Source organism: Equus przewalskii, chromosome 20 (assembly GCF_037783145.1).
Source record: "Equus przewalskii isolate Varuska chromosome 20, EquPr2, whole genome shotgun sequence".
Classification (NCBI taxonomy): domain Eukaryota; kingdom Metazoa; phylum Chordata; class Mammalia; order Perissodactyla; family Equidae; genus Equus; species Equus przewalskii.
Genome location: NC_091850.1, coordinates 48818745 through 49038430, shown reverse-complemented (window position 1 = coordinate 49038430; position 219686 = coordinate 48818745). Strand labels below are relative to the sequence as shown.

General features: G+C 47.7%; 2 protein-coding genes across 3 annotated transcripts; one reads left to right on the top strand and one right to left on the bottom strand.

Annotated features, from left to right (window-relative positions):
* Nucleotides 1-56669: 56669 nt before the first annotated feature.
* ANKRD33B (ankyrin repeat domain 33B) lies at nucleotides 56670-128533 on the top strand. Of its 2 annotated transcripts, XM_070587205.1 has the most exons (4): nucleotides 56708-57455; nucleotides 98022-98151; nucleotides 114223-114363; nucleotides 121668-128533. In XM_070587205.1, exons 1-4 carry the CDS (start codon nucleotides 57102-57104, stop codon nucleotides 122495-122497), a joined length of 1455 nt encoding a protein of 484 aa, XP_070443306.1. In that variant the 5' UTR covers nucleotides 56708-57101; the 3' UTR covers nucleotides 122498-128533. The 2 variants fall into 2 exon arrangements, with proteins under 2 accessions (XP_070443307.1, XP_070443306.1); XM_070587206.1 differs by lacking the exon at nucleotides 114223-114363 and having other exon boundaries at nucleotides 56670-57455.
* A 20623-nt stretch (nucleotides 128534-149156) lies between these two features.
* On the bottom strand, nucleotides 149157-215389 carry DAP (death associated protein). The gene is made up of 4 exons (XM_008531471.2): nucleotides 215097-215389; nucleotides 203089-203185; nucleotides 152581-152623; nucleotides 149157-151129 (listed from the first exon to the last, which is right to left on the bottom strand). The coding sequence occupies exons 1-4, from the start codon at nucleotides 215149-215151 to the stop codon at nucleotides 151016-151018; spliced, it is 309 nt and encodes a 102-aa protein (XP_008529693.1). The 5' UTR covers nucleotides 215152-215389; the 3' UTR covers nucleotides 149157-151015.
* Nucleotides 215390-219686: the final 4297 nt, after the last annotated feature.

The following is a 219686-nucleotide window of genomic DNA, read 5'->3' as shown; positions in this document are numbered from 1 at the left end:
GTCTCAGCGCCTCGGCGTTGCAGCTGCGTCAGGTCTGCCCGCACGAGTCCCTGGGGCGGGGGTGGCCCGAGGTTTGGTGGGAAGCGCAGCATCTGTTTAGTTGAAACCTGGGAGGTACTTCTTGTTCCCCTTCCAGTTTTCAAGTCTCTGTAGAGTGGTAAACATTGCAAAATACTAAAAAGGATATGTGTGGAGCACACGCAAAAGATCCGATTTCCAACTGCCGAACACGTCATCCACATCAGGATGACGACAGTATGGGTGTCCGATCCGTTACCCACAATACCGAAATCTAGAACACTCTAAAAAGACATTTTTTGGTAAATTTAGAGACAAACCCCATATTTGGAGGTAAAACTGATCTGAACCAGCGTGGGGCTATTTTTACACTTTTTGTATCCCCCGTCGTGTGAATAGCAACACCATGCTTACCATAGGGCACTCTCTGGCCCTGCTGGGGTGGTAAATGATATTCAGGAGACGCCTACCTAGGGCCCCCCAACCTTGAATGCCAAGCATCAAAGCATGTCCATTGATTGTGCAACTGGAACAGCAGATGGCTGCTGAGCTCTCAAATTACCAGAAGCACTGTCATAAATGCTCAGCTCCACATCGCCTGCACCCCAGAGCCCCCTCACGTCCCACCCCAGGCATTACCCCCAAAAGGTGACCACTATCATTCCATCACCAAAGATTCATTTTGCCAAGTTAAAAAAAATGCCTTTATTAATCGAGCAGTTTTTATGTGCAAGGAACTATACTTAAACTATTTCTCACATCGACTCTGAGTGGGTACTCTTAGAATTGCACTTTACCAGTGAAAAGGAACCAGACCTTAAAGATGTTATGTAACTGGCCCTAAATCATTGCGCTGGTAACTAATAGAGATGGGGTACACTTATCTTAATTAAACTTTCCACTGAGTGTCATATACAGACAAAAAGGTGCGTGTATGGTAAATTCCACTCAATGAATGCTCACAAACTGACCACACCCTGCAACCAGCACCCAGGTGGAGAAACAGGACGTCATCAGCAAGAGAGACACTGCTCTCCCAATCCCACGTGCCCCCTAGTCCCCCCACCAAGGGCAACGACTCTCCTGACTCCTGACACCTTTGCCTGGTTTCTAACTGTAGGAAGGGGAATGAAACAGTGTCTGACTTCTGCTCACCATTATGCTCATCAGATGCGTCTGCATCGTTGAACGAGGCTGGAGTTTACTCCTTGTTATTGCTGAGCAGAATTCACGTTTGAGCACCCACAGTTTACTTACCCATTCTCCTGGGGGTGGGCATTGCGCATGTTCTCAGATATTGGCAGTCACAAACAGTGCTGCTGTCTGAATGCTGGTCCCTGTCTGTTGGTGAGCATGCACATGTTTCTGTTCGGCATGTGTCTTTGAGTGGATTGGGGATCACAGAGTGAGTCTCTGTCGAGCTTTTTAAAAACTTTCACACAGTTTCACAAGGGGACATCTGGGGGCCGGCCCCGTGGTCAAGTGGTTAAGTTTGCACACTCCACTTCAGCGGCCCAGGGTTTTGCCGGTTCGGATCCTGGGTGCGGACCTAGGACCACTCATCAAGCCATGTTGAGGCGGCGTCCCACATAGCAGAGCTGGAAGGACCTACAACCAGAATATATACGAACATGTACTGGGGGGCTTTGAGAAGAAGAAGAAGAAAAACGGGGGACATCTGGACACAGACATGCGCACAGGGACAACACCATGTGAAGATATTGGGGAGACACATCTACAAGCCAAGGAACGGCAAAGAGTGCCAGCCAACCTCCAGAAGCCAGAGGAGAGGCCTGAACCATGTTCTCCCTCCTGGCCCTCAGGAGGAACCAACCCTGCCGACACCTTGATCTTGGACTTCTAGCCTCGAGAACAATGAGACAGTAAATTTCTGTTGTTTAAGTCACTCAGTTTATAGTACTTTATTCCAGCAGTCCTAGCACATTAGCACATGGAGTGATTACTCACTTTCTGTAAGACGTCCGTGTGATCAGGAATTCTCATCGCAGCCTTCCTCGAGGTGGCCTGATTAGCTATTGTGCTTACAAAATGTTTTGCCTTTAATTTGATTCAGGAAGTCCTCTAAATGTGTAACTGGTTATATTTCTGAATGCTTGAAGGGAAGGTATAACATGACTAGGATGATCATGAAAAGCTAGTGGATTCTGGTCAGCAAGCCTCAGTACACATGGGGTCGGGCTGATAAATGGGCGTCCACTCCCTGGGTTGAATTCGAGGGGCGCCCACAGGGAGGAACAGCAGATGAGTGTGTCGGGCTTTTTGTGATGTTCATCTACCAATCCACCTTCTCCCTCTCACCCCGCGGCACCGCCCACTGCAGAGGGTAGGCCAAACCGTCTTCAAGGGCAATTCGGCTTCAGCTGAAGAACCCATATTCTTCCTTGCCTGCCCAGGAAGTCTCCCAGCAACCCAGCCCCAGGGGACCTCTCTGGAAGGCTGGGAGGAAGAGGAGGCTCTCCCCTGGGGTCTGAGTTCACATCCTCTGGCCGGAAGCACAGACTTAGCATGCTCTCTTCCTAGGAACACATGCCCAGAACTGGGCTAAAAACAGTGCAATTTCTGAAAATTACGTGAAGCTTTGATTACGGAGTACATTAGTTTCCTGTGGCTGCCGTAAGAAAACACCACAAGCCGGGGGGTTTAAAACAATGGAAATTTCTTCTGGCCCAGTCCTGGAGGGGAGAAGTCCCAAATCGAGGTATTGGCAGCCATGTTCTCTCTACAAGCTCCAGGTGAGCATCTTCCCTCCCCGCTTCTACTTCGCAGGGCTGCGGGCAACCCCTGGTGCCCTTTGATTTCAGCAGCATCGCTCCGATCTCCTCCTCTGTCTTCACACGGCCTTTTCCCCTGTGTGTCTGTGTGTCTGTGTCCAAATTTCTCTCTTTTCATAAGGATACCAGTCATATTAGATGTAGGGCTCACCCTCACCCAGGATGACCTAACTTGATGACATCTGCAAAGACCCTGTTTCCAAATAAGGTCCCATCCTGAGGTTCCAGGTGGGCATGAACTTTGGGGAGACACTATTCAACCCAGGACACAGAATATCCCCTGTTTCGAAGTAAATGTTTTGCTCAATTAAATTTGCCACATTTAAGAATCTCTTGCTCCACTGCCTTGAACTTTGATAGTTTAGAAATTCAGACATTTGTGTATTAGTGAGGGAAATCTCTATATCTCAGCAGCTTTACATAGTGTAAGTTTATTTCTCACGTGTGAAGTTCAGAATGAGTGATCTGACGTGCAGGTGGTTTGGGGTCCCACAGTCCTTGCATCCTCCACGTGGGCTACCAAGGTCCCTGTGCCCATCTGTATCAAGCTGCAGAGAGGAAGAGCATGGAGTGGGCAGTTTTATTGGGCAAGACCTGGAAGTGTTTCCCATCACGTGCACACACATTCTGTGGGCAGAACTCTGGCACAGCCCCACACTGAGCAGCAGAGGAAGCTGGGAAGTATAGTGGGGCTGTGCACCCTGAAGCAGAGGAGAGGGCTGGGCAAAGAACCACAGCTGGGCCTGGCAATTCAAGATGGCGCCCGAGGGCAGGCTCATCCCAGGAGGAATTTTCCTTTACCTTCTTCTTCCCCTCATTCTTCTCTCCATCTTGCTCAGCACCAGCTGGTCTCTAGTCAGAGGATGCATTCTCCCTACCCCGTAGCACTAGTCCCTTTGACACCAAGATGCAAATAGCAAAGGAGCATCTCCCTCGTAAAGGGAGACTGTATGGATAGAATCCTAAAGGAACATGCTCTTGGACGTGGCTCAGAGCGGCAGGCACACATGAGGGGCCCTGGAGATGGGCTTCACGAGTTTCATGCTAAACCTGCCTTGGTGCCCACCCGGAGCCCCGTGATCCTGCATCTTGGGACTGGGATCCTGGCGGGAGAAGCTGATGCTGAGGTATGGGCACCCAGGTGACCCAGAAGGAGTGCTCAGGACCACTCCTGGGCAGGGCTGCTCAGATTTAACTCACCATCTCAGCCGGCTGGTGGTTTTCAAACTGCTACACAAGGTTGGGTTGAAGCCAGCTCTTGAAAATGAAATAGAATAGAACCAAACAGAAAAACACAAGAGCACACGGAACACAGTAAGAGAAAGTATAGTTTCAGGGAGCATAGCTTTCATCTTTTTGTTTCAAATGCTTTAAAAGATCCTTAAATATACACAGATGGACAAGCTGGTGGAAGATGGTGTGAGATGCTGGCCAACAGACTGTAAGAAAGAGCTTTAGGAGGCCCCGGAGGTGTAGGGTAGGTCCTCCCTGGGGGGCCCTGGAGGCGTGAGGGTAGGTCCTCCCTGGGGGGCCCTGGAGGCGTGAGGGTAGGTCCTCCCTGGGGGGCCTGGAGGTGTGAGGGTAGGTCCTCCCTGGGGGGCCTGGAGGTGTGAGGGTAGGTGCTCCCTGGGGGACCCTGGAGGCGTGAGGGTAGGTGCTCCCTGGGGGGCCCTGGAGGTGTAGGGTAGGTCCTCCCTGGGAACCTTCGGAAGCACAGCTGCTCTCGGCAGGACAGCAGAGGCCCTGCCGCCCTGCTGGAGAAGCCTGGTCTTTCAGCATTGGAGAGGAGGACTGTGTATAGAATTGGGAGGAGGGGACCCTCCCCTGTGGGCCTCAGGGGGAAGACTCAGCAGTGGCTACTGGAAGGAAAGAAAGTGATGGGCATGGCTGTCTGTCAATAAACCGGTTTATCACAGCTTCCTAAAGATTAGAACCCCAGGAAGCCCCAGGCTACTCTACACCCCAAGCCACCCAAAATCAACACTGCCTCTAAGAAAAAGCTTGCAATACCACACAGCTTCAGAGGGTCCCCCCCTCCCCACCCACGATGGCCACCCCCAGCCCCTCCAAGAGAGAGACTGTAGCCCCTCCAGAGGACAACAGAGTTTAGCTCCCTGCGTGGGCATCAGACAAATAATTAGACCAGGCAATTACGTCTTTGTTTCTCAGAAGGTGTAAACAGAGAGCCAAGAGAGGATTGCATCACACGGTCCCAGGGGTATCGGGACAATTGCTGCGAAAGCGAAAGCTGGGGTGTGTTTAAGTACAAGTGGGACTGTGGAAATGTTTCACTCACAATTACTGGTGGCGTTCAGCAAGAAACCTCTCCAGGGAGAGGCTCCCACTCACAGAGGTCCTTCCTTGCCCTGTTACAACGTTGGCTTCTTCAAATAGCCTTTCTATATCATCTCAATTACATAGGGTTCTTTATGGCATATTTTAACACAGTTGTTACTTTATAGAACCCGTGACTTGGTTTCGCTTCATCAACAAAACCTAGTAACTTATCCTTGCACAGCATCAGGCACACCCGGGGCATGAAATGAATGTGGAATAAAAGATGCTGATAAATATGACAATGTACATAATTATATAATACTAAAAGTGATAAGATCAAAGCTAACTCATTGGGACATGTTCTTCTGCCTCCTGTATTGCTCGGGGAGACATCTCAGTGGGTGGCCTGTCGTGGGGGGCTGCCACCCCAGTTAACTGGGAAATAGTATCATTGCAAAGATGCCACTCTGGAAATCAGTGCAGGTGGAGGTGGAGCTGGGTCCGGGGACGAGAAATCAGGGGCCTCCTGCGTGCGCCCTGAGCCCACGTCCTGAGAAAGGGAGGTGCAGAGGTGCTGGACCCTAGGCCCCACGTCTCTCTCCCCGCCCCAATCGGGGCAGAGATTTGTTCCCCAGCCCCTGAGCGCCCAGGTGGACTCCAACTGCAGCAGGAGCACAGGTTCCAGAGCTGGTAGGTGGGTTTGGGGGCCCAGGGTCCCCAGAATGTGGGGTAACAGTGGACACGCTCGTCTCTGAGGGGAGTGTGCGGATTCCTCGGGGCAGGTCAGAGGGGCACAGGCCAGGCTGAGGTCACAGGAAAACAAGCTGTCCCTGTCTGCTCGCTGGGGGTGACACCCCCATCCTTCAGCCTCAGCCTCATCCTCCCTTGGGTGGGAGAGGCTCCCTCTCCTGAGTGGGAAGAGCTCTTCCAGAACCCTGGTCCAAGAGAATCCCCTCCCTGGGCGACAAGAGGCCCTGCACCAGAACATCGATGGTTTCTCACTTACTGTTGCTGCAAAGCCCATTCCTCAGATCCTCGGAGAGCAGAATAAGGACCAAGAATGAGGCTTTGGGGGCAAGGGAATACCCGAGAACAGTCTTCGATCCATTTCAGCAGTTTGCTGGGTCGCCATAGCAGAATACCACAGAATGGGCAGCTTGGACAACAGAAATGTATTTCCTCACAGTTCTGGAGGCTGGAAGTCCAAGATCGAGGTGTTGGCAGGGTGGGATTCTCTGAGGCCTCTCTCCTTGGCTTGTGGATGGCACCTTCTCTCAATGTCCTCATGTGGCCTTTCCTCTGTGCATGCATCCCCAGTGTCTCGTCCTCTTCTTATAAGAACACCAGTCCTATTGGATTAGGGTCCCATTCTTATGATGTCATTTAACCATAACTTCCTCCTTAAAGGCTCCATCTCCAAATGCAGTCACATTGAGGGTTAGGGCTGCAACATAGGAATTTTGAGGGGACACAATTCAGTCCATGACAAGACGAAGATAACATCCAAGTGGCTCCCAAAGGCTTCTGGGCTGCATTGTCTTAGGTAAGATGCTCGGACTCTGTCACATGCTACCTGGTTCATGCATGAAGCGTTGTCACAATCCGTTTAAGTTAAGATGCATGGGAGGAGCACATCTTTCACCAGTTCAAACCTCTAGTAAACAAAAAGCCTTCACTCCTGGCGCTGCTGCTTCACCATATCACCCACCCTGGATTGGGGCCAGAGCTCACAGCTGCGGGTGCTGATCCTGATGCCCAGGGACTCGCTGCTGTGCACCAGGCTTGGTCCCCCCATCCCTGTCTTCCACCCAGCTGGAGACCAGACAGGCGTACACTGGAGGGCTGTGACCCCTGGGTACCGCTGACACCCCCCTCAGCCTGTGCCCCTCCCTTCTTTCCTATGGATAACTCAAGTTCTATCTGTGCTAGGTAAAGTGCTGTGCAAACTCACTTTCCAGTTTCTTCCCAAGAGGGAAACTGTGTTGGGGGTCCCCAAGCCCACCCTCAGGTTTGGTAATTCATTAGGGCTCACAGGACTAGGACAAGCTGTTATATTTATGCTTGTGGTTTTTCACAGTGAAAATATACATTAAAATCAGCAAAAGGACAAGGTACATGGGGCAGAATGCTGGAGAGGGCAGGGGCAAGCTTCCTGTGGTCCTTTCCCCTGGAGGTGCACACACGGGGCTTAATTCTCCCAGCAATGATGTGTGACAACACTTACCACGTGTTGCCAACCAGAGAAGCTCACCTGAGCCTAGGTGTCCAGGGTTTTCACTGGGGTCAGTCACCTAGGCATGCTGTACCTACATGACTGACCGCAACTCCTCAAACCCCAGCCCACCAGAGGCCAAGCTGATGCAGCGTGGCCCACAGCCTTAGGCATACAACAACAGGTGCTCACTATAAATCACATTGTTACCATGAATTATTTGGCATGGCCCATGGCCTCAGCCATACAAAGGCACTGTTATCAGGAAGGATGGTCCACGGGCATGGAGGTCATCTCCCAGGAGCCAATCACAGGCCAGGTGCAGGGTTTGGGCACCCAGATCAGCTGAGTTAGCCCTTCACTGCACAAGCAGCATCCCTGAATCCCTCTGGGTAGGAAATGTGGGAGCTGCTACTGTCAGTGCCAGGTGTCATCAATCTGATTCATCTTCACCAGTGTGATTTGGGAGAGATTATATTTTTATCCTAATTTTCATTTATTTGATTATCAGTGAAACAAAACAACTCTCTACACATTTCATTGCCATTTGGATTTCTTGTGTACTTTGCCTACTCATTTAATTTGTTTATGTATATGTTGGGTCATTTATATTTATTATAATATAGGAACCCTTATACATTGTGTGTATTAGCTCTTTGTCACATGGTGAAAAGAAATATTTTTCTTTTAACTTTTTTCTTTTTTGTGAACTATACAGAAACATACAATTTTTATGCAGTTGGTTGGTCAATCTTTTCTTCATAATTTCAGATCTTAGATGTAGGATGAGAAAGTCTTTCTTCTCTCAAAACGATACCCTTGCCATTATTTCTTCTTAAGCTTTATTTTTAAATATTTATTTTAGATATTTAAGTACATTTAAATATTTGACCTTTTGGAATATTTTGTTGTATGTTGTATTAATCTCCTCAGGCTGCTGTAACAAACTACCATAGGACGGGTGGCTTCAAGCTCTTTCAGGGTTCCGGATGGCAGGAGTGTGACTCAGGCGTGGGCAGGGCTGTGCTTCTCCTGAAGGCTCTAGGGCAGAAGCTGTTCCTGCCTCTCTCTCAGCTTCTGGCGTTGCTGGCAATCCTCGGCCTCCCTTGGCTGGTAGCTGCCTCACTCCCATGTCTGCCTGCATCTTCATGTGGCCTTCTTCCTGTGTGTTTCTGTCTGTGTCTCTTCTCTTCTTACAGGGACATCAGTCATACTCAAGTAGAGCTCACTCTAATCATCTCATCTTAACTTGATTATGTCTACAAAGACCCTATTTCCAAATAAGGTCACATCCTTGGGTACCAGGGGTTAGGACTTCAGCATATCTTTTGGGGAAACACAATTCAACCCACTATATATATGGTGTAATATAGAGATCTGGCTTCATTTCTTTTCCCAAATGCTCACCTAATTGTCCCAAAGGCATTCACTGAACAATACCTCCTTTCTCCATGGATCTATTTCAAGACTCTTAGTCTAGCAACGTATCAGTCAATTTCTACAGTGGTCTTATACTGTTTAAAGAGACATTGGTGTATAACTATCCACAATAAATGATTATAGAAGTAAATTGGTTTAAAAAATCAGTTAGCCCTCCATTGTTAGTGTTATCAGTCTATCCTGGTCATTCCATCTGTAATGGGAGATCTTCTGAAGATGCTTTCACTTCTTCCAATTTTCACACCCACGTTTGGGCTTGAACAGCTATTGCTCCTGCTCTATAGCTAGTTATGTTTGTCCAAAAATAAATAAATAACTTTTGCTTTCTTTCTTAGCCACTACACTACTAATAGGGTTTGAGTATAAAAAATACATTAATTTTCTAAAATCCCCACAGAGCATTCCTTCAGTGCAGGAGCATATAAGTTCTGGCACAACCCTTCAGAGCTATGAGAAGCCATACCAATGCAAGGGCTTAATGGCCAGGAGAAACTCAGCCAGTCAGTCAACATGTATTTATTGGGTGTGATAAACAAATGGCAAGCAACAGGACATTTTGGCATATATGAGGAAGCCATTTGGTATAAAACTAATTTGGCCTGACTTTGTTTTTTCCAAAAGGACCCAACGTGGCCATTGAGCATGCATTGTATATCTACTTAAACATTTGCTATAGCCCAAAGACAAGAACAAACATCCTTAAGATAAAGATTCAACTTTACCCACCTTGGCATTTCCTTAAGGATAAGCATCTCTCCCTAGGCTAGGGACTCATTGCTGTGCCCACCCTGTGGCCACCCAGCTCAAGGCAGCAGACCGGCTACCTGCTGTGTCCATCGAGATAGCTGACCTGCTACCTGCTGTGTGAATTGCTGTGCTGTGCTGGCTAGGCAATCTTGTGACTGTTGTAAAAGCAACATTCCTGTCATATGTGATGTATGCTCTTTGTTCCAAGACGGTATATAACTACTCTGTACACCCCACTTCTTTGGTGCTCTTCCTTCCTTAGGGAAGGAAGGCCTCAGGCTAGCCCTGAGATCTGGCTCATAATAAACTCACCTAATTTTGATTTATAGATTGTTTATGGATTATTTGCATTGACACGTGTCAGGCACTGTTCTAGGCAGAGGGGCTACAGCAACAAACAAGATAGACTCCGTGTTCCCATTAAGCTTGTATTTCAGTGGGAGGAAGACAACAACCAGACAGATAGACCTAAAGAGACCTGGTACAGAATGCCTTTCAGAGAACAAAGGAAAAGATTGCCAAATTGAATTCCAGGGCAGAATCCAACCCTCTGCTCAGCTTTATCTTTCTCACTGAAATATAGATTATTGGTGAGATCTCCATTTTTCAGATGAGAAAACAGAGTTCCACAAGTGAAACACATGGGCAGAATGACACGGATAGGTAGTAGAGGGGATGACACTTGAGTCAATAGACCTTCTTAACAGCAATCTCCCATTGGTAGCATACTTTGCTAGTTTACAAAATTTCATTTTCATTTGTAAGAAGGGGAAACTGAGGCTCAGAAACACTACCTGATTATTTGATTGTCTGCAAGAATAATGCTTATTTAGCAATTCCTCAAGAAAGCCATTAGAGTCCTTAGTCTACAGTAGATGTGCAGTAAATGCTGAATTACACCGTAAACGCGCTATCAGTCGTTGGTTGGGTCCCTCTCCGTGGGACGTGAGATGAAGGGGCCGGATGCACACAGGCAATGGATTTTCTAATCTCTTCCATTATTTGTGCAAAGACATCCATGTCCCCATGAATTTTTTAACATTTTATTTTGAAATAATTTAGACAATGCAATTTGCAAAAATGGTATACACAGTTTATAAATATCCACTACTTCCTGCAATGTTATTCATTTACATACTATGGTACAATGCTCAAACGCAGGAAATCAACCTTGGTACAAGCCTATTAACTAAGCTACAGACTCATTTGAATTTCACCCTTTTTTTCCCTGTGCAGTAGAAGGTTAACTCAGGGGCTTGCAGGTGTTCATAACCTGCATATTCTAGAGAAAGGACTGGCCCTTGGCCAGGATAAGAATCTTTAGCCCCCCATTCCATCCCTCTTGCACACACCAAATCTCCCTATAAGCTAGAAACCCCCACTTCCCTGGGCCCCTCTTGAAACACTCGCTCCACATCTCTGTCTTCCCGCCTCAGGGCTGTCAAATCCTGGTTGACACCTTCTTGGTAGCCACGTGGTAAAGAGCAGCACTCATGCTTCCTGTTGACAGAGGGCCTTATGCACGTGGCTGTCACAGCATCCCTGGTATTGCTCACCAACTCTCCCCTCAGGTAGGCTGGGAGATTGCTGGACCCACGCTGCATGGTGGTTCGACTCTGTCTGCTGAGGATCGTATCCACCTTCTTCTTGGAAATGTGCCTTTTTTCTACCGTGATCAGGAGGTGCCAATGGGAGCTGCTGGGATCTTACAGACCCCACCCACGTGACCACCAATGGCTGGCCAGAGCTGGGCATCTGACCCCAGGTGGACCAATCAGAGGCCTTCCCTGGGATCTCTGAGCTTGAGAGGGATCTGCAGATCACGGTGTCCCTCTGGTGGTGAGCACCCAGGGTTCTTGCTGGTGGAAGAGCCCGGCCCCCGGGTAGGAGACTGTGAACTCTGACAGAGGCCAAGATAAATCCTTGAGAGAGTCTTTGTTAGTCCCTGACCCCTCGGAGGCCCAGCTATGCCTATGCCCTTCCTGGGTGATATGAGCCTTCCCTCAGGTTTCTTTTGTGTTCAGCCAAAAGCCCTCAGTAATGTAAAGACCATATTTCATTCTCTCTGCATCTCCAACCAGTGGAAAAGGCCAGGCACACACCACGTCTCTCACATGATTATCAAGTGAATGAAACAGAAAAGTTCCAAAGGATACGTCGACAACATCACAGTTTTTCTCCAGGCCATTCCTGCCTTTATGTTCCCATATATGGAGCTTGGTAGACCAGAACCAAATCACGATTTTTTTCCTGTGCATCATTTCAAACATACAGAACAGCATTCACTGGAACAGCCACTTTCAAGAGACTGTCTAGGTGATTTGCAAAATCAGTCTGCCCACCTAATGAAATCAGAACAGTGTTTTCCATCCTAAACTCGAGGATTAAAGAGGAAAAGCCGTTGTAAGCAAGGGCTGGGTTTAGCACAGCTGTGGAGACGGGCAGCGAGCAGATTGCACAGCTCAGCACAGCTCGAGTCCGGGAGTCAGCTGGGACGCAACCCCAAACGACAACAAAGGGAAGAAAGAGAAGTCCAGATTGTATTTCCCAGACTCATCTTAATTTACTTCCGAGCTCGTCTTGAAAGTGATAAATCATTCAGGACAGAATGAGTTGTTTGGACAACAACATTATTTCTACTCTATGGCTACGGCCACACTAGAGGTAGAAGGAGGAAACTGGCATATACTTCGGCAAAATGGGAATCTCTTTTTTGCTCATTTAAAATAAAACTTTTGGGGGCCGGCCCCATGGCTGAGCGGTTAAGTTCTTGTGCTCCGCTTTGGCGGCCCAGGGTTCTTGGGTTCAGATTCTGGGCCTGGACATACACGCTGCTCATCAAGCCATGCTGTGGCAGTGTCCCACATAGCACAGCCAGAAGGACCTACAACTAAAATATACGACTATGTACTGGGAGGCTTTGGGGAGAAAAAAAAAACGGGAAAGATTGGCAACAGATGTTAGCTCAGGGCCAATCTTCCTCACCAAAAAATAAAACTTTTTTCATCTGATTACTAAACATACAAGTCCATTTATGGAAAATTTGTAAAATACAGTAGTCCCCTCCTTATCCGTGGTAAAGATGGTCTGAAAATATTAAATGGAAAATTCCAGAAATAAACAACTCGTAAGTTTTAAGTTGTGCACCATTGTGAGTAGCATTATGAAATCTCGCACTGTCCTTCTCCATCTTGCCCAGGATGTGAGTCACCCCTTTGTCCAGCGATCTACACTGTGTACCCCATCTGCCTGTAGTCACTTAGTAGCGGTCTCAATTTTCAGATCAACTGTCTTGGGACCACAGTGCTTGTGTTCACGTCACCCTTATTTTACTTAATAATGACCCTAAGGCACAAGAGGAGTGATGCTGGCAATTCAGATACACCAAAGAGAAGCCATAAAGTGCTTCCTCTAAACAAAAAGGTGAACGTGTTTGACCCTATAAGGAAATAAGAAAAAAATCATACACTGAGGTTGCTAAGATCTGCGGTCACTTTTATTACAGTATATTGTTATAATTATTCTATTTTATTATTAGTTATTGTTAATCTCTTACTGTGCCTAATTGCTAAATTAAATTTTATCATAGATAACGTCAGTATAGGCAAAAAGATACTATACATAGAGTTCAGTAGGTAGTATCCATGGTGTCAGGCCTCCATGGGGGGTCTTGCAATGTACACCCTGTGGAGAAGTGGGGCTACTGTGCAGAAAAATAAAAAGTGCCCAGGGCTGGGGCTGTCAGGAGGGTTAGGGTGGGCTGCGGGTGGGTGGTCAGGCAGGGCTCACACCCCGCCCCGTGAGGGCTGTGTCCAGGGGGCCTGGCAGGGTGGGTGGGGGGCTCCCGGGGAAGGAGCACACCCCGGGGAAGAGAGCCTCACTCAACGCCTGGTCTTCACCTCCTCTGCTTTGGAGCGCGGAGTGTCCCTCCCTCAGTCCGCAGAGCAGAGAGAAGCAAGACACCCATCATGAGGGGAGACTGCCACTTCTGGGCAGTGGAGGGTGGTCTCGTGGGAGCCTCCGGGCTTTGGTGGGGGTCAGGGCAGCACCTCGGTGGCAGTGGCCTCAGTGGATAGATTTCGGGGTTGTTGTTCTAGATTATCACCCAACTTTGGCACATTGAGGCCCTGTCCTCTGCTCCAGAGCAACAGGTCCCAGGCTCTGGTGGCCGGGAAAGCAGTGTCGGTCGCAGGGGTGGCTCTAAGGGGGCAGAGGCAGTGGCTTTGGTGGGGCTGTGTTGTTGAGTATACAGGCCTCTGTTAGAAGCCCTCACTCACCTGTCCTTCTCCCTCACAGCACCCACAACAATTCCAATGAGTAATTAACTGGGAAGGTCCTTGTTTAGAGTCTGTCTCAGCAATAGGGTGACCAACTGTCTGCTAAATAGGGTGACCCACTTGTCTAGTTTGTCCGGGATTTCCCCAACTTTAGCACTGACAATACTGCATCCTGGGAAGCCCTGTCCTGGGCACACCAGGAGAGTTGGTCACCCTGCTTAGCAGACAGATGGTCCTTTCCAAGGGCAGGGCCCCAGTGTCTCTGATCTGCCGGATCACCTGTCCCCCTGCCCAGACATGGTGCCTTGCAGAGAGTGGGCATCTGATAAATATTTGCTGAACAAGAATTATCATTATTACTGGAAATGTGCACTAAATATTTGCTGAATGAATGCCCCCCCAGCGGTAAATGAAGAATTGTTTTCAATATTGTAATATATTTTCAATAAATGGGACAAACTGGATTTACAGACTTGTCCGAAAAGGAGTAGAGGCTTTTGTGCAGACACAGAGTGCTGAGTAGTGTGAGTTGAGCAGAGCTAAATCCTCTAAAAAGCTCAGCAAATGGCCTGGAGAGGTTTGGTGCTGATTTCTTGAATCAGTCTTAAGTGAAGATTTTGGGTTTCCAGACCCTCTCAGACATGAGGGGCCGAAACAGGAAAGACAGATGTTGGACAAATGTGAGTTAGTAGGAGTAAGAACTTAGATTTTGTGTCACCTAGCATAGCAATCTCAGAAACATTCCTTCGAATGGGGTGCGTAAGACGTAGGATTGGAGTGGTGACCTGTTTTTTTTAAGGAAACCCACGCAGTGGAGATTTGAAACCAGGCCCTCTGTGTGCTTTTCTGGCACTATTCTTCCATTTCACGGTGACCAGGGCTGTAGCAATGAAGCCTGACGGCCAGCAAATGGTTTCCTGAGGCTGTCCAAGCTCCCAGCCATCCAGACGCATCTGTGGCTGTAGGCTGATGACCACTTAGACAGTGTTAAAATTTGTGGAAAGACCCAGCACAGCAGGTCTGGCTGCTTGCTCCTTGCATATCTCCAAGGAAACCTGGGCCATGACTGGTCCTTGGCCAACCCCTGGGCATGTGGCTCTCGGAGGGTTTGCTACATCAGTGACTGAGGATTTGTTGTGTACACCAGAAGCAGTGGACCACACCCTACCAGCTTGTGAGGATGGCCTTGCACAAATGTCACGACTGATGATGTGTGCCTGGTTTCACTGTTAGAATCCTGAGTTTCGGTTGATGCGTGTCTATATGCCCAGCTCTCCTTGGACCCTGACACTTGCACGGGTTTCCCTGGGCAGAGGCCTTCCACACACGACCGCGTAGTTCTCTGCCAGAGCAAAAGCGTGTTCTGAGTGGGCTCCGATGGGGAGGCAGACAGGGTAGTGCTGGACTTCTCTGGATCCCGCGAATACCTTACACGTATCTTTCCTGCTGCCTTTGTTCTGCGTCCTTTGCTGTAATAAATCTTAGCCCTGAGTACAACCCACCGTGGAGTCTTGTCAGTCTTTCTAGCAAATCACCAGATTTAGTCTTTCTAGCAAATCCAACACACAAATGGAAACAGCAAAGCCCAGTTCCTCTTTATCCTGCTGGATGCTGCCCAAGCCGAGATCCAGGCCATCCACATCCTCATCCAGCCCCACCCCTTCCAGGTTTGAATGAGGGCTGTGAGAACAAGGGTTAAAATAGTTACAGGTAAACCAGGAGCTCCGGTTACAATCCCCTGAAATGGGAGGTTCCTCTTCAGCTCACAGCCCCAGGGTCTACGCCCCTGGAAAACTCTGCAGGAAGCAGGATGCCGGGCAGAGGGGGTAGGGAGGGTGAAGGTCCCTGGAGGGCAAATTTCAGGGTTGATTGCCTTTTGGAATCTCTGGGATTTGTGGACCTAGGTTAATATACCTAACCAGAGTCAAAGCCACAGGGCTTCCTTGGACCTCTGTTACTTATTACTGGCTCAGCCAGGGAAGCACTTTGGGTCAAAGTATTCTCCAGCCCTGTAAACTCAGCTCCATGTGTGCATTTCTCTGCATCACAGTCCAGAAGCACATTGCAAATCCTCTCTCTCTCTCTTTATCCATCCACCTATCTATCTATCCAGCTACCTATTTCTCTCTCTCTCTCTCTCTCTCTCTATCCATCCATCTACCTATTTCTCTCTCTCTCTCTATCCATCTATCTACCTATCTGTCTATCTATCCATCTATTTATCTATTCTCTATCTGTCTTTAATATTTTACTTGTATACACTGAAGAGGTACATTGCAAATCCATTCTCTCACTTTTTCTCTATCATCTATTTATCAATGTATCTATCTTTATATCTTTAAGATTTTATATGTATAACGTGTTTAGACACAAATACCAGTTAAACAATTAACAAGTAAGATAATTGAACAATTACACATACACTTACTATTCAAAGAAAGTCCCAGCATTTATTTTGCATCAAAAATGAATGACTAATCTGGGGCTGGCCCGGTGGCACAGCAGTTAAGTTTGCATGCTCTGCTTCAGCGGCCTGGGGTTTGCCAGTTCACATCCCAGGCATGGACCTGGGCACTGCTGCTCAAGCCATGCTGTGGCAGGTGTCCCATATACAAAGCAGAGGAAGATGGGCATGGATGTTAGTGTGGGGCCAATCTTCCTCAGCAAAAAGAGGAGGATGGGCGGCAGATGTCAGCTCAGGGCTAATCTTCCTCAAAAAAAAAAAAAAAACTACTCCAAAATAGCCAAAACAATCTTGATAAAGAAGATCAAAGTAGGAGGACTACATTTCTCTATGTCAAAACACACTACAAAGTCATGGTAATCAAGCCAGTGTAGTATTTGCAGAGGATAAACAAACAGACCAATAGAATAGAACTGAGATTCCAGAAATAAACCTATGTGACAACTGATTTTCAAAATAGTGCCAAGAACATTCAATGGGAGAAAGAATGTCTTTTCAACAATTGGTGCTGGGAAACTGAACAGCTACATACAAAAGAATGAATGTTGACCCTTCTCTCACACCTCTGCAAAAATAAAATGGATCAAAGATCTAAATGTAAGAACTAAAACCATAAAACTCTTAGGAGAAAATACACAGTAAAATCTCCATGATATTGGATTTGGCAATGGTTTCTCAGACGTGACACCAAAAGCACAAGCAACACAGGAAAAAATTAGATAAATTTCACTTCATCACAATGAAAAAGGACATCACCAAGAAAGTGAAAAGGCAACCCACAGAATGGGAGAAATATTTGCAAACCACATATGTGAGAAGAGTCCAGTATCCAGAATATATAAAGAACCCTGACATCTCAACAACAAGACAGACAACCCAATTTAAAAATGGGCAAAGGACTTGCCTAGACATTTTTCTCAAAGATGACATACAAATGGCCAAGAAGCACATGAAAAGATGTGACTTAAATTTAAGTCAACACTGTCAATGAATGGATAAAACTGACAGCATGTGCCTCTGGATGGGAAGCACTGAGAAGGCAACTTCAGTATATACTCTCACCAAAGCTCATGACCCAAATCCTAGTGATGAGGAAACCTTAGATAAATGCAAATTTCAGGGAATCTGGGTGAAGGGTATATAAGAGTTTTTATACTACCTCTTAGAATGCTTCAATAGAAACTTATGAGTCCCCTTTGTCAATGCAAATAACGTCCAATCTATAGATAAGACAGATAAGCTGAGTTTTACTTGAGCCAAGCTGAGCTCTAGCCCGGGAAGGCAGTCTCCACAAAGAAAGGAAGTGTTCCAGAGAAGCGTGGCTTTCAGTAGAGCTTTATACACTTTTAAAACAAATAACATACATCAAACCTACCCAGGAGACATATTCATTAAAGTTTCAAAGAGATATTTAGTTACAGATTAGCAGGTCAACAAGACCCTGACATTTGGAAAAGGAAACTTATTTTCAGGAGAACTAAAGCTGTCTTCATCAGAGGGGAAGTTTGCATTCTTACTTTCAAAGATTGCATTCTTTTACTTGGAGATAATGTTTAATGCAATCTTATCTTTAATGGTTAAAGCAGATGTACAATGTGCATTTGATGGACTGTAAAGTCAGGCTTCTTTAGTTCAGGTCAAATCAGTTATAAATCAGAATAGCTAGCTACCCCATATACCTCAACATGTGAACATTTCCTATCACCGTCCAAAAAAAAAAGGCTAACAAAAGGTGTCAGATTAAAGAAGACCAAAGGGAATAGGCAACTAAATATAATGTGTGATCCTGGTTTGGATCCTGGACTGGGGGAAAAATGCTATCTAGACATCCCTGGGCACTTGATAATGAGCAAGAGTTTTCTATCAATGATGAATTTCCTGGCTCAGATAACGGCATGAGAGAACGTCCTTGTTCTTAGGAGAATTACGTGGGAATGTTTAGGGATGAAGGAGCATAATGTCTACTACTTACTCTTAAACGGACCAGGGAAAAAGTAATATGCGTACTTATCTAGAGAAAGAGGGAGGATGTGGCAAATTAAGGGCAAAATGTTCACAGTGAATGTATCTGGGTGGAGGGTATATGGAGGGTATATGGTGGGAATTTTTTATACTATTCTTGCAACTCTTCTGTAAGTTTGCCAGTATTCAAAAATAAAAAGTTAAAATAACTAGGTATACAATAAAAAAAGTAAAAATCTTGTAATAAAAGTATTTATAATACGAAGCTGGAAAAACAAAAGAATCTCTGCTCTAAAAACTTGAGGGACAAGGTCCCTCCCAGCCCCTAGCCCTGAGCCCTGCGAATGGAGCAAAGGCCCGCTTGGCACCCACACCGACTGAGAGGCCCTGCGGCTGCAGTCAGCCTGGAGAGAGGAGCCTCATTTCCTGGAGGAAACGGAGGAGGAGGAGAAAATCACTTCTGGGATTAAGTGAGCTTCTAGAAGAATCCAAGAGCCCAGAGGCTCTGCATGTGTCCTTACTGTTAGAGGCCATCTGGGACCCTTCCGAGGCTGCTCCTTCCTGCCTCAGGCCATCAGAGCCACATCATCGCAGGTCAAGGTGTATGGATGGAGCACCTGCTGTGTGCAGGAGCCTGTGGGGGTGAGGAGGCCAGCAGGGGAGGCGTGCATATGTGCGTGTGCGTGTATGTGTGTGTGCGTGTGTATGTGTGTGCGGGTGTGAGGTGCGGTGGGGGAAGCCGTCAGAGCTTTGCAGCAATGCTGTGAGTTATTACTAAATTGGGGGCGGCATGCAAGCTTGCTCCCCGAGGAACCCATGTGATGGTAATTTCCATTTCAAAACGGTGGGATGATGGCTAAAACTTCATAAGCGCTTACTCTGTGTCAAGGAACATTTGAAATATTCGCCCACACTCACTCTTAACCCTCACAACAACCCAGGGACTAAGTATCACTATTGTCTCCTCTTCTACAGAAGAGAGGGTAAGTATCTTGTCCAATGTCACGCAGCCAGTGACAGCTGCAGCTGAGACCTGAGGCCCTTGGTCAAAACTGAGGTGGCATAGAGGAAGATGGCCATGGATGTTAGCTCAGGGCCAGTCTTCCTCAGCAAAAAGAGAATGATTGGCAGTAGTTAGCTCAGGGCTAATCTTCCTCAAAAAAACCCCAAAAAACCCTGAGGTGGCCTGCCTAGCCCTAGAACACACATCTGGCTCTTTGTGATGCTGTCCTCTTGGAATGCAAGTCGAGTTGCCTACAGGAAGCAGCCCTAAGGAAACACTAAGAGTGTTCTCACCATTCTGGGAGAGAAGCCCACAGTTCTGCAACTCTAAGGCGAGTTCCGACACAGGAGTCGCGGCCTCATCCCCACCTGGGCAGCGGCGGCTCCTGTCACGGTTCGTTGCTCAGTTATGAATAAATTGCTTAAACTCGGCATTTGCGTTTCACATCAAATTGGAAAAAAAGGTTGGGTCAGCCAGCTAGCGTTTTAGGAGTATCTAAAATATTTAAATGTACTAGCTGGAGTTTTCATGAATTCCCATTAAAAAAAGACCAGGGAAAGGAAAGTCTCCTTCTGTCTCCTTCTGGAGGGTCACTTACAGGCAAGCAGTCCTTTGGGGAAATGTTCTTGACCCCTTTTCTTGAGTTATTATAAAGAAATTATAGCTACACAACGAGCCCGCCTCCCAGTTCATCATCTAGCAGCCACCACAAAGGAACACAGTAGCTAAACAAGTTAAATCTGCACCATGTTTTTTTTCGCATAAATAGCTACCTGTCCTTGGTCAATGGGCAAGTGACAACCTGGATGCCAAAATTCTTTAGAAAGAGTATGTTGCGTCTAGGAACCAGTGAAAGCATCATCCGCCTAGTGGCTTCTGGAGATGGAAAGCGGTCTGTTCCACTGGTCACAAAGGTCTCCATCTAACTCAGGTGTTCTCTCACTCAGGGGCACAACAGCAGTATCTGGGAATCCTGTAAAAAATACCAGTGGTGCCCAATCCAGACCAATTCAACCAGACCCTGTGGGTGGCCCTGGAATCTATGTTCTCAACAAGCTCCCCAAGCAACAGGTACTGAAGAATGGATTCGGGTCAGAAATGCACAGAGGTGATGAAAGGCTGCGGTATTCTTGTCTTCCATCATCCAACTACCAAGAAGGACTCCAGGACAACACAAGAGAGAGAGAGCCGTCAGAAGCAGTTGGCCTTCTCTGATTGGTCCCCTTTTGTCCACAGTATTACCACTAGGCCACTGGTCCGTAACACGCTCATATATTACCCATCAGTGGTGGTAATTCACAGGGACAGCGAGACAATCATAGTGAGAAGTTAACACCTTGAGACCTGAGGGTGAACTACAATTGGGACAAAGAAGTTTCTGAAGGAGGTAGGCCTGCGCCAGGCAGGGGTGTGGCAGGCTGTGTTTTCAAAGACGGCCACAATGCTGCCTCCCAACCCTCATGCTCTTCTGCCATGTGACCTTGTTGTTCCCTTGTCAAGAGGTGGAGTCTCTTTCTCAACCCCCTGGAATCTGGGCTGCCTGTGGCTCACTTGTAATTAGCAGGATGTGGTGGAAGTGATGCTGCGTGACTTCTGAGGCTACGTCAGAACAGCTCTGAAGCTTCGGCCCTGTTCTCCTGGAATGTTCCTTCTCAGGGTGCTTCTGCTCAGATCCCACCCTCCGTGCTGCGAGAAGCCCAAGCCACGTGCAGGTGTCCCACACCCAGTCTCGGCTGAGCTGGCTTTCCAGTCATCCCAGCCCAGGTGCTGAGAGTAAAGAAACCTCGGGAGAATCCCAGCCCCAAGCCATTCACGTCTTCCCAGACGAGGTGTCAGACCGTCCTCACTCTGCCCATCCAACTTCCTGACCCGCAGAACCCCAGAGCGGGTGAAATGTTTCTTGTTCCACATCATTAAATGTGGGATGCTTGTTACACAGCATGGATAGCCAGAACAGCAGGGTCTATCAGTGTCTGGGATGGTTGGGGGAATGGAGGCCTGGGGACGGGGACCTTGGGGAGGCAAGGCCCTCCAAGCTTTCATTAAGAGAGCAGGCTCCTGAGCTGCCTGGGTTCAAATCCATCTCTGCCACTTACCAGCTCTGTGACCTCAGGAAGGCTTCTTAACTTCTCTGTGCCTCTCAGTTCTTCATCTGTGTACTGGAGATAATAACAGCACCCAGGCGAGGAGGCTGTTACGAGGATGAACTGTGTTAGCGTATGAACAGCACCCGTCTCCCTGGGAGTGCTCTATAAGTGTTTGCACAAACCTCCGTCCCATGTGATGCCTAGAGGATTCAGTTCCGGTCTAGGGGGCGCTACACTTGGGAAACAGGCCTATGTCTGTGTCTCGGAGCCTGATGGGGGAAGAAAGGTTGTCTGTTACTCGTTGTCTGTGTGTTGGGAAGATGGGGCAGCAAGAAAGATGCTGAATTCCGACTGAAAGGAATTGGAGGGCTCCTAGGAAAACCCGCTGGTGGGACTGAGAAAGAAGTCAAGCAGGCGGGAAGCTGGGGAAGATGCTGGAGAGGAAAAGCACCCGGCCTGGAACGGGGCTGGTGTTTTAGTGGCGGGGGAGGAGGGTGTGTGTGGAGGGAGGAGAGGCGGCTGGGGAAGCTAGCCAGGCTCAGACACGGAAGAGCCTTGAAGGGTGCCCTGGATGCTAGGGCTGCGCCCAAAACTTAGGAGGAGGGGATTTTAAGCCAGGCTGCTCAGGGGTCATGATCAAAAGTCCATCTTACAAAGGGTCTCTGGGAGCAGGGTGGAGGCACGAGACGGGCACAGGACGCAGCAGAGGCTGGACAACCGAGATGACTGCCAAGAGCTTGGTGCCTTCCAGGTCTTCTGCCCACACCGACAGAACCGTCTCCCACAGCTTCCAAGATGGAGGAGTCGAACCCAGCTCCTGGTACCTGAACATACACGGATCCAGGACTCGGTTAGTCCCTGGGTTAATTTTTCTCTTGGCCTCTCTCTCCCCGGGTGAGTGAGCCGGCTTCACTCTCTCTGGTTACCAAATAATAACAGTGTCCTGTAACCAGCTTCCCTCTAACACCTGCTGATGGCCGGTGGCACTGGACACCGGGCAAACCTTACTCAGGCACGTGAGATGCCGGCCCCAGGAGGACAAGTTTTAAAAACCTTGCAATTGCTTTGATGAAAGTGCCACTTAGGGTAAACTCTGTCATGCCCGCAAATCTGTGCGTACCATCTGCCTTTGTTAAACACACTGAGTGATGGTTTTCCTGTAAAGGATACAGCCGTGCTGCTCAGCTGGGCCAAAAAGGAGATTTGTGTTGTAAACACATTGGCTCCCGAATGGTTAAGCATCGTTGTACCAGTGGTTGGCACATGGTGGTCCCTTAATAAATTTGCGGGATGAGAGTGAATGCGTAACTGGATCAAAGGCACCGGCACTTGTGAGGACCTAATTAAAATCTTCCTAATTGGAATCTCCCAGCCTGGACCAGTTGCGATTTCCAAGCCACTCATGCATGGTGCAGGCTTGCTCAGTACCCGGCTTTTACAAACGGAGGAAAAAGATCGGGACAGGGACAGAGAAATGCTGTCTGCCTCCTCAGCAACGCGACCTGCCTGTCCTGGCCAGCATCCACCCGGGTCCTCCTCAGCATCGTCACTGGCAGGACCCCCACGCTGGGGCCGTGGGCTCCCATGGTCTCAGAATGTGATTGTGCAATAACAGAGGAAACTCGTGCCCTGGGAGCAGCACGTGAGTGGCAGATGTGGCCTCTTGGGGACCGTCTCACCCCGTCACTGGCCCACGTGCTCCCGACCCGAGGTGGGCTGGGTGCCTGGCCAGATCCTTTGGACACTTAAGAGGTTTAGCTCACCAGTTTCCGCCTCAGCGGGTCCCAGGACCCAGCCTCCGCTCACTTCCTTCAGTTGTCATTTGGGAATTCCACTGCGCCTCGGGACCCCATTCATCCTCCCATTGCTGCTCCCCGGGAGCGTGGGCCTCCCCTGCCTGGCGGCCCTGGGATGGACGCACGCGCGGGGCCTCCTCTGCAGCCTGGGGAGGGCGCATCCTCACGGGCATGCAACCGATTCTTCATAACCTGCAGAGGCAGAGGACCCCGAAACGGGTCACCTTGAGAACTGCGATGCGCAGTTCAGTGTCCCTAATTCTTAAACTGATTTCAAACCTTGTGGCAAACTGTTTTGCTTACATTCCCATTAAAAACAACAACAACAACAACTTCAAGCTCTGAGGGTCGATTTGAATTCTAGAAAAAGCTGGGTCCTTCAGAACTGAGTCTGGGGAAGAAAGTGAGTGAATGAATTTGGATAAATGAGGCATTTTTAGGTGAAAAATAAGGACTGCCCTTAAAGCAATCAAACTGATTTTCACGTGTGACTGTTGCCCTGAATTTTGTAAGTACCACATAGATGTCCCAGGGAAGGCAGGTCGTTCTGAGTTTCTATGGCAGACCCGTTGGCGATCCACCCAACATTCCTCCCTCCCCTCTGCCTGGTTAGCAGAGAACCACTGTTCTACCTCACTAAATACATTCTCCTTGTAGCTGGAGGCCCATTGAATGAAAGCAGAAATCACCTGGCCTCTGCAAAATCTTTGGCTTTCCTGAGAAAAGGCACAGGCATGGCTACGGCCTCATCTTCCCCCTCTTCTTGCTGTCTTGAAGACAGGCATGATGTCTGGAGCAGCAGCAGCCCTTTTGAAACCAAGACGAAACAAGACTGAGGATGAAAAGCCAACCTGGCAAGGCTGAGGATGAGCCTGGGTCCCTGATGGCATCATCCAGCAGTGGAAGCAGGGCCAGCAATCTCAGACTTCTGGGCTTCTCAGCATACAGGAACCACAGGACCATCTGCTGTGGCAGTTGGCTCTCTGCTCCTAGCAGCAGACACAGCCTGGCCTAACACACAGGCCCTTCCTTTATCCAGTAAACACATGGCAAGCACAGCTGTGCGGTAGGCAGGCATGGGGATCAAAAGCACTTCCAAACCTCAGCCGCGTCTGTTCATTTAGAGGAAGAGTGGGAAGAACCATGGAACTTTGAGGCTAATAATTCTTTTCTTGACAGAATTCTGGAATCAACGGTTCTAACACAATTTTTAATTTCCTATTTAAATTGTACTAAAGCAGTTGTATATTAATGTTTTAAATTTGCAAATGACTCGTGCTTGGGAGGCCGTCTTCTCCTGGGTAGCAAGGGAGGGGATTGGAGGCTTGTTAAGACCATGTGCAGGGGAGGGCTGAGCTGACTCTGGGTTTAGCCTGTGGCTGCTTCGTGCTAGTGCTATACTCCAGCAACATCACTTCATTTCATTCCCACACGCATCTTGACAAGGAGGTCTTATCCTCTCCCTTTTATACATTTTGAACATGAGTCTCAGAGACGTTGATAATTTGCCCAGAGTCACACAGCTGGTAGAGCAGATCTCAAACCTGCGCCTTGTGCACGACTGAACTTGAGTCACAACTTCCTGATGGAAAATCTCTAGAGAAGAGCCCAGTCCCAACTCAGAAGCATATGATTTCTTTTTGGGGGAGCAGGGGGCAAAATCCGTGACTTTAGAGGCTCTTGAATTTCTCCTCTGATGCAGTAGCTTAAGGAAATTGCTAGGTTGCTCTCTGGAATATTTAGAGAGAATGTGATTAGGAACTGTGGAGAGAGACATGAATAGATGTGAAATTTGTATCATGATTAAACCAACACTGTGTTCGTAAGAGGCAGACCGAGGGCCCATCTGTTTCCTTCTCCTCTCCCCTTGAGAGGATATAGCAGGATTATGATTAAGGAAGCCCCAGGACAGCACCACTGTAGTCTTTCTCATGTCAAACGTGTGGAAAGGGAGCTCAAGGTCGGAGTCTCAGGCAATGTATATAAAGATCCCACGACCCACAATTCTTCTTAATTAGCTTCATTTCTACCAAAAAAAAATCCTGGCTGCTGGACTGTGGCCAAGTGAGTGGATGTAGCACGTATGTAGGACAGTTAGCGAGCAGCTAAGAGCTGAGCCAGTCTAAACCAGTGTCTTCTCATCGTTGTGTCAGACGGCACGCCCCAGAGGAAGCGGCAGGAGAAAGACCAGATGGCTCCATGTGATGGGTTGAATTGTGTCTCTCCAAATTCCTGTGTGGAAGTCTCACCCAGGTGCCTCAGAATGTGTCCGTATTTGGAAATAGGGTTGCTGCAGATGTGGTCAGTTAGGATGAGCTCCTACTGCAGTCGGGTGGGCCCCGAAGCCAACAAGACTGGCTTCCTTAGAAAAAGGGGAAATGTGGACACAGACATGCATACATGGAGAACGTCATGTGATGATGAAGGTAGGGACTGGGGTGAGGGGTCCATAAGCCAAGGAACCTCAAAGATGGCCAGCAAACCCCCAGAAGCCAGGAGAGAGACGTGGAACCCATCCTCTCTCGCAGCCCCAGAAGGAACCAACCCTGGGGACACCTCGATCCTGGACTCCTGCCTCTGGGCTGTGAGATGAGAAATGTCTGTTGTTGGAGCCGCCAGTCTGCGCTCTGTTACGGCAGCCGAGCAGACTGACGCCCCCACAGGGAAACAGATCATGGTAACTGGAAAGTCACAGAGACTTTCTAGGCTGGAGACGTGTTTGCTCGGATCTTTATGGGTCCTGCCTTCGTGTATGGAGCAGTTACCGAGCCCCTGGTACAAGTTGGACCCTTGCCGAGCCCTTTAGGAAACAGGTCACACCTCCCTGCCCCTGGTGTGTCGTTAAGGTTGTCCCCATGCTGCGTACTAGGTGACTGTAGATGCATCTATGTGTGTGTGTGAGTGTGTATGTGGTAGCATTCGAGTATACGTAGGTGTATAACATGTGTGTAAGTTTGTGTGTGTGCGCGTGCATGTGTGTGTGAATGTGTGGGTGAACATGTGAGCAGAAGAGAATGGTGTGTGAGTGTGCCTGTGTTTGTGTGTGCACATATATGTGAGTGTGGGGGTGTGTGAGAGTGTGCATGTAGTGTGAGTATGAATATGTGTACGTGTGTGAGTGTGTACGTGTGCGGGAGTGAGCCATGCAGGGGGCCTCACAGCGACTCTGTCCCCGTCCCTCTAGCAGTAGAGGCTGAGGTCACTGTGGGGGAGGGAGAGCCACAGAGGGGTCACTTGGCCATGTTCGGACGGGGCGGGGGGCTTGCTGTCCCTGGAGAAGCTCGGCCTGCAGAGGGGCCACGCGTTTTCCGAGTGCTCCGCAGCTGGATCCCTGATGAGGGTGGTCCTTGGGAACTGATCCCCAGGGCACGGATGTGAGGAAGGGAAGAGGCCGGTCCAGGCACTTTTACAAGAAGCAAACACTGAAAACAATCTCTTTGTTCTACAACTGGGGAGAATTTAATGAATCACCATTTGTCCACACAGTGGAATATTATGCAGCCGTTAAAAGTTAGATTTGGAGGAATTTTTAACCGCTGAGGAAGCTGCTTGTGATGGGTGGAAAACACCAGGGTTCAAACAGTGGCTATGGGGTCATGAGACTCAGGAGCGGGGCGGACTTCCTGGGTTCAAATTCAGGCTCGCCACCTGCTGGCTGTGTGACCTGGAGCAGGTGCTCACTCACCCTCCCTCCCTGAGTTTCTTCACCTGTAAAATGGGAAGGACAAGAGGGTGGACCCCACAGGCAGTGGTGTGATGTTAAAGGGGTTGGCCGTACAAAGAGCTCTGATTTGTGGCGTTTGCTGGTTCCCGTGAAGGTAAATACTCCCATAATGGTCCATTCCAAGCTCCTGATGGTTTGACAACTCACTCACGAAACTCCTGAGAACCTGACCGTCCTCCTCACGAGCCAGCGGGGTGAAAGGGGCTGGCTCCAGCACACGGCTGCAGGGGTTCCTGTGGAGGTTAAGGGGATGTATGTGCTAAACACTTTGGGCAATGCCTAGCACAGAAGACCAATAGTAGCTGTCACTGCCGTGCTATTACATTTTGAAACACACGACAAAATAAATAAGTAAAGTAGAAAGAGCAATGCATGGGCAGACGACAGTGTGTGATGGACCAAGAGGGATGATTAACCTAATGCTGCACATTCGAGGTCCAAAAAGTAATTTTAGTACCTGTGTACAGCTAAAGTGAAGTTCACCAAAATGCTGAGTGGTGGGATTGTGGGCAAGATGTCTAGGTCGGAGAATTCCTCTAAGGTTTGCACCATAAGCATGTGTAACGATGTAATAACTTCATTCTGAAGGTGGGGATGCTATCTCTCAGGAGGAAGGCAGTGGGAGTGGAACCCCTCAGTGGGTTGGGGGAAAACCTAGACAGGGTAGGGGACCTCGGCTGCTGGAGAGGCTGGCCCCTGTCGCCTCCCAGTAGGTGACTCAGTTTTCATGACACCTTCATTCCCTCGGCTCCAAAGGGGACACGTTCTCTGGGCACATCCTGCCTCTGGGACACGGTGAGAGGAAACCAGCCACCTTTCTGTCTGGGGCTGTGGGCGTTGATGTTGGATGTATTGGGTTGAACAGTGTCCCCCGCAATTTCCAGTCCACCTGGAACCTCAGAATGTAACCTTATTTGCCAATAGTCTTTGCAGATATAACTGAGTTACGAAGAGATCATATGAGATCCTGCTGGAGTAGGGGACCCCTGGCCCAATATGACCAGTGTCTTCCTAAGCAGATGGCCATGTGAAGACAGCCTCACATAAGGGAGAAGCCATGTGGTGATGGACGCAGAGATTGGGGCGATGCAGCCATGAGCCGAGGAACCTCAAGGATGGCCGGCAGCCCCCAGAGGCTGGGAGAGAGGCCCGGAACCGATCCTCCCTCAGAGGCCCTGGAAGGAATCAAGCCTGCTGACACCTTGATTTTGGAATTCTCGCCTCCAGAACTGTGAGTGGCTACATTTCTGTTCTTTTAAGCCTGCTGGTTTGTGGTACTTTGTTACAGCAGCCCTGGGAAATGAATACACTGGGCCAGGGCCAGGAAAGCTTCCACCGTGGGCGCTCAGCCCTGCCCTGCCTCCAGGGCGGCGCTGGGGAGCAGCTGCCCCAGCTCAAGGCTGTCCTATCAGGGACAAAGCAGCGCCACGCGTGAGCCCTGAGCCACGGGCAGGGACCGAGCACAAGCTTTCTGAGAATGTTTTCCGTTTCCTCCCAAACCTTCCAATTTGCACAGAAAATGAATCCTTCCTGACCGACAAGCCAGGGTATCATGATCCGAGATGATCCCCTCGTCTCACTGCTCAATAGAGACGAAAAGAAGTCTGCACGCAAGAACAGGATGCTAACTCAGCGGGTCTTTCCCTGGGGTGGTGGGAGGAATGGGTCCAGGCTGGCAGCGCCTGCGGCCCCACGGCCATCCTTCTTGGCCTTTCTTGCTCCCACCTGCTTCTCTGGGGCTCCGTCTCTGCCCCCCTAAGCTCTCGCCAACACCCCCATCCTCCTCCCTTCCGCCCCCAGCCTGTCGGGGATGATCCCAGCATTGCCATGAAGTCCTAACCTGGGAGCTTAATAGTCACTTGAGAACTAGACCAGTGGAAGATTAAGGGTTGCTAATTTGGAACCAGGACTGATGTTCTATAAAAAGCAGAGGCTTTGGGATCTGCTTAGTTTTTTAAAAGTAAGCCATTTTAGAAACTCTTCCTACACAAAAATGATGAAATCAGAGGAATTTGTCTGCTCTCCCCACCCGCTTCTTGTTTTGTGTGTCCTTTTTGCCAGCTTCCTCTCCAAACCCTTCACATCCCCCCCGCACATGCCCCTGCCCCGAGCGTGGGGTGCAGAGGGGGCAGCCTTGACACATCCAGGCCCCACCAAATGGGCTCAGCGCCTGCAGAGAGAGGCACCCTGTCCTTCTAGGAGTCTAGGGGCCGAGAGAAGGAGATGGGAGGAGGGGATCCACCGACCATCCTGGGGGAGTGGGCTCAGGTCTCCTGCAGTGAGGGGCAGACAGTGACAGAGCGGGTGGGTGGGAATGGGTGACTGGCCCAAGGGCCATGTGATGTAGGACATGCCTACTGGGCGTGTCTGCATTTCAGAAAAGCACTGTAGGGAGAAGAACCCTCAGGAATGCCTTGCTCATGTTGGAATCATTGAGCCCAGGTGGAAACTGTGCCGCTCAGGGTGGCCTTCCTGGGACCCCTCAGATTATGTCGTAGGGGCCCTGCAGAAATCACCCCCACTGCTTGCTCAGGATGACACACCTGGAATTCCTGCCTTTCTTGATGCCAGAGCGAGCGAGGCCCAGGGGCATCACAGCCTTCTCTTCCTTTGACTTTGCATGCAACCAAAATCTAAAGAGGAGGCAGCTCCTTGTTGCAAAAACTCAGACTGTTGAAGCAGCCTAGGAAAAGGAACGGTACTTCCGGGCTTATCGTCATCCATGAGAGAGCAAGTTAGCCAGCAAAGTAACTTTGAAAAGCAGCTGCGTGAACACACACACTCACTCACTCACACCCTGAAGAGAAAAGGTCTGGTTTTCTCAGCTCCAGAGGGAGCTAGTCATGTAGAATCTGGGAGCCTTGAGTGAACCAATTTCAGCTCCTCTCTGGTGTCAGAAAATAAATGAAGTCATTTTCCTCTTTTTTCTTTTTGCTTTTTGCTTTTGCGATTCTCCCTAAACTTGTTCTCTGCTTCATCAGGAGACATTTAATGCATAAGCCAAACAATCGCTCCCTGGAAAGCTCACTCGCTGTGAAGAGGCCTCCATTTTCTCAGTGACAAATTCCAGGACGTTCTGTGGGGGTATAACATCTGCTGTGTAGCTATTGAGAGCAATTATGAAACGATAAAGGCCCTGAGGACAGGAAGCAACAAAGACCGAGCGAGGAGGGAAGCAGAGGCACAGATTTGCCCACAGAGCCTGCGATTACTGTCCCCATCGTAACCAGGAGCAGGGACTCCTGGGCTGGCACAGCCTCTTTGCTCGCAGACCTCTGTGTGGTGGGAGCACCGGGGCGGTCCTATCCCTGGCCACCCGAGACTTGAGACTGCTCCATCCTCATCCACAGGCCTGGGAAGGTCCTTGTCACAGGGTGAGGACAGGAGGTGACAGAACCAGGACACCTGAGCCTGGGTGTCCTTCTCCTCTGACAGCCCTTCTCGGGTGGTGCCCAGACACAACGTTTGGCCCTTAGAACAGGCGCCACCCTGTGACAACCCACCCTCCACCTCTGATGTCTTGTTTTTCTAGTCAGTTCATTGAAGTATAATTTACATTTCTTCTTTTTTTTTTTTGAAGATTGGCAACTGAGCTTACGTCTGTTGCCAATCTTCTCTTTTTTTTGTCTTCTTCTCCCCAAAGCCCCCAGTGCATAGTTGTATATTCTAGTTGTCCTAAATCTGCTGTGTAGGACGCCGCCTCAGCATGGCCTGATGAGCAGTGCTAGGTCTGAGCCCAGGATCTGAACTGGTGAAGCCCTGGGCCACCCAAGTGGAGCACACGAACTTAACCACTCGGCCATGGGGCTGGCCCCTGCATTTATTCTTTATGTAATATAATAGAATCTACAGAATTATATAATGATATAATATAGTATTGCATATAGTCTAATAATTGTATACCATAATTTATAAATATGTAATACATATGCATGTCATATTATGTCTAGTATAGTAATTATATAGTATAATATACTTTATAGTCTCATATAATTTCTATCATATGCTGGTCTATGGTTTTTGACCAATGTGCATAACTACACAATCAGCATCATAATCATGACCTAGAGCAGATCCATCACTTCCCAAACTCCCTGCCTTTTGACGGGGGGTCTGCCCCCCACAAGTCCCCCAACCCGCGCTTTGTCTTCTGCCCCACCTGAAGGCCTCCGTGCCCCGCTTCTTCCACAGCGATGCTGCTGCAGGCTCCGCGTCACTCTGGCTCAGCGATCCTGGCCTTCCCCTGGTGTTTTGTTTAAGCTGAAGTATAATATTTATACCCAAACCAGACTTTATTTTAATTTCACTTTCCAGGCTTTAATGGAAGGAAACTCAGCCATAATATCTGAAAATGTACTTCTTAGCTTATCTCGTTCTCAACTGGGAGAGTTGCCATGTTCAACAATTTGTCGCAACCTGCTGACAATCTCAAATAATTTTTCGTTCATTTCAGCCTACTGAAATGTGTTTTGCAGGACATCCCTGTGACTGGTATTATTAAACCAAACCAAACCAAGCCAAAAAAATCCACATCCGAATTTGGATCCGGTCGCCCTAAGTATAATTCCTGAATCATCTCATATCTTCTCATCCTGGACCCAACAACCATCACGTGACCACGTCCTGCAACCGTCACTCTCAGTGAACAGGTCCCCTTCGTGGGAGAAGGGACCCTGAGCCACGTGGCAGATGCCTGGTGTCTGAAAGGGATGAGGTCTCTCATGACTGCTAATTAAAGATTTCACATGTCATACCAAACTGCAACAGGAAAACGAGGCATATCCACCCCGCTGATGCTCGTCTCCTTGTTTAAGCAAATGCTTATGTAATGCAGCGCTTGCTCAGTGCCCGGCCTGCTCAGTCACGAGTCCCCATCCCAGCCCTGGAGCAGGGTGGCGGCTCTCCTCCTTGGCACCCCAGGTCCCCATTCCTGCTGCCCCCAGCCTGGGTGAAGGAGCTGATTGTAGGGTGAATCCAAGACCATCCCCTTATTGGGGGCCCTGCCCCAGCCATCCTGGGAGTCCTGAAGCCGGTGGGGCACAGATTGTGTGGCAGGGGTCCTGGGGGACTCAGTCTCTGGCTTTCCACTGCTGCTTTTGGTGAGGACACTCATGTCCCAGGGATTCTCGTCCCGAGCCCCTTGCATGGCTCTCCCGCCTCACCTCCCTCTGCCGGCTGGGCATCCTTCCCAGAGGTCCTCCTGTCATTTGCAACAAAACATGTGCAGAGCTGAGTTCAGCCTCTTCTGCCCCCTCCATGCCTGTCCTGGGGCAAGTGAGCTGGACTGAGAGGACAGCCAGGTTTTAGGTGGCAAAGCCTAGAATGAGAAGATTCCAGGTGGAGGGAATGACAAGCGTAGAGGCTGGAGGAGGAAAGACAGGATGTGTTCGGAGGCTGTGACTCAGGATATTTGGCTGGAGGAGGATTGTCGGGGAGGGTGGAGGGCAGTGCTGTGAGTTGGGCCAGGGTAGGGGGAGCTCAGGGGCCCAGCTGAAGAGTTGGGCTGTTGACCACGACCATCCCCTACTCCCAGCCCTTCCTTTTATTCGTCACTGTCTAATACGCTAAATGATGATTTCAGGAGGTGGAAGAGCTGCATGGAAAAGAGCCCAGACCCTAGGAGTCCAGTACAGAAGGGCTCAGGCCACAAGAATGTTCCAGAAGGGGTGGCAAAGGAGAAGGAAGTGTTGACCAGACCTGGTGACTGCCTCTGGTCCTGCACAGGACGTGTGTGTGTATATGTGTGTGTGTGTGTGTACACAGTGGATGGACTGTGAGTTGTCCGGGGCTCTTAGCCCCTGGCCAGAGTCAGGAGCTCCGCTGTCCCCACCTCCACTTGGGAGGGCTGGCTCCCATCCCCACACTTTCCAGGCCTCTCTGCTGCAGGGAGGGAGCAGGTGGTGGGCGCACTGACTCCACCACCGCCCCTCAGTGCAGCGCTGGTTCTAAGACGGGAATAAACGACTTGATGGAAGAACATGCTGTGCAAGGTGGAAAAGGAACAAATGGAAGCTCCCCACGCCTCCCACATGCGCGGGGCTTCTGCAGGGAGAGGGGTGGCTGAGCGCCGAGGCAGAGGCATGGTCGTGGGGTGAAGCCAAACCCACAAGTGCCTCGTGTGCTATTTGATTAATGTTATCACTTATTGCTTCTTATGTTGTGCTACTTTCAAGCAGTCACTGTAAACACGAGCTTTAGGGTGACTTAGTGTGCCCCTCCCCTCAACACACACAAACACGTAAAACAACTCATTTAAAAATAGACGGATCACATCCAGTCTGCAGAAGGATGCAGACGACAATTAGCTTAGGTTGATTTTATAAAAGCATATTCGGGTGACATGGGTGGAACCGAGTTTAACTTTTGCACAGGGAGAATTGAGGGGGGACGTGACTGCAGGGAGGCATTTGCGGGCAGGAGCTCGTCACTTCCACCATGCTGGTTGGAGTTCACCCTTCTGACTGCTCTAGACGATTCTGAAACCTTCCTGGCCGTGTTTCAGCTGCAAATTAGGCAAGGCTGTTTCCATGCCTTTGGGTTGACATGCAAACCCTGCTGCTGGGCACGCCACAGCCCCATCTCCGGGAACTTGCCCCACTTCCAGGCCCTGCTGGCTCCTTTTGGGCCTCAGCTGAGCTGGCCAAGGGTGGGTGGACTGCCAACCCAAGAGAAATCCATACGGTGGCCTGCAAAGGGGACTGGCATGGAGAGTCTTGATAATAAGGAGAGGACCAGGCTGATCAGCTTCCTGGTTTCTAGAATTCATTGGGTAGGAGCAAAAGGTAAAGCTGGAGGCATCATCAGCAGGCAGGGCAGGAACCATGGGTGACCGCAGGCCCATCAGAGGTCTGTGAGTGGAAGGTGCGATGAGTCAGAGAAAGGACCTGGGTTGGAGGGTGAGGAAGCCAGCGTGATGGACAGCCATGGAGAGACGAGGCAGAGATGGTCTGACCTGCAGATGCCCCTTGGAGACCAGGTCATGATACTCAGTTCCAGCGTTGCCAAGGCCTGGCCCAACCACAGGTCATGGTCTAGGACTTTCAGGAGATCCTATTGCCCCTGTGACAATAAACTTCAACCCCTTGAGGGTGAATTGAGGAGCCTATGAGTCTCAGCCCTTTGAAAAAAAAAGGAAAAATCTACATAACTAAATCAGCCTCTGCCAAGTAGGTTTTTAAAATGTGGAATGGGACAGGGTCAAGATCAGAGCTCCAGGGCCTGGCCACTCCGGTGGGTGGGCGTTCTCCAGCCAAGCCACTCTCCTCACTCTCACGTGCCTACCATGGGTGGTTTTATTATCTATCAGATGAAAGCCAACCCTATTCAAAGTCTTTATAGATTTATCAAGTGCCTACTGTGTGCAGGATACCATGCGGGGGCCAGTGGAGGATGCACAGATGCCAACCTTCCATCAGGAAGAAGCACAGGAAGGAGGTAGCAGGGGACCAAGGTGGCCAGCAGGTCCCAGATGGCGTGTTAGTGATCATGGCGCATTATCTCCTATAGCTCTCTGATCTGTTACTCTGGAAACAGACTAAATAAGAACCCGATGTGCACAGTGGAAAACCTGATGAAGGCTACCTCAGCCACACGAACAAGGTCAACATCAACAGTGATAAGCCACATTGATAATACGGACCCTTGATAGGATGTGATGAAAATGGGATTTACCTCTGCGGTCTTCCTCCCCAAACCCATCATCCTCATCTAATCATGAGAAAAACATCAGGCAAGTTCTCGTAGAGGAGCATCCTACAATATCCCTGACCAGCACTTCCCAAAACTGTCAAGGTCATCAAAAATAGGGAAAGTGTGAGCAACTGTCACAGCCACAAGAAGCTTAAGGAGACATGACAGCTAAATGCAGTGTGGAATCTTGGGTGGGGTCCTGCAACAGAAAGTGGATATGAGGTAAAAACTAAAGAAATCTGAATAATCTATGGACTGTAATTAATAAGAATGTATCAATATTGGTTCTTTATTGTGACAAATGTACCACATTAACGTTAGATATTCATAATCGAGGAGACTGGGTGCAAGGTACATAGGGACTCTGTCCTAGCTGCTCAATATGCTGTCAATCTAAAACTCTTCTATCTAAAAATAATATCTATTAAAAAAAAACAAACACTTGCAGCAATGAGGTTTGGCACGGCCAGCCTGTGAGCCAGCATCTCTGGCTCTCCAGGCGTTTTGGTGAGCTCTTGAGCATCTTTTAATCAGTCTCTTTCCTGCTTGAATCAGCTGCAGAGGGAGTTCTGTTGTTTGCAACCAAGAACCTAGACTAACGCACGCACACACATATTTACGTAGAGCATTTTTAAAAAGAACTGCAGGAGATGCGGTGTCATTTTCCATTTTCAGTTCCAATCATTTACAAAGGCAGGATAATGTGTGTAAAGTGTCTGGGGTAGAATTGGGACTAATGAGATCATCTTTGCAAAATGCTCGGAGCTCCCTGGAGCCCCTGAGAGGCTGGGCACAGGGATTAGTGTCATTAGAGAAAACAGGCTTTGAAAACTTTGGCAGGAGGGTGGATGTAAGTGGAAACCCATTCAATTACTCTTGCCTTTCAAAATAGACAAGTTCTATAAAAGTCAAAGTGATTTTTTTTTTCTGTAAATCAAATTCCTCATTACTTCCTCTGTCAAACATTACTGTTCTATGATCTTTCGATTACTTTTGGTCGAGCTCCTTTGACAATATGTCCAAGCAGCTTTCGTTTCTCTGCTTCCAGATTTTCTGGCAGAATATGCTCAAACTTCAAAACCTATCCACCATCTGAGAAAAAAAAATCCTATGATCTTCCAATGTTATGGGAAATTTCTAAACAAATACGATCAAAAAGAAACCAATAGCGGTGGTAATATTAGAAGAAAATGATCTTTTTATCTTTAAAGATACCTTTTTAAAAACTGCCAGCTCGTATAAACATTGAATGAGCTTGTCCCTCCTAAAGAGAGGGAGCCTAGAGCTCATCGTGGCCCTTTCAACATCTCGCCTGTGGTGCTGTTTTGTTTTCAAAGTCCATAGTAAGGAAAAATCAAATATATGTGGGTAAAAATATGATAACGATAGGAATGCTTCCTCTCTTGTTTTGATACCTAGAAATTCTCCCAAGAGATTCTCTCAATTAAGACTCTCTGTCATAGGGCTGGCCCGGTGGTGCAGCGGTTAAATGCGCACCTTCTGCTTCGATGGCCTGGCTTTCTCTGGTTCTGATCCCGGGTGCGGACATGGCACTGCTTGGCAAGTCATGCTGTGGCAGGCATCCCATATATAAAAGTAGAGGAAGATGGGCACAGATGTGAGCTCAGGGCCAGTCTTCCTCAGCAAAAAGAGGAGGATTGGCAGCAGATGTTAGCTCAGGGCTAATCTTTCTCAAAAGAAAAAAAAAAGAGACAAGACTCTCTGTCATAATGAACAGGAATTATTGGCTCTGATTCCATTTGGGCCACCTTCAATGCAAGCTTTTTTTTTTTTTTACTTTGCACCTTACAAAAGATCACAAGAATTAGCCAACACATTCCAGAGCATTTCCTATCAAATCCCCCAACACTCTCTTGGTAGATACATGGCCTATTTCCTGAGCTGTAATTGAAGACAGTGTAATCAACCATTTTGCAAACATGTAGCAGGAATTGCCAGTTTCAAAACTGGGCTGCAGTGTCCTCACTGTTCTCCAGGCAGTTCAGCATTTTAGGGTTTGGGATTTGCCACATGCACCTCCTGATGCCAAATTCAGATTCAGCAAAGATTCCTTATGTGGCAAGTATGAGAAACCCAACTTAAACGACAAAGGGGATTCGATGGCTCCCGTCACGGAAGTCCAGAGCTGGGCACATTTCCCAGAAGGTTGATGCAATGACTCAGTTATGTGATGCAGGAACGCCAGCTGTCTTCCTTTCGTGTAGACGGTTTTATCCTGAGGGCTGTTCCCTTAGTGGACCTGAGGAAGTCAAAGCCATCCACTTTCTCCCTCACATCCTGTCGGAGACAGAGAGTGGGTCCCTCTGCAGATCCCCAAGAAGGCTGAAGGTCACCTGATTAGACAGCTTCCATGGACCAGCGATGTGGCCAGGGCGCTGTGTCGTGCTCATGGGCAAGAATCCCCCGCAGCCCGGCCCCAGGAACTGGAGGTGGTGTCGCCTTCCCCCCACGCACTGGGCTTCCCCAGGCCACAGGGTACGCACCCAGATGAAAATCCAGTTTCCCTTGGGAAGGGGGAAATGCCAACAGATGCTCTAAGCAGGACCCTACAAGGACCTCTGCAGTGATTTTCCGCAAGTTATCTTTGGCAAAAGCCCAAACTTGAAAGTTTCTTCTTGGAGATGTTTTCCAGCACAGATGGATTATTAGGGGAAAAGGAGTTTCTTGATAAGCTCTGAAATGAGATTTTTCAGCCATGACATCTAGAAAATAGTTCCTAAATTCAGCCTATACACATACAAGATACAAATTTATTTTTTCCATGAAATTCTTTTCAAGAATCTTGTCTTTGAAAGTTTTAAGTTGAAAAGATGTATAAAAAGACAATTTTAGCAATGATTCCCAGCATCCATGGCTTGATTTGGGCTCTAAATGTTTTAACAAGGGGAAGTTTATATCTCAATTTTGGAATATAGTTGTCAAATATAAGATTTGCTGAAAGATATCATTTTAAGACGTTTACAGCTGTGTTTTTTCTCTAGTATTCCAAAAATAGGACACCTGCTTCTTCCAGCAGGTAAAAATGTTTATGTGCCTTTGTTAATCAACAAACCTCAGTGGAGGTTTTGTTGGCCTTCAGGTCTTCATACAGAGCAAGGCGAATCATCTGAGAGTTGACGCATAACTTTTCAAATACTTGATTACCATGAGCTGAGCTTTGCTTATCAATTCCTGGGCAGAGTTCTGAAAGGTATTGTTGATGATGTATGACACAGAGCGTTCCAGAAATGAGTGTTTTCCTTTGATTTTCACTCACTATCTGCAAAGCCCAGCATTTCTGGGGCTCCATCAGAGTGAAACCCCATTAATACTTTTTTCCTATTTGGCCAATTTACTATGAGGGATTTTCACACAGCTTCAAAAATAGCATCAGCTTTCCAGAAGATCCCTGAGACCTGAGAACACCACGTTTAATTTCCAACAGTGTCTCGAGCTGTCACGGCTACGCAAATTATAAAGCTCCATTTCCTCGATTGGTTTATTCATTACAAGAAACAGGGCAAAGAGGGGTGTTAAATCAATTTTTTGCAAAACTTGAAGTTTGATGTCCTAAGCTAATTCAGTTAACCATTATTTGATTGAAAAATTGAACTGGCTTAAACAACAATGAAGTTTTTGTCTTAGATTCTTCTCAAAAGAAAACTGTGGCAGCTGTCAGAAGGCCATTTTCACGTAAGTTTCTCCACCACGAAAGCTGGCTTTTGTTGTTACTGTTTGAATCTTGGTGATGGAAAAAGCTGAGTCATATGAAACCTTCAGGGCTTTGTCGATTCCTGATATGATGTTCTAGTTCTGTCCAATCTTACGTGCAGCAGAAAATTCTCCTTTGCAGGAAAAACAAATGTATAAACACACAGAAAGTCTTCCTAAAATATTTTGACTAAAATATCATTTAAAGCAAGAATTTCTGGCATAATTACACAACACTTTTGGAACTCCAACAGACTGGAAAAGAAAATACTCCATCCTTTTGCACAAATCCATACATGACATTGGCAAAGATTTTTGATGCCATCTTCAACTACCTAAAAGAAAAAAAAAGTAAGTAAAATGACAGGTTTTGACGTAAACACCTGGTCCCACACTTGTAGAGTGATGGAGCGTGTGATGGCTGGTCCAGACGCCCAGGCGGGACTGAAGCTCGCAATGCTGAGACCACCTTTGGTTTCTGAGCACTCTGTCACTGGCCTAACCTCCCACATTTAATGACACTGTGGCAAGACTTTAAACTCACCTTTCTCAACTAGAGTCTAATGTTGCCCTTGTAGGGTAAGGATAAGCACTAACCTGTACAGACAGAAGACGATCTCAGCTTCTGTTTTTAGACTTTATTACATATGTATAAAATGTACACTTTATTACAGTATATATGTAATCCAATGTTATTTTTTAAAAACAGTCACTTGTCAATCAATGATGTTTTGGTCAACAATAGACCATGTACGTGACTGTGGTCCCATGAGATCAGTACCATACAGCCTAGGTGTGTAGTAGGCAATACCATGTAGGTTTGTATAAGTACATTTTATGATGTTTGCACAACTACAAAATCATCTAACAATGCATTTCTCAGAACATATCCCAGGCATTAAGTGACATGTGACTGTATATGTTTATTCGTATTTAAGCAGAAAGTTCACATACTGCGCGGTAGGAAATAGCAGAACAAATGAGATTTCATAGTCTAGGTAAACACAGCACATTGTATTCACACATCAGTTTCCCCTAAAGGTTTTCTTGCTTTATTTTCTGCCTGTTTCCACCATTAACGAGACTTGTTATTTATTCTCTGTAGTTTGTATTATAAAATAAATGTATGTTTTAGAATTTCCAAATATAACATTAAATTAGGATACTTAATATGTTTTACGCCTGCTGTCTGTATTCTGACTTCCTCTCCCACCACACACTTCTATAAGAAGAAGTGCTTAACATGAAATGACTGGGCACTGAATCCCAGAGAAGCAAGAATTATTTTGTGAATCTCAACTATGCTGATTTTCTTAAGTGGATGTGATACTAAAATACTAACCTAGGCAGTCCTCAGGTTACGGGTGAAGATGTGTATTCAAATGCTATTTTTCAGTCATTTGTTTGGAATGTAGAATCACGTCTCCATTAAACAAAATGTTATACATGGTGGCTCACCACCATCCTACATACTATATATATGTAAATTGAATGATAGTAATCAAGTGACTTATGACATATATGGACTCATGTAGATAAAACCCAGTCCACCCACAAGTTTGGATTCAACCCAATGCAGTAACTGGTAACAACGCAATCCAATTCTTGTTTATAGACATGCAAATTCTATCCTGTTCCCAAGAGGTTCAATTGACTTCCCTCCAGCCACTTGGAAAAACCAGTGTTGCCTTCATTTGCACATTTATTTCAATATACTTGATCTATAAATGCTCTTCAGATTCTCTTTTAAATGGGTTGGAACATCTGCCTAGTTCCTCCATTTGTTGAGTAAGATCTTTAACAAGCGTTCATCTTTGTATCTATATGAGAGTCTTGATTTTACTTCTTTTTTAAAAAAATTATCTTTTGATAGTGAAAAGGAGGGGAAAAAGAATGCACAGGGGAATTCCCTTCCTCTTCCACAGGCCCTGGGCCAGCCCTGAGCAGTCCTCTGCTTTCCACTCCACACTTGCTTCCACCTCCCAGGAGATGTCCTCTCAGTGCTCTGTCCTGCACCCCAGGTGGGTGGAGGGAGCCCTCATCTGGAGCCTGAGCACCTGATGCAAACACTTTTTCCTGTATCCACCCTGCTTTTCCCCATCCAAAGGCCCGCTGTCCTTGATACCGACCCTGGTATCAGTTTCCCCACATTAAACCCAGCATATATGGGGTTAAAACCAAAACACTCATTCCCTGCTTACTCTCTGGCTTCCTGGCTCCAGAATCCACTGTCCTCCATGGAGACAGACACTGCCAAGGACAAGAACCTGGATTCGTTATCTCCTCTCTGCAAAGAGATACAGGCTGGTGGGAAAGCTGCTGACCAGCAAGGTCATGGGCTTCCTCTTCTCTGCAAGTGTCTCAAGGCCAAAGACAGGCTGGTGGGAAAGCTCCAACCAGCAAGGCCACATGCTCCCCCTCCCCTATCTAAAACCCCAAGTAAAAACCCTTCCTTTTAGCTTTTTGGGGAGTTTGGGATTTCAGCATTAGCTGCCCTCTCTCCTTGCTCAGCACTGTGCGAAAATAAAATTCCTACTTTCTTCCACCACACCCGGTGTCAGAGATTGGCTTGCTGTGCAACGGGTGAGCGAACTCACTTCAGGTTCGGTATCATCCTCAGCGGCTCTGTGTGAGCTACTCCTGGGAGTAACTTGCGCCCTTTCCCCTCCAAATGCCCCACCGTCTGTTGCCTTTAAAAAAGGCAACTCTTGCTGACCCAATTTAACCACTATTCGGTATGATTCCAAGTAATATAATGGAGATTCTGTTCCTACTTTTTCCAGTTTCTTCCTCTTTTGCCTCTGAATTCACTTAGTGTCTAAACTTGCTTCTCTTTTTTTTTTAAATAAATGCCTCCAATGGCATATCAACATGTAGATAGCTAAAAAGTCAGCTCTCATAAATTGAGAAAGTTTTCCGATAAAATGTATATTTTTATTCTTAAATTTCATACTTTTTGGAAATGGGCAATGTGTGTAAAATTTTTCTTATTTATAAATTTTTCTATTTCCCTCCTTGGTAGGTGGTTTGTTCTAAATTTTAAAAAGCCTTGAAAGGTGTATAAATAATTCCACCTATAATAATAAAGACATAAAGAGACAATTGGGCCAAGATATACATACAAGATGTGCACTGGCTTTTGTTTAAAGAGGTGACCCCTGGAAATGATTAAGCACTGACCCACATTGCATTGCTTAAATAAATTATGGTGTGACTATACAATTCAGTGCTATCTGACCATAAAGAAAGATGTAGATTTGGATTTGTTAGCATGTGCAGTTTGCTGGGGCTGCTGTAACAAACCAAGTAGCTTACAACAGCAGAAATTTATTGTCTTACAGTTCTGGAGCCTGGAAGTCGAAATCAAGGTGTCAGCAGGGCCCTGCCCTCTTCGAAACCTGTAGGGGAGCGTCCTTCCTTGCCTCTTCCAGCTTCCAGTGGTTGCCAGCAATCCTTGGCGTTCCCTGGCTAGCAGCTGCACCACTTTGATGCAAAATAACCAATAACCATTCTATAGATAAGAGAGACAGGAGAGTTTTATTTGAGCCAGCATGAGCATTATAACCTGGGAAGGCAGTCTCCACAAAGGAAGAAAGTGTTCCAGAGGAGCATGGTTCTCAGGACAGTCTTATACCTTTTTAGAACAAAGAACATACATTAAGCACACAGGGTATATATTCATCAAAGTTTCAAAGAGGTATTCTGTTGCAAATTAGCAGGTCAACATGACCCTGATGTCGGAAAGGGACTAATATGGGCATTAGCAATATGGTTGTAGGAGGGGAGGTAGGCATTCTTCTCTTAAGAGAGCAAGTTCTTTACTTTAACGGTTAAAGCAGATGTACGATGTATGTTTGACAGGCCATAAATCAGGCTTCTTTAGTTCAAGCCAAATGAGTTTTGAACCAGAAGTTACTCCATATACCTCAATATGTGAAAATCTCTTGTCACCTTTGGTCTCTGACTCTGTCTTCACATGCCCTTCTTCCTGTGTGCCTCTCTTCTCTCTTTTTTTTTTTTAAAGATTGGCACCTGAGCTAACAACTGTTGCCAATCTTCAATTTTTTTTCCCTGCTTTTTCTTTTCTCACCAAATCCCCCCAGTACATAGTTGTATATTTTAGTTGTGGGTCCTTCTAGTTGTGGCATGTGGGACGCTGCCTCAGCGTGGCCTAATGAGCGGTGCCATGTCCGTGCCCAGGATCCGAACCCTGGGCCGCCAAAGTGGAGCGCACAAACTTAACCACTCGGCCACAGGGCCAGCCCCCTCTTCTCTTCTTAAAAGGACACCAGTCATATTGGATTAAGGTCCAACCTACTCCAGCATGACCTCATTTTAACTATTTACACCTGCAACATCCCTGCTTCCAAATAAGGTCATGTTCTGAGGCACTGGGGGTTAGGGCTGCAACATAGCTTTTGTGGGGACAGAGTTCAACTCACAGCATATAAATGTATCTACAACATAGTCATAGGTAGAAAGAGATAGTAAGAAGAGAGTATGCACAGTACTATCTCACTTAACTATGGGAGAAGTTCTGGTGGAATCCCACAGGTGGGTGGGGAATTATGTGTCCACTCCGAAGGACAACCAGAAGCCAAGCTGTACTTATTAAGAACTGGTTCTGGGGGCCAGCCCTGTGGCCTAGGAATTAAGTTTGGCACGTTCTGCATTGGTGGCCTGGATTCGCGGGTTCAGATCCCAGGCATGGACCTATATCACTCGTCAGCAGTCATGCTGTGGTAGTGACCCACATATGAAATAGAGGAAGACAGGCACAGATGTTAGCTCAGGGCAAATCTTCCTCAGAAAAAAAAAAAGAACTGGTTCTGATTGAGGAGCCTTTTTAAGTTAGATTTTCAATATTTCATGGCCTCCATTCAAAAGGGTTGTAGTCAGGCAAATGAACATTGGGTCTGGAAGATTTCAAAGATATAAATACTCACTTGAGAGGGAATATCCATGGCTGTGCCTTGGGTGGCTCTTCCATCTTCAGGGTTGGGAAGCAGCACCTCTGTCAAGAAAGATTAGGCCTATCCCGGGAAGGGATTGGAGAGGGTAGAGGAAGGTTCTAGGAGTCTACTGGTTCCACTAAGAGCTGAGGGTAGGAATTCAATGGGGCTTTCATGTATCGTGGTGGAAGGGAGCTGGCAACTCCAGATCAGGCCTGTGGTTGCAGAAGTCTGTAATGTTCTGGAAGCCTTTCCATGTTTGTCACTCCTGGGCTCTTGTCTCAGGCCACAAGGAGAGAAGGCAGGCAGATTGGAGATGACTGAGTCCCACTGCACAGTTGGAGAAGGGCCCCAGGGGTGGAAGGGCTACAGTGGTTGTGTTAAAGAGGAACCTGCTCGAGGAAGGGGTCATTACTGCTGCAGCTGCTGGGAGGCTGGTCAGTGGCCCTGGGCATCCTGGAGACGGCCTGAAATGGGTCCACCAATGCCTCAGCTTTGTGTCACCTAGAGGCACTGGAGGCTTGGAAAGTATGATGATGACATCCTTGCCTAATCTTGTTACCATCTTCCATCACTCCAGTTTTTAATCTTCCAGAATTATACCTGGGTCTCAGGTGGCTGGTACTCTCACCAGGCTCCACTCTGCTTCTCCAATTCTTCCTTCTGGAATCTCGTATAATTGGAGGCTATTTAGAGGAGAGGAGGACCACAGCTCATCCTTCAGGACCGTTAAACTGGAGAAACAGTGGGCTTGTGATCTAGGGAACGAACAACAGTAATGCCGATTCTAACACTTCAGTGATGTTTATTATGTGCCAGGGGCTGTTTTAAGCATTTTATATAAATTAGCTCATTTAATTATCATTAATAAAACTACGAAGAAGGCATTATTACTATTCCCATCTTTACAGACAGAGAAACTGAAGCATAAAGCAGTTAAATAGTAGCTGCAAGACTATTCGACTTGTCAAGGGAAGCTCCTGGGTTTCCTTAGCCTGGGAGGGTTAATAACGTCCCCAAAGAAGGCCGATCCTGACCAACAGTGGTCATTTCCAGGGGACTTATTGGGGATTGGGAGCTACTGGGCACATTCATCATCATCAGTATCATTCTTTGGGTTAAAATGTGCAGCAATAGGTCCAAGAGACATGTGGAGTGGGCATTTCCCAGTGGGCGACCTGGCTGTGGGGAATTTGGAGTAAACAATGATATGAGTAATGGTTAAGCTCCAGAGCCAATGAGAAATGTCTGCACCATGAGTTGTACTATAAACAGTCTTGAATTCCAGATCCAGAGGAGACATGGAGCCAGGAGATGCCCCTCCTCGCGCCACTGGGTGGGGAGGTGGCAGGAATTCCATTCTCCAAAGGGGTTGAGAGCGGGGTGGCTCTAGCACAGAGGGGATCCTGGGATGCCTTTTGTAAGGGCAGGGCCTCCAGATACAGGGATTAAAGGAATTTCTGGAGTAAGGAGAGAGCTGGGGCTCTGGGTTAATCCTTCTTTCCACAAACGTTTACTGACTGCTAATTATTAATAATAGCTAGCATTAACCAAGTGCGTACTCAATTACAGTTTCCGTGTTAAACCTTTTCCATGAATTGTTTTTCTCAGTCTTCTCTTACAACCTTGTAGGGCGGGTGTTGCTATCCCTGAGAAAGGTACATAGCCCCAGCAAGGTCAAATAACTTACTCAAGCTAAAAAGAGCTGAGCTTTTAAAAATGTGTTAAAGTGTACCAGACATTCAGAAAAATTGTAAGGGTATAGATTAATGAGTTATCTCACAGGGAATGCATCTGTGTAACCATCTCAGTATGACAAATAGGACATGGCACTCCAATCGCCCCAAACACCTCCCTTGTCCCCTCCCAAATCACTGCCCCTCCTCCCCCCCAAAGGTACACACTATCTGGACTTCCAGCAATACAGATGGGTTCTGCCTGATTTTAAACTTTCTATAAATGGTATCTTACAGCATGTGTTCTTTTGTGTTTGCCTTCTTTTGGTCAACATTATGTTGGTCACATTCACCCATGTCGATGAGGGAAGCATAGGTCATCCATTTTCACTGCAGTATAGCGTTCCATTGTATGAACATACCACAGCTAAGTTATCCAATCTCTTGTTGATGAGCAGTTGTTTTCTCTTCTTATTCTTGTTTTGTTCTCCTCTTCCTCCTTCTTCCTCCTCTTTCCCATGATGAACAAAGCTTCTGTGAATAGCTCAGTCCATGTCTCTTGTTGGACATGTGTACACATTTGTGTTGGCTACGTGCCCAGGAGTGGAATTACTGAATCATAGTGTTCGTGTTAAGTGGGATTTTGAACTCAGATGTGCTGACTCTAAACTTAACAACTGTGCCCTATGCACCACGTGCCATGGACAGCGTCAGGCTGGGGATAAGGAGGCAAAACCACAGAGAGCTCCCTGAGGAGACACCTCATGTGGCAGAGGGAGCAGAGAAGCAGGGGTGGGAACACGAGCTATGCTGGGGAGTTCTGGGAGGGGTGTAAAGAAGAGGATGGAATCTCTGGCTTGGGTGTCTGGGCAGGTGCTAGGTCATTAAACATGATAAGGAGGGCAGAAGGGGAGCCAATTTGTGGGAGAAGAGTGTGTGAGTTCAGTCTGGCCCAGAAAGAGTCCCAAGATGCTTGAGGTACCTCCAGGTGGCACTGTCCAGGGCCCCATCTGGCTGTGTTCCTATAGGAGCCCTAGGTGTGGGGAAAGCCAGGGATAGGATGAGATTCCCTGGGGAGGATGGACACAGAGAGAATAGCTTTGCAGACCACTGACATTGGAGGGTCAGGTTGCCTGCTAAGACCAAGTGGAGTGGAGAAAGAGAAAGTGGAAGAAGGAAAGGAGAATTCTAGAATGGCAAGAACCAAGAACAGGTACCAGAATTTCTGAGTGGGTCTAAGAACCCCCCACTGTGGAGACCACAGCCACATTTTTAGGACGGTTCTTTTTTAGCAGGCAGACTTCCCCTGGGGGTGGTACTCAACAGCCTGAGAGATGCTGCAACAAGGGGGTGATAGGCATGACCCCAGGGGAGGGGTTAGCTGGCTGTGGGTGATAGGAGGTTAAGGGTAAGCCTGGAGGCAAAGAATCTGATGAGAGAGGAATTTAAGTGAGACCTCTTAGAATTAACCCAAGACAGAGAAAGAAAGAAAAAAAAAAACAGGGATGAGGGTGTGGTGTTGGGAGAGCAAAGAAGGGGTTGGAGGATTGTGGGTTTGGCAAGGCCTAGGGGCAAGGTCAGGTGAGGCAAAAGCCACTAAGAGTCAGGATAGAGGCTGGGTGGGAAATGTGTGTTCCTTGAAGGTTCTGCAGCTAGAACAAAGCAAAGGCAATCTTTCCCAAATTCGCAGAGAAGCATCCATGTGTGGAATTCTACTGTCTCCATTTCAAGAGTCTTCTAGACCAAATTTTTTACTTCACCCTTCAGTGCCTGCTACTGCTCAGTGGCAAAGGTTCACAGATGACTACATGGGTGAATGAGAGGAAGGGAATATCGCTGGAAGTCCTTACAATGAGACAACCATGCTTCATTCAAGAGCCCATGCGAGCATGTGTGGGGTGGGGCAGGGGCACGTGATTCTATGTTGTATGGATGTAGCCATACTTTCTGCTGGTAGGAAGGATCCTAGTACATATGGTGAGAATAAATAGATGCTTAATAAAAACTGGCCAAATGAGGGTGCCCTGAAGTCTGGGAAATCTTAGAAATTATGATGGAAGGTAGATAAGGGGATGCTGAGAGTTGTCCAGAGTGGGAGCCCTAAGACGGCTGGTTTGGGGAAAAACGAAACTAAGTTCAGTCTGAAATCTTTTTGGGTTTTAGGGAAAAATGTCTTAAAAAATAGACTGACAGAGTTCAGAAATCTTCTCCAAAGGGTAGATTATCTGAGCCAGATGGAGAAGCAATTTGGTTTCACTCCTCCAACAATCTAGCGAAGGGCAATTTGGGCCAAGAATTTGGGGCTCAAAGAGAGAGCAGAGATGGACTTGGTGAGCAGTGAAAAACCATCCATAATGGAGCAAGATAATTGTTATGTCAAGTCAGAACCACCGCGACCCTCTGTCTTCCATGGTGTGTGTTGAGGGTGCAGGGGAGGAAGACATTTCCTCTCCCCTCTCTGGGTTCGTCTGGCCGGAGAACGAATTAAATTCACACGAGACAGAATAGCAGGAGAAAACTAAACAAAGCTTTATAACATGTATACATGGGAGAGGCTCAGGCAAGCCGAGCAACTCGCCAAAATGGCTGAAGCCACCACCTTAAATATCATATCCAGCTAAAGACAAAGGAGGATGTTGGGGGTGGGGGGAGTCAGTTACAGAAGATTACCAGAAACAGGAATAAGATTATTATGCAGATTTAAGTCCTTGCCTTTGGCATTGATCCAAGAGTTTGTGGAGATAAGGTCATCCCCTTTCTTCCTGGTACAGAGAGGGAGACATCTTTACAGATGGAGATTTCCTTTACAATGTAAATATCTCCTAACAAAGGGCAAGCAAGTTCCACCCCTCAGTTACTTTCCTGTCTGCAGTTTATTAAAAGTAACCAGCCCCAAATAATCCTCATGCCGAAGAGACATATCTTGGCGTGGCCAAGGCCAGTCCCCGACAAGGGGTCACAGTCCTGTCAGTTCAGCACTGAAGCTCTTCTGGTTGAGACTGCTGGGTTTCGTGCAGGGGGAGTGGGGTCCACCGGAGCCCATCGTCCGTATGTGATAACAACAATGACACAGGTAACCTTTACTGCCCCCCAGCACCCCAACCCACACACATTGTTAGGCTCGAATGAGGGTTGGGGCGAGTAGTTGAAGCATTGACTTCTATCCATTCTTCCAGTTCTATGGCCAACACATCCAATCAGCCAGCAGCAGCAGCCGTGGCCCGTCTGCTGTACCTCCCGTTCCACGACACAGACTCTGGTCCAGCCGCTCCCCTCAAAAAATGTATCCTTTTCGCTCCACTGTCTAAATTCGAGAGCTTTATCGAGGCCCTGCTCTCTTCAGTGACGTCGTTCAACCCTTCCCATTGGAGTGGGCTATGGCTCCACAGTTGGCAGCTCTCAGGGGACACGGGCTGCATATCCCCGGAGTGCATCGGCAGCACAGACAGCTTACCATCAAGAGTAATTGCAAGCTTTTCAGAGCAGGACCATGCTGGGATGCTTTTTGATCCCTCCCATTAAATTGACACTTAATTAATAAACACTATGGAGGAGAGTGTCTGTGAGGGGAGGGAGGGGACAAGGTCTGTGCTAATAAACCAGAAGCCAGGTCTCAGAAGGGAGCGGATCCCTGAAGCGTCCTTGCAGTCCGGGGAGGGGAACCAACTGCTGCCTCAGTGAATACAGGCATGAGTCACTGGGTGAGGATTCCGCGGAGGAAATCTGTGATCCAGTGTGCATGTCGAGACGGTGATTGCGCATCTGCTTCGCTCAGTACGCCAGCTGACTGAATAATTCCAGATTAGGAGAGGGAAGAATAGAACTTTGGGATTTTATCATCATAAACAGGGGATATTTTTGGTCCAAGGATAAAATACCAGAATGTTCTGGTGGATCGTTGAGAGAATCTATCCCCTCACAGCCGTGGAACCAGAGGCAGTATTCAAGTGTAAACCATGTGCCAATAAAAAGCAGTGACTGTCGGCTCCACCGCAGTCAGTGTTGTGAAGGGCTGGATGGAGCTCCCACAAACCGTGCCAGCTCTGGGTCAGTCTTCAGAACTGATGACCTGAGTGCTTCCAGGTTGGTAGGATGGGTCGGTTGCTTCAGAGTTAGAATCTTGAGAAACCTGGGGTTGCTTAACCACCGGCTTCATTTATTTGTTCAGGAATGTTTGCTAAGCACGGTCTGGGCTGTGTGCTGCTGTAGGATACAGCCAGGACGGTCTCTGTTCTTGAAATCCGCGATCTGGGTCACAATCCTCCAGCCTTGCCCCTCTGCAGTCCGGTGTGGGCAGAACTCCCACCTCCTTCCCCTTCTTGGAGCCTCAGAGCCCCAGGGGTATGAAATATGTGAGGGGGGCCCCCATTTTCCAACTCTGTGCTGGAGAGCTGGGGTGACTACCATTTGGGCAGCCAGAGTGAGTCCAGGTGACAGTGTCTGTAGGTGGCCACTGCTCAGGCAGAGAACGTGGGTCAGGGCTGGAAATGTCTGCTGAGTAGCTGAGTATAATAGAAGAGAAGCCCCTGTAGGACCTTTGGGGAAGGGGGTCGTGGGGGGGGGAAGGGAGAAGAAGCAGATGATAGCGAGTCAAAGAGTAACAGGGGAAGTGTAGGGGGGTAGAGGGGACACATTGCCTTCTTACATCAAGGCCTCAGAGTGTTTGGGGGTTTTTCTGAGAAGCATGTAGTACTTTGTAATTTTCAAAAAACATATATATATTTTACATGAGTAAATAAAAGATGAAAAATGGCAGTCGTGGAAGGAGATCTTTCTTGCAGAGCGTTTGGCTGTGAAGGCAAGATGGGGTGGGTGGAGGTGGAGCAGGGTGTAGGAAGGAGGCAGAGTCTGTTTCAAGATGCAGATCTGAACGGAGGATGACAGGTGCCACGTGATGACATGAGGACTCTGAGGGGGGTATCGGGAATCCCCAGGGAGGGGGCCCTGGGCTTGGTTGTGGGGGAAGGTGCCTCTTCCACTGGTTACTGAGCTGTGGCAAAGGTCAGGTATGCAGACGACTCTCAGCTGGGGGAGGGGAGGCCAGGGCACTCCCTGGGGAGAAGATTGGTCTCATTTCTCCCTAGAGCAGGAGATGTGAGAGCCGTCTTGAGGAGAATGAAGGAGGATTCGAGAAGGTTGCTGTGGGGACCAGAAGAAGGGGAGGGCGGCAGTTTCGGTACCCTGGAAGCCTGCATTGCTGGAGCCGGGGTTGGGGTAGAGAGGCATTATGGGATACTCCTGATGGGGACAGACGTGAGGACAGGAAAGGGGCAGATTGGGACCCCACCGCCAGCACAGCTTGCTCCCCCGCTTCCTTTGGTCTTAATTCAAAGGCCCTTCCTCAGTGGGACCTCCTCTACCTCTCTCATCTAAAATCATAATCCCTGGATCCCACCATTTTCTTTCTCTGTTTTATTTTGTCCTTGGTATTTAATACGAATTAATATATTATGTATTTGCTGTTTTTATTTTGTTTCTTATGTGTCTCTGCAGCAGAATGGAAACCCTCCAAGGGCAGGGGTTATGAGTTAAATCGTGTCCCTCTACGATTCCCAGATTGAAGCCCCAACCCCCAGCACCTCAGAATGTGATCTTATTTGGAAATAGGGTTGTTGCAGATGTGATTAGTGAAGACGAGGTCATTAGGGTGAGCCCTAATCCAGTATGACTGGTGTCCTTCAAAAACAGAGATTTAGTGGGCTGGCCCGGTGGCACAGTGGTTACGTTCACACCTTCTGCTTCTCTGTGGCCCAGGGTTTGCTGGTTCGGATCCCGGGTGCGGATCTGGCACCACTTGGCAAAAGCCATGCTGTGGTAGGTGTCCCACGTATAAAATAGAGGAAGATGGGCCAGTCTTCCTCAGCAAAAAGAGGAGGATTGGCAGCAGTTAGCTCAGGGCTAATCTTCCTCAAAAAAAAAAAGAAAAAGAGATTTAGTTATAGAGACACACACACAAAATGCCACGTAAAGACGGGGTGATGCTTCTATAAGCCAAGGAACACCAAAGATTGCCAGCAAATGGACAGAAGCCAGGAGAGAGGCCTGGGACAGGCGTGGTTTAACGGGAATTTTGAGCATCAACCGAAATGGCGAGACACCCTCTGAGATGCTAGGGATTAAAAACAAATTGATGAGACCTGGTCCCTGAACTTGGTGAACACTCAGGTTACAAGAAGGAAGATAGTTTTGCAAAACATTGTTGGACAACAGGGTAATAAGAGCTATTATGGGTCTTGAACAAAGGGGCAGTGACGGGGAAAAGAGGTGGAGTTTGCCCTGTTCTTGTGGGAACACCTTCTGTGAGCAGGTCTTGTAATAGCTTTTCACATCACATATGGCTCCCTAAATTGGCCTTAAAAATCCAACCACCTGTATTCACATGAGGATCTGAGGGCTTTTGTCCTTGGAGAAAACACAGCTTCTCTAGTTATATCCTATTATTTCTAATTCTCATCAAGAGCAGGAAGAAGTCAGAAGAACTGGCAGTTAGGGGTATACGTGCATGTCCTCCTTCCAGGTATTTAACCACAAAGGCAGAAATCCTCCCTAAAAGAAAAAGAAACTCTTAAAAGGTTGTACCAATTCTGATTGCAAAGGGAGGAATCCAGCTGCTGTCAATTGAACTGAGTTAGGGCCACACAGCCCCTAATCTCTTTAATAGGGAGATCCAGAAATACACACAGAGACTTTTCTTTGTATTTCTAAGCAGCTCAGAAGGGTAATCTGGCCTAGCAATTCTCTCACTTTGATGCGGGCTTGGCAAGCCGAGGAGTCGAAAGAAAGATTTCTTGGACTCTCAAGGTCTGTTAGCAGTGTTCCTTTATTCAGAGAATAACATGGGGACAGGACCCATGGGCAGTAAAGAGCTGCAAACATGGGTTGAGGATAGGGCTAAATTTAAGGCATAGGCATGTGAGTTCTCTCTTTACAAGACAAAGGAAAGATTACGTAAAAAAGTCATTAAAATGGTATCAGTGTGGGTGGGGTATGGTTGTTGGGTGGTGCTATAACTTTAGATAAGAATCAGATTGGATCAGGTCAGGACTCCTATGCTCCCCGGACGGAGGATGATACAGCTCGGTATGTAGGGCCGGTCACCTTGGGCTTCTCTCCCTGGGGTAGCCTTGATCCTCATCAGCTTGACTTCAGGATACTCTAGGTGGCCTCCACTTATTGCAAATGGGGAAATTTGGGAAATTTGCAAAACTCCAAGCCAAATGATTTTGGTTGACTTAAACTGTTTTTAGAAAACAAGTGACTAAGAGATGCCTCATCCCCAACTCACTGCTACTTCTCCTGAGGCAGTGGCAGAGCTGGAGGAGCCTGCTGCAAGCCTCAGAAGGCAATGAACTTCTCCAAACTCCATCCTTGAAGACCATTTCTGAGGGCAAGGTGGCAGCAAGAAAATGGAGCATCTCAGCCTTCACGGATCGGGGCCCAGGGTCTGCTCCCCAGCCGCAGACTCTCCCCAAGTCCCCATCTTATTCTTCGACCCAGCTCCAGGCACTGGCCCATTTTCCTTTACTTTTAAGTGGGGCCATCACTCAGTCCAGACCCCAAGAAAGCAGGATCCAAGCCAGCCTGCGGTGCTGTCCCTCACAGCCGCCAAAGGCAAGCAAACAGCCTTTTTCATTTTAAGGAGCTTTAATGCCACTCACCAGGGGACAACAAAATTGATAAATACGCTCAGTGTTTTCTTCTGGATTTGCAAGCTATCTCTCTATATTCTGGCCATGTACAGGCAGCACAATTAATGTTTTTCCTACCGTTAATGTTTTTTCCACATTTGGCTTTTTCTGTTTTTAAATATGCTTTTTTGCTGAATTAAGTTTCTTTTAGTTGCTAGTATGGAAGCCAACTCTTTGGAGCTTAAACAACAACAAAGGATCTTATTAAGTGTATATTATCTGGTGAGATCTGCTTTAGATTCGTCTTGTCATCTTCGCCCTGGCCCCCCAAATTTCCACTGGAACTTGGTCACATCATTTTTAGAACAAAAGTGTCACCGACTAATTGCCCTGAGGAGCTTGAGCATGGGTTTAGAAGTATTTAATTGTTGTTGTTTTTTTGAGGAAGGTTAGCCCTAAGCTAACATCCACTGCCAATCCTCCTCTTTTTCTGCTGAGGAAGACTGGCCCTGAGCTAACATCCGTGCCCATCTTCCTCTACTTTATATGTGGGATGGCTGCTACAGCATGGCTTGACAAGCAGTGTGTAGGTCCGCACTCGGGATCTGAACCAGAGAACCCCAGGCCAGCGAAGCAGAATGTGCGAACTTAACCACAGGGCCAGTAGGCCGGCCCCTACTTGCTTTTCCAAATTGTTCTTTTTCCCTATTGTTATGTTAAAGAGATGCAATCACCAGCCTCCCTGAACCAGACCAAGCCTCACCTCGAGAGCTACGCCTAGGACCTTTGCCTTATGTCCAATGCTAAGATCTCTCCAGGAGGAGCTCAGGCCTTCCTACCGTAACCTGCAGTGTACGTGGAAGCATGTTTTCCAACTGAGCCTGCACAAGCCAATACCCACCTCTCCCTTTCGAATGTTCATTCCCCATCCCAAGCAAATGTCCCTGCTTCCCTTTGTTCGGGGACGCCATGACTAGAAATGATTCCTCATGCTCTCCTATTTGCAGCAAATACACTTTACTTTGTGAGGCAACTACTTCTGGCGGAGAGTTGGACTGAACTCGCCAGGAGGGAGCTCACTTTTGTTCGGTAACAGTAGGACACAAGCAGGCTCTTTGTAGCTGAGTCTTCCCATCTGAGACCATGGTCTGGCTCTCCTTTGATTCACGTCTCTATCTCTGGAACAGTTTCTGTACATTTCTTGAGTTTCTTCCCCAATAGCCTAGACTTTGGATTACCATTCTGAATACAGCAATGAAGAAAATATTGGAGTTTAAGAAGCTCAGGCCACTTGACCTGGGAGGTTCTTCTGAGGAAATATCTGGACAAGGGTGAATTTGTGCACACTAAGAAAATGCTGGAAATACCCTAAATATCAAGAGTAGGAGACTGGTCAAATAAATACTGGTATACCTATGATAATACTTTCAAAATCGAGAATTCTTATGGCTGCAACTCAATAGTGGTACAGCCATAATCTGGAAGCTGGCTCTGTCTGATAGCACAGTTGTCTCTTTACCCCAAACCACACTGCATTCTCATGCCCCGCACGGGGACCAGCTCTCCCGGCAAATAGGGCAACACATTTGGAGCAGCCGCTCCTGCAGAGCAGTTTATATCAAGGCAAACGGATCCTTTAATTTTAATAACAACAAAAGTTGATGCTTATTGTGTGATAAATTCCAGACAATGTGCAGAGGTTTGAGGTCACTTTCCATTCAGTCCTCCACGGAGCCCTGGGGGGTGGGCCCTGGTTATTCTAGAGCAGTGGGGCGGGCTGGAGTTTGTTCCACCACTGGGTGCCCTCCTCCCCCCCCCCCAGCTTTGCCTTCCAAAGTTGAGGGGGCCGTTGCTACAGGTGCATTCAGTTTTCAGTCTTTAAATGCACTGCTTGCAATTTTGAAAGAAACTCCTGTGCAGTTAGGTAGCCTGTTCCAGAAATATAACTGAAGTAGTGAATGTTTTTTTGATGGCCTAAAGACAAATTATTCAACTAAATCAACAAATTGTGTAATTGCTACATATATATATACATGCATAACTATATCTTTAAAAATCATAAATTAAAACATTTCATTGATACTGAATAGTCTTGGATAAAATACAGTTTCTCAAAAAGTTAATGATTTAAAAGTTATCCTGAATGTGTTGGCGGTTTTGATAAGCTACTTTCTCCTTTCTATGTAGATTTTGTACACATAATATATAATCCTTGACTTTACTAAAAATACATATGCCTAATTTTGTGCTCGTTTAGCAACGTTGAGAACCTATCGTCTCTGTGGTAAAAGGGGTGCACTTCTAAAAGAGAAAATGATCAGCTTGATTTTGGAGCCCCATCACCCACAAACGGCTGCTTCTTATTTGGAGCAAGCTGTTCCAGAAGTTTATCTCTAAAGGGCAAACCATTCAAGTGCTATTTGGATCCAAATTTCTGAGGAAGGAAAGAAGGAAGCAGTGAGCTCTGAAGATAGAGCCTGAGTTCCGTAGCGCCTGGCGAAGAGGACCAAGAAAGATGATGTGCCGAGCAGCCCTCCGGAGCTGCAGCCTGCGGAAGGACCCCGGGCGCATCGCCGGGGACCCTTTCCCAGCCTGGGGGGTTCTTCCTCTAACACCAGGCTGTGCCCTATCTGGCTGGGAGAAGAGGAGGGCAGCAAAGCAAACCCCGCCCTCCGGGGCACTTCAACTTGTAAATCCCCTGCCTTCCTTTACAGACCTCTGGACAAGCTAAAACAACCGTCAGCCTTGAAAGAGGGAAAATCCTAGTGGGAATTTATGTAAATATGGCCAGTTACAGGAAAAAGGAAAAAGCAAAGCATGATTTGGGGTATTTTTGGCTTCAGAAAGAAAACCCCGAGTACAGACGGAAACCGGTGCGCCAAGTTCCCTTCTAGCTCAGAGCGCGCGCTCAGGCGTAGCCGTGTCTTCACCAGAAATCGCTGTCCTCGGGGCCCGCCGTCACCCCCCGCCCCCACTGGCCCTGCGGATGCCCGGTTCTGAGCAGGTCTGGAGGACGCTGGAGGCCACAGCGATCACCACGGCCAGTCCAGCTCAGCGCGGTGTCACACCAGGGACTAAAGAGGTCTCGTAGATCAAACCTCGCTCCGGCCCCCACCGCCCACCCGGGGTGCTTTTGACGGTGTTCCCCCGCTGTGTCCCTCAGCTTGCCCACCCAAGTCTGGGGGCCTCAAGCTTGTTCCTAGTGGCTGTGTCCGCTCGGTTTGGTTCACTTTTGAGCCCCGAGGGCCTCCCATGGGCTGGCATACGGTGATCACGCTGTCAAGAGCGGTGGAAAGAAAGGAGGGAGAGGGGACAGAGAGGGGATGGGGACTCTGTGGTCTCTGATTCTGCCCCTGGACCCGCGATGCTTCCTGTCAACGATGCAACACTGCGCACGCAGGCTGCTGGCGCGCGCTCACCACGGCGCCTCCACGAGGATTTGGCCCACTGTGCATCCTCCTCCCCGAGGTCAGGCACTCCCCAGGGCAAATCCTCGCTCCTCGGCCCGGGACGGACGCGGAGAGGCCAAGCTCGGGCCAGGGGGGCGCTGGGGCTCGGTCGCGGCGGGCGATTGCAGCCCTGCTCTCTCCGTTTGGCAGTCATCCTCGGAGTCGGCGCGCCCGGTCGCGGCCTCACTGGGTTAATCCGTCTCGACTCCGCAGATCCAGGCACAGCGACCTTGGCTAGGAGTGGGGGAGGAAACACGCCGCTCTGGCCTGGAGCTGCCCCTTCCCACCCAAATGTTCCCCCCTGGGGCTCCTGGACACCTCCCCAAGGTCGCTCTTTTAGGAATACACTGCAAGCCACAGTTGGCCCGGGTTCTGTGACTTGGCGACTCTGCAGATCCTCCCTTCTGGGTTGGGACTTCCCCGCGGTCCGCAGCGCGGCGGGTCCCGGGTCCCTTCAGTGGACTCCACCTCCCTTGCATCCGCTTGCCCTCCGTGCCCTGTGCACCCCGTGGATTCCCCGGCCTTCAAGTCGGGACTGGGATTGGCCCGGGAGCCCAGACTCCCGGGGAGGTGAAAAAATGGTCTCGGTGGCTCCGACGAGGAGAAACTCCCCCGACCCTGGCCCGGAGGCCTGACGCCCTGGGCAGCGGCCGGCCTTGGGGGCTTGGATGTTCCCGACGCGGGAAACTGGCTCAGCCGCGGCGTTCCCTGACCCCCACCTTCGCCCTCATCCCCGGAGCCGGCGGACGGGAGGGGCGGGCCCACCCGCCCTGCGCAACACCGGCGTTCCGGTTGTTTAGTTATTGTTTCTGGTTCTCCTGCGAGTGCATTTCTCAGCTCCGGGGAAAGGAGCCGGGTGTATTGTCCCCACGGTGCGGAGAAAATCCTTGCTTTGCTCTTAACTTTTGCCGGGAACCGGCTCCGGGCAGGGGACCCTGGGGCGCGCGCCTCCTTCTGTGCGGCCGCCCCGCCCCCCGCGCGCGGAAAGCCCCAGTGGCTCCTCCCACCCCCGAGGGGCTTTCTCCTGCCTCCAGTGACTTTAGTCTTCCAGCGCACGCTCGTTTCTGCCGGGCTGGTGCGCGCCGAGCACTGCTCTGCTGGGGCCGCAGGGGACAAGGGGCGGTGACCTCGGTGCGCGCCCGGCGTCCCCGTCTCCCGGCCTGCGCCCGGCCCCCGGCCCGCGTCCCGGCCGCCAGCATGGTGTTGCTGGCCGGGCCCGGGCCGGAGGGCGGCGGGGCGCGCTGCGTGTCTCCGCAGCCGCCGTCGCCCCCGCGGGACGCAGAGGTCGGGGAGGACCCTGCTGACTACGAGGAGTACGAGGACTTCTCCCGTCTTCCCGACACCCGCAGCATCGCTTCAGACGACTCCTTCTACCCTCCTGGAGGCGAGGAGGAGTACGGCGCCGAGAGCGCAGAAAGCGTCCCGGAGGGCGTCCCGGAGGCGGCGACCCTCCTCCGCGCCGCCTGCGCCAACGACGTGGGGCTGCTGAAGGCGCTGGTGCGGCGGGGACCGAGCGCCGAGGAGGTGCAGGAGACAGACCGCAACGGCCGGGTAAGCTGGCGTCCCCGCAGGGTTTGGGTCCCCTCCGCCCTCCCTGTCCTTCCCCGCGCCGCCTGGATCCCGACTCTGTCCAGGTCCCGCGGTGACTTTGCCGCTGTAAAGAGCACTTTTTCCTCGCTCTCTGGGCGCGCGGCGCCCTGGGTGGCCTGCCCATGCCCGGCTGGGCGGGAGAGCCACTATACTCTGCCCGGGGCCACCGCGCCGCGGGAGACGCCGCTGGTCCTGCGTCCCGATCGCGTCCCCTTCTCGTTTTGCGCCCCCAGAGTCCTCTTGTCCCTGAATCTCCCCGGGGGCTGCGCCCAGATCCGGGTTTGAAACCTCTCGCCGGGTCCCTTCAACCTTGTCCCCCCCACCCCCACCCGACCATTACCCTTCCCGCCTGCAGAGGAAACCCCTTCTGCCTAGCGCCACAATTGCCCCCTCGGCCCCTTGCGCTGCGCCTGCCTGTGCCCTTTCCCGAGCGCAGAACGGCCCCCCCGACCCCGGGCCACACCGATTCGGACTTTCCTCCGGGACCGCCTGCTTACGCGCCCCGCCCCCCATGCCCCGCTGCGCCTCGTGACCCGCGCGGCGACCCGCCAGGTGATCTCCAACTAGGCTGTCTGCACAGTCACCGCGGCGAGCCACTGCCACCCGCCCCCAGGCAGGGCCTGGGGAGGGCGCCGGAGGGGTCGCCACCCACCGGGTAGGGCAGGCAGGCGTGGGGGTGGGGTGGGAAGAGGCACCGGGTATCCGTTAGTCGTGTCAAGACTCGGCAACAGACGTTTAGAAAAGGAAAGAAAAGTTGGCTTGAGAAGAATTGAGAAGGACTGGCTCGCCGAACACAACCCCCCCCCCCCCAAGCACGTGGAGGGCAGCACCGCAGAGGGACCCGGCGGCCAAGTGCCGCCTGGTCTGGGCTGCGTGGACCGGCGGCAGCGGTCTCACCTGCTCGTCACGCTGCCCAGGTCCCGCGGGCGCTGCCGCCCCAGTCTAGCGCAGACCCGGGACGCACGTGCTTTTGCTCCGGAGCCCGCAGCTGATGGGAAACGTGCTTTTACTCGGGGGCAGAGCGGCACGTCCCTGACTGCGGGCTGGGCTGGGCTGAGGCAGGTGGGAGCCGGGGAGCGTCCCCTTCTGCTCCTACACTGGACGCGTCTGACGTGGCACAGCGTTTGAACTTGGAGCAGGGTCTGCGCTGGGTGTGATGGGGCGGGCGACGCTGGCCCGGAGGCCCCTAAGGCCGGGAGAGCTGAGGCGGGGCCTGGGGGCAGCGTCACGCTGGTGGCGGCGTTCTGATGCCTGGCAGAGCCTGCTCCCCGCCCTACCCCTGTCGTCCCTGTGGGTGGGGCAGGCGACTGGGACTGTGTCTGCGGCTCCACTTTCGCTTTTACTGAGGAGAATTTTCACCCGCGGATAGATGTTTCTAGGGGACCTCGCTTTCCTGAGGCAGGTAAGGGCTTTAACCGAAGCCCTTCAGGGATCAGGAAGGACATGGGTGGCGGTCTCTCCCGTGTCCTGGCAGCCCAGCGGTCCCCAGTGGGCTGGGGGGATGGGGCTCGGGCAGGCCCTGGCTCGCCCAGCCCCCACAGGGCTCAGCTTTATGATGTCTTCTTGGGGGCAAAAAATAAAAGTTTGAAGACAGCTGCATTGGAGCCAACTGAGATCAAGGTGAACCATCCCCAGGGGGCTTTGGCCTGACAGACTGAGTTTCTGGGCCACGTTTGAAAGCCCCTTCCTGAGCATAGAGTCAGGGGAGGGCAATGGAACAGGCTCCAGCTTCTCAGCGCCTGTCTGCCTCAGTTTCCTCTTAAAATAGGGCTAATGACCGCGCGTACCTCCTGGGGTTGTGAGATGCAGCGCCTGATGCACACAGCTGGGTGACACGGCCCTCCCTCGGCTACCGTCTTGGCCTGTTTCTCACTCCCCTGCCTTCTCTGTGCTCAGAAACGCGCATCCTCCAGGTTTATTTCCTTCTGCCAGCAAAGCTGTTTTTCTCCCTTCTTTTCCCCTTGATTATGGAGTCTCTGTCTGTCTGCTCTGAGTCTTCTCTCTGCTCCGCACCAAATCATGATGGGAAAATGGCGGGTGGCCACCAGCTGCAAGACCCCTGGCTGTTTCATCTTCTGATCAGGAGCAAGTCCTGTGTTCTGTACCTGAGCGGGGAAAGGCAAGAGCTGCTGTTCTTCCCGGGGGCTTCTGGATGCTATTGAAAAAACTTCGCTTCCTGTCGCACGTGAATAGTGAGTCATTGTGTGTTCATTGCAGACCTACTGCGTGCGAGACACTGGTTAGGTGCTGTAGGAGACTGGAAGATGAAACAAACAGTTCCTGCCTTTGAGAGTCTTAACCTTTTAGTTGAGGAGAGAAGCACTCAGAGAGTAACAGTACCCAGTGCTTAGAGAGTAACAGTACCCAGTGCTTCTGGCCAGAGGCAGGACATGAGGAGAAGACACTTTGAAGAGATGTGGAGCAAGTGTCTTGAATGTGGGAGCTGGGACAATCCTGGAAGCCCAAGGAAGGGAGAGTTTTGGAGGCAGTGGCGGGAGGATGTTCCCGCTAGGCAGATGGAGCCGAGGGGTGGTGCAGCATGGAGAGGGGACAGTGTGGTAGCTAAAGCTGGAGGCAAGAGGCCGGCCTAGAGCAGCTGGCTAAGAAATAGGAAACTGGGAGACAAACTGGTTTCAGCATGCCAGTGTCCAACCCTGGGGCTGTGGTGTGCCTCCCCCAATGGCCACATGACTCGCTCACCCACTGCCTTCAGGTTCTTGTCTTAGGGGCATCCTCTCAGGGAGGCCTTCCCTCTACCCCTAAGCCAGCAGCATCTGGAGCTGGGTAAGGGCAATCCAGGGGTTCAGGGATTGAGGGCCGAAATTGTAAATAGGTTGGTCCTTTGAGAGAGCAAGTGACACTTGAGTGAAGAAGGAGAGAAGATATTTGGGGAAGAGCACTCTAGAAAGAGGGAACAGCAAGTGCAAAGGCCCTGAGGCAGGAGCCCTTTGGGCCTGGTCTATAAGCTGATCGTGATTGGCAGTAAAAACTTAGAGAAAGCCTGAGAACTTTGGTGGTATAGAGGGATAATTGCATTAACTACAGAAGGAAATGTTCACGAATACCACCCACAGCCAGCTTCCTGGAGGAAAAATGGATCTAAAGGCTTTTTTTGGGGTGTGTTTCTTGAGCTGCTGATCTCTGGTCAGTTAAGAGGGAGCTCTCTTGAGCTGACAGATGTTTCGTTCGGTCTGAGTAAGTAAGGATCAGAAGTGTTTTGTTTAAGGAAATGTGTTCTTTCCTGGCTCCTGAGATTGGGAGAGTCTTGGCTGTGTTTCAGCACAATTTCCCTTCTAAAATATTTATTGCTCTAAAAGGACTGCATCATTTCATATGCAACATGTAAATATTGGTCAAGTAATTCTCCAGTGACATTCAAAGTGTGCCCTCCCTGTCTTTTAGATTTACGGTGGTTTTGTTCCCTCTGACTTGGGGACAGTGAAGGCTGCCATAATTCTTTGTCATAATTCTCCTGTTCCACTTATTATGATGTCCCGAGGGTCACCTTTAGGGCCGTGGTGGCTCTGGAGACAGCGCTGGAACCAAAGGAAGTATTTGCGCTGTTGTTGTTGCAGAACAGCGGTTTGAGATGTCAGACAGCTCTGAACCAAATTAGGCCCAATTATGCTAAATTTAAAATATTGCACTCCTCTCTTGATGGAATTCTTCTCCTGCATGTTTAAATTCTAGTGCCTCTCGGTGAAATTTTCCAAAGGTCCTCCACTCATTTGCTCTCTTGGCTCAGATAAGCCCATACCACACACCAAGCATGGCGAGGATGCCTCCCTTTTACTCTTGAGGGGCTTAAAGGTTTATAGATTTGTAGAAAGATTTATAAACTTTGGAATCACCTTTCCCTAAAACGAGAGTCAATTGTTTGGGTTCCCAGCCAGCCCTTCCTCCTTTAGCAGGTCTCGGGCCTCAGTCAGCGTAGTGATTGCTGGCCTCGTCAAGCACAGGGGGAGCCTGGCTTTGCTGTTGGGGGATGTCTGTTAGTTGCAAATTCTGAAGTGTGGGAAAGGGGGTGAGAAGGGAGAAGGAGCAGATTAGATGGGACCCAAGGGGCTGGAGCAGAGAAGTGGGTCAGCTGAAGTGGGCCTGGAAAACCTGGGCCTCCTCCTCCCCTGACCGAGGTCGGGGCTGGGGCGCTCTGGGCCCAGCAACAGTAGAGAGGCCCTTGTGTTTCATTTTTTTTTTTTGTTTAAGGACTTCATATTTTTAGAGCAGTTTGAGGTTCACAGCAAAATTGAGTGGAAGGTACAGGGATTTCTCATATACTCCCTGCCCCTACACGTGCACAGCCTCCCGCATTATCAACATCCCTCACCAGGGTGGTACGTTTGTTGTAACTGATGAACCTACGTTGATGCATCACAATCCCCCAAAGTCCAGAGTTTCCATTAGGGTTCACTCCTGGTGTTGTACATTCTGTGGGTTTGGACAGAGGTATGACATGTGTCCATCATTATCATGTATAGAATATCCCGTGTGTTCTTGATATGATTGTATCAGTTATCTGTGGCCACAGCAATGCTGCATAACAAATAACTGTGAAACCTCATGGCGTATACAACAGTAAACATTCTGCTAAGGGTGGCCCAGCGCAGCTGATCTCAGCTGGTATTGCATTCAGCTTGGATCAGCTGCAATCAGCCGCAGATGGCAGACTAGGAAGGTCTTGGCTGGGGTTGCTGGTCTCTGCCCCGTGTGGTCTCATCCTCCAGCAGGCTGGCCTGGGCTTGTTCTCCAAGGCAGGGCAGGGTTCCCAGAGAGCAGGCAGAACGAATAAGGTTCAGTGTCATTTTGCCGAGGCGAGTTACAAGGCCGAGCCCAGATTTACCCTCTTAAGTGTGAATTTGCTTTTGTTTGTAAAGGATGTTATTCATTTACCCTAAGCATTTATTTGTTGATTTTAAATTTATTTTTATTAAGGAAAATTTCAGATTGGTACCCAAACAGAGGGTACCAAGGACCTCCACATCCTAATCATCCAGGGTCAGCAAGCATCAGCTCCCGAAGGCCTGTTGTAATTTTCATGGAAAAGGTTATTTATTTTTTTGGAAAGGGTTGTATTTAATGTCGCTTTTTGTCTGTGTGGATGAAGGTTTTAGAAATTTCAAAGAACTGTCGTTGCGGGGTTTGGGAGTTGGAAGGGATTTCACAGGTTACTGATCCTCATCATTGTGTAGTTGAAGAAAGGGGGGCTCAGAAAAGAGGGCATCTAGATGCATCAGGAGAGCTGGGTTCTAGAATCACCCCAAAGCTGCTCCTGATGATTCGTTGAACCCCCATGGATCTCTCCAAGGGGCTTCTGAGCTTTGCCCCTTTGCATCCTGGCTGCACAGGAGAAATGAGCCAGCTAGAAATTTGTGGGATGGTTGGGGTGATTTTGAACATCTGATTTCTTGTCCGTCCTGTACTTGCAAGGGAAGACTAAGGGAGAAGTGTTACAAACATCTAAAACAGTAATAGGGCATATGAACTCTTTTGGAATATCATTTATTTGTCTAACATTCATATCAATAAATCTGCAAGGTATTATTCAAAACTGTTTTGAATGACAACTTCTGGTAGATACAACTGCAATAGAGAAAAAGCTATGGGTGTTATTTAACTAATTGGAAGTTACTAAAATTTAAGCCCTCTTGTCACACTTTTAGGTCAGTAGCTCTTTAATGCTTACAGGATTGTTTAGATTTTCTCTTTCTTCTGAGTCCATTACAGTAACCTATTTTCCTAGGGAGCTTCCATTTTTCCTAAGGTTTAAAGGTCGATAGTATGAAGTTTTCATACAGTTCTCTTTTTAATCTCTGCTGTAACTGTATTATATCCTGTTTTCCTATATTTTTGAGTTTATGCTATTTCTCTTTTGTGACAAATATTGTCAAAAACATCTATTTTATGAATCTTTTAAGAGAGTCAACTTTTGCTCTGGATCTGTTTCTTTCTTCACAATTTCGTCAATTTCTGATTTTCTTTTTATTCATTCCTTCAGGTTTATTCTACCCAAAATTTTCTCTCAAAGTATCACTTTTGCTTTTCTCACTAGTTTTGATACACAGTATTTTATTGTGGTTCTGTTCTAATTTACAAGATGATTTCCTCTCTTTTTGACCTAGAAATTATTTAGAATTGTGTTTAAAATTTTTAAAAGATATGTTAAGCTTTATTAAAATAACTTTTTAAACCCAATTCAGAGCATATGGTCTGTGTGATACCTCTTGGCGATTTCTTTTCATTTCTTTTTTTGAGGAAGATTAGCCCTGAGCTAACATCCGCTGCCAATCCTCCTCTTTTTGCTGAAGAAGACTGGTCCTGAGCTAACATCCATGCCCATTTTCCTCTACTTTATATGCGGGATGCCTGCCACAGCATGGCTTGATAAGCAGTGCATAGGTCCATGCCTGGGGTCCGAACCGGCGAACCCCGGGCTGCCGAAGCAGAGCACGTGAGCTTAACTGCTTCAGACTGATTTACAATCTATTGGTCCAGTAAAATTCTAAATCATAACCAAGTGACATTCTATGATTTCTTCAAATTAGGTCAAAACAGTTTCATACGTAAAACAATACGTTCTTCTCTTTAAAAGAAATAGGAAGGATTAGAGAAGTTGTTAAAAAATGCGAACCAAGAAAATATGTTTCATTCAAGACATTTGGGAAGTAATTCTTCTAGACAGCCTGGTGGAATGATGGCGTATGTATGGGGCGTGTATGTGTTCTTATAAGGTGAGATTTTAAGATGAAGTAGGATGTTAAGAATCCTTGATGTCATTCGGGGTGTGTATACATAAAAGAATTTGGAAGAGACTGTTTTTAAAGGTGTTCCTGAATTTGAAAGACAGTTGAAGGTGGATTTTACTTATTTCTACTAAGTCAGAGACATGGAAATTAAGGTAGACGTGAAATCCCAGGTGACACTTGGCATGGTGGCAAATTGGATTGGAATGGTGGGGTTTGAGAGCAATGTAATTTAATTTGATTAAGTAATTTATTTTTATTTTATTTTATTTTTTTGGTGAGAAAGATTGGCCCTGAGCTAACATCTGTTGCCAATCTTCCTCTTTTTGCTTGAGGAAGATTGGCCCTGAGGTAACATCTGTGCCAGTCTTCCTCCACTTTGCACGTAGGACACCACCACAGCATGGTTTGATGAGTGGTGTGTAGGTCTGTGCTCAGGATCCGAACCCGTGAACCCTGGGCTGCTGAAGTGGAGCCCACGGATCCAACCACTATGCCACCGGGCTGGCCCCTGAGAGCAATTTTAAAGTAACAGAAAAACAAATGTCTGCTTCCAAAGGTATGTTTATGTCAGCTCTGAATAATGCAGATCCCAAGTAGGCATGTGACGGAATGGAGAATCAAGCACTTGGGCTTCTGTTTCTGAGATTTAAGTGACTCTTGCAGTAGAGACCACACTTGGTGAGGGATATTCCAGCTGAGAGAGGTGTAGGCAGGAGGTGTGAGGGTGAGGCCCGACCAAGAGGCAGGAGCCCTGCTCATGGGAGGTCCCAGTAAAGCATGTTAATTGAATTTATAGTTGCACATTTTCTGAGATAAGGCAAGGCATGTGACGTTGGTTTAAAAATAAAGGAAGACTGGGGAATTAGGCTGAGTGGAAAAAGTCCACCTCACAAGATCATAGGCTGTATGGTTCCATTTATGTAACAGTCTTGAAATAATGCGGTTGTAGAGATGGAGAACAAATTAGAGGTTGCCCGGGTTAGGGCTGTGCTGAGAGGAGGAGTGGGTGCTCTTCTAACAGGGTCGCAGGAGGGTGCCTCGTAGTGATGGCACGGCCCTGCATCTAGATTATGGTGGTGGTTATGGGGAGCTACTTGTGGGTTAAAATTGCGTAGGACTGCACACACACATGCACGTGCGCGCGCACACACACACACGGGTGCTTGTATACCTGGTGACAACTGAATAAGCTCTGTGGATTGCGGCAATGTCAACTTCTTGGTGTTGCTCTTGTACCGTAATTATGCAAGAAAGATGTTGACACGGGAGAGGAAGGCAGAAAGAAACAACTTCCTGTGGGTATGTCACTATTTCAAAGTCACAAGTTTAATAAAAATGAAGGAGGCAACCCTTAAAAATGGTGAAGATGGTAAGTTTTGCGTTACCACAATAAAAATAATTGGGAAAAAAACACAAAAAGGCTTGCATTGTCTTTTATCTGTAGCGTTACCACTATGAATAGTTAAAATTTTGGAAATTACAGCAGGATCAGACCTGGTTAACATGTGGGAATGAGACCAACTGGGACTCGGGTGTTTAAACCATTGCTGCTAAAGTGTGGTAATGGACCAGCAGCACTGGCAGCACCTGGGAGCTTTTCCCGAATGCAGGATCCCAGGCCCCTCCTTAGACCTCCTGGACCAGAATCTGCACTTTAAGTAGGTCTTGAGGTGATTGGCATGTACACTTGTTTGAAGTGCTCTAGAACTTTTCTTAGAGTAGAAAATAAGTTTGGTGGCCAGAGATGGCAGGCTTCGGTTGCTTCCATGATCCTGGACAAGTCACTTGATCTTTTGATCCTCAGTTTCCTCTAGATCTTCAACTAGAAAATGAGGATGCTGATGACGAGGATAACAATACCTCAGAGAGGTTCTAGGTAGAGCAAATTGGTAACATATATACAGTGCATGCCACATCATAGGAACTCAGTAAATGGAACTATTGTTTCTATGGGTGAATTAATCTCCAGATGGTTTTCCAGTACCGTTGTCTGAATTTTAGCCAAGAGGAAAGGTGGAAGTGAATGTTTAACCACAGAGGAGTAGTCAAGAAAATGGCATGTCTACTTGGCGAGGATCCTCTGTAACCATAAACGTTTGTTAAGGGGGTAGATCTCATAATAGGCATTGGTACTACAATGAGAGTGGTGGTTGGTGCCATGGGTGCAAATGGAGCAGGTTGGGGAGATGCAGAGGGAGCAGAGAGGCGGCTGGGGCCACCTCTTGGGAGCACCTTTGATTCCGGGTGGGTGGAGGCCGACATGCTGCCTCAGGAAATGGAGTGGAAGCAGTCTGAGGCTCAGAGGAGAATGAGAAAGCTCCAGACACATGAAGGACGAGGATGAAGGAGAGCATTTCGAGGAGGGGAAGGATGGCTGTTATACCAGGATTCGTCACAAGCCTTTTTTCTTTCCTTCAACATTTCCTATGAGTACAAGTTAGTGCAAGGAGCCCTGGAGTCGAAGCCCTGGTCCATCCTGGGGCTTTCAGGGCCCGATTCTGTGGTGCTGTTCCCCTGTAAACGAGCAGGTGTAGAGGGTCCCAAAGTCTCCTTCCATTCCTACTTCTTGATAGTGTCAGACTAGCCATTGCGAGGGGCCTGGCCCTCCTCACTCGTATCAGAGAGGTCAGTGTCTTATTGCTTCCTTCTAGAACTCCCAGCTTTTGTATTTGCAAACATGAGGGACAATAGTCATGTGCTAAAATTAGCTGCATCCACACGGCTCCTGGGTTGGTTTTGCAGGCGCCCTTTCTTTGGTGTTAGATAATGGGCAGGTTTCTAGGAAGTGAATTCCATTTAGAGCAGCACCAGGCGACGGTTGGACTCGGTAAGAGGCTCTGAAGCCAACTTGCTGCACCGTGGAGTCCTTCGTCACCGGGAGACGTGGCTCCCTGCTGACTGTCCTGCTTCCAGGGATCCAGATCTTTGGGGGACCTGTTTCATCTGCAGTAAAAGGGACATAAGAGGCACCGTGAAGCAGCAGAAAGAGCGATTCTGAGACAGACATCTTGTCACTTGCGCATCCTCGTCTGTGGAAGGGTGGGCTGGAGCGGGCCACCTCTGAGGTCCCCGGACTCACCCTGCATGCACTGCGATGGGGGGGAGGCCGCTTTCCGCGGGCGAGTTTTGGCTCTGTAGCGTGATGAGCTCGCTCTGTGTGGTCTGCTCAGGACTTTCCCGTTTGGGCCCTGAAAGTCCCGCGCCTGGGAAAGCCCCCTGCCCCGGCCAGCGGGGATGGTCGCTCGCCCTACTTAGGAAGAAGGCCACTCGTGAGTTGGGGCCACACACAAAGTGTCCCCTTAGAGAAAGAGAAAGACCTGCTGACCACAGAATGTCTCCTTGAGCGGTATCTGGAAGCCCTCCTTTGGAGGAAAGCTGATGTGTTAGGTTATATAATCAGGGGGATCGTCCACCAAGAGGCAAGCCTTTGCCTAAACATTCGCTTGGATTAGATTCTTTGATCACACGAGAGAGCTGTCACCCAGGTGGGACACAGGACAAATGCCTCTTCTTGAGGGGCTTTTGGGAGACGGGAGAGCCCTCGATCAGGGAGGGCCTGCGGGGGGAAGGCTGGAGTGGAGGGTGCAGTCTTCACTGCCATACATGAAAAGTAGGGTAAATACATTTCTCTAAAAAATTCGGGTACTTAAAATGCACCAGGCAATCTGTGGTGAATGTGTTTTTAATAGAAATAATCATTTAAAAATTTTCTTTGGCGTCAAGAAATCTAAATCCATTTGGTATGTTTAGAATGAAGCACAAGCGTATTGAGTTAATTTAAAAATATCAAAATCTTATCCCATTTGTTTAAGGCAGTGACTTACAATGATTCTACTAATAATTTTTATTGGGTCCAGAAATACTTAACATACTATTAATTAATTAATTTTTTAAAAAATTTCCTAATGTTAATTCAATGGAGGGTCTTTGAAAATAATTGAAACTCACATTGACCTTTGGTTTGTGTCTGCTAGGTTCCATCTACCAGTTTGCAGATGGCTTGATTTCAGCATGAGAAATTTAGCGTATACATGGAGGCTGTGTTTCCTTATCAGTAGCATGCGGACTTTAGAAAAAAGTCTTTGTGGAAAGGAACAAGTCTTTTTTTTTTTTTCCCACAGGAATGGGTATTCTTGAACATTTGCTATTAAAACATGTCTTAGTCCGTTGGGGCTGCTATCCCAGAATGCCACTGGCTGAGTGGCTTATAAACAACAGACATTTGTTTCTCACAGTTCTGGAGGCTGAGGTCCCAGATCAAAGCACTGGCAGATCTGGTGTCCGGTGAGGGCCTGCTGCCTGGTTCCTAGACGGCCGTCTTTTTTGCTACGTCCGCACAGGGCAGGAGGGGAGGGAGCTCTTTGAGGTCTCTTATCAGGGCACTAATCCCATTGCTGGGTGCTCCACCCTCATGACCTTATCACCTGCCAAAGGCCTCACCTCCTCATACCATCACACTGGGAGTCAGGATTTCAGCATAGAATTTGGGGGGTACACGTTCATTCCGTAGCAAAACACCATATCAAATGCTGAAGGAGTACTAAAAACCTATGTATTTTAAATATCTTTCCGTGCAGGAGAGGTGTGTAGTTTTTCCATATTTGAATAGAAGTACGTGTGCATGACTTTCAACTCAAAAAAATCCCAGGTCTCTGCCTGGAAAATTGGATGAGTTCACCCATAGATGGTCTCCATCTCTAAAAGTACAGAATTCTACTATCCTGTGATTAAAACAAAAAGCTTAAATGTGTAAAATTAAATAATTAAAATTAAACCGTCATCGGATGCCCAGGAATGGAGGGAAAATTTTTTAAAAAACCTAATTTAAGCCTTTAAAGTGGAAAGTAATGGGAAATCCCCAATATGCAAAGTAAAAGAGAGTAATTCGAAAGAGAAAGGGAAGAAAAATGAATGTTTTAAATACAGCTGTATTGATGTATAATTCATATACCATACAATTCACCCATTTAAAGTGAATTAAAAACCATTCAATGGTTTTTATTATATTCACAGACATGAGCAACCATCATCACAACCAATTTGAGAACATTTTCATCACCTCAGAAAGAAACCTTGGAACTTTCTGCATCACCCCTCAATGCCCCCATCCCCTCCAGCCCTCAGCAACTACTAATCTACTTTCTTTAACTATTTACATTATTTATAAAAGGATTTTGATGACAGGAGAACCAGATCCTTATAACTTTCTGTCCACGTATCTTGACATTTTACTCAATAAAGGAATACAACATCCCCTTGACCAGAGGAAGTTGTTGCCGTGGGCAAGGCAATGTGACATGTGTCAGTTCCACCTGCAAGTGTCTTACCCTAAATTTCCTATAGATTACAGTGTATGAGAAGGAATTAAGTTTTTAAAAACTACGCTAACCCCTGGCTTGGCCCATTCCACACTGAGCACTGGGCTGAGCTGTCCTCTCTCCATCTCTGCTTGGTCTTGCTGACATGGGCGCCCCGTCCTGTGGGGTCAGTGTCACCCGGGAGCTCATCCTGGACCTCCTGACTGTGGGGTCAGCACTCCATTCAACAAAACCTCCAGAGGATTCTGAGGCTCACGTTTCCCCCCCCAACATTGGGCCCTCGTATTTCTTCTCGTTTCCATCTTAGCTGTTTCTGTTGGGGCTACCTTAGAAAAACAGGTGTGGGGTAGACGACAAGGCACGGGTCTGCTTCCATCTGGGCGAGGGAAGCTGCTGGGCATGGCAGAGGCGACCCTGGCTTTGCAGTCAGACTGTGACATGCACTCGACAGTCCTCCACCCACCCCCAGATCTTCGCTGAGGGCTTCCCCATGCCAGGCCCTCTGCAGGGGACTGGAGGCCCAGAGAAGTACACGCCCCGGGCTCAGGCCACAAGGATCCAACAGATGCTGTGTTTTATGATGCTTGGTCAATGTTTTCTCTCTAAGCTTGGTACGCTCCATGAGGGGAGATCCTGAGCATCACTCAGCTTATGTCCTCTTCAGCCTAGCAGACTTTGTCGCACGCAGGAGGTGGTTTGTACCTGCTTGTTGAATAAAATTGGGGTGCCGTGTCTGGCTGCCAGTTATATACCCTTGATTTTGAAAATACTTATAAATACAGTTTCAGGTTTAAGTCTTTAATCCACTTGGGTTGACTTTTGTGGATGGTGTAAGATAAGGATCTAGTTTCATTCTTTTGCTTGTGGTTATCTGGTTTTCCCAATACCATTTATTGGAGAGACTATCCTTCACTGTGTATTCTTGGTGCCCTTGTTGAAAATCAGTTGACCTTACATGTTTGGGTTTGTTTCTGGGCTCTATTCTGTTCCACTGATCTTTGTTTTTGTGCCCATGCTGTACTGCTTTGATTACTCTAACTTTGTAATATAATCTGAAATCAGAAAGTGTGGTGCCTCTGGCTTTGTTCTTCTTTCTGAAGATTGCGTTGGCCTTTTGGGGTCTTCCGTGGTTACACACAAATTTTAGAATTGTGTTTTTCTATTTCTGTGAAAAATGCCATTGGCATTTTGGTAGGAATTCCATTGAATCTGTAGATAGCTTTGGGTAGCAGGGACATTTTAATAATAGTCTTCCAATTCATGAACACAGTTTATCTTTCTGTTTATTTGTGTTTTCTTCCATTTCTTTCATCAACATTTTATACTTTTCAGAGTACAGATCTTTGACCTTCTTGGTTAAGTTTATTCCTAAGTATTTATTATTTTTGATGCTATCATAAATGGGATTTTCTCGATTTCCTTTTTAGATAGATCTTGATTGGTGAAAAGAATTGCAACTGAGTTTTGCATGTTGATTTTGTATCTTGCAACTTTACTGAATGCATTTATTAGTTCTAACAGTTTTTTGGTGGCCCCCTTAGGGTTTCCTGTGTATAGGATCATAGCATCTGCAAACAGATAATTTTACTTCTTCCTTTCTGATTTGGATGCCTTTTATTTCTTTTTCTTGTCTGATTGCTCTGGCTAGGACTTCCGGTACTGTGATGAATAGAAGTGGTGAGAGTGGGTGTCTTTGTACCGGATCTTAAGTTAAAAACTGTCCATTTTTCCCCATTGATGATGATGTTAGCTGTGAGCTTTAAACAAATGGCCTTTATTGTGTTGAGGCTTCTCAACCTTGACACTACTGACATTTGGGGCCAGAAAATTCTTTGTTGTGGGGCTGCTCCATGCACTGTAGGATGTTGAGCAGCATCCCTGGCCTCCACCTAGTAGATGCCAGCAGCCCTCCTTCCCCCTAACTGTGACAGCCAAAAATGTCTCCAGCCATTGACAGTGTCCTCTCTGGGGGCAGGATCACTCCCTGGTTGGCAGTCACTGAATCAGAGAATCAGTTGTGAACATGAGAGCCTCTGCACATGGGGTGTGAGGTCGGAGGAGGATCTATAGTATTTGGCATGCCTAGTTGCTTCCTTCTGCATCTTCCTCACCAAAATTTTGTCAGGTGTTTTTTAATGTTAGAGAATTTACATAGCTTAGTAGGAAAATTGTATTTACCAGCTCCTCCGAGATGCTCCTATTCCATCAAATGAAAAAACCCTGTAATTAGAGTTCCCAGCACTGTAAACACTTCTCAGTTTCTCAGTTGGAATATTTGTTGTTAGAATCTCAACGTTTGACTCACAATAGGACAAGTTGTGCTTTTAAAAATGTAATAGGCGGTGACTTCGCCCAAGAGGCATGACTTGACCATCGGCTCCACGTCCTTGGGGAAATTTAACTGATAATGAAGCTAATGAGGAGCCAGCGATGACCCATTTCATGCCTAGCATGACTTGGTGATGCGTATTCTTCCAAGAAAACTGTGCTTTCGGTTTTGCTTTCAGAGGGATTTCTATTCACTACTAACACTTCCAGCAAACGCAGTGCTGCCGTTCTTCCTTTAAAAAGAAATACCACAAAAAAGAGTGTGCGTGAATATGCTTCTTGATTTTCGAAGTTGCCTTCTTTTCAGTTTAATGGATTCGTTTATTCAGCAAATGTTGCTCTTCTCCGGAACAAAGACAGAAATTCCCACTCAAATGGAGCTCCTGTGCTTTTGGGGGAGAGAAACAGTAAAGAAGGTGATTCAGTAAAAGGTATAAAATCCCTGGCGTGTGAGGGAGCTCTTGGTGCTGAGGAGGCAAGGCAGGGCACGAGTTGTGCAGGGCTGGACTGATGCTGAAATTGTCCCTCCACCGTGAGGAGACAGCCTGTGAGTAAAGACTCGAAGGAAGTGAAAGTCTTGCTGTGGGATTGTCTAGGGGAAGAGCAGTCCTGGATGGAGCAGCCCAGATGGAACAGCAAGAACAAAGGGCTGTGAGGTGGAAGTTCTGGAGTGTTCTGGAATGTTCCGGAACAGCCTAGAGGCCAGAGGTGCTGGAGCAGAGTGAAGCAGGGCAGCTGGCAGAAGGAGAGGTCAGAAGTGACTTGTGATACCACTTAAAGAGAGAAGGACAGACTTGGGCAACCAGAGTGAGAGGAAGAAAGAAGACCCAGTTCCACTCAGAAGTGGAAGTTTTAGTAATGTGTTGCTGAAATTCGGTGTTCCTTCAAGTGGACAAGGTGTTCAAGGCCAGACGTTCTTAAGGACTGGTTGTGGTGAGCTCGTCTCTGATGTTGTACTTCATTGAATTAATACCTTTTCCATATTCATGTCACTGAATCAGAAGTATTCCATAGATGCATTTGGCCTTGGAAACTGAGGTCCCCAAACATGCCCTTGGTTTACAAATCTATATTCAGGTTGCTCCTCTAGTGTCCTTAAACTTCAGCTTTTTAGACCTGACTTGAGGTCTAAGTGGTCATTTCCGTTTGACACAGGAAGTTTAAGAATGTGATTATGAGAGTCTGTGGAGCATCTGCCTTCCCTCGTGTGGAGGGAAACCCTGAGAGAAACCCCTAGAACTAGAAAGCACTTCCGAGGGTGCTTGTGGCTTCCTCTGTCAGCCCCCGCAGCCTGGCTGCCCAGAGGTCTGCCGGCCTGCGTAGTGGGTGTGCTGGCTGTGGTGTTTGATGGGTTTCCACCTGGGGTTGACGGTACCAAATGGCACGTGCATGAAGCAGAGTCGGGGTTCTGGGGTCAGAGATGTAGGACCGCAGCTCTGAGCTTCTCTGCATGGCCCGTCCTCCCCCTCCTCACCTGGAACACGCTGCCCTCCATCCTCTCCCCATCAGCAGATCTTCGCAGGCAGCTTCTCCATGCAGGCCCTCTGGCGGAGACTGGAGGCTCTGAGAAGCATAAGCCCTGGGCTCTGTCCTCAAGGAACTGACAGATGGCAACAGTCTGTGGTGAAGACCCTGAATTCTGTGTTAACATGGGTCTTGAGAGTTTCTTCATCAGCTATGTTCCTCGCTGGGTTGAATAGTATTTCTTTCTCCCATCATGTGACAGTAAGAAATAATGCAGCCCTATGTGAAGGAGAAAGGAAGGGCTGGTGTTGGTGCCACAGCCAGTGGCTCTTCACCTGGTTGGAAATCACTGTTTGAATCTGATGCACTGTGAAAATACCGTGTGCCTGGGGTCCCTGTAGCTCAGTGTGTGTGCGTGCCCACTGCTTTCTTCTCTATATTTTGTATACATTTCATAACAACATTTAGGCCAACAGAATAGTTCTCGTCTTTCTATGCTTAGTTTTTTGGTGCATTATCTTATTGCATGATTTTAGGAAATTGCTACTGGTCTCCTGTAGGCAGAGCAGATTCAAATGGTGAAAGATCTTTCCATGGCAAATGTGGGCCTTTTCCAATACATTTACATGTCTCGGGACGTTACTCATCTCTTTCCCAGCTTTTAACTGAATAGCACTGCAAACATGGGCCTTTCGCCGTACGTTTACACGTTTCCTGACTCTCAGCTGCACAGTGTGCTTCCCTGAGAGGTTGGGAGAAGCTTTGCTTGCTGGATTTCAAGTTGGGGTCCAGGAAGCTGGGGTCCAGGAAGTTTTCATTGTGCTAGAATGTTTCTGATTTTAGTGATGTGTGAAGATCCTCCTGGATGGAAGTTGATTTTCCCCATGAACGAGCACGCTACCTTCCTCCTTACCCTTCTACTCTGACATTTAACAATAATATTTATTAGGTACTTTTTTCTGCTTCCCATAGAAATATTTAGGTGTGTAAAATGAAAACAAAAAACAAAAGAAAGAAGAGCAAAGTATAAAGAAGAAAATAAAAGCAAGTGGCCTACCGGGGCCCGGAGACAGTACAGTTAACATGTGAACTGACCTGTCAGTCTGTTCGTCTCTAAGGTTTATCCTATAAATACGGTTTCAGATCCTGCTTTTTTTCCCTTATAAGCATACTCTGAGCTCATTTCCATGTTAAAAGTACCTTAGAATCTTGATAGTCAGAACCCATTTCTGCATACATCATTGTTTATTTATTTAATCATTTGTTGGACATTTCAGTTGTATCTGAAATTGTGCTGTATAAATAATGCTCTGATAAATGGATATCTCGGTATATCTTTTACTGGCTCTCGGAGCATTCTCTTTTAGACCAAGTCTTAGAAGATATGTTATTGGGTTTAAGAGTGTGGGCCTTTTAAAGGTCATCTTGCTCTCTAGGAAGGGCTGTACTAATTTCTCTTTCTACCCGCAGCTATGAAGTTGCCTGATTTGCTGTATCCTCATCACGCTGCACATTAATTATTAAAAATATTGAAATGACTTTGTTGGTCTTTGAAACATTAAAAGTCACGCCAGCTTATTGTGAGATATTCAGATAACGTGAAAGGTAAAATGCCAAAGATGAAAATCATTGATCTAGAGATGATTGAATTTTTTAGGCATATCTTCAGAGTCATTTAATATAATGTGATGTATGGGATCTGCCTTTTTCCTTAGCAACTTATTGAGCACAGCTTTCCAGCTCAGCAAATACATATCATTATTTTTAATTATTGCAATATATTCTATTTTCTGGATGTTTTTATTTGACTTAGACGTCCTAGTGGACACTGAGGTTGTTTCTAGTTCGTCGTTTATGAATTATAGAGCAATTTGCATGTGTCTTTGCACGTTGATCTAATTGTTTTCTTAGGAAATTCTTGGGTCTTGAGTTTGGATCCACATGGTGGGTCCTGTTATTTTCACAAATAATTCTGCCTTTCCCTGGAGCAGGACTAGGCTTCTCTCCATAGCATCACACTTGGCCATGCCACTTGCTCTGGCAAGTTCAGTGTGGGAAGTGACTTAGGTAACTTTGGCTGTAAGTTTTAAGATCCCCTCTGTGATGAGACTTGCAATATTGCAGGTAGCGGCTCCTGCATCAACCTGAGTCACACAGGGAAAACAACATGGAAAAGAGTTGCAGCTCACCTGCAGCAGATATGATGGCGTGAGCAAGCAGATATTGTCATAAGCCATTGAGATATGGGGATTGAATGTTACTGCTGCATAACCTAACTTATCCCGACTGACATGATACATAATAACAAATTGCCCTCTAGAAAGGATGAACCTGCTTATGCTCACCAGCAAGATATTAGAGTGCCTTTCCTTCCATACTTTGCTAACGCTACTTATTTTCATCTTTTTAATCTTTTCTAACTCATGGTCCAAAATGAGACCTCACTTTAGTATGCATGTCTTTGATGATTAGTGAGGTTGAAACATGTTTCATATAAGATGTTTACTAGCCATTTAGATTTCTTCCGTCTTTGATTTACTTCTTCATATCTTTTGCTCATTTTTTGGATTAGCGTGTCTTTTCTTCTTGAGTTCTAAGAATTTTTAAAACATGCTAACGATATTATTCTTTGTCTAGCATATGTTCTGCATTCTTTTTCCAGTTTGCGTTCATTTTTTAAATCTTGTTTGGGATTTGTAGAATTTCTTGAATTTATGGCTTGCTATCTTTTTTCAGTTTGGGAAAATTCTCTGCCGCTATCTTGGCAAATATTGTTTTGTCCCATCCTCTTTTTCCTCCCATTCTGTGACACTAAATTCACATATATTAGACCTTTTCCGCCATGCTCCATGTGTCTTTTATGTTTCTTTCCTACCTTTTCCATCGTTTTTTTTCTCCTGGGAGTTTTTGGTTAACCCATCTTCCCGTTCATTAATTCTCTGTTTATTCTGCTTCTTAACTCCTTTTTAAATTCTTATTTTCAGTTTTTCTAAAATCTCTATTTGATTCTTCTTTGTAGATTCCAGTTTTCTGCTAAAATTCTCCATTTGTCATTATTTTCTATTAATACTAATCAGTTATCGTAAAGTCTGATAACTCCAGTATCTGTATCTCCTGGAGATATTTTCTATTCTCTATTTTTCTCTTGTTTCTGTCTCCTGATATATATCAGGTAAATTTTTTTTTTTTGAATGCTAGACATTGTGTATGAAAAATTGAAGTAGCTCTCGATGGTGTTATCTTGCTTCAGAAAGGATTTAATTTGCTCTGGCAGACAGAGTGGGGCAGATGATTGCAGGCTAGGTTGGATAGTCCTTGTAAGATCTAGTCTTACAAAGCCCTTTGGGCTTCCTACAGAAAATGTGGGATGTGTAGCAGGCCTGTCATCCTTGGCAGACCGTGAGGTCCAGTTTTGTCTCCTTAAGCCCTGAGGCTGTGGTAGACTCTGCCTAACGCCTCTGATCTTTAGCTGCTCCTCTCTGCCTGGTTTCTCAGTCTCTCAGCCTTATGAATCAGCAAGTACCGTGAGGGGAAGCCTGATGATAATGGAAGCTCTTCTGAGGGCTTTCACCTTCTTCCTGGAATACTGGGCTTGCAAGTTCTCTTTGTCTCGGAAGTCTGATGCCTCCAACTAGATTAAAAAAAAATTTTGTTCAGTCTTACTTGTTGTTCTCATTGGAAGAATGGATCTGACTGAAGCTGGTTTTTCCTAGCTGGAAGTGTGAGTTCCTATAGTTTGCCTTTTTACTTTGTTTATACTGTTTTGATGAGAAGGTGTAGATTTTTGTACAATCGTATTTATCTATCTTTTATGGCTTCTGGCTTTGCTGTCATGTTTCAAAATGCTTTTTTAAAGCCAAGTTTGTAGAAATACTCATCTAAATTTTATTCCAGTGTTTTATGGTTGTATATTTAATGATTCATTTTGGCATAAGACATGAGGTAAAGAGCCAACCTTATTTTTCCCATGTAGCTAGGGCATTTGTCCAACACCATTAATTGAGCAATCCATCTTCTGTGAATGTCTGAAATATAATCTTTTTTGTTAAGTACATGGTGTCTCAATATTTTAATTTGTACTACTTTGCACACTAGTGAGTTTATATATATTTGACATATATTTGACTCTTTACTTTTCTTCTTTGGTTTTTCTGTTCTTTATTCACTAAAAAATTGTACTGTTGGGGTATTTATGCTGATATTTAATATATTTCTGTTGATATTTGAATAATCCTGTGTACGTAATTGATTTTGGTTACTGTTTTTCAGTTTCCTTTTCATTTTGCTTATAATTTTTGATGTAGATTGATATTATGCTTTCATGGAGTTAGGTACATTTATATTTTTATTTTTTATTTTATTCATTGTTTTTATGCTTTTGAAGCCCTTCCTTGTCTCATGATCAAGTAACTGATCCTAGTTTAGGGGGTAATTATGTATGTATGTACCTATTTATTTTTGCCCCTGAACTTTTAGTCCTTTGAATTGTATTTTTGATTTATGGTGTGTATGTCTATATTTTTCCTGCTTAATAATCAACTCTTCCAACAATGTTGGTTAAATAATCCATCCGTTTTCCAGATTGTTCCTTTAACACACCTTGGCCTTTAAAGACAAGGGTCTTATTCTTGGGCCATCTACTTAATTTTTTCCCATTGATGTACGTTTTTATTCTTGTGAGTATTCTACGTCCCTTCCCCATTTTTGTTAAATTAGTACATTTATGTGATACAACAGAGACCTTGCAGCTGGACTCATAGTGAACAGCAGCACGTACTCACCCCAGAGCGTCTCCTCTCCTGTCTGCTAACCAGAAGCGATCAGTTGTAACCATTCCCATGTTCATTTCTTCTGGGGGTCACCTCCCTGGTGATGCACAACTTGCTCGTAATGGCTGCCTTGATTTATCCATTTGGGACAATGCTAAGGACCCCCTGCAGTGACAGATGGAGTCTTTTGCTGACATATACTTCTTTTTTCCCCTTTCCAGTCAGAGATACCCACCCAGAATTTTTCATATTTATTGTTTTAATGCCTTATTGTTTTGTGCCCTTCTCAGCCTATCAGTATGATCCTATCGGCTAGAAATACCAGTGGGCATTCACCTGGGCCCATACTCCTTGTGGCAGCCCCCACTGACGTTCCCCCACCAGAGCCAGTATTGTGCCTGGACCAGCCCTGTGGTTCTTATTATGACTGCAGGATGTGCCCCAGCAACAACTATCATGGAACTTTGAAAAAAAAGATTTATTGCTTACAGGTCCTGGAGGGTACACGGCATGCTCGGGGCTACACAGTGAGGTCATGGGGAGATGGGGGGAGAGAGAGAGAGCCGGGAGTTCTGGCCTCTTTGGGGTCAAGGGTGGGGTGCTAGTGTTTTGCAGGTTCATTCTTTTTTGGTGAATTTAAAACATAAGACTGGGAAAGTCCTGGAAGGGAAAAACAAGCGGTCAGTCAGTGGTCAGTTATTGGGGTCACTCAGGGCCTCCTAAAAGGGGAACTTCATGAGCGGGGTGGCCTGGCTGTTTATCGAATTGAATAGCTGGCAACCAGTGTGTTTGTTCCAGATGGATGTCTTCAAAGTGGACGCCTCAGCAATCAAAAGCTTACTGTCAGGCTCTTACATTGCAATCAGAGAAGCTAATTGTCAGCCACCTACACTGCACTTAGATCTTTGATTTCAATCTTGATTTTGTTGCCATCCATTCTAGTCAGGATTTTTGGACTTCTCCATCAGGGAAGGACATTCCTAAATTTTCTCTACTTTGTCTCCCCACGTCCACCTCTCATTTTGTCCTCATTCATTATCTTTCCACTCAAGATTAATAACATTTTCTCTAATCTGTAGCTATGCTTATGTACAACTTGACTTTATCTGTCCTTTGATCCTAACGTTTGAAAACAAGTAACATTTATGTGTTATGACACTGTAACTATTGTTGGTTGTAGAATCAACCAGTGTGCTAGGACTGCCTTTCTTTTTCTAGGCAATCGCCCATTTTCAATTATTATGGCATATATTCACTCTATATTTCCTTTCCTTTTCTTTTTTTGTAAAGCTTTAGCTATTAACTCATTATGCTCTTTAAAAAAAAAGGACCGATCTTTACCTTTATGGCTCCACTGTTGAAATTCGGGTATGGCAATAGGCCTTGCTTTGCTCTGGACATCATTTCAGGTATGAAAACTTTGCAGGTGGGGAAATCTCTGTACCTTCCACTCAATTTTGCTGTGAACCTCAAACTGGTCTAAAAAATAAAGTATAGTAAAACAGCAACAGCAACGTTTTGCAGGTAGATGTTTGGAGCATTCCATCAACTTCCACGCTGCTTATTTTGGAAACATGAAGAGGCACTTGTTACTCTAAACAATAGACCTGAAGGCAGAATGAATTAGATTCAGCAGGAGAGCGTTGGCAGCTGTTCATCAGTCTGTGACTTACAGGGGTAGAGTGCGCTGTGGCACCGTATGCCTGTGGGTAAATAATTCTTGTGAATGTAAAACTCTCCTTGATGGGCACTTAGGAAGTTGAGTACACAAGTGGACTGAAAGCTGGTGGACCCTGCTCAGAACCCGTATTTCAGAGAACTAAGCTTAGGCGAGTGCTGGATCCTCTGTGTTATGGATGTCGGATGCTCGTTGATGGTGTAAGTTGCCCAGACAGTTTATTTCCTTTGTATTTGCATTTAGCCACTTTGAAGGAACAACGTTTATGTTGCACGGCTCTATTTGCAGAGTGTTCGTTGTCCTGTTCATTTCCCTAATCAGCCATATCTTTTTGTTTATTAAAAGTTGAGGTTACTGGTGGCCGGAAGAATAAAAGCTAAGCAAATTACTAGGCATTTTGAGTATTTTAGTGCACGGTGCAGCTGAATGTTACTTTTGCAAATGCATAAAACAATGCCTGCTACAAGCACAACAGGTGTCATTGACATGATGCCCACTGAGGCTGGGGGCAGAGGCAGGGGCCAGCCCCGGGCCTTTCCTCTCAGGGTACATAGGGAGTTGCAGGAACAGACAGTTTTAAGCCTGGAGATGCATGAGTGTGGAGGATGGAGAGGAGGCAGGCCAGGAGGCAGGTGATCTGATGGGGGCTTTTACTGCCATTGCAGGTGAGGGAGGGCCAGACCCTAGGGTGGCATGCTGAGCAGGAGAGGAGGGAGGATGTCAGGTGGAGGAGATGCTTGGGGGACACAGGGCCCGTGTGGTGCCGGAGTGGTGTTGTATGTTTCTTAGGGCTGTCGTTACAAATTACCACAAATTAGGCGGCTCACACAACAGAAATTTATCCTCTCGGTTCCAAAGGCTAGAAATCCAAAATCAAGGTGCCGGCAGGGTGGTGCTCCCTCTGAGGACTGAAGGGGAGGGTCCTTCCTTGCCTCTCTCAGCCTCTGGTGACCCCAGGCATTCTTGGTTTGTGGCTGCATCACTCCATTCTCTGCCTCCATCTTCACGTGTCCTCCCCCTTCTGTGTGTGGGTCTCTCACATCTCTAGGAGGACCTCATCTCAAGGTCTTTAAGTTCATTTTATCTGCAAAGACTATTTCCAAATCAGGTCACATTCACAGGCACCAGGGGTTAGGACTTGAAGATATCTTTTTGAGGGTGGGGGACACAATTCAACCCACAACAGGTGGTTAGTGGGTAGGTACAGAGAGAAGGTCATGACCCAGATGCCCAAGTGGAGGAGAGCTGCCTTCTCAGAGGAGGGCTTTGAGGGTGGGTATGCCGAAGGGAGCCCTGAGCATCCTTTTGGGGATGAAACAAACCTTCAGAGGTTTGTCATTTCCTGTGATGCCATCTTTCTGGGCTCATCCCTGCACCCCAACTGGACATTTTCTCCCATCCTTTCTAGTCTCTACCATCGGGACGATTATGACTCTGGAAGTTTCAGTCCATTGTTCGTTGTCTATTTCTTGCTTCTTAATGAACAGGCAGGTGTGAAGGTGTGAACTGAGCGGGGAGGCAGTGGAGCATGCCAGGGCACGAGAGGCGCTTCCCCGAATTGTTACTTGGGGTAAAAGAGAGAATGTATTCACTGACTCGTGGAAAACTTTGAAGAGGTCCTGTCTTGCCTGTGCCAGGGGGATATGCTGTTTCTGGCATAAGCCAGGCAGACTGTTCCTGCCAGGAAAAAACAAACCAAACCAAAACAACAAAACCGCTTAAATATGCACCAGTGCCCTTTAAAATTAATTACGTAAAAGTCATTACAATTACTCTCCACCATGAACTTCTGATTCAAGTTGAATATATCTTGTGTGTATGTATGATTCTCCTTTTCATTGGTTTTAGATTTCTGGACCTCCATATGTTTACCAAGAGTACTGGATTTTCTTGCTGTCTTGCTTTTCTTGGCAGATGACCGATACTTTCTTATGGGCCCAAGTCAGAAGCCAGTCACCTTTTCTTACCTCGTCTCCCGCATCCGCGTGTCTGTTTTCCTGCTCCATCACTTCTGGGTTCACTTCTCTTGGAGCATCCCTGATTCCACCACCTTATTCACGGCCATTGTGTCTACCCAGGCGACTCATAGAAGCCTCCTGATTGGTTCCCACCTCTGCCCTGCTCTTCCCCCAGCACTGTCAATGCCTCGTTGCTTTCTAACCATAGTTTATGGTAATAGTAGTTTATTGAGGTATACTTGACACATTGTAAACTTAACCACTTGGCCACAGGGCCAGCCTCTACTTTGTGTATTGTAAAGTGCACAAATTCTAAATGAACAGCTGCGTGGTTTTTGACAAATTCATGCACCTTTGCAGTCATCCTGCAGCGTAAGATAGAGAGCATTTCTGCCACCATAGTAAGTTTCCTCAACTCCTTTCTGCTCAGTCCTTGTGCATCAGAGGTGACCACTGCTGATTCCCATCACCACGGATTGGTTTCGCCGGCATTGGGACATCTGTGGAATACAAAGTGTGTGCTCCAGTGTCTGGCTTCTTTCACGAGACATAATGGTTTTGAGGTCTATCCATGTTGTTGTGTGTATTAGTAAGTTGCTTTTTTTTTCATTTTTAACAGCTTTATTGAAGTATAATTCATATACCATATGATTTGTCCATTTGAGGTATATGATAAATGATATTTGGCATATTCCATTATGAAATTTTTAATGTGGTAAAATATGTATAACATAATATTTCGCATTTTCCCGTTGTAACCAGCATACAATTCAGTGGCATGAATTACATTCACAATATTCTGCAACTCTCTACTATGCATTTCCAAAACTTTTTTTTTAAATCAAACATTTATTCTTTGTTTTTTTTCTTTTTGAGGAAGATTAGCCCTGAACTAACGTCTGCTGCCAATCTTTCTCTTTTTGCTGAGGAAGCCTGGCCCTGAGCTAATATCCGTGCCCAGCTTCCTCTACTTTATATGTGGGACACCTGCCACAGCATAGCTTGCCAAGTGGTGCGTAGGTCCACACCTGGGATCCAAACCGGCGAAGCCTGGGCCACCGAAGTGGAATGTGTAAACTTAACCACTGCATCACTGGACTGGCCCTCCAAAACCTTTTCATCACCCCAAACAGAAACTTTTTAACCATTAAGTAATAACTCTCCATTCCCGCCTCCCTTTAGTTTGGTAACCTCTAATCTACTTTCTGTCTCTGTGAATTTGCCAGTTCTAGAAATTTCACATAAATGGAATCATACAATATTTGTCCTTTTGTGTTTGACTTCTTCGCTTAGCATAATGTCTTCAAGGTTCATCCATGTTGTAGCATGCATCGGAATTTCACTCCTTAGTTTAAAGGAACAGTATTCCATTGTGTGGATATACCACACTGTGTTTATCCATTCGTCTTTTGAGGGACACTCTTTCTGATCAACCTACTGCGGATGACTTGTTTCTACCTTTTGGCTGCTATTGTGAATAATGCTGCTTTGAACATGGGTGTACAAATATGTCTTGGAGTCCCTGTTTTAAATTCCTTTGGGTATATACCTACTAGTGGAATTGCTACATCATATAGTAATCCTCTTTAGCTTTTTGAGGAGCCACAAACTGTCTTCCACAGTGGCTGTGCCATTTTACATTCCCACCAACAGTGCCCAGGGGTTCAGTTTCTCCACATCCTCGCCAACATGTAATTTTCTGTCTTCTTTTTCTTTATGATAATCATCCTAGTAGGTGTGAAGTGGTGTCTCATTGTGGTTTAGATATGTTTTTCATTTTCCTCATGACTAATGATGCTGAGCATCTCTTCATATGCTTATTGGCCATTTGTACGTCTTTGGCTGAGTTTTTAATGCTATCATTACTTCATTGAGATATAACTGACACATGGTGAAAGGCATAACTCTTGAGTCCCCACAGTGAATTTTGACAAATGAATATACACATACATGTATCACCCAGATCAAGATATATGGTATTTTCATTACTCTAGAAAGTTTTCTCTTATCCCTTTCCAATAGTCACCTTCAGTGTTTTTTATCACCATAGATTACTTTTGCCTGTCCTTGGATTTCATTAAATGGAATCCGACAGCATATACATTTTTGTGTCTGGCTTATTTTGTTTGATGTAATATGTTTGAGATCTGTCGGTATTGCTGCATGTATCAAGATTTGGTTCTTTTTGTATTCCTAAGTTTGAGTAAAACAGAGTTTGCTTTTTCAGTCTCCGGATAATGAATATTTGGGTGGTTTACAATTTTTGGCTGTTGTGAATAAAGCTGCCCTGAACGTTCTTGTGCACATCCTTATGTGGATATGGCCTCTTATTTCTCTTGGGAATACGCCTGTGAGTGGCATTGCTGGGTCATGGGTAGGCATGTGCTGAACTTCAATAGAAACTGCCGGTTTCCCAATATGGCTGTTCCATTTTACACTCCCACTTGCTGGGAACACGAGAGTTCCACACCCTCACCAACATTTGGTATTGTCAGTCTTTTTAATTTTAGCTGTTCTGGTGGGCGTATGGTGGTATCTCAGTGTGGGTTTAATTTGCATTTCCCTGATGACTAATGATATCAAGAACCTTCACATTTAGAAAAGGTTATAATTTAAATTTTTGCATTAAAAAATCAAATTACAAGACATTAGTGAACACCTGGAGAACAGACACGGTGAAGCCTAGAATGTTGTGTTGAAGCCATCCACCCTGACAGCTATGAGTCAGGCACATGTCAGTTTCAATTGCAGCTTCAGTCACAAAGGAGTTGCCAAGTCAGTTAAAAAGAAAAAAAAGGCAGGGTTGGGGGCACATATTGAACGAATATTTTGAAAATAGAAAGAAGAAAATGGCAAGGCTCTCCCCTTCCACCTCATCTCCCACCTGAGAGGCAGGTTTTCAGAAGACAAATCTGATCATGACGCATCCTGCTTAAGACCTTCAGTGTTTCTCCACTAGCTTCAGACACAATGCAGACTCCTTAGCCCTCCTCACAACCCTTCCTGACATCAGGACCCATCCCCTCATCAGCGGGCAGCTGGGTGAATACTTGTAACTTCCCAAATTCCCCATGGGAGAGTTGTCAGCTCCCAGATTTTGCACAGGCTTGGCCGACACATGGAACGCCATCCCCATCCTCCCTGGCCCCCTGGGCCTCCTGCCTTCCGTTTTGCCAACAAGGCTCAGTGTCATCAGTGCCAGCCCCTCCCCCAGCCTGGCCCGGTTTCCGTGCTCCGTCGTCCTGTAGTCTCCTGGGGCGAGGCTCATCCTCAGTGTTTACTTCCTCTTCTCCTTCCCCAGTCTGAATTTCCTAAGGGAAAGGACTGTCTGATTTCAGAGTTCATCTCTGTCTTCTCAACACCCAGCCCAGGTACCTGTAGGCCAGCAGTACCAGCTTGTTGGATGGCGGACGATGCTCATGGGTTGATGGAGAGAGCGTTCTGAAAGCGGTGTGGCCTCCTCCCCGGGAAGCCTGCTTTCCAGTGGATTTGTTTTGTTACACACATCGTGGGGCTAATATTCCTAAATCTATAAGATGAATACAAACCACAAAATCTTGCGCTCTCCTTCTTCCTGTTACGGCTCCGTCTGACCTACGACAGGAGTCTGCTCTATGCCCAGGTGGGACCAGGGATGACTCAGTGAAGGATCAGGGAGCCGGGTGACTAATGAGACCAATTAGTTGGCATTTGAGGGGGTGTTTTAGGCACCGGGCTGGGACAGAGTAAGAAAGTGATGATGTCTGACAGAGACTGGGCACGACAAGAAAGTGAACGTGCCTCCCCACTGAAAGAAAAACCAATCAAAATAAAAATTAACAGGAAAGCAAGCTGGGCTCTGTTTGTGGCATCTCTGAAGGGTGCCTGGGGAGTCTGCCCTCGTCCCCCAGGAGCAGTGACAGCTGTGGTCGCTATCCGTCTGCAAGCCCTGCCCTGCACACGCACTCCTCCTGCCTTATATCCTGTAGCCCAGATGGGGGCTTGTGCAAATGCAGGCTCGGATTCGCTAGGTCTGGGCTGGGGCCCAAGGTTCTGCATTCTTAACAGGCTCCCAGACGATGCTGCGGCTGCTGGTCCAGGGACTCCACTTTGAGTGGCCAGGGTCGAACGAGAACCAGTCAGAACACAGTAAATAGGTTGTTTTGGGGGAGTAATTCGCCAAGTTATTTATTCTCCATCGATCGGGTTGGATCGTACTAAATTATGCCACACTCTATGTGACACAAACCAGTATTTGTGCATTACAGACCCAATACTTGTGAAAAAATTGCCTTGAAGAAGGTTGTGGAGCTTTATTGATCATGAGTAGAACACTGTTCTCTGAGAGCCGACAGCAGCCCCGCGGCGGGGAGCTTTGCGGTGAGAGACACTTGGCTGATGAGCTAAACATTTAACAGAGGTTTCAGTTCTCGGAGGCCGATGTAATGGACAACTGGGATTCCTTTCTTGAAACTTTATTTGCAAGAAATTAAGCTGATCATAAGCTACAGAGATCCCGAAAGGTCCAATTCATTTTTCATTTTTTTGATTGCTTGCTTGCTTATGTTTATTTCTACCCTCCACAACTCCTTCCAGAAAATGATAAGCAGCAGCTTCCCCTGTTTGTACTGTTTCCTTCCAACCTACGAATTTGCAGTCTGCTGCTTATGCAGTCGAATAAGCAGGAGACCGGAAAGCTTTATCATAATTTTATCTTCCTTAAAAATTTTTAATTTTCTGGTTATTAAATAGAAGTGTTCATTGTAGGAAAAAATGGGAGTTTGCTACAGAAAAGTAAAGAAAAAGAAGTCACCTAGAGTGTCAGCATCCAGAATCGGTCGCTACGGAAATCTTGGTGCATTTCTTTTTAGTTTTTTTTTTCATGCATTGTTGATAATTTTATGGACCTGTTTATAAAAGTATATATTTTTTCATAATTTAAACCTTTCCTCATGACTAATATTCTTCCTATACCTCATTTTTACTAATTTTGATAACATAAGATTATACCATAGGAAATTAACTTGTTTTTCTAATTTCAAAAGGAGGACTTTTTTTTTTTTTTTAAAGGAGAACATTTTTGAAAAAAGGAAAAACAGCATTGTTCTCATGTCATCTGGGAATATAGTGAGTCCTGATTTCAGCCCAGAGGGGAAATTTTCTTAGCTGGTTTGTGGCATTAATTGTATATTTTTTTACCTGGCACAGTATCTAGTAGATTTCCATGGTTGGTTATTAACGTAATCTGAGTACATTTTATTTAATTATGCATTTCTTTGTATAAACATATATTCAGCCTTAATCCAAGGATCCAGTTCTTAAGACAGAAACATTAACTGTGTGTTCATCCGTGTGGGCTTCAGAAGACTGAATGCATGTTGTCGGTAGTCTATTCTTATGACTCGTTGATGTTTGTATTACTTAACTAATGCTGCATAAATCACCCCAAAATATGGTGGCTTCAAAGAACAATCAGCATGTATTTTCTCTCAGTTTCTGTGGCTCGGGAATTCAGGAGCAGCTGGGCGGGGCAGTTCTGACTTGGTTTCTCCCGAGGTTGCCGTCACTTGGCGGCCGGGCTGTGTGATCTGAAGGCTTGCCAGGGCTGGAGGAGCCTCTTCTGTGGAGTGAGGAGAGGCCCCACGTGCCTTGTTGTTGCAGCGCACCCCGCCGAGCTCTTGCTCACTGGGCACGGTGGCTTCTGTTCCGTCGGGTTTCTGTATTTTGTTCTTCCAGTTCTTCTGTCTCTTTGAAGTTCTCTCTTGACCTTTGGATGTCCATCCTAAAGATTCCAAGCTTAGCTTCAAAAAGGTTAAGTGAATAAATGATTAGAGGAAGAAGTTATTGGTATCGACAGTGCTGCCCTGCAGGTCATCTGTTGGTTAACAGGTGTGGTTTCCCATCACCGAGTGCTTGCAAGATGACTCTGGGACAACCATTGCCAGCATGGGGAAAATGAGACAAGCCGCTGAGGTATATATAGATACTGGATTTGAAGAGAGCCTGTACTTGAAGAAAGTAGTTTCCTCAAATGACTAATAATCTAAAATTATAAATCCAAACATGAGATTTTCAGTGTTAATAAAATTCACATTTTATGCAAAATTTAGTCTAAAGGGAAATAGTTTTGAATTAGGACAACCTTGAATTTTCTTTTCTTTTCTTTTTTTTTTTAAAAGATTGGCCCTGAGCTAATGTCTGTTGCCAATCTTTTTCCTTTTTTCTTCTTCTCACCAAAGCCCCCCAGTACATAGTTGTGTATTCTAGTTGCAGTTTGTGTGCTCTGCTTTGGTGGCCTGGAGTTCACAGGTTCAGATCCCGGGTGTGGACCTAGCACCACTCATCAAGCCATGATGTGGCGGCATCCTACATATGAAATAGAGGAAGATGGGCACAGATGTTAGCTCAGGGACAATCCTCCTCACCAAAAAAAAAAAAAAAAAAAAAAGTGTGTGCCTTGAGAACTCATTGAAACAGATCCAAAATATAGAATAGAAGCTTAAGGGCTCCTCTCTTATAGTACATGCCTTGAAGGTGGCTAAATTGCTTATATCTCCTTTCAGAAAAATAAAAGATCTTTTATGAACATAGCCATTGCAGAAGCCATGCACATATTTTAGAAGTTCACCTCAAAGAGGTCATTTCATATACACTGTTCTGACCTGTGGTGGGGATTATTTTTTACATAACGCTATCCCTCCAAGATCTATCCACCTCAGCACCTGCATACCAACCTCATTCCTGTTGGGGGTGACATAGTGTCCCATAGCGTGCGTTTAATTAGCCAGCCACCTCTTGATGTGTGTTTGGGTTGTTTTCAGGCTTTCGCAGTTACAGATCTCTTGACATACTTCTGATGTCACTAAAGTGAACTCCTCCTGCTGGAATTCTTGAGCCCGCTTTTGTTTTCTTTGCATTTGGCTGTTGCTTCCACATCTATACCATTCCGTCCCAGATCTGGCGGCACCAGCCTAGAGCGATGCTTACTGCAGTAAAGGCGACTGTCATCGTTGAGGTTTCCCTGAGACCTCAAGTAATTTCCCTACTTGATGTGGAGGTAAGATAAAAAGGTCAAGCCTCGCTGTCACTGGCTCAGTTTAGAGTAAATTGAGTACTGTGCGAGGTGGGAGGTACTGACACGTTTCAGGGACATTTCATTCATTCCGAAAATGCTCATTGAGTGTCTTGTAGGTGTCAGCTACAGCGGAAACAAAGTTAAAAGGATGGGGTGCCTTCTCCACTGGGAGCCCACCTTCCGGGGAAGGAGTGAGCGTGCAGGGCAGCCCGGTGAGAGCATCAGAAAAGGGATGTAAAGGGACTTAACCAGACTTGCAGGGGGATTGGACATGTGCCAGGCAGACTAGGAGATGGGGCTGTGGGGTGGAAGGAAGGGCCCATCACGCGGAGGCCACTGCATGTGCAAAGGCCCGGAGCCAGGGCAAACCATGGCAGGGTGGTGGTGGGGATTGGCCCGGGGGAGGACCCAAACGTGGAGACTGTGTGTAGCCACGTTAGAGGTTAGAGGCCACGGGCGGCAGCATGCTCAGCCACTAAATGGCACTGCCTAGAACAGAGGTCCCAGGGTAGTGGACTGGCCTGGTGTAAAATGTTTTTGGAATACGCAGCATGACGTGGTTACCAAATTTTTATTTAGTAAGCTAAGAAAGAAGTTAAAAAGAAAGTCATAAACTCTATTCCCATCATTTTATAAATGAAAGTACATTTTGTGCTCAATCAAGTAGCAAAGACATAGTCTTAAAATAAAGGACAATTCCTCCCAAGGAAAAAATAAATAGTGGGTAACTGTTGACACATTTATAAATGTACACAACTGTATGTGTTACATACATAAAACACCTATATATATAACCTACATATACAGGTTATGTTTGGACAGGCTGTGTTTGCTGTGATAGCAAGCAGACCACTCCAACTCTCAGGGGTTTAAAATAATGAAGGTTTGCTCCTTGCTCCGGTGGGTCAGCTGGAGGTACAGTGTGCTCTGTTTTCCACGCTCCCACGGGGAGACCCAGGCTGAGACACGTTCCATCTCTGAGCTTCAAGAATAGTTAAAGGCAAAAAAAAAAAAAAAAAAGAGAGAAAATGTGGCAGATCATGCTCGGTCTCTTCAAACTTTCCTTTGGAAGTGACACACGCCATTTTGCCTACATTTTGTCACCCAAAGCAAATCAGATAGTCAAGCCTGACTTCAAAAAGAATGGGTAAATGCCATTCCACCACGTGCGGGAGAAGGAGTCACTAGCCAGCTCTAGTGACCACCACAGTTGGATTGTCCTTGTTTTTTTAAGTTTGGCTGTGTACCTCCTCCCCCTCCTTCATGGACCATCACTCTTGGGCAAGTATGTGTCCTATGTGCCAGTGATGGGGTAAGAGAAAGAGAATGGAGAAAGTGGATCAGGAGGGACATATCTAAGGACCACTAAGGGTTACTTGGGGCAGCAAGACACACTAGATGGTCAGCTTCCAACTACTTGTTTGTCTGCTAGACTCTCAGTGAGTTCATCTGATTATTTATAGCTCGACATTTTGCATGAACAACTCTCAACAGCGATTTCCTTTGACCCTCTCTAGGAGGTGCAGCAAATGCTTCATCCTGGCAGTTTAAGCATGATTCAGGGCATCCTCCACGGCCTGTTGTCTCGTTAATATTAAATTTTTAAATGTTGATTGCACGTTAAAATCATGATATTTTGGATATGTTGCGTTACATAAAATATATTATTAAAATAAATTTCACCCGTTTGTTTTTGCTTTTCTTAATGTTGCCGCCAGAAAATTTAAAATTAAATATGTGGCTTAACATTTGTGGTTCCCATTAAATTTCTATGGGATAGTGCTGACCTGGAATATGTAAAGAACTCAGACTGATCAATAAGGAAAAGAAGCTGATAAGAAATGGGCAAAGAGTATCAATAAATCATTCACTGAAGAGGAGATGCGGATGGCGAATCAACAGTTGGAAAGATCTTCAGTTTGAATGGCGATCGAGGGAAAGCAAGTTAAAAACACAATAGCAACGTTATAGCAGCGTGTGCCCATCTGATGCTGGTGAGAATGGAGAGAACTGTAACTTTCATACACCGATAGCGGCATTTAAGTAGTTGCGACAACTTTGGAGAGCATTTTGGCAAAATTCTGGCCCCAGCTAGTCCACTTATAGGGGGTGTTTCTCACCTGGGGGTGATTTTGCCTGGCGGGGATGTTTGGCGGTGTCTGCAGACATTTTCGGTTGTCATAAACGGGGAGTGAGGGATGCTTCTGTCCCTTAGGGAGTAGGGCCGGGGGTCCAGCTGCACACCCCACACTGCATGGGGCCGCCCTCATATAAAGAGCTCAGACCCGAACGCGAGCGGTGCCGAGGTCGGGAAATGCTCCTTCAGAGACTCGCGTTCTCAGGTAGCTCGGGCCAGCATCAGGAGACACAGATCAAGGTTTTAATTTCAGCGCTCTGCTCGACAGTTGTGGGGTTCGGAAACCAGTTAAATGGCTGTCAGCTTGGGGGACAAATGACTAGTGAGGGGCCTGGAGGCTGAGATGCTACAGTGGTCATGACGTGCTTGCCCAAAATTTGGGGAGAGCTCATGTCCAGCACGGAGTAAATCAAGTTGCAGGCTCATAAGTACCTGAAATGCTAGTTTTTGTAACTATTTCAAATACAAAATGCTACACTATCTTTTATGTCTTGTTTATGGATACATGCACAGGTAATAGAAATTCAAAAGCAAGGTCAGGACGGATCCACAGCAGCACCTAACTGTTTGCCTCTGGGGAGGAAGGGTGCAAAAAGAACATCAGCTCCTTCTGGAACGTTGACTTCTTACAGAAGTCTGAAGCAATGATGACAAAACATTAGCCTTTGTTCATGTAGCCGAGGAGACAAGGGTCTCTGTTATATTACTTAAATTTCCATTTTACTTTTCCAATATTCAGAATTTCTTTGCAATAAACACTCATGCACACACACTGAAGGCGGCTGGGGGATGGCCGCCTGATCACGAGCAGGTCGTCAGGCGCTATGCTGGCTTCTGCTGGCTTCGTCTGCGTCCCCCCGCGGCACGCTGGGTCCAGCACAAGCAGACCTTGGGTAAGCGTTTGTTGCACGAGCTCCATGTGGAATGCTCCGTGGGGCTCCTTACTGCGAGTGGCTTCTGAGAGAGGTCAGGGCCACACCATGAAGTGGGATGACCCCTGGGACCTGCCTGCTGGCCAGGTGGTCACCCCTAGCCCCCAACCCCTCTGCAACAGACCTGGACACGCCCATTACCCCCCACACTTCCAGCAACACATCACAGAAAGTAACACCCAGGGAGTCTTATACATGTATGAATTTAAAGGAAAATGGATGTTATAGCATATAAATTGCATGCAAATGTGAATTCCTGGGGAGACACTTCAGAGAGGAAGTTTGTGGCTGGGCTTTGCGATTGAATTCATTCAACAACCCTAAGACTTAATGGGGAAAGGTTTGGCTTGAAGGACACCCATTTCTTAGTTTAATGAAGAATTTAAGGGGCTTGCCTGGTGGCGTAGTGGTTAAGTTTGCACACTTGGTTTCCACAGCCCAGTTATCAGGTTCGGATCCTGGGTGTGGACCTACACACTGCTCATCAAGCCATGCTGCAGTGGTGTTCCACGTACAGAACAGAGGAAGACTGGCACAGATGGTAGCTCAGGGTCAGTCTTCCTCAAGCAAAAAGAGAAGATTGGCAACAGATGTTCACTCAGGGCTAATCTTCCTCACCAAAAAAAAGAAACAAAGAGAAAAAGAAGAATTTAAGATGAGCATTGATGGTTGATGGGCATGCGTGGCCTTCTCTGCAAGGCCACGTGTTGAGGAATCCCTACCTTACAGGTGTGCGTGCTCATTGTGAGTTTGGCCCAGGGGAAGTTCTCCTGAGGAGCTGGGCTTGTAGCTTCATTACTCACCGTTTTTCTGTATGTCAAAATAATGAACTCAGGTTACGGGAAATTAGAATTACTAAGTTTTTTTTTTTTAAAGATTTTATTTTTTTCCTTTTTCTCCCTAAAGCCCCCTGGTACGTAGTTGTATGTTCTTCGTTGTGGGTCCTTCTGGTTGTGGCTTGTGGGATGCCGCCTCAGCGTAGTCTGATGAGCAGTGCCATGTCCGCACCCAGGATTCGAACCAAGGAAACACTGGGCTGCCCGCAGCGGAGCGCGCGAACCCAACCACTCGGCCACGGGGCCAGCCCCGAATTACTAAGATTTTTATACAGTACCCCTTCCTTTGGAATCTCATTGGGAGAATAGCTTAATCAGATGGTAAGGAGGTGATTTCAAAAGACTTACAGCACGGAAAGTCCAAGTCAGTCCTGGCTCATGGGGTCTGTGTGCCTGCCTCGCCGAGGGAGGCTGACCCAGGAAGGGTGTCGTCCCTCTTGTGCAACTGTATTTGCTGTGACCAAATGGCATAATTTATTTTTATCTTGGATTCCTCCACCCCCTCAGTGAAATATTCTTTTCTTAGGCCCCTAATTTTAATTTGCATCATCTTAAAAGTCAACAAAGGAAAACCTGGCTGCCGTTTTGATTCTAGAAGGCCAGCTTGGTATCTCTTTGATCACGTTTGTCTGAGCCTCCCAGGCTCACACACCATCCTTCTCCTGAGATTAAGGCCTTGGCTGATCGCCTCCCATGCGTCCCCTGACCTCATCAGCCATCCCAGTTGTAAACACGTCTCCAGGGCCCGGGAAACATTTCTCAGAGAGTAAAACGGCCATCACACAAATCTGCAAAGGTTTTCTGAGATACATCACACAAAAGCAACATTTACACAGTGATAGTTTGGGTGAGAATTACTAAAGTCTGCAAGATCAAGCAATGTGACTGTCACTGTAGTGCTGGATCTTTTGGCCCTCCCAAGGGGCAGGGGCGACGTCTGCAAGCGTCTGTGCCAGGCTCGGGGAGGCGGTAGGCTGAGGGTGGACACTGCCTGCTGTCCCTTTACCATCTAGGAAGAAACTGATCCTAAAAATCCTAGTCCTCATTCATTTATTGAACAAGCAGTTACCAGCTCGGCATTGTTCTCGGTGCTGAGCAGTCAGCAGTAACCAACGTGGATCAAATTCCCATCCTGGGATTTACTTTCTGGTTCATGATGCTGAATCATAAATGAGATTATTGAGGCTCATATGCCTAACACACTTTACCCAACAAATTACACCCGTGCTAGTTAGTGGTAACTCACGGCCGCCTTTTAGAAATGTCTCTTTAGAGGCCCAGCATGCCTGAATTCTTTCAGGAAGCCACGCAAACAATTTCCCCCTCCCTCTTGATGCAATTATGATGGAGAAGGGTGTTTTATAGAAATGGATTTTCAAGTCACTGAGGTTTACTCTCTCGGATTGTGAACTTTAAAAAATTATGCTACCAATGATGCAATTTTGTCTCACACTCCAACGGGGATAATATCCCTTTGTTTTCTGGATGATCAAGATAATGACTCGATCTATTATTGGGCCATATGGCTGTGGGGTTGTATGTGCTTCTTGGTGTCGCAGGCTCTTTCCTCGGCTGTGTGCCAGCGCCCGTTTTTTCCTGCTGATGGCCCCGCCTCCCTCTTCACAGATGGTACTTTTTTTTAGTTGTTTACAATGGTTGTTCCAAAACTGTATTTTCTAATGAGAATATTAATGTCAACATCACGTTTGCTTGTTTTGCATTTTTCCTTTTCATCTTGTATGTGTCTAACTATATATATTTATAGACAGCTATTGATACATGCACACACACAGATTTATTTTAAGGAATTGGTTCACTAATTGCGGAGGCTTGGCAAGTCCAAAACCTGCAGGGTGGCTGGCAGGCTAGAGACCCAGGGAAGAGTTGTAGTTGAAGCCCAAAGGCTGTCTGGTGGCAGAATTCCTTCCTGCTCCAGGGAGTTCAGTCTTTTTCTCTTCAGGCCTTCAACTGATTGGATGAGGCCCACCCACAGCATGGAGGGTTATCTGCTTTACTCAACATCCCCTGATTTAATGTTAATCTCACCAAAGTACCCTCACAGAAACATCTGGAATAATGTTTCAGCAAATATCTGAGTACCCATAAAACGATGTCACATAAAATTAACCACCACACATCCCCTATTCCCATTTTTTCTGCAGAGGATACTACTCTTATTATTTTGGTGTAATCCTTCTAGATGTTTTCTGTGCATTTTCTGGTTGGTTGTGTGTGTTGAGAGCTTTCATCCACTTAGACGATGATCAACTTGCTCCCCCCACACTCTTGATCTGTTAATATAATAGATGATGTTATTAAAATCCTTTACATCAACCTTTCTTCTTCCTAGGAATGGAGTTTTGGTTCATTTTTGTTTTCCTATGTACAAAACTTTAGAATTTTTTTTTTGTGTGTGTGTGTGTGTGAGGAAGATAGGACGTGAGCTAACATCTGTTGCCAATCTTTCTTTTTTTTCTTGAGGAAGATTGTCACTGAGCTAACGTCTGTGCCAATCTTCCTCTATTTTATGTGGGATGCTGCCACAGTGTGGCTTGATGTGCTAGGTCACCTGGGGTCCGAACCCTTGAACCCCAGGCCGCCGAAGTGGAGCACGTGAACTTAACCACTATGCTGCTAGGCCAGCTCTGACCCTTACAATTTTTAAGCAGAAACACCTCAACTTATTTTCTTCATTGCGCCACCTTTTCTGCTATGTGTAGACTTTGAACCTTAGTGCTGTGTTTTCACGGCCTAGAATTCCTCGCTGACTCCCAGATGGGGGCTTCCACTTGTAGGTAGCTGTGACTTAGTTTTTTCTTAGGTAATAGAAGTTTATTCTATAAATGCTTTGCTTATAATTTAAGAAAGAAGCTACCTGTGGCTTCAGGGAGCCAGCAGCAAGTATTCTGTCGATTCCACAAGTGGACAGGGTTTGCCTTTGTGACAAGTCTTTTGTTCCCGTTGTCTTGGGAGATTATGATCAGAGGTTGCCAAAGATTTTGTCCTTCTCCTGTCACCCTCCTGTCGGGGGCTGTTCGAGCTAAAACAGAGTGTCTCCTACACTTAAACACTACTTTTAAACGTGGAAATGGCAGACTTTTGGAACAGACCCCCAGATGGTAGGGGACAAAAGCGATTGTCTTCAATCAGAAGGCAAGTCTCTGTGTGGGAAGACTGGAGTTACCACTTCTGTGTCTGATACCACTGTACCCTGAGCCCTCAATTTTAGTTACCTATTTTTTTTCTTTTTGATAAGCTTCATTTCTGAGCTAAAGTTATGTTCAGATTTCTAAGCCTACTATCAGCCGAGGCCAGCTGCCCATCGGGAAGTCTTACCCTGGGTGTTTGGAGGAGCATGAGGGAGCGGAAGGGGCCGTGGTTCCAGAGCAGCCGCCTCGGTGGCTGGGGTAGGAAGGAGTGGAGGTGAGGGTGACAGCCCAAGAGCGAGCTGAATCAAGAGCCAGGTACTTCAGGAGCCCTGGAGAGCGTCTCTCTATTATCCACCAATGAAACAGAGAAATAAGGAAATTCTTCCTTTCCACCCGGGTCCTTAAGTAAAGGTTGGATGGCAGGATCCGCAAAGGCAGGCGCTCTGGTGACGTTTCTGCCCGGCAGGTTTGCAGTGTGTGCCGGGAACTTTCCAAACAATTCTTCCCTTTAATCCAGAAATACTACTTCTAAGAACGTCTCCTGAGAAAATAAGGATTGGTATGCACCAAGCCTTAGCTTTAGGGGTTTTCAGTGCAGGTTTTACTCATAATAGATAAAAACAGAAAACAATCTCAGTGTCCAAGAAGCAGCGATTCCTTAAATAACTAGGATTCTGCCATACCCCACATCCGCTGGAAATGTTAACACAGAAGTATTTTTATGGATGTGAAAAGATGTTGCTGATACATTTCTCAGTGAAATATATAGCAAACAATCTATTTTGGTTTAAAGAAAAATGTGTGTGTGTTTGTGTGTTGGGGGAGGTCACGCCTGGGTGTTTTGCCTGTGTAATGTAAAGTGACAGAATGGGGTCCCTGCTCCCCTCTTCTACCACCAGCCTGATTGAACTGATAAAAGTCAGATGAGGTTCGGTTATTCCTCAGACGCATCTGTATTTGTGACCCTTGGGGGCGTGTTGCAGATTTCCAAAGGGACAGAGCCCATACCCTGGGGTGGCAGATGGAAAAACCTGCTAGTGCCCAGTACAGACCCAAGTGTACATCTAACACCCAAGGGGATTTTTAGTGATGTCCAGCTATTATGGCTTATGAATAAGTTAGGAGTCTTCGCATTGCAAGTGGCACAAAACCCAATTTAAATTAGCTTAAGCCACGTCCCCCCTCAAAACAACAGCAACAACTAAAAAACAATGGGCGTGGGAAAGGGTTATTGGCTCTCATCATTGAAAAATGCAGAACCATTCATGTCAGGTGGGTCTTGATCCAGCTGCTCACACAGTGTCCCCAGGACTACTTTCTATGTCTCTCCACTCCGTCTTCATAGTGTGAGCTTCATCCTCAGGCTTCAGGTGGACTCCTGGGCAGCATCACCCTCTTCTCTCCTGAGGGCACGATGGTCACGGGAGCTACGTCCTGCCCTCCTCTGTCCCCACCACCTGCAGCAGAGGTGGCTCTCAGCGCCTGCATGAGCTCCTTGTCTCTCATTGGCCCAGTTCAGTCACATGCTCTCCCTGAACCAATCACTGTGCCCAAGGTGCGAGAGAGGTGATTGGCTTGAACCTTGGAACCCGGGATGAGGTCCCTCCCGCTGGACCTGCGTGGCTGTTGTTTGCAGTTTGTGTTACTTGGTTGTGGCAGCCACAGGAAACAAATACAATTTCTGAGGCCCAAGGGAGTATTAAACTGAACTGAGAAACACGTGTTCAACCCACACGTGTACTTGTTCTGCTTCACATTTCTGTCTCCTTCCCCGTGAGCCCACCCCAGCACCCTAGGGGAGACTTAGCCACGCCCCCTGCACCCACCTGCGGTCCCTCGTCTGCTTTCTGACACAGTCGATCGCTTCCTTGTGCATAAGGAATATAGTTCATGCTTCTCCCTCGTTAGAAGGCAAGCCCCAGGAGGGCAGGGATCTCGGAGTTGCCGAAGCCCAGTCCTACTCGCAGTCAGGGCTCAATAAACATTCGAGAATGGGCGCTCGCTGACTTGCTCAAAACTGCCGCCCAGAGCTTGGAACTGGGGTCCTCCGCGTCCTCACTGCTGCTGGTCCAGCCCCCCGGGAGGGCAGAGGGTGCACGGGGGTCTGCAGTGGTGATGCTCGGGGTCTGCCCCTCTGACCCACTTCCCTCTTCATTTCTAGACCGGCCTTATTGTCGCCTGCTACCACGGCTTTGTGGATACCGTGGTGGTCTTAGCAGAGTGCCCCCACGTTGACGTCAACTGGCAGGACAGCGAGGGGAACACGGCCCTAATCACGGCTGCGCAGGCAGGTAAGACCCGCTTCTCCTTCCCTCCCGGAGCCGAGGCCCCACGGCAGCGCCAGGCAGTGGGGGGCCCTGCGCATGGACTCGGCCGGGCAGCGGGGGCCCCCATGCATGGACTCGGCTCGTGAGATGGAGGTAGTCAGGACGTACATCGATCAGAATCTTGTTCTACTGCTAGGAGGCACAAGAAAAGAGCTGATCAGGGCGTGCACGTTCTCTTTGTGCAGCTGACACAGTGCAGAGTTTACTTCTTTGTGCTGAACTCAGTATGGGACAGATCTAGCTCTGAAACTGCCCGAAGTCTTTGAATAGGAAGCTGCACGGGAACCCAACCCCGTCATCACTTCCCCTAGAGCATGGCGCCCCATCCAGCGCTTGGTCGACAGAAGGATGCTGGTGAACCCGGTGGCGGACAAGACAGGATCCTGTGTTAGTGATATGTTAGTGATAGTTGATGTAGAAAAGTGGATGTATTTGCAAGGTCACCTTGCACTTTGCCTGTAGATGGAAAGCCAAGGCAGGAGCTACTTGCTGAGAGTGTATCCATAATAAGGCGGGACTGTCAGCGGTCCTTGTAGATGTATATGGGAGGAGGTGTCCTTCAGCCCAGGACGATTTCCTCAGGAGGTGGGACTTATGCCACCCTTGCCAAGTGCATTGTGGCGCTCCTCTTCTAGAATTGTTTTCAGACCTTTTTTGAGACAAACAGGAGAGGTATGCTTGTCCCTTCAGAACCACGCTTCATTTGTAACCATGCTATTAACTGAGTTCCTAGCTGACCACTTTCGAAATTCTTGGCTTCCAGGATTACATGTATTATGACTCAAGCAAAGAAACTGCTTCCGGCTGAGTTACGAAGAAAAGACGGTTGTTTATTAACGGAATGTAGGGCACGTGGTGTTGTTGTTGAGTTGTTGAGAATTGGACTCAGGGCCAGGAAGCTGGAGAAAATGCCCCAAACCATAGTGCGTGTTGATTCTGGAAAGGGAACTTCTGCCACTGCTGCCACAGAGAGACCTCCCTGGCCCTTCTTGGTTCATAAGCCATCATGAATGACTCTGATCCGGGCAGCCTGGCGTGACGAGAAAAGCTAGCGTCAGGCAATTTCATCCCCCGTAACGGGAAGTAGTCAGTGCACGCCGCTTTTCTGTTAAGACACGTAAGGTGGAGAACTCCCCCAGCTTGGGAAGGGGTCAAAGGCTGTGCTGACATATGTTCCCCTTGTCAGGTTTCAGGGTGTGAAGCTTTGCCTCCAAGGAGGCACTCTAGGCATTGAAAGCCCAGGGGCCCAGCTTCCTGAGCAGCACAAGTGTAAAAGGATATGGTAAAAGGTGTTCAGTGATGGTGGACTCATCCCTCGTTACCTCCCACTGGCCAGGAACCGGGTCAGGGACCAAGGATGCTGAACTGAAGGGCAGTTCTACCCTGGAGTAATTCTCCAGCTAAATAGCTGTCTGATGGAGGGTGCGTGGAGTGAGACCACCCCATCTTGCCTGATGGCTTAGAACAGGGGTCGTGGAAGAAGGGCGCTTGAGTGAGTGGCAGAGAAGTCAGAGGCAGGCAGTTGCAGCCGATGCCTTGCAAAACCAGGCGGCCAAGACGGAGCCCGACTTGTCTTAGGAGCGGCATAGGTTGGTGTGGCTGTAGGATGGCGGGTATCTCAGAGAGGTGAGAAGTGGCCCCATGAGGAGCCAGAGACCAGATCATTAAGGGTCTGGAAGCAATGCGAGGGGATGCATTCGGGTGACCTGAGGCTGGGTGTGTGGTCACGCGGCTGGATGATCCCAGTGGACGCTGAGGCGGCTTCAGAGAGCAGAGAAGGACCAAGAGCTGCGAGGCAGAAAGCTCAGGTCTCGGTGGTGATGTGGGCGGTGGAGGAGAGGTAGGGGCTGGGATGGCCTTCAGCCTTCTGGATGGGGGATGACACTAACTGCCAAAGGGTGTGTGTAGAAGGATGGATGGAGAAACATCGGTTCCATTGGGCGTTCAGGCCTTTGAAATGCTGAGACACCCAAGAGGTCTCGAGGGCAGGTGGAGAGCATGGAGCTCTGAGCTCCAGTCCCTCCTGAGTAGAGATGGCGGCTCTCAGGAGTTCTGGAGAGCGGGCCATGGACTGGACCAGAGCACGCACAGTAGGAGGATGTGCAGTCAGAGGAGATTGCTGTGGTTGTGGAGGAGCTCTTCGTGTGTTAGGGATGTGAGCTGTGGTGTAATGGCAGTGAGGGACTTGAATTCTTGCCTACTTGAAAATGTTTTTATTTTATATTCATCTAGGAATAACAACTTATCTTTTGCCTTTTTTTAAAAAATTTAATGCTGCAGGGGAATAGTCTGAGTCCAGTTGCTTTTTGCATCTTTGTTGATACCCTGATATTTCTTAGTCTTGGAAATATCTCCTGCCTCATCCTTGACATTGAAAACAAACAAACAAACAAACAAACAAAACCCCAAACCCCTCCCCATGGTCTATCTCAGATCCTTCTCTCTGTGTTCGTTTGACTTGTGTTAGGGGGCTTTTTACTTGAGGACATGTTTTCCTGTTCTCTCTTCGCACGCCGTGTCTGCCTTGTTTCACTCTTCCTGGAGTCCTTCTTAGGTCTAGATGAGGTCACCTGCTTCTCATTTCACAACTTTCCTGTTTTTCTTTTTTGTCCTTTTACTCTAGGATCTGGGCACATGGTTCATCTTCCTTCATAATTTGTTTTTATACCACTCATTGGATTGCATTTGCTGTTTTCTTCACGAGCTTGCCTAGTGTCTTAGTCCACTCAGGCTGCTAATACCATAGACGGGGCCTTAAACAACACAGGCTTATTCCTCACAGTCTGGGGGCTGGAAGTCCAGGATCAAGGTGCCAGGTGCCTCCATAAAACCTATTCACCTTCATATACAGTCATATTGGGGGTTGGGGCTTCAACATAAATTTGGAGGGATACAAAATTCATTCAATACACTCACCTTTCTGCAGGGGCTGTGCTTACCCTGAACTGTTGCGTTTTAAGTCAAAGATGACATAGTTCCTCTCAGGGTTAGAGAGGGACCCACCAAAGCGTGTAGGAAAGGGCTGTCTGTGCCTCCAGACTCAGGGTGTGTGGCTTGGGGTGCAGAGGGAGAAATTCAGGGCCACGTGCAGTTACAGCAGCTACTTCATCTCCGTACTGCGCGGTTTCATTTCCCACTGCGTGTGGTGGGGCAGCAGCCTGTGTTAGCCGAGGGTGAGTGCCCCGCCTTGCCTGGTGTCACTGCTACCAAGCACGAGCCGGGAGTGAGGGCACCACCGGCTTCCTGCCTGGCCTCGTGTGCCTGGGGCATTGGAAATGCCATGGGTGGGTCTCAGCGCATTCCTGCAGCCCACCTTTCTCCCCGGCCCGCCCTTCTCATTTTGGGGCATCGCTGGAGTTTCCGTGATCTGTTTAAACAGGTGCAATGCCTGGTCCTCCCCTGCAACTTGCACCTGTGTCCACTGTCTCCAACAGAAATTCTTCACGTTTCTGGCAAGTGGCTGGCCACCTCCTGTGGTTTCTAGCACTGCTACTGGCTTCTCGCTATTCCTTTGGTCACGGGTGGGAAGCTGGGAAAGGGGACAAGATTCCTGTGTTCGCAGCCCCCGGCTCTGACCTCAAGAGAGCTGGTGGTCCCCGGTGGAGCCTCTCCTCCAGCTAGAGTCAGATTGTACGGCAGTTGGCAGGCCTGGGATGGCTGGGATGTATTTAATTGTGTGGGTACCAGTGGTAAAGGGGTTGTGGGGAGTTGCCGGGCTGTGACCCAGACTGGGTGGTGCAGGAGGAGGTGGCAAGCATGGTGGCTGTCCTGGGTGCTTTCTCTACTTGGCCCTGCTGATGCTCTTGTAAGTTGACTGTAAAACATAATACACAGCGTTTGGAAGAAGAACACACGAGTGGTTCAAGATATAGAGCAGTTAAAGTTAAGGGGGAAAATCCCTTAGCTCCTCACTCCCAGCCTGCTTCAGCTTTACTTTCTGGAGGTAACATTGTTAACAGTTTGATGCGCAGATGGCTTCTCTTCCACCTTCTTCTTCTTCTTTTTTAAAAACCGTTATAGTGTATTTTCCTGTCTGGTTTTTGAGTTTTCTCTTTTCCTGGCTTCCATGATCCTTAGCCTGTTACTGATTTGCTCTACCTCTGTGTGCAGTGCCCCCTGTCTCTGGGCCCGTCCTCTTCCTTGCCTGGCTCCTGCTCCCTCCACTTGGGCCCTGACCCCTGGGACACCCACCCCACGCCTACGGGGAGCACCTGGCTCTGCCCAGCAAGGCTTTAGGAGAGAATTTTTGAGGAGAGGGGCTGGCCCCATGGCCGAGTAGTTAAATTCGTGCATCCCGCTTGGGTGGCCCAGGGTTTCGCCAGTTCGGATCCTGGGCACGGACCTAGCACCATGCATCAGGCCATGCTGAGGCAGTGTCACACATAGCACAGCCAGAAGGACCTACAACTAGAATCTACAACTATTATACTGGGGGACTTTGGAGAGAAGAAGAAGAAGAAGAAGAAAAGATTGGCAACAGATGTTAGCTCAGGACCAATCTTTAAAAAAAAAATGAATGTTTAGGAGAGGGAGAGGGGAGGAGGAGTATGGTTCTTGCGCCACTTTAAAAAAATCTGATTAAGTGAGGAAGCAAATTTTCCCCAGTTTGTTTCTGAAGGTGGAAGAGACTGGACCTCAGGGTCTGCCCCTCTCATGTGAGCACTGTGACCTTAGAGGATGGCCTGGTTCTCAGCCTTGAGCCGGGTCAGATCTGGTTAAAACATGGATTGCTGGACCCGGCCCCCAGAATTTCAGATTGAGTGGCTCCAGGGTGGGGCCTGAGAATGTGCATTTCAACGGTTATGCTTCTGGTGGGGGACCTCACTTTGAGAATTGGGGCTTAGAGCTTCTCCTTCTGAATGGCGGCTGGGGGCGCCTCTCAGTGGGCACTAAAGGCCGGGGGAGTCACCGACCCAGATGAGCTGCTGCCGGAGGGACACAGAGTCATCATTAAAGTGAAGATGAAGGAACAGAAGCGGGGATCTGCTCATGCCATTCACGTGCTGTTTTAGCAAAGAGCGGCTGTTGGCTTTTACCTGATAGGATCAGGTGGTGCCCCATTTCAGTCCAATTCCATAACCAGTTCTTTTATCTGATGATTTCTTAATTCTGAAAGATGTCTAGTCATATGTGCTTACAATAAAAGGTCACTACAGAAGTATTATTAAAAAACAAAAAAGGGCCCTTCTCATTGTCCCTAATGTTCCCTCTCACAAACTGACCAAGTTCTGGCTAGTTACCCTCTCAGACCTCATTCTCTCTCCTTTTTAAACATGTGTGTGTGCACGCACTTTTTATTTATATGAATAGGTTAATTCCGCAGAGAGTGTGATCTAGGGAATCATTCCCTTTTTTTTTTTTTCCTTGAGGAAGATCAGCCATGAGCTAACATCTGTGCCAATCCTCCTCTATTTTGTATGTGGGTCGCCGCCACAGTGTGGCTGGTGAGTAGAGTAGGTCCGTTCCCAGGATCTGAACCCGCCAACCTGGGCTGCCAAAGTGGGGCGTGTGGAACTTTAACCACTCGGGCATGGGGCCAGGCCCATAGGAGAGCTTTCTGTCTTGACCGAGGCACACGAGACTGACCTCGTCCTTACAGCCGCACGTTCCTGAGTGTGACTGTGTCTACATGGCCGTGTGCCCCGGGTCCAATAACTGTGAGGCAGTTCAATAAACTGTGGCTCACCCATTCTATACAAGATCCTCTTCTAAAACAAATATTTATTCAGCAGTTTCTTCGAGTCCAAGGGCTGCCCTAAGTGCTGGGCATCCCACGGTGAGCACATAATCCCACCTCCCCGGTTCAAGTCTGCTGCACTCAGGGCTGTGAATCGGCCCCTGACCACCCACGCTGTCATGAAGTCGTTTGTGTCAGGGGTGCGTTTCTGAGGAGGCTGTGTAGACCTGGCCGGAAACAGCAGGTGTGTGCAGAGGGCTAGACTGAGGAGGAGATGAGGGGAATGTCCCTGGAGGCCAGGACATAGCTAAGGAGCAGGACCCTGGAGAGAGTGAGCCAGGCAGAGGCTGCCCCTCAGGAGCTGCAACCTGAGACCCCTGAGCCGGCAGCCCCTGGGGTGGGGTGTTGGAGGGCAGGGGTGAGTGCGCCGATCTCTCCTTCCACCCTGGCCCATGCTAAGCCACCCAGAGACTTCAGGGCTCAGCACCAGGGCCCGGGGCTGTTGGTGGAGGTCAGCCTCCAGGCAGAGAAGGAAAGAGAAGAAAGGCGGGGTAGATTCTTAGAACTCAGTTACTTCGTCAAAGGGCATGTGCATGTTAAATGTGCACATTTATGTGGCTGCTGCCAAGTGGCCTTTAGAAAAAGCCTTACCGATTTGTGACACTTTCCACCAAGTTCCCAAGGGTCTTCTCGCCAACCCCGGATAAGATCACTTTTCAGTGTTTGCCAACCCCAAACAGACTTTTCTTACAATTTGCAATTGCATTTCCTTGGTTCTTTTTGGAGCCTAGTATCTGTTACGATGTTTTTGGATGCAGTTCACTGAGTACCCAATGAAACAGAGGTTTAACCACAAGGAAACTGCCTTCTCTTACAACACGACACTTCTGGCAGCGACAGTTGGAGGGTTGCTTCATCGAGTGGCTCTGTGATGTCAGGACCTGGACAGGATGCCAGGTTCTCAGAAATGCTCTTGACCTGTCCCTCATGATCCCAAGAGGGCCCTGGCCACTCCAAGCGCCATGTCTTCACTTTGCAGCACTGGAGGCTTGGGGAAGGGGGAGCAAATCGCTGTCTCTGCCTGTTCTCTAAGACAGAAAAACATCTCCAGAAGCCTCCAGTTTCTTGTTGATGTCTCACTGCCAGGGTTGCGTTACACACCCCATGCCCAAACAGGCGCACTGGCAAGGGCAGTGGAATGACCCCAGTTGACTTGGTCCGGTCAACAATGGCCCGGGGAGAATTTCTGCGGTTAAGGAAAACTTTACAGCAACCCTGTGCTTATATTATTTGCTGTTGCACTGTGCTGGATGTCTGAGAGTTGGGAGTCAGGCTTTCTACAGGACTCAGCATTTGTGAGTATAAATTAGGATGCAAATGCCTTCATCTGCTGTTGGTTCTAACCTCCTCGGATACTTAATGCATAATAAGAATACGACCCATTCTCTCTTAGGCCTTTACAATGGAGAGAATGCGTGAAAAGAAATCCTCAAATAATCCCTAAATCTCAGTGAGCCAGTAATTTCAATTTTCTCCCATACCTTCCCTAATAAAAATAAAGTATAAAATAAGATAACCAAAGAAATGAATAACAAACAAGTCCCGGGGATGGAGTTTTGCATTTACTTTCTCTGTTTCTTTGTTCCTCTTTAACAGAAGGGCAGGAGTATGGTGAAATGAGGAAATAGCAGGGTTCCTTTTGAACTGGTGATGCTAGAACGTTGATTGGGTTTGAGTAACCTCTGCTGCATCCTTGAAACTTATTCTTCCTTGAACTTGTTTTAAAAATTCTGAAGGAACCCCACTGAACCAGCCTGGCATGATACATGTCCCTCTCTGTGGTGACAGAGTGCCAGAGAGGCCCCCAGGGGTGGCCGGGGGGCTCAGGCTGCCCGTGTGAGTCCTGACGAGTGAAAGGGATTTGCAGAGGTTCCTGCTCCAGAGGACAATGCATGACTTGGCTAGAAGCCAGCAATAAACACGTCTTCTTGTTGTTTATCTTGTTGCCACTATACACAATCATAATTTTAGTCTTTGTTATGATTTTATGGTTTTCTGAAGTGTTTTCCTTTTTCTCTGTTTCTAGCTATTCCAAGTAAGAAGTTAGACCTTGGCAAGTCTGAGGTTTCCTTACTTACTTTTCCTGTAAACTCCAGTTCCTGGAACCTTTCTGACTGGCCACAGCAATGCCACCCTCTGCTCAAAAGCCCAACAGCTTGCCCAGCTCCTCAGTCAGAGGCCTCGCTGCCCCACAGACAGAGAGGAGGGCCTGTCGGCGCTGCCCTCCCTCTGCTCCCTGGTCCGCAGGGGAGAGTCTGTTCTCTCCTCCAGCTCTGGGGGGACGTGATAATACTAAAGTAAACGGTTCCCTCTACTGGCCTGGTCTGGAAAACTACATTTTGAGTACCTGGCGTCAAACCAGTCAAGTCTTCAGACAACCCAAATTCTGTTAACGTTTTTCTGTTTTTAGAGCAGCGTGGGTTTATTGTCTGTCTTCTGTCTTTGAATAAAGGAGTAAACAAGATTCTAAGCACGTGATTGGTACTCAATAAAAGGTTGAAGGAATCAATAATTGATAATCGTGATGCCCATGTAATTTTAGATAACGTGGTAATTAGATATTTAATAAGTGAACTTTTCCCAAGGGAGACGTAGGAATCCTTCTGCCTTTTCATTTATGAAATATTTATTGAGCTTACAGTCAATTGGAAGTTTTGGACTTATAAGCAGGGTCATGAGGGTTCTGGTGGCTGTGGGAATCCGCAGCCACATGGAAATGTGGACCATAGGACATCATGGCTCAGGTGCCTAATCTAGGCCTGGAGGACCAGAGGAGAGCTTTCATTAGAAGGGATGGCTCATCAGGTAGCGGGGTAAAAAGAGAAGGAAGAGGATTCTAGGCAGAGGGACTAGTATGTGTAGAGGCCTCCAGGTCAGAGGAAGCATGGTGCATGGGTGAATTAAAAGGGTAGTTGTGTGACTGCAAAGTAGAGTGGAAGGACATTGGTCCAAGAGCTGAGGGTGAAGAAGGGACGTAAGGGAGGAAAAATAACTTTCCCTCTACCCTTCTGAGTGCTTGGCTGAGACCCCTGTAATAAAAGACAGATTAATGAGAGAAAAACGGGTACTAATAAACATGTATACCTCATGCATACATGGGAGAGACCCAGGGAAAATGAGTAACTCAAAGCAGTGGCTTAGAACTCTGGCTTATGGCATCTTCAACAAAGAACAATAAATACGCGGGGAGATGATAGGATAAAGGAAAGCAGTTTTAGGCTTCTAAGGATGGCAAACTGGGAAGGTAAGCTGTTGGTAGATAAAGGCTTGTTAGTAAGGTTTGTTATGCAGATTCCTCTGGTGCCGACTCCAGGCAGATAGGGTCTAGAGTTGTTTCTGGTGCTTACCTGGAACAGAGTGGGGAGGGACGCCTTTGAAAATTTAGGTCCCTGCTTTTAGGCAAATAGGGGAAGACAAGGAGCTTTTCTTGTATGTGCTTTTTTTCAATTGCCTTCAGCTCAAAATAATCCTATGCCAAAGTGGCATATTTTGGGTGGCTTGTTCTGCTTCCCTTCAGGGAGCTGGGCCAGATAAAAATGGAACTAGCTCATTAAAGAGATGAGACTTTATCTAAAGAGCAGAAACCGTTAAGAGTTTTAAGCAGTAGTTGTCTTGGTCAGAAGAGTTTCTTCTTGGAGTTATCCTGCTGGTAGCGTGGAGAACAGATGGAGGGGCAGAAATGGGACCAGGAAGGACAGGAGAGGGCTGTAGCACAGTGTGGATGTGGTGGCCTGGATCAGTGAGTAGACGTGGGCAAGGAGAAACAAGGACAGGCTTGGAAGGTAGTTAAGAGATGGGGCTGGCAGAATTCCGTGAAAACTTGGATGGGGAAAGGTTGAAGGAGGGCTGAAGACAAAGCCCAGGTTTCTGGCTTGGGCATCTAGGTGACTGGTGGTGTTCATCACTGAATAAGGAACGTGGAAGAGAGGAGCAGGTTTGGAAGAAACATGTTTTGAGGTTAGTGCGTTGAATTTGATTTGTTTGTGTAACACTCAAGATGAAACAGCCAGTAGGCAGATATTTAGGTAGGAAACTCAAGAAGAGAGAAAGAGCTAGAGATAAACCATGTGGGAGTTTTAGGGTGGTAATTGGATCCGTGAGAGTTGATAAGATCACCAAGAGAGAGTGTGTGGGATGAGAGGGCTTAGTCATGATCTGAGGAACAGCCGCATTTCAGGAAGGCGAGAACAGGAGCTCATAAAGAAAACTGAGAGTGGCGGCCAGAGAGACAGGAGGAAAATTAGAAGAGTGAGCTATCAGGGTATCTGTAGAAAGAGAGTGTTTCATAGGGAAGAGACAAGTGGTAAATGCTGTGGAGATGTCAAGGAGGATGGGAACTGATAAGAAACCATTGGATTTTGCTACAAGACCTACAAGACCGTCACTGGGGGCAGCTAGAAGGCAGTTTCAGGAGAATGGGGGAGTGTAAGTAGCTAGAGTGAGAGTAGATGATTCTGGAAGTTAGACTGAAAGGAGTCGAACAACTGAGGTTGGGTGGCTGGAGTGCAAAGACAGGTCCACGGGGATTATTGTTGGTCATTGCTGTAGAGTCCTCCAAATTCATATGTTGAATCCTAACCCCCAAGGTGATGGTATTGGTCGGGGGAGGGGGGAGCGCCTTTGGCAGGATGATTAGGTCATGAGGAATGGGATTAGTGACCTGGTAAAAGAGGCCGCAGAGAGCTCCCTTCCCTTCTGCCCTGTGAAGACACAGCAAGAAGAGGCCCATCAAGCTAGCCGGGGGAAAAGTAGATGGGACCATCAAACTAGCTCGGGTGTGTTCTTAGGGAGATAGCTGAGGCCCAAGTGTGAGAGGGAGTCCAGCCAGGTGAGTGCATGTCAAGCTTCTGCTTGAATTACGCCTGCAAAGGTCCCATTGGCCAACATTCGTCTTGACAGAAGAACTGTGAAGTCATGTGGCAAAGGGGAAGATGAAGAATTTGGGCTGTTAGTGCAATCTGATGGGAATGGATTTGTGAGGAGGGAGAAGGTGAAGAGAAAGAGGAGGTAATTTCAGCACAAATACTCCATGGAAGTGGGCAGAGAATGGCTTTACAGCGGTGGAGAGTGAGGAGAGACTGCCATCTTTAAATGGAAGAATCCCCCTTCCTCTTCCGTGGAGGGGGAGGGAGGAGAGACTGCTGTGGATGTGGGGAAGTTTGTGGGGTGAGGGGGGAGGTGGAGGGGGTTCCCTTCTTGTGGTTTCTGTTCCCTCTGAACTAGGAGGTGTGTGATCTCCTGGGAGAGCTCTTTGCTGTGAAGTGGGTGACTTAAGACTGGGAAAGTTTAAAATTTCCCACAGGGCTTGGAGGGTAGTCATCTGGGAAATACAGAAGTGTTGTGAGGCCGGACTGAGAATCAGGTCAAGCTTGGGTACCATTGGGGGATTTCTACCCCTATACACTCAGCGAAGACGCCACTGACCATCCAAAGTGGAGCCAGAACCTGGGGCTGGGTGGTGCCAGCAGTCTTCTTTGACTTTTCTCTTTCTGTTACGTGGCTCAGCCAAACCATCACCAGGGCCTGGCCGTTCACTTCTCCAGGAGCGATCTGAGTCAGCCACTTCTTTCCATGCTCCTGTCCTCCAGAGGGTCTGGCCACCACCTTCTATCCATTGCATGCCCACCATAGCCTCTGTGAGCTCCCCAGTGGGTAAGCCTGGGGCACAGCCTGGAGAAGATCCCCACCCGGCAGCTGGCCGAATCATCGTGCCTGCCTTGCACCCTGTCGAGCGGCTTTATGCTAGATCTCACTTTTATAAAATAAACTTTTCATTCTAGAATAGTTTAGACTTACAGGAAAACTGCAAGGATTGCACAGAGAATTCCCATATACCCCGCACCCAGTGACCTCTGTTGTTAGGCTCTAACATTAGTATATGTTTGATACAACGAGTGAACCAATATTGATGCTTTATTATTATTAGCTCAAGTCCCTTCTTTACTCAGACTGCTTCAGTTTATCCCTAACATCCTTTTTCTGTTCCAGGATCCCATCGAGGATCCCACATTACATTTAGCTGTCGTGTCCCCTTAGCTCTTCTTGGCTGTGACAGTTTCTCAGCCTGTCCTTGACAGAGTAGGGCAGTCTACATTTGTAGAATGTCCCTCAATTTGGTTGTGTCTGATGTTTTGCTCATGATGGGACTGGAGTAATGGGTTTTGGGAGGAGGACCACAGGAGCAATTGCCATTCTCACCACATCTTATCAAGGGCAGTGTCAAAGAAAAAAAATACTCAGTGACACTTGTTCCAGATGGTGAGGCAGACTTTATTAGGACCATCATGATAACTATAGGGACCACTGCAATGGGATTTTACAGTAGGGGAGAGAGATGGGCTCAACTCGGAATACAGGATGGGTAAGTGGGGATTTATAGCCCAGGAGAAGGTGCGGGTCAGTGGATGGAAATTACTAACAGGAAACATCAGGGATCAGGAAGGTTCTGGCTAATCTGACCTAACAAGATTGAGGCTGAAGGCGGGCCAGGTGATCAGACATCTCCTGGGGGACGGTGGAGGATGAGGACCCACATCGGATGTCAAGGGTGAGGGGGTTTCTGGTTAAACTGACTCAGCAGGGTTCTTGTTAAAATTTGATTTTACAAGGAAGTGCACAGATAGGCCTAGGAGAAGGTTCAGGAACCCGACTAGAGTTTGGTCAAGCAGAGAATCTTTGTCAGTACAGCTCTCAATGTGACTTCTCCCTGTTGATGTTGACCTTGATCACCTGGCGGAGGTCATCTTTATCAGGTTTCTCCACCGTGAAATCACTCTCTCCCTCCCTGCTCTCTATGGTCTACCTTCTGGAGGGAAGTCCCATGCTCAGCCCACAAGCTAAGGAGCGGGTTGTCATGTTCCACCTCCTTGAGAGTGGAGGACTTGCATCAATTATTTGGAATTTTTCTGTTGGGAGATTTGTCTGTCCTTCTAGGCACTTTTGCACACATTATCCTGTAATTTTCACAATTGCGAGGTTAATATTGTCTCTCATTTTCCAGATGCAGAAGCAGAGACTCAGCAAAGTTGACTCATCTTCCCAGGATCACCCAGATTTTAAGTGGCAGGCCGAGGACTTCAATGTGGATGTTCTCAGAGCCAGCTCTCTTAAGTACTAAGCTCTCTGTCCACACTGAAGCTAATCCATCCAGAATTCACTTATTCCCTGGGGCACCGGTACCCTTCTCTTAGGCAGGGTAGGGCTCACTAGGGGTGGGGGGTGGGGTTGGGGTCTGTATGGTGAGCCCACCCTTTGAAAGGGCTTCCTCTGAGGACTTCAGGAACCAAATCCTATTCCATAAGGTCTAAGTTAGACTAGGCTCAAACTAGATGTCAATATGGTACATGTTCTGTTATACAAGGAAGACTGTTCCTTCTATCTACCTACCTACCTGTCTAATCATCTTACTAAAGAAAAAGAAAGCTCCCTTTGGTTAGTTGTCATAGTTTTTAAGAAGAAAGTTTAGTAGCTATACATTTTTAGAAGCATTGGGTTCACCCTTGATTTCCATTGAACAAGGTCATCTGCGTGGTGAGAGGTGTTATTTGTCATCCTGGGAAAGTCGGTGGGGAGCCCGCAGTGATTTCACGGGTCATGGAAAGCGCACACCTGTCAGAACGAGTTGGCTGCACGTTGGTTTTTCTGGGCTCCACAGAATATGCAGAACCGATCTGTATAATGGGCCGTTTACTTTGTGGATTTCCAATTTTTCCTCTCTCCGCCTGTTCAAAGTGTTTAGGATGTAGCAGCTCAAAGGCCATCCTGCTGAACATTGCCACCGACACACTCTTGCACGTTTTTAAAGAAATGGCTCTAGACGAATTGCAATTCGTTTCGCCGAGACCCTGGGTAAATCTCACTGACGGGTGCCGCACAGCGTTGAGCTGGAAGACAAACCTACTGAGATCAAAGGACCCTCTCTCCCCCACAGTTCAGAGCAATTAAGCGGCTTTGGGCTCCTGACAGCTAGCAGCGTCGCCTCCCCCGGGCACTGTAAACGGCAGTGGAGGGCACAGGGCTGAGAATGAGTCAAAAAGCATCAGCTGCTTGTTGGAACCTGTGAGTCACAGAGCTGGAGGGTGGCACACATGTTTCCGGCTCGTTAATCTCACACATGGTCATATTAGTCAGCGTTTCTCTCTCAAAATGCTGCTTGGTTCACCTGTTAAATTTTCCCATGAGTTCAGGAGATGGCTGAGGTCTGCGCTAAGCAAACAGCAATGCTTCTAGAAGAGTCTGCACTCTGATTTTTGAAGTTGATGAGAAGGGTTTACTGTTGCTTGGGCCGCAGCCTGCAGGGTCCAGGTACCCCTCAAGGAAGGAAACTGTGTCCCAGCCTGGATGTGTGTCTCTGTTGGGGGTGATGGGAAGACAGAGCCCCTGCGGGTCGCTGTGGGAGGAATTAATGTTGGGCTTGCATGACGCTGGCAGGGCTGGGGGAGCCAAGGCCCGGGAGATTTCCCCGCAGTAGGGAAGCAGGGATTCTCCAGGCTGCTGTGCTGCGGGCCTCAGCTTGCTCAGCCTCCTTGGTCTGCAGGGCGAGGTGGGCGGGGCGCATCACAGGAAGCAAAAGTCTCCTGGTTGCTCGCCCTCTCTCAGGAGGAGGCCTCGTCTCCTCTGCCAAACCTCAGATCTCACCCCATGCCCTTCCCGAAATCAGCCAGGGAGGGAGCCTCATGGGAACCGGCTCCTCGCTGGTGCAGAGACCTCTCTGGGGGGGTGGGGGGGGGGGAGGTTGGGAGACCCAGTTAACGACAGAAAATGTACCAAGATGTCCTCGCGGCCCCATACCTGCAGCCCTGACAGACAGTGGGGGTTCCAGAAGCACATGTGTGGTGTGGGGATGAATGAGGGATTTCAGAGAGCTGGATCCTCAGCTATAAGGATGGAGACTGGGCACCCAGCACCTCCACCCAGGCCAGGAGAGGGACTTGTGCAGACTGCTTCCACTCTGGAGGGTGTGTTAGCCATCATCAGCAGGGACCAGGATGGAGATGGCAGCTCAGAGGGGGGCGGGTGAAGGTGAGGAGGAGAGGAAGCTATTGGCTGGTCCTGAAACAGTGAAGTCTGAGCGTCTAGGACAGTGGTTCTCGACAGGGCAATTTTGCCTCCACAGGGCACATTTGGCAATCTCTGGAAACACTTTTGGTTGTCACAACCTGGGTGGGAGGAGGGGTGTGGTTGCCACTGGCATCTAGTGGGTGGAGCCCAGGGATGCTGCTAACCATCCTACAATGCACAGGACAGTCCTACAACAAAGAATAATCTGGCCCCAAATGTCAATAGTGCTGATGTTGGGTCCCTGCTCTAGGGGACTGAAGTGGGGCGGGGGCGGTGTGTCATTTCACACAAGGATTTAAGAAGTAGGCCCAGTGGGCATAGGGCAGCATGGACATTTGAGCCACCCAAGAGCCTCTCTTTGTGGCCCAGGCATTCTGTTTGAGGAACTCTCCCGCTGCTTCGTGGTTTTCTGTGGGTGAGCCTGGAAAATCCTGGGAATCCTGCTTTTCACTTGACCTTCTCCTTATTCACCCCCATCCAAGAGCACGTGGGCTTTTTGAGACTCCCTCTGGCAATGAGCAGGCAATCAGGTCCTTTTTGGAAGTGCATGGTGGTAAGGGAGAGAAATCTATATTCTTTAATGAATAGTCTTACCTGCCTGGGCTTAAAGCTGAGGTCTTGGTAGCAACACTCCCTGTGTTCCCCACCTCTGTGTGTGTGTGTGAGAGAGAGAGACAGACAGAAAGACAGACAGACAGGCACTTCTGAGGGGTAGGAGAGGGTGGCAGCGTGAGTTGGCATATCCTGTTGCTCTGAGGATGACTTTCTCCTCCCTGAAGCTCTGGAGCTCTGGGAATGGGCTCTGAGACTCATTTTCAGTTTTGCATCTGTTTGCGTTGGCGTCTCCTGCTGGGAGCTGTCAGCATCCAAGACCTTCCCCCCCGGCCAGCCAGTGTCTGTATGAGGCTAGCTCAGCGTTTCCACACACCACCCCCTGGCATCCTTGCTCCCCATGCTCCTCACTTAAGAGTTTGACAGGACAGCAGCTCCCACGTGGGTCGGCGGAAGGGAACAAGTGAACCAGAACCAGCAGTGCTGTGGCCAGGGTGGGGTCCAGGGTCTTCCTGTTTCCTGGACTCTGTGAGAATTATTTCTTGAGGTCTGAGAGGCAAACTCCCACACCCTCCAGACGGGCTGTTCCCCAAGGTCGACTATGTGACATTTCCTTCTCTGGGAAGACCTCACTGGAATGAGCGGTGCGGAGTGTGGTCGATACATGTGTGCACTTCTTTTTGCAGGGCACGCCACCATCACCAACTACTTGTTGAACTATTTCCCTGGTCTGGACCTTGAAAGGAGGAATGCGTGGGGCTTCACGGCCCTGATGAAAGCTGCCATGCAGGGCCGCACGGAGTGCATCCGAGCCCTGATGCTAGCAGGTATGTCTCCACCGTCCTGTGCCGGCCCCGGGGTCCCGGGAAATGCTGATATGTGTTGAAGAGATGAATCAGTCCCATAGAGACAAAGCCTAGTGGATGCAATGAAGAGTAGTTTCTTTGGGAGGTATGGCCATCATCCTCCCAGGTGAAACATACAAAAACAAAAGCAACACCTGCAGGGTGGAGTGGGAGGTCATGGCTATGGTCATCCTGCAGGACACCTGTCCTTGCCCCTGACGAGCCCTTCCCTCACCCCTTAGCCTCCTCCTGCTCATATTTATTCTTCTGCAGAAATGTGAGTCCTGGTCTTGGCTCTGGGTGGCAAGCCTGTCCTATTGAAGGTGGGCCCAGGGATGGTGGGGTCAGCCCAGGAGTCATCCTAGATCCCCGTTTGCTGGTGGTTGGAGTGACATGACGTGTGCAGCAGTGTCTTTTTCCTATGATGCCTCATGGAGTGGAAAGTTCTCGGGCCATAACTTTGGATCAGCAGGGCCCCCCTTTGCCCTTTATGTCCTCATCGTCTTGGAGGAGGCACTTCCTTCTCTGAGCCTGTCTATCCCCATCTGTGAAATGGGAGTAGTCACTGCTTTCCTACCTCCCTGAGGATGAACTATGACACCACTTTGTAAACTTTCAAGGGCTATACAAATTCAATGACCTACTAAGCTAAATTCTGTGTGACTAATCTCTAGTCCTTTTTTTTTTGTTATTGCTGAGGAAGATTAGCCCTGAGCTAACATCTGTGTGCATCTTCCTCCTCTTTACTTGTGGGTCACTGCCACAGCATGGCTGATGAATGGTGTAGGTCCATGCCTGAGATCGGAACCTGTGAACCTGGGCCACTGAAGCAGAGTGCACTGGGCTTAACCACTATGCCATGGGGCCAGCCTTGAAATCTCTAGTTCTTTTCCTCACTAAAATAGAATCTGTGATCATTGTTAGCACAACCTCACGGGGTCATGCTGAGAATTAAATGAGAAAATGTGTGTAAAGAACACACCCAGGGTCCAGCACAGAGGCAGCATCTAATGTCTCAATCAGTGTGAGATGCTGTTGTCAGCATTATCTAATTTTATCTCCGTTTATCGTATTCTTGTCCTTGGTGCTGGGTTCAGCCACTCCTGCTTCAAGCTACGAGTTCATGGAGAGGTGGCGTTTCTCTGCCATCTTAGTCTCCCGAGGACAGCATCAGAGTTCTTCCAGGCCTCAGCCTAGGCTGCTGGTTCTGTTTAGATAACTTGCAGCTGCTTCTTTCTTTTTTTTTTAATAAACTTTTATTTTGGAATAATTTTGGATGTATGGAACAGTGACAGAGGCAGAGCAGAGTGCCCACATGGCCCTCCCTTGTCTCTGCTGTGCTACCATCTTACTGAGAGGCCGACCTTGGTTTGTTACTCTTCACTAAACTCCAGACTTGATTCAGACTTCACCAGATCTTCCACTCATGTCCCCTTTCTGGTCCAGGTTCCCAGCCAGCTCCTACATCTAGTGTCACGCGTCCTCAGGTTCCTCTGGTCTGTGACAGTTTCTCAGTCTTCACTGTTGTTCTGACTTGACGGTCTCAACCCTGGCCACTCCACATGCCCCCCAGTCTGAGCCTGGCTGTCGTTTTCCTTGTGATTAGAATGGGGTTGTAGGATTCACACCTTGCTTTGTGTGTGTGTGTGTGTGTGTTTTTTTTTCCTCCTGCTTTAACCGGAATGTTTTAGGGGATGCTTTAAGAAAAATAAATTCAGTAAGTGAAGGCAGAGGCTTCGAAGATGAAAACCTTTGTGGAAATAAAAAAGATCCTAATTAAAATTAGTCCCATTGATTGTGCTTTTGACTTAGTGACAGTTTCATTTTTTAAGATCGAGATGTCAGATTCAACAGAGTTTGGGCCCTGCCCAGCCTATGTCCGTGAGAGATGGGTCCTCCTGATTCAACAGCGGTTATGATGCTTTTGTGTTTGGGAGAAGCTTCATCTGCTTTTACTACTTCTGGATCTAGTTATAACTGAGTGTAGATCTTTAGTAATTTTACTTTTTCAACCAAAAATTTATGGCATCGATCACACCAGTGCATTTTTCCCGATGAATTAATTTGAATTACAAACCCTTTCATTTGAGGTCAGCTGCCTTCCAGTCACTGGAAAATGCACAGGTTTCGCTGTCCTTCTTTCTTCCTGGGCCTGGTGGAGGTTGCAGGTTCAATGCTCACATTGTCTTTCTTCCCCCTCAGTTATTTGGATAACAAATTTGGCATTGCGTTTTACATACTTTCCCCTTCCTGTTCCCTACTCGTGAGCACTACCCCCCAAAGTCTAGAATAATCCTCATGAACGCAGACCTCTAGTGCGTCCCTCTCTGAACTGTACGTGGTCAGAGCAGAATAATGGCCAGCAGAAGCAGCTTCGAAGCAAGAGCCCTTGTTTGAAATTCCAGCCCCTGCACTTGCCCTCTCTGTGCCTGGGCCAGTCAGCTAACGCTCTGGGCCTCAGTTGCCTCTTCTACGAGTGAGGTGAACGACAGTAGCTACTGCAGGAACTCGTGATGGGGACTGGCTGAGTTCACGTGTGGAAAGCCCCCGGACGCACGCCTGGCAGGGAGGAAACCTCCAGTCAATGTTACCATTCTTGTTATTGGTGAATTTGTGTGTTCAATAATTATTTGTTAAATGAATGAAAAACTATGGGAAATTTTTACCTTTGAAAAATATCCTCCTGATGAGGTTCTTAAACTTTCTTATTGAGGGTAATAAGCGTGTAAATCGGGGTTTCTTCATCTTGGCGCTATTGGCTTTTGGGGCCAGATAATTCCTCGCGGTGGGGAGGTCCTGGGAACTGTAGGATGTTCATCAGTATCCCTGGCCTCTGCCCACGAGGTAACTGTAGCATCCACCAGTTTTAACAACCAAAAATGTCTCCAGACTTGGTCAAACGTCCCTTTGGGGGAAATCACCTCTGTTGAGAACCACTGATATAACTAATGTGACTGAGAAATGATGGAAAAAGTAAAAAGAGAATTTTTTCCCTCTTACATACATTCCTCTTTCAAGCTTGTTCCACATTCCTTCTTAAAATAAAAACCTGACACCGTTGTCAGGGAGCTTTGGAGCTGCCCTCTAAGGCTTTGGTTGTTTAACTTCTTGAATATTTTCATTTTCTACCATTACTACTAAGATAGCCTACACTTTTTCCCAGGAAAGTGAGTTTCATTTTCTTTTACAATTGATGTGAAAAATATGTGATTGAAGGTTTTCCTTGGATTCAGTGGACACAATAAGGAAACTTGAGATATTTTTAAAATTTGCACAAATAATTTTGTCTTCTTATTTCCATTTAAATATACCAATGTTAAGAAAAATTAAAGCCTTTAAAGACAGTGATGCCTGAGTATTGCTCTGGATTGACACTTCAACATAGGGTGCATTTATGGACAGCTGAGGAAGGTACCTTGGCAGCTAATCACAGAATGGTCATCCTGTGATAATTTTCAAAGCAAAAGGCAGAAGCATGACTACATATTAATAGGTTCAGGGGAAAATGTGTATCTCATTCCCATTTTTTCAATTGCAGTATTCTGCACCTGCATTGAATTTCCAAGTTGCGCTCTCATTATTTTCAATAGGAGCCATTTCCTTTTAGAAAGGAGGAACCAATGAATTGGACTCCCCACGCGACCGTTTACATTGGCCAGTAGTTTGTAACATCCAGACACCTATCAGCTCTTATCTTACCTTGTCAGGCAGAACAAAATAACGTTAGAATTATCAGGACTTTGGATTTTAATAAAATAAAACCAGGTTCTGAAAAGCTGATTTATTGGCTCTTTGGTCTTGGGCTTCCCAGGACTAATGTCAGCTCTGCTGACGAGAATCGCAGTGGGGGCTGCGGAACCTTGTTAATTCAGTGGAATATTAATGCCCCGAAGTGACAGGTCTATTTGAAGAAGTGGCTCTGAGAAGCCGTATGGAGGATGTGATTTTCTCTGTAGAGAGAACTTGGGGGAGGTTGGCGGATTCCAGACTTGCTGAGAGAGCTGGCGTGTATACCTGAAGGGTGGTGGAATTGCTGTGGCATTTGGGAAGAAAAACAGGCAAATGCAAACCTTGCCGCTTCCTGTGAATCCAGGCAACAGAGCAGACCTAAGGGAAGGGGGAGGAGGCTTGTTCAGGGAGGAGCTGGGAGCAGAGCTGCTCCTCTCGTTGGTCATATGGGTCGTTCTTGTCCTGGGAAAGCGCTGACTATGTGCTTTTAGAAGGCCAAATGATATGCGATCATTACAAGGCCTCTTTCTGTTTATAGGGAAGACAGGAATTCCCCGTGACCTGAGAATTTTCCACGCTGGAATAGTTTCAAGTTGTTAGGCAGAGAAAGGGCTGAAGATCGGGCATCCCACATCACCAAGGGCAGTGCTTAGCTTGGGTACCCACAAAATCAAACCCTGAGACAGGGACTTGGGGACAAGTAGTTTTTCTGGAAGGCGACCCTGGGAAGCTGTGCAAGGGATAGAGAAGTGACATTGGGAAGACAGGAAAGCTAGTAAATGTGCAATAATAAGCTGGTTACCCTTGTGGGTACCTAGGAGTCAGCCCTGCTAAGACCCTCTGAAAGACTGAGGACAAGACATCTCAGAAATGCCTTGAGGGGTGGGGTGGGGGCTGGAGATGGGTGCTCTGACTCCTCCTTCCCTGCATCAGGGGCTCTTTCTTGTGATCCTGCATCCTGATTTATCATATTGATTATATCCAGAGTGCACAAGATACAGGCCAGAGGTGGCACAGGAGGAGGCCTGCAAGCCTGTTTCACACAGGAGCAGCATCCACGAGCCTCATCGGTCCCTTTTCTCGGGATGCAACAGCCTTCTCTTTGGGGCTCACTGACCACCTGTCAGGGATGCTGGGAAAATGGAGAATAGGATGGCAAGTCATATAGGTTAGACCAATAATTGTCTATGGGGTGGGGAAGGTGTGGCCCCCCCAGGGGACATTTTTGGTTGTCACAACTAGTGGAGTGCTACTGGCATCTAGTGGGCAGAGACCAGGGATTCTGCTAAAAGTCCTACAATGCACAGGACAGCCCCCACGACAAATAGTGATCTGGTCCCAAATGTTAATAGGTCCGAGGTTGGAAACCCTGGGTTAGACCAACCATGATGCAATCCCTAGAGCTGAGTGTGTTGCTGCCTTGACTAAAATAGAGGATTTTGTATAGACAACTCATGGCACTCAACATGGAGGCAAACGGACCCGCTGGTAGGAGCCTAACTCACGTCTGTTTGGCTGGAGCCCTGGACGAAACAACTTTGGGTAGGAGGTGAGGATGCCAGTATTGTTATTTTCCAAGATCATTTTGAAAAGGTACCAGAGCAACAGCAAGATGCGTGCTAGACCATGGACAGCTGTTCCTTTACTTTTCCATTAGCATTTGAAAAATGTCTCTTTCAAGCAGCGTTCATTAAGATTTTAATTTTGCAGTTTGTTCCTTTTTAAGTGACATGCAATTAATTAAGGTTTAATGTGTCATCTATTTTTTGCCATGACGTTTTTACTGCCCCCTTTTCATTTTAGTCAGTTTATAAATTGTCCTCCAGCTAATGAGTTCCATCCTGATCTCCAGTTCCAAATAATTACCACTCTTCTAACGTGGCTGTTCTTTAATGTGTCACAGAATTAAGAGCATTACCAGGTGAACTCAGGTGAGCTGGGTCTGCCTGGGCCCCGGGGCCACTGGGGGAGCTGGGCCAGGAAAATCACTGAGCCCCCCGCTCTTCTCATTTGAGCACATACTGAGCAGCCACCACATGTCAGACACTTGGGTCTGCGTGGGATATAAATGCAGGCGCCTCTGCTGGGCCTGGTCCCTGGGGAGCTGGCACACTAGATAATTGCCCTACTTCTCCACATTGCTTTGCCAGTGGAAATATGACTAATGGGACTGGAAATCTTGGATGATTTTTGACTGTCTATGGGGCTGAGCATGGCCCAAGATTAACTAAACCGCAATTCCTTATTAATTCTATACTTCCAAGCTAGAATTTATGAACATTTCATCAAGTGGAGTTGAAGTTTAACTTTGCAATATTAGGAGGGGGCAGCGGGTCGTAGGGGGATTTATTAAGGAAGTGACTAGTGTAGGGGAGACTGTGAGGATGTAGGAGTCAGGGTTCTCTTGAGAAACAGAGCTAATTGAAAATATATATTAAGAGATTTATTTTAAGGTATTGGTTCACGTGATTTTGGGGGTTGGCAAGCCCGAAATCTGTAGGGCAGGCCAGCAAGCTGGAGACTTGCGCAGGGGCTGATGTGGCAGTCTTGAGGCTGCATTCCTTCTTCTCCAGGAAACCTCAGCTTTTGCTCTTAAGGCCTTCAACTGATTGGACGAGGCTCACCCACATTATCGTGGGTCATCTCCTTTACATGAGGTCAACTGATTGTGGATGCTAACTGCATCTACAAAATCCCTTCACAGCACACCTAGGTTAGTGTTGGATTAAATTCCTGGGTACTACAGACTGGCCACACTGACACAGAACACTGTCAGAGGAAGAGGCCCACCCTGCAGGGTGGTGGCAAGTGCATGGGGCTCAGGGTCAGGAGACCCAGGTCTGAGACCTTCTGTCTGTTCCAAGCTTCAAGGCCTCAGGCAGGTCCCTCAGCCACTGTGACTACCATCCATTCTGTAACAAACCTTTGTTAAGTGCATGCCTCCTACCAGCCAGGATGATATGTGTTGAGGGAACAAAAATGAATAAGATGTGGCCTCTGTCCTAGAGAAGCCCACAGTCTAGTAAAGGTGACAGACCCATAAGCAACTGACCAACCAGAATGAGAAGTGAAGGACCTCACATTCCCTGCAAAAAGGGACCATAGCACCCTCACAAGAGGACCGCGAGGAAAAGGCAATGGATAAATGGGACACCAAATGCTGTGCAAGTGACTCTTACTGTTAGTACTTTTAGAACATTCTAGTAGCATCAGTCAAGTGTTTACAAAGCACCTTTGTGGTCTAGGTGTCTTTCCATTGCTGGAAAGCCATGAAATCTTATTTCTTTAAAAGCTTCCATGATTTAGGTGCTGAGTTCAGGCAGTTTTATTTAGGAAAGATAAGCCATTAAATGGAGCCTTCAAAGGTGGGATGTGTTGTAATGGTAACGCAGTAGGAGCTGGTCAGATGTGGGTTTGTCCAGGTGGCACAGCTCTAGGGGACTCTGTCACTCGGTTTTGGAAGCTTTTCCTTTGATCAGTTTCGTTGTCCTTCGTTTTCTGCCGTTGGCAGGGAGAAGTTCTAGTTGCACCCTCCCATTCCTGTTTGTGTTTTGCAGGAGCAGATGTCCATGCCAGGGACTCCCGCCGCGGGATGTCACCCCAGGAGTGGGCTGCTTACACGGGACGTTTTGAGGCGGTTCGCCTCATCCAGAGGCTGCTGGACCGACCCTGCCCGGAGCAGTTTGGGGAAAAGTATAAGCCCGAGCTGCCGCTGGCCTCCGAGGCAGCTCTGAAGTCCACGGGCTCCAAAAACTGCCTGCAGAGGCTCACCGAATTTGTGCGGTCCACGCTGACCTCCCGCTCGCGCCAGAGCCTGGAGGATGGAGGGGTCATGGACCACATGGTCAGGATGACCACGAGCCTCTACAGCCCCGCCGTGGCCATCGCCTGCCAGACCGTCTGCCCCGAGAACCCGCCTTGTGTGGGGAAAAGGCGGCTGGCAGTGCAGGAAATCCTGGAGGCTCAGGGGGACCCGGACACGCATGCCCAGAAGGACGAGGTGGAGGGCACCGAGCAGCAATTCCGGACCTCCCCGGCACTGGGGGTCTACAGAGAGGGGACCCCGAAAGCCAGCCTCCCGTCTCTCCAGCTGCGAAGTGCCCCGCGGAAGGCCAGCCTCTTGCCCCTGCAGCTGCTGAGGCGGAGCAGCGTGCGGCCGGGCGTGGTCATCCCCAGGGTGCGCATCAGCAAGGCGCCCGCGCCCACCTTCCAGCCCGAGCGGCCTGCCGCGAAGGGCAGCACCAAGGACAGCGCCCACCTGCAGCTGCCCAAGTGGCGGTACAAGGAGATCAAGGAGGAAAAGAGGAAGGCCGAAGAGGCGGAGAAGCAGCGGCTGGCAGAGGCGCAGAAGCAAAGGCGGGCCCCGCGCTGGAGGAAAAGGACGTGAGGGGGTCCGCCGCCCAGAAGGCGTGTCCGGAGCGGGGGAGCCGGATGCCGAGCCTGGGAGGGACGCGCTGCGCCCCGGGTCCCGGGGAGATGGCGGGAAAGCTGCGCGTGCTCCGCGCCAGGAAGCATGCGCCTTCCTCCAGCCCTCGTCCCCTTCCGCGCCGCACATCCCCGCGCCGATAGGCCTCTGCGGGGGCCCAGAAAGCGGTGCATGTTTGTTCAGGCTGCACCCAAGAGTGAATTGGGCATAGCACAAATCAATTTGCCTAAAACCAGTTCTCCTAGCAATCAATGCACCTAGTAGGCAATTTGCCGAAAACGCTACCTTTAGAACCTCAACCTCAAATTCTTAAGACCAATTTATCGAAGGGCATTTTGTGTATAATTTTGTATTTTTAATCATTATCAAATTTGCAGCATTTTATGGGGGATGGGGCTCTTTGTATTTAAGACGGTTTTAATACATTTGTCTGAAGACCCTTTGTTTAAAATACTGTTTCTAGCAATAATTATTTGTGATATCTCTGATTTCATACAGAATTTGTGGACTTCTCCCCCTTTTTGCTGTTTATTTTGGATTTTGCCTTTCCTTCTCAACGTGGGTGCACGTGAGCACTGTATGATCTTAATAATTTGAGAAGTGATGCCGAACGTTACCATTCGATGGAGGCATTTACTTTTACAGGAAAATGATCAAGACAGAGAGATCATATTTTCTTGCATCTTATTTCTTAATCTCTCTTATCCAATAATAATAACGAAGAAAAATCTCTTGTCAAAGTATGAAATGGTGCCTAAAGAAGCATGTACTTATTGCTAGAACTAAACCCGTTTTAAGCAAGGGATTTTAGATAAACTGGATACAGTGTCTTTAACATGTTCAAAAATAGACATGAGAAAAAATTATTTAATAATATAGGGGCAAATCTAATCAATTATTATTAGAAATACAAAATTAAGTCATATGTGCTCTTAGATAAATTGAATTCATAAATACTTAAAATGGAAAAAAGATGCAAAAAGAATAAGAAGCCCAGAACTATGCAAACTACGAAATGGGGCGGGGGGTAATTTTTAGAGGAACAGGGATTAGAATTGAATATTAAACTTGTTTTAGGCAAATTCTCCTGAAGGGGGCTGGGCAGCTTCCTCCTCCAGGCTCAATTCCAAAGATTTCCTGCTCTGGAATTACTTTTATTTTTTCCCTGGATGACTGCCGCTGATGTTCAGTTCATCCTCATGTGGACTTTGTGGAATTTCCAACATGTGGGTCTTTGGCAAAGAACGCATGGAATTTGCCCTGGGCCCCAAGCTCTCCGTGGGAGTTTTCTGTCGGTACTCTTTTGTCTCCAGAGCACTGAGAAATTCGAACGAATCTCTGGCCATCTGGGTTGCAGAGTATCTGTCACATATGCACTACTGACAGCACTTTATTTAAATATTATCCTACTTGGAAGCCATAGATTTAGAATATTAGAGACTGATTTGGAAGCTCTTTATTATAACCCTGGATTCTCAGGTCGTATCGTGCTCCCTGGCTGTGTCTTGATGGGTGCCCCACTGTCTCATGGTGTGGGTGGGGGTGGCGCTTGCTTCTCCCTCTTTCCCCCCACTGGCACCATCAGGCATTGAGCAATCAGGACTCACACTCACTCTCCAGAAACCTCAATACACAAGCCGTCAGCTGCACCTGGACTGATGGGAGATAGCTGTGATGATAATGCAGCTTTGAAAGCCAGACTTCAGTGAGTTCCTCCCCCATCCCAGGAAGGCACCAGAGTGGCACAGAGGTGTGGGCCCACCTGGAGCATCACTGATGCTAGCGGGCTGTGAGCCATCCTGTGCGGAAGAGTTGGTGTTGGCCACGCCCCCTTGCATGAGCTGAAGGCTGCTGCCCGAGGTGGAGAGAGACACCCCTCATCTCCCTGACAGTCCAATCGGGCATCCTTTGAGATCATTTTCTGTGTTTATGTATTTTATTGCTTTGGATGGCTGGCTGTGTTTTCTCACTGAGGTGTCACCCTCTGCTCCTCTCCTCCAGTGTCATTTGGGGGCAGGGGCACTGATGGGCAGTGACCCCCTTCTGCTCTCCATGTGGCCCTCAACTTTGCCACCACATGCATTCCCTGCCATCCCCTTCACCTCCTCTCTTCTTCCTTGCTTGCCTTTTCTTCCTTTGTCTTTTTTCTTCTTAGATTTGGCTAAATGCCTTGATCCTCTCTGCCACGACTACGCTGAGGTCTAAAAAGAGCAGGAAAGCAAGGACATCATGAGAGGCGATGTGGCATCTCTGCTGGATTGTCATGTCATGACCTCCAAGCGCCAAAGTGTGAACGAACGGCAGGTTTCGCCAGCTTCTGTGCAGGTGGCTTAGAATTTTGGCACAGCCCCCTCCCCCCCACCTTCTTTTTGGAGGGAGGGAGACCTAGTTTGCTCTCCTGACAGATGACAGCACTGCCCTGATCTTCAGAGCCGGAGGATCTGGCGTCTGCTAGTACCCCTGATGTTTATTAACTGTAAATAGTGAATTTCAAGTTGACAGGTACCTTCTCAGGGATTTATATATAAATATAGTTAGAGGAAAAGTTGAAGTATATTTTAATACTTTTTAGTGTTTGAGTGAATTACGATTAAACTAGACAGAAGAAATGTTTCTAAGACAATGTCAGTGCTGCTGTTTTCCAGGGAGATGCCCGGGAATCCCCGCTCAGCTGAGCTTTCCTGGTTATTGGAAACCTGGGACTCTGGCAGCTGAAATGGCTTTGGGGTGGGTGTGAAGTCACTTCACAGCCTCTCAGTTGCCTCTTGTGGATGTGAACTCTTGTATTTAAAGAAAATTCAATTTCTATGTAAGTAATGGCGGCTGTGATGACACAGATGGGCCATCTGTGGCCTTTACCTCTAGAACCGGCTGCTCCTGGTCTGATACTGGGGTGTGTGGTGTGAGACTGATGCAGTTTTTTCTGCTAGCTCATGTGAGTGTTCCATGGCCAGCCCAGTGCTAAGCTCACTGCCGCAAGGGGGAGGGAGAAGCTGGGAGCAGTCCGTCTGGAATGACCTTGGCGTTCAGAGGCCATACACTTCTCATGTCTTTGGTACAGTAGAAAAAGGCAGCACATGACATTATGGACCTTTACTTTTTCTGAAGCTCCTCCCAACGGGCTGCTGCCAGGAGTAGATACCTCAGGAATATGAAGATGGGAAATTGCAATACCTTCGTCACCGCAACTTTGGGCACTCCTGAGACTTGAGGCTCATTCTTCGGAGAAGGATAGAGAGATTTCACGATGTCAGTTGGAAAATGGCACTTGTGGGTGCAGAGGAGCCATTCCAGGCTGCCTCACCCACTTTCTTCTGTTGTCACTGGGTGACCAGGTCTCTGGAAGTCCAGCCTCTGAGTGGAGACGAGGCTATTTTCTGTAAAACTGAATTCTGTGAGGTGGGCCAGACCCTGGTCCTGAGATAGATGCAAAGCCTGCTGTCCCCAAGGAAGAAACATGGGTACCAAGTCATTATGAAGAAAAGCATCCCTGAGAGGTAAATAATGAGCCAGGACTGAGAAGTGGGTGTGATTTGTCTCTTGCAGCCTCTGGAAGGAGCACTGTATTTTTCTCCCTAGTCCACACTACACTAAGAGAGGAGCCCATCTTTTCATAATTTACCTGTTTGCTCTGCCAAGTGAGTTATAGCCCTGATGCAAGTCAGGTGTTAGTCTCTCCCCTGGCTTCACCTGGAGATTCATGCTTGCTCATTTTCCATTCTAATGCAGTGCGGTTATTCCCTGTAGAATTACGATTTATCATGAACTAGCGTAAGCTCCTAGTCACAATCAGTCTTTTGTATGGTAAAGTACTAGCACTTTTTCTTTTTTACAGTATTTGGGGAAATTCTAACATGCTACCCACATATTCGCTTGTGACCCTTTTTGTCCCATTGCGGGTAACTTTGGATTCTGCACCAAAGGCTGTGTTCAGGGTCCTGTTCCTGTGTGCCTGGTCCTTGGTGCCCATGGCTGCAGGCTCAGGCTCGCCCCCCTCAGCCGGGCAACTGCCTGGAGGACCAGGGTCTTCTAGGGAAGAAAAGGCAGAAGATCGATCACAACCGATCCTTGTGAAACAACAAAGTCACATTCAAGACAACTGAAACTGGGTAACCAATCGTTGCAGCGGAGTGCAAAGAACTTACAACCAAAACGGTTCTTCCTAAAACGCTGACTGCTGACTTGGTAATTTCACACCTCTCGATGCATTTGGAACTTGTTTCATATGTCTGTATAACTCTTGAGTCAGCTACTCATTTCTGTGCCCTTGAATTCACATGTTTCTTCATTAACATTTAAAATAAGTAGCTAAAAAACAAAATAAATTCCTCTGGAGGTTGTTTTTTTGAAAGAAAAAAAAAACCCCACCGCTACTTGGATGGATTTAACTAATTTTTGAGGGACTCAGTTGAATGCCAGCTCTGCGTACATAGTTTCTGCACTCTGACCCAGCCTGGAAAAAGACTGATGTGAAAGCTATGGTCCTGCAGTGCTCTGACAGTCCTCAGCAGCAAGCTGGGCCAACGTGGACAGTGTGTGATAAGGTGTGAGTCAGCACACACACATGTGCATGCACACACACACAAATGAACTGAAAGGAGACCAGGCTTTGTGCTCACAATGGTGACTGCAGCTGTGGCTTTGCTGTGGCTCCCAGGGAATGTCAGGTGTGACCTGCTTTGATGGTGTGTTTTCTGGAGGACTGGACAACCCAAGACCCACTGGGAGTACTCTGTCCAGTGTGACATGTCACTCAGCTAGCGTGTCATAACCCAGGTCACCTTACTGAATGGTAGTGTTGGCCCAGGCGCTCCTATAGGAGCTCCTCAGCGAGGTCCTACAGCTGGATCTGTGTCATCTCTCTGCCTTTGATGTGCATCCTTGGCATGGAGTGGCCCAAACCCGGAGAGGACTCTCTGCTTGGGGACTCCACCTTGGCCACAGAGTCGGGGCTGAATCCCCTGAAGTTTGGCACTGAATTAACCGTAGAATCAAGATCTTACCCTGAGGAAGTGCTGGGATTTTCCCGAACCTGCCTAAGTAGAACATACTCTAATTAAGCTAAGCAAACACAGTTTGGTTTTGGGGAGAAATCGTTTCATCAAAATGTGACACCTTTATATTGTTTTTAAATAAAAATATAGGAGAGAGAAAAATGAAGCTGGCCTTCCCAGGTAGAGCAGTGGCCTGTGTTGACCTGACGCTTTATGAAGTTTTGGGAGGTCATATTGAAGCACTTTAACACTAGTTTTTGAGCAGAAGCTCTAGAAGCTGGTTTGGAACTGCACAGTCATGTAGAACTTGATAAAAACCATGAAAGATGCTGTAAACTTGGAAATGTTACCAGCAACCCTTTGAGCCTTTGGGACATCCTAAGGAATTTGAATCATATATCCCATTCAAATGAACGGAAAAAGCTAATCTCATTGAAATTCTCTTCATTCAAATCATTCTGCCTGGCATTTATTGAGCGTCCAAGGATGTGTGTTAACAGTGGGGACTTTATGATGGTCTAAGAGTTGCACAGATTTCTGCACAGGGAGCCAGGTTTCAAATTATGTCATCTTGGTATAAGCTCTGTTTTCTGAATGTAAAGCTATTTTCATTGTCATTTCTAAAAATCCGGTAGGTTTCTGGATATTGTAAAAATGTTGAATACAGATATAATTGTGTAAATTTCATACTGTTTTATTTTGAGGTGAGAGTTTTGTTACAGTTTATAAAAGACATTTTCCTATTTAGACCTCAGGGCTATTTTGGGACCTCCAAATAAAGGTGACCCCCAGCAGCATCAATTCTTGATCTGCAAAAGGTTAATCTTTAAGTTAAATATGATAAATTATTCAGCAGAAACAATGTGTCTTTCCCTTTTAAGTTCTGACAAATTCTGTAATGTTTAAAAAGTATAGAAAAAAAGGTGTGGTAATGTAAAAATGTGGGGAAATTGTGGCTAAATAATTAAAAATCACTCATGAAATAAACATTCTTATGGTACAATAGTGTGATGTTTGAATAAACCTGTGTGTATAAATTGGAAAATGATACAATGAAATACACCAGTATTTTTAATGTTACTTATTTTGATTGGAAGAGATGTGCCCTTTCACTTTATTTTTCAAGGGAAGATTTTTAAATTTTATGAATATTCATGAGCACTTCTGCATACATTAAAATAATCTCTGCAGTTCACCTCATCTCAGAAGGACCCACTGGTAGGAAGGGACCCTTCAGCTGTGCTACCATCTACTTAGCTACAAAAATATAGTTTTGTTTTTATGTGTATTCTTTTGCCTAAATGGTACAATGTAAATGTTTTTAGTTTCCCTACTTTAAACATATCCTTAGAAAGCTTTTTAAAGAGTTTAAAAATTAATTTTATTTTCTTTTAACAGCTAAAAAACTAACACACCAACATAGGAGAAATTGTATGCTATAAAATGGTCTCAGATGACAAGTGACTTACCCTCCCCTCGGGCAGTCCCTCAGACCATTTACTTGTGCATCCTTCTAGAAATATATTTTTAATGTTTCCTTCCCTTTGTGTGTTATACAAATGAGGTCTTGTCTAATTTCTTTCCCTTGCGGTTTTGAGGAGAGCGTGTTTCAATCCCTTCGCTCTTGTTGATTGCTGTGTAGTATTCCTCGGCTGAGGTGCACCATGGTTCAGTTAACCATTTCCTCCTAGTGGACTAATGCAGTGTCTTCAGCTCTTACCACTGACAAGTAACACAGCCTTGAACCTACCGATCTGAAATGAAAGTTTCTCTAAGACAGGAATGTAGAAGTGGGATTTGCCAGGTTGAAGGGAAGACACATTTTAATTTCAATAGTCACTGCCGTGTGCACTTTCCAAAGGCTCCTGAGTACTTGCCCATGGGCAGTAGACAAAAAAGGTAATTTTCCACCTGCAGTGACACACTTGCTGTTGATCAGACTTTCTAATTTTTGCCAATCTGATAGTTAAAAAATTGTATTTCATTTTAATTTTCTTTTCCTCAGTTACTGGTGAGGTTGAGCACTTTTCATGTGTCTTTTGACCACTTTTGTTTCCTATTTCATAAATTTCTTATTTATATCGGTTTCTCATTTGTTTTTTTAATTTTACTTTTTGATGCCATTTTTGCTGATTTGTAGGACTTTGCTATAAATTTCAGATCATAGTTCTCTGACACATATTGTGTCTATTTTCTCATTTTATCACTTATCTTTAAGGTATCTTGTATAAAAGTTTTAAATTATGATTTAGTTAAACTTGTCAGACTTTGCTTTTTTTAATATTTCCTTTTTGAGAGTCTTTAAGAAGGCCTTTCCTACCCCAAACCAGCATTTTTTTTTCTTCTATATTTTCTTCTAATGATTTATAGGTACTTTTTTTTTCTTTTTAGCTCAAAAAAAAAATTCCACATAAAATTCATCATTTAGGTGCTTTTTGATGGGACTGAAATCAAACAGCTCCTATTTATTTGGCAAGCTCTACTAGGCAGTTAGGAAATCCGAAGTCTGATGCATTAAAAATAATTCTACTCATTAAATTCTACTCATCAAAAATCATAACTATTAAGGAAGGACCTAAATAGGCAGTCAATTTTTTTTTAATCTTTTTTTTGCTTGAGGAAGATTTGCCCTCAGCTGACATCTGTGCCAGTCCTCCTCTATTTTGTATGTGGGTGGCTGCCACAGCATGGCCACCGACGAGTGGTATAGGTTTGTGCCCAGGAACCGAAGCCTGGCTACCAAGCTGAGCACGCCAAAGTTAACCACCAGGCCACAGGGCTGGCCCCAGAAGTCAAATTTTAAGTAAAACTTTGTTCTAGGTTAAGATTGTTATTGGAGATCATTTGTATTTGCTGTTTGTGAAAGAGCAAATGACGTGTGTATGTGATGGGTGGAAATATTAGTAAACAGGAAGTTAACACATAAGAGAGTCCCCTTTATTTTCCTGACTGAAACTGCTTGGAGCAGCAGGAGCTCCAGGTGCCTCCCATCAGAGCTGGGGGGCCACATGATGGGAGAGGCCTAAGGCGGCGCGTTCCCTGGGGGCTCCCCCGTCTGCGGGTCTCTGGAGCAGCGTCTGTCCTCACAGGCAAGTGTGTGGTCAAGAATGTCACCCTTGGGGGCCGGCCCCGTGGCCGAGTGGTTACGTTTGTGTGCTCCACTGCTGCGGCAGCCCAGGGTTTCGCTGGTTCGGATCCTGGGTGTGGACATGGCACTGCTCATCAGGCCATGCTGAGTTGGCATCCCACATGCCACAGCTAGAAGGACCCATGACTAAAAATATACAACTATGTACTGGGGGACTTTGGGGAGAAAAGGAAAAAATAAAATCTTAAAAAAAAAAAGAACGTTGCCCTTCCGATGACTGCATGCAGCCCTGGCCCCTCAGTAAGGCGCTCCACGTGGTCCCTGGCTCCCAGCAGTTCACTCCTGGTGTCTCCCTTGATGCTGGGCTGGTTTCCAGCCGGGCATGTGAAAGGTGTCCTGGAAACCTCTGGTCTGCTGACAAAACAGACTTTGATGTGCAAATTGCTTAGGCAAATTGTCAGCTCACCTGCAGCTCCCAATCCCAGGGGGTCTCTGCCCCTGCAGCCCAGATCACAGGCGGCAGGGGGTCACCACCACTGCCCACCCCGAATCACCCACCTCGAGACGGGGTATCCTGCCCATGCTCATTACTGCTCTCCCTTATGTTTTCCCGGCTAAAAAAATTAAAAATATGTAAATCAAACTCAAATCCACCTTGATATTCAAAAGCGTTATTTAAAAAACAAAATCAAGAAGTCAGCTGCAAGGATGTGACTTCAACTCTTTATTAGCTCTTACTGAAAAAAGAAGCGTTATTAGTGCCAACAGCTTAGTTGAAAAGCTGGACCATGGGGCCCCTCTCCGGTTTGGGGACATGGATTGTGGTGGGAAAGTTGTCGCCCTAGAAGTGAAGAAGGTTGCAAACTGTCCTCACTCCCTGGGCTAAGGAGCCACCCTACAACCTGTGCTAAATATGGTCATCTGTGTCCTGCAGAGGGGACCTGCCCTGGAGGCAGCCCCGAACCATCCCACTGCCCCTTCACCCCTCCCCTGGTGCCTGAATTGCCCCCTGGGAGGGGACTAGCATATATCTGCTGGTGGTCCTGAGTGGTCACCGGAAGGTGCAGATGGCCTGTCCGTCCTGAGCAAACCCCTTGGAATGGGCCTCTCGAGAGCACGACTCGTCCTCCTTCGGTTGAAGTGCACCACGCCCTCTGTGGGGTGAGAGGTCACGGGGGGGGGGGGTGGGAAAGGCGACCCCCGCCTGCCCTCCCTCCCACTGCTGTGCAGGTGCTGGGCCTGAGCATCTCACCCTGTCCTGAGCCCTCGCCTGTGTTTCTCTGACTACACACTCGTTCTAGTCCTCGACTCAGGCCAGGTGGCCCTTGCGATACTGTGGCAGCTCTCGTGTCCTCCCTGAACCAGCAGATTGACCTCTGCAGGTACAGGAGCCAGCGGTTCTCACCTGGCCGGGGTTTCCTGGACCAGTCGCATCAGCACCACGTGGAAAGTCGTCGGAAATACATGTCCTCGGGCCTCCCTGTGTTAGTTTCCTGTGACTGCTGCAACAAATTACCCCAAACTTGAGCAGCTTCAAACAGCAGACACGTATTCCCCTCACGGTTCTGGAGGCCAGAAGGTCGAAATCCTGGTGTCTGCAGGGCCACGCTCCCTCTGAAGGCTCCGGGGAGGACCCTTCCCGCCCCTTCCAGCTTCTGCCAGCCATCTTTGGTTTCCTTGGCTTGTAGTGGCCTCCGTCTGCCTTCAGCATCACATGGCCATCTTCCCTCTGTGTGTATCTGTGTCCACATTTTCTTCTTTTTATAAGGCCATCGGTCGTTGGATTAGCGCCCACCTTAATCCAGCATGGCCTTCTTTTAATTACATCTGCAAAGACCCTATTTCCACATGAGGTCACATTCACAGGTACCTGAGATTAGGACTTCAACATATGTTCTTGGGGGACACAATTCAACCCATAACACCACCCCAGACTACTGAATCAGAGATGCTGGGAGTCTGGGAGTGTGTGTCTCTCTAAACTCTGCGCCCCGCCAGGCCCCCTTCTGGCCACTCACTCTCCAGCTCCCTCCCACCTTGATGGCCACTCCGTCCTTACCAGGCCCTCCTCCCCTGCTGCACCCCTGAAGGCTAGGAGCCAGTTCTGTGCTGGGCCTCTTCTCTGCACCCCTGCCTGGGCCATCTCAACAGCCCCATGGCTTTAAATGCCAGCTAGAGGCTGTTGATGATGAATTTAGGTCTTCAGCTGTGACTTTGCTCTAAACCAGGGCTTATAGCCCCCAGTTCAAATCCAGCCACTGCCTGTTTCTATGAATCCAGTTATAGTGGAGCACAGCTGTGCTCACTGGTTGACACATTATCTGTGGTGATTTTTACTCCCCGAGGGCACACTTGAGTAGTTACGATAGAGGCTATAGGCCCACAAAGCCTAAAATATTTACTATCTGACCTTTACAGAAAAAGCTTGCCGACTCCTGCCTAGGCTCCCATCACCCAGGTGGTGGATATTTCCATCTGGTGTGGAGTAGGCATCACAGACCTAGCATGTGCCAGGACTGCTTCTGATTTCCTCCTTGGCCTGTTTCTCCTTCAGCTTCCCCATCGCACTGTGTGGCCCCCTCAACTCTCCAGGTGCTTGAGCCAACCTTGCCTTTATTACCCTGCCTTCCGCGTCTCTCACTCCCACTGGCCCATCTCCTGCAAATCTGATCATGTCATTGTTTTGATGGCCTCTTATCTACCTCACTGGGAGGGAGGGATCCTTGCTCTTGGGTTATGGGGAGGGCTGAAGACACAACACTCGACACTGGACAATCAGATGGACAGTGGTTTATTAGTCACGTATTCTCACAGCCCAGTATAGGAGGATGCTATGCAGGGCCACATGGAGAAGTGAGTGAACAAGTGGGGCTGTGGGAGGCAGGCTTTGTAGTATCAAGAGGGTGGGGTGACCCCTGGTTCCTGTAGGAGAACGTGGTGGGCTTGCTTGAATAATTACACGGGCTGGCAGGGAACTGAATCCACTACTCAGAGATGTGCAGGCACAGTGCCCGGTCCTGGGAGGAAGAGTGTCATTTGGCTAAGGGACCTTATTCATGGGAGCAGAGTTGGGAGGGGAACGTGCAGTTTAGGTCATTCAAGGCCCTCCTGGTTTAACCAGATCTCAGGGTAGCACAGAACATCACGTTTTAATTTCGGGATTGACATGATATTTATTTGCAAAATATTGCTCCAATCTTTCACCTGCTCTCTGCTCCCAGCCTAGTGTGAGTCCCCCTCCTACCTCGCCTGACAGCAAAGGTATTGTCTCGTTCCAATTCTGTCCACCTGTAATCCATTCTTCCTCAAACAGGCAGAGTGGTTTTTAAAAAGTGTGACTCAGATCCTGATACTCTTCTCTCAAAACTTTCCAATAGTTTCCTTTTGCACCTAGAGAAAAAAATCTGGACTCCCTCCCCCCGCCTTCAAGGCCCATGTGGTCTAGTCCCTGTCTCCCCTTCCATGTGTCCATGACATGCCAAGATGAGAGAGCTCACGCTCACCCAGGGCCTCGGGATCTGCTGCCCTTCTGCCTGCACCACTCGGCTCTTCCCAGGTCTTCTCCCTGCTCAGCTCGCAGCGTGCCACCTTCAGGTCCTTGCCTGGCCACCCAGTGGAAGTTCTGCTCCCAGGCTTTCTGCACCACATCACCCTGTCTTCCTTCCTTTGTGGATTTGCATTTTGTCCTGCCCGGCATCATCTCCCTCCTAGTGGAAACTTCACAGGTGCAGTGGCCGTGTCTGTGTTCACTGCCGTCTCCCAGCATCGAGAACAGGGCTTTGCCCATAGCTGTTGCTCCACTAGTATCTGTGGACTGAGAGCGAGGTGAGCTGGATGCTGGCTTTCTGACTGGGGCCTGAGGCCCTTCTGGCCGAGGACAGGCCAGAGCAGAGTCCAGCTGCATCCTCGAGGAGGCAGCATGGTGGCGCCAGCAGAGCATGGACCCTCTGCAGGGCCCTGGGCAAGTCCCCAGGCTTCAGTGTCCTCATTGTTAAAGTGGGGGTTTTCCTGGTTTGTAGGGTTTTCATCAAGATTTAATTAAATGACATAGAAATTGTGCCGAGATCTTTAACAAGGTTGACACAGAGTTGGCAGCCACTACAAAGCTGATTTCTTCCTTCCTCTGCCGTGCTCCAGATGAAATAACGGACCACTACACTACAAAAGGCTGGGATAGCCACAGGGACATCTGCTTTTGGAGTTTACGTCAGACTCCCAGGTAAGCCAGTGCAGCTCACTGCCCCTTCCCCGCCCCATCTCCACACCCACCCACTCGCCTCCCTGAGAGCTGCCGGGCCACATCCAGGGCCTGCCCGGCCTTTTCAACCTGAGACTGAAAGAATGATCACAATTGGTACCTGCACTGAACACACTTGGTGTCCCCCACACGAAGCCCCTACACCCTACCGAGGAAGGAGCAAGGAGAGAGGCCTCACTTCATCCTCCATTCCAGGGCTGGGGCAGTCTGGAGGGCCGGCCTGAGCCTCCATCCACAGGTCCTCTGGGGGACTGTGGCAATCCTTCCCGTTTGGGCTGTGCTGCCTCCTGAGCTGCCCTCTGCCTGTCCCTGGAGGTCACTCCTAGGGGCTGAGCTCTGTTCGTGGAGATGAGCAAGAGCTGGAGCGGTCCAAAGCACACCTGCCTGGGGCAGCCATCAACCTCCTTGCTTCAGCTGCTCCCACCGGCTAAGGGTGTGGTGGTGGCTGTCCAGCTATAGAATGCCTCTCGGGACCTTGCCAATGAGGCCACGCTGATGAGGGCGCTGCTGTTTGACTAGGAGGACATTAAATGACAATGGAAACCAGTTAAATCAGCTTGGCGGAAACAACAACGAGGCAAACACCCTGCTTTATTAGCCTCAGCCTGGCTCTTGTCCCAGAAAAGCATACAAGGGAGAAGAGCTTGACTTGCTTAATTAAACCAAACAACAATCTGCATATTCTAAGCTGTGTGGGGAAAGGTCTTTGGAGACAGGCAGACGGGGTCTAGTCCTGGCTTTGCCACAGGTTTTCTTTGTGATCCTGGCAGTGCTTGTCGTTTCCTTGAAGAATGAATCTCTGAATGATTGCTGCATGCTCTGCCTGGAGCCAGTCCTGGACAGAGAGATGCTGGGGGCCACTCTGAGCATAGACTCCGTGCTCATGGCATTGAGTGACAGTCCTCAGGGTTTCTCCATCTCTTCTCTGCCTCCACGCACTCCAGGTTGAGTGGGAATGTCTTTCAAGAACCCCAGTGATTTTCCAGGGCACAGAGATCAGCACAACATGGCCTGCAGTGGGGATGAGGAGAGACATGTTTTCAAGGCCTTCCGAGTTCTAATATCCTCCGTTAGGAAGTCTTCCCACGGGAGAATCAGGCCAGAGCCCTTCAGCTGCCAGCCCTGTGTGCGCCCCGGCTCTGGGGAGTTGTTTTGGACCATGCAAGGTCTTCCAGCAGGTAGAGAGGTGTCCACAGCTCCTTGCCCCTAGGGCCCCACTGCAATTATGTTCTCGTACACTCTATGATCTGGGCTTGGCTTAGCTGCTATGGTGTCCTCAGTGCTAGGAGCAGCATCTCAGACTGTCTGGGTCAAGATCTTTCCACCCACAGTGAGAAGGAAGCAGGGTAACCTCCAGGAGAAGCCATCATTTTCTTCCCAGAATCTAGAGTGGAGCCTGGCTGAGAGGCCTGTCTTCAGGCTTTCTGAGAGGAGGGAACCACGCTGAGGTGGACGGTAGCCACTAACCTGCTCTCTGACCATCCAGCCACTTAGAACTGGGAGAAAAGCAGGCAAAGAGGAAAGGTAGGCCTCCCAAGAAGCAGAAGGAGCCTTTACTCTCAGCCCTGTCACACTGAAAGTGTCATCCCCCAATGGTCCTGACCTCTGGCCCATGCCAGCATCCTCAGGGTTAGACTTCAGGAGGTGGAGCCTAGAAATTCGAGAATACAGCCAACGAGGCATTTAATTACTTTGAGTTTCTCTTTTCCCTAAGCAGATAAAAATTATTCTGATCTCCTAAAGAAGGTATGGACACAGGCTGCTTCAGGAAATCAGGGCGAGAAATGCAGACTGTGTACCCCTCAGACACAGCCCATGACCTGTAGTTCCCCTGCATCCCTGACCAGCTGAAGAGTGCACAGGGGGTCTAATGTGGGACTCTGGCTAGACTAAGCACAGAGAGTGATGTCTTCCTGACCCTCAGGGAGCATCTGTTCCCCTGAGAGAATGGCTTTGGCCAGAGGCAGCTTCATAAAGAAATGGGGCGGAGGGCGCCCATGTGCCCATTTGATGCCTGGATCCTTATCCCTGTCTCCCAAGAGGATTATGGGTGCCCCTGGTACCCAGAGTTAGCTGAACTGCATGGTAGGAGGGCACAGTTCCCAAGACTGCCCTCACTTCTGACACCAATGGCGAGTTTGTGGGGTTCCTATATCTACCTTCAGGTTCAATCCTTCTCTAAAAGGACTCACAGAACTCATTGAAAGCTACTGTACTCATGTATTCCAGGAAAGGACACAGATCAAAATCAGCCAAAGAAAGAGATGCATGGAGCAGAGGGTTCCAAACAAGACACTTCCATTGTCCTGAGGATGCATTACCCTCTTAGCCATTGACGTGGGACAGTTCTCATGGAGTGTTGCCAACCAGGAATGCTCACTTGAGCTTCAGTGTCCAGAGTTTTTATTGGGGCTTCATTACATAGGCATGCTTGATTGACTGATTGAGTGATTGATCACCCATAGGGTTGAACTCAGCCTCCAAGGCAACTGATACTGTGTAACCCAAAGCCTCTATGGTTGGTCTTTCTGGTAGGCCAACTCCCACCCCAAGATATTGGGTTTGGCTGGCTCCACCCTAAGATCCAGTGCTGCCAGCCCTCACCATCCACAAAGACGCTCCTATCAGGTATGACATAGATTACTTCTCAGAACGAGGGCAATGGCAGACCTCTTTTTGGGCAAAGCCAAATTCTTTTCTACACACCTGGCTTCAGGGCTGAAATAGTAACAGATTCCACCATGCCCACTGATTTCCATGTAGGAATCATTGACACTAGGCTGATCATATCCCAAGGCCATGCCGTGAGAACAGACACAGAGAAAATAGCAGGACTAGAAAGAGAATCAGGAGCCTGTCTTTCAAACACAGTGATGCAGCTCTTACTGAAGGTCTTGGAGGAGGTGGAAAGTGGATCAGTTACATCAGGCATCACCGGGACAACTTCACCAACTCTCCCCAATTAGGCATCTGTGCTCCCCTTGGGGACCTCATCCTTGCCTGATAGTCTATGGACGGTCTCTCCTCTCTCCTTTCCCTCACACGGCCTTGAAGATTCCCTCAATTATCTAAAACTTGTATGCCGACTTAGCAAAATTGAACCTGGTAGTTGGCAGAACAGGCCATTTACTGTTGCTCTGGTGTGCTCCTTCTTGGAAAGTGGCCTCTAATTTTCTGACCTCATGGTTCCATGGAGCAGCTGCTGAAACAGATTGAGGAGTAATGTCTCCTCCTTTGTTCCAGAGAAAACCCATTCCTGCTTGGCCATTGTGAGTATAGGTATCAAGTAGGATTATGGTCAGCTGCACATAAGAGAAAACTCAACAACGATCATTGTCGTTGTCATTGCTATCACCATCATCATAGCTTACACTTATAAAGCTTACTATGCAGACTATGTTCTGGGCACATAACAACATAGAGACTATTATCATCCTCATTTTATAGATGGGGAAACTGAGATACAGATAGGTCGGGTGACCTATTGAAGCTCTCCATGCTGGTGAGTGGAGGTGCTGAGATATAACGCAGCGTGTCCAGCTCCAAAGTTTGTGCTCTGAACTTTTCTGCTATGACCAAAAAATAATGGCTTAGATACTTAAGGGTTTGTGTTTCTCTAAGCGAAGTCCAGAGAGGCAAGCTGGGGTTGACATGGTGGTACCACCATCATCAGGGATCCAGGCTCCTTCTATCCTTCTGCTCTGTCATCCTTGGAAGGGACTTCCATTTCCTCAGCTGACTCATGATCCAAGCTGACTGCTGGACTATAAGCCATCACACCCATTTTCCAGGCAGGAGGAAGAGGTAAGGGGCAAAAATGGGCAAAGCTTCTGGATGAGTCAGCTTCTTCTAAGACACCATCCACTTGTATCCTATTCCCCAGAACTTAGCCATGTGGCCAAACTTATCTGTCAGTTGAAAAATGGACCTGAGGAACTGGGATAATTTCCCACACGTTTATAATGGAGGTCCATTCCAAAGAGGAAGAGGGGAATGGACACTGGGGAGCAAAGGCTATTTCTGCAGCAAAGCAGAATTCAGTCTCTTATTTCTATTTTCTGCCCTCACTCATCTCCTGGGGGGACAAGAGGAAGGAGGCCCTCTCTTCTCCACGTGGTTTTTGGAGGTCCTCGCCAATCTAGACCTGCTCTCCCCATCTGACTTTCCCTTACAGTTCCCTGCTCAGGTCACACTGGAGATCAGCACCAGGAGAGTGTGCATAGGAGGGTTGTTTGGTTCTGAAGGAGACAAGGTCTAGAGCTTAGCTTAGCAGTGAAAGTTAAATCTAGTCTTTCAAGATTTCCTCCTTTTCATGATCTGGCCCAATGAAGACCTTCCAGAGGAATGGGTTTCAGACTTCTCCTAGGGTTACCCTGCCTGCAAACAGGGCCTTGACATCTCTGAGGCTCCAGCTGAGATGTTTGACAACCAGAGGACCTAGCTGTTCCTCCCCCCCTTGGGGCCCTACTGCCACCTGGAATGACTTCTTCTGGTTGACAGGAACCATGTGGGCAGAGGAACATCTGAGCTCTTCTGTGGGGGCACAAAGGACATTAGATGTGTCCTGGGTTGTCAGAGGGTGGGAATGGGAATTAGATGGATGGAGGTGAATCAAGTGTGGAAATGACAGTGGAGGGCTCTACTCTTTAAAGATTGGTAGTGGAAAGCATGGAACTTCATGTCAGATAGATCTTAGCTTTGTCACCCACTAGCTATGTGAATTAAGTTACTTTACTACACTAAGCCTCAGTTTCCTCATCTGTATAATAGCAATAATAAAGTCTACAAGGAGAGTTGCTCTGTGCTCCTGGCACATAGTAAGTGGTCAATAAATGTGAGGAGGAGGATGATAATGGTGGTGATGGTGGTGGTGGTGGTGGTGATAGTAATGGTCATGATGATAGTGGTGGTGGCGATGGTGATGGTGGTGGTGGTGGTGGTAGTGATAATGGTGGTGATAGCAATGATGATGATAATGATGACAGTGATGATGATGATGACGATGGTAATGGCGATGATGAAGATGATGATGATTTAGGCCCAAAATCTCCTCCTATGGGAAATCTGTCTACTTAGATGCCTTTGTGATTCATGAAAAATGGTGTAACTCTGGTTCAATGTTTATATAGTTTAAACAAAGTACTAATTAATAAATGCCCATTTATCATTGTCTGATTATGTTCAGGTTCTCTAATTGTCCTTGAAGAAAATACTTGTTTATCAAACTAATGCTTGTTCTCTTTCTCAGGCATTGCAGTAGTTTTGTGCCTGCAAAATAATAATCTCCTGTTTTCGTTTTTGTTTCCTAGGATAACTTTATTTGGGGATCCTTTTGAAATGCTAAGAGCTTCTATGAAGATCGTTAAATAATTTGACCTACTAAGTTGAAAAAATTAGTATTAAGGCATGAAAAAAACTTTAGTTGCGAATCCCAAACAATAAATATTTGAGGGACTTCATGCCTTATTTTAACTGGCACGATGGGCTTAGCATCATCTTAGGGCTGTTCAATATCTATGATGTGACACTATACATAATTTGAGGGGGTTTCCTTATTATGCTTTATGGAAATCTGAGTTATGGTTACCCCAAACACTGTTTCTTAGGCTTTATTTTTGTGGGTTTTATTTTTTTTAGTTATCTGTTTTTGTTCAGAGATCCTTTCTACTCCTAAAATCTGCCTTCTTAGGCCCCATTTCCACTTGTCTGAGAGGTGGCACTTGTAGGATGTGGGTTTCTCACACTGGTCCCATTAGGTGAGGATGGATGCTCATCCAGGGGGCTCTTGTTTCCAGTTTGCAGATGCATTGAGAAGATTCGGGGACCACAAACACCTTAACAGCCTTGTAGGATACAACCTCTGATGTTTGTGAATTTGGGTGACTGGAAGTAGGATGAGTCTTAACCTAACTGAAGGTGTGGCTCATTTACACCGAATGACTTCCATAGTCACACAGGCTTTCCCCTGGAGCGACGGCAAACTGACAAGTAGTGGTTTTGGGAGTGACTAAACCTGAAAGTTTCTAGCCAACTGATTTACAGAGGTGGAGGCACTGGTGGCACCGAAAGAAGAGAATTTTGTGATAAAGCACGTGACTTTTGCAAACTTTTGTTCCATCTTGTGCTCCGAAATTTGTTTCTTAAATACCTCGTGATGTAATCTAGTTGTGCCTGCTCCAGCTGAAAGTAGAACCAACTCATGGACCATCTTCAGTATCTGAGGGGTCCAAAGGATGTCAGCATTCCAAGTCTGTAATCTGGGTCGTACGGAGTCAAGGGTGAGCTCCAGGGGTAAGAAATAGCTACGTCCCTCAGGAGTGTACAGCTACCCTGAGTCCTCCTTCTGTGATAACAACAAGGATTTGTGGAGGGGCTGCCGGGGTGTGGGTGGGGGACTGGACTAGGAGACAGGGAATCAAGACGAGGCGAAGTGCCTGGCCTGAAGGAGATCTTTACCTATACAAGTTTCCTTCCCTCCACAGCATGCTTAGCTGCTTTCTCTGTGGAGAGATGCTCACTTTCCTCTTCCATGTCACTCCTCTGCCACGTGTACTGATAACTCTGAGGTTAACCAGCCTGACACACATGGTCCATTTTGGAAAACACCCTGCAATCTTTTAAAATGGAGTTTCTAGACCTTCTTTTGAGAATGTTTTAGTAGCTGAACCAAAAGCCCCTGTGTTTGTCCTGTGTGTCCTAGGTGAGTGTGCTGGGGAAGTCACCAAGGGACATTTATCTTTGCTGTTCTTTGTATCGGTAACCGAGAAAACAGCCACCCTGCTGTAGAACCGTTGGGCACTCTCCCTGAAGGAAAAGGCTCGCTTTATCTAAAATTTTCCATTGCCTCCAGGAGCAAATCTGCATCATAGCAATTTGCTCTTTTCTGCTCCTGGGACTGAAAAGCACACACAAGCTCAAGCTTCTTTAGTTGCTTCCACCAAACGTGCCTTTGTCACTGAAACACACACATTAGTTTTTTCAAGGTTCCAGGATGAGGGCAATTTACTTTTAATTGTTTAGTTGCATTATTATGAATCATGGACTTCTAGAACAGGACCATTAGAGTTTCCCAACCTCGGCACTGATGACATTTTGGTCTGGATGCTGTTCCGTGCCTTGCAGGATTTTAGCAGCATCCCTGGTCTCTACCTACCAGAAGCTACTACTAGCATCCCCCCATCTCCAGATGTGACAAACAAAGATGTCTCCAGACATTCTCTAGGGGGTGAAACCACCCCCCAGTGAAAACCACGCCCCAGAGATAATGAAGATCGTTATTAGTCCTCTAAGCACACTCCGTGTTCTCAGTGCATCTCTATTTAAAGAATGACACAAGTGGGTTTCTGGTAATTTGCGCAGAAACTGAGCCCTTGTGCTATAAAACGTTGGACTCTCTTTTAGGTGACCCTTGGCAGCACAGAACGACAATGCTGCAATGTAATCAAAAAGCTCATTCAGGGTTTCTGGGTGGAGTCCCAGATCCTCCAGATTACATCAGTTTATTATATCAGATCATGTTGGATCTTTTCCAGTTGACAAATTGGATTTTTTTTTGAAATCACGACAGTTGGATTTATAATAATATTTAAGATTAAAGGGGGGGAGGAGGGAAACATTATCTTCTCTTGTCATGAATGCCCTTAATTGAATGTTAGCAAGGCTGTTGGGAAGAGCGAGTTAAATGTTAGACAGAATGTTGTGAAGACAGGCAGATGCTTCAATGTGGTCAAAGTGAAAACAGATCCTGGATGCTCCAAGGACCTCAAGAAAAATGAGCTGCAAAGAACTCGTGTGTCGGTTCATTTTATGTCAACTTGGCTGGGCCACGGTGCCCAGATACCTGGTCAAACATTGTTCTGGGTGTTTCTCTGAGGGTGTTTTTGGTTGGGATTTATATTTGAATCAGTGGGCTTTGAGTGAAGCAGAGTGCCCTCCATAATGTGGGTGGGCCTCATCCAATCAGTTGTTGGTATTAATGGAACAAAGACTGACCTCCTCCGAGCCAGAAGGGAATTCCCCCAGCAGGCTGCCTTTACACTTGAACTGCAACATTGGCTGTTCCCTGGCTCTCTAGGCTGCTGGCCCATCCTGTAGATTTTGGACTTGCCAGCCTCCATGATCACAGGAGCCAATACCTTAAAACAAACCTATCTATCTATCCATCCATCCATCCATCCACATCCTATTGGTTCTGTTTCTCCGGAGAACCCCAGCTACTACAACTACTGAGGAAATTTCAAGAACTCAAAGTGTCATGGTTAACCGCCACCACCCACTCACCCCTCCCTCTGTTCTTCAGGAGCACATGGCTGTGGATGCCTCCTGGGAGGGTTACACAATGCCTCGTTTTCGTTTTGTTTTTGTTTTGATATTGCAGAGGCCAACAGGATGTAGAGTCTTGGGGAAAAAAATTACTTTGGGTTTGTAAAGAGAAGCATTTAACGAGCACGGCAGCTGTGAAGTCAGAAAAAGCTGCAGAATGGCAGAACACTACAGGCCGGCGAGGCAGGAGGCAGATGTTTTAAAAATAATTAATTAATTAAAAAACCTGCTAGGTCTGGCCATATTTCCCCTCTCCCCCCAGGCCCTGCTCACAGCCCTGCCCTTTCTCAGGGTGTTTGAGTGTGGTGCCCACCATCTGGCCAGGCTGTGCCCTCCACCTTGCTGGTGGTCATTCCACGGTCTCCATGGCCAGATCTAGTTGAAGCTGTGGGCCTGTCACCCCCTGCAGCCTCGCTCCCTTGTGCGCACATTGGCTCAGTGCGCCCACACCTAGCTTGTGAAAGAGCCAGGACTGAGTATGGGGAGCAGTACTGTTTCAGTTTGGGTCTGTGCTTGTGCACAGGAGAGTCAGCATTTGAGATTGTAGTGCTCGAAAGGCTCATCTTGGCCTGTTTTCCTTTGCACCTGTTCCTCAGCCTCCTCCTGGCATTGGCTTTAATTGGGTGAAGCTCATGGCATCTCTAGTCCAGCGTCACAAACTAAGACAACCACAATAAGGATGATACATTCACATGGACTGAGTGTTCACTACTGTAACACCGTCCCATCAGGGAAGTTCTGGAAGGTTCCCTACTTGGTGGTGACACAGCACAGGGCTCTGGGTTCCATGGGTGGCAGTCGGATGAGGTGGTGTCATAGGAAGACGACGAGCCCCTCTCCATAACCTCTCAAGTCTTGAATCAATCCAATAGCACTTGTAAAAGTTATGAGGGGATTTCCTGGGGAAACCATTCAAGGGGCTGAGCTCTGCACAGGTGCGACATGAGCCCCAACAGAGACCTCGGTGCACAGGATGCAGGAAAAAATGAGCCTTGACGACTTCTGGGTCACACTTGGCCCTGAGGGTCCTCAGGGTCCTCAGGGTCCTCAGTTGTGCCCATCCCCGCTCCACTGATCACTAACCTGGCCTCCGGCCTCTTCTCTACTGCCCTGCTCTTCCTGAACACAGCCTTGATTGGCATTGATCCAACATCCCTTTCTGGAATCTTCTCTCCTTGTCAATTGAAAACCTCTGCACCCCGCCAGCGCCACTAGCCCATGGTGGAAGCCCTGTTCTACTGATATTAGTATCTCTATTAGCCAGGAAGTCAATATACATTGTTTCTTTTCATCCTTACAAAACTCTTTGTGTACATAATGGCCCGATTTGATGGGTGGAGAACTGAGGTCCAGAGATGCTAACTGAGGAGCTTCTGACCCCAGCAGGGGTGAGGTTGGAACCCACAGGTGTGAGCTGGCCCAGCGCAATGCCCATCGCCTCGTGCCCTTCCTCCAACTCCCCTCACCTGGACCATTCCTGGGCATGTCTGGGAGTGTCTGCTCAAGACCCCGCCTTCCTTACAGCTTACTGCACAGGACAGGCAGGTCTCCATCAGCCCTTCCTTTGCAAAGGGTGGCAGCTGGCAGAGCTTCTTGTCCCTGCGGGGGTTTGAGATTCGCATTTGCCCTCATCACAGACCTTCTTTCCCTGTGCCCTCATCACATGCCTTCAGCTTAAATGCATCCTTTCCCTATTTAAATTGCTGTCACCTATCAACCCACAGAATTCCCTGCTTCCCCCGGGATTTCAGCATCCAAGTCATAATCCTTGGGGCTTCAGCATCCAAACGGACCCTTCCAGGCCTTCTTGTTCCTGGACTTTCCTCACTTGGATCTTTGCTATCCCGCTGACTGGCATCCTGAATTTCTCTGACTCCAGTCCCTCTCGCCTCCCAAGGACCCCCAAGGTGCCCCCTCCACGCCATCCACTCTTCTGGGCTAGCAGGCAAGTGCGCTTTGGTAATTGGTTGGGTTTGTGTGGTAACTGAATTTACAGCTTTGCAGTAAAACTGCCTGAATTCAAGTCCCAGCTCTTCCAAGCCTCCGTTCCCTGCCTTGTAATTAAGGGTGATGACACAGTGGTCCACCTCCTGGGGTCTTTGGGAGGATTCTGGTAGATGGTGCACGGAGAGCACTTTGCACAGTAACAAAGATCTGGCACACGACACACTCGGTGTTAACTGGCCAGCACTATTCCCTGGGTGGACCCCTGCTTGGCTAGCTCCGTGTGTAGGAAGCACCCTGGATCCTGTCCTTGTCCTTGCACTGGGCCACGCTGCCCATGTAGCTTGAGCGCTGGGCAGCCTCTGCTTTCTCCTGTTCCTCCTGACGGTGGCTGGAGGAAGCCCCACGACAGGATGGATCAATTCCACTACAGACCCAGCTACTTTCTCTCCCCCATATCGCAACTCATTCTTTCTGCTGTGGCTCAGCAACCATTTTAATCACCTTTAATTGGCCCCGTGTATCAAACAGCACCAGCTTGTCATTGCCCTATTTTGCAGACAACCCCTTTGCCAGGTTTTACTGAAAGATGAGGACGTGCACCTCCAGTGAGGGCCACAGCTGTCCTCCCAACCCCAACGTGACCATCCTGGGTCCATATCTACTTCTGTTCCATCCCTCCCATCTCTTTCCTGAGGGTGAGCTCCCTGCTCTGGCCCCTGATCCCACCATTCCTGCACTCCAGCACCTTTGCCATCAGTTAACATGTCTTTCTTTTCCTAGGTACTCAGTCACTTTGGGCTTTTCTTCACAGCATGTTCAAGTCTCTGTTTAGCTCATGCTGAAAAAAACCTCTTTCTTCTTCAAACCTACTTTCTCTTTCCAGCTAGGGTTTATTCCAAGCTTCTCCGTTCCGATTCCTGTGAAATCTGGCTTCTGTCTTTCCACTTATCACACATCCCTGGTCTTGGGTCACCAAGGGAGACGGAACCCTGTTGTCTCCTGATGTAGCTCCTTGATCCTCGGCCTCTGTGTCCCGTCTGCAGAACTCTCCAGAATCCATGACCATGTGCCCTCTGGCTTGCTTCTCTTCCTCTGCCTGGCACCTCTGTGCTCCCATCTTCAGTGTATCCCCCAACGGCCTGGTCCCCACACTCTCTCCCTTACTGAGCCCCAGCTGTCATTGTCACCCCCAGCAGGTGGATCCAGCTTGCCCCTCCGCCCTGGCACCTCTCCACACTGGTCTCACCTTATCAAAGACCTGCTCAGCAGCTTTTCTTGGAGACCACATGGGACGTCAGTCTCGGTCCCGATGGTCTCTTGCCTCCTAAGCTAACTCTCCCTCCGTCCATGCTTCTTTTCGTTGGCACCTTCCCCACCATGCTGGGCATCCAGGCTTGCAATCGCAGCATCACCTCGACTCTCTTGCCCTTTGCATCCAAACCATGTTCTTGATCGGATCTTGGTGGCAACTTTTCCTGTGTGGGGTTTCTGTTCTCTAGTCCCAGGACCACAGCGGACGGAGCAAGGCCAGACGCTGTGGAGACGATGCCTCTGGAGTCAGAATGATCTGGATACAAGCCTCTGCTCTGCCACTTGCTAATACTGTCTTAAAAAAAAAAACTTTATTGACATACAATTCTCGCACTACGCAACTCACCCATTTAAAATGTAAAATTCCATGGTTTTCAGCATATTCACAGTTACGTGCAAGCATCCCCCAGTTGATTTTAGCACATTTTCTTCATCTCACCAGGAAACCCTGTTCCCTTTAGCAATCAACCCCCTATCCGCCTTGCCCCCACCAGCCCTAAGCAGCCACTGTCTCTCTATTTCCCTATTCTGGACATTTCATAGGCATGGAATCAGAGTACGTGATCTTTTGTGGCTGCCTTCTTTCACTGAGCATAATGTTTTCAAGGTTCAGCCATGTCGTACCTCGTGTCAGTGCTTCATTCCTTTCCTGGCTGAACAATACTCCATGGTAGCAATATACCACATTTTGTTTATCCATTCTCAGTTGGTGGACATTTGGGTTGTTTCCAACTTTTGGCTATTATAAATAATGCTGCTATGGACATTTGTGTACAAGTATTTGTGTAGATGCCCGTTTTCATTTCTCTTGGATATATACCTAGGAATAGAATTGCTGAGACATATGGTGACTCTGTGTTTAATTGTCTGAGGACCTGCCTGCTTTCCCAAGTGGCTGCACTATTTTATATTCTCAATAGTGCCGCACGAGGGTTCTGAGTTCTCCACATCCTCCCCAACACTTGTTCTTATTTGACTTTTTGATTCTGGCCATCTCACTGGGTGTGATGTGGTATCACGCTGTGATTTTGATTTGCATTTCTCTGGTGACTAATAATGTCGAGCATCTTTTCATAGCTTATTGGCCATTTGCATATCTTGTTTGGACAAATGTCACGCGACCTGTGACACGGGGCACTGAGCTTCAGTCTTCCCATCTGTAAACTGGGACAACTCCCGCTGATGGAATACTCCCTTACAGAAAACAAGAAAGGGGATCTACAAACACTGATTTTGAACTCAGCACACGTGCAGTTGAGAGCTGAGTCTCAGAAGCTACTGGACCCAGGGGGCAGACAGCCTGCAGCCCCAAGGTGCCCGCCCCTTTGCACCTCTGCTCTCCTCCCCTGCTTCCTGCAGCCAGTCTCTCGTGGCTCTGCAGCCAGCAACGCTGTTAGGAAATCTGCGGCGGGTGAAGCGTTCTCACGGCAAAGTTTATTCAGAAAAGCAATTTATCAGATGAAGAGTTATTCACCTGGTGTGAGCTGGGCATAAGGCTTCTGCCTTTTCAGCATATGGTTGATGTCCTGGGTTGAAAAGCGTCCCCTAAAAGATATGCTCAAGTCCTACTCCCCAGTACCTGCGAATGTGACCTTACTTGGAAATAGGGTCTTTGCAGATCTAATTCGTTAAGAGGAGATCATACTGGATTAGGATGAGCCTTAATCTGATGACTGGTGTCCTTAGAAGGGAAGTTTGGACACAGACACACACACAGGGAAGATGTCCCTGTGACACAGTGGCAGAGACTGGACTTATGCTGCAACAAGCTGGAGAACCCCGAGCACGGCCAGCAGCACCCGGCGCTGGCAGAGGCAGTGAGTGATCCCCCTGGAGCCTCCTGAGGGAGCGGGGCCCTGCCCGCACCTGGACTGCGACCCTCCAGACTCCAGAACCCTGGAGTAACACAGTCCCACTGTGCAAAGCCAGCCAGCCTGCAGGACTTTGTTACAGCAGTAAAAGGAAACGAACATAGGTGACAATGATCCTAATAATTCGGAAAGCCCTTGGGCGCAATTCCGTTACCTGTTTGTTGTGTGTTTGTTATTTCTGTCCTCCAACATTTACTTCTAAGAACGACTGTCCGCCCTGTGATACTAAATGAGTAAGACCCTCATCCGATCCTCAAGTTAGTTAGGGAGACAAAGGCATGAATACAAATAGCAGCGCCCAGAGGAGACGCTAAGGGCTGAGGACAGGCCAGGGCTGCAGGTGCAGACTGGCCATGACTGCCACACCCAGGTTCAGGGCCGTGGGCTGCAGCCCAGTCCGCCCTGGGCCAGTGAGGCCCTGGGTCTCGAGGTTTAATAGTTGTGATTATTTTCTCATAAGCGTTACAGGAGACCTTTGGATAAAGGTGAATATGTCTTGTTCAGCAAAAGCCGCTCACAGCCACCCCTGGGCCTCCTACTACTAATTCCTTCTTAAGTCTGTCCCCAAAGGGCCTGCCTAGCACCGGGCCAGCTGCCAGGCCCAAGCAGGACGCTTTAATCAACTGTCTCAAGACTTTCCATTGTATGACATTTTAAAGTAGATGATTAGACTTGAGAGGCCCGGGGTCCAGTAGTTTGACTTTGTGTCTGGGAAACAATTTGTGAAAACACCCATCAGGTATGCGCATGCCTGTTCCTACAGAAACCATCTGGCAAGCCTGGTGAAATGTAAAAGAAAAATCTCTGAAAGAAAAGAAAAAACAAACCATGAGAAGAAAGGCAGGAGCTTTATTATAATCGTTATTACTCTTGAAGTTGACAATCGATAAACTCATTCAGGAAAACATTTTGCTTCCAACGATCTCGAGCCCACAGACACACGCCAGACGTAGCTCACAGCACATGAACAGTGACCCTGGGGAACAGCATGATGCTCCTGGCCCAGAGCTGGGAAGTATCAAGGATGCGTCTGAATTTCTGCAGTGAAGGGCACAACCGTCTGCACAGGTCAGCCCTAGCGCTGCCTGCTCTGCACGTCCCTCCTCAGGGGCCGGCTCCAGGAGGAGTCTGCTTGCTCGGTGGGCCCACGGCAGCGCGGCCCACCCAGTCTGCATTGCTAAAAGCAGCCTCAGTTTACACCACCATCTCAGCAATTAAGAAATACCAGATGTGACAACACGGCACCTTGAGCGTTAGACCTGGCTTCCGCGAGTCGGTGAGATGGGAAACCAAACGTTGCCCTAGAACTTGAAGCAGTGTGCGCTTCTCCCTTAGGGAAGAGCCAGAGGTGGGTCTGACTAGGTCTGTACCACTCTTACCATTGGGCAGACGTGGATTTGATAACGGCATCAAAAGGCTGGTGGGGGGCAGGCTGCTCCTGGCACCACTGCTGACCGGCAGCAAAGGCCGCTGCTGGTAAGCAGACAGCCGGGGCCCATCTTTTCCAAAAGCATCTGCTCCGGAAGAAGTTAGCATCTGAGTCCACGAGCCCTCCGGCTCTTCAGGAAAGCAGGCACTACAGAGCTGGGAGCCAGCAAGCAGCCCAGGGAGGCTCTGGGCCGGAAGTGCGTGCAGAAAGGGGAGAATGACATGACGTGCCTGAGAGGACACGGGCCCAGGCAAATGGCTCTCGGGCAGAGGAATCTGGACAGTCTGACTGATTGACAAACAGGCTTTTCTAGCTCAAATGGAATGTGGTGTTTCTACTGTTCCCTAGGGAGATAAAGGGCAGGTTTTCATCTGGTCTATCCGGGATTCAATGCTTTCACTCTGCTGTCCCAGAATTGGCTATACGTCTATTCCTCTGCCTGGTCAGTGATCACTTCCAGAACTCAAAGGCAGCTCTAGAGGCGACTACTGAAAAAATGTAGGATGGCCTCGGTTTTCCAAGCGGAGCCTGCGTGGATGGTGAGGCAGGGTGGGACGTGGGACCCATTCCAGAAGTACCCACTTTGGGCAAACTACCTACATTCTAATTTTTCAGCACAACGACTCCTGGAACAAAAGGGCCATTTCAAAGATGCGCGCTTTTCCTTGGCTTTCCTGGGAGCGCTGGGGTCGCCCTGGGCAGTGGGCCCTCATCCCAGAGGGACGGAGGCAGGCTCAGCGTAGCTGTTTGTTTCGAGTCTCCCCCGCTCCGCCTCTGAAACCTGCCCCTGTAATGCGCACCTGCCCTTCTTACCCTCCCCTAGGTGCTAAGACTTTGTTGTCCTGTTACTAAAAAGCATGAATCCATGGCGCCTTTCTGACCTTCCTCTTATCCTCCCACGTTTGTGCCCTCTGGCTTTTAAGGCCACAGGGAGAGACTTAGGCCATGGCTGAAATGGAACTAAAGCTAAATTCTGGACAAGTTCATTTTACTCAGGGTGTGGCCTGTTCTGCTAATGACACTTTTGGGACACAATGATCCTCATAAGGCACCAGCCAGGACTCCCACAAAACAAAGTTTGGGGTCTGATCTGTTTCTAGTTTTAGATATGGAAATTTAAGGCAAAGGAAGGGGCGCTTTGCTTTGTCTTAGATTTCCCAGTGGAGCAGGATTTTGAAGACAATGCCAGTTCTCTTGCCGGGGAAACACCAAAGGTCGGGGCACCGAGGCGCGGCTGGTGAGGGTGCTGTCCTCGCCGGTCACTTGCGAGGCTGCTGGATGTGCTGGGTTCTTGGCGAAGTGTGCTTGTCCATGGAGGCGTGGGGCTTCTGGTGAGCCACCTGGGCGGCCGCCGGGGGGAAGTCTTTGTCGCCCTGTCAGGAGACACAGAAGGCACTGGCTCAGCACAGGGGACAGCTGGGCTAGTGCACGAGCAAGGCCCCAACCCAGCGTCCGCCAGCTTCCTTGCAGGGTAAGGGTGGGATGGGGAGTCTCTCGGCCGGTGGAAGCCTGTCTCCTGGGCCTGGAGGGGTCCTGGAGCTCTCTGGGGAGCAGAAGCAGGCACTGAGGCCCACGTACCACCCGGAAGGGAAGAATGCTCGCTGTCTCTGCCTTCATGTGACCATGAGATCAGGTCACCATAAGATTCCCTGGGCACTAACTGTGTTGGTGGCTTTCTTAGGCTAGAAGTTTTCTTGTGATCTTTTGAGCTGGGGGCAACACAGGATCAAATGCAGGGTCTTAAATTCAGATTTGCCACCACAGTGGTGAGTTGGGCCCGGGACCCCAGTCGGGAAGGAAAGGCATAGGGCAGGGCCAACAGCCGTGAGACAGAGCCGGAGTCAACCCAGAGTCTCAGAGAAGCCACCTGGCTGTTTTCCAGGGAGGGACTGCCTTCTCGTGCTGACACCGCACATGTGACGGGGGCTAGGGACCAGCCTCCACTGGCAGGCTGGAGACGCGTCAGGCTCATGCTGAGCCAACCGGCATCGGGTGACCTGGGACCTGTGTGGGCATTTCATTTCCTCACATGTAGTAGATGTGCCACCCGTCTGTCTGAGGGTCTCTGGATGGCTGTGGTGAGCTGTCCCCAACAATGGCATTTCCTTTACACGTTGCATGCTAAGGGCTCAAATGTACTGTGAGCCACAGAAGTATGGCTGGTATCCGTGTGTCATCCCCAAAAGGGGAGTTTGCTGGTGGGAGGTCTGTGGTTAAAATGAACTATTGGGTCTCCCCAGAAGAGGGGGCTGCTGAAACATAAAGGGTGTGACCTGACTTTAGGGGTCAGCGCACATTTTCTGTAATGGGCCAGATAGTAAATATTTTAAGCTTTGTGGGTTCTACTCTCTGCCTCAACTGTTCAGCTCCGCCACTATCACGTGAAAGTGGCCACAGATGATACACACATGAATGGGCGTGGCCACATGCCACGAAAACTTCATCTATGGACACCGAAATCTGACTTTCATATAATTTTCACGTCATGATATATAATTCTTATTTTGATTTTTTCAACCATTTAAAAGTGTAAAAACATTCTCCACTCACAGGTCACCGAGAAACACTTGGCCGGTGGGTAGCTGGCCGACCCCTGGCTGAATATAGGAGAAGGGGGTGGGTGAGGCAGGAGGAGAGGAGGCGTTCCAGCTCACGCGTGCGCCCCCTGTTGACACGGTTTCATACACGCCTAAGGAAGACATACACTCCATGGACATGAGACAACTCAGCCACCAGAGCCCGGACTGGATGAATGGGATTAACAAAGACAGAAGGAAGCAAGAGAGTGCACGCTGAGGCCACGTTGTGATGACATGGCTCTTACCCGGGCGATAACACCAGAGATGAACACGGTCGGTTTGGGCGGACTGGAAAACAAAAAGGAAAAAGATGGGTCAACAGAACAACTCGCAGGATGGGGACACAGTGGGCACCGTGAACGTGGACGAGGCTGGCTTCAGGGAGTGGAACAAAGCGACCCTGAGGAGGAGGGGGAAGCGGGAAGCACACCTCTTCCCGTGTTACTGGGCACAGGACAGTCTCCTGAGGTGACTTCAGACAAGAGCGAGAGAGGAAAAGAGGCTGTAGCAAACAGCAGGCGAGTCGCCGAAAAGCACTTGCTCTTTGTTTTTGTTTTTGGCTCATCATCAAATTGTGACTGTGGGCAAGCCCAGCAGTTTTGGCTTTAAGAGGTTATGGACACGGGCGCTTCTCTGAAACAGGAAAGAAGCAGGGTCACGCTGGATGAACACGGAGACTCCAGCCAAGGACCCTCCCCGTCCTGCAGGCTGAGGGGACCCCTTCCAGAGTCCTCCCGGAGACCATGGCTTCCGGCCGCTTCTACCAGGTGAGATCCCAGAGCCAATGCAAAGCTCCTGGCCCCTATGGGACCCCAAGTATTAAAAATGTAAGGCCCAGGTGAAGCTATTGCCATTTTTAACATCTTAAATCATACTGAGCTCGCCCACACTGTCACCAAAGCTGAGGGGATGAAATACAGGGCCACAGCATTACATGTTCATTGTTGAAAAGCAGACAAGCCAAAACACGTAAGAATCACCTGTAATTCTTTTTTTGTTTAGATTGGCACTTTAGCTAACATCTGTCGCCAACCTTTCTTTTTCTTTTCTTCTCCCCGAAGCCCTCCAGTACACGGTTGCATACTCTACCTGTAGGTCCCTCTGGTTGTGGCATGTGGGACACCACCTCAGCACGGCTTGACAAGTGGTGCCAGGTCCACACCTAGGATCCAAACCTGTGAAACCCTGGGCCGCTGAAGTGGAGCGCGTGAACTTAACCACTTGGCCACGGGGCCAGCCCCCGAGTCACCTGTAATTGTGCCACCAGGAGGTAGTAACTGTTAACACACGATGGATATCCTTTCAGTCTTCCTTTCTATGGAGAGACAGACACACTTGTTTTCTTATTAAATTTCTTTTTTTCTTACAAAAAGAGGCATATTGTTTTGTAATCTGCTTTCTATACTTAGGAAGGTGAGCATACTTCCATGTTATTATATGCTTTTCTACGCATTTTTGTAATGGCTGCATGTGTCAGTTTAAAAACGTCGGAACAGAGTTCCAGGTAGTACACAGGTGTGCACACCTCTGAAAGGCCTCGACCAGAGGTGGGGAGACCCGGGAGCAATAGGCAGACGCAAGGCCAGCCTGGGAGGAAAGTGCGACAGGGGCAGCTCGAGGAGGTGGACAGTTCTGCTTGTGGCCAGTCTTGCTGGGCAGACAGCGGACTCCATCCCGCGAGCTGCCGGCCCGCCCCCACCAGCTCTGCTGCTCTGCTCGGCTGCGGGGGGTCCTTTGAAGGAAACCACTTGTCTTAGCTTTGTTTTGCTGCAGGCAAAAGTCCCAGTATTCAGAAGGTTCACAGTTGACAGCCAAAGAGTTTAGCAAAAACACCTGAAACTACCCCAAGTAATTTCTGTTTACTCCAGGAGATTAAGAAACTTCAAATCTTACTAAGCTGTGCAGAAATGTCCCCTACGTGACCTTGGTTTTATTTAGCTTTTGACATGTGGTTAACTGGGTTGGATTCCTTTTCTTTTACTACAAATATGATTTGGCTACAGGTTCAATAGCCAGCTGGAGATGAGTGAGTTCAGCTCAAGCGTGAGTGCCCTGTGTAGGATGACCGGATTCATCCGGAATGCCAGCACGTCCTGCTACGCTGCTCCACACCCACAGGCTCGGCCTCCAGAGTTGTCACCACAAGGGTTTTCCACCCAAAGCTTGGAAACCATGTTTTGGATTCTAACATTGTATAAACGTTTTGCAAAGGAATACAGAAATGGTAGCACAAAAGGTTCTTAAGTTTTGAATGTTCCTTTAAAAATGCAGACAGAGCCTGAAGTCAGGATGGCTCCATTCTCATAACTAACTATGCAGCACCGCCTTCCAGCAAGGCATGGCCTTCTTTCTGGGCCAAGAGTGCACGATTACTTCAATCCTCTCCGCTTCGTATGGGTTTTGTAACCTAAGTCAAGGCTCCGAAAGGCAGAAATAGAGAAAGCTCCTTCACCTGGCAAGAACACGATGAGAAAGTCATCCACGGAGAGTGCATCTAGTCAGAATAAACACAAAATAGGGGAGATTAGCCACCCCCCATCCCAAAGTGAGCCCCAAAAGATGGCAGAGGAAGCTTGGGTCATTTTATATATATGCATGTAAATATATATTCTTTTTCTTTACATATATATATATGTATACAATCATTGTTGAAAAGCAGACAAGCAAAAAAAAAGTTAAAATCACTTGTAATTCTATATTAGTATGTGTATAAAACGCACAAACACACACATTTACACACAGAACTGGACTATAGGAAAACTGCAACCGAATCAGTCGATCATGCTTCTCGCTAACCCCTAATCTTCCAGAGGCTCTGACCCCTTGACACGTCGTTACTTAAGCTGTTGAGTCACACCACTCGTTGGATCCCATGAATCAAGGGAGAGCACATCAACGACCAGCAGGTGGGCTCCGAGTAAGGAACATGCTTCTGACAACAGTTGGGGTGATGGGTGGGGGAGAGCTGGGTGCTGGCTTGCTTTGTGAGCCAGATGTTTATGGTACGTATGTTCTGTACAAAGTGGCTATTTAGGTTTGAGATGGGGGGATTTTTGAAACATCATACCTGGAATTTATGAACCTCTTCTTGGTTAGGGGTGAGAAAAGGGAACAAATGACAAAGTTCCTAGAGCAGTGGCTTCCAGGGTCATGCATATACCCTAGGCGGACCCTTTGCAAAGAAATATGGCAATGGTAAACATGAAAAATTGTAGAAATATTAAAATTTTATATTAACATACAGGTTAAAAAATAAGTTAATACTGGGGCTGGCCCCGTCACATAGTGGTTGGGTTTGGTGTCCTCTGCTTTGGTGGCCCAGGTTTGTGGGTTCGGATCCTGGGTGCAGACCTGCACCATTCATCGGCCACGTGGTGACCCACATACAAAACAGAGAAAGAGTGGTACAGACGTTAGCTCAGAAACAATCTTCCTCAGGAGAAAAAAAAAAAAAGAGGAAGATTTGCAACAGATGTTAGCTCAGGGTGAATCTTCCTCAGGGGGAAAAAAAAAGTTAATACTAAATAATTAAGAACTAAGAGTTCAAGTATCCTCTTTTCAAACCTTTGTTTCTGGTATATGTCTTAAAACACACTCTGTATCTTATCAGTGCACACCCGTATCACACATTTACTGATGGGCAGCAGCCAAGACACCTCACGTGCTGTTCTAACACTGTGGGTCCCGCCGGGGTCTTCAGGGAGCTGCACAGGAGTAGGGGAGAATGCGGCCCAGGAAGTTGCTGCAGCCACACCAACCCCGTGTCCTGGCCATGGGAGCCTCCATTCCTTCTGCTGGATGTGGCGTTTGCGACTGGGCCAGGTCAAAGGGACTAAGGATGGAGAGGGCGTGCATTTGTCCTGTGCGCACCCCCAGAGGCTGAACCTGGCCAAGGAGCAGGACAGTGAGCTGGCTTCTGGGACAGCCAAAGCCCTGTGCATTCTGCCCAATTAACCTGGGGCAAGGAGGGGGCACTGGTTAGATCTCAGAGACGTCATCTGTACCACTGCTCCCCAGGGCCTCCAACTGTGGGGACTGATGAGAAAAGAGGGGAAAGCCCTGCAGACCCAGCTCGTCCGAGGGGAGGGTCTTGCCTTTAGATTGCACCTTTTTTTTATAAAACAACATTCAGGAATTGTGGACCTGCGTCAGGTCTGGGCAGCTCTAGGTACACAGCCCTTCTGAAGACAGTGTGAGCTCTCCCCTCCCTTCCCTTCCCAGTCTGCTTTAAGCCCAGCTAGCTCAGCAAACAACTAATTTTTAAAAAATTTTATTTATCACTTTAGCCATTGTTAATTGTACAATTCAGTGGCATTTAAGCATATTCACAACATTATGCAACCATCACCATTGTCCATTTCCAGAACTTCTTCATCATCCTCCACAGAAACTCTACCGATTACGCAGTAAGACCCCACCCCCTCCTCCCCAGCCCCTGGCAACTGCTCCACACTCTGTCCTATGCAGTGAACTATTCTACGTCCTTCCTATAAGGGGCCCATACAATACTTGTCCTTTCATGTCTGGCTTATTTCTCTCAGCATAATGTTCATCCATGTTGTAGCAGGTGCCAGCGTTTCCTTCCTTTTTAAAGGCTGAATAATATTCCGTTGTATGGCTCAACCACCTTTTGTTTATCCAGTCATCCACTGATGGACCTTTTGGCTACTGTAATTAATGATGCTGCGAACATGGGTGTACAAGCATCTGTTTGAGTCCCTGCTTTCAATTCTTTCAGGGACACACTCAGAAGCAGAACTGCTGGCTTCTAAGGTAATTCTGTGTTTAACGTTTTGAAGAAGCGCCAAACTGTTTTCCACGGCAGTGTCACTAATTCGCATTCCCACTAACAGTGCACAAGGGTTCCAGGTTCTCCACATCCTCTCCACTTGTTATTGTGGTTTTTTGGTAGTAACCACGCTAACGGGTGTGAAGTGGTATCTCACTGTGGTTTAGATTTAGCAACCAATTTTAAGAATCAGCTTCCTTGCAGTAAGGAATAATAAATATCAGTCTGCATTGATCATTCATTCAAGGTCTTTACAACTAGCAGTATTTTAGATATACTGAGTTAAATAAAATATATTGAAATTTGTTTCAATAATTGCTGTTTTAGAGTTCAGGGGGTTTTTAAAAATATGAAATATTTTCTCAGCCCTGGAGACTTTGATTAAAGATGGGACCATCAAGCTCAGTCCCGAGTTTGCATTCCACAGGGTCAGGCATTCACTGAGTCCTTGTGACATTTTATCCTGCCCATCTGGAAGGCCGATAAGGCATACACCTTATTCCTCAAGAAAATTTATTAAATAAATAATAGGAAGCTTTCGTTCGGGACGAATGACCCTGTTAAGACTTTGACGTGGTCCCTCCCAGGAGACTGGAAGCGTGTTGTCCGTGAGCGTTCGGCGGCTGCTTAGCCCTGGTGTGACGAAGCTGCAGACTTTCTGCTGAGGTATAGGAGGTATTACATGGCTCTAATCCCTGATAATTCTGCCTTGCTTGCAGCTCCTTTAAATTAAATGTGTGGTTTTAAAAACCTGGAAAGGCCTGAAGATGTGGGGAGGGCAGGAATGACATTTTTCACTGTCTGTTTCCTGAGAGAAAGCAATGTTGCATCCTCAAAACAACATCTGTCAGGATGACTTTCATCAGATTAAGTCAGTCCTTAAAGCCCACATCACAGCTTACAGATTCTTGGGAATGTAGGTTATGCTTTGCATGGAACCCACACGGAATTTAAAATGCATGTGTTTTAGCAAACACAGCTTTGCGAGCGGACTCTGTCAGGGTGTCTCGTTTGTAAATTTCTGTCTAAGCTACCGTATCTCAAAGGAGTTTAGAAAGTTGTCACTATATAGATGTAATGAACAATCGTTTACCAATTTAAGGTGCTGTTAACTGTAGATGGGAAAAGGCATTGAGCTCGGGCCTTTGGCCAAGCCTGAGGACAGCCTGCCACACGTGCTCCGCCACAGTTGGAGCCACGTGAAAATAAATGCTGCTGTTAGACGGGAGGCCAGAGGCCAGCCTTCTGCCATCTTTGCACGGATGCTGCCATATGTCCTTATAGTTGATTACGGCCTTTTCAGCTTTAGAGGAGAGAAGAAGACCTTTCTGGAGGGAGTTTTGATAAAATGTCACAAGGGCTCAGTGAATGCCTGACCCTGTGGAATGCAAACTCGGGACTGAGCTTGATGGTCCCATCTTTAATCAAAGTCTCCAGGGCTGAGAAAATATTTCATATTTTTAAAAACCCCCTGAACTCTAAAACAGCAATTATTGAAACAAATTTCAATATATTTTATTTAACTCAGTATATCTAAAATACTGCTAGTCCAACATGTAATCGATAGAAAAATTACTAAGATTACATTGTTTTTTTGTGTCCTAAGACTTCACGACCCGGACTACTGGCACAGGTCCTGGGCGATGGGACGTGTTCTGCCCAGCTCCGAGGGACGAAAATCGACCGTCCCAAGCACTGGGGCTGGAGGCGAGCCTGGCAGTGACCTAGGCCAGCTTCCCTCCCATGTGTAACGCCAGCACAGCCCATGTGCAGCCCACGCCTTTGTGCTTCTGCAGACAAGGGGCTCGAGGGCCCTAGGGTGGCCTCTGCCATGTCTACCAGGTGACACGGTCTCTGGTTCCTTGCACTTTGTCCAGTGTCCCCTTGCCAAGTCGAAGACCTCTTCCATGGGACAGCTCTTCAGTGTTTGAGGAAGGCCACCACAGGCCACTGGGACATCACTTTCCCAGGCTAAAGGGCGAATTCCTCCCCTTGTCCATTCCAATGTGGTTCTAGAGGTTTGCCAGGACGGCAGCAGACACTGCAGACATGCCTGCGCCACCCAGACCTCTGTACGACACGTACATTCCCGGTCCAGAAACACTGATACTTCTCTTCTTGGGGCTACAGAGAGCAGTCCAGCCCGGGGAATGATTCTGGGCTCCCTGCCCAGCTAACCATCTTCCCAGGACTGCAACTGAGAGGCAGCGTGGTGGAGCAGTCTGTACGCGCAGCCCCACACCAGCCCAGCGCTCCCAGCTGATTGTATGCACTCCTTTCCCTTCTTCCCTTTAACCCGGGGCAGGGGCACCGGGTCCCCTTCGCCCAAGACTAGGCTTCTATGAAGTGAGGGATTCATTGATGCCCGGGGGGTCGGCCTCTGCCTTCCCAAGCACCTGACAGGGATTAGGGTCACTTAGTTATCGGGTAGGAGCATTTCGGGGATGGGGAGACACACACAGCAATCAGTAAGACCAGGCATACAGTCAAATCACCGATCCCATTCAGAGTAGTCAAAATGGCAGCAAAGGCATTACTGGAAAGTTCTGGTTAACAGAATCATTTTCATGTCAGGAGTTTTTTGGTTTTTTTTTTAAGATTTTACTTTTTTTCCTTTTCCTCCCCAAAGCCCCCCGGTACATAGTTGTATTTTTTTTTTAGTTGTGGGTCCTTCTAGTTGTGACATGTGGGACACCGCCTCAGCATGGCTTGATGAGCGCTGCCATGTCCAGACCCAGGATCCGAACCAGCAAAACCCCCGGCCGCTGAAGCGGAGGGCACGAACTTAACCACTCGGCCACGGGGCCGGCCTCTTTTTGTTTTTTTAATTTATTTTTTATTTTATTTTATTTTATTTTATTTTTTTTGAGGAAGATCAGCCCTGAGCTAATATCTGCCGCCAATCCTCCTCTTTTTGCTGAGGGAGATTGGCCCTGAGCTAACATTCATGCCCATCTTCCTCTATTTTATATGTGGGATGCCTGCCTTAGCATGGCTTGATGAGTGGTGCTAGGTCCATGCCCAGGATCCAAACCGGCAAACCGTGGGCCGCCGAAGTGGAGCAGGAGAACTTAACCGCTATGCCACTGGGCCGGCCCCATGTCAGGAGTTTTGATCTGGGATCAAGGAAGACCACTCAGCTGTCCTCTGCAAATGCTTTCTCCTCTTTGTGAAAACACGCTCTGAAAACATCAGTGGGTGGTTCGTATACAGAAGACGGGGACGCACAACTTCCACTGCGCTGTTTGTTCTTTATTTTCCTGAAAGGATGGGAATGATCCTGGATGACAACAGCTCCTATTTATTGATCACTTCCCATAGGCCAGGCCCTGAAGTAAGCACTTTACACGGAACTGTGTGGCCAATCCTCTCAACCCTATGGAGTAGGATCTATTATGTCCATTTTACAGACGAGGGGATGGTGAATCAGAGATGTTCAGTAATGTCCCTGAAGGCTGCACAGTAGGTAAGTGCTCAGAGTGAGACCTGGAACAAAGGCCGCCCGGGACACTAGTGCTGGGAAGAGGGTCATGTAGTGGCTACTATTTTTAGCTTCTGGCTTCTATATGATTTAGAGACGCGGATTTTTAAAGTAAGAGATCTAAATGTAATCAGAGTCCCTTATTCAACCGGACAGTACAATATATGCAAATCTGCCTAAACATTTACTTTCTGACTCGATAATGGATTTTATGGGATCTATTTTATGGATGAAAGAATGGCAGCTGGGAGAGGCTGAAACTTGTTCAGTCCCAGAGGCAGAGCCCGGAGAGCGCGGGTCCCGGAGCTCTTGGCTCAGTGCACTAGTTCAGGTACGAAGCCCAGTCAAGGTTTCAAACTATCTATCAAGTCAAAACACAGATGACATGGTCCCAAAAGGTGGCCAGGAAGAAAGGGGGCAGACGGACGGCAGCTGAGCACCGGCTCTCACGTCAGACAGCCCGCAGCCCTGGCGCTGCTAATGGCTGGCGGGGGTGGGAGCGCTGGTGGAGACTCCTCACCTGTAAAATGGGATGATGATGCACCCCGCCTCCCCAGCTGACTGCACAGAGACGTGCTGCTTAGCACACAGCAAGCCCTCCATACGTGTCAGGTGCTGGGATGACGACCACATGTCCCCACCCCATCCAGGCACCCAGCCTTACGCTCCCACTGCTAACCCACACCTGGTTCAGGTGTTTCCTCTTCAGATCCCCTAGCCCTGCAGAATAACCCCACCCATCTGGCACAAAGGGCTTCCAAAGAAAGCAAAAAAAGGTCCTAGATAAACCAAACAGACGCCACCAAATTGATGGACTTGACGTGAAGGAAAACTCTCTGGGCCCTCAATCTGTTTGATTTCTATTTGACGTGATCTGAACCACTTGACTGTTTCATTTCTCAGCCCACTGAAGACAAGAACAAATGAATGAAAGTGAGGAGGCCACCTGAGCTCGCAGGAGGCTGTGTGCCCGGAGGGAAGAGGCTCAGCACCGAGACCACAGCTCCTCCTCCACCCACAGCCCCTGGTCACAGCAGAGGAAGCGAGGGAGGAGGGAAGCCGGCCAGGACGCTGGCGGTGGTCAGCGGTAGCACCACGCTATCCAGAAGAGGCTATGTCGGAACCTGGGAGGTGGCCATCATGTGACACTCCCTTCCTGGTAAGAAAGCGTGTGACTTCCCAGAAGGGATTTCCCCCTCAAAATCCCCCTCAAAGTCAAAGTTGCCTGGTGACTCAGGGAGCGGTGATCTCCTAAACACTCAGGCCCAGAGAGCTGTGTCAGAGTCTCCATTTCACCTTCCAAGAAGCAGCTGCCCGTTCATGAGAAGGGCCTCTCCTGAGGCCGACAGCAGAAGCGCCATTGTCCTGCACATTCTCGCAAGGGGCACAGGCTGCCCCGGACCCCATAGCCCTTCAAGGTATCTGTACAGTCAAGAGGGGACAGGCAGGCACAAGGATCCCCCAGTGCAGCCCTACTAGCGGAAACACTGACGCTGTGCCCCACTGTGGCAGGCTGACGGCGAAGGGCTCCCCTGGGCCTCCCGGGAGCTGCAGCATGGCCCCTGAGCCTCATCTGTGCCACCTGGGTCTCTAGCCGAGGGAGCCTGGGGCAGCACAGCGCCGCCCTTGGGGGCTCCCACCAGAGTGGGAGTCGGAGTGCTGAGGTCGGAATTATAAAGGGTCCCCAGCAGCAGGAAGAAACCAACAGGGTGCTCTGCCAGAACATTCTCAGGGGGGTTACTTCACAGAGGGGAGTCAACACAGACCCCGAAAAGGTAACCTTTAAGCTGAGGTTCACACATGTGCATGTGCACGTGTATGTACATGCATGTGTGATGGGAAGGACACGAGGCTAGAGCACAGTGAGCAGAAGGAAGAGGCACAATTTCATTTGTTTTTATCAGCACAAAGGGAACGAGGTCAGGGGGGCCCTCTGCTCTTACATTGATGCTGATGGGGTGATTTGGGGTATGGCCCAGCTTGCATGGCCATACCTGGGAAAAGGGGTCTCCTTGCAGACCCTCCCTGTGAAAGGGTAGATCCCTTAAGGCAATCTAGAAGCAGATTCTGCTGCTATATTCTGACTCTGCTCTAAATCTGTGGCTTTGTGTTTTCATGGCGCTTACGGAAATATATGTTCCCACCTGGGGTGATGTGAAATACATTTCCTAGTAAATAGATGGAAAACAAATCCTTTCTAGCCATTTTAGTTCTTGAAATATCTTTATAGCTTGGTGTTAATTTATTTGGGTTATTAATTTTCCAGACACCAAAATAATAATTAGCGTGGCTGGTGACCAGAGGGAAACATCTCACTTGACTGCACCTAGACATTTCTTTGTAATGTCATTCCTCAAAGTTTGACAGGCAAGGTTGTTTCTCTCCTCCAGCCTGATGTCAGCAGCTGAGAGCACTCCCACAAGATGGCACTGCTGGTCCTTTCAGCTGGTGGCTCTCGGGGCTGGCAAAGCTTTGGCCAGCTCGTCCATGCTGTGCATACCTGGAAGCTGGATGTCCACTGTGTGCAGGGCCTACTGGCACCTTAGGACAAGTGTGTCCCTTTCTCCCTAAGGAATAGGTATTGTCCAGTGAGTCTGACTAAAGGTAAATAAAACAATTCAATGCTTTAAATAAAATTCTAAATCAGAGAGAAAATAATCTGGAACGCAATATATGGAGTTTGTAACATCTTTTTGAAATGGTATGAGCAAATGTACTCTCTCGGGGGAGACTGTTTGAGCTCGTGTTCAAGCTGGTCTCACAACGTCTCATCTTCAACGAAAGGACTCAGGATCAGCGTTGGCAAGGGCCTTCTCTCGTTCTCTTATTCAGACCTCCTGATCTGAGGGTGCCGTGACTTTAGGACAAAACCTTAGGCTGGCCTACTCTCAGTCTGTCCTAGAGACGAGTTGGGGTCAGGTCTCCACGTGGGAAGACGCTCTTCTCTGGGGCTTCCAAATGACTTCTCTCAGGATAACGTTGCACCCACAGATATTTGGCTAACTGTTGATCCAGATGTCAACACTTCACCCACCTGCTTATTTAATTAGAGAAGGCCAACACCCCAAGTACTGAGTGTATAGGGCAAGTACGGCTTATACGTAAACGATGTGTCCCGCAGACACTCAGAACGTACAGAGCAAGCTACCTTACCGGGACCTGGGAATCTTCATTTTCCCTCTAGACACATATTTCCAGAAAGCTCCCCTAAGCTTAGCCCTCTTTCCATACAGGAAGACCCCATCATCGGCCTGGTGGCTTACCCTTCTCCTTCTTACCTCTGCTCTCTCCTTATTCTCCCTCCTTCCCCAGATGCAAAGCAGATAAGATAAATACAGTAAGTATTCTAATTATTAGCTTGCTTCTTCTGGATCTCCTGGTCCAGAAAGTCTCTGTATTCATCACAACAGAGAGTGGTCACTCCACCCGCTGGGAGAAACCCGGGTTGCGCTTCCTGACAGTGCGTGGGTGAGCAAGGGTGCTGGCATCTGCACGGGTGGAAGACCCACCTCCTGCCTCTGCCTCGACAGAGCACAGAGAAAACTCAGAGGCACAGAGCAAAGTGTGCAATGGCGAGTTTGAGGACCTGGGCTTTGGAGACAAGTGGCTCTGGGTTCAAGTCTCAGAAGAGCAGCCTCTCTGAGCCTCGGTGTCCATCTGTAAAACGGGAATAATCCTTACTTCATAGGACAGTTGGGAGTTTAAATGAAATGCTGCATACACTGTATTTAGAACATTGCCTCCACTGACAAAGTCACATTTAGCGGTGAGAAATATTGAATTAATTTCCTATATAACGACAATCTATAAGTTTCTATCTTGTCTTCTAAATTATAATTTAAGAATTCTTTTCTTTGTTTTTTTTAAAGACTAGAGAATTCTAAGTTTCCTTAGAGCTGCTTTGAAGAATGCTAAGGTGCCCACCTTAAGTTTGCTCATTCCTCAGTTCTAAGCACCATACCTTACCCTGGGGCAGGATTCGAGGGCATCACAGAGAGAAAATGTTCACCCAGCGCCAAAGGATCTGAACCCCAGCCCACCCGCTCCCAGCATCCTGTATTATTCACACGTGTAGGGCAAGACAATTGACTGCCTCCTGTGTGTCGTTAAATGTTCCAGGGAAGCTATCTTTTAGGGAGAAGGTAGCTTATCATTTAAGGCAAGGGCTAAGTTTTAAAATAAAAAAAAATCCCTGTGTGTGTGTCTTACCACATGGCAATGCCGAAGATGCTGGGGGTGGGGAGCCTGTCTGTTGGTGAGCACCACAGCTACGTGGTGGAAGATGCTGGCTGCAGGTGGGCCGCCAATACGCTAAATCAGGCCATATTTGGTGACATTCGGCAAGGCTCCCAGGTACCACCTAGGAAGTGCCTGTATCCGGGCTTGCACTACAGTCAGCTCGTTACAACAGGGGAATGCTCCATTCTCTGCATGGCCTGAGAACACTGTAATTATCAGGCAATCTGTGTAACTATCATACAGGTACTAACAGTTCTAAATGTTACTTCATTTCAGTAAGTAACATTTACGCTCAAAACTACAGTCGATCCCCCTAATCGGTGGTTTCAGTTACCCTCGGAAAGCGAAACCCAGATAAGGAGGAAAGCAGAACTTCGGAACGCCTCCCCTGAGGATAAGGGGGGACCACTGTACCCCATCTTTTATTCTGAACACGTTTGTTTTAGCGTCATTCTTTGGATTTCAATTACAGGGAAGTGCCAGTGAAGAGTCAGTGCCGATTAGACAGGTGCTATCGATCAGAGTATTTATTGTCTACATCTCCACATCAGATCTAGTTGCTGTCTTCAGGGTCAAGGGTCATGTCTTACAAGGGTATGATTTTTGGGAGGAGGGTGTCGTCCATGGATCAAAGTACAAAGCATTTACTATAGCACAGCTATTACCTCTTTAAAAAGGAAAATGCTCGTGTAAGGAGAAAAAAATCTGACAACTGCTAACGGACTTCCTATTAGAAGGAAGTGCACACTGAGATTAAATCAAATATAGACACCAAAGATTCATCCGGTCTGGCTCCACTTCCTTCTCCGGAAGTACAGAGGGCTGACCTTTGAGGTCAGCTGTCACTCGGATGTTTCCTGGTAGAACCTAGCGATAAAGAGGAGAGAGGCCCGCTCTCCCTGCTCTCAGGATGCTTTAGCCGGGTCTCTCTGAGGGATGGGAGCTCGGCATGGAGCAGAAGTCGAAACGCGGCCGGGAGGGCTGAACGCAGCTTAAAGTCAAAGATGCGGGATGACGGACAAGAGCTTTTGGATTTCTCAGCGGCTGGATTCACCAGTAATTATATCCCTGAGCCACCCTCCAAACCCTTGGCAGGGAGGGATTTGGTGAGCCGACAGCGGCAGTCGCTCCCCAGGCGGCAGCAGCTGCTGGCCTCCGTGCTCTTAGATTTGCAAATTCAGCCTCTGTGACCCTGCTCAGATCACACCATGCCCTCAACGCCTTTTTGGTGATTACAGAAAAAGAGGAGAAAAGTCAAGTACACAGAAAGCGAAACCCACCGCCATTCTGCTTGCTTTTTAAACCAGCGAGTGCGTTAGGTGACTCCCATTTAATCCAAGAGGCCCACCCTCACCCACATGTTTAGAGCAAGCACTTCAGAACATAACAGCACGGGAGCACAACAGGACAGACTGCGGTACAGACTAACGTCAAAGCCACGGAAGGTTTTGAGAAACACACTCTGAGCGCTGGTTAAAGTCTTCATTCACTCTCTGATGCTGAATAGTCCTGATGCTCCGATCTTTTCCAGTGACCAGGTCACCTCCTGGGTAAATTAATATTCAGGGCCCTAAAGGTTTACTTGTGGTTTATTTGTTTATTAGTCAGTTTCATTAATTCGTTCACTCAGCAGATATATACATATAGTGTCTATTAAGTACAGCATGCCTCAAAATTAGGAAGCATTTGCGTCACATCTGGAGCGCCTCCTGTTTCCTGCCTGTTCAGTGGCTGGAGGGACACTGGCCCCTACTTCCTACCACTGTCCTCTTTTCCTCCACTAGCCAGCATTTGGTGCTCACCCACAGTACAGGGCTCCAGGACAGGGGCTGGGGTGAAGACAAGAGACATCAGTGAGCTGGTCCCAGAGGGCCCCTCAAATGTCATCCAGAGGCCAACAGGGCAGGCCTGTGAGGTTTACGAGAAACTAAAGTGGAAAACAGGCCATCACGATTTTCCAGAAACAGGTTGACCCTTTTGCAATGGAACCAGTCCCTGTGGCAACCACAAGAAGACCAAGCATGTCCTTATCGACAGGAGGAACTCCCACAAGGCTGATCTTCTCTCAGGGATGCAAGATCCCCCAGGGCTGCTCCTGAGGACATGTGGGAAACAGAGAATCTCTATGAGCTTGGCAGAGAAGGATTTCAAGTGAAGAATGGAAGAGCAGGCGCAGAGACAGAGCAAGCACCCACTGCATGCTGCACTGCACCCCACGCCCAGGGCGCTCAGCACCACTCCTCCTTCCTCCTGGGTGTCTGCTTCCTCAGGGCCCTTTCCTTTGCCTTCCATGGGGACAGCCAGAGAATCTGCTTTTGCCTCCAATGAAGCACTCAGTGTGTCTCGTTACTAAAAAGCAAGGAGGCAGACAACTGAAGGGTGAGGCAGTTCCACGGGGCTGAAGGAGAACAGGGCCAGCGGACAGAGAACAGGCTTTCTGACTGACAATCAGGTGGCCATGGGCACTCGAGTTGGGCTCTCTGCACCTCAGTTTCCTCATCTGAAACGAGGAGCTAATGACCCCCTCCGGAGCTCGTGGGAATTTGGGCAAGATGGGGTGAGCTCCATGTGTTAGGCTGCTGTACATACAGCGTGTGACTCAGAGAGAACTGTCCCGAGGTGAGTGTGGGAATCGAGGCAGATCCATCTAGGCTACATGACAGTGCGGAGGGAGCCCGGATGGTGGTTATCACACCGAGGAAAATTAGAGCAGAGAAGCACATCCTTGCCTCTGGAGGATTGCTCCAATCTGTAACCCGAGGTGGCGCTCGAGGACTATGCAGGGCTTTGGGGAAAGACTAGAACAAGCAGCGACCTGGAGCTTCCCTACCAAGCTGAGCTGCACACGGAGAGATGGTCCCATGGCCACAGCCGCAAACAGGACGATCAGGAAGAGAGATCCTGTGAGGGCCTCTCAGCAGGCTGGACGTGACATGCTTCAAGGGATATTAGGGCTAAATGTAAACTTAACATTTAAGAAACCAAAGAAGAACCTATATTTTATAATGCTCACTTGGAGACGGCATGCATGAACAGAACCCACACCAGAAACTTCCTTCTTCCACCATGGTAGGGCAAATGAACCTGCATCTAAGGCCCGTCTGTTCTGAGGGAGTGATGGAAAGTACAAGAACAGCATGGCCACATTTCCGAGGAGTCTCAGAACCTCCACGGTGAACGACAGCAGTGACTCACCACAACAAACGTAAACGCCCTAGAACGCAAGCTAAGGTGGGTGGAAAGGAGGAGTTGCGGCCTTTTTCCTTTTTCGTTTAACACCCGATGGCCCTGCAGGAAGGGGGTTTTTTAAGAGTTGGGAGAGGAGGACATTTCAGCTGAAGAGTAGCTGGGAGCTCGACCTGGCACAGCTGAAGAGCAGGGGCACGGCAGCTCTGCACACCAGCACCGTGCCCGTGCCTGTGCCCTCAGTGAATATTTACTGAGCAACCACCAGTGCCAGCCACAGGGCTGGGTACTAGAGACCCAGTGCAACCAACACAGATGGGGCTCGCCTCCCTGGCGCCTACTGCATGAGGGTGCTGGGCTCTGCAGGGTGGATTAGGGTTCAAGACAGACTTGACCTACTTGCAAATGGACCCAGGGCCCTTGTTTCTCTGGGTTCCATGTGATGGGTAAGATAACCCTAGTATTTTGCATTTTGTTATCCAGAACTAGAACACACTGCCTGACAAAGAGAAGTTCTTGTGTAGACAATGAAAGAGAATATTGGAAACCAGAACTATTCTAGAAAATGTGGGCCATGTGGCCTCTGAGCAGTGGGGCGTAAACTGCCTGTGCTGACACTGTTCCAGAGCCTCAGTTAATACATCCGAGGACAGAGCTGTCACCTTGGAAACCAGAAGGAAGGACCCTAAGGAACGGTGACACCCAGGAGGAAACCTGGAAAGGTGTGGGGCCCAGGGTCTGGCTGGGTGAGTGGATGCTCGGCTGAAACCTGAGGCATCCATCAGCTTTGAAGCCTTCCCAGGGAAACAGGGAGCATGGTATTTCAAATGAGATCCGTGAACGAAGCTCCCAGATGACAATCTTTTGCATCTGTGCTGCTTGTTTCATGGAGGCAGGTGAAGATGGAATAGGAGTACTAACTTGGAACTCTCTCTTAAAAGAAATAAGTTCTGTTACAGACGAAGAGCCCCAGACAAAGAGGCGTTCTTAATCTCAAGATGTAATTTGTGGCTTTTCCTCAGCACTTACCTCAAAAAGGTACTGATTTGAATACACAAAAACAAACAAACAAACAAACAAACCCCAGCATCTTTATGGTTCAGTAACAGAGCTGTGAGAGAGTCCTAAAATGATTATCAGTGACGTAGGTACAAACATTTTCTGCATTGCCATCTTCAAAAATGACTGCAATGGCAGACAGCATTGTATTTGTCTTCCTCTCCTTTTCTGGAAAGAAAAAAAAGCAGCCAATCCCCTGCTGCCTCCTCCCTGACCAGTTATCCTCGGATGGTCGTGGGCCCCGACTCCCTGGGACAGTCCGGGTTAGGCCTCCGTCCCGGTGTAATTACTAACAGTGCCTCCTTTCACTCTCCAAAGCATGCCAGTCTGGACATGTTGCTTGGTCCTTCCAAGCGGAGACACAGAATTCTAGAATGATCCTCAGCTCTACTGGGCTCTTAGTTTCATCATGCATGGAAGAAATGCTGGTATGACCTTAATACTCGAGCCAGCTGGTAAACACCAGCCCAAAGGCGGCTCCCGTGTTATCTTGCCCCGATCCTCCAGCCAGAACTGCTTCTCTCCCAGCTGTGTTCCCATGAGAACTTCTCACGATGCACTATAGGCTAATGCATGTCTAGCTCTCTTTAAAGGTCAAGGGCAAGGGCTGAATTTGTTGTGTCCCCAGCACCTGCATAGTGCCTGGTACACACTGAGGCCCAACAAATGCCCTGAGCACCAAATGAGCACGGCTGGTGCAGCCTGTAGTAGTGGCAGGGAGTGAACTAGCCTGGGTGACTCCCTGGGGCTGTTTCTGGCTCACGTCTTAGGAATGCATGTAACTCCTCATGCACAGAGAGCCGCAAAGACTTGCTAAGGAGTGATTAGAGATATGTGGATTTATTTTTGTTACCTATCAATCTGGCTGGACTGGATCTGCTGGTGATGGGGAGATAACCTGGAGTTCCCAAGCAAATGGGCTCTTTCTCCAGCATTGGCCAGACTGATCTTGAAGACTAGTCAACAGTTTTTCTCCCTATTAAGAGAGCTCAGGCTAAGCGGTACTTCTTCAGATCATCTCAAGTCAAACTTGAGAATGATGATGGAACCATGAGTTGAATCTTGAACGAGGAGGACAGATGCCGGAGGCAGAAGGAAGAGAAGGAAGGGGTGTGTGCCTTATTAAGACCATTTTCGGGAGTCTGAAGTAACATTCAACAGGAAAAGACCCCATCAACCTCCTCTAGGGCAATTCCTGGCAGCTGCCAACAAAAGCTGGATTTTTTTTGCAGGACTCTTGTATTCCCTAAAAATTTTAATATTTCCCTAAAAATCTGGAATGGTTCAGAAAGTACAGGTGACTAGGCTGAGGCCCTGGCTCAAAGGCAACCCACCTGATCAAGAAACTGGCATCTTCTTTATAAAGTGTGACTTCACTCATGACAAAAAACCCAGCTCCATGCAAAAGGGACCATAAGTCCAAAGCATTTTCTCAGGAGCTTGGAGAAGATCAGGCTGTGTGGCCGCCATTCCCACACTCAACATGGACAGTCCAGCATGCTTTGCCTCCTCAGCTGGATCCTCAAGTACCTGAAGGATCCGGGTCTCTCATTTGAAACTTTCTTCTTACCTATGGCCATCCTCTGATTAGCGGGATTGGTCATCAGCAAATAAGTATTAGCAACATGGCCTGCTTCTGCTGACTTCCATCTGTCACCCAGCACATAAGAGAGTGAGGTATAGGACTCTTCAAGGAATTACTCGCTTTGGGGCAGTGGGCCACACCTCACAAAGGAGAGGGCTCAAAAAGCTGGGAAGTCACTTGTTTGCAGGTAGAAGGATTTTTTTTCTCCTTAGAAACAATATTAATGATGCTCAGGTCTCTATACTGTCTCATCATGCATGTAACCCAAGTGCAGGACATTAAATACCAGTGTCCCCAGTCTTGGGGCTGAGAGACGACACTGGCTGGCTGGGTTCTGAGCTGTGGCAGCTCTGGGGCCTGCAGGGCAGGTAAGCGCTGGCCTCCAGATGGGCTGGTCAATTTGCTGTGTGTCAGGCACTTTACACTTAGGAACAGTTGTGTAGGATTCTATTTTGAAATTCTGGAAGCATCACCAACGGAGTAGCCCAGTGAAGTTAGTTCTAAAAGGACTCTTTTCTCTAACAATTAAAAGAAATATAGCAAAGAATCCATAAGGGATGAGTAAGTTATTAAACTATTAAGAAGTTGCTATAAATATGCAGTGTTAATTCAATAATTCATAATGGATTGGTACAACAAGAGTTCTAAGGCTCATACAATACTGCTGCTGGCTTTTGGCGGCAGCTAGCACCCTGGGGCACATGCCAGCTGCTTCTTTCCCCAGCAGCGTGGGTGTAGGGGTACCAGGGAGCCTTCTACCTGGCTGACTCCCCAGGAGCCATGGTGGAGGAGAGAGCAGGGCCCTGTGGTGTGATGTACTTCCATCTCCCCACCGCCTGGGGGGCCAGGCACGGGCTTGTCCATGGCTTCAAGAGGGAAGTAAGGGGCGGGAGGGAGAAGGACGGGGTCCCACAGCATGATGAGGCTTCTCATCAGGTGCCACGACAATATGAGCATTCACAGGGGGAGTGCAACCTCTCATCTGAACCCAGTAACAGGGCAGCCTGCTCTTCAAGCCCCAGGCCAATGTGGGTGACATTCATTTTCACAAGTGCCTTTGTGCCTCAGAGTTCCCATTATACCTCCTGCTCTCTTCTCCAGAACCCTTGGGGCCAGACTGCTTTCAGAATTCAGATTTTTTCAAATTTTATAAAGGCAACATGCTACATAAACCACGTATAATCAACACCCCTGGAGTGGTCTGGGCCAGTACCCCATATTCAAACCCATTAATATTTTCTATAGCAAAGTGTATGGATGTTACACTAAGTGGGTTAACTAGGGACTATACACAGCCTCACATCAGTTCCATTTTTGCCACCGTATGAGTTTTGTGTGAAACTATGAAAAGCTCTGCAGTATCCCAAGCCTTTGGACTGCGCCTTTTGCTTGCCCTGGGGACACCTGGGCACTTTCTGCGTACTGTCCCATCGAGCACCAAGAAAGAAATGGGTTTGGAACAAACAAGATGGGATAGCGGTCAAGGGCTGGAAAGGATCATGGGCATTACTCTGGGATTACACTGAGAAGCTACCATCAGCTCCACACATTTATCCACACGGAGTAAAATCGGATTCATGCATTTAAGCAAAACCTGTGGCAAGGCAGAATAAAACAAATGCACCTAGGGAATTTTTCCCAAATTGTCAGCCCCTCCCCAGCCTTTTCCGGCTTGAGAGAACTGTGGACTAATAACCTCGCCTTTGCTCATTTCACAGCCCGTGTCCAGCGACCTTCACTGGGAGGTGTGGGCTGGGCAGCACACAGTCCCGCTGGCCTCCTGTTACACAGAGGAGGAAGCTGCTTAGGGACAGAGGAGACCATGTCGCCTGCGGTCACTGGGCTGGGAGGAAGTGGAGCCAGGACAAGAACCTGGGTCCCCAAATTCTCTGGCAAGCTCTGTTCTCCTTACCTCTGTCACAAGCACAACCCTCAAGACTGGGGCCCAAAATACATTCCCCCAACTCAAGTCCTGCAATGCGATTTGAGTGACCTTGGTCAACTAAGTTTTGGAAACACTGCTTCCTGCACCCTCCTCTCGGGGATTTAAATGCATCTTAACATATTAGGGCCCTGAGACATCTTAAGGGAATGAGATTAACTTCATTTTACTGGTGTTTCCTAAATGCGCTTGAATTGACATATTCTAGGACACTGATTAAAGGCAGTTTCAATTGTGTTCCAGATTTTATGCAGAGTGGAAAGCCGCTTATCCATTTGGAAAGCCTTTTACCTCGAGGGCTGAAAGAGAAATCGCGACTTATTGGGAGACCGATGTCTAGAGAATCCATTTTTCCATCCACCTCCTCCAGTTACCTCCAGACCACGTGTGGGTGGGGTCCCTGGAGTGACAAGCCTGAGCTCTCTCCACGGCTGTCCATGGGCAAGCCTGTGCATCTGGCTCACAGACTCTCAGCCAGTGAGCCGGAGCCCAGCTCGCCCACGGCACCCCCACCTAGGGCCGAATGCCCTCATTGGCATGCACCATCTGTGCAAAGCTGGTGGACGGGGCATTTTTTTTTTTTTTAAAGATTGGCACCTGAGCTAACATCTGTTGCCAATCTTTTTTTTTTTCTTCTTCTTCTTCGCCCCAAAGCCCCCTAGTACATAGTTGTATATCCTACTTGTAGGTCCTTCTGGTTATGCTATATGGGATGCCGCCTCAACATGGCTTGATGAGTGGTGCCATGTCCATGCCTAGGATCTGAACCAGAGAAACCCTGGGTGCTGAAGCAGAGTGCGCGAACTTAACCACTCGGCCACGGGGTGGGCCGACAGGGGCATTTTTTTTTTTTTTTAAAGATTTTATTTTATTTCCATTTTTCTCCCCAAAGCCCCTAGTACATAGTTGTATATTCTTTGTTGTGGGTCCTTCTAGTTGTGGTATGTGGGACGCTGCCTCAGCGTGGTTTTGATGAGCAGTGCCATGTCCGCGCCCAGGATTCGAACCAAGGAAACACTGGGTCGCCTGCAGCGGAGCGCGCGAACTTAACCACTCGGCCACGGGGCCAGCCCCCGACAGGGGCATTTTTAATGGAGAGAGGAGAACTCAACTTCAGCGGAAGACTCTTTCTGCCCTCCTCCATTTTTTTTATTTTTTTTTTTTATTTTTTTTTTTTATTTTTTTTTTAAAGATTTTATTTTTTCCTTTTTCTCCCCAAAGCCCCCCGGTACATAGTTGTGTATTCTTCGTTGTGGGTTCTTCTAGTTGTGGCATGTGGGACGCTGCCTCAGCGTGGTCTGATGAGCAGTGCCATGTCCGCACCCAGGATTCGAACCAACGAAACACTGGGCCGCCTGCAGCGGAGCGCACGAACTTAACCACTCGGCCACGGGGCCAGCCCCTGCCCTCCTCCATTTTTACTTTCTAACTCAGTATAACCTTTCAGGAGCAAGGTGACGGTGGGAGAACAGCAGATTTAAGGTAAGGTGAAGTCATACCTTTGAGCTCTGCTTTTCCTTTGGAATTATTTGATATATCTAGGTGTTGGGAAATTCTAGAAATTACGAAATCCTTGGTGAGATGGGAGATCTGGACCGAGTATCCTTGGTGGAACATGAATTCATGTGGGCCGTTTGTACCCTTGAAATCACGTGAGATCCCAAGAAACAAGGCATTTTCAAACAAGCATTATTAGGTGGGATGAGGAAGTAGCCACAGTAATCTCCCAACTCTGCACTGGGTAGTCTGAGCTCGGCTCAGCATCGTCACTTACATCCAACTGTGCAACACGGAAAAGACGCCAAGAACCTGGAGGCAGGCTGCAGCGCCGGGGCAGCACGGGGCACCAGCCTCCTGCGAGTCCGTCTATGTGAAGCACATCCTGCAGCGGGAGCAGGCACGGGCGTCCTCCTCTACACGCCAGGCCTCAATACTCTGTAACAACCAGAGCTACCCACCTACAGAGGTTAGGACTACTTACAGTGCTAGGTTTTGACTGTAAATGATGGAGATGAAGAGTAACAATGGACATACTACCAATAACAGCTAATAGTTCTCTCTTATTCTGTGCCAGGAACTATTCCAGGCGCTGTAGATGCATTAACTCATGTAATCTTCACTACAGCCTGATCAGGTAAGTCCTGTTATCAATCACAATTTACAGAAGAAGTCACAGAGGCACAGAGAAGTTTAGCGAGCTGCCCAAGGCTACACAGCTACTAAGAAGGGAAGTCAGGATCCCAACCCACAAGCCTGGGCCCCTAATGGCACCTGGTGCTTTTCAAAGTCCAAACCTCAAAACGCCTTAAGACCTTTTGTGGCTCTGGCACAATTTTGTGAATTTACCCAAATGTTGCTTGGTTTATAAGAACATCAGACAGACAGATACACTTGCTAAGGCTAACTCACTTTACTAACCAATAACCAGGCAGTTGAGAAACGCTTTCGTAGGAGGAATATCTTGTAACAGCTTATGAGACAAAAATGATGATGGGCTTTTCCCAAGGACACACTTTTACTAACTTAAAAACAGTACCTAGGGTCATGAAACACTTATCCAAATTTAATACATAAATTGCACCTAACTGAGAGGGCGACAGATGTGTGCATGTAAACCCACACTGTAGGTCAGAGAAAAGCAGCTAAGGCTCTGACCACTGAGAGGTCAGCAAGCCAGGCAACCCGAGGTGCAGAGAGTATTCTGGTCCTTCCTCAGAAACAGTGCAAACCAGCCCGTCCTCCCCTAACCATGTGATCTGGGCCAAGTGACTTGTCCTTTCTTGATCTGAATTCCCACAACGGTAAGACAGAGTAGGGGCAGGCTATGTTCAAAACCCACACGGAGAAGTTGGAGGGGACTGGCTTACAGAGAAGCCAGGGATCTGCCTCCGAGGCAGTCGGCCAGGCTGCACGTGTCTGAGGCAGCTGGCTCAATGTGAAACAAGCAAGGAGAAATTAACTGAAGGCCTACATTTAGGCAAAGAGCTGCTATGGGGAAGGACAAGGTGTGAGAGGAGTATGTACAGCCGGGGATTTGGTGTGGAGGACCAGTGAGGTTCTGGCTGAGCAAGGGTGACATCTGTCCAGTGGAGGTCCTGAAACAGAAACAGATGACTGCCAGACACCGGGAGGGTGGGGGCCAGGGAGAATGGACCAGGGGTGGTTTCTGTATTTTCTCAACAGCAGCACACTGGGTTATATCTGAATAATGGAAAGTTTCATATCCCAAATGCTTAACAACATAGTACTGGCACTGAGCAAAGCTGGGGACGCCAGTGCCCTAATGCTCTGCTCAGTCCAGTTCTCTCAGAGAAAATTCTCCACGAACTGCACCAGTTTGGTGCCTTACCCGTCACTACCTCCGAGGGGGTCCTACTTTCATGCAGTCCTAAGGGCTGGGCACTACCCTGAAGAGCTGAATCACCCTTTAACAGTGCAGAGGAATTCCTGTGTGTGACAGAAGCTTGAGCAATGCTGAAACCCTGCTTAGTAGGCAGGTCACAGACAGTCCAGCTGCCAGCACAGAAAGGACCTGGGGATACAGAAGGCCAAACTGTAATTTCAAGGAGGAAAAGTTTACCCTAAGTTACGAATTCTTCTCTGCTCTGGAATTGCTTAAAATGTTTTCTCTCAAGTGGCGTTCCCACATTTTGACCATGATCCCTAATAAAAACTTGGGTCATTTAACACTGTGACCCAGTGTAGGCACACAGACACACACAGGCACACAGATACACACAGGTACACACAGACACATACCTAAAGCAAACAGTTCTGACTCTGACTGCCTGGGATGTACACTAATATTTTCTGCTTGATCCTATTCCATTAAAAAAAATGCTTGTCTCCACCTACTGAATCGACTTCACGACCCCCCACTGGGCCACAACCTAGCTGAAAAGACACAGTTCCCTCTGAGGAAACGCACCACCCGATGAGCTTTCCGGAGCTTCCATCTTCCCCTGTCATCATGAGCAATGCGTGAAAGTCTCTGGGGGGAATGCAGGTGAAGTCCCACCACAGGTCGGTTAGAGGAACAGGGTTGGGAGACAAACAGCGATGGCTCTGACCACGATAAAAGGTCCTCAGACCAGACATGCAGGGCACGGGAGGGGGGCTTGTGCCTGTGATCAGGGGAATGAGTTTTCCAATGGAGTATAACTTTATCTAGCCAGATTTCACTAATCTGAAGTTTATGTTCATTAGGAGAAAGGCTGGACAAATAGGTAACCGAAACGAGATGGCAGGAAGAATATTAAAACCCCAGTAAGGTTTTGGGAAGAAACCCCAAACACCCCACAATGAAAATTTAGAAACAAATAATGGGTACGTTTATTACAAATAATTCTTACTTACACATTAAATCATATCTCTCTGTGAGGAACTTTCCTGGCAACACTCTAATTAGGCAAGTCTGAGTTATAGTATGATCATGAAAGGAATGACATCATTCTTTATAAATATTTTATGCTCTGGAATTTTATACTTTGGATTTTTAAAAAGTATATCACACTATGATTCACCAGAATTAATACCAATTGGCGAAGTTCTATTGCATGACTTCATACTCTAGAAACGTTTTTAGGTTTGCTATTCAGAATATGTACACACATTCTTATAAACACCCAGCCCAATTCCTCGGGATAGCAGATCATAAATACAAGCCCAATTCCACACGACCCCACACAGTCTAGTTAAGACAGTGTAACTGCTGCCCAGGGTCCAAACCCAAACAGAACATGCTCCCAGAGAGGAACAAGGCAGACATGTAACGTGCTGAAAATGTCCAGCATCAGAGAGGGCTGAAAAGGCTTCACATCCCACCTCACTGTCCAATGTGATCACAGCTTCCCAGGGCTCCGCACAGAGGCTGCTTCATGGTCAGAAGGGTTTGACAAATGTCGCCTTACACGGGGCCGTGTGGCTCTCTCCAGGGCAGGGCCTCCCTGGCCCATCGTAGGGTAAGGCGCACTGGGAATTGCCAAGAGGGGACCATAGGAGGACGCTGCCCACTTCTCTGGCCACAGGACTCTTCTGCAGAGAGGACTTTACAGGACTGGCATGCTAGGAAGCGGGCTCTGAAAAACGCTACACAAGGAATGCTCCTGCAGGTCACAGGGCATTGAAAATGTGACTAATGTAAAATAAGCTGACATTTAGCTACTTGTAACACATCCCAGGTAAGGCCCTCAAAAGGAAAGAGTAGTTGTCTGTGTTAAACAAAATTTATCAATGTTTCTCTTGTATTCTTCTTTTTCTTTTTCTTTTGGTGAGGAAGATTAACCCTGAGCTAACATCCTCCGCCAGTCCTCCTCTTTTTGCTGAGGAAGACTGGCCCTGAGCTAAGATCTGTCCCCAAACTTCCTCTATTCTGTATGTGGGATGCTGCCAAAGCATGGCTTGTTAAGTGGTTTGTAGGTCTGCGCCCAGGATCCAAATCCGTGAATCCTGGGCTGCTGAAGCAGAGCATGCAAACTTAACCACTATGGCACTGGTCCCTCTCTTGTATTCTTCGGGGCTGTGGTTCAAAGTGTGGTCGCCACACAGTAGCATCAATTCTCCTGGGAGCTGGTGGGAAATGCACATTCTTGGGCCCCACTCCAATCAGAAGCTTGGGGGGCTGGGCTGGCAACCTGTGTTCTACCCACCCCAGCTGATCCTGACATAGCTCAGGGCTGAGAAGGAGGCCGTGTTCTAAGGTCACCGTGCTCCCAGGAGAGGGCCAGCCCTAGGAGGTCCAGTCACCTCCACCTTCAGAAACAAATGAGGACAGTTCACTACTGTGTACTGAAGCAATTAAGACAGACAAGGAAACAGTTTTTAATCTGCATTAACACACACATGCACATGCACACACTGGTGATGTAAAAACTATCACCTCCCCTCCCCATGCCCTTCTAGAACAATTGAGTCCTGAGGCCTTAGGTGAAACAGAGCGAGCTGGTATTTCCTGAGTGCCGGCTGTTGGCCAGGCACCACGTAGAAGCCTTAACCAGCCTTTATCACATTAAGTCCTCTGAACAAGGTATTACTGCCCCATCTCCAAGATGGGAAACTGAGGCTCAGGGCGTCGTGGGTTTGTGGCCTAGGCCACACAGCAGCTCTGGCAGAACCAGGTTTAACCCCCACCCTTTCATCCTGTGCTTGCCTCATGGCACCATGATGCCTCCTGGAAACATGTCAGCACAGCCACAACACAGACAGGACGCTAAGAGTCACGGAGGTCTGCTAGGGTTCAGAGCCGATGGGGTTCTCGGTGAGATCAGGTCAACCTTTATATCAGGTCTTGAAGCCTAGTGGGGTGGGGATGCTCGGGTGCGCACGGTGGAGGAGGGAAGCAGGGCCCACAACCTAGTGATGGGTGCAGTGGGGCAGTGCAGTGCGTGAGGAATGTGGCCGGAGAAGGCATGTCGGGTGACACTGATGGAGGAACCTGCACTGTCTTCTGTAGTGATGGGGAGCAACCACATTGGGAATGTTCTTCAGCCCCCCAAGTGCTCTGTGCCCGGCTGAGTCAGAGGCACGGGCAGACGGCGCCCTCCTGCCAGGCCTGCAGCGTGTCTCTGGGGAAAATGCACAGGCTCCCGGCTTAGAACCCGGGCTCGGCTACCTTTGGGCACCGACTCAACCTGTCCCAGCTGAGTCCCTCCCGGGGGAAGGCGCGTGACCACTGATGGGCTTCCTGCCCGCAGCGTGTGTCCAGCGCTCTCAGGGTGGGCCCTGTGCTCAGGGCTTCCCTCCACGTCTCCTGCAGAGGCTGGCACACAGTGAGTATTCTAAGGACGAGAGAGAGAAATTCCAAAACACAGCTTCAACACAGTGCGGCTTTATGGAGTTCTACAGAGTTCCAAGGAAGCCCAGAAAAGGGGCGCCCCACCCCAGGTGGGGAAGCCGAGGCCCAAGCGAGGGTGCAAGGATAAGTAGGAGTTGGCCAGGTGAAGAGGGGGCTTCTGGCATCTGTCAGTTGGTTTGCAGAGCGCTCCCCTGGACCAGTACCTGGGACGGAAGAATGCACAGGTGGCCAAGGCCTGGATGTCTTCAGGGAGCTCTCACTCTACTGGGGGCCTCAGAGTGTGGAGCAGAGAGGGGAGCTGAAGATGAGCAGTCATATCTGGAACCAAAAGGTGAGCTGCACAGCACCCTGCCGTGAAATTTAGAGTGACCTGAGTCAGCTAGGTTGTGTGACTTTTCTCTAGACACGTCCAGACTCTTGCTTCGGGGCACAGAGTCCTGTGGGCACAGGACTAGAGGTACATGCAGTGCGGTGTGTGTGTGTCCATGTTGTGGGGGCTACAAGACTTCCCCTCTCTCAGGCTTTAAGGTGCGAGGTGGGGCAAATGGAGTTTAGCTTGTCTTGGACATCCAAATAGAGATGCCCAACAGGTAGCTGGCAACACTAGCCAGAACCGGGGGAAGCGATGAGGGCTGGAGATACGGGTATGGGGTTATCCGCAGCAGCACAGTACGAAGAACTGAGTGGAAATGAGATTACCCTGGGAATGTGTTGAGTGAAGAAAGAAGGCGCAGAGGCAAAATGTAATGCAGCGCATAAATAACAACTGAGGGCTTTAATTTAAACACGAGTGAATGTAGAGCTTGACCCCTTGAAATATCTGAAATTGTCAAACATGACACAAATCCTGCCATGGGGCACATGCTTCCCGGTTTTGGAATGAGGGGAGAGTGAAGCATTATACCCTTCTGCACACTGCAAGGGAAATTGAGGGCAAGCAGAAACAGGGACTGGCGTGGCCAAGGATACGTGCAGCTCCCAGCTGGCTGCATGGATGGCCTCCACCCAGTTTGGGCCTGAAGCTTTTCCCTTCATTAGAAACAACAGGAACTTCACCTCCCAGGCCAAAGCTCCGTGTCTGTATCTGCCCTTGACTGAAGGCCAGCCATGGATGGGGTGGACCTGGGACAGGGCAGCGCTGACTGGATGAATTATCACGTTGGTTTGAGAAAGGAACAGTGATTACCAGACCCTCCTAATAAAATCCTCCTAAATCAGTGCTCTGGAGGGCACGCCTGGCCTTCCTGAGTGTTCATGTTCTGTGAGAGCTATGCTAGATACGGTATCTTATTCTCTTGGCATTTAAAATCCTCTGAACTCCAACAGTGCCTTCTCTTCCATTTCACTCCTCTGGGGCCTCGCACTGTCCTGCCCTACAAGTGCATATGCCCCGTCCTCCTCACTGGACCACAACCAGCTGATTCAGGGTGAGGTACCTGTTCACACCCTTCTCACACAGTCCTCTGAGTAAGTCCAAGGACTGGCTATACATCGGCTTGATTAAATCGAGTTTGGGACTCAAGACTAAGTTAAGTCCAGTTTTCAGCTAAAAATGACTTGAACGTCTACCATTTGCAGGCACCGCAGGGGTACAAAGTGAGGCAGCACATGCTGCTTCCTTAAAGAGAAAATCTCGGCAGAAACACAGCACACCGGCAGCCCAGGAAGGACCCAAGGAAGGTAATGACAGCTGTTGTGGGCTGAATGTGTCCCCCAAATTCATAGGTTGAAACTCTAATCCTCAGAACCACAGAATGTGACCTTATTTGGAGATGGGGTCCTTAAAGAGGTCATTAAGATAAAATGAGGTCATTAGGGTGACCCTGATCCAGTATGACTGGTGTCTTTATAAGAAGAGAGAATCTGGACACAGACAAGCACAGAGGGAAGACCATGTGATGACACAGGGAGAAGGCCATCTACAAGCCAAAGAGAGGTCTCAGCAGAAACCAACCCCGTGGACACCTCGATCTTGAACCTTCAGCAACCAGAACGGTGAGATAACACATTTCCATGGTTGAAGCTGCCCAGTGTGTGGCACTTTGCTATGGCAGCCCTCACAAATGGACACAGGCACAGACAGCTGCATGCGCAAAGAATTCAGATGGGGAGTGTCCCCATGGGCTATGCGAGTGAGGAAAGGTGGGAAAAAGGAGCTTATGTAGGGCCTTGAAGGACTGGTACACTTCAGGTAAGGTGAGAGAATCTTCTAGATGTGAGGAGCAGCAGGGCAAAGTGTGTGGGAAAATTGGGCATTGTATGTTCTGATAACTGAATAGAAATGCCTGCTTGGGCACTGGATTCGTGGAAACAGGTGGGTCGCGAGGTTTGTGAGGAATTGGAAGGCATGAGACAGGGTGGGGCCTTAAATGTCAGGTTACAGTGAGTAGGAGCCCGAGAACCACTGTGGCACATGAGAGAGTTGTTGACCAGGCCGAGGCAAGCTTGTGGTTCTACAATGAGCCTTGAAGGCTGGACTGGGAAAGCCCTTAGCTATCCTTATGATCAACAGCAGCCATTCATGAAGTGTCTTATCTTGTACAAAGTTGGTGTCTTTTCACCCTGTGAGGGGTTATTATAACCCCATTTTATCTAACCCCATTTTACAGCCAAGAAGCACAGGCTCTAAAGAATTTAAGTTTTTTCCATGATCACACAGGTAGCAGATCACAAAGATAGGACTGACACCCAAGTTCTCTGCCCCAAACTCTGTGCTCCCTGTGCCCTATCCCACTGCAGAGGTGAGGGGAAGCAAGACACCCTAAGGTGCTGTCTCTCCAGCCAGTGGGCAGCCTGGTGTGTCCTGGAGAGGAGAGAGCTGGGGTGAGCAATTCAGCAGGGAGCCCTCGTTGGGTGATGACCAGAAAGGAAGACATGCAGTTTCTCTAATGATGGTGAACAGACAAAGCAGAAAGGGCTGAGGGCTGAGCATCAGGGGACATTCATCCCGTCAGTCTGCCCCTGTGCGTTCTGCTTACACGTGAAAATGAAAAGGGTGATTAGGGCCAGCAACAATGCAGACCCACAGTCCAGTCACTTAAACTAAGTCAGGGGTTCTTTCCACGTCGAAGGTACACATGGGGCTTAGAACCACAAGAACCATGCCCAAATCCAGACCTTTGGAAAGCTTCTGATGTGATGGAAAACTGGCGTAAACCTGACATACAAGGTTAGACATACAGATCTTCCTCAACTTACGATGGGGTCACGTCCCAATAAACCCACCGTAAGTTAAAAATATTCTAAGTTGAAAATGCATTTTATCTACCCAACCTACCAAACATCCCATCTAAGCCCATCCTCCCTTAAACGTGCTCAGAACACTTATGCTAGCCTACAGTTGGGCAAAATCATCTCACACAAAGCCTATCTTATAATAAAATGTTGACTATCTCATGTAATTAATTGAATATTGCACTGACAGCGACAAACAGAATGGTTGGATGGGTGCAGAATGGCTGTGTATCGGTTGATCACCCTCGCGATGGTGGGGCTGACTGGGGAGCTGTGGCTTGCTTCCCCTGCCCAGCATCACGAGAGAGGATCAGACCACATATTGCTAGCCTGGGAAAAGATCAAAAGTCAAAATTCAAAGTATGGTTTCTTCTGAACGTGTACAGACTTTGCACCATTGTAAAGTGGAAAAAGCGTTAAGTCGAACCATCGTAAGTCAGGGACCATTTGTATGTTTTGATATAATACAGCTCTAAGAGGAATAGGATGAGGATCTTAATCAAAGGGGCCCAGAAATAGCAATCAGGACACCCATGAACTAGGCTAGGGGAAAACCAACCAACCACCCCTACATCTTTATTTTCATTAACATCTAACTGAGACTTAGCATTCTCCTTCATTACGAATTCAGGCAACAAACCACAGCTGAATTAGTAGCACCCGTAAACTTTTGCATCACTTTACTGATAAGGCAGATATCTCCAAATACCATTTACATTCATCATAACTTCAGAGTGAGAGCAGTGATTAGACCTATTTTGAAATCTTGTTATTAAAACTTTAAAGAAATAAATATATCGTAATTTAAAATAATGTTTTGATGCCTGCATTTCATACTTCTTATGGCAAGAAAACCTATGATATGAGTTAAAAAAAAAAGCAAAATGAGTAAAAATATAAAGGAAAAAATGCAAAAGGATTTGAAAAAAACGAGGGAATGCAGATACGCAGATCTGCAGTCACAGGCTCTCCTATTGGGAGGTTAGGGTTTCCCAGTGAGGGGCTTCCTGTAGGGGCGCCTCAAATGCAGCTGTCAGCTTCCTTGCACCCACGGTGAAGGGAGGTACATGGACAGCTGCTTGGCTGCTCTTTTTGGAGGAGAGAGAAGGGAGGCCCCCAACAGCGAATGCTGGAGAGGTTAGAGACATAGCCGCCTGATGTCCTGGGTTTGCTACTTAGAAGGATGTTGCTGCATCTGGACTACAGAGTATTGGTGAACTGATGGGCACAGCTCCAAATAACAGTGGGAGTAACTTCCCTGGCCATGCACTGCTAACGCTCCCACCCTGTCCAGGTGACACTCAGGCAGCCAAGTCTAACGGCTGTGCCCTGCTCCACTCTCCCCATGGGACATGGAATAGAAGCCTGCCCCGTCTCTGGGTTCCCACAGCAACATCATCTGACCTGGAGAAACCCAGGCAACTGGCAGTCGTTTGCTTGTCTTATGGGCCATTTAATAGGCAGGACCCGGCCAGTGTGCTTCTAAAATAGTGCTGGCTCACTTCTAGGTGAACAGCACCCCTTGAAAGCAATTTCCACGAGTTCATCTGGGGTGGGGAGGCAAAGAAAAACGCTAAGAATCAACACAACTGTTGGGAAATGAGTGGGTTAAGCAGGTCTACAGGCAAACAGGGCAGTTTTCTGATGCCATGGAAAGAAACAGGGCAGGCCGCTGAGGGAAGGGGAGCTCTCCTGCCTTGTCCATCATCCGTGCCCCCTGGCTGTGAAACTCACCATGGAATTTTAACAGGGAGACCTCACTGAAGTGTTTATCACTTTCTTTACATGTTGGCTTGTCACATGTAAAATTAATTTGATGATCCCAAATCAGACCTGACATGAATCCTCTTGATGATACGGTATCTCTGGATTCAGCAGAGATGAAGGCCGTTTTTAATTTCTCTAGCAGAGGATGTGAAGATCAACCTGGGGTCACTAATTTCCATACCACTCAGCTCAGCACCCACCTCACAGCGACGCTGCCCCTTCCACTGAAAGCTGTGGCCAATTTTAGGAAGCGTGGTGTCCCAGGGTTGCTTACTGATCATTTATAATTTTCAGAGGCAAACAGGATGTGAGGGGGAGAAGCAGAAATTGAGTGCCATTCAATGGAGAATCAATGGGAAAACCAGGCTGAATAAGCTCTGAAATTATGTCAGTAGGGAAATCAAATTTGATTAAGAGAAATTGTGATTTACGATGAACTTTTCAGGAACACGTCAATTATGCCAAGTAAACTCACTTTGAAGCCTGGCCATCCGTGGGTAGTAAGAAGAAATCTTTTCTCCTCTATCCCTCCACCCCTCCCACAAGCCGCTGCTAACTCTGAACCTGGTTCTGCTGCATGTGAGCCACCATACCCCACCCCTACCAGGCAAGACACCATGGGGATGGACTGGTCACCCTATGGAAAACCATCTGGGGGAAAATGTCGACCTCTAAATGATGACCCTTAGCCACTGACAGCAATACCTTGTTCACACTCACCACCCAGAGACTGCCATTCATACCGGTTCTTTCTTGAAATTACTATTCCCCACCACTCTTTAAGGATGCATTTAGGAAGGAGCCCACAGAACAGAGGACCAATCACAGAAGCTGCTTGGCAAGACATTCAGTGTTCGATGTACCGAAAAATCCTCTTTACACGTCTTTATGCTTCTGGCCACTGCAGCCGCAAGGTCCTGGCCATTAGAAGGGGACAGCCATCCTTCATAGCCGTGTCCCTTGATGAAATGTCAATGCCAAAGAAATATGGATAGATACACCTTACATATACCTGCCACCTTGCCTCCCTACTGCTGTCATAGTCTCCTCTAAAAAGAGTAATCAGTTAAAAAAAAAAGCTGAACATTTAGTCCATTTAAAAGTATTTATGATAAACTCTTAAGCTGATAGAAGAGGAAAGATATCTATTAAGAGCCCGTCAGGCCAAAAAAATTAGAAGATAAAAATGTTAAAAACCATGGAAATTAATTCAATCCTCCTTCCGTACATACATGTATCTCCCATCCTATAATTTGAGTTACACAAGGTCACTGAGCTAGCTAGTGGTCCAGCTGGCCAACTCAGGTCTCCTAACTGGGTCCTTCTATTTCACCCCAATGCCTCATAAGAACAATGCAGGGGCTACAGAACCACGGAAATAACATTTAGCTCCTCTGGGTCATCCTAACAAGGCTACTGTTAAGCCCGTTTCTTTGGGACACTTGGGAAGAAACAACAGACGAGGAATGGAGGCACATACAGGAACAATCGTGAAGAATACCCAGGCAAGAGATAAAGCAGTTCTTGAGCATTTTTAGTAAAGAGAAAGACAGCATGCTGCAGTCACTAATTAGCACACAGCACTTTAAAGGAGAGATTATACTGCAGGCTCCAGGCCAGATACTAAAGCAGAAGAATAAATGTGTGAAACCAAGCTCCCGCCTCATTAAAAACCTTGGTCTGAGTTGGCTATACATTTTATTATATGTCATTATCTTCATCCTCATCACAATGCTGAGTCGTGACACCTTTGGTGTTGACGGAGCTCCTAAGGATATATGAAAAGGAGACTTGTCCATCTTGCTCTGCATGCTAGGGGGACTATATGTTATCTGAGTGCATTTGCCAGGCATCCTTTTGGAAGATTATTGAAGCAAATGCCAAGATACAAATGGTGCATTGTTTGGGTGCAGAAAAGCATGTATAGCACAAAAGTAAACCCAAGAGATTTGTTCAACGAGCCATAGAGCACAGAGAGTTCATTTCTTTGTGCTATCCTAAAAATGTCATACAATAATTTTTAGTATAAATTTTAAATTAAAAGGATTTAAAAGCACAGCACCTTTAATCCTGTTTAAGCCTGAAACGACTTATAATCAACTACCCAGGAAGTACTCTACCTCCAAAGGAATGTGGACGAACTCAGTGAGGACTCAGCATCTCCCCCAGTTCCTGAGGACTGACTTATGTTTTCTTGTCTCCTCCAGAACCTAGCAAAGTTCCAACCACTTAACAGGAACTCCATACACAGGTGACTGTTATCAATCATGATGAGCTTTTACTTTTCTTCCAAGCTCACAGATAATCATTTTCCCTTATTCTGTTTTCACCATAAAAGTCCCGTAAGAGAAATAGACTCATCTACGAATCTCGTGCTACAGAGGAGGAGACAGGCCCTGAAGGTTAGTGCCATACCTGGGACCACCCAGGAGCCCAGGCCACTACTCAGGGAGCCCCGCTGCAGCCCCCAGCTCAGGACTTTCCCAGCCAAAGATGCTATACACACATTTCGAGCAGACATGGAAGGCTAGCTCTTGGGGACTACGTATACCTAAATTCCTTGATTTCATAGTCACAAATGTGGCCTAGGATTAAAAAGAAAGCTAGGAAGACCAGAAGATAAACTAACAGGCAAAAGGCCCAGCCTGAGTGTGTCAAACTCAAGCTTTCAGGGGAAACACATCTCCTTTGTGGGTCCTAGATCTCGAAGGGACACTGATGCAGTGACTCAGAGAGGAGACCACATGCTCAGCCTCTCATCCAGGGACGAGAGCCAGGCGGGCACAAAATCGTAGCTCTGAATGCCCAGAAGATGCCCAGGCGTAGAATTCCTTCCTCCTCCCAGGAGGAGAGGTGGGGCTTCAAGAGACCCTTGCTGACCTGAGCCTCCTTCCCTTCCGCTCCCCCTTCAGGCTCCCCTCTGACCCAACAAAGGCATTTCTTACAGAAATCCGGCCAGTAGGCTCAGCCTCGCCAAAGTTGGGAAGGGTTTGCATTTGTTTCTATCTACAATCACATTTGGAACTGCTGGCAAAATGAGAACAAACTCTTCCATTCTTTAGCAGTATTTGTTTTGGGTCCATGTGGCACCATCTTTCTCATTTAAAATCTTATTTCTTTTCTCCACTTAAAGTCATAACAAATTTAGTAGTCGTGAGTCATCGGTTTTACCCTGATGCCAACTTCCTCTTATTAGTACTCTTCTGGTCTGATTTTCTTTTTTTCGCAGCTGACTTTGGGAATCTCGAATCTACAGCTTCTGAAATCGAGTTGGACCCAGTCTTTGTACCCTGTGTCTCCCACACAGGGGACTGGGCTGGGCCGTTCCCAACTGGAAGGTCATTTTCCTGGCTCTGTGGCTCCTTCCACAGAGATCTCAAGACTTGCTGGAGCAGTGGCTGCCATTATTCAGGCTATGCCCACGTGGAGCATATGGTGGTCAATTAGGAAGCAATAATTACTTACTGATGGGTAAAGGGTAAATTATTCATAGAACATTTTCTACTTTTTACATAGCATCTATACATTTCTAAATAGTATACAGACTTTCCTAGCATTACAGAGACTAGGATGGAGCCTCGCCACTCGAAGTGTGGTGGGAACAAGCAGTACCACACCCACTAGGAGCCTTGAGAAATGCAGAGCCTCAGGCCCCAGCCCAGACCTGCTGGTGCAGAATCTGCATTTTGACAAGATCCCCAGATGATCTGCATTTGCATTCCAATTTGAGAGGCTCTGCACACGCCTAGGCCGCTGACGGCGAAGGTGCTGGCCTGGGACTCAGGAGACCAGAACTCCTGATTGCAGCCCAGCCTCTGCCACTTCAGCTCAGCTAAGCACCACTGGGCAAGTCGCATCACCGTCCATGCTTCCTCCCTCCATCCACCCTGTTACAGCAGAAACTGTGAAGGGTCTCAAGTTTTACCTTATTTGACAGCTAAACAGTTAGCCTGCCACAGTGTGTGTGTGTGTGTGTGTGCGCGTGTATGTGTGTGCGTGGGTGCACAAGGCAAGATGTCTGCGACAAACCCAAGCTAACATCATTCTCAACAGTGAAAGGCTGAAAGCTTTCCCACTAAATCAGGAACCAGACAAGGCTGCCCACTCTCAAAACTCCCATTCAACATGGTACTGGAAGTCCCAGCGACAGCAATTTCGCAAGAAAAAAGATAATAAGCATCTAAATTGGAAAGGAAGAAGTAAAACTGTCTCCGTTTATAGGTGATATGATCTTAGAAAATCTAAAGGCTCCACCAAAAAGCTATTAGAGCTAATAATAAATTCAGTAAAGATGCAGGATACAAACCCAGCATACAGAAATCAGTTACATTTCCCTACACAACCAACCAACTATCTGAAAAAGAAATAAAAAACCCAATCCCATTTACAATAGCATCAAAAATAATAAAATAGTTAGGAATAAATTTAATTAAGGAGGTGAAATGTCTGTACACTGAAAACTGTAAAACGTTGATGAAAGAAATTGAAAAAGATACAAATAAATGGAAAGATATCCTGTGTTCATGAATGAAAGAATTAATATTGTTAAAATGTCTACTCTACCCCAAGTGATCCACAGATTCACTGCAATCCCTATCAAAATCCCAATGACATTTTTCACAGAAATAGAAAAAATAATCCTAAAATTGCCTGAAGATATGAGTTTTTGGCCATAACCCACAGCACTGGGCAAGGGCGCCGTGTGGTGCCTTGAAGCAGCTTTGGAAAGATATACCTTTTGGCCCTTCTGACAAAGTGTGAGTGAAGAGAAGGAGAGAGATGTGGAAAGGAAGAGGCAGGGGAGAGGTCCAGCCCAGCCCTCCCTCCAGCAACACCAACGTCACTTACTCTGCCTTCTTCGAAATGCCCATTTACGCTGTTCCCCGACCAATACGGTCTCCCCGTATTTGGGCCTATCAGAATTCTGTATGTGCTTCTAGGTTCAAAGGGTATCAACTTTTCCATGTTAATTGAACAGCCTGTTAATTAACAACATTCATGTTAACTGTCCTAGTTTTTCTCTCAACCCACAGAATTTATCCAATATGGCAGGATAACAAAAACCCTTTCTCCACAAAGAGTATAGGTTTCAAATCTGTCAGAACTATCCCATCAGGTCTGCTTTCTACTGAATCCTTGTGGAGCCAAAGTTAACCTTAACTACAGAGGTCAGGCTATTCTGTAGGGAGGAATGTTAAATAAATGGAACAAATTGGTACTCCTATAATCAAACTTAAACTTAGACCCAACGCCATGTTCAAAACCAGGCACCCACATTTAAACTTGCATAGCTCTCCTTCCCTTCATTTTCCTACCTCCCACACCTCTCAAAAGAGCAAGAGCAACTACTTCTCTAAATGTAGTCAGACTGGCCAAAGATGCTCTAAATTTCATCATCATCACACTGAAAGACCTCCTACAGAGGAACACTCAACAGATGTCATTTATAATCCTCACTCAGCCAGTTTTAATCTTTAGTCCTTATTTATATAAATTCAAAGTTATCCAGAATAAAAACCGAGTGGTGGCAGTCCACCTTTTTGGACAAATTCTTGGAATACCATGGAGACACTTTTCTCTGGTGCTGGGCAGTCGTCCCCCAGAAGGCTCTGCTTATAGGATGCCAGGCAGTCTGCAGCCAAACATCTTTCAACCAGCACAGCAGACAACCCATAACGATTGTGCCTTATTTGCAAAATCCTTAGCCTCACACTTGACCGTAATTCTTGAAGCCATTTCCATAAAGACCCTATTCTTGCTTCCCCTTAGCAGAAAACCCAACTTTCCTACAACCCCACGTCAACAGTGGAGCAGCAGCGCTCGGTTATCGGGGCCATCAGCAGCAGCATGACTCAGTGAGCTTAAGCACACCCGTGGGCTCAGGAGGACACGGTCTGAGCAGCTGTGTCCTGTGACAGTGGCACCAGCATTCATCTTCATTTCCTCTTTCCCTCCTGTGAATGCCTCCGCCCAACTCATTCAGAGAGGGCCCTGGCCACTGTTACTGGTGGGGAAGAACCTTCAGCCAGGCTGTCCGCACGTGCTGTTCTCCTCGGAGACGCAGACCTCCCTGCCGTGTTTTCTGGCAGCATGGCTGACTCTACTTGGTGCTCCCACGGGAAGGGAAGCTCTGTGAGAAGAGGGATTTTGTTTTGATCTCTAACATGTCCCCACTGTGGAGCAGGATGCCTGGCACATCGTAGGTGCTTACAGATCCTGGGTGAATGAACGAATGGCCACCAGCAGGGAAGTGGAATCCTTGCATGTGTGCGCACTGGGAAATCAGCTCACAGCTGCTGTTTAAAAAACTTACTGGGCACAAAAACTCTTTGTCCCATAAAAATCTACTAGAAGAATGGGGAACAGTGCAAGTCTAGTTACAACCTCTCTGGTTAGTTCTGATGGTAGGGACTAAACTTCAAGAAGATTTGGGCTTACAAATCCCTCAGTTTTTCATTCTAAATGTGCACGGACACTACTTAGGCCCACTTCCAGGTTCAAACATGCAAGCTCTGGGGACTGGGTCTGGCTTTCAGAGGGACCTCTATTGAGAGCCCTTGGGAAGGGAACCTTTTCTGTGCTGTTGGCCAGGTGCCAACTCAGACCCTGGGCCTAGGCTCTGACCTCTTGCTGCCAGCCTGGTTGGCCTGGGATCCTGAGCCCTGTGCCGTAGTTCCCAGCCTCTAGGCCGAGGTTCTGACCTCTGGCTCTGCTGCCCTCTCTGGACTTCACCCCTCTGTGTAGACGTGGGGTGCCTGCTCGTCCCCAGGGCTCCGGGAGACCTCCCTGGACTGGCCTCCACCTGGCCCACATGGCCTAGGGTACTGGCGCCTGACTTCTCAGCATCCACACTGTTACAAATGGTACATCTGAGAAGATCTCAGCAATGTCTGAGTTAGGGACAGTCACGTGACCCAATCCTGGCCAATGAGTTTGCTGGAGGACTTTTCCCAAAGCTTTTCTTGCTCCTAAAAAGACTGAAGAAGAGATACCCATTTCTCCCCCTGAATACCACATGTCTGGGGGGGAGGCTGGACCTGCTGTGGCCAACTCACCACCCACCAGGTAAGAAGCTCCTTCAGGAGGAAGGCAGAGCTGCGAGTGGTGCCGGGGTGGGGGGAACCTGGAAGAGCCTAGGGACCCACCTCGCCTGCAGCCAACCCTGCCCTGGGCTTTCGTCACAAGAGACAGTGCTGTCCTCACTGCCCGAGCCAGGCTGAGATAGAATTTGCTGCTGTTCACAGTGGAAAGCATCCAACAAATGCCTCTTTCTCCACCTCCCCTGGGGTGTCCTGGTGTCCCTGAGTACTGTAGCCGTGGCCTCCAGAGTCACTTCACCAGACTCCACCTCTACTTTCTCAGCTAAGAAAATGAGGGGGTTGGATGGCAGCCCTGATTCCCAACCATTCATGCATGAGGACTTTGTTTTGTAATTGAGGTAACATTCACATATCATAAAATTCACCATTTTGACCATTTAAAGCACAATCCAGTGGTACTTTTAAAACACCGACTAGGTTATGCCATCATCACCTTCATCTAATTTCAGAGCATTTTCATCATCCCCCAAAGAAAGCCCACATCCAGGAAGCAGTCGCTTCCAACTCCCTCCTCCTTTCTCGAGCCCCTGGCAATCAGGAATCTGCTTTCTATCTCTTTGGATTTGCTTATTCAGGACATTTCATATGAGTAGAATTATATAATATGTGGCCTTTTCTGTCTGGCTTCTTTCACTTAGCCTAATATTTCCAAGGTTTGTCTAATGTTGTAACATGTGTCAGCACTTCATTCTTTTTATAACTGAGTAATATTCCACTGTATAGATGTACCATGTTGTGTTTCCCCATTCCTCATTTGGTGGACATCAGGATTGTCTCCGCTTTTTGACTATTGTGAACGATGAGACGATGAACATCCATGTACAAGTTTTTCTTTGAACACCTGTTTCTAACTCTCTCAGGTGTATACCTTGGAGTAGAATTGCTGGGTCATGTGGTAAAGCCACAGTTAGCTTTCTGAGGAGGCACAAAACTGCCTTCCACAGCAGTGAGGTCTTCTTTTTTTGTTTCTTAAAAATAAATTTTTTTTTGATTATGATAAAAACATATACCATAAAATTTACCATCTTAACTTATATTTTTAAGTGTACGGGTCAGTAGTGTTAAGTATATTTTACATTTCTGTAAAACATATCTCCAAACCTTTTCATCTTGCAGAATTGAAATTCGATGCCCATTAAACAACTCCCTTTTGCCCCCTCCCTTCTGCCCCTGGCAACCACCACTGTGCTTTCTGTCTCTACGAAGGTGACTACTGTAGATACCTCATATAAGAAGAACCGTACAGTTTAGTCCTTTCGTGCCTGGCTTATTTCACTGAGCATAATGTCCTTAAGGTTCATCCATGTTGTAGTATGTGACAGGATTTCCTTCCTTTTGAAGGCTGCATAATATTTCATTGTATGGATATACCACATTTTGTTTATCCATTCATCTGTTGATGGACACTGGGTTGCTTCCACCTCTCGGATATTGTGAATAGTGCTGCCAAGAACAAGGGTGTGCAAATATCTCTTCGAAATCTTGCTTTCAATTCTTTTGGAGATATACCCAGAAGTGGGCAAGGGCTTCTTTTTAACATAGAAATCTTCGTGGATCTCTACCCCATAGATGTTTTGCTTTTAGCATCTAGACCCTTCTAGATCTTTAGTAAAATCTGACATCTTACCTCTCAAGTGCTCTACCTGGGAGCACCTGGATTAGATGGCCTCTCAGGTTGTGTCTACCTCTAAATCTGATGGTTCTATGAGGATTTCTTGATTATAACAGCATCCTGATGACTCTAGTCCACATTAATTTTACATTAATGACTACGTCCTACCTTAGAGGATGTACACAGCCCAAAACTAAAGTAAATATCCTGCCTAGAGAGAGCTGAGGGCCCAAGAGAACATGCCCACAAGGATAAAGAATTTTCTTCCTCAATACTGACCTTACCTCATTCACCAGCTGGAAAATAAGAATTAACTTAATAAGTTAATTACTTGTTTTGCCTTTAAGAATCAAAGTCTAAGCTAATTATTACTGATTCACTAAGTATTTTCTGAGTGCTATGCATTCTGAGCCGGTTGATGTCAACGGAGGTTATTTAAATAGAGGGTTTAAAAATTTCATGCACAGTCATTGTAATGTAATAAACTCAATAAAGGGCTCTTGTTTCTATGTAGTTATTCTTATATGTAGCACTATTCGATGAAGTTATTATCACAGATTCCATTCTATAACATCCAAACACTGGAGAGTCGGTTTAAATTCACTTCATATGTTTATGTAGCAAGAAAACGCTCCTGATAAATAGTACAACCCTTTGAGGAACGCCATAAAAACAAAAGAGTCATCCGTTCCAAGAGGCTGACTCCAGTGCAGATGCACAGAGCAGTGTCTGGATGGGAAAACCGATAGCTCCATTTCCTCTCTGTCCTCCTTCCATCTGCTAAAGGAGCTCTCCCTGTGTGCAGGGGAGCAGGCGGTCGTGTAAGGAGGCTGGGGGCTGCGGAGGGCGAGGGAGCAGGAAGGGGCACTCAGAAGCTAATCAATCACACCTGGTTTCCGCATCCATTATGGAACCAGATGTTGTGCAAACGCTGCCTCCCAGTCGATCACCAGCAGCACCGGCGGAAAGCCGGGCCTTCAGCACTTTTCTTCTCATCCCCAAACTGAAGGAGTCCAGCCCGGCTCCTGTGACATATGGATGCCCATATGCTCCATCCCTCCGTGGAGAGCGAGCCTTTGATTCCCTACCTGCCAGACGCGAGCCTTCCTCTGGGGCCCATCTACGTGGAAGGAGAACTCAAAGACTGAGTTCCTGATAATGCTAATGCCCAGGACTTCCAGGACACCAAGTGTCCGGGTCACACACATCATGCTCTGTGTTCACTGGGCAACTCTGGGCAAAACTTATTAAAATGCACAGAGTTGCATTCCTATCGACCATCCTAACATACACATAGCCACAGGTTTTGGAAGAAATGTTTAAATTACACTACATACAACTGGGAAACTGGTATTGGAGCCACCACTAATCAATCAATGACGAAGGCAGTTCTTTGTGCTTAAGAGGGCCACAATGTAGTTGGGAAAAGGAGATAAACATGCAAATCTGTCCTATTTACAATTATTTCTTATCTACCAAAAAAACAAAACAAAACGAATTAAGCCTTACTACTATTTACTCCGTGGCCTGTTTCGCTTGTCTGCAGGCATAGTGCCACCAGCCTCGTGGTCACCGGGGCTCTAGAGGAAGGAGCGGGGTCTCCACCCACAGGTCCCTGTGTCCCTTCCGTTGCTTCCAGTGTCTTGCGACATACATATGACACATTTGGTTAATGGGGTAATGAAGTAACTTCTCTAGTTTTACCCTTGATGTATCCCAGGCACCTAGAACTCTGCTCAAATGGATTATGAAGGAATTTAAATGCACATTTACAAAATGGACACGCGGCTTAAAAAGATTCCTGCAAGGAATCTAAAAAGATTCGGGAGGCTGAGGTTCACACCGATAGAAGCTCACATGGAGAGTCATAAGAGAGAGGAGCTCGCACTACCCCTCCTCGTAGGTACTTCCTCAGCCACGTTACGAATACCAGCCATCGACTCAGCTCTGACGAGAAGCTGCCCTGCCCGCAAACCGGAGACCACCAAGAAGGCCATTAGAATTGAGATCTGCGTCCTGAATCATCAGTGAGAAACCTCATCCCACGGGTATTTGGACCTTGAGTATTAGCTGATGATAATACAAAGTCAGAGTGACCAGCACGACATTTAAAATGTTAGTTATTTCATCTTTATCTAAAGCATTCATATCCATCTTGTATACACTTTATAACTTATATAATGGTCACATAGTGCGCATGTATAATTTACAAGTGAATATATATATATATTGGAGGTACAGTCACAAAACAGTTTTTAAATTGATGGGTATGTGATCAAAGTTTGGGGCCACATCCTTGGTACAGAGCATCTACGTGGTCAGGAAGGCAGATGGCTGCAGTGCTCAACCTGGGCAACAGTAAGTACTGGCACAGAAGTGAGAGTCGTTTGCTATGTAAGCCTCCTGGTTAATAAATTACTATGCTGCCATTGCTGTTGGCATGTCAACACAGCTGGGCACTGCCCACAGATGCCTAGTGGCATGAGGTGCTGCCTGCTTGTTACAGGTTGGATTGTGTCCTCCCCAAATTCCTATGTGGAAGTCCTAAGCTCCCAGCACCTCAGAATGGGACCTGATTTGGAAACAGAGTTGCTGCAGATGTGATTAGTTAAGACGAGGTCATACTGGAGTAGGGGGGGGCCACTACTCCAGTGTGACTGGTGTCCTTGTAAACGGGAAATTTGGACACCGACAGGTACACAGGGAGAATGCCACGTGGCGATTACAGTCACGCTGCCGCCAGCCTAGGAACTAGCAGAAGCCAGGAGGAGGCCTGGCACAGATCCTGCCCTAGAGCCTCAGACGGCACGGCCAGCTGACGCCTCCATATCCAACTTCCGGCCTCCAGAACTGTGAGAATAAATTTCCACTGTTTAAGCCCCCCGGGCAGCCCCAGGAAATGGGCACAGTGCTTCTTGGAGGGGAGGCAGCACCTGGTCGGAGGCTCTGCCCTCTATCACCTGGGGGAATGAGAGCGGGTTCGCGGAGCCTTTGCAGAGCGATGGAGAGGAGAGCTGCCAGCAGGACAGACTGCAGACTGGTAAACGCAGACACTCGCCCTCTCTTGGCAGCCTCTCACGGACAGCACCTTACATGCCACCAGCTGGCTCGGGCTGCCGCCCAGGGATGTGGGGGCCTGTGCTAGCTCTGTCAACTTTCCGCTGACCAACTTGCCACGGGCAAAACGATTACTTTCACCACTCCCTGCTGGTACACAAACTGTAACATTTCGTTATGCCTCCTGTTGCCTACAGTCTGAGAACATTGATCTGTGAGTCTCACGGAGGCAGCCCCGACAGTGCAAGCTGCCAAACAGCGACTAGAGTCTTCCCCAATTTCCTCACCAAGGCGGTCAGGGCTGTTCATCATCATTTCATGCTGCCATGAAATTGGGCCTCAAAGGCTTTCTATTCTGGGATCTCCTGTGTCTTCAGGACAGCTGATCTTTGCAGGACTTATGATCTTACTCTATAAGCAGGTGACAACCAGTACCCCCTTCACAAGGACATCCATGTCACTTGACGCCTCCCCCCACATGGAGGACACTCTGCCTGCAGCAACGGGCAGGGGTCTGCGGCCCATGGCACTCCAGCACCCAGGTCAGCTGTTGCTCCCATGTCAGGGCTCTGCCGACAGGGCACTGAAAACAGCACAGGAGTTGGTAACAGGCGGGTACTCAGCATCCCTACTCCACTGGCATCTCCACACATCCCGGGGCAAAGGATACACCTTTTTTAAAAGGCAGCTGACAACTAGCCTGGACACAAAAGATGACGTAGGAGAGTAAGGATGATGTTGAAATTGGTTCACCACATGGTTTAATTAAAGTTCAAACACGCAGATAATAGCTGACAGATAAAAATTCCCAGGCATACAGGCTGTGCCATCTCTTAACTTCAGAGTTTTTAATTTTCTATTTCTTATCTTAAGAATTAATTTTAACTGAGAGAACCATTAAAAATGGCCATAGATTACCATTTGGCATCTGTTTGGGACTGAACTTTTTTCCCCCTAAAAGGATATGTGAAATCCTTTCATACCTCAGAATCTGACCTTTTGGAAAATAGGGTCTTTATAGAAGTAATCAGGTTAAGATGAAGTAATTGGGGTGGGCCCTAATCCAACAACTGATGTGCTTACAAAAAAGGGAAATTTGGACACAGAGACTGACACACATGGAGGGAGGATGACGTGAAGAGACCCAGGGAGAACACCACATGAAGACAGAGATCGAGGTGATGCTTCTCAGGCCAACAAATGCCCAAGATCGCCAGTAAAGTACACCTGGAAGAGATCCTCCCGCATAGCCTCAGAAGGAACCAACCTTGGGGACACCCTGATCATGGACCTCGAGCCCCAGAACTATGAGACAACCTACATTTCAGTTATTGTAAGCCACCCAGTTTGTGGTATTTGTCATGGCAGCCCCATAGTGACACAGCATCCATACGGGAATAACTGTTTCAGGCAAGAGTTATCAGTGAATGCTAAAAGGAGCAGGTGACGGTTTGATGAGAAATAAGTCCTTGCAGCACTTTTGTGGTCATTCGCAGACACGCGCAGAGCAGCAAAAAATTACAGTCACTGATGCACAGGCTCCCGTCTGAGAAGGCTCTGCCTTCTTATTTCAGCTGTAAATGAGTGTCCTTTTCATGGTCTCCCCTGTAAAGATGCTCTTGTTTTGTAATTAATAAATATATTGGGGGAGATACTTTGAGACTATGCAACCATCCTGTTTCTCCTTAAACTTTCACCCACTAATGGTAGCATCCATCAGTGGATGTTGTCTACAACGATTACTGTGCTGTTTGCCTATTGGCGATATTCTATTTCTCTCCTTTCTTATACACTTATTAATTGGAATTCTATAAAGAAGACCTGTCCCCTCTTCTCACTTATGTATCTAATTAGCTATATCAGGATGGACTCATTGATGTTTATTTTACTATATGGGTTACAACCGGATACTGTCATTATTTACTTTGTTGCAAATTATTCCAGCCTTGGCCATTAGGAGCTCCTTTAGGCCAGCTCCCGTGTGGTTCTGACAAACTGCCATCCTTTATAGTGTACTCCTTATGCTCTGGCACTGCGAGTTGTTCCAGGCTCATCTAGCATTCTTCCTGCCCTGAAATTAAGCACTTCTCCTGGTTAACCATTAACCTGGTTCCCTTGATTGGGCAATGGTGCTTAGAAACCAAGATCTGGGTCCTAAAGATGCTTGTGGCTACATGGGTGTCAGTTCTTTTAGGCCCTCTCAGTGAACGCAGCTAGGAAATACAGGTATGTGCACTAACCCTCCCCATCTATGTATATTTCTGCATGTATGTACATGTCTGTGTGTATCTACTATCCATCCATCCACCCATCTATCCATCCATTTAAAACTATGAGTTCATACTAATACCTCCAATTTCAGTTCAACACCACAAAGTTCATTTTACTCTTCCCTTTTTCCTATTTGTAACCTCTTTCTCTGACAGTGAGAAACTTGGCTATCACTATCCACGGCATATTTACTTCTTTGTTCAATCCTATATACACATTAGGCACTTTCAGAACTGCTAACCCATTCCCCGGTAAAAGCACATTAACTAACTGGATAGAGACTTGTGCAGTTTTTTGGTTTTTTTGTCTCTAGCCTTATAGTATCCAGTCAAAAGACTATTTCCCAAAGTTACTTAGGTGGGGTCTTTTCTTACCCACACTATTCAGTCAGTTATAGTAATCATTTGTATGACCATTAGGTTCACCTGTTACTGTCTGTATTCCATGTTGGGTCTCTCCCACATGCTGGATTATTTCAATCATCTGCTTACGTTTCAGGTACATGAAGCATGAAACAGAACCACAGTCCTAAGTCAGAGCTGTACCAAGAGCTGAGCTCGGAGAAGGGATGCTCCCTCCGCGTCCTTGTCACCCCACTCACATTTCCTCTTCCTTCCACCCCCTTCCCACCACGCCCAGTCCACACCCAAACCCTTTCCTTTCTAGTTGACTCTTCTTGTCACCTATCCTTTTGAGTATCTTGCACCAAACCTGATTCGTGGTGGGACCTCAGTACATGTTCGACATTAAACTATTTTCTTCAGTGAATCCTACTGACTCCTGAAGCCCATTCTGTGTCTGCAATTTTCTCCTTCACGTAATGAAACTGGGCGCTTCATTTCAACAGCCTCAACAAAAGGCTGGGAGGAATATCACAGCTTTCTTAATTGGGTCAGTTCTGAGATGGAATCTAGCATCCACAAAGGAAAGTGTTAGCTAATAATAATGAAGCCTTTCACTCTTCCTGGATATGAAGAGCCACAGTAACTAGAACTCAGACTGATTGGAATTCGTGGGCAACATTTTCAAATTTCCGCTACATCCTCTCTCTCTCTCTTTTTAATGTAGCATCTCAAAACTACTTGGAAGCATAAGAAATTATTATTTTTAAATCTCTGAAAGATCATAAAATTAAAGGAGTAAGAGTAGCATAAATCTTTGCAAAAAAATAATTACGAGTAAAAGAGTTTTCTGTTTTTGGGGTTTTTTTTGGTCACATAATAACCTCTTTAATGCTCCAGTTATTTATTCTCTGAATCAATATTTGATTTTCTGATTAGTGGGGAAGGAAGCCCCCAGAGATGAGCCAGTAAACATAAGGCCATTTTTAAATATCTGGGAAGGAAAGTAAAGAGTTTTGCAGATATAAATCTAAGGAGGAAATTGGCATCTGAGTCTAGACACTTATTTTCTGATCTGTAGAACATTGGGATTGAAACAAGAAAAAGTGTAAAACTTCAGGATTAGGGTAATATGGATGTTGAAATCACATGGCATGACATTTCCAAGGGAAGATAATGTAAAACATGAAACGTTTGACAAATTCTGCAAATAAACAGGCCTTTCCACATGTAAAGGAAAGCCAGCCTGGTCCTGGAAACCTTGTTGTAAACTGTGATGAGGCCGTTCACTGATGGCCAGGCTGCAGGGGCGGGATTATGGGCTTCAGGAATATGAGAAAGGTTACGGGCAACCCCAGAATCAAGAAGTTTATTTTATAGAGGGATCTGGAGTTCCAGTCTATATCAACCCTGAAAATATTCTGTCAATTCAGGGGGCTTCTGTAGCATACTAGGAGCGTGGGCTTCCAAGTCAAGACAAACTCAGGGCTGAATCCTGGCATGGCCGCTGACTGGCTATGTATCATTGGGCCAGATAACCTCCCTAAGCCTTGGTCTCTCCATCTCTACGATGGGCATAGTAATACCAACTTTTAGGTGGTGTGAACTTTAAACCTGATGTGACACTCAGTAAGTGCCCAGCACCAAACAGGAAGTCAGCTGGTAAGCACACTCTTGTGGCTAAGAGTGAGGATTGTGGACCCAGCCACACTGCTAGAATGCTGGCTCTGCCACTTATTTGCTGTGTGACCTTGGAAAAGTAATTTAACTTCTCTGAGCTGTTGAAGTAGGAGTAGTAATCTGGCTGGGAATAATAATCAATAACAATTCTGAAATAGGGATGACAATAAAATAGAGTCATTGCAAGGATCAAATGAATGAACATGGCCAGAACACTTAGAACAGGGCCAAGCTCACTGCTCTCTAGAATATTAGCAATAATGATTAACTATGAGTATTCAATCAGCCCACCAGACAAACAGGGAGTGCATGGTGGTGGAAGCAAACTATTACACAGAGTCCCAGGCCTGGTGCAAGGGTTTGGAAGGAGTTGTATTGGCAACATATGTCAATAGCTTAAGAGTTGACAGAGGCTAACCTGATCCGTCAATGGTGTGTCAAGTGGCGTGGCCCACAGTGGTCAAGAGCAGAGCCCAAGTCAAGAGGACAAGAGCTAACACACCCATAAGGAACACATTATAGCAATCTGGCTGCAGGGAACAGAAAAACCCTTGCTCATGCATTATTCAAACCCTACCCTGCAGTCAACCTGCTTCAAAACACTTGGTCCATGGAGAACAAACCTTTAAGGTGAGCAAGATGCTAAAATCTAGAGGGCTGGGGTGCCCGCTCCTTTCTCTTGCACTTGTTCATCCTCTGGCATATTTATTTAAATAGTGCATCTTCGATAAATGCTGTATTCCACCCCACGAAAAAAATCAATAGGAAGAAAACAAATGGGTTGTTCTGTCCTTATTTCTAAACATGCTAATAAATGATCACCTCTCACTGTGTTGATGCTGCGTCACACAGGGAAACAGCTATTTGTACCTCATTCCACTTAAACCCACGGAAGAAAGCATGTTTCATTAACTTCGCAGGATTTTTTTTCCAGGCAAGTCTTTCTCTCTCACCCTCTTTCTTCCTTCTGAAGGAAACAACTGGATACAAAGAAAGGATAGCACAGGATTCCTACTGGAGGAAATTTCTCTGGGCATAAATGCTCTCACCTTCAATTCTGAATTCAAGAATTTTCGGAAAATGAAATTTTCCTTATAGCTTGCGTGGAGGCGAAACTTAACCTGAACTGACCCAAGTCTGTAAATTTTAAAAATTTACCTCCCTTGCTGTGAAGGTCATACACAGATGACAACATGCTGCCTGAGACTCCACTACGGGTGCTGTATGGAATGCGTACTGTTCTATTCTCCTAAAATTTGTATCACTCTCCTAAAACCCCCAAATTTCTCAATTCGGAAACAACTCAGGCCCCAAGGTTTTCAGATACAGGACTGTGGGCCTCTCGTAGAGTTACTGATGCTGTTATGTTCCAAACACAGCTTTGTGAAAACAGCCAGTGAGAAAGATAATTCTAGAATTTTCTTTAAATTGCCTTCTTTTAAAGCCAGAACTTAGGGTGATTTTAAAATGGGCAATAATCACTCAGCAACCTCGCCCTAAATTTTGTCTACCCCTCAAGTGACTGCACTGTAACATCCCATACGAAGTACAGGGTGCAGCACATACATGAGCAGACCCACGGGGTTACCAGGAACACGCATGTCCTTCTCAGGGGCGCACGCTCTTGGGAGCTACTCTTTTGGAAGGCTGGCCTGCTCTGGACCCCATCAGACCTGGGTTTAAATTTCTGCTCCATTAACTGGATGGTGCATGATGTGGGTAAATGTATGGCCTCTGTGGACTCCGGGTTCCCAGGCATGAATCAGGGAATTTCGGGTTCCCATGCATGAAGTGAGAACAGTACCTACTACTCAGGACTATTAGACTGAAACAAAATCATGCGTCTGGTCCACAGAAACACAGGTTAGCTGCTTCCCACACTTTCCTCCTGCCTCTGGCTGAAACAGCCTCTGGGGACAAGCTGGAAGGTAGAAAACTTAGAGTTCCCTTCCGTCCACGCGGACAAGCTCGGAGAGAGCTGCATGCATTGGGGGTGCACGTTTGGGTATTACAAGGTGGTAGGAAATGGATTTGCATCGAGGTCCTCGCACTAAACTTGACATCAGAACCTCGGAGGAAAACAGGTAACAAACAGAGATGGGGGAACTACAGAGAGACGAGCTGTCAGGGACCCAGGGGGCCGGGGGCAGAGATGTCATTTAAGGACACTGGAACACTCATGAGGGTGTGGCCTTGCTGATTCTAGGTTTGGCTGAAGAACGAGAGGAGCCAAGATACTTGGGGACACTTTTTAAATCGGCAGTTCTCTATCCTGGCTGCACAGAATGCCAGGCCCATCCAGAGAGTCAGCTGGGCTGGCATTTTCCAAGGTCTCAAGGAGATTTCAGTATTGCAGTGGAAGTTGACAGCTGCTGCCTGCAGATTGACAGCACGTGCTCAGATGTAGTCAGGAGAGGGGATGAGCTCGAGATGCCCTATTTCTCCCTTGTCTGGGAGCAGAACCCCCGCCCCACTGATTAGGAAAGGAAAAATACACAGCACAGGGCCCACCCTGCCCAGGAGGTATCAGAAGCAGAGAGCACAGAACAAACGTTAATGTTTAACTGAATAATGGTGACATGTAAAACATGCCCGAGATTCACCAGAGGTCTCTCACCTGGGGCTTTCCCATTCTTGGTCATCCTTGTCTTTCTCTTCTTTGGTGTCTCCAGAATGTGGGTGCTTCTGCACAATTCGCATTCCACCGGCTTTCACTAAAATGCAAACAAAGGAGGGTATGATGGATGTGGGAATGGAACCACCAGAGGACCAGGGGAATGAGCTGGAAAGTTTTCTGTTGCCCCATGGCCACAAGTTAGTCCAGATAACTCGACAGTGACAATTATTAACTACAGAAGGTGAGTGCTGCTGGGGGAGATTCAATACGACAGAGCACTTAACACCATCTTTTACTCCAGATCCACTCAGCAGCTTTCCAAGGCTTTCGTTAGTCAGTCTGTGTTTTTGGTGTCCTTTCAAGCATTCCCTAAGAGCAGCAGTGTAACCATGCAGAGAAAGTGGCTGCTTGCTTTAGGTTCTGCACATCTTTTCGACACAACAGGGGCCCACTTAATCCCTGCCCTGTGATACTTTCTCAAATGCCAACAATGCTTCTGACGGGGTGTTACAGCCACAGGTGACATGGGACAGCTGCTGTGCCACAGGCACAGAGCCCACTCTAGGGGCAGCCAAGACTTCTGTGGCAGCCTTTCCCAAACTGTGTTGTGAAATCCTAGTTGTTAGCAGATGGTAATTCCGTTTTTTACAACAGTCTTATTGACATATAATTCGCTTACAATACAATTCACCCATGCAGAGTGTACAATTCAATGGTTTTGAGTGTATTCAGAGTTGTACAAACATCACCACAAACAATTTGAGAACATTTTCATTACCCTAAACAGAAACCCCAAACCTGTTAATGGCCACACCCCAATTCCCCCTTTCCCCCAGCTCCTGGCAACCAGTCCTCTGGATTTGCCTATTCTGGACATTTGACAGCAATAGTCATAAAATATATGGCCTTTGGTGGCTGGCTTCTTCACTTAGCGTAATGTCTTCATAGTTCATCCATGTTGTAGCATGTGTCAGTACTTCATTCCTTTTTATGGCTGACTAATATTCCATTGCATGGATATACCACATTTTACTTATCCATTCATGTGTTGATGGGCATTTGGGTTGGGTCTAATTTTTGGCTATTATGAATAATGCAGCTATGAACAACCTGTGTACAAGTTTTTGTGTGGATACATGGATATATACCTTCAATTCCTTGGGTATATACTAGGAGTGGAGTGGCTGGGTCACATAATAACTCTGTATCTAACCCTTTGAGGAACTGCCAAACGGTTTTCCAAAGCCGTGGCTCCATTTTACATTCCAACCAGTCTGAGGGTCCGATTCTCGTACATGCTCGCCAACGCTCGTTCCTGTCCATCTTTTTGATTATAACCATCATAGTTGGTGTGAAGTGGTATCCTATTGTAGTTTGATTTGCATTTCCTTAATGGCTAATATGTCAATATTGTTTTGAAAGAAAAAAACCCAAAAAACAAAAAATGAGGATTCTAGGGTCTATTAAGTGGAGGAAATGTGAGGTCAAACAAATAAATGGTTTTCCTCAAGACAGATTTTCTTGGCCTTTGGTGAGCATTGTAAGCTTTATAAGGGGCACAGAGCATGCCTTCTTTCCCAAATGTATGTGAGCACAGAACCTTTTTTTTTTTTTGTAGTTATTTGAGTTATCATCCTTTAGAACTGCAGTGTTCCACAGAACACTCTGGAAATGCTGGCCTTATATCCAAAAAGCCAGCCTCACATGGCGGTCAGCAGCATGTGATTTGGGGTCAGCAAGCTCCTCTGTGTCCTCAGCTATACGGTCTCAGACTAGTTGGTCCCTCAAAGCCTCGCTGCCGCATCTGCAGAAAGGGGACAAGAGCCGCATCCTGAGATGGACAAGTTTTAATGAGAAGAGGGGCTGTTGCAACCTAACCCCCAATGTGATGACATCAGGTGGGGCCTTGGGCAGTGATGAGGTCACAAGGGTGGAGCCCTCAGGAATGGGATTAGTGCCCTGATAGAGACCCCAGAGAGTTCCCTTGTCCCTTCCACGATGTGAGGACCGTCTGTCTATACACCAGGAAGCAAGTCCCACCAGACACCAGATCTGCTGGTGCCTTGATCTCAGACTTCCAGCCTCCAGAACTGTCAGAAGTAACTTTCTATTGTCTGCAAGCCACCAGTCTGCCATTCTGTTACGGCAGCCCGAAGGAGCTAGGACAGAGGCCTTTGGTAGCTTGCTGGCACAGGTGAGCACCTGACAGAAAGCGGAGCCCTGCTAACGGCCTTCGCAGGCCCCCAGGTTCGTGTGCGGGGCTCCTGGGCCTCCCCCGCCCTCCTCAGGACAGCTCCTGCCGGTGTTCTGCCACAGCACAGCTCCAAACACACCACACAGTCAACTTGTCAGGCCATGTCCTCCAGCATTTCAAATTTGGCTGGACCCTGCTGAATTACCAAAGTCCAGGACAAATTTCTCTATGATGCTGACGGTCAGGAAGGAGAATGTGAAAACACCCTTAGGCTTATACACTTTGAGTTGATTAGTTTTCATTTCCCTGGGAAAGTCTGCCAGCCCCCCACTTCAGGAAGCTGATGATGCTGGCTTCCCGGCCACCAGCACCCAGCAGTGGTGCACTGAAGGCAGAGCAGAGGGCGGGTAAAATAAGGGACCATGCTTAACCATGTGACTGGAACTGGAATCTCCCTGCTGCCGCCACCACCACTTTTCAATGGGGAGGGGACATTCTACTTTGGAAAGAAGAAAATGTAATCTTGTTCAGTAGTTCTCTCAAAAATCTGCTTTTTATCCCATCTACTGATTTTTTATTTCAATCATTTTATTTTTCATTTCTAGAGCTTCCCCCCCTGCCCAAATTCATCTGTTCTTTATTCAATGGAGTCTTATTTATTTCTCGTTTTTAATTCTTTTATATATTTAATCATTTTAGGCATCCTTGTCTTATAGTTACATATCCAAATATTATCTGAGGTCCCTGGGAGTCGGATCCCACTGTTGGTTTTGTCTGCTGGGTCTCGCTCTTGTTCACGGTGATTGTGGATTAGGAGCTTGTCTTCAGTGGGGCTTTCTCTGGGGGGACCCTCTGGGGCCTGGGGTGCAGGCAACGTCCCTTTGGACAGATGCTGTGTGTGCTTCTCTCAGACCAGGAGCACAGCTGCCTGGAAATCCTTTTTACATCAGATTTCCCAGACCAGGAATTGCCAAACAGTGTAAATTTTAAAAAACCAAAAATATTTGCAGGCAGCTTTTCAAGATTTCCCAGGTTATCTAGTCTGCCAAACCTTAAGAAATGGAGACTGAATAAAATTCTGTGGTGTGTTAAGATAATTTTCCACTCTCTCTTAAAATGCATGACTGGAGAGTTATGTATGTTTTCAGCCAAAGGAGGAGGAAGGAAGAATTGTCCCACTAAATGCTTTTTTAAAGTTCATTTTCCTCCCCCATCTATCCTACGCCTATACCACGCCCATTAGAAATTGACTAAAGGTGCTGTTATGGGCTGAAGTGTGGTCCTCCCCACTTCCTATATTGAAGCTCTAACCCCACATAACCTCAGAATGTGGGTGTATTTGGAGAAGGGGCCTTGAAAGATGTGATTAAGGTACAATGAGGCTGTTCGGGTGGGCCTAACCCAGCAGAACTGGCGTCCTTATAAGAAGAGGGAGAGACCCAGGGATGCCTGCACACAGAAGGAAGACCACATGAAGACACAGTGTGAAAGCAGCCATCCTCAAGCCAAGGAGAGCGGCCTCGGGAGAAACCAGACCTGGTGGCACCTTGATCTTGGACTTCCAGCCTCCAGAACTGCGAGGAAGTAAATTTCTGTTGTTTAAGCCGCCCAGTCTGCGGTATTTGTTACAGCAGCCTCGGCAAACTAATTCACAAACCCATCTAAAGCTGGTCTCTGAATCATTTCAACTAGGCAGACATAGAACTTTTAAACCACAACTCACCATGTGATCCACAAACTGACTAAAAGTAAAAAGGACTGCGCAGCTAACTACAAAGAAAACTGGCGATGAATGTCAAGGTGACACTGGAAACGATCCTGTCTTCAGAAGCTCGCCCGGAGTGGCCCCGTCCACTCCTAAGCTGAGTCAAGGCTCGGGCACCCCGCATTAGCACTTCACTTAATTTAGTTTATAAAAACAATTAACTTCATCAATTCCTCCCAGTATGTGTGGTGATTAATGCAGCCATGAAAAGTGGCAATAATAATAATAACTCAAAGCGAAGACAGATTCATTGTAACTTGCAGTACTGCCAAGAAATACGACAGCACACACTGTGATTGCTTTATCACTGTCACGAGAACTCCTCACTTGCGCAAATACAAAGGCAGAGTTATTTTTGCAGAAATCTTTGTGGAATTATTTACAAATGTAAGTATTTTTATGACAGACATTAGAAAAAAAGAACTTGGATTTTTGTGGTGGTGGCTGTTATTCAAACGAGAGCTTCAAATTTAAGGAATAACAAGCTTCCTCTTAGTGGAAGTGCCCTGCAGCCAGGTTCCTGGCTTCAAATCCCAGCTCTGCCCGTGTGTGTGTGCACACGCGCATCTCTGTGTGTGTGTGTGTCTGGGCAAGCTGCAGATGCTTCGTGCCTCAGGGTCCTCCATCTGTGAAGGGGGACGATGCTACCCACCCCGGGGTTCACTGAGGACTAAATGACTTAACATATGGGAAACATCTCCAACAGGCCTGGCTCTGGCAAGTGCTCACTGTCATACACTCTTCTTAAATGGGTTTTAACAACACCAACTCCACAGTCTTTGGTGCCTGTACATCCCTCATTGCAGTGTCCTCCTGGGTAAAACGGGAAGACAGTGGCGACTTGTGGGGTTGTTGAAGAATAAGTGAGACACTGTGTAAAGTGCTCGCCTACCGTGGTGCTCCACGGACATGGTCAGCAGACCACCACCCGGACTGCTGTCAGTACATCACCATCTAAATCACGAAGCTTCTGGAGAAGAGCAGATTCCAGATAATTCTTCATCTTTGCTGCTCTTCTTCATTCTCACTATGTGCCAGGCACTGTTCTAATCACTGGCCACGTGTCATCCCACTATACAGTAACCCTATGGGGTAGATCTCGAGGCACGAAGAGGGGGAAGCCAGTGACCCCAAGTTACACAGCTAGCAAGCGTAGAGCTCGCTTGACGCTGGAAGCTGCACCCTTCATCACACCCTGCAGGCCTTTCCTTGCTTGGACCTTCTGGGAAACAGAGCATCATCGCTCCTCCCAGAAACACAAAGCGATGCCCCAGGGGAAAATCTGGTTACTATGCCATTTAGGTAAGGGAAGAAAATGTGCTTGACAGTAAAAGCTCTCTGCAGAGCAACTTCCTGCCCAAGGGGCAAAGGGGATGAAGGAAGCATCCTCTGCAGTCAGACTTTGCCAGGTAAGCAAATATTGAGGAAGCAACTGACAACAAACCCTCCTGGGGCTGGGGCATCCCCTCGGGTGTCACAGTGCCTGGCTGGAAGGGAATCAGCAACAGCGTGCTCTTTGCTCATGCAATAGCTGCTAGAAAGATGCACAGCTGGGCGTTGGGGAGGAGGAGGAGTTGGTCTCCCAGGCTCGCTCATGACTGTGAGAGCCTGTGAAGCAGAGTGCGGGTCACACAAATATCCCGAAGCACTGTATGCAGGCACTGGAGCATGACTTGCAAGTCCATGCCATCTTTGTTCTTGCCTGAGAAGAGCCGCTGAAATGTTATTCAAAGGAAAGCTAAGCCACCTAAAAGAGGAGGGGAAAGGTTCCCAGAGTTGCTCAGGTGAGAACAAAAGACAACAACCAGACTGTAGGTCAGGAGTGAGCCTATCATCTCAGGTAGAGCAATGCAGTGGCAGGTGACAAAGTGGAAATGGACTGGACCACCCCTGTGATCGGTGAGATGAAGTGGGAACAGAGCAGAAGAATGTGGTCCATCTCAGTGATGAGAAATGGCTCCACCAGGGGAGAGGAGACAGAATCCCTTGGGAGGCAGAGAAGTCACTCAAGTCTACGGAGGCTCGTGGATCTGAGGCAGGAGCCCCATACAGAAAGAGAAGAGAGGATAAAGGGGCAAGAGGCCCAGTGTGGAGACTGGGCTCTGACAGCCTGACCTGACCATGAGTCATGGGGAACCCCGATGAGAACCCTGCCCCTGAGCCCATGGGGATCCTGACGGGCTTTCAGGTCCATGGGCAGCAGGTGGAAGTAACGGCTATTCTGCAATCAGAATCGTAGACTGTCAAGGTGGGAAGGCCCTTAAATTACACAGGGGCAACACCGTTCACTTTCCAGAGGTGACACGAAGTTCAGAGACATGGCATGTTAGCCAGGGCCCTGGAGCTCTGACTCAGAACTAGACAGGCTGGGCCCAGTCTTCCACAGCAGCTCATGTTCTATTCCACGATGGGGCTGTGACCCAAAGGACAGACTGAGTGGGGCAGCTGAAACGGTATCCTTGAGTTTAGGGAGGCTGACTTCAAAATTTCCAGGGAAAAGTTGGATCCACACCTGGAGGTACTCCAAAGAAACCTGACACTGGGGACTGGTGGATGAGGTGGAGACTGGCTAAGTGTTCACCAGTCCCAATTCCAGCCTCCTTTGCAGTTGGGTTGGGGCCATTTACCTGGGTCACGGCCATATATGGGGAAAAGAGACTGACAGGCAGCATAATGCTCTCCCAAAGATGTCCATCCATGCCCTAGACTATGGAACCTGTGAATGTGTTGGGTTGCATGGCAGAGGGAATTAAGGTTGTTAATCAGCTGACCTTAAAATAAGATTATTCTGGATTATCAAGATGGGCTCAGTATCACAAGGATCCTGCCTGAAATGTGAAGGAGGGAGGCAGAGGAAGAATCGGGTCAGAGTATGTGATGTGAGAAAGACTCAACCAGCCATTGCTGGCTCTGAAGATGGCGGAAGAGACCATGCACCAAGGAATGTGGGCAGCCTCTGGAAGCTGGAAAAGGCAAAAAAACGGATTTTCCCTGAATCCTCCCAGAAGGAGCCAGCCCTGCAGACACTTTGATTCTAGCCTGGTGAGACTCATTCTGGACTTCTCAGTCCAGAACTTTAAGATAATAAAGTTGTGTTGTTTTTAGCCTCTAAGTTTATCATGCTTTGCTACAGCAGCCACAGGAAACTAATGCAGTGACACGTCATTCATAGGCCAAGCCATAAGGCCCCCACACCACGTCCTACACTTGTTGTGCCCTCTGCAGAGGCCACGCGTCGAGATGGCAGAGTCACATGGCAGGAGGGACCTGGGTCCCGGCACTACTCCTTGTGGGAGGGCCACTCGGAAGAAAAATAAACCTTGATTGTTCAGCCACTGAGATTTTGGCTTGTCTGTTACAAGAGCAAGTATAATATAATGTAACTGTAACTAATATAGTACTTTATACAAAAGTGAATATTCCCTACATAAACAAAGAGATTTCTGAAGTTGGGAAGAGGAAAGTATTCACAAAACCAAGTAAAAATGCACAGGGCATTGCCTGGAAAAAAAAGGACATGCACAGAAGATGGGAGAAAGGGTACATAACCCAAAGTACCAGAGAACGGAGGGGCCATCTAAAACAGTCTTAGAAATGCTGCGGTCCACCCTGACTGCAAGCTTTTGAAAACATGCGGTGACTCAAAGGGTCTTTTTTCTTGGATGTTGGGAGTAAAAGCAGTCTTCTTGCCTGTCCTCTCAAGCCTTGGTCAGTGACTGGGTGGAGGACACTGGGGGCATACTTAGCCAACCTCTGACCGCCTGGTGAAGATAATAAAAAACAAATTAGTCTTCCGTTTCTAGCAACAAAGCAGCCTGGTAGAAATGTTCCTGCAGGAGCTAATTCAGGGAGAATCCTCACCCACAACCCTTCAATGCATCCTTTACTCATGTCTGACTGATTAGTTACTGTAATAGAGAACTGAATATTTTGAAGTTACTGAAAAGAAGCAAAATGGTCTATTTCCCACTTTTCTTTAAACAAATACAGTCAAGTTTATATTTCCATTTGTTTCAGTTCTAGAAGGGAGGTAAAGTCTACTCTTCAAAGCAAACCATAAGTAACATTAGTAACACTCACCGCTATCCCATATTAGATTTGCGAGAACTTTACTGACATCTGGTTCGGGCTCCCCTGGGAGATGGAGGGGAACAAGGCCAACAAAGTGTATTTAACAAAGAGATGCCATCCACATCACTGCCACCAGCTCATGAAGACGTGCAGAAATGAGTAAGAGAGCAGCTTGTAATTCTGTCCTCCTTTCTACTGCGGAACTAGCATGGCTACTAGATGACACAGAATCTCACTTCTAACTGTGCTAATCTATATTTGCAATAACGCTCATAAAACAGTCTCACCCCATTTCTCCGCAGATATTCTATAGTCAAGAGCAGCAGAAAGGTCTCAAATCATGAAGACTTGACTCCTTTTAACAAGGACCCAGACGAGAGCACACTGCCAGGAGGCGATGCAATGCCATCCACCACTCCCCAGTAATGGTTCTCTGTATGCACAGCGCCCTCCTTCCACGCTTCAGAAACCTCTATGAACTGCCTCATTAATCTCGCACCTTGGAGGGAGGCACCTGGCAGGTGATGGAGCCCCCTGTCGAGAAGAGCTGATGAGGTTCCAAGAGGCAGAGGTCCTTCTGGTGGATTCCCCTGCAGTCGCTGGCTCAGGGGAGTTGGCAATGACGCTCCAAATGGTTTGGCCAGTTTTTCAAATGGCCAAAGTTGTCCTCTTTATCCTAAGTGTAAGGTGACTGCGTGTTAAATGAGCAAATAAGTGCCAAGTGCGTAGAACTGTGCCGGCAAAGGGGAGCAGAATATGCCACCCCACAATATGCCTCTTTGGCGTAAGGATTATTTTGAGCTGATTAAACAGTAGACCAGAAAAAGCTCTGAAAACCTAGTAGAAGTGACCCTTTTGTAAGCGACACTTACATTTATAAGGGAAATCACCATCTGTGTCTCCCTCTCTGTACCAGGAAGAGAAGGAGGACTCCAAATGACAGGAGAATCTTAAATCTGTATAACATCCTTACCCTTATTTATGTGCCTCCCCTGCTCCCCGACATCTTTCTTTTATCTTTAGCTGGAGATGGTACTTAAGGTGGCGGCTTGGGCCATTTTGGGGAGTTATCAGTTTTCCTAGGCCTCTCCTATGTATACAGAGATATACACGTTATTTAGCTTCTGTTTTTCCCTTTTATTGTATTTCTCTTTAATTTATGTCTTTTATTTATCCTATTTTATTCTGCTTTTTGTCTTTTATTACGGGGGTCTCAGCCAAGAACCTAGAAATTTTCCCTAGAGGGAAAATTATTCCTCCTGCCCCACAACAGACACATTGTAACACTCAGCAAATGTTAGTTACTATTTCCGCCGATGCTACCGAAACTGGCTGAGAGTCCGACCTGCGTCACTAGAACACACCGGAGACAGCTCAGAAATAGAGGGAAGCCGCAGGCCCTGTACACTACAGGGGACGTGGGAGGTGCTAAGAGGTTCTAGGGTAACTCATCAGCAGCTATTTATTGAGCATTTTGTGCCTGGCACTGTGCTGGCCCCTAGGGACAAAGAGATCAATAAGATGCCACCGGGGAAGCAAGAAGAGAGGCAGACAGGTGAGGTAAGAGCGATAATGAAAAAGGGGATGTTGTGGGAACGCACCAAGTTCAGACAGCAATAACGAGAAAACACGAAAGAACATGAACATAGTCACAGAAGAGAATTTTATTGTTTCCGATCGAGGATTTAAGCACAAGTCTTTGTTATCCAATTTAAGTACTTAATGAAAGCATTCCCAAAGTTTTTAAGGCTGTTATTTTGATTTATGAACTGTGCTCTTGGCTATCCTTGATGATTATCCTTTAGTATAGTGGCTTGTCTTTTTTTTTTTCTAATAACATCTACTCTGTAGAGCTGCCTACTCTCTGGCCACCCCAGAGTAAACAGGAACGCCCTGCGCTTTCTGCCAAAAAAAGGCTTTCAGACCGGGGCCTCTGTACCAGGGCAGCAAGTGCATCTGAGGGGCACTGCTGGGAGGCAAAATACCGTAACCGACAAAAGGCCCCTTTCTAACCTGGGCCAGGAGGCCGGGCCCTTCCTCTAACTTTGGCCAAGTGTGACTGGTCTTGAAAATACGCAATAACAGTGACAGTTCTCTAAGCTGCTCCTGCCAGACTGGGGCCCCAAATGTTAAAGGACCTAACCCCAAAGTCACTTGAGGAGTTTACCTGTGGGATCAAACGCCCTGGGGCTTGGATCCTCATGGATGGTGAGAGTAACAGCGGCAAAGACAGCCCTGCCCTGGGACTTTCTCAGGGGAAGAGCAGCTGCCCCAAACCTCGCAAATCACAGATTTGGAAAACTGAGCCATACAGAAGTGATGGGCCTCAACACATAGAGCCCAAGTTCAAGGCTACACCAGCACAAATTAAGTTGGCTCCTTGCTCCGTGGGCATAAATAAACTATTTAATTTGTAATTCACAAAGCCTCGCTGTTTACTTCACAATTCAAAGAAAATCAAAGTCCTTCATGAAATGTCTCCCAGGGAGTTAATATGTACAGTTTATATCTCTGATCTTAAAAATCTCCATGCGGATGTCTCCATGTGCAATTTAATTACTGCTATTTTGATTTGGTATCATTCCAACACATACACTCTCACACCCCTCATTACCCAGGGACCGGGGAGCCCTGCGCAGGCTGCTGCTGCATGGTCCATGGCCATCACTGTAAATGAAGGCATTCCCTCCGTCCGGGCGGCCCAGGGCCTCAGGCAGCTGGACACGGACCCAAGGTGGTAGGAATTAAAGGTCAGAGTTATCTTTAAAGGAAATCCCTTTGAGGCACTTTTTTTTTTAAACTAATACAACACAAAGGCCCCCAACGCCTATTTTCCATTACAGTGGAACTATTTTCTAAAATCCCACACCTCTGAAGTCCACACGCATCAGTTAGCCATTTTTCTTCCCTAGTGCCAGTTAGTTTTCTTGTTGTTGAGAGCTTCTTTCACCAGTGAAAAATATTACCTATTCTGGAATGTAGCATATTTAAAAACCGCTCTCTTCTCCCTGTTGAGGCAAAGAATCAGTGCCCTATAGTGGGGGACGGCAGAGCGAGGTTACAGGAAATCTTTACTATAACAAGAAGATGGGACAAAGCTGCCACAAAAAGCAGCCATGTTTCGATCTGGCTCCTGTTACTGCAAGACTGAGTTGGTAACACTAATGTGGGCCGTTAATACCCTGAAAGAACCTCACACACTGAGGTGACTCAAGCCTCCTGGGCCTTTGCGTCTCTCCCAGTTTCCCTCCATATGGATCGACTGTCATTCCAAAGGAGAAGAGAAATGGAAACCGACCAGTTTGCACAGAGTCGAAAGAGCAAACAGGAACTGTGCTCAGAAGGGGGGAGGAGGCGGTTTGAAACATAAAGGCTGCTTAGACTCTTTATTTTCTAAGAAAGATGACTCTTTCCTGGATTTAACTTCTTTGGCTCAGAAGTTTAGGATTTGCAAAAAAAATTAAGAAAACAAACCACCACCCTCCCTTTGAGAAAAAGCTGGATGTGAAAGAAACGGGGGAAGAAAGTCATGTTGAGTGATTAATGATAAAAATTATTTCCGCTCCTTTGGTTCTTTTGTATGAAATGCTGTCAGCCTCCAATTAATCATCACCATGATATTAAAAACACTGACTTGTAATTGTTCCTGTTGCTCGTTTTCCTAAAACATCTGTACATTCGAAGTAAGTATTCACCGCCCAAACTTTCTTGCAAGTTGTGCAACTGGGCTTACTCCGGTCATGCTAATTTGCATGCAACTCCCACAGGCTGGCAGTGTTTCGCACACTTTAAAGAATGGGTCTCTCTAGAGCGGGGCTGAGTTTAACTTAAAACCCCAGAAGGGCCACGTCCCGGGCTGGGAGACAGGTCCCGCGCCCCGCGCCCGGGCAGTGAGCTCGGCTCCCCCGCCCCGCGCCCGCGGGTTCGAACCCGCCCCGGGGACCCACGAGAGGAGACAAAGTGGAAACGAGTCCGTACCGGCGGGCGGGTGTCCGGCTTTGGTCTCCAGCTTCCCCTCGGGAGGTGAAGACATGGTGCACCGCGTTTCCGAGGCGCTGGCACGGCGGCGGGCTCGCGGGCTGGCAGCACGGTGCGCGCGAGCGGGAGCTCCCGGGAGCGAGGGAGGCGCGCGCGCGAGGCGGCGGGGCCGCGCGCGGGCGGTCCCACAGCGGCTGCCGGGAGGGGGCGCGGCCGCGGCTCGTAGACGTGGCGCGGCCCCGCCGGCCCCCGGCGGCGCGTTGACGTCACGGCGCGTGCCCAGGCCCGCCGGCGCCCGCGCGCCCCGTGTACTGAGCGTGCGCGGCAGGCAGCGCCACGTTGGAAGCTGTGGCCGCAGGCGGAGGGGGAGGAAGGAGGGCGAGGGTGAGGGCGAGGGCGGGGCGTTTGCGGTTGAAAGAGGCGGGGGTCGGTGCTGGCGCCCTCGGTGGCCCCAGGTTGGAAAGCGTCCAGCAGGAGGGTGGCACCGCCACGGGCGCGCTCAGCCAACCCGCTTCGATGGACGGTGACGGCGATGGGGTAGCTGAGCGCCCTAGGGGGGTGCCTACGGGGTGATGTCTGTCCCCAGGGAACAGGCCAGTCTGCCCGGTGTCCTCACCCAGCTCACTAATTGCGGAATGAGTCCCCAGGTGGGACCGACAAGGGGCCCGAGGATAGCAGGGATTTGATAAAAGACGCTACAAAGACGGGAGCCTTCTCCCCTGGTGGGACAGGCAGCGCGGGGAAGCCGGGAAACCTGGGCAGAGTTCTGGGGCGGCTGCGCCTGCGCCCCTCTTTCTGCTGTCTTGTGCCGTGGATCTCGATTCTGTCTCAAGCTCACTCTTTGCACTGGATCGCATCCTTCTCTACGGTTATCCTCTCCTGCACCAGCAGTCCTGCCTTACTGGCTTAGCGTTCAAACAGGCCTAATGTCTCAGAAAAGGGAGCGCCACCACGTCTCTCGCCTGTACATCTACCTTTGACAACACAACTGCTCAAAGAGGTTGAGCATGTCACCCCTCTCACTCCCTCCTCAACCCAGTCCAATCCATCTGGTTTTCATCCAGCTCCACCGAGGCCGCCCCCAATCACGGAAAGTCCTTTTGTCAAGGTCACCCGTGACCTCCATGCTGCCCAAGCCAATGGTCACTCTTACACTCTCATCCTACTTGACCTCTTAGCAGCACTTGACCTAGATTACCATCCGCCTCCTCCTTAGCTTTGGGGATGCCACAGCACTAGCTTGACATCCAGCGGTCGCCATGATATTTGGCTGCTAACTCTCAGTCGAGTTGGTTGGCTCCTCTCCTAGATTTTTAAATATTTCAGCACCCCAAGGCTCAGCACCATCCCTCTTCTCTATCTGGTCTTTGCTTCAGTAGTCACATGCAAGCCCATTGGTTTGACTATCATCCATACACTTATGGATGCCAAATCTGCAAACCCATTTCTCTGTCTGTGCTCCTGCACTGAGCTCTAGACTCACATCCCACTGCCTCCTCCTTGACCTCTCTAGCTGTGTGTCTGACACAGTGCTGCCCAACGCTTTGCATCACTGAGCACGGAGAAATGCACGTACTGTGCATTGATCTTGGACTTTCCCCCTACATTTCAACATCACTAACAGCAGGATAGTTGTTGGCAGGTGGCAGTCATGATATAGTTGTCGTCTTTCATTCACATCAAAACTTGCAGATGGGTGTCAGCTGCTTAGAAGAAAATTTGAAATCAGTAGCGGAGCACTCTTAAGAGATACTGCATCACTAACACTCAATGGAGCAGAGCGTGAAAGTCCACAGACACCACCAACTTGGATTCTGAAGGGAAAGAAGCTTTAAGGATACCTAACCAATTAATTTTATGAATATTTTCCTTTTTATGTATGTGCAAGAGTGCTATATGGTTAAAAACTCATGCCTTAATTCTAAAAGAACCATTTCTAAGAATTATGAAATAAAAATTCTAGATTAGCGAACATTGTGTTATAGTTTAATTGACAGCATTTTTTCCCCTAGCTGTACATTGAGTTGCATGTTAAGGGTGACAGCATCTTATATTCAATGACATATGGCATTGCTAGGGAACCCTGTGGTAGAAGAAGGAGCCTTATGAGGGAGGAGTCAAGCTACTCAAGGGCCCTGGTGGCCCCAGTCCACTGGGCCGCCCTGAGGCATGAGGGGATCCGTATCGTTGCCTGAAAGCTGTTCTGGGACAAAGCTGATCAGGACACTCTGGTGTAACAGCCATGTCTAGTTTTACAACTTCAAAGCAGAACTTCTGATTCACCCACCTACCGACAAATAGCGTACCATTTAGAATAGAATCCAAACTACTCGTTACAGTGTGGGGTGCCTGCCTAATAGCATTTCTACTGAAGAAAATACCGTTGTTTGAGGAACTTAGCTTGAAAAAAACACCCATGTTTCCTAGCCTCCCTTGCTCCTAGGGGTGGCCAAGTGACATAGTTCTGACCATTGAAGTGTAAATGGAAGTTTGTTGGGGGATTTCTGGGGAAATTTTGTGTTGCTGATATGAGGACTGCTGGTCCTCCTGTTGACTTCATTGTTCATCCTGCCTCCAACTGAGACACAAGGGGGAAGGCAGAGCAATCATATTGCAACCATGAGGCGGCCAAAGGCATAGGCGCTGTATGACAATGGTGGCAGAGCAGAGACATGAGAGGCAGGAGGGACTTTGCGGTTGTGGAGGCTCTGCAGAGCAGTGAATCCCGCTTCCAGATTGTTCTGTTGTGTGGAAAACAAACCCCTATTAGATCAAGTCCCTGTGGTTGGTGTCTTTACATGCAGCCAAATGCAATCCTCAACACACCTGCCTACCAGGTCCTGTGTGATGGGGTCCCTGCCCACCTCTAAGAGTTCATCTCTCCTGCCTCCTCTGGCCACACTGGCCTTTCTGAGTGTGGCCAAGTGTGACAAGCTGATTCTTCCCTTTGGGCCTTAGCATTGGCTGTTCCCACCACCTGGAACCATGTCCCTCGATTCTTGCGTGGCTAACTCTTTCTCACTCTGGAATCATCTTTTCAAAGGGCCTACTCTGGCCACCAAATCTGAAGAAGCCAGCCCAGGCATTCGAGTCTCATCACTTTGTCTTCACAGCACTTCAGCCTCATCTGAAATTCTCATCTATCTGTCTGGACTTTACTGCCTTTCTCCTCTGATCAGCACTGGTCAAGTGTCAGCTCACGAAGGGAGAGACCTTGTCCATCTTGGCCACTGGATTCCCAGCACCCAAAACCAGGGTGGGCACAGAAGAAACATTCAATAAATATTCTTTCCCTATAATTCTGGAGCATAGATATGTTTCATTTCTCACAAATGTTACCTAAACGAAGAGTAGCAAGTGAGGACTACATGGAGTGAAAAACACATAATATGTAGATAACATTAATACAGCTGGCCACTAATCCTTTCTAACATTTACTTTCACTAGTGAGCACATTTGTGTGTGTATGTGCATGGGTGTGTATGCATGTGTGTGTGTGTGTGCCTGTATGTGAGTCCAGCCCACCAGTCCTAGATACTGAGGACCAATGTTAGGCACCACCCATTGGATGCTTTCTATGTGGACATGCACACTCAGATATTATTAGAATTGTTGATTGAATAATCTGACTTGAAGCTCCCTATAACTCTAGGAGTAAGGCAAGTTAACTAGTTTTATTTACCAAGAAAAACAAAAGCAAACAAACAAGGGAGAAGAAACAATTGTTGGACTCAACTGGTACACAACTCTGTTGAATGCATGCTAGGACCAGAAGCCAGATTTTCTAAGTCCTGATCCCATTTACCCTCACTGTTGACTGCCTTCTAAGTGGAGTTTGGGGAGCCGTTTCCCCTTCTTCTCTGTCAGTTGTTTTCTAATCCCAAATGGTGCTGGGAAAAATGGTACCAAATCTAAGATACTACTTAATGTGAATGCTGTAAGTACTGGAAAAAGTACTCAAAGAAGGAAGAGAAAATGTAGATTCTCTCCCCCGTGTGTGTATTTTGAACCTTGGCTGTATCACTGAACCTTTCTGGTCCCCAGTTTCCACACCTGCAAGTCGGAGATGTGAACACTAACCTCCCTCAGGGCTGGAGTCAGAATTCAGGACCGACTCACACAGCTCTGCGTCATCCCATTTATTCTCCACAAAGTCCCGAGACACGAGGACTACTCTGCCCTGGTTGATGGATGAACTGAGCTCTGTGAAAGGCCAAACAGGGATGATAGCTGATGGGGGAGACTTGAGAGAACCCTGCTCTCGCCACCATCCTGGCTGCGCATTTGGAAGTGCTTTCTAAACCCTAATATACTCTAGAATGTACTGTTATCATTGCAAACCAAGTTTTCATTAGCGTTCATGAAAACAAGAATAGTCCCACAGCATATTAAAATAACCCCAACTATCAATCAGCTGATGAGCATTGCTTTCTTTTCCAGGCTGGCCCGTATTTTCTGTCTTGTTGTCTGATGGATGAGAGTTTTCATATTCCTATTCACTACACAAGATTTCTCTTCCATTGTTCATATTGCTCACAAAGAGAGGGCAGTAGTCATTCTCGGCTTTGCTTTGTAACATCCAGGATATTA

Excerpts from the sequence above, each read along its gene's own strand:
- ANKRD33B (XM_070587205.1), top strand. The coding sequence starts at position 57,102 with ATGGTGTTGCTGGCCGGGCCCGGGCCGGAGGGCGGCGGGGCGCGCTGC. Across the intron at positions 57,456-98,021 it reads AGACAGACCGCAACGGCCGG|ACCGGCCTTATTGTCGCCTG; the intron begins GTAAGCTGGCGT and ends CTTCATTTCTAG. Across the intron at positions 114,364-121,667 it reads CCGAGCCCTGATGCTAGCAG|GAGCAGATGTCCATGCCAGG; the intron begins GTATGTCTCCAC and ends TGTGTTTTGCAG.
- DAP (XM_008531471.2), bottom strand. The coding sequence starts at position 215,151 with ATGTCTTCACCTCCCGAGGGGAAGCTGGAGACCAAAGCCGGACACCCG. Across the intron at positions 203,186-215,096 it reads AGCCGGACACCCGCCCGCCG|TGAAAGCCGGTGGAATGCGA; the intron begins GTACGGACTCGT and ends TTTGCATTTTAG. Across the intron at positions 152,624-203,088 it reads CAAGAATGGGAAAGCCCCAG|TCCGCCCAAACCGACCGTGT; the intron begins GTGAGAGACCTC and ends TTTGTTTTCCAG.